Source organism: Melozone crissalis, unplaced genomic scaffold (assembly GCF_028551555.1).
Source record: "Melozone crissalis strain CALT ecotype California unplaced genomic scaffold, PUWL_Pcris_2 ptg000006l_1, whole genome shotgun sequence".
Lineage (NCBI taxonomy): Eukaryota > Metazoa > Chordata > Aves > Passeriformes > Passerellidae > Melozone > Melozone crissalis.
In genome coordinates this window covers 32,720,984-33,009,341 of record NW_026535784.1, presented here as the reverse complement: position 1 = coordinate 33,009,341, position 288,358 = coordinate 32,720,984, and the positions used below count along the sequence as shown (strand labels likewise).

At 36.7% G+C, this 288,358-nt stretch overlaps 1 protein-coding gene across 1 annotated transcript; it reads right to left on the bottom strand.

Annotated features, from left to right (window-relative positions):
• Positions 1 to 70,866: 70,866 nt before the first annotated feature.
• Positions 70,867 to 234,936, bottom strand: SPOCK3 (SPARC (osteonectin), cwcv and kazal like domains proteoglycan 3). The gene is made up of 11 exons (XM_054292651.1): positions 234,888 to 234,936; positions 234,549 to 234,725; positions 173,191 to 173,236; positions 162,811 to 162,925; positions 137,266 to 137,392; positions 119,394 to 119,508; positions 91,574 to 91,693; positions 81,548 to 81,769; positions 75,219 to 75,281; positions 73,917 to 74,054; positions 70,867 to 72,911 (listed from the first exon to the last, which is right to left on the bottom strand). Exons 2-11 carry the CDS (start codon positions 234,723 to 234,725, stop codon positions 72,742 to 72,744), a joined length of 1,293 nt encoding a protein of 430 aa, XP_054148626.1. The 5' UTR covers positions 234,888 to 234,936; the 3' UTR covers positions 70,867 to 72,741.
• Between the last annotated feature and the right edge of the window lie 53,422 nt (positions 234,937 to 288,358).

Genomic DNA, 288,358 nt, shown 5'->3' with positions numbered 1-288,358 from the left:
TTTAAGAAAATCTCACCCTAGAGCTTTCCAAGCCACATTTTAACTTCAAAGTTTCCAAGATATGAGAGATCTACTGTTTTCAGAATGGACCCTTTTTACCCACTCTGATATCTATTTTCTACTTCAACTGCTCAAGCTCTAGAAGTCAGCACAGCTAAGACATGTCACAGCAGCTACAAAAGGACACTCACAAAATGTAGTTGCTGCCACCCACCCATGCAAAACTGATCAAAAATTGTTTAATGTTCATGCCAAATTTGCTCAATATCACATATAAAATAAAAAATTGAGCTTTAATGATTTCGTATAATAAATACCTGAGGGATTTTTCTGGTATAAGCCTATACCAATGACTAATTGTAACTTCACTATTTTAGAGATTTATTTTAAGTAAGGTGACAGGCTAGCAGTAGATAAAGGGTTTTAGTTTGATATCTGTGCAATTCTGTTTCCCTTGCTGTCCTACCTGGAATCGAGTAAATATGACTTCTCATACCATTTGGGGTTTCTTGTTTGTTTTTGGTTTGTTTTTTGTTTTGATTTTCAAAAGCTATTCACACCTACATTGGAAAAAGGTTGCAAAGTAATACTCCATAATTCCATGGTAGCAAAGTCTCAGATATCTAATTTGTTTTCAGAGAAAGTTTGCTCTACTCTTCTCCCTCATAAAGGACAAATGGCGTCACACACAATCTAATTCTGGGCACATTCTGCTGTTTATTAAATTACCCGTGACCTTCAGATATGGATGTTTGATTTCAATAATTAATATAATTACTACATAGGATTTTTTTTCCCTATGATTATACTGAGATTTTATCTGAAGTATCTGAACACAAGACATTGCCAGAATCTATCCTTCATAATGGTATATAGTTTTTCGATAAGCCTATGTCTATATTTTCCCATTTTTTATTTTTGTGTCTGTTATCTCCCTTAAATAAGGAAAAGATAACCAGTTATTGATATGTCTTTGTGTTTTTCATAGAAAAGAACAGATGGATAATATATAATTTTTATCACTAAAACTGTATGTTCTTCATTCAGGATGCAATAGGAGCTTCAAAAGTATGATTTACTGTCTGTGATTAATCTAAGGATCATAGGCACTTGTGATTTTCTTCAGATATTCTGAAACTGCACTTAATAAACATTTTAAGTACAGTTTTGTCACAATGAATAAAATGAAATAAAGTTATCCCAAATAAGACTTAAAAGCAGAAATTAGGGCAGTATTATTACTTACACCATCCAGGGAGGAAAAAAACCCCAAACATACAGTGAAGAAATCAGAGAAAAAAAATTGTCAAATCTTAGAATCAAAGAATGGGTGGACTGGAAGGGACTTTCAAGATCATCTGATTCCACCCCCCTGCCATGGGCAGGGACACCTTTCACTAGATCAGGCTCCTCAAGGGCTCATTCAACATGTTCTTGAGCACCTCAAGGCATTGGTTATCCCCAGCTTCTCTGGGCAACCTGTTCCAGTGCTTCTCAACACTCTGAGTAAAGAATCTCTTGCTAACATCTAATCTAATCTAAACCTGCCCTCCTTCAGTTTAAGACTATTGCCCCTTGTGCTGTCATTATCTGCTTGTGTAAAAACCCCCTCATCCTCTGTTTCATGGACCCCCGTTAGTACTGGAAGGTTGCAATGAGGTCTCCTTGGAGCCTTCTCTTCTCCAGGCTGAGCAGCCCCAACCCTCTGTTGCAGGAGAGAGTGAGAGTTTCAGATAAAATTTATTCAAGAAGCCCTCCCTTTGAATCACAAGGTGCAGAAAGGGCCCCCCGTAAACTTCTCAGAAAGGAGCCTAGGGGCAAATGAAGCCAATCTTAGCCTCAGACTGTCAGTGGTTTAAGTCTAAGAAATTATAGAGATGTGATTGAACCTTTGCACAACTTTGTCCTGCAGGATTAATGATAATAGCAAACCAGGCATATTTATATAAAAATGAATCATTTGTTATGATAAATGACTAGGCAAAAATATCTTAATCAGAATTATTTACTAAACTCTATAAAACCAAAAAATACTAGTATAGTATAGAATAAGATACTGTACTATATCAACGCAATTCTATTAGAGCAATGACATTAAAGCTGGGAAAAAGAAACAATAATTGAAGTAGAGATTGATGTAACTCACCCATATCACTGACCAGGGCAAAATCTCTTTCATTCAGCCTGTCTTCATAGGAGAGATACTCCCACATCTGATCACCTTTGTCGCCCTCATCTGATCCTCTTTTAACAGGTCAATATCTTGTGTTGAGGACCCCAAATCTGGATGCAGTGCTCCAGTGGGGTCACAAGAGGACAGAGTAGAGGAAAGCATCACCTTCTTCGATCTGGTGGCCACCCTTCTTTTGATGCAGCCCAGGATGCAGATAGCCTTCTGGGCTGTGAGTGCTCGCTGTTGGGTCATGTCCAGCTTTTCATCCAGGAGAACCCCAGCTCTTTCTCTGCAGGGTTGTTGTTGGCGACTCCTACTGCCAGTCACATCTCAACCCAGCTGCAGCCCCTTGCACTTGGACTCGTTGAACTTCATGAGTCCCTTGTGGGCCCACTTTTCAAATTTGTCCAGGTCCCTCTGGATGGCATTCCATCCTTCTGTTGTGTCAACTGCACCACTCAGCTTCATGTCATCTGCAGACTTGTCAAGGGTGCCCTCAATCCCACTGTCTGTGTCATTGATAGAGATGTTGAAGAGCACTAGGCCAAAGACAGAGCCCTGAGGGACACCTCTCATCACCAGCCTCTGCCTAGACATAGGTGAAGCTCACTGCTTCCCATCCCCTCTTTTTAAAAATGGGAGTGATGTTTCCCTCAAAAGCATGTTTATTGAACATTTTATAAATGTTTCCCTTAAAGCTGTTCCATTCCTCCAAGGAAAACATCTGCATGCAGCTTTTACTGAATGGGTAAATGAGTGTAATGTCTGTCTTCAGATTCCATATAACTATAGAATAAAAATAACAGAACACAAGTCCATAGCAAACACAAGTCAAAAATACTTCATAATTCACAGTATTAAAAGAAGCACAGACAGAAGTACTTTGAGCAAGTTCTTACTATGTCCAAGATCTTGCAAGTAGGTCACAGTTTGATACAACAAAAGTAATCTCTGTTCTGTGCCTGAGGCTGGATTCTGATTGTTGATTTAATGTCTCGTTCAAACTTGATGCTTACTATTTGGGAACTGGAAGCACAAGATAGGACCAGAGCTGAAAGACTTTTGGTATTTTCTACTAGTTTCTTTAGAATTCCGTGGAGAAATCTACTTTCTGATCAGATTGCTTCTAATTTGAAATGGAAAAGTTTAGACTTTATTGCCAGGAACAACACTGATTGGCTTCAAAGTTTTAACAGACACTTTTCAAGATTTCTTAACTTGTAGTAAATTGAAGAGGAGACAGAGAGATATAAAATAGGTGCTTATTTTGCACCTGGTTCAATATGTGGTGAGATTGCTTCATGCTGAGACTGTTTTCTACTGCGTGTGCTGTTGCCATTCTTGCTGGCAAAGTCTAGAAAGCAGTCCAATCCTGTAAATCACATTTGTCATTTTTAGTGGAAGGATTATTCTGACCATAGTTTGACTTGCAATTTTTATCAAATTCTAGTTGTCTTTTGGCCCTGTTTTTGGGAGTAGGGTGACTAGCTGCTACCAATAGCGAATTACAGATTACCCTGTAATTATTTCTTACTCACAAGTACTTCAGTGATGCATTTGGAAACATGGTATTTCAGCTTCTGTGACAGCCAGGCTAAGGATAGAGATGAGAGGCTCTCAGCTTCAGAGCAGGGAGTCACAAAGCTCTGAAATATTGTCTGCAACACTATCAATATTAAGGCCTGCCCTTTAATCACATAAGCTGTGAATATGGCTCTCCAAGCTCTACTTCAGGGAAGTACAGCCAAGTCCCAGTCTGTGAATGGTGCATATTCATCATTCTGAAATATTTCTGCTAAGCATTTTTGTTTGCTTCTTAATAGCATCTAAGACAAAGGGGGTAGGGTTCATTTCACAGAGGATGATGAGTAAACACAGATGACCCATGTGTGCGATATCTAAACTCCAGTTACAATGCAGACCTGCTCAGCACATACTAGTGAATAAACCCCCAGTATTTACTCAGGATGAACCGAGCTGTTCTCTTGGCTGCTTTGCCTAGTTCTCCATCTCACACTGAGGGAGGGCAGACACTTGGAAGCAGATAGCTACATTCAGATATTTTAATCCTCTCCCTCTCAGAGTAACCTCGTGAAACAGAGGGGAAACAGCTATAAAGAAACATCTATGGTACAAAACTACCACAAGCCAATTTGATGTGTCTGAGACAAGCTGTGTCAACAGCAATAAAACTGCAGCCCCCGCTGCTGCCCAGCCTCACCCATAGCCTCACCTCGTAGGGACTGCCTCTGAGGAAGCAGTTTGGTTTGCCTTCCTCTGCTCCATTGAGACTGCCAAACCCAGCCCAGCTGAGAGGATGGCTTTATGACTTAGAATTTTCATCAAAAAAGAACCAGATATATTATACTCATTTGGTTATTGCTGTCATAAAAACAACTGAAGAAACAATGAATCATATGCAGGCCTGGTATAAGTACAGACTGCCCCAAAATAACTACTTGGCTTCCCTCTGCAATTCAGTATGCATCCATTCATCAGGAGGCTTTGTCTGGGAGCCAGTTTACAGCTCATGGGCTAAGTGTTACAGGCCAAATCAATTTTGATTATTTACTTTTTTCCAAATCAGTTGCTGTGAGACAATATGAAGTAATTTTCTAAAGACAGAGTGTTCTATAAATACTCCAAATACACCCCAGTCACTAATCCTATAACCTTAGTAAAAGTCATAATAGAAAAGAAAAACAAACAAAATCAGATTGCCTTGAAAACAGCTTTTTAAAACCAACCATACTAGTGCTAACTCAGTGGTCAGGTTTTATTTTTAATACTTTTCTATTCTTTGAAACTGAGAAGAATGAAGACCTATAAAATATGATATGCAGGAAGATTCTTTCTTGTCTAAATAAGGATAAATAACTTTCTTGCTTTTGTGTGTGTGTGTGCATGAATTTACAGTGTTCTGTGAATTTCCAAAAATAAGTTCCTTTTGTTCAGTAATATCTCTCTTCTTTCTATAAAACTTGGATATAAACATTCTCTGGGAATATTGGATGAATTAGAATGAGCTAAAAATAATGAAAAAAATGAAATGTTTATTCTCTGACTTCACAGTGTTCATACATATCTATCCTTTATATTTTTCAGAAACTACAGCTTTTTAGCCAATCTATCTTTCCTGTTTGAATCTAAAATTATTACTTCTCACCCAAAAACATTTGACAGTAACCACTGCTGCCAGTCTTGGTGTTTCTGATTTCCCTAAGACCTAGAACCCTTAGATGTGCCTAAATATATATCTGTTTGGACAGATATATTACTGTTTTAACTTACAAACAAGACTGGAATTATCTTGTGTTTCCCTTCATTATTGAACCATTTGCTTTCTGATTTGCCTTCTTCTATATTTACAAAACCTTTGTGCATGCATTGCTCTGCCCTAAAACACACGAGTTCATTGTTGGTGTAAGCATGTAATTTGACACTTTAAGTTGATGCACACACTCTACCTTGGAGACAGCAAATCCATCCCAGATCCAGGCCTTGATCCTCCTTTGGTCAAGGATACAGACTGCACTCATCCATCAAACTGCTGACTTGCAGGTCAATTCCATGGGTAGGGAAGGCATTATTAGCCTCTCCAGTTGTTCTGTTAAGACAGACAGGCTGTTTGCAGGTACGTCACAAAGGTGAAGGGGTAGTGAGAAAACTCTTATCTGTGGTAGGAAAAACTTTACATGGAGACAGGGTTTCCCACCATTCTACAGATCAAAGGAAAGCGTTACTGGCAGTAATAATACTGCCAGTAAATATTGGCAAAAAACAGTTTCCTGTCTCCTTTTGACATAAGAATGTTAAATTTATGTTTTAGACAAGTAACATTTTAGTAATTAATAAGTAAATAACAAAAAAAAAAAGGCAAACAGGTAAATTCTCCCCAGGTCTAATTTGCATCTCTCTGTCCAGAAATGCTTCAAGAATTAATTCAGTAATGAAATCAGAGTTTTAAAAAAGTTAAAATGGTTTATGTGCAGAACTTCACCATCCTTTGCCTTCACAGAACCCATAGAGGTGTCTGATAGATCCAGATTCAGAGAGTGGATTAAAAGCAAATGATCTGGAGTTGGCTAGTAGCAAACTCTGAGGGTAGGGGGGACCAATAAAAACTTCTGCCCCCCCTTTTTTTTTTCAGTAGCTACACGGCTAAGGATTCATTAATTCTGCCTAGAAGCAATTTTTCAGGTGTCTGGAGGGAAAAACACTTAGTCTTACATATCTAGTTTGATGATATGAATTTTATGCCTTGTATATATACTCAAATAGTAGCATGGTACCATTTATTGCACATATATCAATGCATAAATACCAAACCACAGCTATATGTTAAATACAGGTTCTTAAATAGCACTGATGTCTCCTGGAAGATAATAAAATAATTAGCATAGGGCACCATAGGATTAGCCTTGGCAACAACTGGGCTTTCAACCATGTCTTTCCTTCAGATTGTATACTGAGGATTCTAATATTTCTATTTATCTTGGGGGGGGGGGGTGTTTTTTATGTTTCTGAAAATGTAAGTTGGAAAAATCAGGATTTTAACAGCCTGGAAGCAGCCTTTAACAGTGGTTGCCACAGATCTCAATCACTCCTTTCTGGAGCATGGATTGGATCCTGGTATCTTATTTATTCCACACATATCATTGCCACACCAAGGATCAATGTATTTCATGACTCAGTAATGATTAAATGCAGTCCCTGAAATCTGAAGATTAAAAATGCACATTTCATTAATTTTTTAATAAGTTGATATTTTGGTAATGGTTGTGCTACACAGCATTGCAGACGTAGTGGATGAATGTCAAATATTAGATGATATAAGAAGCACCTATGTAATTTAAACTCCATTGATAACTGAGTTATTTTAAGAAACAAATCCATGCACAATAATCCTCCTGCATTCATCTATTAGTCTGTCCATGGATCTGTGTGGCACTCAGACTGCCTTTGATTTTGCTGCATAGAACATTTTTCACTCATGAAATAGTACAATCTTATTAAAAATTAATTTAAGAGCATGTTTAAAAATTAAAAATATTTATGAATTACGGCTGCAATGATACAGATCTTAGAGATTAAGTTTTGCTAGGTTGTAAAAAAAAAATAATGTGAAGACCTCTGCTTCTACCTGTTCAGCTGTAAATATTTCTGGTGACACTATCAGCCGACTTGCAGATCTCTCGAACTGAACAGATTATTGCTTTGCTCTTGTTCCTGCTGTGTTTGCCACCAACCACCTGTGCAGCAAAAGAATTACTTTTTGTCACTTTATCCTCAATATTTTGGGATTAACTGGTATTCTAACAGCTATTTTTTTGGTAGTTGCATAAATAGATAAGTGAAAAAAGGAAAAAAATAAATCAAAAAAACCCCAAGCCTTGTTTCCTCTCCCAGTGGGCTCTTACCTTGTCTCCACCAGAAACCAGAAGGCTGAACAGAAGCCAGAATAATATCAAACTAACCTGAGAAACTTCCAGCTCTTTGTCATCCTGTGAACAGATGACTTTCAAGTTTAGTTTGATTTGGTAAGAATGGCCCACAACAGCAGAAGGAGTTGCTTGTGCCAAGTTATTTCATTTACAATTAGCTTGAAATGAGCTGCCTAGACAAAACCAGGCTTTGTTTTTGAATTTGTATTACCCAAAGTGCAAGACTTTACTTAAGGTGACTTGCACAGAGTACCAAGGAGAATAAAAAAGGTCACATTTTATTAGCTGCAACCAATGCAAAATTTTTAAATTACCACTGAGATATATAAATTTAAATGAGATGTATATATAACATGATAACTTTAGGAACATGGGTCATATGTGAATTTTAGGATTGTTAAGACCAGCAGCATAACACAAAGGAGTGAGGAGCAAGAGCTAATATCCTCAGGATGATCATACAAAATAAATGGTTCTTTGTAAGGAAAGAACATAAAGGCCTTTCCAAACTGGAGATTTGGGGCTGGATTTGGTCATTTTGTGTGTATTAAGAACTACCATAATTTATACTATATTTACACTTTACATTACATTAGTTGTGTTAACTCACAAGATTATTCCTGTGGGTCCACATGTTCTTAACAATACCTGTTCAAAAGTATTCAAGCAAAATAATTATATGAAATATGCATGATAATCATGTAAATGCAAATATGTCAGATTTTGATTGCTTTCTATGTCAGGCTAGAATACAGAACCTCATGGGGAGTTTTTTGAAGTACATTTGATTCCAATCCCATCCAACAGTTGTGAGGTTAAAGATGATTTGGGAAGGGTGGGAAAATGAGAAACAAAATCATCATAACAGTCTTATACAGGAAGATTCAATTTAGAACTATCTGAAAGAACAAATAATGTCTCATGAGATAAAAGAATAAAATTCCAATTTTAATTCCTTACAAGAATGTTGAGAAAGAGACACGTGGTGCCTCCTTCCATCTGGGCAACATATTCCAGTGATTAGAACAAAATCTTTTCTGGTTTAATCAAGGTTTTTCTGTAAAACCTGTAACAGTTCTTTATGAAGGGTGGACCTTACACCACTGTGGTACTTACTGGCATAATTTAACCATGCCATGATTTGAAATGTTCTTGTGTTTTCAAACGAGAAATACCAAAACCTGAGGTTTTTCTCCCCAATGTCTTCCTGCAACTGTCTTTTTTTGTCCCCCAAGCCTGAGAGAGTAAGTCCTGACCATAATGATCTCAGGTGACACCATGCCAAATCCTTTCCCAAAGTATCTGAGGTGACTTGACAGTACATTACACAGTGAAGTAGATGTTACCACAGTTGTGACCTCATGAAACCTAAAAAGAATGCTTTAGCTTTTATATTATAGATTATTCTGACTTTTAGCTAGATAAAAGTAGAATACTTTGATCCAGCATTTTCATTTGCTGTTATCCAGAGAATAATAGGATGACAAAATTACTCCCTAGAATTTTTGCATAACTCCAACAGATAAAGATATAAAAATATACTCTGTGGGGATTTTGATATACAGACATCTATAAAAGGATTCAAATGCATTGTAAAGTAGAAGCATTTATATTTCAGTTTTTTGCATAAATTGACTATACCTAGGAAAAAAAGCAACTTTTTTTAAAATAAAAAGCTATATTTTAATATAATGTGGACCTTTTTCAAAACCAACTCATATTAGTTAAAGGTTGAGCCCTTCAGACATTATCCACATCAGTGAATCTCACAGGCTTTAATAGGATCATTTGAAAATTATGTCTATTTCAAGGCAAGCAGGGGTGAAAGGAAAAGGTCTCAGATATGTGCAATAAAGTGAACACAAACAGAAGAAATACTATAGAATAATTTTGTTTTCCTAGTATAAAACCTTTTTATATTACCTAAAAATTTTGATTTCATCAATACAGTTGAACATATTTAGAAGGAAGCATATTTAGAATCCTCTATTTCTGACCGCATCCACACTGATTTCACACCAACATAATTTCATATACTTAAATTGTATTATTTTTGTTTTTCCTCATTGCAGACAGTCAGACCTAAACCCTTATTATCCCTCCAAATAAATTGCTCATTATTTTAACAGCTTCCTGCAGTCAGAGTTTCTCAGCATGTATCACATTCCTATTTCTTAAGATAGAAATGTAAAGCAGCTGGGGGTCTGCCTGATTTAAAGACCAGATTTGCTTAGAGGAAGCAAAGATGATTTTATATTTCTGTGTTCACTGATGATATATGGTTTTTTAGCTTCTTCATCTATATTTAGCAGGACTTATCAGGCAGCATTACTGAGAAAAGAAACACAAAGTAAGGCCAAGTCTCAAACAAGGTAATCAAAGTTGCTCCTGTCCTGCTGGGGAACTTCAACCACCCCGACAGCTGCTGGGAAAGTGGCAGAGGGAGCTGTGGGCAATTCAGGGCACTCCTGCAATGCACAGAGGGTAACTCCTGGAGCCAGCCAACAGGCAGCTCTGCCAGAGGGAATTCAGTGCTGGATCTGACCAGCACAATCAGGTCACTGGGACATCAAGGCCTGAGGCAGCCTGGGCTGTGGTGGTGGTGCACTGGTGCAGTTTGCAGGCCTGAGGGATATGGCTCACAACGGTGTGAAGTTAGGCCCCTGCACTTTAGGATAGCAAACTTCCAGCTTTTCCAGGATATAGTCAATAGGGTGCACTGGGAGACTTCCCTCAGGGACAAGGGAGTGGAAACAGCAGACCTTCAAGGAATTCTTCCACAGTGTGAGAACTGGCAATTCCCACGAGCAAAAAATCAGGGGAGAGACCAGCATGGCTGAGTAGGGAACTGCTGGTCAAAGCAAAAGGAAAGAAGCCAAAGCACAGGCAGTGGATGCAAGGTAATATACCCTGGAAGAGTATAGAGTGAAGTTTGGTTGTGTAGGGGTCAGAAAGACCAAGGAGAAGCTGGAACTGGATCTGGCAATGGATTCAAAAAACAACAAGAGCTTCTATAGGTATGTAACCACAAAAGGAAGGTGAAAGTAGGTGCACCTCCCTGAAAAAACAACAGTAACAAACCAGTAACAGTGGATTAGGAGAAGGCTGAGGTAATCAACAGTCTTTGCCTCAGTCTTCAGGGGCAACCTCTCTTCCCAGATCCCTTGAGAGGATGAACAGCAGGATGGAGGCTGGGGGAGAAATTGCCTCCCACTGTAGGTAAAGATCAGGTTCATGGCAACCTGAGGAGCCTGAATGCACATAAATGTCTGTACATAGAGCCATGAGATGTAGACCAGAATCCTGAGGGGGGAAATGGTTGATGTTGCCAAGCCTCTCCATGATATTTGAAAAGTCAAGGCAGTCAGTTGAAGACCCAAGCGACTGGAAAAAGGGAAAAACACTGTACCCACCTTTAAAAAGGCTTGGATTTTAAAGGTGTGAGTTGTCAGTCTAATACCTGAAAAGAGCTATGTGCCTACCTTCTTTCAGCAGAAGTAATCCTGCTGAATTAATGTTTGAAAAGATGATGAAATATTTTCACATCTTAGAAAGTTGATAAAACACTCAGAAAATTAGTATTTTATCTTCTATTTACAAGATTGTAACAGTATCTTATTTCAAGTGTGAAAAATGAATTATAAATTAAAAAAAAAAAAAACAGATGAAAAGGTAGGCCAGGACATTTGGGAAAAGATGCAAAAACTGAAAATCTCTGTTCTTAACTACTTTACTTGGAAAACTAAAAATAAAAAGCAAATATAGATCTATGTTACTTGTAAAATGAAATTAAACTTTTGCATATTTCTGGCATAACCCAACAATTTAACTTATTAAATATAGCATTTGACTTTCACCAAAATCCTGAGAAAGACAAGGCTGCATTTTTTGACCTGAAAGTTGGCTACAGCCTGTCTAGAAAAGGAAGGAATAACATTGAATTTCTTAATAAATTTCCATATGAATAAGTTGTCTACAATAAGACCTTCACCTAAGCAAATAATTTCTGGATTAAATGAAAGTGAAACAAATCCTTTCTACATTTAGAGTAGGACCTCCTTTTTTTTGTTCCCCATGCAGAATCTCTACTAGAAGAATCAGTACATGCTATGGAACAGAATCTAATCAGTCCAACAAAGAAACAAGATTATTATGTCTTAATTGGTTTAAAGGGATTTCAAGGGCTCCTGCTGAGCACTTAATACTTTGGACTTAGTCTCCTACTGAGGTATTTTTGTCAGCCAAAGACAGAATGGGAGATGCATCAATGTTTAATTCTATTTTGGCCTCCTTGTTCCATCTCAGAGCAGGTTACATGCAGTATTTCTTGTACAGGATCCTTTGGTGATACGGTGTATTGATACACTGATGTTACAGTGGATATGGCTGTGTGTGTCTGTGAGAGATACACCATAGCAAAGGAAGGTTAAGGAATGCTCTTCCCTTCAATAACCAAAATCTACCTCATTGCCCAGATGTTGGTTTGCTCTCTGGCCTCTGCTTGGATTCTATATCTGGCTCTCTCCAGAGCAGTTAATTTAAAGACACCTTGGAAAAGGTTAAAGGAAAGTCACAGCATGAGATTTAGATCCCTCTGTAGTGCACAAGAATTATCACAGTTTCAACCTCATACAGCAGAGTCTAAAAATCACCTTCACAAAACACCATGGGCCATGGGCAAAGGTTTGATTCAAAGTTACTTGAACCAGCAACAAGTCGAAAGATTGCAATAAGCTTTGAAAGTAGAAGCCAGTCTGATGTCACATCCAAACCTTCCCCGGCTTCTGAAATGGATCTGTGTGAGTGGTACACACTAAAGGTTAAATCATACACTTGTGCAGACTAGGGGAGGGTACCATAATGAAGTGGAAATTTGTGTCTTTCCCAGAAGTCAGGTGTATTTGCTCCAATACCATTTCAGTGAGAAGTGCATGATTCCAGCACTGGCTAGAAAGCCATTCTGAAGACAAAATGAACCAGGCACATAGTCCCAGAGGCATGATTTTAAACAAAGATAGGTTTTGCCAGCCAAACCAAGTGAAGCAAACAAATGAACTCAAACTGACAACCCTCATGACAGTAACTTCTAAGTTTTGAGAGTTAATCATGCTGCATTTTGACAGATCACTGATGAAATCTTTCAGATTTGCCTTGTCAGTCATTTATTAGCAGACATCTAATGAATAGCATATAAAGTAGGCTTGTTAAGTATAGTGCCTGCTGACAGTTCAATTTAAAAGTGAAGGGTATAGAAAATTCACTCCAGAGCAATTGTCAGTTTTTCCACAGGAGAAGCCTACTTACTTTGTGTTAGCAGTCTGTATAGGTCTGGTAGGGATGTTCTCCATCTCCGTGACCCTGGCTGCCGCAGGGATACAACGTCTTTAGTAAAGAAATGGTCAAGCACCCAGGCAAATATTACTGGAGTTATGACATTACCATATTCATTTCCTTGCTGAGGAAAGATAATTAAAAGATTCACCCTGAGGTGTATCAGTTATACTTGAAATGGATTTTATTGCAATTTTTTATTTTACTTTCTTTACAATATGATTTACGAGAGGAATTATTAATGTCATTAATTTAAGCTACCTCTTTTCCCAACATAATACAGCATGTAAATAATAACATCTAGCCTTAAGCTTACAACATAAAATGCATTTTATGTTTCCTATTACCTTTGGAAACAAAGTATAACAAAACAAAAAAATCCTTGTCGAATGTTCAAACTTTTAAGGAAAGAGATTAAAACAGATTCAAAGACTCCATTGACATTTTTTATATTGAAATATTTATCTTCTTAGATAGAAACACATAGGCCCATAAAAATACAGTATTGTAAAAACCACAGTAAGAAAAAATGAGCGAAATGTAGTTAGAAAAGGCTATTATGAGAAAAGGATAAAACAAAATTTTTCTTTAATATATACTCTGAAGGACTACAGTTTTTTTAAAGGAACCTTACAGGTCGTTTTTTGTTTGTACTCTTCCAATTTATTGACCTATGCTGGTTTAAAGAAATTGAAACTCAACAAGTTCTACAATTCTATCTCTCAAATAGGATAGGGACAAGTGAGGCAAGAGCACATCAAATGTTTGCTGGTGAGCAGGCCAGGCTAACACTAAAGAACTTCTGCCTCCTCTTCACAAGACCGTCTTCAATCCTTTGTTTTTTACCTGTTATTTTATAAACTTAACTATGGTTATGAAGTCAGATATATTGCTGTCCCTCATCATGACCCACAAACACAGCATGGGACCAGACTGCAGATAGAAGACTGAAAGTAGAATGAAGGCACGTAGACTAAAGAGGGAAAAGGGAAAATACAGAAAACATTTCAGCACAGCTTAAAATAGGCAGAAATATAACAGACCATGAGGAGAAGTCATTGCAAAAGTACAATGATGACCTTAACATTTTGTGCTTTTTTAATAATCAGCTAAAATTAATAGTCTACAGTGGCTTTCTAATATGAAGAGCTTCATGGTTTTTAGACAGTGATAGGAAGATGTGAATAATACTAATTTCCTGGTAAGCATGAATCTTCAAAAGGTATCACTTTCATATGAGGAAGGAATAAAAAAGGGAGAAACTTTTAAAAGTTTGTGAGAATTTGAAACTACTGTTTCTAGTGTCATGTTGAAAGGTTCAAGACAAGGAAAGAGTCCTTAATTCCAACAGTGATTCTAGTGGTGTTCAGAAATTGGTTAAAATATTTTAATCATGTTGATGTTTATAGCGGTTAGTAAAACAAAAATATACAATAGATATAAAAAGTTTCATATGTTGATGCTGTTTGTATATAGATGTACTTGGGAAACTCTAAATCCAAGACTTTATGTAACTTTAGCCATAGATTTTTCCCTGCAGACACAGGAATATGTTGCATGAAAAACAGATGCTGAACAGTAAAGCAATAAATATTACATATAGAGAATCCAAAGAAGTTTCAGCTGCTTCAATGCCCACAGCAGACTAAAGAGTGGTCCCCTAAAATATTACAGATATGAGTCCTGCATGACTCTGCAACCTCTACAACCAATAGTAGCGTGTACATTGCTGCCAAATTGCACTTCCATGTTTAAATAAAGGGTGGTATTTTGTATAAATTGGGAAGGATATGACTGAAACGTGGCAATTCAACATCATGGGAGCCACAATTTTTAGATCTAAATATCTCATATATTAAGCAGAATAAAACCCTTGGAGAAGTGAGACTGCAGCTATTTATTTGTAAAGGACTTCTTAATTCTGAGAATTAGCATCTAGTAACTCAGATCCTGAAGCTAGTCCTTCTTCCCCCACTCAATCTTCACTTATATAGAGAGAAAGATGGTCTTTCTTCATACCTTTACAAGAACAAAATATGAATAAAGTCATAGCTGTTTCAAGACTTCCATATGTGTACCAATAAAAGATTAATTACTTTTAAGAGGTCCCTTAGCACAGAAGCTCCTCAATTTGATAAAGAAATCCTACAAAAAATCCTCTTTCAAAAGGAACGAAGATGTTGGCTCTGGCTGTACCTTCAATTCAAAGGAATCCATCAACACACAGCTGCTCCACCAAGAGGCAATGAATGCTGACCAGAGCAAGGTTTCCTGTGAAAAAGTCAAAAGATTCTTCAGGGACATCTATCTGATGGCTGAACTCATCTGTTCTCTTCTGCAGGACTACCACCTCTGCCTTCTGTCAATAAAGGAAACGGGTAAAGCCCTGTAACAATCAGTTATTTACTTAGAGTTAGAGCTGTTTGTGAAAAATATTGCTCCTTAATCTAAGAAAAATAAAGTAAATTCTCCACCATTTCAACAGCAGCATCTGTATCTGTCTCCTATATATATTACAAGTTCATAGAGGTAATTGCCTGTATCATTTGCAAACCTATAAGATGAAAACAATGATTTAAAAGAGATGTCTACTCAAGAGCGAAAAAAAGGCTTTTAGAAATGTTGCTTTTAAAAAAATACACATTCTAAAATAAAGGAGTCATACAAACTTAATTGTACATGGAATTATTTGAACCACTTTGGAAGTTTCAATAAGTATTCACTAATTTCAAACATTTCCAGAAAGAAAGTCATCTGCAGAGTTGCTGCTCTTTGAGAGCACCAGAATAGTAGCTAAATTCCTCAAAAAATATTAAATCAACCCAGCAAAAATTACTGTACTTACAGAAAGATAAAAAGCAAATTGAATGGACATCAGCAGCCAATCTTGTAAGTATCCAAACAGTAATTTAAAAATCTAACAACCTCACTGCCTGAGGAGGCTGCCAAAGCACAAAGTCATTTGTTAAAACAAATAATTTAGACAGTTGGATAGACAGATTTGTGACAGCTGTGACAGTCCGATGACTTAAAATAAAGAAACAAGAGAGATATGGCACTTAATCAAACTTTGCAAGAGTAAAGCACACTTCCCTACTTTGCTGCTTTAAAAGGACTAAAGAGCCCCTAAGTTTTTTACAGCAAATGTATTTTTCATCCTGAATTCTGTCATTCTGAGGGACAGACTTTCAGTCAAGTCTTTCCTTCTACAAATATTTGCTGCACCTAAAAGATCAAACTAAAATTATTGATTGCTGATGCATTTCAGAATCGCAAATAAACTGATGCAGTTGGGGTGGGGGTGGCTGTATCCCATCCCTTCTGAATCAACAGCAGGTCTGAAAATTCTCAACAGCCCAGATTGGTGGGACAGGTAAACTCTTCACTGGTCCTTGAGGGACTTGCATGTTCTTAGACACTTGGCTACTGCAGCTTGATCACAATATTTGGAATAAAAAAAATCACAGATTCAGCATAGGGGAGTTTATTTTGATTTTGACCCACTTCAGACAGGTAGAAACCATGGGACTCACATAAGGGTGAAAGAGATCTCCCTCCTGACCTGACTTTCCAGGGCTCTGGCACTGACAGCACTACAGTGTTCTGAGCTGAGCCTGCAGCACCCCACGGCACAGCCTTCTGCAAATTGAAATGGTTTAGGTCAGCTTAAAACCCTCAGATCTGTACAGCCGTGCATGTCCCACAGGTGGAGACTGAAGAGTGTGATACATGTGAACACAGCCTGGGATGCCTACAGCCCTGGTCCTTGGGATACCTCACAATACTGGCATTGCCGGTAAAGAAAAGGAGCATGGGACACACACATGCAAGCTACTACAAACCTAAGAAATATCACTCAGAACATTTAAATTATTACTTCTGGCTTTTTAATGCACATTTAAATTTCCAGTTATTGATGGCAAATAATTATTGACACTTATGAGAAATTTGTGCAGAGCAAAACTCTTGAAAAACGCCTATCCAGGTCCTTAGGTTTATTGTGGAAGACTTCAATCATTGCCATCACCACTGTGTGGACTATAAACAGTAAATCCAGTTAACAGGAGCATAGAAAAGGTCAGAACACTGAAAAAAATGTTTTCCTTTCATACTTACCTTCAAACTCAGACGTAGCAGTAACTTCAGGTTCATCAACTTACAATGGCTACCATTAAAAAAGCCCCATCAAACTTCAAATCATTCAAACACACATCAAAATAGAGATGTAGTTGACTAGCAGAGTAAATTACTTTTTGTCTCAGTCTGTGATCCCCTAGTTGGCAATAATGATAGTTAGGGGATATTTTTCAAGACTTTTTCCCAAGAGTCTAAAATTCATATATGCATGGCACAATGCCTTCCAGCCTTCATATTCTGCAAATCTTCTTCATGTCTCCATTCTTGTGTGTATCTAGTCACATTATGGTCACAACAGCTCCACCAAATAGCTCAATTATTTAAGGAAAGCCATACCAGTCTGTCTACTTTTGTTCAGATTTGTAATCCAGATTTATTTATTTTTTTGGATAAAATTTACAAGCACCTAATTTCCCATTCAGCAGCTGCAGTCATTTGCAGACAACTGATTTAATTGTGCATTATACCAAACCACTCAAACAAACAGGGCTTTATAGTTTAAATGACTTCAAGTGGATAAACATGACACATTGTTTGTTTCTGGGTTTAGACCTGTTCCTGTCACCTTTCTGGTTTGTATGTTTTCCTTTCAACAATGAAGTTCAGCTACTTTCCCCATGTTGGCTGTTATTCACATTTGGTTACCCACAATGACAAACACTGCTCAACTATGCCTCCATAAAGTTGTCCATGTGGGTTTTGTAACAAAAGCAAAAAAGGTTCAGAGATAAATGATTTAGTCTCTATGGCTCTTGGAAGTTGGTCAGCCTTTGACTGCTGAAAGATTAAAGGAAATGCATCTTGCTCTGAGTAACGAGTGAGGAAGGAAGAATCTATTTCTTAAAAGTAAAATGTTACTTAAACTATGGATCAGCTCGAATAGGGGTTTCAAGATGCAGCTTTGTAGGAATTTGATAGATTTCACATCATTGGCTGACCGATTTATTTTCTGCCAGCCAAAACAATGTTTGTAAACTGCACTGCCTGGTGACTGATGATGCCAAGGGCAAACAATGAACAGAGAATAAGAGAAGAGATGAAAAGAAGCTCTGCTGGCATAATGAGAAGAAATGGTCCTTCATCATCCTATCAGGCCTATGGCTCTGCAAGTTATAAATCACTGTCCTCTGCCTCACAGCCTGGGATAAGCACAGCAAAATAAATTCATTAAACTAAATTGTTCAGAGTGCTGCATGTATTTTTATGTGGTAACGGGTTTGTTTTCCTGACAGCTTTACAGAAATGCCTCTTTTGTTGGACTTAATCCATGCAGATATAAACTGAGCTGAGTTCATGATATACATTAATATCTATGCAACAAGAAATGTGACGCACACATTATTTGATAGTGTAAATCAGTTTCAATACCAGCTTGAACTAAACTGTGCTTTTTCATTGCCTCTATGTCAGATTCAGAAGACAGGAGCACTCTACTAGGTCTCATTTCCTTTTGAATAATTCAGACCAAATGAAGATTGGTTTATGATTTGCTGCGGTTTGAAACTCCCAAATTAAGTTCAATAAGAAAGTTACTGACTTCAATTGTCTCTCTTGAAATCAGGATATTATGAAAACTAACTGTAAAGAGGGCTCTGGACCTTTGATTTTTAGTATTAGGGAAGAATTGCTTTTTGATGTGATCCATATAATAACTGTTTATTTATAGATATATATTTACACTCACTAATGAAAGAAATTCTTTAATTACTGATGATAATGAATAGCCCTTCATGGAATGGTGTGTATCAAAACACTTACTCCCCCACTAACAGACCCTTTTTTGTATTTTCTCATAATTTCCATGCATTCAGAATTGCAATCTGTAAGTGAAAAGCAGTTTCAAGGTAAATTGTTTTGACATTAACCCTGATTTATATTGCAATATGATTTGTATATACATCCATAAGTAAACGTAAAATTAACTGCTTTTACAAAACTTCTCAAGAAACTACCCTCATCATGATATAATATATCTAGCATACCTTTCATTTCTCATTTCATATGTCAGGAAAGAATTAAACCTTGCTGTAAGGACATTTAGTTTTCTTGTGAAATAGCTTTCTTGTGTAAAGATTCTATTTAATCTGAAACCAAAGACACAAGAAATTCAGTGTGCAGTGTCATAAAATATTAACACTGATTAATGAAGCTCTGTTGTCATTAAGCACTCGTACTAATATTTAAATTCAACTAAAAAGGTTTGAAAATCCAGTTAGTGTTATCGTAAGAAAATAGATAATTAAATTGCTTATAATACAGGAATAGAGAGAAAGTTGTAAAAAAAATTCCTAAAACCACAAAACAAATGGAATACACACTCTTACATGTTGGCTTGTAATATATTTTACTAATGTTAACATGTTTCACTATGGGTATTCCTAAAACCTCTGCTGACCCACACTGAAACTTGCAGTCATGTAGGCAGCAGGAGCACACATAAAAAAATACTAATCTTTTAGAAAAACTGTGCCAAATCACCCAAATGGAAAATATTCAGTCTCTCATAAGCAATCAATTTTTTACCACGTGCATATCCTTTGGGTAGCTACTTCTTAATTTAGGTACTTCAATTTTATTTTGCGCTAATTGTTCTAATTGAAATGAAAATAACATTGCTAATAAACTACTAGCTCTGAGCTTCATATTACCTGTGTTCCCAGAGGATTTCTAAAGTTCAAATATAGGCACTTGTTCTGAAAATCTCTAAATATGGTGCACCAGAGGCCACAAGGTCTGACACAGAGCTGTTACACAAAGACTACATTACATTACATGATGCAAGTTCCTGAGTTAAATGTTGTTTCTGAAGGGAGGGTGCAAGCCTAAAATGTACTTATCTACTAAACACTCCTCCCCACTCTGATGAGCTCTCCTTTGAATAAATGGGAGAAACAAACAGAAGATTTAGTCCATAAATACAATTAACTGACTAAAATCATAATGCCTCTAGTAGACATTTGTTGTACATAGAGCATGGAAGGCTGCCCTGTAGTCTAGCACAACAGGGAAGCATTAACTCCAACCCCTTCAAAGAATGAAGTAATTTCAGAAAGCAAGCTGGTTATACGACTTAGTGATGAGTCACTACCTTGAACAGTGCCAAAAATTCCCCTTGCTCCAATGATGCCCCACAAAGCCCACAGGTCCAGTGGTGTGATGGCTAAAATCACTGGATGGAGAGTGGGCAAAAGGGGGGACACCTACGTGGTTCAGGGGAAAGGGAGGGGAGAGAAGGACATCAGTTATCTGCAGGTTCTAAGAAATCCAAACTGCTTCATGGCAAACTCTAACAAACCTGATCAGAGTGGTAACCAGTAACCAGCAGGAGGAAAACTGGCATGGCTGGGTCTCTTTGAGTTAACATCGTCACACTGTAGAGAAACCTTACCTCAAAGGCACACAAAGCCTGTGGAAAGTTTCAAATGTGGGGAGACCTATGAGACATTAGTAGGAATCTCACAGAAGCCAAAGTAAAACATTGTTAGAGCTCCTATGAGGAAATGTCCAACAGCATAGGATAATTCTATACCACTCCTATTCCAAGGGTAAATGTTTGCCAGGACACCAGCAATCCAGAGTGGATTGTAGTCCAGAGAAACAGACAACACTTTCATATAGTTATGTAACAATATTTGCTTCCTCAAGACTAGGAAAGGTTGGGAGCAACATCAATGGGAAAATGTAAATAGAAAAGTGTATGTGAATCTCAATACAAGCTACTTACTTTGGGATATTGGAGGCCTCATCTAATCAATCAGAATTCCCTCACCACGAAGGGATAAGTGTAGCCCAAGTTCTTCTCATTCAGTACAAATATGCTAGAAATACAATAAGCATTCATCATGAATTGAGAAGAAGAAAAATATTAAAATTAGCAATTAAATATTCTAAAGCAAACTGAGAAAGGTGGAAGAAAAAATGAAAGGAAGCCTTATGAAAGCACAGAGAACCAAAGAAACATCAGCAGTGACTTAGGATCTTTAGCAGGTGGCAGGCAGCAAGATGCCAAAAATAACAGAGTTCATGATAAATAGTACCAAGTGTTTGAAGTTCAAGTATGATAGCTGAAAACCACATTAAATTTGCCTACCATACAAGTCTTGTACTGCAAAATACTCACCCATTGCCCAGAGCCAGGAGCGCTGCACCTCCTCACTCTTGCCTGCAGCACAGGAAGTTCAATCTGGTGCCCAGACCCACATCACACAAAATCAGTAGGGCATGGATGGGCTGTGACCATGGCTAGGTGTGGTTCTCTCCCTCCATGATCCTCTTTCCATGACTGGAAATTAAGGAAGTGGTTGTGTGATGGAGAGGGAAGGAGGGGTTGCTCTGCAGTAAGTAATTTTGGGGTTTTAGTTGTGTTTTTGGTGTAATTTTATAACAGAGAAAGACCCTTAGGAACTATGAACTATTCTCACTTTATTAGGATGTTTACATAAAAATTAAAATATCTCACTAAAACAATGGGTCTTGTAGGAGTATAACTGCTGTGAACAGAAAACCATATAAATGGCATGGAGGCATCTGCTTATAGAGGTGTGATTAGGAAATGATATATTCCTATAACAATACATGAGATTAGAGAGTATATTTGAAATAACTTCAAATTAGATAGACTGTTTTCTGCCTACGTGAGTGGAATCTAAATTACTGAACAGTCTAGTTGGCCTTTAAGTTATTGTAAACATCAGGACAGAGCAATTCTCTTGGTCTTCAATAAAAAATAATAGCCTGGAAGGTTAGGACTCCATCACCTTTCCTGAACTGATTATGAAATTAACTCTGTATGGTATTGTTACTCTTCTCAGCTGGAAAAAATGTAAAGGGTCTAAAATATGACATCTCATTATTCTGCCAAGTTTGATACTCTGGATCACCCAAGCGTGTTTTCATGAAGAATTATCCACATTATTTATTTGAATTTTATTTTAAAATTTATTTTATTTTCTGAACAAAAATCTGTACAAAGGGTTGTTTTGTTATTCTTCTCACCATGGATGAGTTCATCCAGAAAAAAATTAGATGTAATTTCCTGTCTGATAGCTTGCTTCCCAATTATATTTCTGACCCTTCACAGAAAGGTATTTTCCTTTTTCCAGAAAAAAAAAGAAGGCAGGAGGGAAGGAAGGAGGGAAGGAAAATGCCTTGGAACTGAGGTGACCTGTTTACCATACAAGGAACACAGAATTACTGTACCAATTACATACCTTTGTGCCATCCACATGAGTCACCTCTCCCCACACTGTTAGCTATCCCAGACCTAAATTCCACCTACTTACAAGCTTTATGTCTATTCAATGATCCATAGCGCTCACTTCTTTATGAAATCAGACGGAAAAAATGAAATTTATAGTCCTAGTAGGAATCAGAAAGAACACATTCATGAATGCAAGGAAGGCTCATTTAACACATTTGGAAGAAATACTTCAAGAAATCTGGCTTTAGAGGACCCACAGAACATTCTTTCCTACACTTTATTCCAATTTCCAGCATCTTTTAAATGTTTTATGAACATTTCTAACCTCATAAGAAGGGTAATCATCAAATAACACCATAAAAACATTTACATTTTCACTACCTTTCCTTGAGTAACAAAAGAAATACTAAAACAATAGAACTGTTTTCCCCCAGTGTTTTACTTTTTTTAAAGTACTTCTTCTTCAGTTCTGTCTCTGTAAAAAGTGATATAAAAGCAGCATTTGGAGGGTGAGTTTCTAATTCCATTAGACAGAAAACACTAAGGCTTAGGTAAAATCTGATATTTTCAGGTTTTTCTCATAATTCATCTATGTTTAGATATAGAACTGAAGTGAATGGCACAGCATTATGAGTCAATATTAGCTATGGTGAAAATTAAACAACTATCAATTAACATTTGGCCAATACAAATTGGAAGGTAAGTTTTTATGCAACAGAAAAATAAAGAAAATGACTTTTTCAAAGGACTTCAAATACATTTTTGAAATAAATTAATACAAATTTAAATCCCATCAAACTGTAGGGATTATTTTAAATTAATCTTTTAAAATCCACTTTTAAAAATCCTTCTAGATGTAATCTGTGGTTGAGATGAAAACCCAATTCCATTTTATTTTTTTAGTTGTTTATTTTCCTGGCCAAACAGACTATTCTATTTTAGATCACATGAGCTGCTATTAGAGTCAATGAATAATAATATTTCTTATGCAGCAGGGGCTTAGTCAGTCCACATCATCTGTGGTTTATCCAAGAGGATTAACCATTTATAATCAAACCAGGTGGATTAATCATGCCCTGAATAGGAAGACTCAGAGCTGGCTCTGTGCAGAGCCAGTCTGGGTCATCTGGGCTTCTCAGGGCAGGTGAGGTGTAACAAAGGTACCACTCTGCCCCCAGGCCACATCACACACAGAAAAAGGTTCATCTCTTCTCCATTGTGCAGAATTCATCAAGCCACCCTCAAAAGCCCAAGCTAGTCTTATTCACTGCAAGTTACTTATCTTGAGCCCATGAAAGTATTGAAAAATGTGATGCAGAGACATGGGTGGTCACATGAGGTCAGTTTGAGTGCTGAAGGATTTACCAGTCCCCTTTCAGATGCTTCTGCAGCTCAGAGCAGCTGTGCATAAAGGACAGAAACAAACCCTTGTTGCCAATGAATGACACACTGGCTACATTTGTCATGGATCACACAACTCAGAAATTCAGTGTTTGTTTTGGTACTGTGCTCTCTAATTGAGTGATATAGTCAGATTAATGAAGTACTACACTCAGGTATAAGCTTGATGCTACAGGAGCAGAGCACTGGGGGCTTTACAGACTGGGTGCCTCTGAGCCAGCACTGTATTACAGATACAGAGCAAGGCTGAGCTCCCTGTGCTGGAGGGAAGGACAGAACTCTTCCTGAGCTGTATTCCTTTCCTTTCCTGTGCAAGGGCTATCTACAAAATCAGTCACAGTATTTAACTCTACTCTCATTTTCTGCACCATCTTTCATATGGTGATTTGGAAGGGAAGAAAAAAAGCAAAAAAACCAGGTGACAAATAAGAGTTAAGAGGAAAACTCATTTACTTAGTTGTTTCATGTAGAACAAGTCAATTTTCTTCTTGGCTTACAGCAAATATTTTTTCATCACCTTCCTTATGTGCAAAACATCTCTTTTGGCTACAAAATCTAAGAAACAGCTGAAGGTAAAGCATGAGTTCAAAGAGGAATAGGAATATAAAGCCATTTGAATTCCACACAACAAAGACATGCAGTTTGCTAACAGATCACAGGCACAGAAAAAGTTTTTGTTTTGCTTATCAAAAGCAACTATATGGTTGTGTGGAGTACGAGTAAATTGTTCTTATAATTTCAATGGTATCTCTAGCATATCAGCACATCAAAATATCACTGGGCCCACACACTGAAAAAAAAAGGTCTACATCACACATATGCCAGAGAAAATTTTGCTTTTTTATTGCTTCTCAGAAATTACTAATTAATTTTAAAAGCCTAAAATGGAAACAAAATCATCACCTGTATTGTCCAGATCTTTGTAATAAGCAAACTTTTATAGAGTGTACTTGAAGGTATTTTTGATTATGAAAAAAACAAACACATAAATGCAGATTTTGAAAACCAGCTAACTCCCTTACAAAGTTTCATCAACAATCCTGAAATCATTTATGTCTTCAGAAATGAAAGGGATCTTAGTAACTGTAATTGCATATTTTACAACAGTCTAATTAAAGCCCACGTCTATTATATATACTGTCTTGTTTATGGTGAACAGACATAAATCAACCCAGGGAAAAGCAGGCAGTCTATTTCCTCTCCCCTCCTGCTAACTCTACCACCAACAGCTTGAGGAGAGGGCAGTTTCACAAGACAGAAGAATGATAAATTATCTAAATTTCTTTTGTTGCACCTTTGGACTAGCCTGGCTTTTCTCACACATCCTTGCAGTTCTCCAAATAATGGCAGTACCTGCATGAATAAGGGTGGCACTGATGCAGCCCATGGGTAGATGTGCCTCCTCACTGTGATCCCTTAGACTGCACCCAGCAGGCTCTTTTAGCAATGAAGGGTTCACTTCTACAGGAGAGATCAGCTCTTGGTTACTGAGATCTTCATCTCTCTCAGCTCTGGGAAGAGAGACCCTGCCTTGGGAAAGCAGTCTCCTGCCTGTGCTTTGGCACTCCCTGCACACGCCTTGCTGCGGAACAGCGCTGCTGTGGCTCTGACAGACAGACTGACAGACAGACAGGCAGCTGTGCTGCGCACACCAGTGGACCTGGGTAGTTGCAAGTCAACTCTGGCCCTGAAACTGAGAGAGAATTTGGGTGACCTGTGCTTGTGTTAATGAGACCTGACAAAACATGAGGTAAATGAGGTGGGGCACTTACTTGCAGAGTAGAGCAGGGCTGGCTCCAGACATCCAGGTGTACAGACAAAGACATTTATTCTGCCTCTTTACACCATCTGGAAAGATGCATTCTCCTCTACCTCCTTTGCACTCAACTACTTCAGAGTGAAAGTAAATGGAGTAGTCCTGCATATTAGCAAAAAGCAACCTGGAATTCCACCTCTGATTCTTCAAGCAACCTCAATGTTAGAAAATTAAAAGCATGATGCTGCCCTAAAAACCACAGCCAGGTACATTACACAGAATGAAATAACTGTTTCTAATGGTACAAATGCACACTGGTTGTCATTCCTTCCAAGTAATGGTGCAACAAACTCACTAGGACCACAGATGCAAAATTAATAGTGTACCAGGTTTTTCTCCCTGACACAGAGCTTCAAGTGAAAATAAACACATAAAATGAGAGAATTTCTGAGACATGAGAACCTGGTGTACCAAACATGGACCACTAGATGATCCCAAGAAATCAAATTGGTGGGGTACCAATTGCCAACAGGAGATGGACTCAGGGTGGCATTTCTTGTATCAACTTAGGTGATCTGACTTGATAGATAGTGCAAGAAAATGAAGTATCTCAATAAGAAATATGGAGAAAAAAACTGACTGAAAAGGAATTAGGTGCAGAAAGGACCCAATCAACAGATGTTCCCAACAAAATTTCTGCTTCATTTATTCAACTAATAATAAGTGGGTAATGTAGGGGTCAAGAAATGAAGAAATTGACTTTAAGCACATTGTGGACTTGGCATTCAATTCGATATGGAATCTCTCCTTTAACATGGAAAGAACATTAATTTGAATTTGGATTTCTCATAGTCTGTTTAAGGGCTCTGAATGTTAGTGCAACGTTAAAATAATAGTTTAGGCTGGTGGGGAACCCTCCAGGTCATTTAGTCCAAGCTTCTGCTTAGTAGAACTAACTTCAAAGGTTGTTCAGGACTTGAGGCAGTGAAAAAGCTGTAGTGTGCAGAATCCACAGCCTCTTTGAGCAAGTTATCCCAGTGTTTAATCACTCTCATTGTGAAATATTTTTTTCTCATGTCTAATCTCAAATTCCATTGTTAAAACATGCAAAAATTGAAACTATTGCATCTTTATTCTTTCAGGGTTCACCTCTGAAATATGTTAAAAACCACATCCTTTCTGTTCAGGTAACCATGAATCTGGGCTCCTCACATTCAGGATCAGCCTAACCATCAAACTAAAGACAATTTCAAAATGTTTATTCCTCTCTAATTTTTCTTTAAATTTCAATTTTGCAATACATTGCTTGTAATATTGTATGACTGAAAGATTTGGACACCAGGTCAATGTCAGATCATTCTACTATTCATCAGAAATTGTGCTTGTTACTGAATGAAAAACATGCCTAAAAAAATAAAATTTCCTGCTGTGCCTTCCTCTCAATACAGTATAACTGTCATTGTATATGGGAAAAAGAAAATAAAAAGCATACCATACACCTCTGCTGAAAATAAGCCAAGGGGCTTGTATGCCAACACTTTTTATAAAAAGTAAAAGTAAGGAAGTGAATTTTTAAGTTATGGACAACAAAATGTCATTCTCTTTTCTTCCATTCAAAAGTAAGATTATTCTTGACCTCTGGAGAAACCCAAAGCTTATTGTAAAAGAAAACATCAGCTGCAGGTTGTACAAAGCTGAACAAGAACAAAGCCATTCTAGTACAGTAAATCCAATTTAACATATATTCCTCAAGGACTTTTGGTGTCACTTGCCACATGTTTGGAGGTGTCTTACAATAAAAAGTTATAAACAAGTTATTATCTTCTTAATTAAAAAAAGTTTTTTACAGTGCAAGGAACAAAGCAAGTTATCTCCCTCAATTCAAATTCAAAATTCAAGAATAAGTTAAAAAATTGCCTTCGTCTCCTTGAAAAATTATAAGACCAGGTTCTGATACAGAAAATTCAAATAATGGTTATGTTTTTTCAATGGTGACTGAAAAGTAATTGAATAAGATAAACAAAGGTGAGCATGTTACACTAAATTTCTTGAACATATTTTTACTTAACTGAATAAATGACAAGTTGGCATATCCCCCTACTTACCCTTGGTTCTATCTACATGAATTTTGAAAGGCAAATTATCACCAAAGAGTTGTGCAGTAACTAACATTCAGTGATAAAATGATCAGTAAATCTGCAGATAGGAAATAACTTTCTAAACTCAGGCAGAAATGGAAAGGTATTTTTGCAGGTTTTTGGGGAAAGCATGTCTGGTATTTCCTTTTCTTTTTGTAGTTAAGGTATGGACCAGCACCCCAAAAGCCCTGTAAGGTTTATGCAATAATGTCTACTTCTGAAGAGCTTCTGGAAAAGAAAGAACCCCCGCCTTTCCTGCTCTTTCCTTGTAGCCTTCGGTCTTTTCTGTAGATTGTTGTACGGGAATACATCAATATTCTTTATATAGCACCTCCTGTTTGTGATTGTAGAAGAACACATTTTCCTGATCATTTTCACTATGTTCCTGAATCTGAAAATAACTGGTAGCAGTAACATTGACTTGGATCCACATATAGAAAGGATTGGATACAATCAATCCAGTGATTGTCATATGTTAAACTAACATCTTCAGCACTAGTTGCTGAAATATCAATTCTTATAGAACTACTCCCCCCCAAAAAAAGTCATAGAATTTCACAAAATAGCTGAAGAAATCAGAAATGCATTCCTGGTACATAATTCATGACTGATAGAAAATTAAGATGTGTTTGAGTGACAATGCAAGACAGAAAATGAGATTAAGACAATTTTTTTTGGTGAGCTCACATGAAGGAATGCATGGACATATATTAATTTGGCTTTTAACAATCAATTTATATTGATTCATTCAGCTATATGTATTCTAATCCTGAGGTTTAACTTTTATGTTACCCATCAGTTTCAGTTGTTAGACAAAAAATAAACTACTGCTACTTGTGCAAGGAGGAGGAAGTCAGGTTGCTGCTGTATGCCTTCTAACCCGAGCACAGACTAAAGGGCAGAAGACCTGAGACTGCTGCAGTGGCATGGAAATGTCTTGTAAAGAGGTGAAAAGCTGTCAGGGACAAAGAAACCTGGAGAGGAAAGGGAACTCCATGAACTGGCTTATTCAGTGTCCTTACAAACATCCCTGATCTGACCTTTATGATCTTTGCATCTTAAAAAAATTCTTTGGAGCAGTTGTCTGGCCCCATTTATTACCGTTATTCTATGTTTTGTAATAGGAGCAAACATGAATCAAGTGTATTTAGTAGGATATGCTGCATAAAGGAGGAGAAGAAAGTTTCTAGTGTTGTGAAATAATCTGTGCAAACAGAGATCACCAGGGAGAAGCAAATGCATGGCCTTGAAGTAACCAACCTGAAGTCATTACAGATTAACAAAGGAGATCAGTTAGAAATAGTGTCAAACTATTTCATACTGGTTTTAAGAGTTTTTAATGCAATAAACATTATGTAATTATTATTGACTCACTCATTTTAATTTTAATTCCTTCTCTTAAAATGGTTTCTAAAGTCTGAATAAAAATAGTAGCTCTTTTCATAGTAATCAGTGTTTTAGGTACCAGGGTAGCTGACAAGCTAGGAAGGAAAGAACAGGAAAGCAAGAAGAAATAAAGGCAATAGCAAATGTCTTTTGTGAACAAAAACCTTTGCAGCCACTGTAGGCATATTGACCTTTGATATAAAGAAACAGCAAGGTAATTTTCTTTTTGTATCTCACCCCATCTATGGTAATATGAATGTCTATATTTATGGAGACAAATCTTCTCACTGTATATTAATCTCCTTTTACCACTATACATATCCTGTAACTTCTTCCTATTTGTCCTTATAATCTGAATGTCTTCTTCCAGTCCTGATCTTTTATCGAACTTTTGGCAGGTGTCTAGAACATCATAGATAATGACAGAGGTTGTAGATGCTTATACAGTTAGTGGGTTGTTTAAATACTGGAGTTTATAAAACAGGGACATTATTCTGGATCAGAATAGTTGGCATTTAAGAGACATGAACTTCTAGGACCATAAGACCCTTCTAAAGCTCAGGTGAACATATGTTCAGTGGATATGATCCAGATCTATAAGCTTCAGCTGCAAGTGCAATACACAGTGCACTGTATATACTACACACTAATAATGCAATGTAATCCCTTGGTGTAACAAGTGAAAATATCCTTAAAAGATGAAGAAAACAGGCTAGTGTCCTATTTGTTACATAAGACAAGTGTAATTCTGAACTATTGCCATCTATAGTTTCATGACATCTACTGAAACACTTCATCATTCTACTGATGAAGTGTCAGAGACTGAACTATGAAAGAAGGAAAGAGTACTCTGTATAATGAAACGTTATTTATAAGCATGGTCTCATTTTGTAAGGAAGATGTGTGGAAAAGACAAATAGTTTAGCTGTGACTCATAGTCAAAGAGATCATGACTGGAATTGCAGGTAATAATCATTTCTGAGAAATTCACCACTGAGTTTGGACAAAGTGTCAAGGACTCTTGATTAGCAATCTACCACCTTTATAATACTGTAGAAGGCACAGGAAGCAGAGGGCAGTCAAATCAACCTTCATTAATCTTGTATGCTTATGCTTTCAGCTCTTGTATAAATAGAAAATTAGGATAAATTACCAAGAGCCAGTGTTCTGCCAGAAAAAAAAAGTCTCAACCATTTTTTTTGGCATAAAACTTTGACAGTGTTTCAATCCATATTAACTGTCTGTGCTATATTGCAAGTTAATGTCCCTCAAGCAGATGGCACTCCAATTACTCACAGTTGTAAAAGGCTTTTTCCCCACTTCAGAGAAAACTAATGTGAGCTAAATGTTAAGCATCAAAGCAAAGTTTAAAAATTGCCTTCACTTGGTGAGCTAACTGTGGAGGACTTCTTAATCCTTCTACCTGTACTCTTGTGGAGATCCTGTAAGTCTCTTTCATGGCATATTGTTTCCTTATTATATCATCAGATGTGTTTTAATTAAGCTTGAGGCAGATATATCAAGCTGCACAAATCACAGTGCCCCTCAGATACAATTAAGTTTAGAATAAAAAAAGAAGGAAGATATTGTAACTCAAAATATCTTTCTTAACTAGGATATGTGTCTTAGAATATATCCAGTCATCAGACTTGAAGGCTGTTTTAAACTTCTTTTTTTAGCACCCTAAATGCTCATAGGTCTTAAGGAAGAGTAGCAGGAAACATTTTTGAGCCACCAAATTAAAATCTGAATTTGCACCTGCAAACCTTAAGGGAGGCAATATTCCCTTCTTATGGCAATGTTTAGTACATCCTGTTAATACGCTGTGTGTTGCTTCCCTATGGACACCAAAACCCAGGTTTTGGGAATTCTCATGGTTGTATTTTTGCACTGCAAAATTAGTTTCTGAGATGTGATGATACATGTAGATTGCTCACTACTAAAGTAATAAGGCAGAAAACTGAAATGCAGGATTGGGGTTGAAACAGGTCAACTGGACCAAAATAAATAGGATCTGGTTCCAGTGACATTTTCTGTTAGAGCTTAGAAGTGATGATGAATAAAGAAATATTAAAACAATACGCTTTTCACTGATGAAGGTTGATATAAGATATAAATGACTGAGCAGTCTGAGCCATACTGAAACAACATTTAGGTTCATGCAAAATCTCCTTTTTCTAGGTGGAGCTGATTTATAAGGAATAGGAGATACCTTAAGGACAGGGAAAATTATAAAAAGTGTTCTTTTGGAATTTTTAAATCAATGCATAAAAAGGAAAGCTTAAAAATGCATTTTAAAATGTCTGTGATTGAGAAGAAAATTATCCCACCTAAAGCATCAGCTTATGCAACTCACCACAACGACAGCCTACAGAGGAAAGGAGGTCTTTGAGCTGGTCTAAACTGCTGTGATAACCTGTTCACAGAGCAAAACTGTGCCAACACAAACAATATTGTCAGTTTGCAAGTCTTGGTAAAAAAATCCATGAAGCTGATTATGTAAAGCTTAGAGTTAACCCACAGCTACTGATCATAGTAAATGCCATTAATTCACATCCTCTAATAACAGAGAGGAAGGATGTGTATGGCACATTGATCTTCCCCCCTGTTAACTTCTGCCACTTCAGTGCTAAACCACAAAAAAGTTCCATAACCCTTTCTGATTTATGGCATGGAAAGCTCTAATTCAGACCTATTCACTAGAACATGGGCTAATTAACTTCCTTGTAGCCTTGAAGCACAGAGCTATTTTTTATGAATAAAAAAAGTTATGCTTCTGCATTTAAAATTGTGTGACTATTTACAAGATGTTGCACTCTCCTATCAGACCATTGAAGTGTCTACAATTAATAATCCAGTTTCAGATGAGTCTGAATTGCTTTGCAAAAGTAACTGATCCTAAATTAAAAAAGTTTTTTACCAAATTTGAAATCAAAGCATTACATTTAAAGGTCAGATTCTCAGCAAGCATAAATGAATGCATGAAAATTTATACAAGATGACCACTGGGCTCTTCTTAAGCACAGGCACCTGACACTAAAAATGCTTGACACTTTTTTATGCCTTTAACACACTGCAATGATTTTAAGCAGGGTCAGCTTATCATTGAAGTTGTTGCTGCAGTATTATACTTATTAAAAATACCATGAACAATCACTCATCTTGTTAATCTCCTTTCTTGCTAACATAAGTAACTATAGTACAATATGTTTAAGCACAGAAGAATTAATCAACTCTGTGGATTTAATTCACTGAATGCTAGTGCCAGTCTTATCATGTGTGTTTTTAATTGTCCTTTCCCTGTTTATTTTAATGTACATGCTCTTCTATTCTGTGTACTAGAGAGATACCAGTTTGCCTGGTACCCTTAACACCAGCAGTCATGCCATATGTCATCTGGAAGGTAATTTTCTCCCCAGGTCTTGCAGAAATATCCAGATTTTTTTCCTCTGGTGTGACCAAGTTGTGGAAGTCAATATTATGGCAAGTATAATCACTGTGCAATAGCTGGGAATTCTTGCAAGCTGCTTTTGCACTAAGTCATTTACAGGACTTTGCAGTCTTACATACTCCCAACAGGTTAACATTTTACCTTTTTTATTTTGAAGGCCAGTCCAAGGAAATTTGCCATTTCCTTTCCAATTCACTTTGGTTGATCAAACATACCCTGAAAAAGATAGAATAGAAAAATATTTTTTTTAACTGTCCTTTTTTTTGACTGCAACTGTCAAAGTTTATACTTCTGAGATTTCAAACACTGTGAAATGATCACTCATGATAGACACTGAACATTGTTAAAAGTAGAGGCAGTGTATTTTCTTCAGTTGGGTAGATTTTTCTAAGCAGCAGGCATGTTCTGTTGTTTCAGGTACAAAATCTGTTCTCCTCTGCTACTTACACCAGTAAAATTACAAGTGTTTACTCCTATATGATTCCAGAAGGCTCAAATAAACTATTTTATGAATAGTGAATTTTCAAAACAGAATTCTCCAGCTTGATGGATAAGTTTTCATTGCATTTTGAGGTTCTGGGGTTTCTTTCCAAAGAAAGAAACACACATGGTGGTCAGATTTATCATAGCTGCAGAGATTCAAAACATTTTGAAAGTGTTTTCTCCTACCAGCACATAGTAAAAGATATAATTAAAATAAGTTATGGAATTATGTAATGGTGCATTTTGTCTAATAGTAGAAAATAATTAAGCTATAAATACATGTTTAAATTACATTAAGTGGCATATTTTTCAGTTGATGCACAGGAAATTAGCCTTAAAAGTCCTATTAGTGTTAAGTGGAAGCTGTATTACTAAATCTGTTTGCATCACTTTAAAGGTTTATCACTTAAGTTAGAAGTAGTCATGAAATTCAGTAAGAGTAAAACTGTACTTTTCTCACCATATATATGTCAGAATGGAAAAAAATCATCATCTGATGATGTTCATCACATTAAAGCATAATTTTTAACTTCTGTTACAATAATTCATATGTATTTCTCTGTCAGATGCAATGTAACTCACCCTCGGAATTTGAGATAGACAGTAGATTGAAGCAACATAGTACCAACCACAGAACAAAACATTACAGCCAGCAGCTTCAGGATCCAAATCCGTCTCATATTCCCATTTCTTTCGTTAGATAGATTTATGCAGATGATAGCTGGGTGCAAAAAGTCACTTTCTGTTTGCTTGTCAGAAATTATCACAATTTTTGCAAAAATACCACCTGTGTAGAGGAGGGAGTGTCTGCCAGAGCAGAGCCAAAGTCCCAAGTCTCTGCCAGGGAGCTTGCACAAGTCGGAGAGAGCCATTGCCCCTTTTGTCTAAACCATGGTAAAAACCTTCACAGAGAATAATCTCAGGTCATCCAGTTATATGGGGTTTTTGTATGTACAGGCATGAGATACATGAGATTTCAAAATCAAAATTAATGGAAAATGGGAAAAGAAGTAAATATGTATTATACTAAAGCAGGTAAAACTGATGCGAGAAAATGCACATATTTTATTATTCATGCCCTGAACTGTTCCTTTCTCTTGAAGAGGGTCATCAAGAGATACAAGTTCTAAATATAACAAGCCAAACGTAATCATATGTTTCTCACCACAAGAGTCATGCAAATGAAGGACCTATGCCTATGAAGAAAAGAATTGAAATTGAAATACTAATTTTAAAAATGAACTTTTACAAAACAATATCTAAAATATGTAACTCAAAACCTTAAAATATATAACATCGATACCATTGTATGTACCATTAATAAACAGCCACAGCCCCCATTATCTATTGGAAAACAAATAAACCAAATACCAAATAAAATATATGTAGCAGTGTGTTCAAAGCTCAGATTTTTTTTTAATGGCTGAACAGACAAGTCTATGACAAGTTCCTAGCCTGGTTTTAGATCACATTGGGGTTTTCAATTGTAAGGATAAAAGTCAACAGAAACACAAGTTTTTATAATTACTGTCTTTAAAAAATATTGTACTTTTTAAGAAAAAGATGCAAAAAATTATTTCAAGAAGCATTTATATTTAATTTTGGTTGTTACAGTTTCTAACTAGAAAAATGCAACTTGAAGTTGTTAGCACTTTACAATGCCACAGAGTCTGCACAAATCATTAATCTGAATGTCCCCTTGCTAACTTCCTGTTGTGCTGAGGAAAAATGATATGGTGCTTCCTATCACTACATCCTTTGCTATTAAAATACCTTGATATGTTTTTCTGCAATATAGAAATTGCAGTAATGAAAAAACACCTGGAATTGACTCCCATTCACCAGCATGGGAAGGGAAAAGGCAAGGCAAAAGGCAAGGCAAAAGGCAAGGCAAAAGGCAAGGCAAGGCAAGGCAAGGCAAGGCAAGGCAAGGCAAACAAAATTTCAATGCTCTGAAAGACATCAGACATTGCAGATCTCATGCTCTTGATCCCTGGATGTATCCATTCAGCTCTAAAGGCAACCTCAAGCATCTCCCACACCACCCATGACACAGCTACTCTAAACTTCATACCAAAACTATAACCAAAGCCTTTCTGATATACATTGTTAGTGCTGCTTGTCAGCACCTTTGATGGATATACCCTTGGAGAGAAAAGCAAACATTTGGCAGATGCAGAGACAGCGACAGAAATCGTCTGCAGCTCAGCACTGCACTGTTTGGAAACCTACTGCTGCACCAGACCACTGAAAATCTTACCCTGACACACAGACTCAGAACAGTGCACCCAGAGATGCCACTTTGCATGCCTTTCAAAATAAACAATCCTCATGTATATTAAAGTATCAATTTAAAAAAAACTTAAATTATTACATATTGCGGACTATGTTCCGGGAAAACAGGCAGTGCTAATTTTAGCCCTATATAGCCAAGAATATATTTTATTGCAGGTAAATACAGTGGATTTAAACCAGCTGATGAATATTGATGTTAACTTATGAAAATTCATTGTTTATATAGTGCATAGATAAAATAGGCACACGCTTCTCTGCTTGTTATCTCACCATAAAATTCATCCTTTCCAAGTTGTGCAACACAGGGGAATTTCAAGCTTCAGGATTTGGCGTACATGTACCTCATAGATATTCCATCTTCTGAATGGAATCTCCTTCCGGAAAACTAGGTCCTGTGATAAATTACACAGTAAGATTTCCCATTTCTTTAGACAGCCTCTATAAATGTAGATAGAGTTTGTCTCCCCTTCAAGTAGAATGCTAGTACATAAAAAATTTTTTTTTCATTTCCATTGTAACATTCCCTGGATTTTCTACAACCCAAGTTTTTAAAAGCAAGATTTAGTTCCACATTTCCATTAAAAAGTTGCTTAAGGGACCGAAAAAAATACTTATTCTACTTACAAACTTGCCATACAATCTTTTTTGTGAAGAATTATTCAGACAAGCCAGGTATGCAAACTGCGAGAATAAAATATCATGTATTTCTTCTAAAAACAAGTTGAAGTACACACACATTTCCTTCTTTTTAAAGCTGAGGGGAACTTTACATTTAACAAGTAAATATGAAGCTTATGAAGCTTCAGATTTGAAAAAGTGATAGAGGACATGTTTCTGGATCCTACTCTGGGAATTTAAAATGATGTACATTATCAAAAAAGGTGCTCCTTGCACTAATACGGCTAATATTTTTCTTTCCATAGCACACATAGTGTGTGACCAATCCCATAAATAAAGCCACATTGCTGGTGATTTCTCATCCAAGAAAGCCTGCCCCATGTGAGATTTACTGAGAAAGATAGACTTTAAAATAGATGGCATGCTGTGAAAATGTTAGTGTGTATATCATACATAGCGCTGTGCCAGTTGTGAATTTTGATTTTTTGTGTGATTTTGGCAGTTGAGAAATGTTCAGGCTCAACAACACCGAAGACACAAAAGCCTACATTTATCTACATCATGGGGGAGGCAGAGCACAAAAACTTTACATTCTGCTGTGCCTCATGTGTGCTTCTTCCACCTTCAATGAAATGAGTCTCAGCTGCAGGAGAACAAACCTCTGTGATGTGGCAGAAGATGACCTCATCTCCAGGATCTCATGCTAAAAACAACAGAAAAGATAGGAAGGGCAGGCAAAAATATTTTTATGTTGAAAGCAACCATTCACAAAAGTTTGTGGACTGAAGGAAATCCTTCTGCTCACAGCAAAGGACCATCTTGCTGGAGGAGATATAGCCAGAAATCAGGCAGAAGCAACTTTATTACATGAGCAATAGTGTGCTCAGCTTGAAAGATTTAAGCATTCAGATTTTCAGAAACTTTGAAATACCTGCTACTTCTGAGTTCTCAATATATCTTATAACCTCCACTCACTTTAGAAAAATTGGCTTGAGAATTGCTTCCAGCAAAATAAAAGTTTAGAAATACAATAATCTTTAAAGCCAAATATATTTGTTTTAGCAAATTCAATATAAATAAATGGGTTTTTTTATTTAAGAAATGAACACATTAAATCTGTATCTATTTTACCTTTAATGAAGGTTTACATCTGAAACTTTTCTCCATGAGATTGTTGGCATCTAGGACAGCATCATTTTCTTAAGAATCTCACCTATCACATCTTCTGAACAGCCTACATAAAAGTTCTTTTAAATTTCATTTTAATTAAGTTTCTCTGTTTACATGCTCTCAAAATATTCCACAGAGATCTTTATTCCATATATAATAATTTTATGACAAATTAAAACATGAGCATATCAAAGTATCCTATATTTGATCTAATTTTCATCTCCACTGTGCATATACCAGCTGTTTTTGCATTTAATATTGGAGTGAGAATTAGCCATACAACTTGCCTCCCTACATATTTCTTCCCATCATGAACAAGTCCAGTGATGTATCCCTGAAAAACGATATGATGTGTTCAACACAGTGTTTCAAATGCAGTCTTTATATGCAGGATTCCTATGTCAGTAAAGTTATAGCAAGGAACAGAACATCAAAACACAAGTTAACTAAGGGGACTTCTTAATTCAATCTGCTCTTGTCATCAGCAACTGCATCGTGTAGTCCTGCCATAGAGTTTCCTCTTAATTCTAAGTGCTACAAAATGCAGTATCTAAACACATGTCCAAAAGGCCCTGCTGTTGGAAAACTGTGGGCAGTCAAAAAAAAAACACCCCAAACCAAATCCCAACAACAAACACAGGAAGACATTTGGTTTTTTAAATGAGGTACAACATACTTATTTCTTGGACTAGAAATACATTAGGGTTCATTAGAATGTTTTGATATTATTTGAGAATGACTATTTAAATTGTTTGTCACACTGAGCAGTTTTGTAAAATGCTTGTAAGATATTGAAGATCAGATCATAGAACTACTGCAAGTACAACTGTAATAGATATTTAATTAGGGGCAAAAAACAATGCATTGGGAAGCATTCATTAGTTAGATGCTTTGAGTCAAAAAGAGGTTTAAAAAGGCGGTTTAAGCAGCTTTATTCACATGATGTTACCTTTTACATGTGTTGGCTAACTTGTTTTTCCATATCAAGAAGGTTGTGATTATTTAAGAAGAAACCTTTGGTTCTTTGATCTCTGTCACATTATTGTGCCTTACCAAAACAAAACAGAAATTAAAATCCCATCACCTGAACTGTGGTGACTAAGAAGTCACCTCTGATACAGTTCCAGACGCTTTCACTAAACTGCAATGGCATTCTCTTACAGGGAAAGACATATGACTTTCCTTGTACATGGACTTCCCATAGCACTGTCCATCAGCACTAGGTCTTTGCCAATGATTAATTCTTGTCAGAAAACATCAAATAGCAGAAGCTAAACCAAGTTTTTTTCTAGATTACCTAACCAATTTATTTTACAGAATTTTCAGCCAAAATTACTTCTAATTGAAAACATGTAGGCATTTTAAGCAGATTTATAAATGAAAAGGAAGTGTCAAAACTTTTTCTGACTTCCTTTTTCCTCATTTTTCACACCTTTGGTACCAAGAGACTATTTAAGCTGATACCAAAACCAAATTAATTCAGAGCAGCAGTTCAAAACCACATCAATACAATGGCCAGGGTGTAGGTAAGTGATTGCCAAATTATAACTCACAGGTATTACCTTGCCTACAAGATCCTCTCAGGTTGCTCATTTCTCCCACTTGCCACAATTCTGTCTTCTCCTAGGCTGATTGGAAAAGCAACAAATGATGCTGCTTGCAGCGTCCTATTAGAGTGGAAAAACTGAAGATCTCTGTTTAAAGCATGAGATTTCATTCAAGTTACTGAAGCAGGAAAACCCAGATAATTCAGTATCTTCTCATCACCCAGTAAATCCTGCAGCAGCAAATTAGGGTGCTAGTTACATATTTGTTTTAATGTGTGTTAGAGTTTTGGAGTAACAAAGTTGTGGCTTTGTTACTCTTGCAGTTAAAAACTTTTTTGCTACCAAAAATAGAAACCAAATAATCAAATCTCAGTTGGTTCCTGTACATGTCTATTTCCAGCAATTAGTATTGCATTAGTAATACATTAAAATTCTCCACAAGCACAATCAATTCTGAAGTTAGTTAAATACTAAGCTTTTCCTCATTATAATGCCATTAAGGAGGGAAGTGTCTCTTGATGTGATTAATGGACTCCTGCAGAAATTTGTGTTAAGCACTAGTCCATTGCTGGTACTTGCTTTTTTGGTGGCATTTATCTGGCAGCTTTCAGGGATCTTTTCCTTAAGAGTCAGCAGACCTTTACCTGGCTCCAGTAACTTTTAACTTCTGCAGCTGGGTGAACTGGGTACTGAGCTGCCTGGCACCTTGTTGAAAGCATTTAATTATTATTGACCGAAGTTATCCTGACAATAGGACTGCAAATCTACTGACTTCTGTGGTGTCTGTGGGAGGGAACTGTTCAGTTAGGGGGAAGAAAATATTTCTTTGCCTTGATTAACTGAGATGAAAGTGATAGTGCTGCTGAGAAATCCTAGGCAATGGCCATGGTGATGCATCTCAAAGAGCTTTACACTCTTTTAATGCTCTACTTTTATTTTAAAGCACCTCTGAATGGCTTCTTTTCTCATTATGCAGTGGGTCTTCTGTGTTGATTTTTAGCTTGCAACTGTTTCAAGACTGACTTTTGTAGACTTTCTTTTCTTGTGGTTACTGTTTTCTTCTGCACTCTCAAGAGGTCTGTTGTGGCAGGAAAAGAGACTCCACAATGTGCATTTCACATTGACAGCAAGGTACGGATGGGGTTTCCAAAAATACTTCTCTGGTGAAGTCTCACTGGCTGTAGGAGCAGGATTGACACTTTGCCCTTTAGAAAATTCTGCATCATTGGTGGCTGCCATTGCAAACTTGACTCCTTACTGTCACAACCACAGAGATATGTCTGCAATGTTTGGAATTCCACCGAGTCTGTGGGTGCTGAAAGGGGCCACCATCAGAAGCAATCCTCTGATTATCAAGGCACATTTTCTTCAGTCAGCAGAGTTTATGCACTCACAACCTGATGCTTCCCACTCAGATGCAGCTGCTTACATTTGTTTTGCTCATGTTTATGAAGAATTCTGTGTTTAAAATTTTAGTAGGATTTTGAAATGGATTTGTGAAAGGAAAAGCAAAGAAAGTACTGTGACAATGCACTTACAAGTAAAGACACCCATGCTAAGTTTGCTTTTCAGAAAGGGATTTTTGTCCCTATGCTGAAGATACATGATACTCCTTCAAAGTTGCCTTAAAAGTATTCTCAGTATTAGCATTAAGAAATTCTCAGTATCAGTTAGAAAGCTGATTGATAACAATGGTAATCATAACAGTTTAATCAATAATGAGGTCATTAGTATTTTGGCTCTTTGACAAACCTGCAGAAAAAGGGGAAATAATAAAGACAGTAGGAGTATTTTTTCTTCAATTTGTGGTATATAAAGCTTGCTAGAAATGTGGCCTCATTTTAGAAGGCATACCTGACATTTCCTAAAGGCAAAATTAAATGGGTCAGAGAAAAATCATCTTGAAAAATTTTGATGCCATGAGAATTTAAAATTATTGCTAGAGTTTGTGTCTTCTCTATGACAACAACAAGAACCTGGAATTTGGTCATTTTGGCAGTATTCAGAGCCTTGACTTGTCAGGTTACAGCCAGAACATCAAAAGAATAAAAAATCTGAAAATAACAAACCTTTCATCTTCCCCCTCATGTACTGCCGTGACTTTCTTCCCTCTCACACTCCAGGAAATCAAGTTATGGAAGCTGCTGGTTTCCCTGTGTCTGAAGCACATTTCAGGCACAGTTTTACTGTGCAATCCCCTCTAAGATCTCTTAGAATACTATGCAATCACCCAAGTTTTTTGTTACACTTTGAATTTGCCAAGCTAGTGATTTTCTAAAAAAAAAGAAAAAAACCCCATTCTATTGAATGAATATTTAAGACAAGATGACATTTTTTCCCCCGTTTTTTCAAAGTTACCTTTTCTTTTAAACCATTCTGAAAATTATTCTTCAGAAACCTTCCACATGCCTTCCCTTTGAAGTGTCCTGCTTACTGCAGTGTATATTTCAGGAGCTCTGTACCTCCATGCCTCTTCTGCACTGGGTATTCATGCCAATAATGAAGAAAATATTATCAGCACTTCAAAAGTGCTCAAACAAAATCTTTACTCAATTGGCTGGTAAGAAGAGTGCATGTTTAACAGTTTGAATCATTCAGTAAGTAAATGTTTGAATGAAGATTAATGAATCCATATAGAGTTGAAACAATAAGTGCAAATGTTACCATTTTCCTTCGTTTCTGGTTGAACTGAGGGTTTTACAGAACTATGCAAAGTCTCAAATTAATTTATTTTCTGAATTAATGTTCAAAATGTTTACATCTTCCTCTCTTCCTGCTCCCCTCCTTAGAATGAGCAGGCTGGACAATAATATCAGGCAGGGCATGATCATTGCTGATCCAATGGCATTTCCTTGAGCAGGAAATGTACCCAGGTTCAGGAATTTTAACTTTTGGAAATGAAAAATTTCCATATTGAGCTACTCACCAGTCAGCTACCACGATGTAACCTGAAAAAGAGGAAGGGAGGAAGCCCCACTGCTTCTTACTGATCACTGAGAGTGAAAGAAAGAGGAAAAAAGTGATGGAAAGGTGTTGGAAACTACAGAAAATTAGTGGAGATTTTGTTAAGGAACCGAGCATAGGATAACAATTGGATTAAAGTTGATTTTCCACCCTATCCTCCCAACAAAGAGAAAGCTCTAAACATATAGAATACCTCAGACTGAAGGAACTTTTCTATCCACTGATTACTACCTGCAGCACTCACACCAGCAATGCCAGTAGCATTGGTACCAATAATATCAACAATTTTGTGCTTTAACATAATCAAAAATCTTCAGACACAGGGTTTGTACACATGGTGAGGTCCATCAAAAGCCTGGTGGAGCCCCTTAAAGTGGAACATCCCTTGCTTCAGTACAGCAGAGGGAAAAATGCTAGGAAAATTTCCCCTCTATCTTTAAAAATGTGATTTAGGAAACAGTGAGAAGTTTTCTGAATCTGAATTGTTTTGGATTACTGGCCTGACTTAGTAAAAGAATCCTTTGAGGAAAAATAAATTAGAACTTTTACTTCCCATTGCAAGCTGTGCTTGGATTTGCCATTAACGGTGCTTTCAAATTTATTGAATAAAAATATTTCTTTATCTCTCTCTTTTTTTTTTTTTTTTAACATACTAAGCATTTAATTATTTTTTGAGGCAGGACTAAATACAAACTAAAAAGTAGACCAGAATTTTGTACCTGTCAGTCAGCTCTTAATGCTACCACTAGGAAAGGATAGTGTCTCAGAAGAAAAGTGGACAATCAAAATATTTTTAATTTATTAATTATTTTAAAAACTGGCTCAGCCAACTTATTTGTGACTAAGTATATTATAAACAAAGTGGCTGTGAACATACACAGATATTATTATCATGAAAAAGAATTCCTGATGTCTTCCTGCTTATATTATGATTGCTGAAAATTTATCTCTGCTTTCTAACAATGAAGTCCTGTTACAAGGTAATCTCTTCCTCATGGAGCAGAAGAAATAAAAGTAAATGTAAAAAAATCTAGTAATAAAACAGGAAAAAGCAGATTATATTACCACTTTTATACATAAATTGTTAGAGGGGTTCGTAGCTACAATAATGGGACTGAGAAAAAGATCAGCAAATTAATTTTAATTAATGAGAAATAACCTCAAGGCATTCACATAAATAAGGGATTGCTTTCTAGCATCACCTATAGTATCTCACAGTCAAAGCACATATCATGTAGAAATCAAGCTCAGGGCCAGAGGAAAGAAACACAGTATGGGCTTGTCACAACATCTAGAGAAATGCAAGGAGAACAGAGAAACAGAGGTAATTACCAGTGTAATAGGTATTAAGTATTATTATTAGTGGGGAGAGAGTTTGAGGCTATCAGCTTTTAATTGGCTCAATCCTAAATCCACTGAAGTCAATGAAAATTTTTCCAGCCATTTCAATGGGATTTCGAGTAGTTTTCAGTATCTTACAACAAAGATGCAATTGCCAAAACAATTATTTCCTCATTCTTCCTAGTAAGAGTCTTCTGAATAACCTTTAGTGGCAGTTGGTGCTTCTTAAGTTTGAGGGTTATTACTGAGGAAACAAATACTTTCTGAATGTACTTCCTCAGAATATGGTCACTGAACAAATAACAACAGAAGGATTTGTAAAAAATAACCAAGAAAGCATCACGGACACTTTTCTGTTCTAATTTCCGCAAGAATTGTCATTGCAATATTTAGAATGCATTTTGTTTATAAAATGTGTGCAGGGATGCATTATTTTAAAACACATTCTATGCAAGAATATCACTGGAGATAACCACTTTTTTTTTATTAGTAGTAAATCCTTGCTCATGAAAAAAAGACCTTTTTATTATACACTTTGTGTAGGTATTGCACAGGGAAGCTGTAAAGAGACCTAGCAAGCACTTTTCTAGCCTCCAAACAATCTCCACATTTCAAACTATTTGTATCTGAGCATCAGTTCTCCTTTGAGAGAGATTTTCTCCATCACTGTTCTGAAGGCATGTGTTACTTAAATGTTGCAAAAGGGAAACATATGGAGAAGCAAGATGAGGAAGTACTTAGAAAAGCCTCAGCAGTAGAGGAAATAATAGCAGAGTCTTAGCAGTAGCACCGTTGTTCTTGTTTTCATGAGGTGTTTGTTTAAAAAAATATATATACATATATATGCATGAATTATATCATGGTGTCTCTACCATCTGTCATTTTGGACATGTAAAATCATGCTCACTTCTTGGAAAAAAAAGTTGCATGTAAATCTGCTTCTGTGGGGGAAAAATCCCACACCAGTATCTATTTCAAAATAGCATCTGAGTGGAGAAAGGTGAATCCTCAATAATAAACAAATTATTTCTTTTAGCATCTCAAAGGAATGTCCCAAATTCAAGGTCTTTTTGCTACTATTTGCTGATTTTTATCCTCATATTAGAACAAAAGGAATCTTTTGCCCTCCATTAGCTACAAACTTCTTTTAAATCTCTCCTCTGAGCAACAAGGTCTTCCTGGCATTTATTTGTAAAGTTCTGTGTCGTGCAGGAGAAAGCACAGAAACCTGAGTAGAAGCCAATGTAATTTTGGCTGATGAATCTGTTATTTCATAGCTCTGGAGCACTCACATGGTGACAAAGCCTTGCTGGAGAGAATAATATGAAATTGAAAAATTTTCACATGGAAAAATGAATGAGGTCTGCACCTGAAACATAATAAAAATTACAATATTTATATTATAAAATACAATGTCCTTGGGCTGGACTGCCTATGATAGAAGTATAAATTTTTAAAGGCATAGAAGTGCTCTGGAGATAAAGCAGAGAAAAAGAATGTACAGAGGTACACATGATGACATGTCTTGCATAAAATCTAACTAGAGGTCACTTTTTAAAGTCACTTTTTTTAATGTAGATTCAACTTTTCTTATATCTGTTAAAAGACTCAAAGGAAAGCCTGAAAAGAAGTTCTGAATGGAGCCTCTATATAGGTCAAGGGAAGCAAGAAAAAGGATAGTACAAACAATATGACATTTAATAGATTGCTTTCAAAGAATACCTCTGGTAATTCCTAGCTCTTAAATCAGGATGGCAAAAATCTTTTCCTTAACTTTGAAAAGAAGACACTCACTGATGTGGAATCTTCACTTTTTCTTCATTTTTACATTTACATATGATTCAGTGGAAATTTTTCATTACCCCTTGGTTATTCCTCCAGTTCTGGCAATATCTGTCTCACACTACATTAATTAAAGATTTAATTTCATAAACTTGTTCTTTCTCTCTCTCTATTCTCTGTTCTATATATGGGTAAGGATTAGTAACAACAAGGGCACCATCAGTTGCTGTGCCATGCTCCAAGCATGGGAGAACAGGCTGAGTGTGATGTTGCGTTTTCTGACCTGAGAACATCACCTTACTCAACAGGTGGACAGCTAGTGAGCTTTATGGGATGAATTGCATCCCAGGAATTGTGTGTATATATATATATACATATATACATACATACACAGTGCCTGTTAATGTCTAAGACAAGCCTTCTACTGTAAGATGGGAATGTAGCATCCCAACAGGAGAGGGGAGCCAATGCAGAGAGGCTGCCTCCTTCTTTTGTGAAGTTGGAAAGCCAAGAGATGAAAAGCAGAGTAAACAAGTACTGACAGAGCTAGGAGCAAGAAAGATGTATATAAATGAATAGCTACACAAAAGTGTATGCTAGTGCCTGACTGTAGACATGCAGATTTAGAAATTACTTAATTCAGTTGTCCGGCAAACAGTTACTGTGCAGAAAAAAAAAATATGTTCAGAGTATGAACAGAGAAGAGATAATTCTGACAATGCCTTGTACAAAGAAAGAGCTATTCTCAAAGCCTAATTTTGCTGGCTGTCCAAACTAGTTATTACTTTTCCTACAAAGGAAAACTTCTTTTAGGAAATTCATAACGAATTATCTGACAGTTTTGAAGCAACATGACATTACTCTTTACTGTCACTGACTTGTCACTATGTGGCCAGATCACTGAATGCTCTACCTACTGTTAATGAATATCTTTGATTTGCTTCTAAAGTGTCTGAAATGGGTATTAGCCTGCTGAGAGCCCTAGAACAGCTTCACAGAAAAGTAATCTTTCTTCAGTAAAGACACATGTTATCCAGCATTAGTCACATCAACAGGTATTTCAGATACATTCAGGATGTTCAGTTCCTAAGATTTGAACCTACTTGATCTGAAATTTTTGGCAACATTGGGGCAGAAAATAGCTTCCTTTGAGAAAGATTTTATTTTGCTACCTGCAGCAGCTTGAAAAGCTTTTAATTTAGCAAACATTTCTGGGAGCAGGACCAACTATTTTTTCCCTATGTTTTGAACCCTGTATGTGATACTTAAACATATAAAATAAGATGCTGTCCCCAAGAGCATGTTTGTTGGCTTTGTCACACTGAGTAATCAGGTCTTGTTGATTTTTGGAAGCCGTCTGTTGTCTCAGGAAAGAAATCCGCAGGTTTATCTGGCAGTGACAGATGGTTTGGTCAATAAAGGTGGCAGTGACTCTGGTGGTGTCACAGTCCTGGCACTGGGACTCCAGGGCACAGCATGCAGCTGTGCTGAGTCCATGCACTGTCAGACACCCACACATCTACAATCACCTCACCTTCATTCTGTCCGAGCTGTTAAGAAAACAACTTGCCACAGACCATTTCAAACGCTCCTAAGGACTCCCTTGTCAGAGCAAAGTTTCCTCCTGTTCAGTAACACAGGAGCACTGACTTACTGAAAAGGCTTCTTTTAAAAACTTGCTGGAGGAGCAGAAGGCACAAGCACCTAGCTCTTTCCCTCTCTACCCTAGTGCAATTATAAAGACTCTTCAGGGTCTCTTTTCCCACTCCTTGCAAACGCCTTTGTCATTTCCTCAGACGTATTGCTTCCTCCTTGGACATGTCCACACAATTCAGAAAGCACAGGAAGAAGATAAAGAGAAGAAAATGGCATGAAGTGATTCCCAAGCAGGTTTAGCAGAAAATGTTACAGCAAAATGCTAAAGTAGACTGAATGTGTCAAAAGATGAGTTTAGAGATAGATAGATGGGTAATTATAATTAGTTTATTAATTAATTACCAAACATGGAGTTGAAAGACACCACATAACAGATTAAAGCTATCCTTCATAATTTTCAAAATACTCCTTTCAAATAGACTTTTCTTAATAGAAGGAAAAAGATATCTGCAGTGAGAAAAACAGGCCTTCCAGTTAGTTTCTTAAAAGTCAAAATTTAATTTTTTTTTTTTAGAAAAGCTTTGTTTCTTATGTCTCTTTAAAATAGTAATAAAGGGCTCTGTATCTTGAGTATCTAGCAGAAATTTCACCTTTTGAAACTCATGAGTCTGTAATCTTGTGTTTTTTACATATAAAAATAGGACACATTGTGCACACAGTTACATGGCATGAACCAGTTTCCAGGAGACCACATCCATGAACAAATGTAGGCAGTAATTCTAAAGGGAGCCTTATAAATGCTTTTCCAAATATTCTAGGGCCATGGTCTCTCTTCCTGCCACATTGAAAGAAGAGAGGTAAGCAAAAAAGGTACTTCACAGAATAGGAACTTAGCTGTGTAGCAGTACAGTACCAGAGACTAGCAGGCTTTAAATATTTAAATAGTAGTCTCTTTAAACCAAGAGAGCAGTTTTAAAATTGAATGGTTAAATTCTCCTTTCCCCTTCCTCTTTTATTTTTTTTATGACATCTTTAATTTTTATTTTAAGCCATAACCTCAGTGACCCAATAGGCAAAAAGTCTGCAAAAGCCCTTTTAAGAATAGAAATTTAGTCCCCACTGCATTTCTGTTCATCTTTCCAAATACTGCACCATGAATCTGGGTCCCTCACTTAATATAAAGGTGGAACAAGATAACAAGATACTTGTATAATGCAAAAAAACCCCAAACCAAATAAAAGCAGCTGTTTCTCTTCTACCCACTATAATCTCCAACTTTCAATTCCATTTTGTAATCCTATGTATTGATAAAGTGATTGAGGCAAGGGATTTTTTTATTCTCTTACCTTTGCTTATGGAATATGAGTAAAATTACTCTGAGCAATACAACATGTTTCTCCAGGTGTCTTCTGCTTCCACTCCTAATGACAGCTTTCTGCAAAGTGCTCCCTTTGAGAAGATGGACAGGGTTATTTACAACGTGTTTACTATCACTTCTAAAACAGGTGTTTCACTACATCTAGAAAAAAATGGCCTGTCTTATGTAATAATACATTTCTTAAGCATTGGACAAACTTCAGCTAAGTTGCCTATCAGCACTAATGAGATAATGAAAAGAATAATTGCCCTCATTAAAATTTCACATTCTTTTTCTATCCATTAACTCCATATTGAGAAACTATTGCCATAGAGGATAAAAAGATAATCACATATGGAACAGGCTGCTGGTTTATGAACAGTCATTGTCCTCACCCTGTGTGTCTGAAGGAGAAATGGTCACCCAACAGCCACTCCTGCAGTTGAAAGAGGCTAAAAGTCAAAATTTGCATATTGCAACACTACAGGGTTAAATAGTTATGTCTGTTTATTGCCTTTCAACTTCACATCAAAATGCAAAAATTTACAAATAGTATGAGGAAAAGCTTGATACATTAAGATTCACTTAAACTCTTTGGTAAGGTGGAATTCAAAAGTACCATTTTTTGTGGAAAAATACAGGGAAATATCTCAGAAACTGAGTCAATACTTCAGATGTTCAAGAGATTTACCAATTCTTTTTTTTTCTCAAGATTAGCCCAGGTTTATTACATTTTGGCCAAGAAGCGATCACCCTCTAAGCTCACTCTAACTCAATGCTACATCTAATTAAATGCCCAACACTTCATACTTCTCCTCTAGCAAATTCACAGGGATTAAACACATAACACACAGCTGCCTGGTCCACCTCAGACAGGTGCTTCCACCTCTATTTCCCTTTTCCAAGACCTGCTGCAAGGTCATCTGCTTTCTTTCCCCCCTGCAGACAAGCTTGTCTTCTCCTTTGCTCTTCAGGATACAAAAACTTCTGAGCTGAAACCTGAAATACCATTTTAAATTACAGGAAAGCATTCACAACAGATGAAACAAAGAGAGGTGAGAGTTCCATCTGGAAGGATATTGGTTAACCTCAACTATTGCTCACCTCACAGACACTGCACACCTCAGTTAAAGAAATGCCAGTAATGCTGCAATCGCTTTCACACAAACATAAAAACAGGAAATATTTTAAAATATTTACAGTTCCTTTCTTCGGGTAGGAGATCACAAGGTAGAATGTGCAGGAAGATGGCCTCTATTACTTGTTGGTAAAGTGCAACTCAAAATGTATTTGCTAGTTCAATTCCTGTATCTAGCTGGGCAAACATTAAATGCATTATGGGATGCTGGTTGTCATCTTTGTTTTCAATTGTTAAATGGCATCACAGATCATAGAATGGCCTGGTTGTGAGGGACCTTAAAGACCATCTGGTTCCAATCCCTTTACTATGGGCAGGGACACCTTCCACCAGACCAGGCTGCAGTCCCAACATGGCCTTGACAACTTCCAGGGAGCTGTGTCAGTGCCTCACCACCCTCACAGTCAATCATTTATTCCTAATATCCAGTGTAAGCCTCCTGTCTTTCAGTTTTAAGCCATTCCCCCTTGTCCTGTCACTACATGCTCTAGTATATAAAAAATATGCTAAATGGTACTTTGAAGGCTGTCATAATATTTTGCTTCCAATTATAGCCACTCCTGCAGGAATTCACTCAGTGGTGAACAACCAAGGGACTGGCCCAGGACATTGCCTTTGTGTTCTGTCTGGGTGAAAATCTCTGCTGTTCCTCACCCCTCCTACTCCCCACAGCACTGAGTTGGAAGTACCAAGTCAAAGTATGGAGCTGTAAACCCTGAATTTACAATGGCACCTTCCAAAGCATTCAGGTTCGAATTCTTGGAGAGAATTCTTTAAAAAAAAATTACTATAGATACCCCTACCCGAGGTTCATTAAATGTTATTATTTAATCTAGGAATATTTTTCCCCCCGTAAGATTGGCTAGTTTTAACAAACCATTCATGTTGGAGAGGTTTTCATTTTGTTATCTTAAAAAAATAAATAAGGAACAGATTTTTAATATTCATTCGTCATTTCATGAACTAAGGGCTCTGAAATTCTGGACTATTACTTACCTCAAAAATTAATTTCATCCTTAAAGTCTCATGGTTAAATTTTTTTTTTCCACTCAGAAAAGTGAGGAAAATTCTGCTTCAGAGAAAAGCTGCAGTTTAAATGCAGGTATTGGCAGGTGAAGTGTGTGGGTTTCTACTTACCTGCTTGTTAGTCTTGGGAAAGAAATGAAATTACTATCTGAAAAGGATCACAGCAGTGTATTGCACCTTTCACACTCAGCAGAGCCATGAAAATAGTGAGAGAAGAGAGTTGCTTTATTCTTCATAAAACACCTGACTTACTCTGACAAAGATCATGACACACGAGTGGCTGGAACGAGACTGAAAAGAACAAACAACTGCGATGCATGTTATTTTTTTGGTTTTTAACATTCAGCTCTAAATAATTCCTTCCTTTTGTTGTGTACAGGTAACAAAGAGTTGCTCAGAGAGGTTTTTCTTGACTAAATATCTGAAATAAATAGTAAATAATGTCATACCATTATGCAAAGTCATGCAAGGCAACAACATCACATTTTAAAAGCCTCTTAGAGAGTTCTCTTTCATCTATACTACATGAAAACAAAATCAATTCTCCTTAAAAATAACATAAGTGCTCTCATAATTGAAGCAATCTTTTCAATACAGCTTGTGCAGTGACAGGAGAAAATGCAAAATATTTTTTATTCTCCAGAAAATGGCTCAAAGACAAAGTGAGCATAGCCCTTTGAGACCTGCAATAACCTACAATGAGGGCAATAGCCATCAAACAGAAAATATAACAGATGGCAGCATGGTTGCTTTACCCTCAGATACAGGTTAGTGAACAGATGCCTTTAGGGCTTAATATTAGATACTTTTTCCCTTTCTTCTAGACCATGGCATTGGTTTGTGCACATGCCATTTATAAAACAAATGCAAAACACCATAGGGAAATGAATAAAGTTTCAAATGGCAAAATGTCAGCAGAAATACAAATTTACAGAGGATAATGTGATTATCAATGTTGGTGGTATACCCTGAAACATAAGCTTACCCTTTACAGTACACTGTATCTATCACACATTATTTTGAGCTATCTTACACAGTTCAAAAGTATACACATAAAATCTGTTATAAACCCTCCATTTCTTTGCCAGAAAGGTCAACCACCCAATAGTGTAAAAGTCAGCTCTCTTGCTTGCCAGGTTTAAACACTCAAAAGCAGCAAGACAAGAATAGAGAAAAAAAATTGTCATACACAGTGAGGAGGGAGATTTCTACAACTACCTAAAAAGATAAAGCACACAGAGATATAGATCACACACTGGTAAAACAGATAACAGCAAGAAAGATTATTTCTAACTCCTCAGGCTTATTATTTCTAACTCCTCAGGACTACAGAGGAGGATATTTTAGTAAATATTTCTTAGAACAGTATTTGTTTTGCTAAAACTGTAGTAAAACAGTTCCTTCCTTTTAACCCAGGAAAAACAGTGTTTAACAAATACACTGGGCTTTCTTGTTTAAAAGAAAAGGCATATTGATTGCAGTAAAGAAACATTCAGATGGAAAATACAGTGACAAATGGACATCACTGTCACTTCGACCATTTTGGGGAAGGAGAGGAAACTGTATTTTTAATAGCCTGGAGGACAGTTGGAGGAAATACACATGGATAGTGAGGTACCAGAAAAAAGATATTGTGTGACAGAGTATTTGCTGCAGCTTATACTGCTTTGCCAGAAATGTGGTGTCAGAAACACCACAAGGAACCTTTCCCAAGTTTCACAGAACTTTTGACATGATATATTTTTCCCAGGGAAAGTAGGATAACCTTAAGCTGAGGATGAATAGACATGGTTTGCTTTCATTTTATTATGAACTTGTTATGACCTTATATATCCTATTTTCTCTGCCTCAATTCTCCTTCAGCATTCAGGCTACTTTCCAACACTTTATAAAATGGTTGGACACTGTAGCATTGAAGGTCGGTGGAAATTCAACAGAAAAGCAAATTTCAAAGGCTACCCCAAAAAACTTTAAGCACCTTCAAGGAAACAAAGTAATCTAGGGTTAGGGAAATTCTATAGCTGTCTAGGCTGTTTTTCATCATGATTGAGTCACCAAGACATTAACTACTAATCAGAAAAAAATTATTTTCCTGGATGCCAATTATTAACACACTGCCATCTTTGACACCTTATTTGAATTATTAAAACAAAATATTAAGAAAATTAATCATCAAAGAAAACCTATCCAAGCTACCATACAGAAAGTAGCTACAGAATATGCTTTCTTCTTCCTTTTTTTCTTTCAACATCTTGAAGTATTCTCTTTCCATAGTAAACACACTGACTTTACCAAGACAACTCAGTAATAAAAGGATTTCACATAAAGAAAACCTGATAGATTCATTCACAGGAAAACTTATTCCATGATAGACACATAAATACTAAATGCAAATTCTAAAAAATAACTGATAGTTGTTTTTATTTTAGTCCAAAGATGGAAAAGATCCACTCAGATTAGCCAAAATAAACAAAATTGTGTCAGCTCTAAGAGTAGCAGGATCACTGTGCTGCATTTCTAGGCCTGTAGATACAGGACAAATGTTGAGTAAGTGGAAGAGAATTGTAAATTACGTGATCATTAAGTAAGGGTGAGAAGGACAAAACTGGAAAGAAACTGGCACCCAGGTTAGCAGGTTTGCACTTGGAAATGCTCTCAAGGTTATATATTGTAAATACCTGAAAGATACAAACCCCAAGGGGTTGCATAGTGATATGAACAAACCCTTGTAAAAGGAGCTGAATTTATCATACAGCTGGATCTACTAAGAATGAGGAAATTCCTAACTAGATTGTTCAGATTGCAGGCACTAAAAGCACAGCTTTTTCTTGCCTCCTTTTCAGTACGAAATATTCCAAGACATGTGAACCCTCCCAAGTCTCCTTTATTTTATACCTATATACAAAAGGTTGAAAATATGAAATTAACATAAGTAACTCCTTGATCTGACATTCAGACACCAACCTGCATTGAGCCAGCAATATAAATAAAATTCAGGGTCTATTTGCAAACAAGAAGTTCCATGGCTGGTGATATAACCCATCACCAATTACATGCCTCATCTAGTTGAAGAAAGGTAGGCTGACTTTGCTAGGGAAGTGCAGCAACTTGAGCCTGCAGGGACCATTGATTCTGCATGTCAAATATGACAGCAGGCATATTATAAACTGCAGCACAAATTTAAGACGTTAACAAATTCTTCTTTTCCTTCTCTCCTCATCACTTCTCACTCAAAGCATGTACTACATTGCAGATTGCAAATAATTTTAGGGGTGGGGGGTGAGAACATCTAGGTGAAATGATTGCCCTTTTTCTGTTTATGTTGACATGCACTCATTTGTGTGTTATCAGACTGTTTCAGTGCTCTGCTTCTAAGGAAAATAGTCTGGTTGTCTTCTGAATCCATTTCAGCTTTCCAGAGCTAACTGCCTTTCCCATACATTCATTATTCTGTGCTCTGCAGGTTTTAGTTTGCCTCATTTCTCTGGATTTAGGTTGTATTGACTTAATTTCTTCACTCATATTAGCACAGTTAAAGGTAACACTGTTAGTACTCAGCCCTTTCCAGAACAAATGTATTTGGTATATTATTTTAAAAGCCAGAAGGTGAATAAAAATATTTTAGAGAAGCCACATATTGAACACAGATTTCAAATAGAGTAATAAAGAAGGATTCTAAGCCTACAAATTTTGTTTCAATCCCTCCTTTCTTGTCCTCTCTCTTTTATATAAATGCTTTTTTACCTAAGAGCAGGTAAGCAAGGATGCCTCATTTTTCTGTTGCAACCCTGCCTTCTATTATCTAAAAAATGCCTACTGATATGAAGCAATAATCCATACCAACAGAGCATAAACTGGATTAAGTTATGCATCCAGAATTCATCTAAGACTACCTTTCTGTTGCATATAGGTAAAACCTTACAAAAGGAAAGCCTTGTAAAATCATGGCTCAAACCTGTTGCTACGTAGAAAAGGATTATGTGAATGTGACTGAGCTGAATTAGAGGTGGAAAGACAAGACATGTCACCATTGCCTGATCACATCGTGGTGTGTGGTGGTTGTTTGAATTATGTTTGTTATGATTTAAAATTGTGTAACTGATAAAGTAAACTGTGTAACTGCTTTAAAATGCCTGGTTTCTGCAGAAAAATGGCTCTTCTTTGTACCTGCCAGAGAACTCTGCATTGCTCTGCTTCACACACTTTTCTTTAGTAAACCAAATAGCAAGAGTTAAAGTGTTCCCTATGGAATTGGTTTAAGTAGAAGTGACAATACAATCTCCAAGAAAGCATAGGAATGATTCCTACCCAAAAACCACAGTCCCATCTTAGTCCCTCAGAGCTGTCAGGACAGAGCACCTGAACATCTCTGAGGTAGAGGCAAATGTATCTGACAGTGTCTGTGGTACCTGGTGTTCCCTGCATGTGATGCTCTCAGGAGCAGTGTGCAGAGGCCATTGAACTCTGCCTATGGGGATCCCCATACAGGATGCTGCTTGGAGGCCTCTTCTCCTTCCTTTTTCTTCTACTTCTCTTCATTTTTAATCAGGAACAACAACATCATCATCTCCAAGAAAGCCAACCCAAGAGCCACTTGTCAACCTATAACTTCAAGAGCAGCAATACTGGGATTTGTGGCTTATGCTTTGGTAGGAAAAACATGAAATATTATAACATATGTATGGTTGGCCGAAATATTATTCTGCAACTGATACACTAATTAGTGTCTTCACAATTCCTTTTCAGAAAAACTTCTGCATAACACAGAAGAGCTAACGCTCTACATGACAGCCTTATTTGCTACCAGATACATGGCTGAATCTTTGCCTATACAAAAATTACTTCAGGGAATCTTTGCCTATATAAAAATTACTTCAGGGAGTTTGTGTCTAACTAACAAGGGAACTGTGGCCTGTCTTCTTCACTGTTTATGACTCTGCCAGTCTTTGTGTCATTTGCAGAATTTCAGTTCTCTTGGAAAAAACCCCAAAGAATAAGAGAAAAAAACCCCCAACCATAAATAGTTTATATGGGTGCCCAGTAGCAAAGAATTAATGAAAGGTAAAATAAGAGATGCTCAGCTGTTTCTCTATCAAATATACTTCAATTTTCCCTACCAACTAATTTCTACTTTCATCAGAATTTACAAATGCCTTATTAAAAGATTCATACCATTATCAATCACCATGATTCCTGAGATTTTCCTCCACAGAAATGAATATTTGACTAATCCACCTAAAATCCATTTCAAAATATGTTGGTTCAAAATTTTTGCTTTTAATAAGATGTTATTAGTTGTATAAATTAACAAGTCCTTTTTCTTTAACTTCTGTGAACAATTTAATATTATTGCATGTAGATATTACTGCAATTCTTTTTGAGCTGTGAATCTTTAAAAAATGTATACTTATTCTCCCAGGGTTCAAGGATAACCTAAAAAATATTTTCTATCTTTTATACAAATGTCTTTCTTTGTGTCTCTGTTTTCCATGTCAATATGTTACTGCTTTGGACTCCTTTCATGCCTGCTACATTATTTAAAAAAGGGAATGATGAGAAGCTGAATTGTCTGAAAGTTAGTTCAAAAGTGTTATGGCAACTTCAGTGAAAAAAAACTATTGGCTGAATTTATACCCTGAATAACCTCATGGGTCACTTTCAGTGATTTTTCTAAAGATGTATCTGTGCTGCTGAGAGAAAAAAAAACCCTAGCAAAACAGTAATACATTCTGTGGTTTTGTAAGTTCCCTCACTGAAACACAGTTCAGGGCAGCAGGTGTGCTAACGTGACAGAGGAGAGTTTTGCTCATTAACTTCAGCAGTTTAAGTTAGAATAAGCTTTGACCCTACAGCATTATCTTCTAATCTTTAGATGAAAGCAGGAAAAGCTACTTATGATACACCAGGAAAGAGAAACAGATGTCAGCTGCTGACCACAAATGAAGCCTTTGATATGCCAAAAAAAGGGAGCGCTTTCCAGAAATTCCTATTACCTCTCTTTTGAGCACATATCTACTTGCATGAGCCCAAATATATAGTAAGTTTTTTTTCATTCTGGGTTAAATGTAAACTCTAACCTGTTTCAATTCAGCCTTCACACAGATAAATCATTTTCTGCAGTAAAGGATTTTTCAAACTGATCCTATTTAAGAAGTGTTATTGAACGTCACAAGAAGAATGTATCTTCAGCATCAATAACTTCAACAAACACCCTATTCTGCTGTCACAGCTGTCAATTCTTTACAGCTTATGTGTTTTTGCTACCAAATATTAAAAAAAAAGTAACTAAAGGAAAAACATGTTCCTTGTTCCGACACTCTCACATATAAGCCCTTCTTTTGTGTTTTTCCTTCAGCTGAGATCTCATTTCAGGAAGACAGATGAGGAATGAATACCACAGTCCAGCAACTATTATAAATATTTCACCTATGTTTACAGAAAAAAATAAAAACTTCCTGTGCACACAGACATTTCAGAAGCTTCTTGAAGGCACTCTGTCAGACAACAGAATAATGTAAACAATAGATGAAGTAGATCTATGTTCAGACCTGAAGTACTGCACGAGGACATCCTGTTTGTCCTCAGTTCCTGACATGTGCCCAATAAGGCAACAACTGTCCAGAGGCACACAAGTAGAGCTTCTTTTTTGTGAATGTACATTAAAATACGTATTTTAACAATAGGAAATGCCCAGCTGCCATAGTTGCCAAATTCAGAGAAACAGTCATTCAGCCCAATATTTCTTGGCTACACTCAAAACTACATATAAAAAATCACTGATGTTCTATATTTGTCTCAAAAACAAACAAACTAAAAATTGAAGAGGTATACCTGGGATTCCATATGAACCTATTTTTTGAGTTCCCATTTAAAGCCAGAAGCCTTTACCATATTAAAAATCTACCAAGCTAGAAACAGCAGATGAAACTCTGCTGTGTGCAGGCTCTGCACAGGTAGGACTGTTCTGACCTGGCACAAGAGTGCCAAGTGTCACTATTATCTGATTTTGCCATAAGTGTTGGAGAAGGAGCATGTTTGTCCCCATCCTTGATGGCATGGCATGGTTACAAGGAGGCTCATCAAGGCTGCTTAGCAAGAGCTTGTTGAGAAGAGCACCTTGTTACACAATCACCAGCCGTGGATGAAGATACAGACTGGGCTTGAAGGATTCACGCATCTTTTATGTTATGGATAGATTTTAATAATGTTCATGTTTATTCTACTTCCCTTTAATATGTCTAGATGAGAAAATAAATAGAAAGGTAATATGATAGCAACAAAACAGGCAGATACTGTCCAAGTTTTTCTGTACTTAAGTCAATAAGCTGGTGAAAAAGTGTTTCTAGAGGTTCTGTTTTCATTATTCACCCCTCAGCTGGTATTAAGGACAGGTCATAGTGTTAATGCCAGCCTGGCAGTAACTTTGGTATTTCATTTCCCTACAACACAGTTTTACAGAATTTTACAGAATAGAGGCAAGGCAGAGCCCTTGAGGATCAGGACTATGAGTCCTGATACTTATCAGTAAGTGATACTTGGAAGTAAAAAATCAATGATTTAAAATATGGATTCAGGGGAAACAGCTTTTGAATAGTAGGACAGAACTCACATCACAAAATTCATTTTTATTCCCATCAGACCCATTCAGATAGATGCCTTTCCTGCTACTAAAGGGATCTATACATTCTTATGACCACTAGCTCTGACAGTTCTTCTGAGAACTATTTCTCCCAGTACATCATCATAAGTTTGCCTTTAAAATGAGTGTAAGTATCTAAGCCTGAAATATGCCAGACTGGCAGTTAAGGAAGTTCAGAGGAAGGGAAAAAGGTGCTAAGCCTGCTAAGCCTGTCAGGCTGAGACAGCAGAATGTTAAGAATACAGTTACCTTGCAAATCTGTCACAGGAGAAAGTTAAGCAAAAAGCAGCAATATTCTTGAATTCTATAGTAAATCTGACTGTGGAGTATTTCCACTAGAAAAAAAAAGTTTATAAATCTTTTTATTGAGACCAATTGAGAATTTGAGAAATTATAACATGGTAAGCCCAAAAACCTCAAGGTCAGGTAATGATTTAAAAAAAAAATCCAGTAAAATTGTCTCTCCATGTTTTCAAAAGTGCCAAAATAGCACAAAATTTAAAGCTGAAGAGTGACTCCACTTTGAAAACTACCTAAAAAGCCAAGGATTGAGGTTCATGTAAATATTCACTATCAAATTTTGAGTCAGAATAACTGAACAAGAATGCATAAAACATCCAGGATTTTTTGCTTCAGTGCACGTGTATCTGAATACACAATCTCTTTTTGATAAGAGATTGTCTTCATCTGACTGGAAACAGTGTAGGTCAGTGCAATAAATGATCTTTTTTTTTTTTTTAATTGTAGGTTTAGTACCTACTTGCCCTGCTCCCAGCCAGGACAGGTTTAATCTTTGCAGTAGCTAGGAGGGAACAGGGCTAGGACAGGGATGCTACCTCATGTCAATGCCAGGGACAGGAAATCAACTCTCTTCCAAGGAGAACAGGTTCCTTCTGATTAAAAAAACGTGGCACAGGAAGATGTCTGGTACTGTTCATTGTCATGGGCTCTGCAGTGAACATTCTTGCATCTGAATCACTTATGTCTTTTGTACACTTTTGTTACTAATACTTTTGCTGTTACTGTTTGTTTTCTTATCTAAATGCTATTTCCAGTAAATTGCACTTATCTCAACCCATGTTCTTTGCCATTTGTTCTTCCAGTTGGAGGGGCAAGGGCAAGTGGGGCATGTATTTATTCTGTGGGAGTACTAAATTGGACAATCACATTTCTAAACCACAACACTGCTACATGTTTCATGTTAACAAATGTTAAACCAGATAATCACAGAAATCTCATTTCAATGAATCTCTTTGCTGATGGCCTTAGTAAACCTTTCAAAATCCTCACAACTATAGAGAATACAAAATCCTCTCCCCCGCGGAGGTGTTTTTTCCAGATAAACACATTTGTACATGACACATATTTGGGGAAAACAAGCCTCAGACAATAGATTTAATCCCTTACTCTCTCTGGGCTTCAAACTTCATTGACTAAAAAACAATTGGAAGAAAGGTCAGTCAACATCCTAAGGGAAAATTGTCCAGCTCCCCAGCAACTGAAGGACTGGTAGATGAGAAAGAAATGTGCACATTTGGGAAAGAGAGTGGCTAAGAAGATTTTGATTTCCTAATGGTTTTCATCTAGAGCTAGAAGTGCACAAGCAGGAAAGCACACCTGACTTATTACATAACAGCAAGATGCTGGCACTTCTTTGTGATCAAGTTCTCATTTCACACACCCAGACTGTAAAATCCTACATGCCAATGCATTGCTCTCCCACCTTTCTATAGAATTAAATGTGTTAAAATTAAGCATTAGACCCTTTCAAAATTTTCATATCAAAGTGCTTTAAATGAGAGATGAATTATACCATCTGGCTTAGGGAATTCAAATGACTTCCCACTCACATTTGGTATTTAACTATAATTAGACCAATCTATCTGAAACTTTTCACTAGACAAACAAACCTGCCATTACACCCTTGTCCTGCATTTCTGTCCTTGCACATCATGATGCAGTCCTTAAAGTACAGAGCTTTTGTTCCCTTGGCATCCACAGAATATTTTCACTAGCAGAAGTTGGATATCTGGAACAAAAAACATTCTCTAAACCCGCTATTGGCTCCAAAGAGGAGTAGGATGAAAGTTCCCATTCAATGCAACTTCATCTCCCTGCAGCAGAACAGCCTGGGGGATGAAAAAGCCACTGAACAATGTTGGGTGTTGACAGCTGAGCAGGGCTGCAGTGCTGATCTACAGCTGAAGGGACACACTGCCCATGGACTCCAGAAGTGGCACGTGGGAACAAAGGTGGATCCCACATGTTAATGTCCATTTTTAATTTGATTTTACAGCACAGCCATCTTGTCACAGCAAGAATGAATATAAATCTGCCTATAATAGATACTCATTGTTTCTCTGTAAATATATTCTAGACATCACATAGAGTCATTTGCCAGTAACTTCATTACGGGGCATTTCCAAATCAACAGAGGAAGAGTGATTTTATTTTAAGCTCTTTTTAGGCCATTTAATTTTTTTTTTTTTACAGCTATTCAGGTCTAAAGATGTGACAACTTGCTAATTATTATGTGTTTAGGGGATTAGCTAGACTTCTTTTTCTTACATTTGACAGGCAATTCAGCTTTGCAAGGCTGTGAAGACTTCAGTGGTAAAATGTTTTTCTGCATGTTGTCATTAATTTTTTCTTTTGACTGCAAAGCAAGTGAAAGTTTCCAAGACCCATTAAGGATTTTTGTTTTAGGATGGCAAGAGGATTTAGAAATTTGCTTTCTTGCCTGTCCAAAGTTAACTCATCATGATACCATAGGGGAGACTGAGGGTCAAGATTAGCACTAACAAATATCTAAGGTGAAGGAACATGACCTTAGAGGAAACACAACCCACATCACTTAGATTACAGGGAATTTATTAAATGCATCCTAGAGAATTTAGACAATAAGGCAAGACTCACTTTCAGTCAGGACATTTTTCTATTCTGTCTCAGACAAAAATACTATTTACCAGACAATGAGGGATTATTTTCAAATTGGGTAAAGACTTCTGTTTTGCTTCTGAATCACAAAAACTTGCAAAGAATAGGCCAAAAAAAATCTGGTATCCCATCAATCATCCCTTTCCATGGAAATAATACAAAAAGGGTTTCTCTGATGCTTAAGCTGCCACATCACATTGTAACTACTCACTTAATCAGAGATCTCGCAGCATGCTGCCAGCCCCAGTCCCTGCTGTCACTGGAAAATATGTCCTTTTCTGTCATAACTGTGGAGTTACTCAAATCCTGATTCTCTTTACTGCTTAGTCACAATAACCTTTCTTTCCAGACAGCAACCATACAATAAATATTTAAGCAACCTAATAAAGACAGACAGCAGAAAAAAAATCATCCAAAGATTTCTCTAGTGATTTCATTTGTACTGGGAAAAAAACCTGCTATTGAGAGTCCTTGTGTGTAAGAAATGGGGAGAGGATTCCTTTCTCCTGTGACTGGGCTTCCTAGGAACATTTTCTTCAATATCTCTGGATGAAATCCAAACTGCTTTTGCAAGTAGTTCAATGAAACTATGGTTATCTGTTCCTGAATGGTGAAACTAAATGAAGCTTTTAATCCCAGATTTATTTTAAGGTCAGATTGGTAGTGAAATAAATCAAGCAGGAGGAGAAAGAAACAAGATTACTGAAACTGTTAGCAGGGAGGATGCACAGACACAAAACAATGACATGGAAAACTTTGCAGTAACTTTCACAAATATGGAAATGGTAAAACATCACTACTTTTTTTAACTAAAAGAAGAAAAAGCTAGATTAACCAAAAGTATCAATTGAGTAAAAATCATGAATTAGAATAAAGTTTTGTTGAACAGCAGAGATCCACAGCCTGTAGTACTCCTTGACAAGGACAAGAGTTTGGTTGTATTATTGAGTTAAAATAATAAATGGGACGTGTTATACAGAACAATTCTATTTTTGGGAGAGGGAAGTCTTGTAAGTATATTCATATTAACTTCTGGCCTTTCAATTCAAACTTCTTTCTATAAATCTCATCTTCTCCCTGTATCCTGTCCCCCAAAACCTCCCTTTTCCCCAGAAAAGTAATAAAAAAATTATTCTCTGAAATTCACCAAGGACCAGCAGAAACTCTCATCAAATAGGAACATGTGTCTGCTTTATGTATGAAACCGTTGGTTACTCTGATCTGCATCACATCAACACATGGATGCCACAGAAAGATCTTGGCTCCATTCAGTTAGTGCTGCTTAAATAATGAGGACCCTAAATAATGCAAGCTGTTTTCCAGCACTCTTTAACAGGAAACAGGTGAGGAAGAGGGTTGACATGTCCTACCACTCTCTACAGCTCCCTGGAAGGTGGTTGCAGTCAGGTGGGGGGCGGTCTCTTTCTGCAGGCAGCAACTTTCTGCAGACAGAACGAGAGGTCACAGTCTCAAGCTGCACCAATGGAAACACAGGTTGGATATTAGGAAAAAAGTTTTTAATGGAAAGAGTGATCAAGTACTGGAGTGACTTACTCGGGGTGGTGGTGGAGTCACCATCCCTGGATGGGTTTAAAAAAAATTGTATGTGGCACTTGGTGCCATGGTGTAGCTGAGGTGCTTGGGCATGAGTCAGAGTCAGAGTCAGAGTCAGAGTCGATGACCGTGAAGGTCTCTTCCACCCCAGTGATTGTGTGATTCTGTAAATCCTATCTAAGATCAATGACAAACAGTGAATAGAGGATGTTTTTCTTACTCGAGTTTCACAGAATTACAGAATGGCTGAGGTTGGAAGGGATCTCTGGACATCACCCTTGTACAACCTTCTGTTCAAGCAGGATCACCTTGAACAGGTTGCCCAGGACCATGTCCAGATGGCTTTTGAATGTTTCCAAGGATGGAGACTCTAACACTCCTTTCCCTTCATTACAGAAAAATTATGAAGCTGTCTTTAAAATGATGTAAAAAAGAATATAAATAGTGTTTGGTTTTTCTTTAATTTCTAATGAAGAAAAAATCTAAAAATTTTGCCAAAATTTTTGTTGCGTTTTTAAATTGTTTTTAGGGTCAGGATTGCTGATGGTCAAGCTTTTAACAAGATTAGTGTTTTATATGATCAGGAGAAGAACTTAAATACAAATAGAACATTTATAGGTTTATCCAAGTTCTTGCATAGCACACATATAATATTTAATATACGTACACTTGTGCAGTACTTTGCACATTTTAAAAGCAAAATGGGAAATTGTGTAACTACATTTTACCAAAATCTGGAACATATGCTATATAATAAAAACTTCACTTATTGTAAAAGGTCTGGAAAATGTATGAGATTTCCAGGTGAGATTTGCATTGTTTTCTAGTGTTAGCAACATTAGCAATAAATTCATGTTGGTTACAACACTGTAGCAGTCACTATGACATTATACTACTTCCATTATGGGATTTGGCAGGTGGTGGCAAGTGCAGTTTTAAATTAAATTAAAGTAGGTATAAGATATAGGTTTTCTATGTATACATTTCACCCACTAAGAAAAAAAAAAAGAAAAAAAAAGAGGGAGAAAGAAAATATAAAGAAAGTCTTTAAACTGTCCTAGTTAAAAAAAGCATGAATTACTTCTTACCAAGTAATAAAAAAATAATTAAATAAATAAACTTCAAATACTTTCAAATTATCATTTAACCAGGATTGACATAAAAATCTAGGTTCTAACAGGAGTGCAGTATTAAATAATTTCTTATGAAAAAATAAAATTACATTTGAATTGCTATAAAGGTCTTTTTCTTCACAACCATGTTAGAGTAAATTATCAGTGACTCCTTTATGTCAGTCAAATGCTATTAATGTCAAAAACGCTGGTGAAAGAAAGCTCACTATTTTTTCATCCATTATTTAAAATACTGCTGGATGAGACCCTTAAGTAGGATAAATCAAGCAATGGGACAAGAGGCAGTGGGCAGAAACTGATGCACAGGAAGTTCCATCTGAACAGGGGCAAGAAAGTTTTGACTGTGCTGGTGAGTGAGCATTGGAGCAGATTGTCCAGAGAGGGGATGGAGTCTCCCTAACTGGAGAACCATCTGGGCACAGCCTGTGCCATGTGCTCTGGGATCACCTTGTTTGAGCAGGGAGGCTGCCCCAGGTGACCCCCTGTGGTCCCCTCCAACCTGGCCCATTCTGGGATTCTGTGTGACTCTTTTACACAGAATACCAACTCCAGCCAATAGGTTACGTAGTAGGCTTTTCCCTGAGGATCCAGATCTGGGTTTCCCAGTCCTGTTTGACAAATAATGGGTAATAAGCTCCTCAGGAGCTCTTGCCTACCAGGACATTTCCCTTTGATGAATTTACAATGAAAGTCAACAATGGCAAGACATACAACTTGATTATTTGGACTTTTATACCAATTTGACAAATTTCCACTAGGTAAGCCTCCTTTCAAGGAACATTCCAAAGAAACAAGTGTGACAGCAAAGATGTAGTATAAGAGGGAAAAGAATAGTGTAAACTTTTCTGAGTCAATTGCTAATTCTCAAGGAGTATGAAGTAGGCCATCTGCTGATACAGAAATCATGTGAAGAGTCATCTGCTTAAAGAGAGTGATTGAACATATGAAACTCTGAGACCAAGAACAACCTTGGAGCCTCCTGAATGCTGCCGTAATTCCTAGAAGAGTAGAATTTAATGACAAAAAGGATAAAATGAAGGTGTAGAACAGATGCATGGAGAATTGATTTGTGCAACAGACAGCTATTAGCTGTGATAATTTCCAGTAGATAATAGCTTAAGAGAGTAGAAGAACAATGATCAGGCTCTTCACAAAGAAAAAGAAGTCTCACCACTTCACATTTGATTTAAAGTTTCACATTTAAAAATGGGAAAAAGATATTAGTTTAGCTAAGTAAGAAGATATAGAATTGAAAGTCATACTTGCTCTTTTTGTAGACAAGGCCAATTCTTCAGAGCATGTGTTGAATGCTTTGTGATCCTGCTAAGAAGATGCCACTTGAAGGCCAACTTGTAGATCAGGAGGACTGTATTAAAAAAGTTCTGATTTGGTTCTTTTCAACAGCTTCAATAAGGAAAGTCAGCATCTACCATGTGTTTTCATAGTTTGAATTAGAAGAATTAGAAGTCACTTCCAGTGAACCAAAAAACCTGAGAAATGCCTAGAAGCATATTTATAGAAATTAATTTTCTGAAAGAAAGGGCAGTCTTATAGGTGTCATTAATGGCTGCTGCTCTTTTTGTTTACTTGTTTGTGTAGTCCATGTGTTGACCTTCTGAATCTATTTTAGGCAAGAAATGACAGTACCTTGTCTAAAACCTGTATCTGGTCCAGTAAGATTGAGAGGAAGGGCCAGATTAGCACTACAAACAGACCATACCCTGAAGATGATGTTGTTGTAGGGGACAAAGAGAAACTATTGTCATAACTAATAATCCTTTATATGTGTTTCCACTTACATTTGTACATTTCTCTTCACTTTTTGCCATGTAGCGTCTGCTAGACAGCACTGCAATGCACCTTTACTAAGTCACAGCTGTGTGATGGTCTTCCATGGGGTAAAGGCAAAGCTCAGTGGACAGCAGTTCCTTTGGTTCAATGCATCACATCTCAGATGCTCTGGTACTCTTATACTGAGTTGATGATTATGTTTTGTGGCATGCGAGATTGGTCCTACAGAACTCAAGGGAATGGAAGAAATTATACTGCAGCATATTAATGCATGAATTAAACACTCAAAAAAAATTTACATGTTGAGAGTTATCCATTGCAATCACTGTCTTAAGGGGGAGTGACTGGAATTCTTCCCATGGGTACAATATAGCTTTGGCAATTTACAGATGTTTGTTCCATGAGCTGGTGAAATCCCGGAAGTGCTTAAATTAAATGTTGACTACAGATTGATGCAGACAAAGGTCACAAAGCTGAAGTAAGTTAGTTAGTTAAAGTTAGGAGGAGTAAGAGTGGTGTGATCTTTCTCACCCTCAATATCTTACTCTTTACCACAATTCTGTGTTAGCAGTTTACTATTTTTTTTACACTTCTGCCTTGTTTTCTTCTCCTGTTAAGACTATTTTTTTTTAACAAGAGCTGGACAAAGAACGCTTCAGAAAAATGAGAAACAACTCTCACAAGCACAGTATTTACTTCTTTTTGAGATAGATAAAATGAAAGGGAAAAGCAGCTGGCTATTTTGGGCTGGTACAACCAGGAGAAATTGAGAAGTTGACACACCTGACAGAGCAAATATCTTTTGTGAAGGTGAAGCACAGGCACCAGAGGGGCCGCTGTTGTGGGACTATCCAGTCTATATAACCTCACTATGCCAAAAAAGAAAAATGTCTCCCTTTCCTCCACCACATTCAGGCAAGCAGGACCAGCAGCAGCAGTCCCTCAAAGCCCTTCAGCAGGCACATGCAGTTCCCCTTCAGCAAACACAGCCTGTGTACAGCCCCTGTGGATCCTCTGTGGCCAGGTCAGCACAGCTGAGCCATCGGGGAGGGCAGCACAGAGATCAGCTGTGCCAGGCAGCAGAGGTTCCCAAACCCCTGCCCTGCTCATGACAGCACCATTCACTCAAAGGACACAGGGGCTGCACAGCACGATTCCTGTCTGCACACAGAAAGAAAATTTATTTCTGTACAGCAATTTATTTCTGTACAGCAATAAATATTAGAAATATTGTGCAATTTCATTCCTGCTGTTGAAGATTATTAGCCCCCTTTTTTCCCCCCATTGTTATGTAATGGTATTCAAGAAGCACTAGAGTGGGAGATAATTTAATACAAACTGACCTCTAATTAACAGTAAAAGATGTGTTATAGATTTGAAAGGGGGAAAAAAGAGAGCTTCTCTCACTCACTTTCTCATTAGAATTGAAATCTATGTATGGCCAGACAACAGCTAACCAGGCAGCTAGTGCTTATGGTGAAAGTCAGATCTATGAATCATAGGAGTGAATTGTACTGGGGGATCTACTCATTACCTCTTTGGCCCCTTAAGACATCCCTTGAGTCAATACTGATGCCTTTTTATCTTTACAAAAGTGATATAGGAAGTCTACTAAGAAGACAATACTTTTTCTGCTATTATTGCTGATTCAAATTAAAGTAACTATGCAGAGAGATAAAATAGTAACACCATTTCCACTACATGAAAATCAAGCTATCTTAGTGTACAAGAGATACTACTGTCAATGGTATGCCACTTTTATGTCAGAATCTGAGCAAATTACCATTTATATAAGCAAAAACTCTGGGCACTTCCTTGTACTGAGACAAACAAGCATTTTTAATGGATATATTAAAGTACATCTGGACAACCACCTGCTATAAAACTCCTGAGGAATGACAATGCGTCAGTAATGTCCTCAGCTTCTGGGCTGCTTAATGGTGCAATTCCTACAGATGCCACTGTGGGAACTGAACTCATCTCAGCATTTATGTGTAATTTCTGATGTGAAGACATGCTAGAAGGCTACATAGCCTAATAAAAACACATGTGGTGAAATTATGAGGGGAAAGAGTAACATGAGCAATGAACTTCAAATCCTCACACTTTTTAATTCAGCGACAGGATCAGTCAGCTACTCAGAGACAAATGCCATCCCAATGCTGTCACATTCTAATGTCTCTCCTATCTTCCTTTCCTTTGAACTTGCCTTTCTTTCAGCATTACTGTCTTGGGTTGTTTCTTGGTTTGTTTTTTTTTTTTTCGTTTTTTTTTTTTTTAACTAGGAATTGTCTTCTGATGAGCAAAGATTATATTCAGGTACATTATATCCAGGTATATTTTCAAGGCATACATTTAAACTATGGGTAGGTTTTCTTTTCAAAACTATTAAGAGTAATTAGTCTTACCTAAATCATGAATTTGAAGCTGCTTGCCTTCAAAAGAGACTCCTTCCTATATTCTGGCAGGATTTCTAGGGACAGATCCTAGAGTTCTTACTGCTAAGGGAGTAGCCCAACATTTAATTTCTGTCTTTCACTGACAACTACTCTATGTTTCCAAACATGTGGGGTAATTGAGGGAAACAAGATCACTTGCACATGAAGAAATACAGACTGGTACCATCATCTTGTGCTGTTGCAGTGTCATTTCACATTGTGCATACTCTGAGTTACACTGACCTATAAACTGGTGATATCCATTAATCACAATGATGACACAGCACAGAGACACAAATCTCTGCTTTGCACAAATCTTCATCATACTAAGCAAACGTGAAGACTTATCAACACAAAATAAATACATAAACTTCCTACAGATACATTTGTTTTGTTCAGGTAGCTGCCACAGATTTTACAACAGGAAGCCACTTTTAACTATTTCATACTCAACACAAAAATGTATGCCTCCTATGAACTGAACATGGTTTTTACAGTATTTTTTTACTTTGGGTGAATTGGCTTGGATTTTACTGGTGCCATCTGTAAAACCATCTCTCAAGTTTTGTTTACTTCAATAATGAATGCTTACACTGAAAAAACAAATAGAAACTTGACCCAATAGACTTAGGATTAAAGCACGTTTCAGTTCCTTAACACTAATGCAGCCCGACGGAATTAATGCACATTAATAACATTTACTGCAGAAGTATACTAAAACTGAACAAGTTCTAAAGATGTTTTGCATAATGCCCACAACCAATCAAATGTGACTCACAGTGTACTTTCAAAGAACTGCATTATTGTTAAGAAATAAGGAAAAAGAATCATGGCACTGCAAAACTGGATTCTTCCTATACGTTGCTATTGCCAGGTGTTTTTTAAAACAAGTGAAAAACTCAGTAATCTTTGCTAGTTTTCAAACAAAATCAACATATTTTAATAGCCAATACTCTCTTCCCAAACCCCAGACTTGAGAAATCTTCTTGTGGCCCTCCAGTCCCCTAAGGCATACGGAATCAATCAGAAGCATCACATTTCCAGCAGAAGAGATCCAATCTCCTTTTCTTCACAGGGACCAAAGCCCAACAATCTCACAGAAACATGTCAGTACATTAAGTCTGTGAAATAAATAAACTATGGAAAGGGAAAGGAATTGGAGAGTCTTCCCAAAAATGTGTACTTGACAGCAATGACATGACCTCTAGAGCAGATCCCTCAGCACCTTGCACTGGGTACAGCCAGCTCTTTCTAAACTACACTTGCCTGTTGAGCAGAATAATGATCTGAGTTGGAAGGATGTGTATTAATTTTTTTTTCCTTTTTAAAAATTCAGCAGACTGCTAGATGCTCCAGGAGTTTACAAAATAGCTGCAAATGTTATGGGCAGAGCAGGTGAACAGCTGACCTTCTCTGTTCATCTTAACTGATAAATTTCAACCACCTTGGTAAAAATGGTTACAGGTGTGAGCACCAGCTTTGTGCATGTCCCTGTCTGAAGTCTGGATCACATTTTTCTATGGAGTTGTGTGGAAAGCTGGTGAAAAAATGTAAAATGTCTTGCACTATTACTAACCCAATGGCATGGAAATTCTTTTTAAAAATAGGCGCATGTATTTCACTTGTAAAACTCACCTTCAAGGAGACACATACTGTGCAGAAATCTCTTTTTCAGGATTTGATTCAATAGCATCTGAAACACAACAAAAATTCAAGTGGAGGTCTCATCTTTTAGGCTAGGCAACTCTGTTTCCCATTCTTGCTCTGGTTCCTTAACTTCAGAGTAATTTCCACTGCCTTTTGACTGGAAGAATTAGCAAATTAGAAAACTGTACCCCTCCTGCACAGTAAGTACACAGACAGTGTGTTAACAAAAATCCAATTGAGACATGAGGTCTAATTCAGCACATCCAGCATTGTATTTGCCTTCAGGAGGTGGCTGAGTTTTTAAAAACTTGGTTTTAACTACTCACCCGGTGGTACCTGGTTAAGTTAGAGATTCTTCTAATCCACTGGATTCTTCTTTATGTAACACCAATCTCTCTTCACACAGGAACTTGCTGACAAACTACATTATTGTCCACTGCACTCGCTGAAATGAAATTGTGAATGATTTGCAACCAATATACTTAAATTAGCTGAAAAAAACAGTAAAAAGAATTACAGTATTTCAAATAAATTTGTGCTGCCACCACTTTATTTAAATCCAATTTCCAAAAGCTTTTAGTAATTAGAAATATGTTCACTGCTTTCACAAGGAATCTGCAAATAAAAATACTTTTAAATTTCCTATGAAGCATAAAGCTAATCTACATCCTGGTAAACTTTTATTATTCTACTCAGGTAGTGGAATTTTTAAGTAAGAATAAGAGAAATCCAGTTCTTGTTCATGTGCCCAAAATAGGCAAAAATTTTCCTACTATCATTATGATCCATCTTCCTCAGTCTTGTGCAATAATCCAATTTTCATATAAGCAAACTAATGACACTAACTCATTTCCTTCTAAACTAAGCACATCTGGGCCTTGACCCAAAATACTTCTTTCAAGGACTATATATTTTGTTGCACTGAGCTTGGAATTCCTTACTTTTCAATGAAACAGATTTGTAATTCCACTCATTCTCAGAAGAGCATAAGGATTAATCACTCTGCCTGAAAATCTCCAAATGTACATCACAATCTTTGCCTATCTATAAATACATGTGTAGAACTGTAAGATCAGAAAAAAACAAAAAATGACAGCAACACTGTAAAAATAGTCAAGGGCTCCCGACTGCTTTCTGCATGACTGTAGTCATGAGGACAGACATCTGTGCAAGCTCTTGAATTTTATGGAAAGCAGGAAAAAGCTTCTGAATGGTTTAGATACTCAGTAAATTTACATTATCAGCCTTTGCCTTTATTAATTCTCGCTGCTGCTGATCTCCTACATTTCTTTAATGCAGGAGAAAAGCACACACTGAAGTAGTTTCCAGTTCCTCTGGTATCATAAAAGGTAACCAACACTACTGTATTGATCCATAGACAGTTACCTATCTTTTACAAAACCAAAGGCTGTTTTCAAGGGAAGATTTACACTGCATTAGCCTCTTCTCTGGCTTTTCCTCAGGAATATGCAGCAATTCAATTTTTTGTTGTTGCTGTTTTAGATTTGGACCACAAAAATAACCCAAAATTATCCATATTCCCCACTGTCACCGTTCTTTAGTGAATTTAACTAACTTGACTTACTTCTGAATTTATGCTAAATAGCTTTAATACTCAGGGACTAAAATGCATGTATACTCCTCTTTCAGTTCAGTGGGGAATTTTCAGGGAAGAAAGAATATAAACTTCTTTCAGACTCTTCTGCATGACAGTTGTTTTCAGAAAGGTCTTCATACTGTAATCCCTTTAGACAAAACACATTATGAATTCTCTTTAATTCTAGTATCACAAGTTTTAATGAAATTCATTTTCAGTTTGTCATCTAATAACCACTTGTCACATGCAAAAAAATTCGCCACAACAGTACTTACTGCATCAGCCAATAATGACAACACTTTTTCTTTAGCTTCTTTATTTAAAATCAGTTTATATATCAGTGAATTTCAGTCATAAGAAACTGTTCTCTGAAAAAATCCCACTATCAGAATGGTAAACTCTTAACTGTCTTTATTTAAGAAAATAATACAACTATGCCTCACAAATTATGACCAAGCTTGAGAAGAAGTCTCTCTTTCTTTACTATGAAACGAAGACAATGTCATAAAAGTACATAACAAAGCTATAGAAAATCAGGGAAATTACAGAAAATCAGAAGCTCCCTATGTGTTTTGCCCTATTCAAATATTTTAAATGAAAATAAAACATTAATGGCTTTATTCAAATAAATACATATTTTAATAGGTAAAATGTATCTGAAACATGAATTCTTTCCAATTCTACATTTCAGACTATGTAAAAAGTCAAAATGATGGGCTATGCTGGCCAAAGGTTGGTTACAAGAGTTTTTATTTTGCAAACTATACAGAAACAGTAAAAAAGAAAATGCATTATATTTTTTAATAATACATAAGATAAACATTAGATTTAGTATTTACCGTGTAGAAATTAATTCAAATAAGAATCTGATTTTCCTTTTATTAATGATGGGAAATCAGTGACTTATTTTTAAATTATACAACCTGCAGTAATACATTATACAGGTCATGTCAATTTTATTGTGGGCAGAAGGAAACAGATAGGATATGAATGAAGATGGTGGAGTCCCAAAATGTCTACACAATTAATTAACATGCTAACATAAATACAGTGATTAAAGTAATTTTCTCTACAGTCAAATCTTGAGTGCTACTCTACACAATAAGTATAATCTAGACCACATGGTAATTACATAATAATAGGAAAAAAAATTAAAATAATCCATTTTCTTCATTCCAGCAGCAGTACCTATACTGGTATTAATTTGGTAATTGGGTGTGCTTAGCTATTGCCTAACATCCTATACTGGTATGCATGCTAAAACCTCTCTAGTTCTATTTTGCAAGGCACCTTTACAATACGTTCTATAAGTTTCTGCACTAGTAACAGAAAACAACATGAATCAAGATAAAGAGCAAAACTATTTCCCAAAATAAGAAAATAAAAAGCATCATTATACATTTATTAAAAACTACCTTGGGGCAAGTGACAATACTCTGAAATACAGTAATGTATAAAGGTAATAAACTTTAAGCAAATCTTTTTTCCCAATGTAAATATTTTATGCTAGTCTGATTAGAGAGAAATACAGAGAAACCACAAAGAGTGAAGCAATGATTAAGTAAATAATGATAAAGCTTATATGACCTTGACATGAAACCAAAAAAAGGAACAAGAAAATTTTAGAATTACAGAACTGGTGCTTGTCCATGCTACCGCTTTTGAAAAATCCTTTCAATAATATAGTCATTTCCTAATAAAAAACATAACTACAAATGCAAAGGAGGACTTTGCTACAGTTTTCCCTCCTGATTTTTCTCCATACCTTTGGTTAATTAAAGGCTGGTTGAGATGCTACTTGTGCACCAATGTTTTTCTACTGCAATACATTTCTGATTCATTAAATGGACATTTGCAGGGCATAAAACACTGACGGAACTGAAGGTAAGTCACAGTATACATTCTGAGGAGGACATGCACAGTTCCAAATAAGGGCGAATATTTTCTCAGCAGAATTTTGAAGAGACTGGTTGCCTTTTTAGTGTGTTTTGCACATATATATATTTTCAGTAGCACATAACATTTTTTTCTTCAGGCTAGAATTCCAATGTGTTTTCTTCAGCGCAACAGAATTTAAAAACTCAAAAGCACATGATATAATTATTCTTATTTAAACAAAAAAAGTCTATGACTCCAGCTGCAATGTTTGAAATAATCATACAAAATATACATATTTGTTAGAACCCTTTTGATCTTGGAGAGCAAAGGGATTTTATGAAATATCATCTTGTGAAATTTAGAAAGGTACAACATAGGGACCTCCTAATATTATCAAATATATCCATCATGATCATCGTCATCATCATCATCATCCCCTTCATCTTCATCATCATCTTCAATTTCATCTTCATCATTCATTATTTCATCTTCATCATCTTCATCGTCTGTCCATTCATGGAAATCACCAGAGGCAAAATCCCCTGAAGTCTCTAAATCGATAGCTAAAAAGGTATGATAGTTATAGAAAAGACTCACAAGATACACTACATATTTATAGTATATTTTACATAATCATACAAAAGGCACATCAGAATATTTACTTTCAGGACAACTACAGAGTGCTACATAAAAATAAAATAAAAATAATATGAAGATTCTTTTGTCATAAAAATCTACCTCAATACTGAATTAATTTCTCAGTGTTAACAAAAGGAGACAAATGTTATGGATTTGTAGAACTGTAATGAGTGCTAGGAACAATTTAAAAAATTTAAATCCAACTTACAGATGGCAATAAGGACCACTGATAATATACCCTGACTATTTCTCACTTCTTACATATCATCTTGAATTATAGCAAATTGTCCATTTATCTAGAAATGATACTGGATAAGATGGACAATAGGCCTGAGCTTGTACCTCAAATACTGTGTACAATTTACTCTCTGCTTCAGGCTATGTTCTTTTGTTGGAGAAAAAGTGAAAAGGAGTCATAAATGACTTTTTTTTTAAATAAAAAGGAAAAATACTTTTTTTTCATCTTTTATATCTGGGACATCAAATAAAGGTGACATGGGAATTCTTGGAAGAAGCTGCACAATGCTGTAGGGAAGGGAAAAATAAGGGAAGATTTAGTGTGCTAAAAACGTTTGGCAATTCCCTCAAATATAAACTGAAAAAAATATCAAATCGAATTCTTGCATGCTGATTACCCAAAGGAATTTAATGAAACATTATGGAACTTACCTAATGCTGCTCTAGAAAATTAATTTGTCCTGGGTTTATACACACTATGCCAAGCACGTGTAAGGGTCTAGTAATAGCTGACACAGTGACAGGAGTTCCAAAAAAATAATGCAATAACAGTAACAAATTATAATTTTTTGGGTTTTGTATCAAATTCCATGTAGTTGGGTCCCACACTTGTCACTGAAGAAATTTAACCTGGCTGACAATCAAAGGGACTAACACTTCTAAACAAACACCACATGTGGTTCTTGACTTACCACATTCCGCTGCACCATTTGTTCTGGATCCTGACACCTCATTGCCGTATCTGTCCACACACCAGCACTGCCCTAGGCTCCCATGGCACTGACTTGGCTTGTAGTACCCATCCTCATCACAGAAGGGGATGTACTGCCCTGAAAGATAGATAGATAGATATAGATAGATATAGATATATATGCTGAATAAGTATATTAAAGTCCATGTCTTGGCCAATGTCACAATTATAGCAGAAAGCAACTGGCTTTTCCTGTTTCACCATTTCAGACTCTGCAGTGACTGCTTTAGTACTAAATTCAGCTGACTCAAAGTGACTGAATGGATCAAATGTGGGAGGGTAAATATCACGTATCAGTCTTGGACTGATTTCACGACATAAAGTGAGCAATACTCCTTTAATTTTCTTGTTGATCCTGTAATACATATTTCTTACTCCCTGAATATCTCAGTCCATATTTTCACTGGTGAAAAGGTTCAAATGTAGGACCTGTTCCTGACTGGGAAGTTCTATATCTGTGGAGTACAAACAAGTCTGGATAGTAAGGGCCAGACTTTGTGACTAACAAACTATCTATTACAAGGAGTTATTTGTGTTTAATATGTATTTTACAAACCACCACACGCTAATATTTAATTATTCTACCACAGAAGACAAATGCAGCAGAACACAACACAAAAAAACCCTGTAAAAATTAATACTAAATTTGCATTTATATGTACAAGAGGGGCTTATTTTGTGAGGCAATGACTTTGCCTACAGCTGAATAATCCACTGTTTATCACTTGGACCAAGTGGAGACCACAATCAACAAAATATTCATATGGAAGCATTTGAAGTGTATAGTTCTTCTTAGAAACCATCCTTATGAGAAATGCAGTTTTGGCTGCTTCAGGCCAAGCCTTTTGTTTTACAGAGCTTTCACACAGTGGCTAGTGGTAAATGAAGACTTTACACTTCAGAAATATTGATGCAGTATAAACTGATTCAGAACAAAGATTTCAGTTACTTACAGACTATTACAGTTAAAGGACCAGCAGAAATACTACTTTAGGAGTACCTTGTGCTGTCCCTTCTGTACTGTAAAAATGTACCTTCTATCAGGGTAATAAAACAGAAGTAAGAGCTTTTGCTAGGTAACGTAACAAAACCAAGTTTAATAGCTTCCAAAAATTTCATAAATTTTGCTGCTGAGATTTACTGTGGTCTATCTTCATTGGATTAATATTGATTTTGTGTTGCTGTTTAACTAGGGTTATTTATGTAAGTAATAAAACCTTCAAAAGAATGATCTAAGGCTCACCTAGGAGCTTCTTTCCTCCTTGCTGCTTCTGAATGTTACTGAGTTCTGTCTGGCAAGGTGGATCTGAAAGGACATAAAAAAGGTTAAACAGGTTACACAGTATCGAGGACAGAAAGCACATGACTACGTTTTCCCACTTTGCTATGTTGTAAGGTCACTCTGACTACTGACCTTATGAAACACACACATCTGAAAGAAAATAATTACCACAGCTTGCTACAGTTTCAGAATTATGAATCTCTGCACCACCATGGATATGTGCAGAACACCATTCATAGTTAACTCATCTCCAAGTGAGCATCTAGTCACTAGTCTGGAGCATTGAGGAATGCTAGACCAAAATAGTCACTCTATCACACCCTACTTTACTGCTCTATAAAAATCTCAGCAACTGTGAAGCTTGCCTCATGTATTAGCTAAACACAGAACAACTCTTTTAATTTCCTCCCTTTTGTCCTCTTTAGAATTCATGTTCCAAATTTGTATTTCACATACTACACTAAGAAAATAAAATCTTTTTCTTCACTGAAGTCTGCAAGATTCAATGATTCTCTGGCAACAATGTAAGACTGGATCCCATAGGTACAAACCCCATGCACAGCAAACTAACTTAAAAATGGAGGCCAAACTTTAGATGGCTCTGAGAAACAGAATATGTATTAAAATTCAGTTTTTCATTATTCAGCTACAGCTGAATATTGGAAATACTGAATTCTACTTCTGAATAATTTAATTTTTTACTGTCCATAAAAGAAAGTCATATTATGCGCCATGAATGGGAAGAAAATAAGATGTGAATGTGTTTACATCACTGTTCAGTAAGTGAAAGAATCGAAGACAGCAAAGCACTAATTAATCTCTGAACACTGGCACTGCATACCACATTAGACCATTATTAGCACCAGGCATTTTTCATTCTGAACCAGTAATAAAATTACTGAGTTTACTCACAGGTGTCTTTAGCCTGCACCATTCCCAGACAAATCTTACATTGCATGAATATTAAATGTGGTTTACATTTTAGCAGACTCTGATCATTTATAATACATCTTTGCCATGTGCTTAAGTCAAGGATCCCTTTTTCTCCATGCAAATAGAAAAAGGTGTTCTGAGCTGGCTTAAAATGAGTAAGACTGGCCCAGCCCATTGATGCAGAGCACAGGTAGGACCAGAACTCAGTCACTCTGTAGGGCACCCTGCTGACAAAGGCCCAGATGAAGTGGAGATCAAAAACACAGCTCTGGTGAACACAGAGACTCTTGGCTGGCACACCCTAGTTATTCCAACATACCTTTGCTATTATCTAACAGTGTAAATAAAAACTAGTATACAATAATAGTCCCTTACTGGCAAGCAGGATGTTCATTTCTCTTGTTTTTACATTTTAAATAACATTTATATATGCAATACATTTAAAGAAGCTCATAAATGTCTCCAGTGGTCTCAACTCTGGTGGGCCTGGCTTTTCACACTAAATCTGTAATGATTCTTTTTAGAGTGAAGGCCTTAAGGGCAGGCTCCACTTGCAGAACGCTGTCAACAGAAGTCTTAACGCCAGAAGGAATTTTAGGAGTTGTCTTTCCAGACAATGAACCAATTTCTCTGTGTGCTCTTGAAAAATCACTGAGATTTGACATCTCTGGGTGGGCAATGCATTTTAATAATTCGGTCTTTGATTACTTTATGAAGCTACATGACATTTTATTTTTGCATTGTAGGAAATACTTTGAGGATGATCATGCTCACAGTTTCCTTACCTTTCAAAACTAAGGTTTCTGTCTTTCCCAATATTTGACGATTTAAAGTCTTAATGCTATAATATTCTGAGGACCGATTATCTCTTAAACTAAAGGTATTTTCTACTACCATGAATCTAATAAATTACAGTAATTTATCATACAAATATTACAGGTTATAAGGATCTAGGAACGGGGTGGATTTGGCAGGGTGAGGTTAATGGCTGGGTAATGTCACAGAACTATTCTATTCTCTCCTTTCCTACAAAAGAGATGGGAAATATGCTGACGAAGAAGAACTAGTCAAATAGGAAGAATACATACATTTTTATCCATGAAAAATAATCCTAAATTAGAAACATACATATGCATATTTGAGCACTAACATGTGGAAATGTAAAAATTATGGATGATGCCTAAAGAAAAAAAATCTTCTTTTATAGCTATAAATCTTTGGTGGCACAATTACAAAAAGGAATACCATTAACTAAGAGGTAACAAGGCAACATGAGGGAGTTACTTACCCAAAACACTCTTCTCAGAAGTCTTCAAGATTTAAACTTAAGCTTTGCTTCTTAGGGCAAAAGCAGTAAAAACTCTTAACAATACTAAAATCACTCTGGTGCTTAAAACTGTCAAAGAGAATGGCAGGCTAGAATTTCAACCAATCCCTTTTGGCTTACAGCACATTCTTTTTCCTGTCTTCCCAAATCATAATGTCTCCCTCTTTATTTGCAGCTTAGCTCGTAAGTTTTTAAAGCTTTTTTTTAAGATTTCTGAAATTATTTTTATTAAAAAGCAATCACCAGACAACTCCTTGAGCTAAACAGTTATTTTCAGGGAGGAAAAAAATCCTTTACAAAAATCAGGGTTGTAGTTTCTCTTGAGATAGCAATGAACCTGAAATTAGTCTGTCTGAAAATCTGAATACAAATAAGGTATCTAATCATCTTCATCCTTAATCTGTTTTCTCAGATGTGGCAGGAATTGTCCTTCTGATAACACCAGTGCATGGCTAGGAGTGAATCATGACCCACACAGCACCAGCCATTCAGTTTGTCAGTGCTCAGAGCACTGCTGCACACCAGAGTATCCAACACTACTAACGCCGGCCCATCGGACACCAATATCCAGTCATGTCAACAAGTGCTTCAAGGCTAGCACAATTAAGCTCTGATTTACCAAAATAGCACATTAACAGATCAACTGAAGTCAAACCGGTAGGTTTGACCATTATTTTTAACAGATAGGTCTCAAGGAGCTATTACTCACACAATGAGCCTCCAACTTTCAGAGATTCTCCTTACTCAATAACAAAATAGTGATTTTTCACCAATCAAATAGATAATATTTGCCAGAGCCCCTAAGTTCTGGATTATGGTCTACTGCAGATAAGGTTGCAGTGACATCTTGTCTGTACTTGGCATCAAGCATTATAATTGTTGGACATCTGAGGTTTGTACTTCAGGAATCTGAAACATCAATACTACAGTTCAAGAAATCTGCCAAGGGATCTCATTTATGATCATCATTTATCTTGATAAAAGCATGTTACATCTTCATTTGTAACTATCTATAAATGTATTTGAAGTCCTTGCAATCTTAAGACTGGCAAATACAAATCATGGTAATTGTCAGTCTTCTATAAGAGGGGCTGTTTTTCAAGTGATGAAGATGTCTTCCAGGTATGGCAGACAGAAGGGCCTCTAAGAAAACACACCTAGAGAAGTGCTGGACTAATAGATCAATGCAGAGGCCTACAGTAAACAAATACTTTGCTGCTAAGCATTAAAACTCTCAGCAAAATTGGCTACTCTCCTACTCTGAATCAGTGATGCCACAAAACAAGGCTGCAGTAGTCAGTCAATTATTGGCAGAAAAAAATTCAGCCCATAAAAAGGCCACCATTGCAAGGGCCTCAGCATTTCAGCATTTAAGTAAGCACTGAAGTGCCACATTAGCATTGAACAACTAAGGAAGTAAGTTCTGAAGATGGGTGCTGAAACACTTGCATGGATTGTTGAAAATAGAGGGCCACAGTGATCAAAGCACACAAAAAGACTTACAAAGAACACTGGCACAGTGCAGATTTTGATGCATTGCAGAAATCCATTTTAATGCCTTGGATATACCTCAGAAATACTAAACTACATTTAAGGCAGAGCAAGGGCAAGAAAAAATTCAATAAGCATCACTGGACTATACCTAAGTGTTTAACCATTAGTCAAAGTGAGACTACTACAGGAAGATCATCTTCTCCACAAAAAAGATCTGACTTCAAGATTCATAAAAAAGTTGCCTATAATGACTAGGAGTTGTTAGCAATGTTCAGTAATAGATCTAGTGTAGTGTAATCAAGCAGACAGAAAGAATGAAGTGTTTCAAGGATTTGTCTAATGCTGACAGTCCTTCATGGTAAAACTAAGATCAAAGGCCACGGGGCTTCTCAGGTAATGACTCAAGCTAACACTATGTACTTTTAAAAAGCACAATGAAATTGCTATCCCAGTATGATACATATGGTTGACTAAATTTTGTATTCTCTTTAGAACAACACTAATCAAGGAGAGTACTGTAAAACCACTGAACTGCTCAGAAAGCACTAAGCTCAATGAATACAGAGAACTGCTCTACATGGCTTGAAGCATTGTGTTAATATCAGCTTATTTTAATAAACATCAGAAAGAAGCTGCTGAATTTCTCAGCTTTTCCATTTCCTTGCTATTAATAGCAAAGGCTTAGTTAAAGGCCTTATTTAGATCATTCCATCAAGTAAAACATAACCAGACATGAACATATTCCACTGTTCAGCATAACAATGCCAATTAGAGAATTCAGTGGGTCACTAATACACATGGGAAGCAGGACTGAGACAGCTGTGCAACAGCTATAAGACATGACAAAATAAGACATGACAAAAGAAGACTATAAGATTTTTTTCTCCTTAGATCAAAAAATGGAGAATACAGATTCTGATGACTGTTAATTTTGAAGGATGAAGTGCATGTTTAATGTGCAAGGGTTGCTGAAACTCAGATTTCACTTCATAAACAATTTTTAGGAGATGTCTTTTTTACTATATACTCAAACACACTGTGGTATCAAAGACTATCTAATCTGTTTGAAATCAGCACCTTATCTCAACACATTATCAAGACAGTGGGGAAGTTGGTAAAAAGAGGAAGAAAAGCTTGATAATGTTGGGTTCTGCACTGTGAAGAACCAATGTCACTGAAAGATGGATCTGTTGGGGTACCACTAATAAAGTTCCTTAGTGTTTAGATCAGTCTTTACAATACCATCCTCAGGTTCTAACAGTACACTGAGCAAAATTATTGTGGTGGGTTTTTTTATTTTTTATTTTTATTTTATAGACAAATGAACAAAATGTTAGGCTCTTTAGGAGCTACGTTACTTCTGGGATGGGTTATTGTTAATTTGCTAGTGTTGGCAGCAAGTACATACAAGCTTATAAAAAAAATCACACAAAAGTTATTATAAAACAATAAGGTGTTTTGAAACACCTTGTTTGAAAGTTTGAATGTTAAACTTTTAATAAGAAAGTTACCAAAGAAAAGATATCTGCTATTTAGTGCTTATCTACAGAAGTACAGCTTTATTTTTACTTAGATTTACAACGGGCAGATGTAGCATGATAAAAACCTTTATTTCCACAGAAATCAGAACAAAATCATAAATGTTGAATGCTAATGTGAATTTATCATGAGAGTTTTAAGGGTACAAGTGAGAATTAAAAACTGATACTAAAACTTTCAAAAAGGCTGAATTAGCTTAGCAAACTTTCCACCATATCAGTTTTATCTCCTCTATCAGCAGTAGTAATTTGAAGCTTAGTTGCTGCTTATCCTTTAGAAAAACTCCCTCATGTTAGTAAGGAAAATGCAGGGGTTATTCTGACCAATTGCAGACAATATTCAATGAGTGAATTCCTTGATACAACTAGTTTGACTATATATCTATATCCAAAATTGTTATATATTCCTTGGGAAAATAATGCCTATAGGTTGTGTTTATTTGTCTAACCAAAATCACATCAGGACATTAAGAAGAGATTCAATTAGGCAATAAAAACCAACTGGTTTTAGGTCTAAATGACTGAAAATAACTTTATCCATAATGTTCATTCAGCTACTTTATTAGGCTCACCAAACATTAAGATACCCTACATTAGTAATAAAGAAGTTTATTTTATAATGTAGGCAAAGTAGACTGCGAAAGAAATAATTTCAGTAAACTGTTCTTTATTTTCACCTCTTTCCCTCCATATACATACTAAATTTTGGCATGAGGAACAATATAGCTGTAAAAGCATTGGTGGCAGTGTTACACTTTATTTAGAATCCTTGAATTTCCAGCAAGCCTTTCTATTTAGCTTGAGTCATTTGGCTACTTTGTTTGGGGGTTTTTATTTCATTTTAGGTAATCACCATATGTCAGAAACCTTGAAACAAATTCATTGCACAGCATTTAAGAGCTTGTAGTTCACAGTAATCTTCTTAGTATGTTAAAAAAAAGATAAAGCCCAACAAAAAGGTCAGACATACACATGTGCAGGTTGATCTCATCTCTTACCTTGCTGTCTTTGGAAGCAGTAGCACCACTCATTGTTAGATATCAAACTGTCTTTGTATGTGTCACAAGAATTGAAGAATGCCCTGGTGCACGGCTCGTTCTTGTCAAGGTAAATGCTTCCAAGTTCTGACTGGTCCAACAACAGATCATAGTTCATGTCAAGCCTATTAAACATCCAGCCCAGGGAGTCTTTGCAAATTGGCAAAATGCTGGTATCAAATCCTACGAGACAAAACAAAAATAACCAAAAATTATACAGGAGGAAAGCTGGAGCAGCTGCTTATTTTATATTATATAGGAGGAAATAATTAATTATATAGAAGGAAATAATTTTAAATTATATAGGAGGAAAGCTGCTGCAGCCACCACAAAAGAATGCTGCATCATGGAAATAGCTCTGGTGGTACATAGATGCCACAAACAGTATATGCTATTGAAATGCACATAGAAATTATATGTCAGATTCACTTTTAAAGTCAGTAAATTAATCTGCTAAAAAGAGTCAAATCTGCTACAGTCAGACTCAAAACATTTAGAAATATGAGTTTTCATGTCAAATGTTATATATTTAGCACACACATTATGTACCGTAATAAATGACAGATGATGATTTCCTGGAAAAAAATACTGATGAGGAATTTAAGTGATACTACAAATCAGGAGAATGAAAATTAAGTGGTTTGCAAAGTTTACAGAACTAAGAAGAGAATAAATTCCAGGTAACTTGTTGGAGTCCCTGCTTGGGTTTTTTTGGGGTTTTTTTTTTTTTGGGTTTTTTTTTTTACCTGATAACATACATTGAAATCTATGAAAAAGGAACATGATAGTCTCAGCAATTGCATTTTGAAAATTGTATTTTACCTTTACATGGCGTACCTTCTGTTTTGGAGGAGGCCATGCAAAAGATGACTGCTAACAGCAGCCAGCTGCTAGTATCATACTTACCTATACAGCTTGCACCTTCCTAAAACACTGCTTGGAAAAATGGCCAAATGGAACAGGGTGAGTTAATTATTCCTGTACCATCACACATCCCATTTATGTTTTCTGCATAAACTTTAAAGTACATGCAGACTGGCCTATGGACATGAAAGGGAAATGCAGAAACCACCAGGCCTCTTGCCTGTGTCAAAGCTGTGAGCTACAGATGATACAAACACACATTTTCTGCTTCGTGTGCTGTGGGTCATGCCACAGCATGATGTGGCCAGGCAGGTGAATACACATCCTAATAGAGAGCAAGATTTAGTGCTACTAAACATCATTCTTCTCAAAACTTTTAAGTCAAAACTGAGCACTAAATATTTGATTGGTAGATATGGCTATAGAAAAGCTGACATGAGAGCCCACAGGAATTCCCAATTTCTACTGCTGCTGAAAATCAAGCCTGCCTGCCTTTTTTGTTCTGACAAGTAAAGAAATCAGAAAAGTGCTTCTATACTGCTAAACAGGTTTAATCCAGTAATTGCATTTGGAAGTCATTAGATGTCCTTTTAGATGTATATCTAGATGTGGAAATGCCTATTCTGTGGTGGAATGACCATTTCAGAAAGGAAAAGAAAGTTGATAGCATCAAAACTCCCTGTGCAAGTCAGACAAACACAAAAAATCCCCTCCCTAGAAATTCGAAATTAACTATGATTTTTCATTAGGGTGATCTCACTTTTTCTAGTTCCCTGATGATCTGTTGCATTAATTATGATTTTTGTTTGATAGAAAGAAGACAGAAAAAGCAAAAAACCAAAAAAAGCCATTTGCTATTTATGAAGTTTTCATGTATTTAACAAAATTTAAAAACATACCCAATAACAAATAGAGCAACTATGATTTTAATTAGTAAGATGCCAACTAGAAGGAAATTTAGGATAAAAGCCACTTTAAAGGTGTATTTAAGGACAGACTTTGTGGGCCATAGCAATTGAAGATAATTCCTCTGCATGTGGAAATTCCAGTTTATTGAAAGAGGTATCACTTTCCAGCTTGGGACAAAATATTTTTAAATTAGCATTTGTGGTTCATGCTAGCAAAGCTCACAGTGTTAGTATTTGTATTTTAGGATACTAGAAGACAGATTTATGTTTTTAATAAACTATAGTAAGAAAAAGCAGACACCTTCCAAACATCTGCTTATTTTACAGAATAAGCTGAGTTGGAAGGGACACACAAGGATCACTGAGTCCAGCTCTTAAGTCAGTTTCAAATTCTCCTCTGAGAAGAAATAAATTTATCTGAAGAACAGTGAAAGAGAATCAAACATGTCAAAGGTGTACACACCACTAGATTAAGGTTGGAACAATATTGTACAACTGCATAAGATTTCTTTCTCTTTTTCTTGATTTCCTTAACTATCATTAGCCTGTGACTGGAGCTCATCCTCTGCTTCCATTCCTCAATTTTTTTCTCACTTCTTTCTGTATAGCTTTTACATTTTTTTTTAAAAGTGATGTCCCACCAGCATCTTCTCTATTATATGTTTCATAATTAAGGACAAAGTTTGAAATTAAAAAATTTGCATTGGAGTCAGCAATATAATTAAAATGCAGATCATTTTATTACAGATCACTGATACCAACAGGATAGCACCAGAAAAGAGTTATTATGTTCTAATATTTTCAATAAATCCTGTCAAAGTTCAACATAACCACAGCTGATTATTTAAATATAGAGTATGAAGTCTGATATTTATGACATGCTCTTCCTAGAAGATAGGAATATATAATTTTGGTACACCAGAACTAATAAACCTACTTCAAACAATAACATTTTATGTAAGAAAAGCTTACATTTATTAAAACTCTCATAACCTATCTGCTAAATAGCATCAGATAGAGGAGGAAAAAAGTACTGTGGATCATGGTGTCTAACTTTCTACTAAATAACTGTATGATTTAATAATTTCTGAAACTGATTATATTTTATCTTGAAAGTTATTTATGTTTCTTTTGTTAGAGTTCAACTCTGAAATAGTTTGTATTCTCATTTACAGTCCAGGTACATTTGTTGTTATTTCTAGTTTTTTGTTCTTCCTCTGGTCTAGTATATACAATTTTAGTGTTGTAAATAGAGAAAAATCACATTTCTTCTTAGTTTTCATCGGTCTTGTTTCATCAAGCCAAAGTCTATCACAACCATCAGTCACTGCAATAGAGAAATGTCTGAAATCTAGGTAAAATATTAGTTTTGCTCAAACAAATAAAATAAATAAAAATGGCTCAAGTATTTCAGAGGTGAACCAGTCAGGTGTCGTTAGAGATAGAAGCAGATAGAGATATTTGTTTGATATAAAATGAAGCACTCCTCCTCTTCCAGAGCTACTACACTACAAAAAGATCATCACTTCAGGTCTACATACACATTACCAACTCTTTCAGAGATTATTGTGGTAAAATTCTTGGCTTATTTTAAAAGAGCTTTTACTGAACTGTCCAAACTTAAAATTATCCGAAGTACTTTCTCTCAACAATGACTTGCCTCCTCTATTATAATATTGATAAAATAATACATCTTGAAGGTGATATACTTGGGGAAAAGAGTCAGAAAAGCCTTGAAGTTCATATCTAGAGTTCAATATCTGCTAACATGGTTTGACATGTGAAGGCATCAGCTGATAGAGAACTAAGAATCAAAAAATCACCCAGTGACCTAGACCTAGGAAATCATTGCCCAAATCACATACTGAGTATATTATCACTTGGAACACCAACTAGAATTCTGGCGTTACACATTTTTCACAGTTGTAACACAAAGCAGTAAGCAGAAACGAAGGAATAATTACTATAATTGAATGATAGTAATTTATTCTTGATGATTAAGTAGCAGGACATTATGCCGAGGAGTGCAAAAACTGCTGCTCAGATGACTCAATTATGAAAGATGTTTTTCTCTTTCATTTTAACCACTTACTCAAAATCTATTTCCATATACCATAATGAAGTGAACTTTTATGCAGCTATTTCTGAACACTATCAAAAAATATGAAGTACCAGCTCATGCTCTTTTCCTGGTAAAAACAATTCCAAGGGAAAAAATTATCACGAGATATTACCATTCTCCATGGCTTACATACTGGGCATTCAAAACATATGCTCAAAAGGAACTAAGAGGAATGCTCCTCTTTCTGGTTATTTCTCTGGGGAGAATTTCAACTCTTATCAGCTTTCCAAGACAAAACTGTTGTTTGCCTGCTTATTAGGCATGTAAGCAATGTGTACATTGAGGAAGACAGCTTCTGAAACCATGTGGAAATCAGAACAGCATACACTCACAGGGCTTATATACTGCATTATATACAAATTGTTTATCTAACATGCCAAGAAATGCACATTTTTTTTCCAATACCAGTGTGCTGTCTGAAGCAATAAAAGTCTCTGGCAAATCACACGTGAAGAAACACACATGCACTCTTTGCCAGACTCCTGGCTGACATCTAGACCATCCATTTTACCTGTTCAGTCTGCAAGCTGCATAGCAAGGTTTTCTTCTGTAATGGATTTTTGTAATATTGTGGTTAGTAGAAAACCTTCAGTGAACAGCATCTCACAGCTGAGACCTACTGTGCACAAGCTGGGAAAAGGCTTCCCTTCCTAATGCAATCAGGACAGAGCAGAGCAGGAAAGACTAAAATAAAGAGGACAAAGCAGCAGTGAATGCTTTTGTATTTGATCACAAAAGTGGTGATCTTGGTGAGCCTCATCAGGCTCCACAGGAGCCAGGAGACAGAATCAGGCACAATTGTGTCCCCTGTCCCAGGCTGCAAAACATTCCTGCTGACTGTGGTTACACAGACACGAGCAAAGCCCAGGTTAGGGCAGGACACAGAATCCCAGAATATCCTGAGTTGGAAGAGACCCATAAGAATCACCAAGGACTAACTCCCGGCCCTGGGGAACCTGGGGAAGGTACCAAAGGTATTTTGATAAACCTAGAAACACTGACTCTCATGTCACAACAAAAGGTATAAGAGAAAAAAATGAAGTACAACTGCAGTGCCCTCATGAAATTTTGCATTCTGAAGTCTCTTCCAGTAAGTGTTTTAAAGACTTTTATATGGAAGTCGTGGAGGGAGAGGTGGGGAGGGGGGCAAGCAACATGAATCCTATTCCTATAAACTATCAGCTTCCTAATAGATTGATGAATCAGATGAAATTTGTTACTTGGGACACCAGATTTACCATTTTATTAATAGGAGTGACTGTTAGAAGAAAGCAGATAACTGAAAACAAAATAAAGTAATAAAGACCCACATTTCACTGTGTATAAGGATAATTATGTACAAAAGAATGAGTCAAAACCAACTTCAGTCAGCAACACTGTGTGTTTCATTTAGAGACTTAATTTTAAGTAGAGATGGATTCATTAAAACTCCTGATCAGAATTAATTCTAGGCTGGATTTCTTCTTCCAGACTCTTGCATTGAGGATGCCTTTTTGCATGAGCTAACCTGACACATGCAGAAATTGACTGGAAGAACTTTTCCTTTCTAGCAAGCTAGAACTATGGTTCAGGTTGGCAGCCTGTTCAGCTTTGGAGTTCAGCTTTATGCAACATTTCCTGAAATAATCTCAGGAGTTAGACAAATTCTCAAGCCACCGGTGTTTTGAAGACACTAAAATACTGTTTAAAACCACAATTCTAGGAATTCTTTCCTTACTGTAGGAGTAAGGAAAACCCTATTGTTCTTATGAGTTCTATCTGCACCTCATGGTTTTCAAATATGCTTTGGTAGTGAAGAGCAGGGAAATATAATTTATCACTCCACATTATCAGTTTGTCTCTTCATAAGTAAGGAATTTAAGATAGCCGGAACAAAATTAAAATCTTCAAGCAAAAATTGGAAGTTGCTTATTTTACTTACTTTTCTTTACACAACTAGTCTTCTCCTCCCAAAATTTTGTATAGAGATTTGATAGTTTTAGTGTAATAATATCTTCCTATAGTAGTTCCAGAAAATCCACTTAAAATTAATTTTCTTTCAGAATTCTCAATTTTTAGGTTATTTTCAAAATTATTAATGTATTAGACTTCAAATCATGATATTATTTCCAAACCATAAGAAGAGTCTCTATTTATTACCTTTGGCCTCGGCTTTTTCATATTCTAACACAAGAAGGTGCACAAGTATTCTTCAGAAATAGACTGCCTGTTAGCAGAAATATCTGTGGGACTATGGTATTATTTGTGCTTTGCATATGATGCACTAATTTTGTGTTTTATAATACAAAATAAATATAGAAATAGAATTAATATTCTAATAGACTTTAAACAGTTATATAAAATGTCACTTGATTTTTTAACTCTGCATATTCTGACCCACAAGTGAAAAATAATGAGAGTATTATAGTAGTATGGGGGTCAAATATGCTTTTCCCCTTTGTGTCATCTATTTAGACCATAAGTGGCCTGAGGAAAAGATTTAAGTGTATATGTAGCATCTATATCAATGATCATTTCAGATATATTAAATTTGACCACATCTGGACCCGAAAGAGATTTTAGAAACAATACCCTGTTATTTTTTGAAACATTCTACTCTCAATTACGTTCTGCTTTGGAAAAAAGTGTCAGTAAGACAAAATTATCTTACTCTCCTAAAAACACAGCAATGTAGGCACCTGACATTTTTAACCTTTTAGCAGCATATTGAATGCTCTAGCAGAACACTACTGTTTGGTTTATTTAGGTATATTAATGATTGTAGGGAACAAAGTGGATAATTTAATAACTAGAGCAACTCCAAACTTTCACCACATCTGCCTTGGTCAGAAGGACTGTGCTCAAGTCTTTTAATACATCCCATACTAAATGCCACCAGAGTGAATGGGATATGAAAAAACCTAAGTACAAAGAGACAACCAGAGAGGATGCCACAAACTGCTTCTTTGAATGCAGAATGGTTTTTCAGTGAGGAAGGAACTTCATTATTTAAATACAGGAAAGCCTAGGGGAGAAGGGTCACAAAATAGATTTTTAACTCCCAAAGGATAATGAACAACTCCAGGGATCTGTTAGATGGGACTCTGAAAGGGGAAGTTGCATGCAGGTAACTTTCTGTTGCAGCTGCATTCTGCACAGACCACCAAATCTCATGTGCTAATTGTAAAGCCATTACACATGATAAGAAGTTCTTTGCAAGTTTCATTGCAGCTGTAGCTTTCAGGCATCTCCAAACAGGGACGGGAGAGCCCTGGCACACCAGGATATCAATATGCCTGGATGCCCTGATACACTTAGATACCAATAGGCCTGATGTCTTGGACCTCCTATGACTTTGGCAAGGGGCATTGAGGGGCATTACTTGAGAACTTTGCTCTGCAAGAACAGTTTTAAGAATTTTAAAATGGTACTAGAAAGGACATTACCATGTTAAATGGTTGTCATATTTCACGGTTTTTTATGTGTTTACAGGGACATAGTGACACAGTATTTTCTTCTAAACAACAGACGTGTTCATTTCTCATAAAATGCAGTATGTATTTTGCTGTCTTAAATGAGAAATTTTGAAGTACAGAAATTTACACAACAGGAAAAACATACAGCACTAGTGAAACCGGTTTTAAATAAATTCATACATCCGCAAATCTACAAATGAAAAAAAATCCTACTACTGAATATACACTCATTCAATTGCTTCCTGTCTACAGATGGACTGCCTTCCCACGGTAGCCTGTCAAATTATTAAATTATTACATGTAAATATTGGCTATTTATAAAATTGAGTCAGTACTGCACAAATAGGATATTTAATATCTAAACCCAGTATTTTTTCACAATTAGCTATAGCCAGTTTGAGTAACTGACCACAGTACTGAAATATCACCCACTGAACAGTTACTGTTCAAATGCAAAACAATGTAGGCATTTGTTGAACATCTCTTTTTTGAAAAGAAAAAGAAGAAAATATAGGACAAACTGAATGCCTCACATGTAATAATTTTGTAAAACTTGATTTGTTTTATTTTAGGAAAAAGAAAATAAACATCCCAAAGCCTATCATCAAACTTCGATCCCATTTAGGACCAGCAATAAATTAACACTTAGTACAACATTCCAAATTCTGGTACTGTGATAAAAACCTAAGTCAAACATTTATGACAGAATGATGCTGACACATAACCTAAAGTCAGTATATACAGGAAACAGAATTTTCCACAGAGATTGTAATCCTTCACCTGTTGATGAAAAAAAGAGTCTTGCAAAAACTACTCTTAGCCATCCAAATCAACTCTTGATGATATCTCTAAAAAATGGTAGAATAGCACGCAATCTGAATTGTGCCCTAAATTTCCCGTGTCTCCTACAATATGTGCAGATTCTGTGCAATGCTAAAAGAGAGAATTTAATGACTTTGAAGGCTTCCAAAATTGAGTGTCCAAAAATCCGTAAGATTCTTGCATTTTTAGCCTCATATATTAAAATCTTGGATCCTAAGTCTAAATATGGTCTTTGCTTCCTATTATAAAGTAAAAATTTGCAAACAAACTGGTGACATAACAAATATGACTTTATTATATCCACATACACATCATGGTACAAATGCCTGTTTCAAGAAGAGATTTCAGGTCTTATCAAAACTACCTGTGTGCTTAAGGGGAAAAAAGCTAAAGGAAAAATCTCACTCTTTGAGGAATTTTGTGTTTGCACTACATCTCACTGTATTCAAAGCATTAATTATGAACTTGACTTTCTTGCATTATATGAAATCAAATTTCTTGAAACCCTGACTTGTTATTTATGCAGGACATAATACTTAACAGCACTACAATTGCTCCTTTATCATTGCCCAAATTTCAAAGTAGCATTCAACAAGAATCAGGCCACTACATGATAATTCAGTAGTTTACCTTCAACAGAGCAATGCACTAGCTGACATGATTAGATACTGTATAACTAAAAAAAAAGCAAATTCTTACTAAAGGGCTGCAAAATTTGTATTTCTATTGTTTTCACTGCTGCATGAGAAGCAGATCACATAACAGTTATGGGCACCAGCCAGAATGTAAATTGGAAATATATAGGTTTAAATGTCATTTTTTTCAATACCAACAAAAAGTGGCACTACTGTATTACCACTGTACCTCAGAAACAATTTTTCTCAATGTTAAGAAAAGTATTCCTACATAAGACAGAATCATCTTTAATTCGTTCTGTTTTACAGAATTATTCACATTTTCTTGGCATGAAAAAAATCACACAGTGAAATGACATTGCCAATTAAGTGAAATTAATGGATTTCTTGAAAAAAAAAAAAGGTAATGCTACAAATTGAAATAAACAAAAGCTAAAAAAACCCCTCAAATATTTAAAGAGCTAAACATAAAATAAGTCAGGTAAGAAGCCAGTGGTGGCCAAGTTCTGTGAAACATACTCTGTAAGAATTCATAACTTGCCCTTCATGCCAACAAAAGCTAGAGCTTTCTGGCTTATGAAATTCCATTTCCCTCCCCTCCCAGTAGGACTTTACTTTTAGCACTCTTAATGCACACTTCAACTGCTCTTCTAAATAAGCCCTTTGATGATTACATTTTAAATTGTAACTACTTTCCACAACAAAAAATTATATTTAAATATTTGAGGGGGTTAAAAACAAATTATGCCCCTACTGTTTCTATTTCATTAGTACTCCTGAGTCTTTTCCAATTTCAAGTATAACCTTAAAAATTCCTTTTTACTTACTTCTTTTCCATCTGTTTTTCAGTACCATTACATATACTGACATCTACTAGCAAAGACGGGTCACACATAATTTAAGCTCTTTTATTCTGTAAAGTACTCTTTAATTTGATGGCATTCACAAATCAAAGCATTGTGAATGATAGCTGTCCTGCCAAATGATATTGAAAGTCTGAAGTGAACATTCTTGTACTAAGCCATAAATAGCAAACCAGCTCCAGAAAAGCCCAAAGTTATAGTTTTGTACACATGTCTATCTAAAGCACACGAGAATAAGGCAGGTCTTAGCAATGGAAAAACAAAAGAACCAGAAAGGATCAAAGAAAAGATCAAATAAGACAAGCAGAAATCACTTACTGCTTCTTTCAGGCCTTTGAACAATCCTAGTCTTCTTATTCTGAATTCCACTTTCATGAAGTGCCTTAAACCAGTCTCTCAATCTGTTTGCAACTTCCCTGAATTCCAAGTCACTGCACACTGAAAAACAAAATGCAGAGTTGTTTAAGGTTTTTCTCCAGGGTGGTAAATCGAACTTTTCAAATTATGCCAAAAAAAATTCCCCTAACCCCACAAAACTCCAACCCCACATAATAATACAATCATATATGTTCCACAGCTTTAAAAATGTATTTAATTCAGCTGCATTGCTTAGGTATGCCTTCAGAACCCATTGAAGGTCCTGAGAAATAAATACCTGCTGTATAAAGGAATTATAAAATTACAGATGCCAAGGAATAGAAAACTTCCTTTGCAAACTACTATAACCAGTTGTAGCACAGATATTTTCACACCTTACTGCAGATGAGGCTGAGACCCATGACAGTCTTTTGTCTTCTCATTTCCCTCATCATTAAGGCAATACTAATCCAAGCCCTACCAGAAGAGGTAATTTAGGCAGATAATCACAAACACTCAGCCTGCTTTCCTATGCTGAGGCACAAAAAGAGGAAATAGGATTGGGAGCAAAAGTGTTTCAACAATGTGCTGGAAGTATATACTTGGAATGGAGTTTCACAAGCCAAACCTGTGAGCACAAACAGGCAACTCCACAGCCACTTGGTGATGGAAAGAATGGATTCTTTGACCAGAAATAGCAAAGGCAGAAAAAGCACACCAGACCAAAGAGAGCATCTCTAGCACCAAGAGCAGCAGATTAGCAGCAGACTGGCTGAAGTGCTGTAAAGTACTGGCAGTTTGTACAGAGGCCAACAGAAGCAGGTATCAGAGAGAGATGTGCAGTCAAGAGGCTAATTCACTGACAAGACAAAGAAAGGGCAAGCTTGAAGCAAGTAGATATCCCTACATGCTTGAAGCAAGTAGATATCCCTCCCAGAACTCCATCTTCCCGTTTGTTTGGGAAGACAAAAGAAATAGCAGTGTCTGGAAGATGACAAGAGCAGAAAAGACAAAAAAATGTATCCCTGCTCAGGTAACAAAATACATTCCACTGCCATTCTCAATAGCTGTCATTTCCAAACTGGGATGACTTTCCAGGTCTACCAGTAACCAAATAAGCTACAACCTGAAGAGCTCATAACTAAGTTGTCTGAGCTTCACAGTGACACTCTTCATAAAAAAATCTCCAGTTTGCTTACTTTTCTTTTATTGTGTAGCAATCCAACACATTTAGTGACTTAGCTTTTTTAGCACTTCATTAAATTGCACAACACTATGAAAAACCTACTTGTATTTTGGAATAAGATAGAAACATATAATTTTGTCAACAACTATCAATGCCTGTACACCTGCATGCACCTAAGCACGGGATTATTTATTCTTTACTGAAGTCCCTCTTGATACTTTGATTCTACCCAAGAAAGAATGAAAGACTAAAGTACAATTCATCCATCCATATATTTGCATATGTTATGGACTGATGTTTTTATAAATATTGTATTTGTGCTTCTCTATTGTGTAACAGAACTATTTCTTTTCTGATAATTTATAGGGAACTGGAGAAAAAATAATCATAAATAGGCATGTGTACTAAAAAAATGTATTACAACAACCAGATGAAAATGGTTTTCTGATCCAAGACTACATATTGTAATTCGAACATGTGGGATTTCTATGTTTGCTATGGTGACACCTTCCTGTACCAACTCTTGCAATCAGAGGACAGGTCAGCACAAAGAATCAGCTGTTAACTTGGGACACTCTGCTCCTCTTTAATTTTCCTTCCATTACAGCTGTATATTGGTTTTTATGGCCAGGTTTTGGTAGCAGGAGGCTGCAGGGGTGGCTTCTGTGAGAAGCTGCCAGAGGCTCCCTCCATGTCCAGCAGAGCCTAGGGCAGCTGGCTCCAGGACAGAGCCGCTGCTGGCCAGGGCCAAGCCAACCAGGAATGAGATAACAAATTCATGTTCAACTTCCTTTGCTGTAACAGAGATGATCAACCTAAAAATCCATTCACCAGAATGCTACTTGCCATTGAAACATGCTTGCTCGAGGTAATCCTGTATGATGAAAAATTGTATTAATTAGTTGATACATACTAAAAAATGTTTAGGAACTTTTCATCCCAGTGATGAGCTTGTAAAGATATAGAGTAGTGAAATTATTGTGTAAATTTGTCTGTACTGATTTAAAATAGGTCAAGATGAGGTAATTCAGATCTATTCAGACTATTATTTAACCTGATAGACTGGGAGATGAATCTTTAATGGTGAAAGACAGACAGTAAAGGTTGTAGAAGGTTAGAGAGTAATCAAAAAATGCATATTAAATCACATGAATCCACTCAGGAACTTGCCAAGAAGTAATTCTGTTTTTGTATAATGCCAATGCAAGGCAATCCTGCTATTACAATCAATTTTAGTAGCCATTAAGAGAATTAGTACAAGGTAATACCAAGTCACTAGCTCAAAGGTTACTGGAGTCTGCTGTCATTTCAAGCAATGAGGCTGTCTTCTAAAATTAACAGCTATGGTTATGCAAAAAAATGAAGGTATCAGAAAATTTATAGGTACTTAATCCAAATATAACTTTATTATAAATATTATTTAAATGTTAGGTGGAACCAACTGTTCAATCTGTTTTCACATACAGTAAATGTTATGATTTATGTTGGCGTTTGAATATACTTTACAGATTGGAAGTAAAATATTTGAAAATGCTGTATCAGCCTGAGTTCTTTAAGTGCCTTTCGACTCAAGTTAATTAATGAAGTAAAAATAGTGCTACTGAAAGCTGTAAAGACATGCAGAAGGTGTTTTAGCACTAGCATAATGTGCTGAATTCCCTAACATATTTAAACCAGTCTTAGCGTCCTGACATAAGAGAAAGTAAGTTATTTTAACAGTGCTTCCTTTTTATGTAAACACAGACACAGAAAAAATTACCTGTAGCTTAGTAAGTATTGAATGGACATGGACATTATGAGCACACTGCAATACTGTTATATCAAACAGCAGCTTTTGCTAAGTGAAAGATCAAAAAAATTATTTAGGGGAAAAAAAAAAAGAAGCAAGAAACACTCTGCACACTATGCAGATGATTTTCCCCAGCACATACAATCTCATTCAACCAGGCAAAACTATACTCATAAATTCAGGTAGACAATAAAATAACCAGGAAGTAAATATAGAGTATCTAGAAAACTTGAAGAACAGGGTACACATCAACCATGTTTTAGAATCAGCTTGTAATTACTCCACGTAAGATGGAGTCTGTGCTGAAGCAAGACTTTGACTTGCTATTCAAACTTTTTCAACATTATTAGAATCACTGCATATGACTTTAAAAAACATAGAAATAAAAAACCCCAATATGATATTGTTTGATTCACGGAATAAATATGTTAATAAAATACGCTAAAAGGGACCTCCAGAAGCAGTTCACTCTTACTCTCTGCTAAAAGTAGGTCTAATCACATCAAGCTGCTCAGGGCATTGTCCAGTCATTCGTGTCCTGTGACCATCACAGTACTCATGTGAGGCTTCCTCAGTGTTTGAGATAGAACCCCTCTTTGAAAGGAGCTACTATCAACTGTTCTGTGGCTCCACACTGCTCTCCCTGAAAAGTTACGTAAGAGTATTTCCTGTGCTGTGACTTAAGGATTGCAGCCATCAGTCCAGGATTGCTAGACACCCAGAAACCTGGTTAGAGCAGCAATTCTGAATCAGCTGTGAGCAGGATTATGAGGAGCTGTCCAGAGCTGATGCTCATGCAGCCCAAAGCCCTTTGACAGCATTACCTGCCAGTCATGTACTATCATATGGCTGCACAGGAAATGTTGAGCACCTGTTCTAGCACGGGCATTTAAACCTTCTTCTGAAAATGAAACTGCCATCAGAACTCAGTGCAGAATGTGCATGGCTTTAAAGACATTACCTACTATAGTAAGCTGGAACATTACAGGACATGTAACTACTCAGTGACAGTACTCTACAAGTACCTTGTCATTCTGCAGAGGTTTTTTTTGGAATTTAGCCCTGAGGAACTGATTATTTGGACTGAAAATGCCACCTCCAGAGTAAGGGCTAGTACCCTTGCGGCTAACTCTACATGTCTAACAATGGTATGCAAGTGACTTAAAATTCCTGCAATACAGAGCAGCACTTCTAGCTCTGCATCATCTGTCACAAATGGGAAGAGTAACATATGGTAAAAAGAAATGTGCTAGCAAAACCCAATAAATTTGGCAGAAGGACAAAAATCCCTCCAAACCTGTAACTAAAGAATGGGACAGCCATTTCAGTCATCTTTTTACCATCCTGGAGGTACAGTTAGAACTGGTTTGGTTTTTTTTTTTAAAAAGGCTCTAAACTGAAAAAATTCATGCATATATTTGTATTTCTATAAGCTGATATTTATCAGCCATCTCTTATCTCTAGAGCCAATGATTTTAGGAAGATAATACCTTGAAATTAACAAATAAAAGCATTCTGATTTCCCTTATATTTAACTAAATATAATTAATTTTCTACTTTGGTTAGTCTATGTTATGAGACAATTAATACAAATTCTTCAGATACCATATCAGGGAACTGCAGCTGCTTATTCATACTGTCCCAAATTAATGTTCCATACAGACATTCTGCACATGATTAATGCTTCATAAAATGCAAAATGATTTCAATAAATTACATTTTCATAAAATAAGTCTGATCTTTTTGTGTCCTCACAGTTTTTAAAGACTTCACATTTAGGAATAATAATGATTTCTGAGTGCAGGAAAAATACTAGTAACCACAACACACAATTTATGTGCCAAGTCACTGTCTTCTTACTGTGGACTTACAAAGACATTGCAATTAAGTAAGACAATACTGATTCTTTGGTCTCTCAGAAGTATCACAGACCTATTGTGGAATTTGCTAATTTATTTTCTGGACAGTCAATGTATATGGCTTCCTTTACTAACTGCTGCTAACCTTCAGTGTAGGCTATCATTTCTCATCGTGCTCTGCTATTTCAAACTATTCATTTCTGAGGGTGAAAATGGTATTATTAATCTGTAAATTGCATAGTTATGAACACAGACAACAAAAGAAGATAGCAAAGAGATGTTCCACTGTAATATGCTATATTCCAAGATAATTTTAAATATTTCTGTATATTCAATTGAATCCAGTATTTTGTGTAATAAAAGATATTGGAAGTATCAAGTAGGGACAGACTAAAAATTGTGTTAGTGGTGAAAGCTTTTAAGGAAACCATAACCCAAAGGTATGGCAGTTTTCAAAATTCAGTTTTAAGGATTGCTGAAAGAACTACACAGCTCTGGGACAAAGTCTGGACATTTTCTTCCCTTCAAGGTCATGACTGACAGAGACCTGCAAAGACTTCTTGCAATTTGACACACAATCCCTTGAAACATAGTAGACAAAAGGTAAAAGATCAATGAATAATGCTCTTTATAAAGAAAATTTTAAAATATGTATATATTATTTTACCATTTCAAATGAGGTATTTTCTGACATCATAAATATTCTGTCCTGACAAAAGACTTTAAAAGTGTATTACATCAGGTAACCATGCACAGAACTTAGAAGGCACTGATGGACCTTTCTTTCTGTTGTGATAGACAATTATTGCTCCTCACTCCTATCTACTGGTTTGCACCTTTTCTCTGCCATGGAAGGGCAGGAGAATTAAACAGTGGGCTGAAAAATCCCCCTTTAACAGAAATTAACTACAATCTGCTCCGCAAGTGTTTGGCATAAAATAATCTTACATCATATTGGATCCCACTGAAGTCTAACAGATCCGAGGCTGCATTGCAGCAATTTACTTTTTTCATATTTAGATCGTGATCTGATGCTTTAAACCACGTTGTATTTACTCTAAACATTTGCTTGTGTGTTTTTCTTGAATGTTTAATCACTAACATTGCTGTCAATCTCATAAAATTGTTCATTACAAGAGCACAGTTGCCTGTAGACCTTTCAGAGAGGACCAAGAGGGAAGAATCACTCCAATTTAGTTAATTATTTGTATCTTCCCTAAAGGAAGGCCAAGAGAGGTAGAAAAACATTTTCTCTACTATTGAGAAACCTGTGACAGTTAATCCATTATATGGATGTAAGGTAACAGCAGGACTGCATTCCCCTGGCCCAGAATTACCAGCCAGTGAGATGCAAACTCCACTACACTACCACCACTCCAGTGATATTAGAATGCTGGTTAAGTAAATGTAATCTGCAGCTGTGTCTCCACACAAATTCACTAATCAAAAGTGTAAGGAGAAATTCAGAAACTAATGAGTTTAAAAAAACATAGTTAGGGCACTAATACCCACAATGTTTACAAATGCATTTATGAAATATGTTAGCAAAGTGCAATTATGTTTTGCTAGTCTATGCATTCAGTACTAAATGGATTGTTCATGAATGTCTGATGTAGATCAGGGAATTTTTATGAGCTGTATATGAATATTCATACAGATAGGAATTTATTTAGCCTTGATAATTTCTAATGTGGTTATTCCTGTATGTATTTTAAATCCAAAAATCTTGCATTACCAACAGTGATCCTCATATGTGTTACAGAGAACCTTTAACACACAGAGTGTGACATTAATCAGTATCAGACCCAAACCAGACACCATGAGGTATCAATCTTGGTATCATGGTATCATCCCAGACAGTTCTTTCCCAGCCATAGTCTCTCTGCTGGCTACCTGCACACAGTGCTGTCCGCCTGTCGGCTTCGCGAGTACAGAAGCTTTCCGAAAGAGCTGTTCACAGAAGGCACAAATCATCACCATGTGTATGCAGAACTGAACAAAGCCCCCTTAAAATCCTTACCCTGTTGAAATCTGTAGTAAAATAATTGCTGACTTCAGTTCAACCAGAATTTCACCCTCAATTTGCTGCTGTCTAGACCAACTACTTGGTTCTTTGAAGAGGAAAGGAATGCTAACACTGATCTACACAGTGATGATTGCTTAAACAATTGACATTTTTCCCAATGAAAAATTAAATTTAATAAATTTTGCAATCTATTAAAATAAAAAGATAACCTTTTTGTTTAAAGAAATATGACATTATATTTTGAAAAAAATCTATACAAAAAGCATGTTTATTTTAAACAAAATCTATATAATTAGAACGCACACTGTTTTTCCACATGGTGATTAAGAACCTTTCAAGGCAAAAAGGGTATGGGCAATTAGAGATGCCAGGTAGTTATCTATTCAGTTATAATTTCACTTGCTAATCAAAAGCCATGAAAGGCATTTATACTAACTGGTTGTGCTGATTATCAGCACCGTTGCCTACAGCTGAAAAGAACTGCCAAGTACCATCAACTGTGAGCCTCTTCACCACTGCATCTGAGACTTCCAAACTACTGTCCTAATAATGGCATCACTGTGCTGCACTGTTTACAAAATCTGTAGAAGTCTTTAAATTGTCAGTGACATCAGCAAGAGTCTGAAAATAATGCATCAGAACCTGAGACTTAAAAGTGAAGAAACAAAATCAGTACTACAATTATTTTAAGAAATAATTAAATTCCTTCTGATAATGGTTTTGAAGACATCCTAGTAAGAACAGTAAGAAACATTTATAATGCAAAATTATGTCTATTTCTCACATAGATTCTTCGGTTCTCTGTCAAAAGACTTAACATAATTTTCTAGCTGTTATTCCTTTTGTTACTGAAATTCAATTTCATGCATGTTTCTCTTTTGCCCTTTTTGGGCCGTGCTCTTAGAAATATTTTGAATTTCTTTTAACACATCAATAAATACTGAGAAACATATCACAGTGATACCTGAATCTCAATGGTCACACAAAAGTTCCTCACTTCTTTGGCAACAATCACCATTAAATCAACATGGCACTACAGAGTCCTGCCAGATTATCCTATTCCATAGGGCCAGCTGCATCACCAGGCTATTTAGGTAGTGTTAAAAGATAGAAGCCCTGACAGCCACCTGTGAATTCATTGTGGTCAAACCCCATGTTTTGTTACCACTGCACTGAGCTCAAAAATTTGTTGCTTTCCTGTCTGCATGGCTCATTGCTTCACTTTCAAAATGCTGATATTGCTCCTCAGTGACTTTCAGACAACAGCAAATTCACATCTAGCAAGGTGAAGCTGAGGCACAGCAAATGTGTGCAGAGATTACTGCACTCAACAGCAACCACCATCACCAAAAAAATTAAGTTGTAGTGTAACGGGTCCAAGTTTAAGAGTTTCTCCACAGCTCTTGTTTCATTAAACAAACAGAAGCCCTGGTTCCATTTAGTGGGAGTTTTGTCACTGATTTCAGTACTAGTTTTGCATTCAACGAACATGAAAAACCTTTATTGCTACTACATAAAACCTCAAAACTTCCTCCTGGTTTACAGTTGTAATTTGAAGGCTATTGCTTGAATACCTGAACAGATTTGGGATCTTATTTACTTGCTGCTCTCTGCATGTATTAACCGATTAATCGAAAGGACATCATCAACACATTTCTACTTTAAGAACCAACACTGCTATTATTTCTTAATATGCAATCAACTTACAGAGAAAAACAACTAATTTAGTCTCATTTTATACTGAATTCCTGTTTTACAAACAAAAGTTTCTAAGTTTCTAGGACTGCTCACAGATTAGTCAGAGTTGGTAAATATGATGAAAAATAAACATAATCCAATAACATCCTAAAAAACAAAATCCTACAACACACTGTATATGGCAGAAAGTGTCTTTTTGACAATTTATAACCACACCTGCAGATCTAATAGGACTGGATGTAGTGTGTAATTTTAAAAGGTCATTAAATGTAGAGAATAATTATATTGTGGGGCTGATACTGTTCAACATCTTTGTCAGTGACACAAACAGTGGAATCAAGTGCACCTTCAGCAAGTTTGCTGACACCACCAGGCTGTGTGCTGCAGTCAAGATGCTGGAGGGAAGGGATGGCAGCCACAGGGACCTTGACACACCTGATAGGTGGACCCACGCAAACCTCATGAAGTTCAACAAGGCCCAGTGCAAAGTCTTGAGCTGCATCAATCCCAGGCACAAGCTGAGTGGAGAAGGGACTTAGAGGAGAGCTGCAGAAAAGGAATTCAGAGTGGTGGTTGATGAAAAACTCAACATGAGCCATCAGTGGGCAGTCACAGCCCAGAAAGCCAAGTGAATCCTGGGCTGCACTAAAAGGAGCATGGCCAGCAACTTGAAGTTTATTCTCCCTCTCTACTCTGATCTTGTGAGATCCCACCTGAGTATCACATCCAGCTCCTATGTCCCCAACATGAGAAGGACAAGGAGCTGTTGGAGCAAGTCTATGACAATGGCTGAGAGAGTTGGGGCTGTTCAGCCCTTGGAGAAGAGATAGTTGTATGGAGACATCATGGGAACCTTCCAGTATTTCAAGAGAGCCTACAGGGAAGCTTTTCATCAGGAACTGCAGTAATGGAGGAACAAGTAATGGGCCCAAACTAAAAAGGGAAATTTAGGTTAGACATTAGGAAGAAATTATTTTCCATGAGGGTGATGAGATACTGGAACTGGTTATCCAGGGAGGTTGTGGATGGTCCAACCCTGAAGGGTTCAAGGCCAAGTTGGATAAGGCCTTGAGCATCCTGCTCTCTTGTAGCCTCCTTCAGATACTGGAAGGCTGCTCTAAGCTCTCCACAGAGCCTTCACTTCTCCAGGCTGAACAACTACAGGTCTCAGCCCTTCTGAGCATCTTTGTGGCCTTCCTCTGGAGTCACTCCAGCAGGTCCACATCCTTTTTATGCTGGGGGTCCCAGAGCTGATGGCCATGACTAAATACATTTTTGCAGGACATGATGCAGTATGGTCAGCAGTTGCCATTACAGTAATGTGGTTTAACATTCCATATAATAAAACTTCAGTACAACTTCAACTAGTATTTTGAAATCAGCCAGTAACTTCAGCTGCAAAAAAATTTCTAAAAAAACCAAAAACAAATTACATTGAACCCTAAAGTTTCCAAGTTGATAAGGGAAGTTACAATAAGAACACACTTCCTACCAAACCTGAAGGCACTGAATTTGCAATTTAAAATGTTATCAAAACTGCTGCTTAAGCCTTAGAACATAGAAATAAACTAAAAACTCATTAAAGCTTCAAACTTTGCAAAAAACTGACATTCTTGTACAGGCTGAGAAGAACAAAATATATAAAATCATATAAAAGAATTTGGTTTTATTATCTTTCAGGTACTAGAAATTAAATTTGTGAATTTTGCTGTTTGTGCCTCAAGGTATGCTATACTACATTTGGGATAAATCTATTAAACAAGCAAGTGGGCAGACTCCTAAATAGAATCATAATTTAGCAATCAAATTAAAATAATTCCTATTATCTTAGAATAGTATTTCACTTGGAAGGGACCTACAACAATCCAGCTGCCTAATCAGTTCAGGGCTGACCATACCCTAACACAAGTTAAAGGCATTGTCCAAAATGCCTCTTAAACACCAACAGGCTCATCGACCACCTCTCTAGGAAGGATGTGCCAGTGTTTGACCACCTTCTAGTGACAAAATGCTTCTAAACATCCAGTCTAACCCTCCTGTGGCACAGCTCTGAAGCATTCCCATGTGTCCTATCACTGGATACATGGGAGAAGAGCTCAGCACCTCCCTTTCCACCTCCTCAGGAAGCTGGAGAGACCAATGAAGTCACCCTTCAGCCTCCTCCTCTCCAAACTTGACAAGCCTGAAATTCTCATCCTTTCCTCACAGTACATGGTTTCTATCCCTGTCACCAGCTTTGTTTCCCTCCTCTGGAGCCATCCAAGGACCACCACATCCTTCCTGGCGTGTGGGGCCCAGAATTGCGGACACCACTCAGGGTGAGGCCCCCCAAGGCTGGATGCAGTGGGACAGTCACCTCTGCTGGTTGTCTGCTCTTGCTGTGCTTGATGCTCCCCAGGATGGGGTTTTGCCCTCTGGGTTCCAGGGCACACCCTGCTGACCCTCTCTGAGCTGCTGCTGACCAGCACCCCCAGATCCCTCTTGGCAGCCACTCCTCTCCCAGTTTAGAGTTGTATCCAGCAGTACTCAGTAATACTGTTTATTTCTATATGAGTCACCATGAGGGAGCTGTGACCAAATAGCATCAAGGTACAACACCCACTGAACTCAAAACCACTTCTGCTACTACCATGACACTGCTGTGTAAAATATCTGATGTAAACAAATAGCTGACCCAAATAAATTAAATGAATACTGAGTGTCCAGTCACTGCCTAAAGTCCAAAAATGCTCGAGTGTTAGGTAAGTCTCTTAGAAGAAATTAATAAACAAGAAAAGAGAAACTATGACATTTTCAACAACATGATATCGAACGCCTGTAAAGAAGATGCAGGCAACAGCTCCTCTGATTGTTCAGTCACTCAACAGTGATGATAATTAGAAGAAACTTCCTGAGGATACAGGCAGTGGTAATGGCCCAAAGGGGAGCAAGTCACACAAACTCTCCAAAATCCCCCTGAAAGGTAGTCAGCTAGGTAGATTAGGTATCTAGATTTTATTTGTTTCTCGTTTACTAGACATACACACACAAAATAGGTCAGCTCATCAGCAGAAGACAGGAACATACATAAATATATGGCTGAATAAACATAAAAAATAGTGAGTTTTTCTCCTCTCTTCTATCTAGACAAGACAGCCAAGCACCTACCTGGTGGGCACAAAACTATGCTCCTGAGCCAAAGATGTAACTAAAGAATCATCATCTCCTTGCTATTCACATTTTCCTTTTTCACTTTCTTCCCCTTTCTAGGCTGTTTCTTTCTTTAGTTCCTCACATTTTGAAGTGTCAAGAGTTAATGAACCACACATTATTTTTCACTGTACACAACATAATCAAGGTGTCCCATTTACTTTGGTGTTGAAAAGTTTCCTGTGAAATAAAGCATTTGTTACTCAATACATATTTCTGTAACAAAACATCTTTTATCATTATCATACTGTTACTGAATGATTTTTTTTCCTGGAGAAAACCATAGATAATAATTTTTTGAAAAATACTACAATGTAAAACTTTTTTTTTTCCAGAAAGGTAAGGTGCTGAACATTTTAATCTAAATTAATTGATTGATATTTATCTAATAGAAATGCAGATTTGTGTAATTTTTGAGTCCACATACAACCCTTTTCTCTTATAGCATTGGAAGAAGTAAGGAAATTGTCTTCAGGAAAATGTCCATTCTTATATGGCCTGATATTGCACAGATAAAGTAAATTCAAAGTTTTAAAAAATAAAATCATGCAGGCTAACACTGAGACATTGATAGCAAAAAATGAGACCTCTGTAAAGACTGCAACAGGTACTTTGTTTTCACAGTTACTGTTCGGCATCCACTGCAAAAGAAATTCCTCGTCACTCAAAATAACACTGATAAGCATTTATAATGCTTGATAAGGGCAGTATATTCCATTTTGATTTATGCAACAGAATGACCCAATGTCCACATGACACACTGGAACAAACTGCTCAGTTACACAGGAAAAGAGTTCCCACATTTCAACTTTTTAAAATGCTGTTCTTTATCTACCCCTTTTGGACACCAAAAGGAAACTCAGATTATAATAGAACAAGAGCAGAAGTTCTGACCAGACCATTTGGTGTTCAGCTCTCCCAGAAGAGTGTACCACACAAGTTTCAAGTCATTAAGCTGCAAGGCTCCAGGACAGCCCAGACTCACAGCATGTGCAGTGCAGGCAGTCTGCACATACAGACTGCTTGTTTGCCTGGCACTTAACAAATGCATGCCAACACCATCAATCTGTCTGCAAACACCTTCTTAATGGACAGATGCATTTCTATTTCCATTACTGAAGTCCTTAAATAGCAAAAGAGGAATTCTTCCAGTCTGAAGACATCCTGCTTTGAGGTAGAGCAATAGAAAAAAAAGGAATAGTAGATTGTCCAATTATTCCATGACTTCTGTGGTAATGAAATTCAGTACGATTTTATTATGCTGTGTATAGTTAGCTTGCTTCTATATATAAATATATATAGCTAGAAATTTAAAAATTACTTCTAAGGTCCTTTTTATGCTTTGTCCAAATGTCAAGAATAAATCATTACCCATCAGAACACATTTCAGATAGAATTGAACATTACATCTCTGTGCCTGAAGCAGATGGAAAGCAAAGGCTGTTTTGCAGGCTTTATGATTTGCAAGCATTTTTCATGAGTTTGTGTTCTGTAAAATATGTTCGACTTCTAGACTACTACTACTGGTCATAGTTTTCAGTGTATCTTGTACATTACTGTGTTACCCTACAAAAAAACCCACTCGGTTCCATATGATAGTTCTAATGTTCTAGGTGCTTCATTTATATATATAAAATATTATATATATGAAGTATTACAACATCTGCATTGTGTGTGCATGTAGGCAAACAATATTTTTTTCTAAGAGATTTCTCTTAATCTAAGTTAGCATATAAATTTAGAATCACTGTAAACTGTACAAGGTTAGCTAGGAAGTTTATGGATTTACATCACCACTTTAAAATGACAAAGAATTTTTTGTGATAAATATATTTTGAGCTACAAATCACATTTTCTTGACTATATTTCATGTTATATGTTAAGCTACACATTTCTCAACTCCCTCTTCAAATGCATGAGATCAGACTCTATTTCTTTCCCTATATTTTGGCTAAAAAAGAAAAACATGCATTTACACACAGAAGCAAGTGTAGTATTCCTTAATATACATACATGTGCTATAGTTCTCAGACCATTTAAAAAACTTGTTCTCTAACAGGTATTCACAACTAACCAAAATTGTCTCACTAACTGCCACTGAAAGTGACAAAATCACTCATGAGTTTCTATTATGATAAGACAATTTTGGTTACCTAACTATAACGTGGACCTTCACGTTTTACATTTTGTGCATCAAAAGAACTTCATATGATGAAATGTTGAAAGCGCTTGGACCATTTTCACTGGAGAAGAAAACAATGGGATCCTATAAATGTGTATAAATACCTGGAAGGTGGGCATAAAAACAGAACCAGGCTCTTTTCAGTGGTTCCCAGTGACAGGGCAATAAGCAATGGGCACAAAGTGTTCAGCAGGAAGTTTCTGCTGAACATTAGGAAAGAGTTTGCTGTGGGAGAGACTGGGCTTTCCAGAGAGGTTGTAAAGGCTCCATCCTCAGAGACATTTTAAAATTGCCCCAGAAAACTCTCAACCATGGTCTTGAGCAACCTCTTCTAAGTGGTCCTTCTTGAGCAGAGGGGTGGAGCAAGAGCATCTCCAGAAGTAAATTTCAAACTCAAACATTCTGCTAGTCTGTGATCTGTAATACTGGTGTGTAGCTGGGTAAAAGTTGGGTAGCAGGAGAATTTTACTGATAATTTCAAACATCTCAAGAAAAATCAATCCAATTGATGGTATAATTTAATTCTTCATTTACTGGACCTTTATTCAGATTCTCTGTGCTAGTTGCACAGATTATTTAGGGAAAAAATTATATTCCTTTCTTGCTCCTTTTACACTAAGCAAAGTTTTCCACCTCCAAGCTCATTTCTATATTTGTTTCAGGTCTTAAGAAGAGAAATAGAGCAAATCAAAAGCCTGACCCCTTTGTCCTATGAAAGTCTAATCTTACAAAACAACTGATTTTAAATCTCTCCCAATACATTGGAGGAATTTAGAAATAAGGTTTATAAGAAAAAAGGAAAAATCTTTATGACACTGGATATCACTTATGCAAAAACTGAATTAATTTCAAATTAACTAAAATAGCAAATAAAACAACTGAAGATAAATTAGTAACTAACTGCTTATCATTCTTTCTAACTCTTCTACCCTAACTTGCAAGGACCGATACCTTAGGCTTATCACTTGCAGAGTGAAGTGTTACATGGTAGGTGCAAAAATAGTACCAAGTGGTCTAGGGAGAGGGGGGAAAAGACAAAGAAAATAGTAATATATGGTTCTTCAATGTAAGAAAATTAGGTTGTTCTCCAAAAAGGGAATATACTTCACCTAGGAAACTGAATTACCGTATTTACTCTGTACTGAGTGCTACATTACTGCCACTGCTGAGAATCTCTTTCAAGAAGCTAAAGAAATCAGATCCCTGGCATCACTTACTGACATCAATGAGCTTCTGACAGCCCCCCATGCAATGCAGGAAAAACATCCTGACAGACTGGCATCTTACACGATGAGATTCATGCTGCCCACAAATGAACACTACAGAGGGGCAGGCTGCTAATCCTTACTGCCACTGAGAGCTCTCACTAATAATTAAAAGACCATCTGGATGAACTGTGGACATGGGAAATCACTGCTTGCATTACAAAATCTACCTTTAGCCCTAGTGAATTAAATTCTAGAAACATCAAGAAATAAACACATGTACACAATAACCTTGTGAATAACTGCATTAATCTCTAGTTTTCCTTTCCTGATCAGTAAATTGTCACAGATGCTTGTCTCTGACACTTGTCTGCATCCTTTGGCCTTGACTCACTATATACTGTTGGCTACTGTTAGCTTTTCACTCAGAAAAAAACACTTTAAAGCCATCAATCAGTAATTTAAAGCTGGTGGACAGCTCTTCTAAATTATTGCAATCTGTAGTGATTTTCTTTTAAACTTGCCTTCCTAATGCTATGTATTGTGTTTTCTATAAAGTCTAGTTATGATCCAATGCTCAATTAGAAGGTCAGAAACATCCCAACTGACTTGGATATGCTTGTACAAACTCTCCTTTTTTCTCTTTAATAGATTTACCAGGGTGAAACACAAAACCAGAGAGTACTCCTGTCACAGACATCTTTTGTGAAAAATCCTTTCTTTAGGATTTTTCCCCTTCTGGGAAGCTGACGCCCCAGAAGAAGAATGTAAAGAGTGGTTGTCTGTGGCTGTGGAATCTAACAGGTGCACCTGTGACTGGTCTTCTGTGAGTGTTAGGATTTACTGACCACTCACAGGAGGGTTGTTCTTGCTTTCTGCCTGGACACAAAACTTCGTTGATCCATTCCTTTGCTATTCCTAGCTTAGCAGCTTCTGAAACTTTTCTCTCTTTTCCTTTTAGTATAGTCATAATGTATTACATATCATAAAATAATAAATCCAGCCTTCTGATCATGAGTGCAAGATTCTGGTCTATCTCTCTCACCCTGAGGAACCCTTGCAAGCCTTGTAACATTCTACTATTTTCTTTGTTTTTTTGAGCATAGCAGTATTTTGTTCACTTTGCTAAAACTATAAACTCTTTCTATTCCTTTTCTGAAGCTCAACCTTTAGAAAGAAGGTAACTACATAATACCAGCGATTTAGTGGCCTCTATCTTTGACGCATCTTTAAATCCTCTTAAAGTGTATATACAGAAATACTGCAGAGGTTGGTCAGCTTCAACTACTGACCTTAAAAGAAAACTAGAAAAAAAACCAAAACAGATTCCTGTGAGACATTATAAACTTTCTTAAAACCTGCAACCATACCTAAATTTGAGACAAGCCTGCTGAAGAAACCAAACAGAACAAAATTGTCTTGTTACTTACTTTCCATTTACAAGGACTTCATTACTCTCTTTTTAAATATTCTGTACTCTACTACGATTCTCAGCATTCTAAGAAACTTCTACTAAAAAGAGAAAAAAAATGCAAAAATATTGACAAGAATTCTTACTGAAGATTAATCAATCCAGGATTTCCTATGACTTGTACTCTTAGAAATGGTAAACAGAAGATTTTTTTGCTCTTTTGTTTCATACCTCTCTCCTAGTAAAGACATACCTCTGCACTAATAAATCTCAATATAAAGCCAGTAATTTTAGAGAGTAGTTATGTTTTAAAGGTGCCACCATAGTAATGAGCCAGAGCTTAACAAGTGGATAAAACTGAACAAGTGCTGATGCCTGCATGTGAGGTGGCTGTAGCACTTGATGTTGCAATATCAGCAGAACATTAACACAGATGCCACAGTTAATTTCATGGATCATGGTGCTTTCAGGAAAGAAGTTGGGTTTTTCATTTTCCATGAAGACTTTAATGTTTTACTTAGAGAATTTCTGACATGTAAAGTAATACACATCTGTGATATAAAATAAAGATACCAACAAAAAATAAAACTAGTATTGTATTTTGTGATGCAGATAAAAAGCAACACAGCTGGGTAATTACTATACTTTGAGGCACAAAGGGTTGATCTAATAATTTTATTAATACATGTTTTCATAATGCTGATTCATCAAGAAAATAAATCTGAATTTAAAAATACAAAACCTGCCTTCTTGGCAGTAAAAAAATTCAAGATGTGAAAATGTAACACTTGAAACAGATTTAGATTATGCTGACACTAGCACATATTCTTACTAAGACTCTGAGTAAAGCTTTAGTAACCTACATAAAGACTCAAAGGTAGCTATTTTGCATGCAAAATAAGAACGAGGAGGTTTTCAAAATACATCTTTCCCTTGCTTCAAGACACTCAGAAGCATGTAAAAATCGTCCTGCAGTTATTGTTAAACAACTTTCTTTTAATAGTGTTAATTTTTTTTCTAACCTTGCACCATCATTTCAAACTATTAGAAATTATCACAGCTAGAAGTGAGTGATGTGAACATGGCCTAGGTGTTATCATATACTCAATGCACAGAAAGACATTTTCAGAGCATCAGTGAATACACACAACCACAGTAAAATGTTCAGTACTGTCTCAAAAGTTGACACCAACCAAGAGAACAATGGTTCTCAACTGGGAAAGAATGGTCAAGCATTCATGCAAGAAAAGCAAAAGTGAAACTGTAAATCAATTCTATTCTTCTGTCTGTATGCTCAGGAGGGGTGAGAAAGATTTTTTTAGGGAAAACTTCTACTTTTATGTGTAAGAACTGATTGTATATTCACTATTGAAAGAAAGAGGATATTGAGTAACCAAGTAAGGATAAGCTCGTACCCAGGGTAAACTTTTTCCTCTAATATGTTACTAGAATATTTGCCTAAAATTAGCTCAAGTAGAAACTAGTTACCATGACAGAGGTCAGCTTCAAAAAATAAATGAGATATAACATTTATGTTGAAAAAAAAAATTGAAAGAGCTACCATATCACCAGGAAATTAATGAATTCCTGTCAATTTCAGTGTAGCAGTTGCAGAAATATCAGCAATAGCTGCCAAAGACAGACATTCCAATCCCTGTCTTCTAAAGGCCTTTGATATTTTAAAGAAAATACTAAAAAAATTCTGGCAGCTATTAAAACAGTCACTTCAGAAAAAGTGATACTGCAACTATTTAACAGGGAGAACAGATAGCAGAGTGAAGTACTAAAGTAAAAAGGATATTGAAGTACTAAAGACTCAATTAATATTATTGAGAAGTGGTTGCCAAAAGGTTATCACATGTTCTTTAAGTACCACTCAGCTTACATCCTACTTGAAGAGGACTTCATGAATCTTATTGCTCCACCTTCAGAACACTATTGAACCATCATCAGTCCATTCCTGAGCTTCCTAAAGACCTCAAGCAGCTTCTCTGTCAATAAATAAACTGACATACTTACAGAAAAAATAATTCAGAATTCGTTTATGTAATTAGCACCACATGTTTTATCTTCAAAAAATAAGAAGGAGGTGCAAATTAAGTAATTTAAAGTAATTACCTGATTTACAAAAACACCTGATTTTTCTAGCAGTTATCTTCCACTGTTGAGTAAGGAAAGACTTTTAAGTCTTACTGAATATTGATGGTATAAAAATAGTATCATTAAAAAAAATTACCAACAGATCAGTAAATGAGACACAAACATAAAGGCATCCTTAGCTTATTTGTACATTGCATGAACAGAAAGATGATCCAGGTACGTAGCATATGATCTGCATCTCTTTGGTTATTTATTCTCAATACAACTACTGTGACACACTTGTAAAGCCTTTAATGTACCATAAGATTGGCAAGGCCCCTCCATTTACATAATTAAGGCAATTATAGCCATAATAATCAAATGCAGCACCATTTTAATGGTCTGGACTATATGTAAGGTTCTGCTTTACAATCCATTGCAGCTGGTTGGTGAAGTGCAAAAGAAAATAATGAATATATCCTAAAAAAAGCATGCGCTCATGACTAACTAAATTAGAGTATGTTGTGCAACACCAACTAAACTTTCCAAATAATTTGCATGCTTTGGGGACCCTAGAACTGAATTTGTTCATTAATTGTTCCAAGATCTAAGCTAACATTAATGATTACAAAACCTAAAATGAAAACAGCATTAATTACCTTCTTTCATCATAACAGCTTGCCTGTCTTAAAATTGCAGGAACACACACAAAAGCACAGGCTGATAGGCTGCAGATAACTTTTTTGCCTCTAAAGGCGTATTCACCATTGGGTTCACTGGGGCTTCCCCTCCTACTAAACCACAAGGGGAAAGGAAGTAAAGAAATCAATCAAGCTAATAAAAATTTTCATAATAAATCACTTAAAAGCAACCTCCTCTAGAACAATCTTTTCCCCTGTGAAAAGTATATGAATACTTCATAAGAATACAACTCTGAATGACTGATTACTCGTCTTGTACATAATGAGTCTTTACCTTAAAAGAACAGTGTATAAATGGCCCTGAGTGTTGGAACAACCCCACAGAAATCAAGGATTACAAAAAAAGCAATGTATTCTAAATAATCACCCCATGTGTATAAGCTCACTCCCCCATACTTATAGTGAACCTGCTAGCTTTGGGATGGAGCTGGGGAGTTCACCCTGAAGTGCTCCCTGCACACAGGATGGACAAGCAGTGCCAAGCTGTGCCCAGCCCCCCAAACATGCACACCTGTTTCCTAAGCCACAGCTTGCACAGGACAGGCATGCCCTCGGTGCCTGTGACAGAAAGGACTCACACAGCGACCAGAGACACAACACTGACATTACTTTAGAAATCAAAAACTGTATCACACAACTATTTTTAACACAAGGCCAGATCTGCCAGTTCAACACTCACTTATAATAAGAAACTTGAGCAAATTCTCCAAGTGCAATCCACCACAGTAGGACAGAACTGCTTTCCACAGCACTGAGACCTTAGGAATTTTCCATTTAAAAGTAAATTTGTGGATGTGACATACATACCAGGATTTGACAAAACTGTATAAATTTGAGTACTCAAAAGCTTCTGAAAGCAGCCGTAAATGGAAAAAAAATGGAATGTTTTGGAAATAAACAGGCCAAATGAAGAGCACAGACAAGGTGGTTCTAGAGACGATTGCTGTTGCAAAGGTGCTTGGAACTGAGAACACAGAGCTGTTTCCAGTGACAGGCATGTAATATTCCCACCTTCCCTTCAGTGTCACAGCTCTTTGCAATACTGCCTACAAGCACTCAGCTAACAATCCTTTCTCAGTACTACACTTCATCCTGTAAGCAATAAAATGTTCTCCTTCAAAGCATTCTCAAATACGTTCTGCAGCGTTACAGCGATTATTTTTCATAAACACAGCATATGCACTCTAGCTTTTCTTACAGTATTATTATGGAATGGGCAACCTTCCCTTAACGTTCCCTTAATCCTTCACTTCTTCCTTGTAACAGTAAAACTCAACCAAACTTTAATTCATTCTGCAATTATGACCTAATTGCAGAGAATATCAAAACTACAGATGACTGCTCAAGCACATTCTGCCTTTTCACTTTTTTGATACTACCAGCTCCACTCTGATGTAGATTAATAGTTTTCTTTTACTATAATGTCTCTGCCTCATTGCTCTATCTGCATTTGTGATATCACTTCTTTTCTGTTCTTTTCAACACCTACTTCTAATGCTTGCTCTCAAATATTCTCATCGCTGTAAGAACAGAAAGAAAAAGCAAAAATTTTTTAGCCAAAAGGTCGTCTACCAGTATAATAACCAATTCTAGTTATCATTTTTGAATTATAAAGATATTTTAAACAAAGTGGACACACACTATTCCATGAAGGAGAAGTTTGAAATTATAGGAGAAACAGGCATCTGGAGCAAAACTGAGTCACTTCTAGAGCCTAACAACAGCTTGCACAGCTGCATCTCCATTTCTCCAGTCCTTCAAACACAGCCACAGGCTCCTCATCACTCCCACATCACATATGGACAATAACTGGCAAGACTCCTATAAGACTCCTTTCCAGTCTTTTCCTTCCTTCCTTCCCTCCAGAGGAGGGAAGCTCAGGAGTGTGGGTGTGCTCTGGCTAAGCCCAGGCTAGCGCTGACAAGGGAACCACCTGTGTGATTGTGGGCACACAGGTCAGACCATTCTCATCCCAAACACATTCTTCTGTCATTCGACACCCCCTTAGATCGCTACTAATCACTACATTAGATTACTATGAATTATGATGGAGAAGTCTCTTTTTAGAAAGTCTTAGCATGGAGTTTGATTAACGAAAAGAAGATACTGCTGACAATTTTACTTGGCTCAGCGTCACTTCAGAAAAAGAAGATATTCAGTTAAAAAATTTTAAAGAATTATGGAAAAAATGTATCTTAGCAGTGAAGAAACATCCAATAAAATTAACTCCACTGAGTTTCTGTTATTACACAAACAAAGTAATGAATCCTAAATAAATGCCTTTTAGAAATACAGTAACACATATTGTTGGGCTAGCAAATTCCCTTTTCATCATATATATGGACATAATTCACAAATACAAATGAATTGTTGCCAAGATTATTTTTCTGCTATCTCAGAAATAACCCATCATTTATAAAATATCTAGTAAATCTCTGAAATCTGGTAAAACAATAGTACTTCTTATGAAAGATCAAGTAAAAAATGGTTATCACTCACCTTATATACCACAGAGAAAAAAAGGACATTCTTAATGAATTAGGCTGACCAAATATCAAAGCACTAAAATCCACAATGCATCAATGTTCACTTTATCTTCAAATAACTTCAAATTATACATAAGGTATACTTACAGCTCACCATTACTGTAAATGTATGTAACAAAGTAAAAAAGGTGAAAAACAGTAGCTTGAATGGTTGGATAAATACAGGTTTAAGATGAATAGCATTAAGTTTGAAAAGTAAAAACTGCGTATTCCAGTAAAAAAAGCAACAAAGGAAAAATGAACATTTACTTGTAAGTCAGTGCCCTCTGAAGAATGTATATACAATAACACATTTTAGTTTCATAGCACTTTTAAAATCAAAAGCTTTCAGAAACAATAACAAAAGAGTGTTCAGAAACATCAGTAGAGTAGGAAGGTTTACCTATGGATAATGTATTTTCCTCTAACAAAGAAACTAAGTCACAATGTTATAGCAAATTTACATTTAAATCAATAACATGATTCAGGCTGATGCCAGCAGTAAAAGCAAGAGCAGAAGTATCAGTCCTGATTGAGTTTTTGTTGTGAGCCCACAATGACAACAACCTCAAGCAGTGTATATCAGTACAGATAAAACAAATTCCGGGATTTGAGTGCTTCCACTGATACCTATCATGGCATTTCAGACTTTGTCTAAAGACTATATTGAGAAAAATCAGCAAAGTTTATGAAAATTAATGAAATTAATGAAAATTAAGCAACTAAAATAGCATAGAGAATTTACTTTATTGTTGCATTTTATAGAACTGCAGTAGGAATTACATAAAAACAACTTACTGAATATAAATATATGGCTAAAAAGAACAGTAAACTAGAAAGCTGACAATTACCCAGTGCAAATTTAACTCATATATAATAAATGTTGCTACCACCTATACTCCCAGACTACCAAGACCTTCTCCATCCATTTATTGTGCATATTCCTCTGAGAATGTTAACTGAGAGCAGCTTGCCTGTGATGATAACTTAATTTTCTGTAACAAGCATGACAGTGTGAAATTAAACGTTACAATTAGACCTTTTAAAAAAAATTTAAAACATACTACTGCATTTGTAAATAAAGGTCAAACGGCAATATAACATAACAGGTCACTGATAATATCAGGCCTAATACATGTTCGTTTGAAAATGGATTTTTATTCTATTGATGTCCTGTAGTTACCTTTTCAAAAGAGAAATAGGGGATTACAAAACAGCAGTATCTGTCATTGAAAGGCAGAAATACAAAGAAGAGATTAAGGAGTTAACACAAGTGATAATTTTTGCCCTCAATCTCTTCATTTGTGAAGTCTGGAAACCAGTCAGTGTTCTCTCTGAATGTAAACAAAACAAAAGCTCTTTTTTGGCATCTATACCTGTACTATATGAAGAGTAGTAGAGGTGATGTATTAAAAAGATGATGCTATGCAAATTAAATCAGAGGATTTGGGAAAGTGCTGCTTGGTTGTTTGTCCCTCTATTTGTTTTTCAAGCACTGATGCACACAGAACAAACCAGTATCCACAGTGTCTTTAATCCTACTGTTATTTATCCCCATCTCTACAAAGCAATTAACAATTTGGCAGTATTCAGTATAAAACAGGATGCAGCTGAGAGGGCAGTCATATTCTGAGATTAAAGTCTTTCTGACTGAAAATACTTTGAGCATGCAATGTTGTCTTTTTACCTCCTTCTGGCAAAAGCTTACAGTCAAAGAGTATGACTTTTGTAAGAGCTTCCTTGTTACCTACATAGTGCTCCTCAGATACTGAAAGAAAGAGAAGCTCTTTTTTTCCTTCCATGAATATAAGCCTAAATCTCTTATTTTAGTGAAAATATCAAGTGAGCTCTTAGCACAGGATTTATTAGAGATGAACAAAAAAATTATTGAGACTGAATTCTTCTATTTCAATAGCTACTAAAAATGCATATTCAGTATTCTACCAACAATGATAAAGCTTTTTAGCATTTAAACTGCAGGGCCTTCAATTGGCCCTGAGATTTTGGTGTGACTGCATGTCCCAGCTGAATCATAACTCTATGTCAGGGCAGAAGCACAGCCTTATTTCTATGATGAAGGTATCCAAAGACAATTGAGAAGGATGCTGTACTACACATCAGCCAAATCTTTGAAACAGATTGTTTTGGAGACCAGGATCCTGGGCATGTCACAGCACACTTTTGTCAGAATGTTAGTGCAGCTTGACAGGGAAATAAAGCACTCTGTCAAAACTTTTAATTTTAAGAATAATTTCACTTTCCCAAGATATGTACTCTGGAGTAGAGCAAATTTGAGATAGCTGACAATGGATGCTCTTATTAGATACCTTTGAAGGCCTTTAACCATAGCTAACAGCTGTCAGCCATACACTCATCTGCTGACAAAACTTCTGCAGAAATGCCTGTGGTCTTCATTGACCACGCCTTGCATCATGTGCATTTTTTCTTACCCATCAGACTGAAGAGCAGGACAAGCAAGGGACAGGACTCACTACATCTCAGAGCAAAAGGAACATGATCCTATTTGAAAGAAAAAGTTGGGCCCAGACACTGCCAAGGGGACAAAAGATCTTTAGTTTTGTAAAAATGTGCAGTGCACAGAATCCTTCTGAGCTTCTAGTTCGTCATAACCACCAAAAAAAGCCTCAGAAGTGCTTAGGAAAATCAAGATCTGCAGATTCTCACTCAGTGAAATCCTTTCATTCAAAGCTGTGCAACTCAGCATGAGCTGGGCACCGCAAATCCTGGCACATGCTTGAAAAGCAGATTGGGGCAAGAGCAGGACTCGAGGCAATGGCTAGGCTTGGAAAACAAGATACTTCCTCACGTCTCTTTAACACCTCTGTCACAAGTGCTACTGCTTCCCATCCATTCTGCTTTAACTTCCCATTGTGCATCTACACAACTTCCAAAGCCCTTCCTCTCTTCTGTACTCCCCACACTCCCTTACTTCTAACTTTGTGTTCCTCTAATATTGCCTCTAATGCTCTGTAGATGTCCCTCTCATTTGTAACCCTAAGTTTGTATTTTCTGTCTCTTTTTAAAAATTACTGCAGTACCTAAGGTAGTTTATAGTTTATATGATACCCATTGCTTTATCTAAATTACAATCTAAATTACAATCAAAGATGGTAAAGATTTTTATTTTACTGTGGGGTTTTTTTTTGGTTTATTTTTTGTGGGGTTTGGGGTGTTTTTTTGCTCGTAACTTTTGTTTCTAACAACTTACACTCTAGATCCAAATCAAGTTCTTAGCCCTTTCATTTATGGATTTGACCTAAGAGACCCGGAGCATCAACTGGGTTCAATGTTCCTAAAGATATCATTAAAATGAGACAGCCTTCACAAAAGGCTGGATCCCCTCACCTGCCTCATGCATCCATCAGAGATAGGGATTAGATTAGTTCACTTCCAACTAAAAGGACCCTGTGATTTCATTACTAAGTTCATACACATTCTAAGAAGAAAATCTGTTTTTCTGAATAGTGGTTTAATTTTGTTTCCCAAAGGAGTATAGGGATACACACCAAGACTATTTTGGGAAAGTTCATAAACAGAGTATGCTCTCCAGATATACCAAAAAATCAGCATTTTCAATCTGAAAAGAAGAAAAATTGTCCCAAACAGCCTAGGTAGGGGATCTATTTTAGGAAACCCTTACCTATGTTATCCCTGAAAGAGGAACAGTAACCTTACCTTGCCTGTTTGGCTCCATCAAGTTTGTAAGCAACTGACATGGACGCACACAGCGTAGAATCACAGAACCATAGCAACATTTAGTTTGCAAAATATCTCCAAGATCATCAAGTCCAACCACAAGAACACTTTACAGAGCTCCATTTAAAGACAAAAATTGTATTTTAACTGTTCTTAGGAGAATTTCTGCTGTAAGAAATTTTGTATTCTGTCACAAAAAAAAAAAATGAAGTTTCACTAATGATGCTCAGCTCACCTTTGTGTTTCTCAATTTTCCTAGCTTTTGGCCTTGTAAAGAAAATATATTAATTTCACAGAATTTGGAAAAGCCCTGTGTTTTGCTTGCTCTGACAATCTGTCAGGACAGGATTAGTGTTAATTCCTATACCCATGAGACCTTTTTCCTTTTCTTTTACATAACTAGGCACAAGTAATCTTGATTCCCTGGTAACTTAAATCATCAAGAAGATTCATTTTTAAAAAATTCTAATTTTTGAAGCAAAAAAAAAAGTCTCTAGTTTTTTTTTCAGTGTTTTAGCACAGGAATATGAAAAATTAAATATGCTTGAAAGAATACACACAAAAGATAACTGCATCAGGTGAAACAGCTTCCAGCAGAGAGAATGCTGATTTTATTTTGGTAAAATCTAAGGGCAATGATAGCATATTGAAAGACTAACACTGCAGAATGATAGGCCTACTACTCACAGAGATACTTTTTGCCTCATTATCTTAATTTCACTTCATGCCCACTATTAAGCAAATATTGCCATATCCATCCTGGAGATACAGAAATTATTGCTAGAGGATGCTGCAGCCACATTAAGGTTACATTCACTGTATTTCTTATCAAAGGGGCCACAGGAGCCACACAATGCCAGGTCTTCAAGTCCTCGGTTAACAATGCAAGAAGACTACATATTTATCTATTTATTTTCAAGATACTACATAAAATAGTAAATTAATGCTTTAAAAATGTCAAGACTATAATTTTGCAGAGGGGTTCCAGCAGAAGGAGTATTTAATTACATATATTCAATTAATATTTAATTACACAATCAATTATATTGCCAAAGACTAAAAAAGGGACCTAAAGAAGTGTTTCAGAGCATTTTTTTAATTGACTTGTATGCCTGCACACAGTTTAATCTTTACAGTGGTCATCTTAATTCATTGTTAAAAGAACATTAATTTGTTTTTTAAACTAGAAAAAAAAATAGTTTTGGCAGTAGCTACAGCTTATAAAGAAAAGTGAGACTATCCTGCACAATAAATATGGAATAGTGCTTCAAACTATAATGAAATATCAGATTAGTGCAGGAATGCAATATTTTTTTCTTTTATTGCTATAAGGTTACTACAGGAAAAAACCCATCATCCTTCAAAACAGATTTTTCTGTTTTTTCAATGTATTTTACTCATCAAAAGTGTTCCTATATAGACAGAACAAAAAGATGCATCTAACAGAGATCAGTCTAAAGAAATTTTTAAAATGCAGACCTCCAATCATACCTTCCTTGACAGATTCAGGTCCATGGTAGCCTAAAACCTCATGACCACTCTCTATTCAGAAACACCAAAGACGGTATCATGTTTTGTTTAATTCCAGCTTCTGTAATCACCTTGGAGCCACTGGAATACAAACATGCTCAGCCAACATTTTTCCTCTCCGGTTTGTTCCAGCCGCAACTAAAATGCCTAAGAGGCACTGCAAAGCAACTTCATTTTCCAGCAGCATAATCTCATTCGTGGTCCAAAAGGAAAGCTGATTTACTCCTATCAAGCCCTTTGCAAATGAACTCACTTACATAATCCAGCCATTACTAACAGTTCTACAGCTCAACTGCTTGCTCCTTGGACCAGCAACAAGGACTTCTAAGTTTCCTTCCTTTCTACCACACTCTTGTTTTCTTGAATATTCAACTGAAAACACTGAGGAGCAAGGAAATAATTTCTTGACTTAGAAGCATCTGAAGGAGTATTAAAGAGAAAATGAAAAAAAGAAAAAAAGAACAGCAGTAACTCATACTACAATAGCTCATTTGAAAAATACCATGGTATTTTACTATAGGTACAATTTCAAAACCTTTGGCAAAGAAACAACCTTGAAGAAAATACATCTGGTTTTATTCAAGAATAATGAGTGTTTCTGATAACTGTAATATTCCATGTGCAAAATCTTCCTTCCTTCTGGAAATAAGTATTAAAAATATTACACAAATTACCATCACTCACCTCTCCTGTCATTTCTGCCTGCATTTGTGGATTTGTCAGAAGGGCAAGGGCAACGTCCTTCACATTTCACTGAAATTTGTTTTCCTGAGACACAGGCTTGATAGTCTAATTTGCACTGCAGGGAGACAGAATGACTATCATTAATATAAACATATGTTATTAAAAATATAAACTTCTAAGAAATTTGAAGCAATCTCTCATGAAATGCTTAAACCTTTGCATACAGGTGTGAAGAAAAGTCTTCTGCAGTATATACTAATTTTGTAACAAAAATTAGATTCAAGACAGGTACAAAGTTTTTGGTTCCTAGACTGGCTACAGTCACAGACTCAATTCAAGCATGAAGGCACTTGTGGTGTGAGACTGATTTGAATATCCATGCTAAATGGAAGCAGACTGCATTGGTTTTATCTGTATTCAATGAGCAAATAAACACAGCAACAATATTCATTATTGATAGGAAGCAATAAACCGTCAATTTTCATAGAATTTATCACTGAATTTCTATCTTTAGGAAGACAGTGTTGTGGTAAAAAAGCATTAATGAATAAAACAAAAAGCTGCTCCTAATGTAATCCTGCATAGTGACTATTTTTTCTGATACAGAAACATTCATTTGTGAGGTTTTGATCTGTGCACTTACAGCTCCAACCCAGAAACCACATAAAAGTTAACTATATCTGAGAAACAAAATTGTTGTCTCAAGCATATAGAAATAATGTAGTTAAAAAACACATACAATAGTATCATTGTAAACATTGTCACTCTTACTTTTTCTTTCAATAAAACAGTTTTTTGCATAGAGACCTTTCTCTGGGATGTTTTGTCAATGTATTATCAGGAAAAACATAAACAAGAAACAAAGAGGAGGGAAGCATCTACAAAGGGCTTTTTTCCAAAGCAAAAGAAGAAAGATTGTTATGGAGAACACTTCATCATTGAACAAAAGATGCCAGATGTCTCATTAAATAGGTAAAGGACACAGAAGCATGAGTCAGAAAAGCAGTTCAAGTAACAAATAAAAATATGAAGTATTTTCTGTGCATCACAACACTTCAGAATAATCTGACCAGAATTTGTCTCTTATTCCCTGACTTATATTTCCTTGGAGTACATAACTTCACTGTAATGCAGTTCCATTATTTGATTCTCAGGATTTCCAGAGAATGCGAAAGTCAAAGTTTCTCTCTCGCCTAAAAATATGTAAGGGGTGGGAGCACTGTAGCTATGAAAGAATCAAGGAGCCTCCTGAAAGACTGCTAGTTTCCACTAGTATACTGATGTAAGCACTGTGAATTTACAGAACTTTGTCAACTTTTTAAGCAGTCACACTTCTGGTCTTGTCACACTGTCATGCAGTTCTATAGTTTGCATAACCCAAAGTGCATCACTGTAACAAAATAGTACATTTTTGCACCATTGCCAGTACTTAAAAAGACAGAAATAATTACCTCAAATTTTCCGTACTTCAAAGTCATTATTGTACTTCAGTTCTGAATGTGTCACTTTTTGCCAAAAATGCATGGTTACAAGAAAATGACACTAAGAGAACCTTTTAAATCCCCTCCCAAAAATCCCAACATAACTGTTGCAATTGAAAGCTATATAGCATTAATATCTCATAAAGGACTAAAAAATGGAAGCAAAGCAAACACCTTCCCATGCTGATTTTGAAACAACAGAATACTTTTTCTATCTCAATTATCCTGGCTGTACAGGAGAGTGCTTGCATTACTACGATTCCTGCCAGTCCTCTCTCCAGGAAGTACATGACCCAATTCATATTTTAATGCTCCAACCAGTATTTGGAGTTTGTGGAATGGATTACCACTCAAATTTAATACTCATGCCTGCTAAAAAGAGATGTCTTTCTAGTTTTAAGATCTGAGAGTTTTTATTATTCAAACTTAGTATTTTAAGGATTCAAACGTACAGATAGCTGTGCTTTAGGCTTTTGATTACTCCCCTTGGTGAGACTGCCACTTAATATTTGACATATAAACCCATTCCAGGTCTAATTTACTGAGAAACAGAGTATGATGAGGGAAGAAAAAAAAAATAATACTTTCATTTAATTTCTGAGGATTTCTTTAATCCTTTCTTGAAAGATTATTTATTATAATCTAGAGAGATTATTTTTTACAGACTCCAACACTCCTAACTTTGATTCACTTGAATGTTGCTGAAGAGACTAATAATACTTAATAGGTGCTTCAGCCGGCACCATGAGTTGCAAGTTTAGTATTTTTTATTTATTTTTCTTTGAAGTTGTCTACTCCGTCCTATTTGCAAATAATACTATCCTTTTAAACACTAAAAATTTACTGCTCAACACCTGGCACAGGCAGAGATACATGAGATACTGAGTGCAAGGTCAGCACACAACACTTCCAAATCAGTACTTCCATTCACAGGTATGATAAAATTTTACCCTCATTGAACTCCTTTTAAGGACAGGCAGGCAGCAGAGATATATTCATTGTTTTCAGAAACAAAGTAACGTCATGGTGCTTGCATAAGTTGAAAATGAATCAAGGCAGTTCTGACAATTTCCTATTAACTGCTGATGACACCAGGAACAGAACTCTGGTTCAAACCTCTTGACACCATTCCCCAAATTAACAGTGCACTAGGATACTGTAAAGATAGCTCAGTTAAATTAAGGTGGGTCAAACTTCCTCCAATGTTACTCTTAAACTGGTAGAAGAGCAAGCAACATACCTGAAAAACTCCACAGGAAAAAAATCACTGACATGCAGGCTATGAGGACACAATGAGAAATAGTGGTCAAAAAGGAGAGGTGGTGTGAGGGGATTCATGCCAGGGCAGCACTCAACTTGATTTCCTAATCACATCTCCATGACTTTTCAATGGTCTTGGAAATCTGGAGAATCAACAGGAAGCTGGCAGATACTGACTCAGTTGCACTTCTCAGTTGCCCGGTAAAATTATGGAGAAGATTATTCTGGGAGTTACAGGAAGACATATGAAGGACAATGCAGGCCAGGACAGCTTAATGAGGATGAGTCCAACTTGACAATTTCCTTTTACAACAAAGTTATCCCCCTAGCTGACCAAGGGGGGCCCAGTTGATAAAATCTTTCTGGATTTCAGTAATGCTTTCAATGCTGCCTCTTACAGTGTCCCTGTGGAGAAAATGTCCAACAGACAGCAGGATAAACCCATCAGGCAATGTGTGAGCTCATGGGTTGGACACAAAGCTCTGTGGGGTAAATGGGAACATCAGGGGATTTTCTTAGGGGAACATCAGGCTGGTAACCAGTCACTACTGGGGTTCTACACAACTCCACTGCACGGCCAGGGATCTTCAAAGTCCTCATAAACAACTTGGATGCAGGACTCAAAAGTATACGAAGCAAGTTTGGCAATGATACTCAGTTGTGAGGAGGTGTTGACTCCCTCCAAGGCAGAGAGGTCCTGCAGAGACCTGGACAAACAAGGGTGGGAAATCACCGACTGTATGAAGGTCAACAAAGAAAAGTACCAGATCCTGCACCTAGAATGGGCAACCCTGGATGAATACAGCTGAACTGGGGAATGAGATGCTGGAAAACAGTGCCATGGAAAGGAAACTGGGGTCCTGACTCATAGCAAGTTGAATTTGAGTCATTGTGCCCTGGCAGCCACACAGGCAACCATGCCCTGGGGTGCATCAGGCACAGCATCACCAGCCAGGCAAGGGAGGGGATTGTCCTGCTCTGCTCTGCACTGGGGCAGCCTCACCTCGAGTGCTGGGGGCAGTTTTGGGTGCCACAACATAAAAAAGATCTAAAGCCATCAGAGACCCTCCAAAGGAGAGCCACAAAGATGGTGAAGGGCCTTGAGGGGAAGCTGTGTGAGGAGTGGCTGAGGTCACTTGGTCCATTCAGCCTGGACAAAAGGAGACTGAGGGGAGACCTCACTGCAGCCTGCAGCTTCCTCATGAGGGAAAGAGGATGTGCAGGCACTGATCTCTCCTCTGTGGTGATCAGTGACAGGACTCAAGGGAATGGTCTGATGCTGTGTTAGGGGAGGTTTAGGTTGGATATTAGGACAAGGTTCTTCACCCAGAGGGTGGCTGGGCATGGAACAGCTCCCCAGAGATGTGGTCACAGCACCAAGCTTGGCAGAGCTCAAGGCTCTCAGGCACATGTGACTCTTGGGGCTGTCTTCTGTAGGCCAGGAGCTGGACACGAAGATTCTTGTGGGTCCCTTCCAACTCAGGTTATTCTCTGATTCTAGAAGGTTGGAAGGTGAGCTAAAGGATATCCTATTAAACACGGAACAGTTTTAGAAGATAGAAATATATAAAAAAAAGTCAAAATATTAAAATAGGCTGAAATATAATGTAATTCAATACAGAAAATTCCTATGTTCTACTGTTACACAGACAAAATAATCAAGATATTAACAAGCTGAAGCAACTGGCTAGACATCCATTCTAAAGGAAAAATAGAATGGATGATCTAGTGATCATTAAAAACAATTGAACTGTTTTTAAAAACATGATACCAGGATATATCAATGTTAGTGCAACCTACAAAACATGCAAGATAATTTCACATAGCTCTGGCAGCACTGTACAGCTTGCAACAAAGTTTCAAAGACAGGAATTAAATGAAAAAGGAGTAACAGGAATAATGAGACATCTAGAAAATAGTCACCAAAAAGAGACTGAAGGACTGGGTCTTAAGAAAAGACTATTCACAAAACAGCTATCAAATAGGCAAAAGACATCTGAAAGGTACCTGAAAAGAATACCACAATGAATGTTACAAGAAATAATTGTCTTGAACTCCTGCAGAGAAGTAATAAATTAGATACTAGGCAGACTTTTTAAGAAGGGTAGTGACATCTTAAAACAAATCATTGGAGAAGCTTTTTGAATCTTAATAATTGTCTTTACAACCAGGCTTAGATAAATCCATCAAGAATTGCACCTGTGTAGCTTATCTTGCTTTGACAACACGGGGGGATCAGGCAGCATCAAGCTTATTCAGTTGGGAAGCACAGTACAGACCTGCTCCAGGAATGAACCAGGGTCAAAAGATTATTGCTTGCATTAATCTTGCTCATTTGGAGAAGTGTTTGAAAGATGTGTAATGAATGAACTAGGGAGATAGTAAAAAAGGAAAGAAAAGTAAGGCTTATACTGGTCTATTGATCCTAGATAATTTCAGCAAAATTCAGTTTGGTACTGAATGCATTTGTGCTCTCTTGAGCTCTTGAAAACCTGATTTATGATTTGGGAACATGGTAAGTATTTTTAGATAAACTAAAACAAAAATTAGTTGAATATATAATGCTTTGAAATGTGAAATATGAACCAAAAAAATTCCTTAAATTGGATATCCACATCTCACATATAATTTACTTGCTTTCATCTGCAGAACCATCATCTATCTGTAAAAAGACATATCACACAGAGGGACAGTGTGTGAGACAGCTGTAAATTAGTTGCTATTTGTAGACTTCTCAAAATCTACAGGGAATAAAGACATATTAAAGTAGATGAGAAACTAAGTTTAACTGTCTGGCTGCCATATAATAAAAGAAAAAAAGTGCGTACTGACAACAATTTCCTGATTAGATAAAAGGGAGGTATGTCCATTCTGTGTGTTAAGTGAGTGAAGAGCCCTCTGGAAGAAAACAACAGAATTAGAACTGCATTACAAGTCTACCCAAAAAGAAAGAAAGTCCTTGCGCAGCATTCACTCCGGCATTTCCAATAATTTTATCAATCTGCTTTTTCTCACAGACTTAATTCTGTTCCTTTTTGAAAATGCTTCAACCTCAGTGCAAGGCAACATTTTTCCACAACAGTAGAGTCTTGCCAGAAATTTCTAGTGGCTTTTAAACAAAACTAATTCAAACTAAGTAATGAGGACACCCGTGAGTTCTCTGGCAAATAAAGAACAGAAGCTCATGAACAGAAGTCCTGAGGTACAATCTGCAGACACTCCCCTCCAATCCCTCTTTTCCATCTGTATACCTCCTGGGCAGCTGGAAGCAGATCTGATAGACTGCTACAGTACACAAGTCAGCAGAAATTAGCTGCCAGGATATCCATCTAGATGTCCAGTGAATACTGTGTCCATTATGCGCCTCAAGCCCTTCACACTGAAAGACTGAAGTCTGGCCTGATGCATTAACACACCCTTCTCTAAACAGGACCACTGGACAAAGTGTGAATTCAGTGTCAAGAGTCTTTCAGATACTTTCATCTGCTGAGGTGCTGATACTTAGAGAAATACTTTCTAGAACACCATCATATTTAATACTGAGCATTTAGTAAATTACTTTTTAGAGAGCAAATAATTAATATCTATGCAACTGTAGAGTGTCTCATTTTGGAAGGTAACCATCCCCTTTAGGTGTACTTCATCCCAACATCAGCTCTGTAGAAGTCCCTGATGCTCTTGTACATTTAAAAATCAAACAGGGCATGCTATCCAATTCCAAGGAAAAATACAAAAATAATTAAATTCAGATTCCCCCTGATAATTATCAGTTCATATGGTACAAATAGAATTGCTGGGTTTATTTGGAATATTCTTTCAAGTCTATATGCTCCCCCCAAAACATGCTCACAGCTCTTTCTTTTCGGTATATTTTCTGGATGATCAACAACTCATGGCAGATGAATGATGCATCCTGTATGATGCAACCAAGGGGATCTCTGAGAAAATAGCTCATTGCTAGAGTACCACACAGATATATTTTTCCTAATATCATTGTATGTTTCACAGGTAGAAATCTTTCCCACGGAGCTCCACATTCATGCATCAATACAGATGTTTTCTCTCTCTTTTTAGAAGCTGGTATCTGACAGCTGAACTTTCAACTTCATGCTGTTTTCTTAACCACCTTCCCCATTTTCAAACTTTATTCCTATTTCACAAAGCTTACATGCATTCCCCAGCACAAAATTGGCCTCTAATGTATTTGGTGCAAAATGCCATGTGAAATTATGCCCTCAGATTTGAATCTAAGTCAAATGTGTAAAGAAAGTATCTTTTTTAACTCAGCTGGTGGTTCCTGTCACCAAGCACAGGGGCAGGGTAGGTAGGGTGAGTGCTGATCAGGTGTGTTCCAGGTCCAGTTCAACACAGACCATTTGCTGATACAGAGCATGGCAGAGAAGTTAAGGACTTGCTTCATGCAATCACTTAAGGCTGGCTTAAAATGAAGGTGAAAATATGGCCAAGTTAATGACGTGGTAAACCTAATTTAGAAAATTTTATGTAAATAGGATTTTCTTTACAAAAAGCAGCCAAGAAGGTATAGAATTTCAAGCCAAATGCAGCTAGGCATAATGCCAAGAGACCACATTTTCAACAAATTCAAGTTTAAGAATGGAAAAATTAATGTGCAAATCTATCCATGAAGCATCACCCAGATCTACAAATGCCTTTTTGTCTCATCAGTTACCTGCATGTGTATTACTCACCTAAAAAATAGGAGTGTGGATAAAAAGCTTTTCAGTAAACAAGTACTGCTATTTGAAATGAAAACAACTGTTGAATATATCAACCATAAAGACATGCAACTAGCATTTTAATAAGAAAAAAACAGGAAATGTGTCTATTGAACCAAGATCCTGAGAAAAGAAAATATTTTGTCGTTGAAAGAGCACTGATGATATATTTTTTATGAAACTATGAACTAGAGAATGCTATTTTCATGACAAAATGAAAACCTGTATGCACAGTTTTCTTCCCATCCACCTTAACTCTTGTCTGTTTCCTTTAATGCACTGCAGTGCAATAGTATAAAATTTAAAGCTTGAAATCATTGAAATCAGGTCAACTAGATAGTCAATCTTTTTTGGGCACCCTGGAACACACATTAAATCACAGAAATATGCCAATAGATGCCTACTGGGATTATTTAAATTAGGCACCTACTTATCTTGGCTTTCCTACTTAGAGGCTATTAGAGACATATGATGCTTAGGAGCTTCTGCAAATCCATCGAAGAACTTATCTGCTTTTAAAATCTGCTGTCTGAATTTTTAGACACCTACTCAGTTCGGAAAATATATAGTCCACTATCTTATGCTGTAAATATGGCAAACAGGCTAACTACTATTTTATACTCTCAAGTAAGAACAAAAACTTAACCAATGGTAAGTCCCTACTTGAAATACACTATTTCTAGTAAATTGAGAATAATTAATAATAATGCTTTTAGTACTTGTGTAACAAACGTAATATATTTCCTCAAGTTCAAATCAGTATTTCAATATTCCTTGAATACAATAAATTGTGTAAAAAGACATTTAAAATTTTAAAAATATTGCCATTTAAAAACTTATTCACACAGGATGTAAAAACATATAACTATATTATATATTATATCATGCCTTGGCTTATTCCAAAAATATAAACATTGATGTAGTCCAGACTTTTACTAAAAGCTTCTGGTAAGCATTCTTAACACAAAAACCATAAACCTCTTTCTGATATATTCAAGCATATACTCAAATTCTGGCTCTTATTCAGAGCTCTTGCCTGTATAGTCCAAACCTCAGCACTTCATCAGGCTCCTTGTTTCAAACTTCTCCATCACATTTATCCCACCCAGCTAGAGATGCACAGAATGTGACTCAACACTGTGTATGCAAAATCCTTGGTGCACCCCATTGCTGGCATTCAGTATTTTGCAATTTGGAGAAATTTTCTTGAGAGACAGAAAAAATAAATATTTCTCAGCTAAAACAAACTACATTTTCAAGTTCCTACTGCAAATTTGAAAATTAACATCCAAACAAGACATTCACCCATTTTTAAAGGTGAACGAAATAAATTCATTCTCCTACACAACCATCTTAAAAATAGCCGACCACACTGGTTCAAAAGTCAGCTAGTAAAGCTCTTCATCTAGCATGCAAATTTCTGAAAAATGGCAATAGTAAAGTACAAGTAACGGCAAAGCTGTAAAACCTTATAACAAGACACAAATGGGTTCTAAAAGTGTGGAATTTTTTGTTAAAACAATTTGCTTATTCCTTATTAGTATGCATTATCACTGTATTTTTAATGTAATATGACTTCCTAAGCCATGCTGGCTGATTGCACTGCTAATTAAACAAGTTCAATTCATCCAATTATATCTAAGTTGAAATATTTATAAAGTTGTATGTGAGCTAAAATAGCATCTAAAGGGCAGGTTCATTCGTTTCAATTACATGAAAAATATAAAAGTACTAAAAGCAACATGCACATGGCTAGACAGTCCATACTGGGTTTCAAATTTCAAAAGACATTTAAACAAATCTTTGTCAACTGTGGTGAAGAAGGAAGAAAAAAGGGAAAAAAAAAAAAAGAGAAAGCAAATAAAAAGGAAAAATAAGTTCTATATAGTTGGCTACAAGTAGGTGAAACACCTAGGCACTCTCAGTTTTCTTATCAGCATATGGCCTATTCACCTCTCTGCTTTTTTGCTCACCTAAAAATGTATCCTAATATTCATTTGAACTCCAAGAGCTAGATTTAATTTATTAAACAGTCCAAAATACAAGGCTCCATGTGCTATCAGTGACAAAAACATTTATGAAATTCCACATTCATACTAGTTTTCACACAGGGAAGAAACACTGTTTGGTACAAGTGGGAATTAATATTCCAAAGCATGACTGTTTTTCACTAGATCACATATCTCTTCTTGAATTTAAAGAGATATAGCTTGTGTAGAGGCACACAGAACTGAGCCTAAATCTTTCCCCTTCGTGCTGCTAGTACTTGATTTCTAAAACATGCAAAACTTTTCCATGTTTTGTGACAAACACATATGGATTAAAACCGGGACAACACAAAGCCAAGTTTTCATATGTTATGTTTTGAATGAAGAGCCAGAGTGACAAATTTTGCTGCATCAGTGCTTATTTTTCTTTTCCAGTAAGTGTATGGTGGCCTTAAATATTACTATTTTTTGCTGTTGTTGACACATTGCTGTGATGCAGAGGACTTACCTCTGATACTCAGTCATATGTCTGAATTTGTTTTCAATGAAATATCCACACAGCAATTGGCTCACATTTATACTATTTCATTGTGAGCTTGCAGGATTTACAGATTTAAAAAAAAAACAAACCCAAAACATGAGACTTGGAAGAAAATTCTTTAGCGTTACAGACATTTTTCCTCATTGAAATCTGACAAAAAAAATGACAGAAGTTTCTCTTTTTCTCCAGTGCTAGTTTATAGCACTATAGCATTGCTGGTCTAAATCTGTTATGCTGTCTGAGATCTAAATTTCACAGTATTTCAGCTTCTTTCTAAATGTGCAAATGGGACCTGTATGAACACTGTGTAAGAATATTATTTTAGAAGCTAAGCACTTTTTTCCATTTCACTAATAAATTCAATTACATGTTTTAAAAAAATTAAGTTGAATAATTACATTTTTTCTAGCAATTTTCACTTTATTTGCAGCTTTCACTGAGCCAAGATCTGAGCCAGTTCTCATTTGCCATTTGCTTGTTTCCATTTCAACTTCTTTAACCCCATTCTTATCACAGATTGTTACTATAAACTCTCAAAATCTGTTTCTAGGTCGATGTTCTTTCACTTCATGTCATCTTTAACCATTTTCTCCCCCTATTAGAAGCTTCTTTTCCATTTTTTTTTGAAATAAATGCCTAAGCAGTGGCTTCTAAAGATCATAAGAATACTCTAAACCCACCTATCTCTTGAATTATTACCATCCTTATCTTCTACTCCACTGAAACCATATGCTTTAATGGATTCCACTTGGTAACTCTGAGGCAATTGTGTTTCTTGATCTCCTGCTTGCAACTGACACAGCTCATCTCAAACTTCTACACTACTTTGTTAATGTTTCCAGCAACTACAAAGCACACAAGAACATTATTAATTGCCTCAACCCCCCAGACCCTTCTCTCTGTTGGTTTCGTCACAGAATTGCTTTCTGCTCCACAAGGCTAACTAAGGCAGCTCCTGTGTTTGGCTCCTATGCATTTCTGCCCACATGCGATGTAGACCCATTTTTCTGGAAAAGAACTGCTGTGCCAAAATGAATCCATATTATTTTAGTTGTAATTCTAGTTACAATATTTTAAATACTGTTTTCAAAAGATTAACTTCTGATGGTTGAACCTCCCAGAGAAAATACTGTTCTCCATGTAAGTATGTATGTCTCTAATGAAATCTAAAGTTTAAGAAATCTGAATCTTTAACTATAATCTCCACTTTCAGAAGTGTGACTTCTCCTGCTTTACTGGCTGTCCCATTTGACAGTTAACACACAAATTTACATTTGGAATTTTGTTTCTGTATCCTACTGCTGTGACATGAGAGTTCTTTAATAAAGACTGATACTTTCACTTACCTGTTTGTCCTATTCTTTTATTGATTTTTCCTTCCAGCCTAGATGCTTTTTATTCCAGAAAAAAACATTAAACCATTTAAAAAAAACCCACACACAGAGTCACAGTATGACTCCATGTATGAGGGTTGGAAAGGCCCTTGGAGATCATCTAGTTCAGATTCTTCTGCCATGGGCAAATAAATCTACTTTTCCCAAAGCCCCTTCCAAGCTGGCCTTGAATACTTTCAGGGTTGAGGCATCCACAACGTCTCTGGGGAGGCTGTGCTAGCAACTCATCACCTACATAGTAAAGAATTTCTTCCTGATATAAAACCCAAATCTACTCATGGTCTGTTTAAAACCATTCTCTCCCTTATCCCATCACTACCTGCACTTGCACAAAGTCTCTCTACATCTGTCTTGCATGTCCCTTGCTTGGCTCCTCTATCACTTGGAGGATGAATTTCTCATGAACACATTCCAGGGACGCCCTGCAATGCTGGTGCCCTGCTGTGCTGTCCCTCCAGCAGGGCAGCTGAAGTCCCTCATGAGGACCAGGGCTTGGGAAAGTGAGGCTGCTCCTGTCTGTCTACTGAAGCCCTCATTCACCTGTTTTTCCTGGTTAGGTGGCCTGTAGCAGTCCGCCACTTTAATGTCACCTGTCCCTGTCTCCCGTTAATCCTGACCCTCAAGCCCTTGGTCAGCATCTCATCCATTCCAAGGTGGATCTCCATTTAAAGGAATTATACAGATAAAGTCTTTGGAAAATATTTTCCAAGTCTATAAAGTTGCAATTCTTTTTTCTTTTGTTTTTATTGAAGTATTAAATTTTAGGTATCTCTTAATGCAAATTCAATATATTAAACAAACATGATATTCTGGAAATGAAAAAGGGAATCAAATTCAATTCCTCCTCATATAAATACATCATCCTAGTCTGAGAAATACTGAATTGCTCAGAATTTCAAAATATTAAAGTTTCTGTAAAGCATTTTGTTATCTAAGCTATGATATTTTTTCTCTACAGTTTTAGCAGCTATTTATTTTCAATGCAGTAGATAAAGAGATCAGTTATGTATAATTTGATATAACTTAGAATTTTTAGTACATCAGCCTATTTGAAAATCTGGATTTTATAACTTTATCGACTAACTTTAGTCACCCTTATGATATTTCTCTGACTTTTTTTTTTTCTTTCAATATCACATCCTATCAATATAAAGGTTCCAGATAAAATTTCAGGCCTTACTGGCAAAACCCATCCATGTCTGATTTTCCAGCTGCAGGCCATCTCATTTCCTTCTTTTTTTTTATTGTTTGACTTTTTTAAGCATTTAAACAATAAATAAGCCGTTTCTACTATTTCTGTAAAGACCCAAAGTATAATCCAGGATCAATCAAAGATGACACATTTTATTTTTATCACTGTCTATTCATCAGTCTCATTCTACAAAAGTTTGTTGAAAACAGGGTTTGTTGAAAAGGGTTTTCATTGCTTGTGGGGTTTCTTAAGTGGAGAGAATGGGGCAGAAGAAGGGCTGGCCATGGTTTGTTGGCATTTTTTTGGGGTTTGGTATTTTTCCCCCCATTTACCAGCACCATTTATTTTCCAGTGTACCTCAGCCACAAGTTCATTGTAACAGTACAACCCAGATTTGGTCTGAAGAAGTTTTTGAATTTTTCCACTTACAAAAGGGGTGATTTTGGCTGGGTGTTCCTTGGGCTAGAGACACAAATCTTGATTTTGAGATGTCCCTCTTGAGATAATCTGCTTTTATTAGAAAAACAAATCAGTCCTGATAAATCACCAGGAAGAAGATCCTTGCAGCTGCAAAAGTAAAAGAACCTGTACACTGTCAAACAATTTATTTCAGAGAGATTACATTATTTTATTACTAAAGGTGGCAGGCAACGATTTCACCTTAATATTTTTGGCTACATTTCAACTGACAGTTAAGTCTACAGCAGATTGCTTAGTAACAAGGCAAATAAAAATGGAAAGGCATAGTGGATTAGCCCAATTTAAGAAGTAAGACTGACATACATTGAGTCAGGCTTGTGAAAAATACTTTTTTTTACTAATGCAAAACATCTATTTTGTAATAGCAATTCTTTTTCCATAAATCTCCTGAAGCAGAAAAAAACTGTCAGCAGCTCAGGCATGTGATCTGAAAGTTCACAATACACTAATTTGTACATTTAAATCAACTTAAGTTATATAAAATCACAATCCTTAAAATAACAACAAAGATTAAAAATGCCAATATGTATTTTTTTGCTTCTTGACAACAAGCTGTCTTATACCAGACACACTGCTAAGAGACACAGATATTAAGTTAAAATTTCAAAAATACCTGAAAAGAATAAAGATAGCAATGATTTTAAAAAGAAAAATGTTAAATATGGATGCTGTCAGAATAAAAATCTATTTCTGATTCATGCAAAATGGCAAACGAAAATTGGATGGAATATTAAACTCACTCCTTCCCACAGTGCAATTTTATCCCCAAATCTTCTCATAGAAAAGAAATGTAATTTGAGAGACTGAAGAAAGTATTTGAATATTAAAAAGCTCTAAATCCACATACCTGTCTATCTGTGGAGTCATTCAAGATGTTTATCCTCTTTTCTGACTACTTTTCTGTACAGTTTGCATCTTACTCTTTAGACTCATTACTTATGAAAAACATCATTATGGCTATTTACACATACAGGGTTGTTGTCAATAACATGAAGTTTTCATAGGTAGGAGAAAATATATTTCATAAGAAATTCACTGTCAATGTGAAGCCATCTTGAGCAAATTGCTGCTAACATCAGAACTGCCAAAGCAATCCTGGCCAATGGGCATAATTTAAAGATTAAGTTATTTCTGTTGTGTTTTCAAAATACTGCAAACACTGTTCATTTGCCTTACTTAAGGTTAGATTTTGCTGAAGTGGGACTAATTTTCAACTGCATTCAACTTAAGAGAGAAAACTTCAGCCTATTATACCAAGCACCAGAGCTGAAATCAAAATATGCAAAATCCACTCAAAAGAAGATTCATCTGCATGACCGCATTTTCTTTCCCCTCTTGGCCATTTTTCTGGAAGTCCAGCTACAATACAGTGCAATATGGGAGAATTGTTCCAACAGAAGCACCCAAGCCTGAGCATCACCATCTCATTCCAGCTACACCAGCTTCACAGTGTGTGCTGCACAGCAGTGAGTTGCCTCCCTGGATCAAAGAATGGCAGCAGCTGCTGGGTTGCTGGTTGCCTCTAAACAACCCACCTGAGCTGCATTCACATCCTTTTATTTCCCTATTATTCCCAGGAAAGGTGAAGCTACAAACAGGCTGTGTTTTTCATGGAGAATGTCAAGTACATAGGGGTACTAAAGCCCCATGAGACAGCACTGCTTGCGAATTCCTAGTGCAAAAATGCATACTGCACTTTCAAGTGCCAAAGTTTAGAGAAATGCAGAAGGTAAAAACACACTACCTGTAGAACACATGCAGTATTACTTAAAGGCCATTAAGTAAAAATTGTACCACCACTGTGCCAAGGCAATGGCAGGATCTCTTTACACTGAATTCCTTCCAGCACAATGATTCATGTTCACTTTGATTACTCAACGTTTCAGCATGTAATATTTTTGTTACAACATTTTTGTTATGCTAGTAACAAATATCTTACGCCTACCACTTTTCTTTTACACTGACTTCATGAGACTAACTGTGAGCTGAGAAAACAGTAAACATAACCTGGACTGCAAAAATGAAAGGGAAACAAAATATCCTTATCTGACTCTGGAAAAGCTCAATTTAGGCGATAACTTTTCTTTCTAGATAATCCACATATCATATCATTTTTTTTTGCTTGCTTGATTTCCAAAGCAAAAAACATGCATGAAACAGCTGTAGTTACATAACTTAATTCAAGCATTTCATGGACTTGCCCTGAAAAGCAAGGATATACTCCCAAAAGAGCATCTATCTGACAAATTTCAACTGTCTGGCTGTGTTCTACAGTACTATTAGTATTTAATTACCTATTTTCTGAAAATGTATTACACAATTTTCCAGAGTCATTGATGAATGCTTTCTAAATACAAGAAAAGTGCTGTATAAACTCCTACAGGAGTTTGATGACATAATGAAACAAACTGTGCCTGGAGTACAGGAACGCAAATATTTGTCTTTAGTCAATTTTTAAAAACATTGCACTTGAAATAACTTGGCAAGGACCTCTGCTTTGATGCAACTGGCAGCACAGAACACAAAAGCCTCGTATCACTGACAATAAATAAAAATAAATATTTATAGGCTAATATAGATATTCCCTGGCAATTAAAGTTTTTAGCATTTTTATTCTGTAAGCTGAGATTTGAAATCTACCATTAAGAGGCAGTGGAAGAAAAAAGTACAACCCAAAATATCTCTGATGGTAATGTTACTTCTGCATTGTTTGCATGCAAGGGATATTGAGGTTGGATAACAGGTACTGCAGCACTGACAACACACTGGGATGGGAGCACAGTGTGCCTATTTAGTCCACTCATTCCTCATCATTCCCTTTGAACAGCTGCACCTTTAACACATGAACTGATTTAAAAATATCTGCATCTCATCAATATTTATAGACTTTTGTACATCTACTCCAGACCAGACCATGAGAGACCAGAAAAGTCACTTCTACCTACAGAGCTATTTAGAACACAGCATTCCTATATGGTAAAATAGGAAATAAACCATGAGTTTAAAGTGGAGTGATCTTTGTATTGCATTAGCAAGAACACAGGGAGAGATTGCAATAAATGAAGTATACAGTACTCAAAAAATAAAAAGGTTGCTCATCCAGTATTAACTATATTAACTGTATTATATCTGTGTGCAGCCTGGACTTAAGACTTAGACTGCCTGAACTTTTGAAAAGCAAGGCAAAGTACATACTAAGGGACAGCATCACCGAATGTCTAGTAAGAGACCAGCACACTTATAGGTCATAAAAAAACATACGCAAGAGATTAGTTAATGAAAATCAGAACACTTTTCAAATTCCTAAATAAAGTCATAGTGTCAATGAAAGGAAGTATATTTCAGCTATGCCAAAGACTCCAGAATTCATTTGTAGGGCCTCAGATAAGCTGGTGTAAGCATTAGAAGTTTTTTAATTGCTTCTTGTAAAGGAAAGCCAGGGTTCTAGACCAAATCCCTATAATTAAAAATTCAAGTTAGTAGGAAAACATTTTCTAATGTAAGATTAAGGATAAAAGCCTGAGTATTGTCAAGGTTTAGGAACCACCAGTTAAATCTGACATTTTTAGTTTATCAAGAATAAAACATCTTTGGAGAAAATACTTGGTGTTCAATCCAACACCCAGTCCCTCCTGGAAATCAATTCTTTTTTGTAAACTTCACACATGACTACAGATGTGTAAACTTCAGATGTGATTAACTTGTGATTATTCAAAAAACAAAAAAAAAAAGTAAACTCTAAAAATATTTAGATACTAGGAAATATCCTTAAAGTATTTTGTTTCAAATGCAATACACAATTTTTTCTTCATAACTAACAAGCACAGAGCTTTTGTATCTTCATCAATTTAATCTATTATTATACTTCTCTTGAAGCACTGGATATTATCTACTAATGAAACAATTTGTTAGTGTAAGGACACAGTGTCAGTAAGACAGAATACAGTAGCTCCTTTCACACTACTGAACTACGTGCTGGTTCTGAGAAAAATGGGTTTATCAAGAGCCCACACTTTTTCTATTAAACAAGACTCAGTTGTAAATATTGGCTGAGCATTCTTCTGTTCAAAGTTTTAATGAGCAATGCTAAATAAATTAACCTGTTTTCAGCATTATGAAGCCCCTCTATGTCACAATTTCACCTCTGCACTGTAATCCAGGATTTTTGGACTTCAGCAGGAGCAACACAAAATATTTAATCCAAACAAGACTGGGTAAACTGATGGTAACATTTAAAATTATTATTTTATCTCTAAATATATAGGAGAGAAAAGACAGGCAAGTAAGGACTAGAAAAGGAAGATTTGATTATGATCTTAAGTCTCATAATACACTGTTGCAAGGAAAGATACCCAACAATCCTTCACATTACTACAAATTTTTTCTGGCTATGTTACATCTATGTCAAAGTACCTGGAATTTGAAGCACACCTTCAATGCTCAACTGGAAAAATCTGACTTAACAAGCCTATTCTACCCCAGCTGGGGACACCCAACACTTTTTTGCTTACTCAAACCCTGTCATGGTATCCTGTTACACAGCAGAGCACTCAAGGTGCTCTGTTACATTGCAGAACACTCCTACACTCCGCTGCTCCAGGTATTACTGGTTTATGATGCTTAGGGATTGCTACCATACCATACAAAATACTGGAATTCCTGTAGGTTGCATTCTGTAACACATATTTTAGCCAAAACAAATAAATACTGGTTTGTGTTACAATACGTTATTTTATTTTCCAAGAGATGGAATTGACTGGAACAATGAAAGATTAATTCAGTTCTTTATTCAATTCTTACCTGAGAAGAATATGTGTGACCATCTGATCCACAAACAGGATTGGTATAAACTACTGGACACTGCTTGCAGTTTGATGAAATGGGACCACCCCTCCACTGTTTATGGCCTAAACCAGCCTCTTTCATACTGTAAGTAAACAAAAAGTATGTAATTCTGATAAGCAGTATTGAAAATAGAACACATTCAGGGCATTTTAAAGAGCCTTTACAAACAGTAAGTCATACATACTTTGAACCATAAAGTTTTCTTTTACCTAAAGGGTTGCCAATGTCTTTGGCATAAACTTCTTCACCTTTGTACTTTAACTCACTGTAGTGATACTTGATGCCTGCATATTATTTCACTAAGACATATGAGCAAAAAAAGATAATTAAGATGATGCTTTGGGGACTGTTACACTTATTGATCAGTGAAAGGTGTTGGAACTATGTGACACTTACTCTTTTTGTTATTAAACAGTATGAATAGAACTACTGTATCAATACTGGTATTTTAGGAGGCAACATTTAGGTTTTAGAGAACTGTGTCACAAATACTTCTAGAGAAGCAGGGAGGGGGTCCTACTCTTTGCCCCACTTTGAACAGTCTTTCAATGTCTATAATTTGCAAAATTCAGTCAACATTCAATATTTAGTCCAAAAGGAAAAAAACAAGTTAATCCATTGGAGCACAGAATCAGTCTACACAATCATATATGTGTATCCTCACATGAACACATACAAAGCTAGATGGATTATTTCAATCTAGGAAGGGGCTATGCTGGGTCAGAATAAAAGTCTAAAATAGGTTACTGATGCTTCTTCACAATACTTTTATAGCTTTCAGTTTGTGTTACATGGCCATCTTCAGACAGGCATGCTTTTTCTCTGCAGCTTTCAATTAATTCCTATCCATTAATTTTTCCTTTTATTTTTCAACTGTGAAAGCATTTAGCAGCCACTCTATGATGAAACAGCTCCTTTATGATCTAAAAATATATGAAGAAGTTACTTCTTGCATATAAATAAAAAAAAAAAAAGCAGCACATGATTTTTATACTGTTTTTTTTTTTCCTTGGGATCTTAATGAGGAACCTAAAATTGATTACACTTAGAACATAGCAATGACTTATCAGGACACACACAAATATCCAAACTTATAAAATCTCAAATCAAACATTCTTTCATGGAGTAGAACTCTCAGAGAACTCCTTCAATTTTTTCACCTACAAATAATCAAGAACTATTTCGCTAGTAATGAATCATTGTTTGAGAAGAACTTGTGTGGAGTAATAAAAAGAAACATGAGAAAATAAACTCCTCATCCTCTGGTTTTATAATGAGCAGAGTAAAAGGCTAAAAGCACAACCTGACAGTAAACTGGTGATGACAAAAACTAAAAGCCCATTTCCAAGCCATGCTAATGTTTATGTGAATAATTTTAGTTGTAAATGTGGTCTTTTAGAAAAAAAAAAATTCAGGAATCATAGAAGTTTGCATTCAGGTTATGCTGTTTAATGACATTTTGAACTGCACATATTTTTTACAGTGTACACAGGAAGCTGAGATGCTGCACACAGAAGGTGTCAGTTACTATTAAAAAAACAGAAATAGCTTCAGTTCTATGTAGCATTATGAATAATAAAATATCAATACAGGAAGTTTTTATGTCCGCCAGGAAGCACTAAAAAGGAAACAATTCTAATGACCTTAATGAACAAATAACAATCCTTTCTGATGAGTTGCACAATTTGAAGACAAAGCAAAAAACCTCTCATTTCTATTATAGCAAAAAAAGGAGAAACTGTATCTTTGATTATGTATAATATATAGTAATAATTAGACTATTGCTGCTCCTTTCACTTGACTGAGAGCTTTCCAATCATTCACACGAGTTCCAGCATCATTAGATTGTACAGATGGCTGCATCTTTCTCTAACTTCTTGCTACTTTTATAGCTCACAATTATCCAGAACTGCCCCAGTAGCCTGAGGCTACTGACAGGACCAGCATCCCAACTATCAACCTGATGTAATATTTGTTTATCACAGATACAATACCTTTTAAATACAAATAAATTGCAGAAGTTCCACACATCAACAGAGAGAAGCTCATTGAAATGAGCAAAAAACAGTCTGGAAGCAGAATTTGTGCAACACACAAGGGGACTTGGTGTAGATGCCTAAAATAAACCAAAGAAAGCACTAGTGGTGCTTAGTGTTTTAGTACATATGCACACTTGTGCACACTCTTAATGAAGACAAGACAAGACAGAAAAAGGAAAAAATGCCCTCCTTTTAGATGAAGATAAGTAAAGTAAAGGAAAAGAGGTGTCTCAGAAAGTATCACAGGGATGATGGGAACTAGAACAAGCTCAGAAGGCAGAAATTGCAGTTCTGTGATGAGCAGAGAGGTATGAAGAAAACAAAATATTTGATATAGTCAGATAAATTACCTTCCTCAACCAATCTGTGCTTTGTTAGGCTTTTAAATGCCAACTGTTCCAGGGCACTCATTTAAGCTGAAGAATATCAAATTTTCTATTTTACACAGAACTCCTCTGACACCTTCAGCAGATCACTGTTACCAAAACTGGCTTCTATATAACTAATAATATTTTTGTAAACAGCACATAAATCTGTATTTTTCAAAAACTGTAATGAAAGGCACAGTGATAAAGAAATTACAAAAAAATTATACTTCGAAGGTATCAATCCAGAGACCTGGTCATGGGAATGGTTTGTATGGATATCTATTTAAAGCTTTAGCACAATGATGCTGCAAGTGACTGTATTATCAAAGCTGCTGAACAGCTATTTTTGACTGTCAGTCACTGACACAAAAACATGAAAAGTCAATTTAAAATATTTTTAATGCTAGTTATGGTAGATACATGCATTTCATAAAATACCTGAATAATGCATTTTATTTATGTACTTAAACTTTTCCTTTTATCATTATTTGATTACATCAAATTTGTTTCTGTTGACTATTCCTTTTAACCAGGTGTTGGGAGTTATGTTTTTTACAGCTAGGCAATGATCACACATATAATAATGACCACACACACATTGACATGGAAATAAGTAAGAAACTACTGTGATGATAAAAATTGTCTTGAGATGTGATCATTGATGTATGTCATCAATATCCTGAAATAGGTACAAAACTGTAACAGACAGAATTAGTTATTACTTCTGTGAGTTATGTAAATAAAGCAAAATATATTTACATTTTACAATGTTAATACATGGTATAGAATAGCAAACAAGGCAGTTATTTCACTTTATTAAATCACTTGTTTCTTCCTTGTATTTATTATAATTCAATATGGAAGAAGAAGACCCAGATCACTGCAACTTGAAGCTAATAAAATTTTGTCATTTAATTTTGCAATTCTACTGCAATCACTATAAATACCCTTGCACTTTTAAGTCTGTTGTCACATTAAATATATGATGTCACGAGAAAGTCAACCTCTTCCACCAAAAATTTCCTGGAAAGTCTTTGGTACCTGTCTCATAACAAAATAACTATTACTGAATGCAAGCTCCACCTTATCTGATACTGTTGACACCTAAAGGGTAAAATTAAATATATGGGCCTAATTTACCAGCAATGCTTCTGATTGCATTAATTTGCATACACCAAACTCTGCATGCCTGCCTAGAAACATAATTAGCCAATCTGCCCAATTAGTCTGGCCTATGTACCTGTTTGCATACATAATCTTACCTTCCTGTATACACAGTGATTGTGCCTGCAAATACTTTGAGAATGCTTAATGTAACCTGTTTAAAATTTAGCTTCGAGCAACTCTTTGGCAACATTATTATTTAATAATATCTGTATAATGCATGAGTGCCCAATTGAATTGAAAAATGGTATTTTATAGCTAGATTTGATACTCTTCAAGCATATTTTTCCAAAACTGGTTGAAAAAAGTCTGAGTTACTAAAACTAATCTTTGAAAGAACTCTTGCAATTCTCCTCTGATAACTACATTTGCATCTTTAGGAGATTTTGGAGTTATCCCAGTTTAGAGATTCTGCCTGATTATGTTTTGCCATGGCCTTTGGGGGACACAATCAGGCTGGGTAAGATTAACATAATCAGAAAAGCCACTTGTATCATAAAATCTAAATTGCTTTCTTTAGAGTTGCCTGAATTTCCTTCAAAGCTGCCTTTTCATGTTGAAGCCTTTTGGAAGAAAACCATAGTTGTCAATATACTACTAAGATGTTCCTTTCAAATGTCAAAAACCTCTCAATTCATTATTGCTAGTATTTTTGAATATATTATTTTCACTTGTTTCTTTACTTTGCACTACTCCTAAAAAATAGAAGAAAATTCCATCTGAATAAACACCAAAAACAACTGAATTAAACTGAGATAAACAGAACAAAAATTAGCAAGATTAATGTGGAAATCAAATCATTTTAGCAATTTTAGCCATTTACAAATTAACATTGTTGGTAAGACATTTGCATTTATTGAGAACCAATCAGCGTAGACTGAACGACTTAGCAAGTGTACTATTTTCACAAGACAAAAATACAAAGACTGCACCCCAAGACAGAAATCATAGGATCATAGAACATTTTAGGTTTGAAGGAACAAACCTTAAAGATAATTTGATTCCAATCCCCCTGCCATGGCCAGGGACAGCTTCCCTAGAGCAGGTTGCTCAGAGCCCCATCCAGCCTGGCCTGGAACATTGCCCGAGATGGGATATCCACAACTGCTCTGCACAACCTGTTCCAGTGCCTCTGTACCCTCGCAAGTGAAGAATCCTTTGCTAGTAAATAATCCAAACCTTCTATTTTTCAGTCCCATCACCAAATGCCCTTGTAGAAAGTCCCTCTCCAGACCCCTTGCAGGCCCTCTCTAGGGTTACTACAAGGTCTCCCCAGAGCCTTCTCTTCTCTGGGCTGAACAACTCCCATCTCTCTCAGCCTGTCCCTACTGGAGAGGTGCTCCAGCCCTCTGAGTATCTTTGCAGCCCTCCTCTGAATCTGCTCCATCCCATCCACATCCTTCTTATGTTGGAGGCCCCACAGCTGGGTGTAGCACTCCATGTGGGGTCCAAGAAGAACAGAGTGGAGGAGGAGAATCACCTCCCTCAACCACTGCCATGCTGCTTTGGATGCAGCCCAGGACACAGCTGGATTTCTGGGCTGGGAGAGCACATTGCCAGCTCATGCCCAGCATCCCAAATCCTTCTGGGCAGGGCTGCTCTCCATCTGTCCATCCCTCTGCCTGCATTGATTTCAAGAGTTGCCTCAACCAGGTGCAGCACCTTGCACTTGGCCTTGTTAAATCTTATGAGATTCCCATGGGCCCACTTCTGGAGTTGGTTCAGGACCCTCTGGATGACACCCTGTCCTTGAGGAGTGCCAACAGCACCACACCTTGGTGTCATTTGCAAGCTTACTGGGACCCATTCAGGGGGAATTTCCTGTCCAACATTATTTATGGATAGGCCTACTACAGATCTGACATAGTTCCATCCATTTCCCATATATTTAAGTAGAAAAGATTGCATACATCTAGCTGAAGCAGATTTCGCTTAGCAAATGCCAGAGAGGTGGAAAGCAATCCTGTATATAACAGACCTTGTTTTCTGTCACAGAAACCATGCACTCAGATTTTTCTAAAGACAGAGATGCAAGTTGACCCTTAACATCTGTAATAACTATCACAATACCTGTTTAAATTAGCAGATCAATAAAATTACACCAAGAGAAACAAGTGAGGCACATTTGCATAAACAAGACCTAGATAATAGGACTATTAAACAAATTAGCACTTACCATTTTTACCACACACCTTCATTTGCTGTATCACTTCTATCAATGTTTTGCCTTTTATTCCTACCTACTTTACAAATCCCACTTGGAAGTCCTGAGCTACTACAGAAGCTGTCAAAACTTTAGACCCACCCTCTAAGGTAAGAGTGGAGGATAAACCATATTCCACTGTCTCTCAGAAATCTAGGCATGCTGGCCAATGAAGCAGCAAAGCACACTCCAACAGCCCACAAATATCTGCAGTTCAGACCATGAGAACAGGGAAGAATGGCATGGATTTCCCAGTTAACTCGCAGCTGAGTGAGTTAGCCTTCCTTCCTCCTAAGGACTGAGGTTTTAATATGGCATGGATGAATAACCTTGGCACACGCTACTGAGGAAACCACTAAATTGTGAGGAAGAGGTATCAGAAATTAAGTAGTGTGGAACTCTGCAATGTAAGAAAGGTAAAACTGCAGACAGAACAAAGATTGTTGAACAAGGTCAGTCAGGAGCGGCAGGAAAACAAACCACAGACGTGAAAAGTCATAAAATCACAAAAGCAAAACCAGAGACAGAAGTTTAAACAACGCTGAGGATCAGAACATTTCAATGAGCCATGGAAGTCAACACGTTATGTTTGAACTGTCTGGCCAGCAAAGACCCACTGAGGATCTAGAAAGAGGTGGAGAGCATCATCAGTAGAATCTAACAGCAAATTATTCCCAGCTAGATATTGTGCCCAGTGAGCAATAAATAATTTTATACATTTAGATAGCATGTATCCCTGCCTACAGAGCCTTTGTGCCTTGTAAAAACTACTTGAATAAAGTGGTCCAGAAAGCAAAGATTACAAAAATAGCTTCACGAGTTAAGCATAGGTTGGAAGGAAACCTCGGATGAAGCAGATACTTACACATGGCAGAATGATCCACCTATCACAGGATGTCTAATTTGGCTCTTCAGCACAGTTATTTTGGCCTCCAACATAGGAGTTGGAGAACAGTAAAGTTATAGAGAAAGGTCTTCCAATTATTTTGTATTACTGTATGAAAATGTATCATCATTTAAATGACAAAGATGCTTCCTTTACTAGATACTGCTTTCACATATTAGAGTTCAAAAAAAATTACCATTGATTTCATAATTTTAAAGCTTATCAACTCACCTACTGTTTTTTCCTAATTCAAGTTTTTAGAGGACTTCCTGTACTTCATATAAGAATTGACCTGAATATGACTTCCATTTCAGAGGATATACTCATTCAACAGATGGTAAGAAACTAAGGATCTCCTAACTTACAAAGCTACTTAAGTGTTACTATTTTTTTAAAAAAGGCTTTATTTTAATATATGAAATCTTACACATTCTATGACATATCTCAAAAATAATAGTTAAATTTTTCACAAATCAAACTGATGGAAATAAAGTTGCAAAGATTTCAATAACTTCAGTGACTACATGGGATGCTCACAATTTTAAGTCATTCCAGAACTGAAGCCTCAAAAAATTTAATACGCGTTTTAGTTGATATAACATATAAGCAATATTACAAAAAAAATTGAGATTCATACACACACAGAGTCCACTTTGGTAAAGCAATTATGTATTATTTTAGAAAGATTTTTAATGGTGTATATTAACTTATGAACTCAAATGTCACCTTTTGATCACCAAGATATGCAAATTTCTTTTATAAGTACTTTTTATGCTAATCTAAGTGCCTGACCTTGTAATAATGCAGTGTTTTAATAATTTCTTAGAGATATTTATTACCTTTTCCCAGATCGGTTTCATTTTATAAAGCCAAAAGAATTACTGAACACATTTCAAACCTATCATTTTCTACTTTGCAAAGACAGAACATTATATAGATTTTGTGTGTGTACTCGGCCTTGCAGAGTTTACCTCTTTGAATATAAATATATTTACTAGGTATTACTTCTACTGGAAAAAGACATTAATTTGTGTGCCAAAGGAAAGCAGACATTTTTCAATGTTTTCTAAAACAGGTAACACAGAAGCAAAAGTAATCTCTTCATTTACACATTATTTAATAAAGCAGAAACCTTTTTTTATGACAGCAAATAGTTCTCTTTAGTCAATAGATGTAATTTCAATAACTATGTCTAATGACCAGAGTATGGTATCACATGTTAAATTCTTAGTAGTTTGCTGAACAGGAATATAAAATTCCCTAGTAGTAAGAAAAGTGTAATAATTTCATTTGATTATCATCACTTAAATGGGGTTCCTGTGTATCAGCATGCTCAGCAATTGCAAAACAGCAAGGTAGGGTAATGATTTAACTTCTTCAATGATTATATATCTATTATTGAGAGAGAATTCAAAGTTATTAATTCAGAATCTGTTTTGCATAATGTGATGTTTTCTGTTACCTGCATTTGATAGCCCAATTAAAGGCACAGTTTTCATTAGAGAGCATCTTAATGCTTCTGATTTATAAAAAAATGAGTGAATAAAAATAATTTAAACATAAAAAGCAAATTTAAATAAATGAAACAGTCAAATAACTAATAATCACTTCTTCAACCCAAGGTAGACAAATAGTAACAATATTTTGATTAATATTACTATAAGGATGTCTATTCCTACAACACTCACTATTTTATGCTGAATTACAGAAAACTTTTCACTAGAAAATAGCTACTTTTCCTATTGCCTCAAAACATTGTCTGCCACAAAAATGTTCCTTCACCACTATAAGAATAAATTGATATTCCACTCATCAGATTCAGAACCCTGCAGAGTGATTCCCATTCAATCTATCTTTCTCATTGCCTGGCAGTGCAAGTTGCACCCCTGCTGCCCACACTCACAGCTCTTTCTTCCCTCATGCAGGATCAGTCACAGTATCTGCTTAAAAATAAAGACAGAAAAGAAGGAAGAAAAAGCAATTTACAAGCATCACAGCAATCAATATCTGAAAGAAGGATTTCCATTTTCTTCCCTTAATATTATCAACATATATCTGCTTTGTCAATGACTTAAATTGATCTTTTCTATACAAAACTCTTTAGGTAGGATTACAGGTAGAAAATATCAGTCATTGATCAATTTCAAAAGAATATGTCTGGGGTTTTTTTCTTTCTGAAGAACAAGTATAGAAGGTAACTAAAGAAACATACTTTTTGAACCAAAAGAGAAAAACTTAAGCAGAGACATAAGTAACTATGTCTCTCCAGATTGTATTTAAGAATTCAGAGCTCTTCTTTACACCTGTGAGAAATAATGAGCCACTTCTACAATAATACATTCAAAGTATTCATGGTCAGGGATCTGAATATCCCTTAATTGCATAAGTTACTCAGGGTGGCTTCACAGTATAGCACAAAACCTTGCAGCCATTCATTTTAACAAATGTTCTTTGCTCTTTAACACAGCTTTGGAGCAAGTGATACTTCCCTGCTCCTCAACCCCTGCTTCAGCTTTCATTGTACAGTACTTAAGTGCATTCGTCAGTGTGTCCATCTGCGTGGTTGATGCTGCACCCACCACCTACAGCTCAGCTTCTTAAACCTGCCAGCTTTAATTTATTGTTCTCCCCTCCTCCAGAAGCAGCACAATTCATTTGCTTAAACAGTAAAAGTGGGATTTTTTTTTACTTTAAACTGCTATATTACAGGCACTGGGTGAGATAATTGTACCTACCCTGGACACGCACTTACATTAAACAACTTTAAACTGGACTCATACTCTATTTAAATCAAGGATAATTCTGCTAAACAAGAAAACCACAAACAGATATAATAGACCTTTTTACGTATTATTGACTGCCTGGTGCTGAGGAGCAATACAGGGGCACGTAGGAATAGGACAAGGGGCAATGTCTTTACATTGAAAGAAGTTAGGTTTAGATTAGATACAGAAAGAAATTCCTCACTATGAGGGTGGTGAGGCACTGGAACAGGCAGCCCAGAGAAGCTGTGGGTGGCCTTTCCCTGCAAGTGTTCAAGGCCATGCTGGATGGGGCTTTAAGAAACGCGGTCCAGTGGAAGATGTTTCTGTCCATTGCAGGGAGGGTTTACTACCTGATTTTAAGTGTCCTTCCAACCCAAACCATTCTATGAACAAGGCTTGAAATAGGTCAGCTGTCTTGATAATTCTAGTGCTGGGATTTTTGCCCTTAATTCTACAGCCAAAATAATTTCAAAAACATAAAGATAATAACATATCTGTGGTTACAGGTTGTAAGACACAGCACACACGGACAGAAAATTGTGTTATGCAATGGTGCTCAGGATTAAAAGTACCATCTATATGGTATTTAAATTAAAACTAAAGAACTGTTATCTCAAACTAGTTATGCTATTGTGGTTACCCTAGGTCACTTCTGACAAAGGCTGTGATGTTTTTAGATGGTGTTGTTAATCACACTAAAAGAGTGCTGTTTTACAGTTCATGAGCTTTTAAGAGAAATATCTGTGTCTGTTCATCAGTACCTCATAGAAGTTCTGTATTCTGGCACTGGTTAATAGCTATGGCATGTCTTTGAAAGAGAGAATTCCTTTAGATCATGTAGATAACTGTCACCTTACTGTACTGTAATCTTCCAAGTGCTCCTTAGATAGAAGGAAGAGCACCTATCAGCACCGACTTTCTCACTCCTGCAGAGGGAGAGGAAAGCAGAAAAAACAAACAAAAAAGAGACAGAAAGGCTTTTCAGATTGATATTATCTTTTCTGCCAGCATGATGTCTTCTGAGTTTAAGAACTACATCTGATAACATCAGAAATGGGAAGATAGAGCTGACAAGCTTTCATCATGTAGAGGTCTGCTCGGATAAAACATATAGCAACAAGTACATAGTAAGATGATAAAAGAGCAAAAATAGGTTGTCAAACAATCAGCCATGGAAATCATCTGCTGCAATATACTAACTTATTCTATTGATATTCTTTTATATTGAAAGAACATAAAACTTTTTGTTTTTCTCCTTGCTTACCACTGAAGGCTAAGTTAAGGTCAGGAGTGCTTCTCCTCAGATCTCACACAGCTAGCTCAGGGCAGAGCCTGCCTAGGCAGTGACATCCATGCATGACACAGGAAGTCCAAACCCTCAGTGAGCACCATTTCTATTACACACTCACTGTGCAACAGGTCTGTGCACTGTGGTCACCCATACTGCCAAATATGCAGAAATTCACTGAATGAGTATCAAAATCTGCTTCGATAAACTTCATGGGAGAAGAGGGCAAAACTCTGATAAAATATAAAACCTACTTCAACAAAGCATTGCACCAGCTAAATGCACTAAAAGAAACAGCAACACCTGCACAGTCTCCATTTTGGCTGCATAGTGCTTGTGTTTGCCCTTGTTCTTCAAAACTTGACCATATTTTGCAACAATATCGATATTCCCTAAATGCTAGTTTTAATTTGTAATACTCTTTTACCTCTGATCAAATCCAAGGATCATCAACAGTGACTCTCACTGGGGGAAAAGTTCCTTTCTCAATTAGGAAGCAATTTAGTGTTTTTTATATATTGCAAGGAATGATTTTTACAGCATGAAAATATTCAAATTTTAAAGAATACATAGTTTATTGTACTTATTAATCTGCTTTTGTCATAGACATATTATACCCACAGAGATAGGTACAGTTATTGCTGTATTGGAAATAAACCAAACAGTTTAAAACAAAACTTTGCTACTTTCATTGCCATCTATAAATGAAGGTATTTTTAAAACATAAAAGATTATTCATGCTATTGCTCAAGGCAAGAAAATCAAAGAGATTTAAAGTGTGAGGTTTTCTAGTCTGATAATTTGCACATATAAATAGATCATTTTACAGATGGAAATTTAATACAAACCAGACATAACCATGATGAAATATGTGTGTCAGAATATCAATGAAAGAAAATTGTCAATAATACTGCCAAAAGTAGTTTTAATAACTACTGCAATGTTATTTCACATTATTTAGCCTAGCATGACATAAGGTCTCTTTTATTATTTATGTTGGCATTACATTTCCCCTTATGCCTGTAAGAAAAAACAAACTCAACTTGATTCCATAAAATAATCTGATAGGCAAACAACTGGACATAACTTTTTTCTGCCACTAGGAAGTCAGTAACGTTCCAATTTTAATACCTTTTCCTTTTCTATTAATGTTCATAAACATCAGCAGTAGAGACTCTTCCTTACTTTTTCTTTCGTCCTTCCTCAGTTACTCTAATGCGGGTCCCATAAAATGGTACCTACAGGATAATACATAATCTATTTCTTCTCCATTCAAGCCACCATAAAGCATCTCTTACTGGATATGAATGCATAAATAATAAGCCATACTGAGTGAAAACACAAGGTACTGTGATGAAGAAAAGTAATATAGAAAAATGGAGAAGAGTTATTTGAAGAGAGAATAACAGTAAGCAGAACTACAACAAGAATGCTAAAAGAGAAATTCTTAAATAAACAAATGCATGTTACAAAAGGCAAAACAGCAATAATCAATATTTCTGGGATGGTAACACAAAGGGAATTGTGGTTCGGCTATCAGGGCTCTTCTTTGATGTCTTCATTCTGCAGCACACAAGATTTGGAAAATTCTCTGAGTATTTCAAAAACTATTTACAACTGTTCAGAAAAACTGAAAAATCAGATACCTAAGGCTTCACCTTTTCCTTTGCTTAATTACTTCTAGAGGGTCTACATTTTCATACAACTGGGGCCCTTGCTGGTGCCTCAGCTGGACACCCCTGGTACTCTGCATACACAATATTGATCCTGATTCAGCTGCCTGATTTCCTCTTCACAGTCATGACTCCACAAAATAAAAAATTCACCACTCAGCCTCATGGCTGAACACACTTCCAAATACTTTGCTTTAGAAGACCAACAACAAATTCAGCTTTGAAATCCCAAAATCACAATGCAGTAAGAGTGATAAAAAATGCTGTGGTTACAAGGAAAAAGGAAAAAATAATCTATTGAGAGATGAGAAACGGAAATAGATATTTTCTGCCCCCACTGTGGGGCAAATAAAAGAATTTAATCATTTTCTTGGGAAATCATCTGTTTGCAGAAAAGGATTCTTTTTTTATTTTAAAAATCCTGAGAGCAGACAGTGTACTTTTCCAGTGGCATTTTTCCTTCCCTACTTCACAATTTAGCTCAACTTTTATTTTTATTGCAGTCTTTATAGGTTCAGGCATCTACAAATAACTGTCTTTTGATATCTAAATTACTTTGGTAAGACAGTAAACTGTGGACCCTAATTGGACTTGTATCCAGTATGCTGATCAAATACAGAACTTCCTTGTAGAAAGCAGCTGGAAAGGAACAGCTAAAAGGAGCATATAAAAGGACCTTAGGAGTAAAGTGACCAGAGGCAAAACTTACAACTCTATTGTAAAGAACAGGTGTGCCATGTGCCAGAAAAATCAGTTGTCTTACCTGCATCCCAGCTTAGAGCATTGCTCTAGCTCTTCACACCCACGTTTCTCAACCTTCCTAACCACAATGCAGACCAAGAGTACGGCGGCAGTAGTGTCTTTCAAAATTAAATAGGTTCTTAAAATTTGTTTGGAATCTGCTGCCTCATGTAGTCTCCCCCTCATTATGAGAGTAAATTAAAGTAACTGAGCAATGATTACAGAAATAAAATCCTGTCATTGTCATTCTGACTAATAAGTGCTAAGTTAAGTGCCCATTTTCCAGTGTCTTCATCCAGACATCCCTTTAGGTCTTTGATCCCATTCTCAACAGCTCAGAAGTGTTTCTGTTTCTGGCATGTGCCATTTATCAAGGTGACCATAGATAACAGGACTATTAAACAAATTGTGACACCTTACTCAAAATGATTTCTTAACATTTACAGACTATCCGCTTCTCCATTCTTTACAAATTTCTGTTGTTTGCTTTTATAAGTACTGCATGTGCATAAGTCTCCAAATGCTTCATAATGAGCCTTTGTGTTTGCTTCTCAGTTGAATATATAAACAATTACTGATCCTATCAGAAATTACCTTGTTTTCCAATTTGAAGATAGGAGAGGTGAATTAGAGCATGACAAAAATATTGCAGTGTAGGTAAAAAACCTCCAGCATTTGTACATTGAAGTAAATGATTATAAGATGTTATATAACTTCTAGATATCAGTGTACATCTAGAATATGAAAGAAATTCAGTTTTCTAGACATCTCAAATGTATACAAAAAAAAGCTGAAGTTATCCTAAAAGTGTTACTATTATGAGTTCTCTGTGGAAGAACTGTATGGGTAGAAAGCTCAATAGTATAAAGGTCTTCAGTGTTCACTGTAACAGTGAATAAGGGAATAGCAAGCCCTCAACTCCTACTAGCCAACTTGTATGTTTATTTTATGATATCTAAGAGCATAAAGAGGATCTTGGTTGTACCTTCACACCTTTTAGAGACTCAAGTAACATATTCCAAGTATGCAAAATCAATTGCTGATAACCTTAGGATATCTATCACTTTCCTGTAGTCTTATGTTTATCACCCTAATCCCCAGCTTAAATCTCCTTTCAGACAATTTTTTATCTTATTTGCTTCTACCTTGCACCAATGAGTTTGGGGTTAAAGAGGAGGTGATGTCTGGGGTTATCTTTAGAAAGAAGACCCAACAGAAAAAGCTCGGAACATAATTTGTGTTTAATTTAGGGATCAAAACTTCAGCTTTCATCAGTATGCAAAAACCTTTGTACTACAAACATTTATTGGCAATAAATGTGCAAATGGTGAAGGGAAAGGCAAGGGGAATGCATTCTTCAAGATGTGCAAATGTTTTCAGTAACATTTAGGTGCCCAGATCTTCAGCTGATCAAGAAATGAAGTAATCCCTAAATTACAATAATTATCTAAAACGTTGACACATATGAAACTCTCTGACAAGAAAAAGCCCACGTAGGTATATTTCTATATGAAACATCTTTCCCACAGGCATTATTTCTAAGATTCAAAAGGTTGTATTTTACAACAGTTGTTATTTTAGACTCTGAACTAAAATAATCTACAATTAAGGAAGAAAGAATAGTAATTAGAAAGCAGAACAGAAAAATTATGTCTCATACCAGTCATGCTCAAAACCACGAAGAATTAAATAATTTTAAAACACAGTGAAAAAGTTAAGTATTGATGGATACATATTCTCCAAGATGATAACTTTGGATGGCTCGATCCATAGGTGCTATGAAGCAGTTCAGCAGTCTCTTAATCTTTCTACCCCATTAGCTAGTGGAGAAAAGTTGTCCTGAACACAGGAGAGAATCGATGCTTCTTTTTCTGTGTAATTTTGTTAGTTTGGTTTGGGGTGGTTTTGTTTGTTTGCTTTTTATTGCTTTATGGAGCAGTCTAGGAATTGCAAGTCTGTCTTTGGGAAAGTGATACACTGTAAGCATTGTTGCTATTGCATCCACAACTTCAGGCAACACTCAGTCTAAAAAATTAGGATACATTCTGAATGTTTTGTGCTTTTGCAGTCTGGTAAAAAACCACACTCTACTATTATAAAATACTTATATAAATTTTACCCCCAAAGTGTACCTGTGCCTGAATGTTCAAATGTACCATTGAAGGTCTGTATTTGAAAAAAGCATCCCTCAGAGGAACTGAACCAGAACATGCTGGAGTCACAGCTACTCTGAGTTCAGGTTTCCTCAGGTGTAATCTCTTCTTTGCCTCCCTCAGGAGTTCTGTTTAGACACAGTTTGAGTATTTCTTTGAGATTTCTGGACAGCATCTACAGTGCCACACATCATGTGGATAGTCTGTGCATGTACAATAAATACAAAACAACTCTTGAAACCACTGGCTAGATAGGTCCTGAATTCAGGCAGTGGATCGCAATGAATTAGGATGCTTTAAATCCAGCCTTAACTGTACTGTGATTGTAAGAATTTTTCTTCATTATTATTATTGCTACTGCTAATACAGATGCATAGGCATTTTAGAATAAGTATTTGCATGGTGTAAGCATGCCAGTATACAGATTTTGGCATAAAATGAAAAAAAAAAAAAAAGATACTTTTTTTAGGTTGTGATTATCTAATATAAAAGACATAGCAGTCTGTGGCAAAAGCCACACACCTAAGTAAAATACTTCTGTTCTCCTGTAGCAGGCAACAAGATTTTGTACAACAAACCTGTTTCAGACAATCTGGACACGTGAAAAGGGTTTTGCCATTCGATTTTAAACAAAAGAAAAATACTGCCAGACACAAAACCCCCTTATATAATTGACCAAGTCACAAACATGAACATTTTGAGACTCCTCACATGCCCTTACCATGCTGAGTTTTCTTCCAAAAGCAGTAATACAATTTACTGTAAAGTAGCAATATATGCACATCACTCAATGATGACAAACACCTCCAGCTACTACACTTAATGTATTTCTCAACATTGGAAACCTTAAATGTATTGTTTTACATAAATGGAAATTAGTACAATGATTTCTATTCCCTGAGCACTACTCCTACTTGGTTTCGCACACTATCCTTTTCCCACCACTGGTACATAAGCAAAACAACAGATGTATTCAGAGCCTATATACACAACTTATGAACCATAACTTTCACATAAAATGAAATGCATAAAAACTGATGCTAGGTTATAATAAAAGCACCTTGTTACAACCAAAATAAAATTTTTAAAACTCTAAAAGAACCCCTCATATACAAGCATCCTGAAATTCTACTGTGTTGCATTATCCAGTATTAGAGTATTTCAGTAATGCTGGAAAAAAAACCAAAGAAACAAACCCCAAACCCCTGAAAACACAAGCCACGAAGAAACTCCAAATTAGGCATGCATTAACTGATTACAAATGTTTGCATCAGCTATTTTAGAATTTATAATATTTTCTAATTAAGTACACTGAAAACTGATTCTGACAGCTAATTTTTAAAGCACCATAAAAATACACCGCAAGCTTAACAAGTATTTTTAGGAAGGGCATTGAACTGTTCCTCAATTCACTTTGCCTACCTTTTCTAATAAAGGAATAGTCAAAGATTTTATTCTTATAATTTTGTATTATTTCAACCTTTACAGTTGTACACAGTGAGTGATTGCTGTGGACTGCAATCACAACTTCATAGTTAAGGGTAGAGAAGTAATTTAAAAGCACTGCCTTCATCATTCTTCCTAATATTTTTTTTAAATGCCATCTTTTAAAGTAGATTCTGAGGAATACTGTAAGGAAAAAGACCATTTTAAAACAACACAACAAAAGCTGACACACCATTTTTTACAAACAGGACAGTACATTAACATCTCCCATTATTAGTCAAAACTTTGTAGCAACAAAGCTTTCCTAGATGGCCAGATTTCCTAGTCGCATTCTTTCCTGTTATTGAGTTTATGAACAGAAGTTTTCTAACCCACTGCTTCTTAGGAGATAGTACAACTGTAGCCACCAACAGCCACCAACAGCAAGACAGAAAAACATAGCAAGCTGAAATCCATTTTCCTGAAAAAAAAAATCCAACCCTAATTTATAATCTCACTGCAGAATTTCTAAGTAGAACTCTCCTGATCACTAAGAAAAAAAAAATCATCATGTGCACTGATTATGCAGTGTACTCTCTCACTCCTACAGGCAACTGAGAATCTGAACAAGCTTCTTGCTGGGGCAGGTAGAAAATGAGCAGGCCCAGGACTTACTAAATTAACTAAAGTCCATATGATTTAGTCTAGTACAGAGCTCCACAATTTCCTTTAAAATATCTTATCATGGCTTCTTGAATGGGGAAAGTATAGTGGACAACTCCTGTTCTGCTAACAAATAGAATACAAAGGCTCTAAGGCTCTATTTAGGTCTCTTTTATTTAAAGTCTGTTTCACATACTAAAAAAAACACCAAACCCCAAACATTAAAAAAATTAATAGTTTTGATTTTTATAGACAAAGTTTGAGAAGGCCAGGGGTTGGATAAGTTTCTTTTTTTTCTATTAGGACAGCAATTTTTGAATTTTGAAGCTGAACAGCAAGAAGTATAAATACTGCATGGCTGAGTAACAACCTTAATAAAACAGTAATGCTGATACAGACAACATTGATACTGCAATATACAATACAATTGACACAGAAGTCTTCCACTAGTGTTAACAAAAGCTCCATACAGAGAGAGAAGGAATTCCATGAGATGATCCTGTTTTCCTCTAGCTGTGTACCCATAACTCCTACTAACAGAAATGGAGGGAACACACAAGCTCACCAAGGAATTAATAGGCTTTTACAGCACATGCAGAAGGTAGGATGCACAGTGTCAGTCGCCTCCTTTCCTCCCCAGTGCAATGAAATGGAGAGCAAAACCAGAAGCTTCATTTTCTCACTTTAATTTATTAAATTGCATAGCATATAAAAATCTCCAACCTATTCAAATTTCACCTCCCTTAAGCACATAAAGTCCAAATTATTTTCTCAGCAAGTTCAATGAAGCTACAGCTAAACAAATTTCCTTTTCAGTACTTTGTAGAGTGCAAGTATGATCACAATGGCATAGTTACACAATAATTGGTCTAATCAAAGCTATATAATGTTAGTATTGTGAATGAAGTAGTGTTGCTCATTAGCCTATTACAAAAGAATTACTGTAAATTCAGCCTACGTGCAGCATCACTTCCTGTGCAAACAAACACAGATAATGCAGCAAGCTTGAAACACTGCCAAGCTGGCAGACTGGCAGCACAAATTATGCAAAGAACCAGAAAGCCTTCAGTAGATTCAATAGAGCTTGGAGGATAAGAATGATTAAGTGTTTCTGTGTACAACTACAAATCACAGTAATGAATCAGACTAAAATTTCCAATAAGGGACTTAACTGCACCAGCTGGCCTTCTTTAGCAGCATTATAATGTGAAATGATGACATCCTAAATAGTGGTGTTTGCAACTTTCACAAAATCTGCCCAAAGCAAGTCCTCTGTTTTCCTTCATTTTTTTTAGTTTGTTTGTTTTGTTGGGTTTTTCTTTTTAAATAATAAAAAACCACAGCACCTAAAATGACAGGAAAGCTACAAAGCTATACTGTTCCTTCTTCTCTGCTTCTTTTCCTTTTTTTTCTAACCAAATGAGAAAATCTTCCATATCAGCTCTAATAGATTTGCTTTCAGAACTGCTCAGACTACTTCATACAGCTACAGATTTGCAATTACATCCCTTTTTCTTTTTTTAATTGGAAATTTAGTGGTAACAAGTCTAAATTAGAACTCCTCTTTCCTTTGTTGCAAAGGAGGGGCGATAGGCAAAATACCTCAGGTTCAAAAGTATGATGTCTTGGAAATCTGGGATACATTTCCATACAATATGAACAAAAAGAATACATATGCATGTGTACTTATTCATTCATATATATGCATGTACACATACGTATGTACACATATGCACTTTATATGTGTGTGAATTTTTCTTACATATAGGCACAAATAAGCCTCTCACAAATCTGACTTCTTCACTTTTTCTGCTTGGGAGCATAATCTCAGCCATGGAGTGCCCACATGAACAGAAACAGAAGAGGTTTTGGCTTTCTTTCACAGTGTTACTCTGAGCTTCTGTCACATCATCCAGGCTAATCCACATCATGCTGCAAGGCTCAACACTCATCACTTCCAAGCTGAGATGGAACATTTTCCTCAAGTTAAAATATGAAGGTGACCAAATACAGGGAAGATCATCTGATAATCTACCTCATATAAAATGTATTCAGACTCATTTTCCATATTCTTCAGAAAACTGGAAGAGGTTACAGTCCAAGGCAAGATAATGGTCTAGATGACCAATGACTTGAACCAAATGAGCACCTCAAAATGTCATTTAAACCAAAACTCTGAAGGAACTTGTAACAAGATTAAATGTCACCACAAAATCTATGAAGCAATCAAACTCCTCTACCTTAATAAACTCAATTAGGTGATGTAACATCTTTACCACCATCAGCTCCTGTGAGTCTGTAATAAAGTGACACTCTTTAATACACTTTAATAGTGAAACTGTCCTACCTTGAAGACTGCACCCATAGGCAGAAATACGACAGAATTTTTATCAATTCCTAAATTCAGGTCCTTCTCCACATAGGCTTGGGGCAGGGAACAATTGTCACTAAATCTATCTTCATTTCACAGAACTCTGAAGGGTCACTAATTCCTAGAGAGTGAATTCTGTACATTAGGCCTTCTATACTGCTCACCTCCACCCAGCTATGCACCTTACAGATGTCCAGTCTGCTCACCTCTCTGGAATCTGCCTTGTGGAGCTCTAAGAGAAAAAGAGCTGCTATAATTTTTTATTTCTTACTTTTAACTTAGAGAAATGCTTTCTTGTTGTGACTCTCAATTCATGACTGGCAAACTCATTACTTTCCAGGTGATCAACATCTGTAACTGAAATGTTTTTACCATGAAAAGGTCACTAGGCCTTCCTTAACTTAAATAAAATGCCGTAAGGTGGTTTTTTTAGAATTGCAAGTATCACCAAAATCTGTGGCTCAGTTAATATTTACTGGAAACCAGTTGCTATTGCTTCCTACTCTGAAACCTAAGAATAAATCATTAGTGAAGGTAAGAAATCCAAAGAAATAAGGAGTTCAGTATCACTACACAAGTGAGTGCTGTCAGGTCCTTAAACATTGTTATTCCATGTTAACATGCTATGGCAGAGACAAATGCAATCCATTTCTGCCATAGCAGGGAGCCGTGGGGTCGAGCTGCACAATTCACATAAACAAACGCATAGCAGCGTAGCAGGACCTTCACAGTGGGGGCAGGGGGCATCATGTCTTGTGGGGAATTCATAAAAGAGACAGATCTACATCTGCCTAGAAAAACTGCACACACCTTCAATGCACTAAATAATTTAATGCCTCCAAGCATTGATTGATTAAATGCATCAAATCAATTTTACGCAGCACTTTTCCTCTCCTTATGGAAGAAGAAAAAGAGACTGGTTTTTAATCAGAGTCCACTAGGATCAATGAGTAAGTACAATATTAGTTATTAGGTTCTAATACATCAAAGACACTGGGATTTACTTGAAACATGATTTTTGGCTCAGAACTGTTTTGCAATTTCCTAATTTTCAGAACTTTTAGACTAATCATGTTAAGAGAGTCTTCACTGGTTTCCAGCTGTAAGCAGTCAAATCCTGCAATGGGCTGTACAATAACTAGGTCTCAACTGAATTCATCTCCTTTCTAAATTCTCTCCTGCAGCTGATTTGAGATAAAGGCAAAGAGAAACATTTGAAGAAGAGCCTGCACCTCCTCTTCTTTCTTTCACCTTTAAGTGTCAGGTTTAAATATTTTTGACAAACATGCAGAACAAAAAGAATTCCAACAAAAGTAATTGTCCTGAAACCACAGGCACTGCCCCATGTTTACTAGTATGCTTATGTTAAAAGTCTCTGCTGGGTAGCAACCCTTACCCATTTTTTCAAGTTTTCCTGCTCTTCATCTGCAGATAACCTACTGGCTTAGAACTTCACCTATACACTGCTTAATTTAGTACTGCAGCCTATTATCCACAGAATGTCAGTCTTAATGAAAATTACAGTATGTGTCAGTATCATAATTGTCCTTTTCAAATGTAAAAGAAAGTTAACACACTATTCATCAGGACCTGTACATCTAGGATAGGTCAATGCTTGACTAACTTTTCCAGTTTTCTGAGCCTGGTTAGTTACCAGCTTGCATGGCCTTAATGAGCCCCTGCACATCGTGGTGCCTGCACATATCCTTTCTTTCCTCACTCAAAGTGGCAACAAGAAGTACATGGAAATTTGAGGATTTATCTCCACCACCTGCTGTGCTAAATACACAAAAAGCACACATACCATTGTGGGCATTAGGAAATGTCCATTACTACCTACAGCCCTCTCCTCTGACTCATCCTTTTTATTCCTGTCCAAATGTCTTCTGGCAGAACACTCACATAACTTCTTTCCTCTTCCCCAAGCTCACTGGGGTGAACTCACAGTTGCGAGATTCTTAGTACCACAGATGCAAATAACTAAATCTCCTGAGAGTGAAGAGATTGGAAACTAAAATGAGTAGATGATTTCTCCCAGTGTGATGAATATCCTGCCTGTCACCGTAACACTCACACAAACACATCCAAGATTACCAATACTGAATTTAATATTCTCCAAGCTGTATTTGTAACGGAATAAGGTATACTCTGAAGCATTTCATTATTTCATATAGACACCCTTTACAAGTTTTTTCCCCATAAAGTCCTTTTACTTAACCAACAAAGATAAACTGGAAAGCACAAAGGGATGACAAAACACCATTCAACCAAAAGGAAAAGTTAACGAAAAATTCCAAAATTTCAAAGAATCAATGAAAATTCTATTTTACACCATAGTCTGAATTACCCGTTTATGATGCATTGTAGTGCTGGCAGATACTCCCTTTCCACAGCAATCCACAGGGGAATAATGTGAACAACATTTATATACATATCCTGCATATTTTCCCCTCAAGTACATTAACTTTCCCAGCAGAGAGCTAAGTGTGCAGAACACAGAACACAGTTTCCAACACAGTTACAGCCAGCAGAGATGCAAATGCTGTTACCTGCTACCAATAAAGACCTTGCCCCTTTAAGCACGTCCCTCTGTTTTCAAAGTCCTGGTACTTCCAACTATTCTCATGACCAATGATCTACAACACCTATTTCATCTTTCTGTCAAACTCTATTCAGTCTTTCCAGGACAGCACATAAAGGAAGCTCTTGTGCTGTGGCCCTGCAGGAGTGTGCTAGGAGAGGACTTGCCATCTTGGCAGTCTACCAGAAAAGGAAATGAGCCATGAGAGGAGACTGAGGGGAGACCATGATCCCAGCTGCCATGGAAACTGAGGAAAGAGCAAAACCATAGGCTTGCCTGACCCACAACCCCATGAAAAGGACAGTGAGACACAGTAGCTGGCTTTGAAACCATACAAATACAAGCACACTGCAGTAAGATCACAGCGCTGAGATCCCCAATCTAATAGAAATTTTAATACTTCTGAAAGCACAGGTAGAATCACCACTAAAGTGTGCTGTCACATTAATTGATCCTTTTGGGACCTTGTCATATCATGTCACCTTGCAGGTGGCTGGGATATCCACCCATGCTTCACTGTGTGGTGCTGAGGGGCCCCGGGCTACAATAGTTTGGAGATTGCACTGCACAAAGAAAAACACCTAGGACAGCAGGGACTGAATAACAATGTCTATGTCTATGTGTTTTTTCTGCAAGTTAGTTTCTTACAAGCAACAAAAGAAATTACTAAATTGAGTCCTCAATTTGATACAATGATCAGTCTTCACTGATTAGCAACTTCTCTATGCTATTACCTAAATAAAGTAACAGAATTATTAACAGAAATTTATGAACTAGGTAACAGGGCTGCTCAGGAATGCTGCTTCTAGCAATAGAGAATTCAACTATAAATCAGACCATTTCAACTTGATGACACTACAGAAAATTCTATTCAGCTGTAACTGTATTTCATGCCTCTTTCCCTGCGGGTAGTCCAAAGGTGCCCATAAACATTTTATTTATCTTGGAAGTGTGCAGTCTCCTCTTCCCTGACAGTCTCTTGGGGATCATCTTTGCCACTGTATCAATTCACATTCTTTAAAATACTTTTCCTGTGCAAGAGTCTTGGGAAAAATCTCTGGAACTTCTTTGGATCTACACAGCAAATATGTCCAAATCATAATCTATGGGCAAGATCTTTATGAAAAGTTCCCAATAATTCATGAAAAAGGTCTTGACTATTTTTTCAGAAAACATCCCCAACTGCCTTTTTTAAATTATTCATACTATCTGATCCTAGAACACCACACGTGCACACACACAAACTAAGCAAAAAGGAAGGATTACTGGGATGAAAATTTTGTAAATGTTTATTCACAACAGATTACACACAAATGACATATTAGAAATGGATACTAGTAGATAGGTTATATTGTCAACTGTCAAGTTATGCTTTTGCATCTAATTTTTACCAAGACTCCTACAGAGTCTACTAGTCCTTTGGGAACTCAGAAACAGATGGCCCTGCTGATAACCAGTGTGCAAACTACAGATACAAGTGAAGGAATAACATGTTGGGCAAAGTAACTCAGTCATGGTAAAGAGACCCAGCAGACACGTCTCCTTGTGTTTATGATACTCCTACTTTAATACCATCATGTTGCAAAAATGTCAGAAACTGCATGAAGGAAAACCTTTTTAGGAAAAAAAAAAGTACAAAGCAAATTATTTTTCCTTCCTTGTATGTGGTAATCTGGAGGAATAGGGAGATCTAAGCTTGGGAAAACCCTGCCCTGGCTCAGCACAGGTAGGTAAAAAATTGCCTCATCTACCTTACAAGACTAGATTTACAGTGCTTTTTTACAATCAAGTTTCTGCCATTCCAAAGTTTCCCATTATTGACTGCATTATATTCAAGCAAGCTTTGTCTTTTAAAATATTACCTTTCTAAAAGAGAACTAAGAACTGTGGGAGGAATAATACAGGGATGAAGGTCGATGTCAAAAAGTTTCTTAATTCAGGAGTAGACATCTTCATCTAATCTAAAAGAGTTTTCAGTCATCACCTACTGCAAGTATATTTAACTAGAAAATGTCATTATTTGCATTGTTTTCCATGACATGCAATACCTCTTAGAAATTTAGAATTATTATATTGTTTGGTCATAGTTAACACTCATACATTCCCGACACTTCACAGGAAGTTGAAAGCAGACTACCTACCTTTGTCTGATAAAAATTCTTGCAGCATAGATATTGCTTTATCAAACAGAAATGTCTAGCTCTACACTGAGATTGTTTAATATAAACAGCGTAACCCCACAAATACTGTTCTTTTGTTAATTAAGTACAGCTGCAGATCGGGAACAGTTTAAACTGTTCCTTTCACTGTGTACTATCTTCTTGTTTGAAAAGCTCCAGATGGATGCATTTAACATAACGAGACACTCAGAAGAACATTCCTTGTATCATTCATAAAACTGTACTTGACCCTCTTCCAACACAAAGGAAGTCTTATTTTCCTCAGCTCTTCACAGCCCCTACTGAGCAAAGCACTTTAACAGACACTTATTTAAATCAATTTATTGAAATTTAGCCATTCTACTGTGTCCTGTTTCCCCTAATGAAGTGTGAAAAAAAGAACAATGTCAAGTCGAAAATGCAATTTGACTCCATCTCCTTAGCACACAACTAAGTGTATGGCTCAGGTCCTACATATTCATATTTCTGCCTCAGATAAAGCCACAAAAACACATGAATTTGTTATATATTTTCTCCTCACATTTAACCAGTCCTGCATGCAAGAAAATCAGAATGCACAGAAGAAGAGAAAAAGAAGAGACAAAAAACTCCCACTAATCTCAAACAACTTATACTGCATCAGGCTGTTATCTACACTTCAGCAGGCAGTTTTGAGTTCTCTAGCTTCATATAAAAAGTGATGATGTCAAAGTAACATACAGCAGTAGGATACTATCACAATAATTTTATTCATTTAGGACTGGCACAGTGGGTATTTCCCTAAATGCATTTGTACCAGCAGCTTGCAATACTTCAATATGTATACTTTTTTTAATATTCTAGTGCAGAAGAATCAAGTAGTAAACATTATAATCAAATTATGTATACATAATGACTTCTAAAATCCACTTCTACTCTGTTCACATGCTGTTAAGTAATTAAACTAATTAAAATGGATTTATGGTTTACAAGTCATGAACACTACAGAAATGTCTATAGGATTAACTTTTGAAGTATTTACCTGTGTGTAAGCCTTCGATGACTAATGCAAACTGCAGTTTGTTGATCCTGTGCAACACAGACCTTATGGCGACTACATTTCATCTTCAAACATGGATCTTTAGCCGGATCTAAAGCTGAAAATAGTTTTAGAAAGTTGTTAACAGTTATCTAGAATATGAAATTAAGGCAAGAAACACTACACAAAACCCACCCAGTACATGGAGGGGGTTGGCCTGCTGTTTGTACAGTGCTGGACTGAAAGCAACCAGGGAAAAATACACAGCTGTTGTGTAGGCAAGTACCTGCTATACTCTTTTAACAATTGCCACTCTCTGACTGAAATCCCCAAATAATGCTATTGCCACCTTGAAAACAGTTTCCCTGAAGTCCTTACTATGACACAACTGGGTTCTTCCTACTCAACATTAAGTGGTGAACAATGACACCGAATTTACCAAGAAATTATTACTCAGATGAGATTTAGTAAACTCAAATACACAGGTGAGTGATTTGTGTGACATCTTTAAACATAAAATTTACCTCCTTCCAGGCTTCTATTTCTGCTTTGTGGTTTGTTTTTTTGCTTTGCTTTTTTTTCAGCCGGTCCTTTAGTCATAATCCATACTCATTTTTGAATCACAGTTCCAACTACAAACAGTGATTTCTGGCTATAACACTGGAAGAGCCAAATAATGTTGTTTGTTGCTTACCACTAAATTTACATCTTTCTGGAGCAGCCGTGCCTACATGGCTATAATATTGAAAACCATCTTCCAATTTAAGCACTCTCAAGAGACAATCCCCTCCTCCAATCTTCATGGTGTCCTTTCAAGTAAACTAAATATTCCAAAACTGGTTTTTTCACCCCTGTTGGTATCCTTTTTTTAATCAAGTAAGCTATGAACAATCAGAATTCAGTTTTCCTGTGTTCCTCTTCACATTAGCATATTGCTGTGCAGTATACAGTTGTGTTTCAGAAACGCTATTTCCCCACTTCTTGCATCTGCTTATAAAATAGCACAGCATCACAGAATATTCTGAGTTGGAAGGGACCCACAAGAACCATCAAGCCCAACTCTTGGCCCTGCACAGGGCATTCCCAAGAACCACACCGTGTGCCTGACAGCATACATTTGCCTATATATTTTCTGAAAGAAAATTTGTTTCTTCTGTTCTTCACAATCAAAAGTAATCTTTTAACCATATCTCTGTGTGACCTGACAGAGGATATTAACCTGAACCTCCTAACCATGCATGTACCCAAAAAACAAGACCAAGCTGATCATTAGTTGTAGTTTTGATGCATGACGTTGTAGTGCTAAGTGTGATTAAATACAGTCTGAGCAGTGACTTTTCCAGGGGTTTCTTTAATAATACATTCAGCTGTGCAAAAACAAATAGATCATATTATCATCAAAGCAGTAAAGTGATGGAATCATTGGTATAATAATAATTCAATGCAGACAGAAAAGAAGTATTTTATTAACTGCAGCAAGAGACATATGAAAAGAGGTATTCTTCTTCCACACATTTTTATTTCTATGGCAACTAGCCATAAAACCAGCACACATAATCCAGAATAAATCTGATTACAAAATTCTATACAAATGGGAAGGAACTGCAGCCAAAAAAAAAGACTGAACTAGGATTAGAGAGTTGGAGTCAAAATTAAGGAGAGCATATCCTTCTCCAATTTACTTTAGAATTTAGATTCGATTTAACATATTTTCTCTGCTTGAAGTCAGGCAGAATGTAATGCCAGTCACTAGTAATCATTTAAGGTACTGGTCCAAGTACCTCTTCCCAGAATGTTCCCTGATGGTGACACTAAGGTAGTAACACTGCAATATTGCCTATCTTCAGATAACTCTTCTGTAAAATAGAATAGGCTAGTGAAATTAAAAAAAACATGAGTAACAGAAATCTGAAATCATATAAGGACGCTGAGTTTAATATCAAGTAGGAAACAGGTTCCAGAAAAAGGATCAACAGAGGAGACCTTGTAACCATTCCCACTGAAATGGTTACTTCATTTCTACAGTTCTTGGGAATATGAAGGTATTTTTGGACAATTCCATCAAATTTAGCTAGCCATAAAATATGGTTTTGGCAATATGCTACATTTTGGCAAAACATTACAGGCAGAACCCAGCTTAACAAACAAGAGATGGTAATTTCCCACTTTATCTTTATGACAACATGAAGATGAGTATCAAATGGAAACAAGAACTTTCAGTATTTACTGATATATGTAATATCACCTTTTGCTATTTGCTGACTCAGTGGTTATCATGCCCTGTATGTCACCCTTGATGACCTCAGCAGGGTGAGCAAGCCAGCAGAGCCACGGGTGCCAATGGTCACAGGACCATTTTTAGATTCAAAAGCCTGTTCAGCACTCACAGTCTTGCCCCTGACACTAACTCACATTATCACTCCATGACCTGATGAACTTGTTCTCTGTCAGCTGTGAGCTCCCTGCAGAAGTGTTTTTTCCTCGCCTTACGTGTGGCACACAGCCTCCCTTTTCCCAGTACTTTTTCATGCAACTTTCTTAGTTACTGAACTAAGTTTTACTGATGCAGAAGTCAAAGAAGAATGTATATACTTGGAAACTTTTTTTTTTTTAAACAGCAATGGAGAGATCAGATAAAAAAGCACAAATTTTTATAATGTGAAAAATTGAACTAACTGAAGGGTAAATGTCTGCCTGGACTAACAACAAGCCAGAGGATAAAATAAGAAAGAACATAGAAAGAAATTTTGCTAGAAATAATGAAAACCACTATAAGTCTTCCTCTTTTTTCTCTTTGAATGCCAGATGCTCTAGTCAATCCTACACTATAAAGTACATAGCATCCAAATCAGATTGCGTTACTAGTTTTGCCAGCTTTGAAAGGACTAAAAAAAAATTAGGTATTTAAAAAAGCATGGAAATAGCTTACCTTTCTCTTGAGCCTGTTTTATTTGATACTTGGAACTGACAAATTAATTTTCATGAGAAATAAAGGCTAAACCACAAGAAAAACAGTTTTCAAAACCAGGGTCTGAAGATCTTCATGCTGGGGAATAACTGCACTCCCCTTACAATGCAAGGGCACATCTAACCATGTGTCTGTCTGGATTCTACAAGGAGTCATCGTAAATATCTTAAACTACTATGGAAATGCATAAAGTTATTTCAGGAAAAGTATCATTGATTTCCACTAAGCATGTAACTCACATCAAGAAATACATGGCACTAAGTCTTTACTTCTTCAGTCCATCTTCTAGCTATCCCTAACAAAAAAACCCTGGCACCCCCCACCTCATTCAGACTATGCAGACTTGCACAGAAAACACTGTGTGTTTCTCTCCATTCCTGCCAAAATAAGCAGCTTTGAAAAAGTACAATATTCACACCAAAATCATAATAAGCATCAAAATCTCCCAGTGGGATGTATTCCTCACAGCTATTGTTTTCAACACGATCAGGTATCAATCCAAGTTTTTACCCAATCAATACTTACTAAAATATCATCCTATTTATGAAAATTAGAGGCTTCCCCTCCCATCCCCATAACTGAAGTGAAAACAACACCTTGTTCAGCACAATTACACTGCTATAGAAAACAGGCAAAAGTTTGCACTATGAAGAGGAGCTGTAGACATAAGAAATATGTTTATGCAAGTCTTGTCAGAAATCTCTTGAATACTGTATCAGCTGACTTCCTACAATGTCACATACAACCAGCTTCTAAAGATGCAGGTCTGCTATGAGCTTGAACAACTTGATAACATTCAGCCTTACACAGCTTCTAATATTCAGAAAAGTGCACTTGCTATGGGTTACTTGTCTGCATGCCTACTTCACATTTGTCTGTGTATCTGGCTACAATACCATGAAATGTCATGTTACCTAAATTTCAACAAGCAGAAAAATATCACTGTCACAAAAAGCATATCAAAAGTATAAAATGGTTTTTATCATCTACTATTTCTCTAAGAACTTGCATTGTAAATGACAAGTAAGTCACTCTGCTGTTAGGAACTTCTGCTGACTTTTATAGATTAGTACGGATTTGTTCTTCTCACATGGTAAGGAAGCAATTAATATCTGAAAACTTAATTGAATTATTACTAATAGATCTAATTATTTATAATTCAAATTTGGGAAAGCAATTAAGAAAAGCTTCCCATCATCCCTTCTGTAAGCTAGTTTACAGCTGACCCTCCCCAAAACTGACATTACTTAGAACATCCTTTTTATAGGGAATATAACAGGAAATAAAGACTAGCACGCCATAACATAAGAATATTCTTAATGATAGCACTTTGGGAGAAACTAGAGTAAATGGTTTCTGCCAATGAATATTAGAATGCACAATCTTTTAAGTCCATTCTAACATGTTCCATACTTTCCACTCCCAAGTAAAATGAAAGGTGAAAAAAGGTTAAGGACAAAGTCTTAAACTTAATAGACTTGAAGTCCTCAAATGTTCTGATTCATTTCTGATGGGCAAAATAGAAGCAACTACGTATTTTGTTTCCACTTACCAAAACTTCAGCTATGTTTTGTGCACCCCACTACTTTAAAAGGCAAGTCTTGACTTCTTTACAAAGTTTTCATATTTGACAATGCAGGGAGGAAAAATTAATTAAATTTAAAAAAAGAATTAAATTATCTAAAAGTTTTAAATAAAATATTAATAACCCACTAAAGCTTGATCTCTTTTTCAAAATTTCAAATACTTCACACATTCTTTCTCCATTCCCTTTAAAACAATCATCTTCACTGAGTCACACTTTCTAAGCTACTTGTGCAGTGACTAAATTATAAGAAATTCTCCCCCTCACAAATATCTATGATCTCTGCTTCAAAAACATTCTCCTTTTTTTTGTGTTTTGTCTTTTGGGTATTACTTTAAGGTTACAAGAGAATGGGTTACACATAGCTCAAAAAGAGATGGAAATGAGAAATTCCACATAGTCAGAGTCAAATGCCCCCTTTATCATTATCTGTGACAATTCAGAAATGATCCTGTTTGTTTAAACTGCCGAAAAACATAGCTATTTTGGGCTCAGACTGGTGTAAGTGACAACAAAATTAGGACAATTATGCTGAGCTTCTATATATAATAAGGAACTCTCAAATATTCTGCAAAGATATCCAAACCCATTAAGACAAGGAGAAATGCAAGAACACACTTCCCTGGCATACTTTTTAAGTTTTCAACAGCTTTATTAAAGCACTTTTCTTTTTTATTTTTATATCAAAATGTTCACTTTCTTGATTTGGCAGAAAATAAAGAACACCTTAAGACTACTTGAACATTCACAATAGTGATATTTCACCAGCAAACAGTTAAGCATTATATTATTCTTTCCTAAACACATTAAATCATAATTTAGAGACATGCTGAGTGGGTTAGAACTGGCTTCTGGGTTCTTCAAATAGGGCAACAAGGGCAAAGAAACATCTGTAGACCTGTAAGAGCAGAAATGCTTCCTCCTGAAAATTCCCCCACCTACTGTCTCACTTGCCAAGATGATTACTCTCCTACAACAAGATGCTATAAAATACAGCGCTGGTGAAGCCACACCTGGAATCCTGTGTTTAATTTTGGAGTCCTCCATACATTGAAGTGCTGGAGCATGTCCAGAGAAGGGCAACAGAGCTGGGGAAGGGTCTGGATCACAGATCTGATGAGGAACATCTGAAGGAGCTGGGTTGTTTAGCCTGGAGAAAAGGAAGCTCAGGGGAGACCCCATCACCCTTTCCAGCTCCCTGAAAGGAGACTCCCCTGAGGTGGGAGTTGGTCTTCTCTCACAGCTAATGAGTGATAGGACAAAGAGGCAAAGGCCTCAAGTTGCACCAGGGTAGTTTTAGACTGGATAGTAGGAAAAAGATTTTTCCCTAAAAGGTTGCCAAGCACTGGAAGAGGCTGCCCAGGGAAGCAGTTGAGCCATTGTCCCTGGGGGTTGTTAAAAGATGTGTAGATGTAGCACCCAGCAACGTGGTTTGGTGGTGGGCTTGGAAGGGCTGGATTAAAGGTTGGATTCTATGATCTCAGAGGGCTTTTCCAACCTTAATGATTCTATTTTTGGCACTTGGAGAACTCTACTTTCTTGTATTTCATTATGTATTCTTAAGTTACATAGGGAATTTTAATCAATTTCATTTTACTGTAATCAACTTCAGCGTTTAAATTTTTTAAACCAACCAAATCAAAATCCAGTAGACTTTTCATATGAAGTATCTAATACATCAGAAATATAAATACACCTGCATTTTGAAAAAGCCTGGAATAACAAAAATGACCAGGAAATGGTAAAATTGAATGATAATCTCCACATAAAATAAATTCTGTGAAGAGTACATCTTAACATTCTTTATATTTGTAAAATTAAAGATTAACAAGTTTTTAAATACAAGTTAAATAGGTCAAAAAGGCAACTTCTAATAGTTCAGGTTTCATTCTTCTATTCAAGTAAAACTATGTATAACTCATTTTTCTTCTTCACAGTCTTTGCTTACTGTTTGGTTCTTTTAAAGAACTTTGTTAAACTATTACTTTTTCCCTCACCATTAAATTGTAATGTTATTTCCAATTTCATGTTCTTAAAACCTACCTCTGTCAGCTGCTTTAAATGCCTTCATATTGAAATTCTGTGGCAAATGTAAGCAAATTAGGCCTTTAAGAGAGCCTGTAAAGAAGAAGCAGTTCCAGTACACACCAAAATATGTTCAGGTATGCAGTGCTCATGGACTTGATCATTATCTGGGACATGCCAGCAGAGTAGAGAGAAGCTGGATTTCTAAAGTGAGAGATTTGCAGGACTAAATTTTAGCAGGTCTGGAAGTCCAAAGAAACAGTCCCACACACCCTTTTCTCAGCACACTGCCAGCTCAAGAAGCTCTGGTGCTGTAGCTCTGGACAGTCACTGTCACCCTGCAAACACATTTCCACTGAACAGACACTCGAATCCAGGATTTGGCCATGTTTAAAACAAACAGAAAAACTTCTTACTTTATCTAATAATAATCCTTGGTATGGTGACTCTAAACCTAACATCAGGGCATAAAGCAAAGATGTCAGGACAGCAGGAAACAAGGGCTCAGACTACTACTGAAGGCAACCAAAATCTCTTATTATGGGCTCAGCGTAGCCTCAATAAAAATCCTTTCTAAAGAATCTTTTAAAAATAGCTAAAAAATTTTGAATACATTGATGACTCCACAGAAATAAATTCTGAAACAATTTGCAAGCTGTAACCAGAGAAGCAGATGTGTATTTTCCACTGAACCTGAGCTAGGAGCCAAGTCTGTGAATTGTACAGGACAAGGCACTTCTGTGATGTTACCACAATAGATAAATTGATAAAAGAGAAATAATAAAAGAATCATCTAAACACAGCATCAGATAATTAAGAAAAAGCACCATGAAGTGTTCCTCAGACATCTACAAGAGATCTTCCCTGGCAAGGGCTAGCTGATAGCATCATAAAGCAGTGGCAATCTGTTTAACATAGTATTTAGTGTACTTCATTAGTGAGAAGAATTCCCAAACATACCTAAACACCTGAAACTGTTCACCAGATTAAATATAGCTTAGTCTTACTAGTAAATAAGCATGAAATATTTTAAAAAGCTTTTCAGTTCTGCCCTTTTTGAAATTCAGTGTCCTCCCACAAAGACACCATTATTTCTTTATCTGAGACAACATCTTAAAGTACTGTACATTTTAATTGCAAAGCACTGCAACTTATCTTGAAAGTGATGGATATACATTTCTAGTTTAAAAACATCAATAGTTCTACTACAAAAACTAGATATTGAGAGCACATATCAAATGCAGCAAAGTTAATTCTACACAACTGTTTTCAGTCTTCAACTAACGGATCTTCATTAAACTCCCTTATGATTTCCCAGGGCTTGCAAATGAGTGAATCAAATTATTTTATTGAATATGACTCTAAATATTTCCGTTCACAGTACAAAAATGTATTTGCAAATTATAGCGTTTGCATATATTTGGATATCCTTAGTTACCCAAACTATTACAGAACTAGGTAGATGAAATACATAGAGCTAAAAGGCAAAAGTTAAACTAATATAAGTAAAATAGTTTAAAAATCTGGTTTTGTTGTACAACAGTATCTACAAAATTCCTCCTGTAAAAAAAAGGCATCTAATATAACCTGATACTACAAAAGCCAAAAATAATTCAATTGAATGGTCTACACGAAATTTCATAAATACATCTATGAACCAACCATACCTTCAGGGTCTTCAACCTCCACAGAAAATGTCATGTTGCGTTTTTTCAATTACATGAATATACTCCACTTTTCCTCCAAGGTATTTCTATTGAGCAGAGGAAAACATCCTTTCCACTTCACCAAATTACACCAGTGTCTTTGTGTATGCAATTTCATTCAATAGTTACATCCTCTAAGCTCTGCTAACATCTGTAGTCTAAAAATAAAATGTACCAGAAGTATTCTGTACATTTTCATCTGATGTAAAAGTGCTGCATGAAGAAAATGTGTCAGAAAATATTGTATGTGTATAAAACGTTGATAAAGCTACTAAAAGTAGTCAACTTTAGTCCTAAACACAAAACATTCTACTTGCTTTCTAAAACCACTGAAACAATAAAACCTGCCTTTTAGCAGTAACTAAATATGCTACAAGAACACTCAGATTTATTTTAACAGTAATACATGCCCCACATAATTGTTTATGAACAAGTTACATTATGGTATTTATAGAAATACAAAAACATTTAGAGACAAACATATAAAATATACAGTGAGAACATTTAAATATGTTTTTTCTATCTTAAAAAGATAGAAGCAAACAATAGTTCAATGGGAATAAGTCCTCTTCAAACAAATGCCAGATACTGCTTTAAGAAATTATGTTGGTGGATTGCAATACAAATCACAGCTGCAAATCAAAGTTTTCTATCTTTAAAAATAGATTTTGTGGCCCAGGAATAAATAACACTATACATTTTCATAGTAAGCGCTACCCTCCTGGTATGCTTGGATATATATTTCCATATAGAAACTCTTATCAATACAAATAGAATTACACAGATCTCTCTACATGAGCAATTTTGACATACTTAACACATCAACATAAGAAGACCTTTCAAAATGTGCTGAAGTAAGGAAGAATGAATTAAAACACTATTCACTGAATCATGAAATAGTTAAGGTTGGAAGGGATCTTAAGCATTATCTAGTTCCAATGCCCCAGTTTGCTGCTGGCAGTGAACCTTCCACTAGACCACGTTACTCAGAGCCCATCCAGCCTAGACCTGAAGACCTCAGGGCATGCGAAGTTCACAGTCTCTCTGGGCAACTTCTTCCAGTGCCTCATCCCATCTTATGGTAAGGAATTCCTTCCTAATATCCAATGTAAACCTAGCTTTCTCCTGCTTAAGGCTATTACCTCTTTTCCTATCACATGTCCTTGTAAAATGTCCCTTCTCACCAGCTTTCAAGCAGAGCCCTTTAGGGACTGGAAGGGTTATATGTAAGACACTCATTGTTCCTTCAACCACAAATTTTTCTAATATTACAACAAAGTAATATCCCTCACAAGTCAGTTTCCATTGTGGAGGAAGTTCTTGAAACTGAATAAACACTATCTTCACAACATATTTTTATCTTGGTCTCTTGTCTACGAGCCCCGTCACCATTTCTTCATTGCATTTATGCCACTGGCACTACCAGACAAGACAAAGCCCCTGAAGCACTTCTCAGAGCAATTAAAAAAAGTACCCATATCCTCAGCAGTTCTAAAATGGCAGCAATACACTTTGAAACAGCATACATGAGGGAGATTATATTGACAGTAAATATTAAGTTCCAATGCCTGGGGAGGGAATGTGTAATGGGAATGTTTGCTGCATTTGCTCATAGTATTCTCTGCCTAAAACTGCTGTATTGCAGCATTCCCAATGCTCCAGCTGCATTTTGCCTCAAGATAGATCACTTGAACATGACAGACTCCCAAAATTGTTTTTCTAGATCATCTTTTATCTGTTGGATATAAAGAGACATTCAAAATCTTAATAATTTTTTGTCTTGACTCCAAAAGACAAGCATTAGACTGCATACCTGTCTAATAAAACAAAATCTTCCAAACCTCGTGTTTTTCCAAGGGAAACTTTAAGCTACTTTGGAAGTTTCTAACGCTCCCATCTCTCTCTAATCAATAAATGTTTGAAAAAATCACAGACATAAAATGATGATTAGGCTGAATTTCTGGTCCTATTTAAATCAATTATTTGAAGACAGAGAAAATTATAGAAATTAACAGAATTCTGTTAGTATTCTAGAACAGGAGCACAAATATAATTACTTAAATTTCATCCCACACAAGTACCTAGGAGCAGAATCTTACCTTGATCAAATGGTTTACCCGGACTCCATGTACGAAAATAATCATCCTGGAGAGGGAGAAACAACCTAAATTTAGTAAAATATAAGGAATCCATGAAAAGCTCACAGTATCATAAAAGACAGAAGAAGCATACCAACCTCTACTTCCTAGAAAAGGCAAGCAGCAAAATAAAATAAAAAAGGAGAGAAAAAGATTACAGTTATCATAATGGGACAAATTACTTATACAGAATAAAACAGTGTAATTCAGAGGCCATTTGCATCACTCATAGTAAAAATGCTATTCAAAAATGTTACTTAATAGCCTTTAAAATAGAAAATGTCTTACAGTACTCACACAGGTAATGTTTCTAGCACTGTTTTTAAAATGTTACAGTAGTTTTCCTGTACTTTAACTTCAAAGGTATTGAAAAACTTAACTACATTTTCAATGCATGGTTTTTCAAAAGTAAAGCTTCAAAGTCATCATCAATAAAATTTTAAACAATTTGTGAATTTTGGAAAAATAATTTTCCATGTAGTTTTAACTGCATCAGAAAGATCTTTCATTTAGTCAGTCTAATTAGCTCTGTTTTCTATAAATCATCTTTATAAACATAAAATATCTTCCTCGTTATGTCATCAACTGTATTAGGCTTCAATTCCAAGAAGCAAAAACGTAATTAAACTTATTGCTTTCAAGATTATGAGAAATTTTATAACAAATTACAAATTCACAGCCAAGACAATAGATTTATCTGCACATCTCAGATAACAGGTTTCACAGAAAAATGGCTGGAATTGTTTATTATTATGTCTTAATCCAACTAACTATACTCTAGAACAAAATATTTAATAGACTGTATCAAACACTTAAAAGTCTGCATATATTAAACTTAACAAAATGCAGTGGGTGTACTGTCAAATCCAGCAGTTCCATCCCACTTGCTAAAAGATCACTGTAAAAAACCATCAATTTATACACATTTTAAATACTGAGAAAATGTAAATCTCATACAGTTGTCAAAGCCACACAGTCAGAATTTAGAAATTATCAGGCATCAAATATGTCTTTGCAAGTACAGAACACTAATTGGGTTTTGACCCCAAAAGAAAAAAAAAGTGGTTGCAGCCTAAACTGTATTTGACTGATTATGTTTTATTAGTAAAAATGTTTTTATGAAAATTTGTGCCTTGAAAGACAAAGAACTGAGCAGAATCTGGAAGTGCAAAATAGAACTGTATTCCTGTACCAATACTTAACCATTCCTTTACTCTGGTGCTGCACAGATTAAAAATCCACAAATCAGTCTATGTGAATTGTCTTTTTAATTGCTATAATTTTGAAGTAATAAAATACACACAGGCATATCATTATTTTCCAACACACAAGAAGTAAACAGAAATTACAATTATGATGGTATTTTTGAAATATTCCTCCTAATATTCACCATGTTGTTATTCCTACAGTGGTGCTCTGAACAGGTCTGAACCAGCTGCCAGGCAATTCTGTTCCAGGATTCACATCACAGTGGCAGAACTTAAGATTCTTGAAAAAACATCAAAGTGGTAGATTCTCTTTCTATGTCTACTAAATCAACAATGTTCATTCACAATGAGCCCATGCAGAAAATTGAGTCTTATTATTAAAATACTGAAAAATTAAGAGTATCTAGAACATTCAGCATTAAAACAAAAGAGAAGTCATCCTGAGTGTGACAAATATCCCCTCTAAGGCAAAGCATCCTGCATTTTGCTTACGGAAGAATGTACAAGTGGGGCTTGTATAAATTATATGTTCTCAAGTTGGCCTGAAACCATCCAGAAGATAAATCAATTCTTGTTCATCTCTACTGCAGACAACTTCACAGACACCAAAGATAATATCCCTCAGGCATTGCCAAAAGTCTTGCTGACTGACTTCTGTCTACAAAGCAGCTCCCTACCTTTCTTGTTACCTTTCTGTGAATCTTTTCCAAGTCTGCTCTCTTGGCAACTGGAATTGTGCAGAGCATTCAAGACGAAGCAACATTATGGATCTATACACAACACAACACTATTTTGTTCTGTATTCTTCTCCCCAGTATGCCTACCCCTCTGTTGTAGGTTGAGTCTATGCTTTTGTTCTTTTTAATATGATTTGAATGGTTTGCATGGAATTTTCTACTATAAACCCAAAATATAAATATCTATAAACCATATGTACCTATACTGATTTCCCGACAGAATTAATTTTTCCAATTAGGTGCTACTTAAATAAAATCCACTATTGGACATGTTAAACAAAACTCCTATGTGTCTCTACAAAAAATTAAAATTGATAATCAATTGTCAGATTAGGTAAAGAAAATGCTTCAATAAATTATAGCTTCACAATTTTACAAATATTCCTGAAGCTATTTAACCCTCTGCATAAGAGCCTGGCTTCCTCTTACATTCAGACATTTTCTGATCTTCAGTCAGTAAGTTTGATTCTAATATAGTTCAATATCCTCTGCAAAATGCAATCAAGATCATTATATAATGTACAAAGCCTCATTTTCATAATTTCTATATAAAAACATAATGAAGGAATACACAGTTTACAGTGAAGTCTGTGTAGCATCACAGCATCTCTAAGTAAAGTAGCAATCTGTAAATGCAAAAGTCAGGATCTCAGGACACATCCTAAGTCTCCTGAATTTCTTCAGGGTTGGTTTGCTTGCCATTGTCCTGAGCATGTTAAAGGGCAAGCTGTGCAAGTAAGCAGAATAAAGTCACAGATTTGTAACAGTAACCATACCACTTTCTCAACATCTTCCAGCTACCAGTATTCATGCATTTTAAACAGAAAATTCATCCTCACTGCTCTACTTGAAACTATGTGAAATGTCAGGATTTCTTTCAAGTGTCTCTTTGAAAGACACAAAGCACTTCTAATAGCCATGGATGATGGATTTCAATGGGTTTAATATCCATGCCTTAAAATTATGCATATTTAAGCATTACGCTCATTCAGGGTCATAGTGATGAAGTGTTTCTAAGAACTTAAGCTCATGCTACAGTTATATATGCAATTTGAGACTAATAACTTTTCTTTCTCTGAAAAGCTCTTACTATTAAAAAAAAAATTTATGTCGTCTGAAAATCTGACAACCCTATAAAAAGAACCAAAACAGCAGCTTAATGAGAAAAGATATTAAAAAAATAGGAAAATATATATTCTGCCTTGAACATTTTTATTGCTTCTTTTTGGACTTCAATATTCTTCTATATGTATTCTCTTATTGTTAAAAATGAGTTATTACGCAAGTTTTTTAAAAAATACACATTATGGTAAGAGAGAAAAAAGCTCAATAGAAAAAAATCAAACAACAAAAAACCTAGCCCATACATGGCAATATAGTGATGCAGCAGAAGTTTTCATCTTTCAATAGACATAGAACCTAGGAGCCTATTGCTGATCTTTCCTCTGTAGCACATGTGTTACATTATTCAACCCATCTCTCCTCTGCAACATTTTCTGTAAATGCTGCCACCAATTGAACAGAAATCTATATTCTAAAGAACATAGCTTTACATGGTTTATAAGAGACTCAGAGAACAGCAGGTGTCCATAGGTGAGGAAGGAAGTTTCCTCACAAAATATTTTCAGACCAAGGTTGACCTGAAAAATTGAACAAAGAAAACTCAGCCCTTGTTTTGTATTCAACATTTTAGCTCTCGTACAGCCTACACAGTAAAAGCTAATATATTAAAATAAAATTTGATTTGTAACAGAGAATCCACTAAAATTGGAGCAGTTTTCTGAACTTATAATTACCTTTATATTTTATTAAAATACAATTTCACTGGTGCAGCACAGGGGTATTGTTATTTATGTGACTTACAAACTACCAATTTTAGAAGTCTGAGCAATGTCAGGCTTCATTTATAATAACTTTTCAAGAAACAATACTTCTAACAGTTGCCAAAGCAGGAAAGACATGATTTCCTGAACACTGTTCAACAGCAAACTTAATTCTGCCCATACAAAATTCCATTTATATGACTTACTGTAATGCAAAAAGTACATTTTACTGCTGGCCTCCCTATTCCTACAGAGGGGTTGGTTTGTTTTTAACAAGGAAGACTTGCATACTTCACTATAGAGGGACATGGAATTGCATTTGACAATTTTAGAAGCAAAAGTTTTTCTGGCTGCCCATGCTCCCTAAAAGTTTAAAATCTACAGTGTTAGATTCAGATTATTTTTTCCTCACTGCTGTTAGCTGTTCTGCTATTGAGTATTTCAGTCGTTTTAATTTCAAGGAGTTCTCAATGGGCTTTCCATTCCAATTCTTCTATCTGCATCTCAAGTACACACATCTGCTTCTCATCCAACACGAAAGCTCTTTACCTCTTTCAGGCTAGGTCATTGCTATTTGGTAGCTGTGCTATTTTCAGACTCCACTCCAACAAGCCAACTCCGTTCAGCCCACTGTCCCACATCACAGCTCTCCCCTTGCCTCAAGCTCACTTCTGCGGCAAACTTGAGCTCCCCAAGTATCTCCCCCTCACATCTTTGCACCACTCCAATAGCAGAGGTTTTAATTAATCTGCCCCAAACCTCCCCAGTGACTGTAACAGATATTTGTATCCTAAGTCTCAATGAAAGAGCTGGGGTGGAGTGGTCATCTGATACCTCTGCACCAACCTCTTTCCAGTGCCAGAAAAAGAAAGCACGAAACATGTGCAGAAATTTTTTCCGCTTGTATTTTGCTCCAGGACCTCCAGTCTAATGACAGTGAGAGTATCATTATCCCACAAAGCCTTAAATTGCTGGTCACATGGAAAACTGTTACAGGACTAAAAGGATGAGACAACAACAAAGCTGCCATAATATGAGAAATCCACCAGTCCTAAATACTGTAGTTTCCTTAAATGAATGAGGGCCACAGACAGCAAACACAGAGTAACTAAGATACACACATCTAATGAGAGTACTACCCAAAACATAAACCATAACTGAGGAACTATAAATTGCACCAGGAAAACACATTATGCTTATGTATTAGAAAATTCCTCAACCTGAAACCTGAGCCAGTCTGGAATTCTCATCCAGGATGCAGACATGCTGTTCAGCAGCACGTGCATACTCACTTGCCTATCAGATGCTGGCTTTCCTCTCTGCTGAAGTGCACAGACATCTGATCTATCATAAGCCATGTCAGCACTCTGCTGTACAAATGTGGAGTGTCAGTTTAGCCCATTAAATGCAGGATAGGGCACACATGAGAATAAGGCAGACACTACACTCCCCAGAACCCCATTTACTATCACTGCATCTCACACATCTCAGAACATCTGTGAAGGCAAGAAGCCAGCACGGACCTTGTGCTCCTTAGCACATTTTTTACTAATTCTCCCAGATGCATGTAATAAGTTGCTTGATCTGTCAGACCTTATGTGATGTCGCATAGCTACAGGTCTGCAGTAGAACTAGGAACAAAACTAGTTCCAGGAGGGCAGGGACTGTTGCATCTAGCACATTTTCTGGCTCAATAATTTCTTCTCAACAGGATCTCCCATTTTCCACCACCTGAAATACCTGTCTTGCTTCCCATAAAGCCAAATTTAAGAACTGCACAGAGCAGGAAGCATTCTTGAGTGAATCAATTTCAAAAAAAATCAAACATTATTTTAAAATCACATTTATTACACTTAAGAAATTAAAGAAAATAAACCCAGAAGATATTTACAGACTAGCAAAATGGAGACTTCTGCCAGCTTTGACCACAGATTAAATCTCCCATTAGAAACATAATTAGTTTAGCCAAAACCACCAGGAGTTCAGTGCTCAAAGTATTCAGATACAGACAAAGGCAGCAGTCCTTCCCATCAATACTTCTGACCATCAAGGAGCCAAGATAACTATCACTTAATAACTCAAAGAACCAGCACCAGAAAAACTCCAAAATAATGAACCACCCCAGAGGTAATATAAAACTTGTTCCTCTGGCAGAGAAAGATATCATCACCTGCAGGCAAGACGAGCGTTGCTGCAAAGCCCTTTGCTGCGTGGCTGGCAGGCAGCCCCCAGGAGCAGGGCACAGCACTGGCAAGTGAAAGGACACTGCTGTGCTGTTCCCTGCCAGCCTGCAGGGAGCCTGATGGCAGCTTCCCCCAGCTCCTGGGCCCTGCCACCCCTGAGGCCAGCATTCATGGGGCTGGCACGGCACAACTAGAATCAATAGCTGCTTCCACTGACTCTGGCACTCAGCTCCTCAATCCAGTGTTCATCCCGCTCCCTTCCTTGGCCTCGTGTTTCTGGTACCATTGATGAAGATGGGCTGGGAGCCACCACTTTTCAGACCTCTCTGTTGCACAGCTCCCATTCAGTAAGATTTCTGTGGATACTGTCTTTTTGGTACTAGCAGCGTTACTAACAGCAAGTTTGAAATAGCACAGTATTTGAAATCACCTGTCAAGAAATACAACATGCTCACTAAAGCATATATTCAGAAATATGGAGAAAATACTGAAAAACATTTTGAAAAGGAAGGAATTAATGTCAAAGCACCAGCACTATAAGCTTCTAAATCCCAGTAAAAATTAAAACATTGTTTCTTTAAAAGTCCATCTCATATTTCTCATCATGAATAAATGAAATAATGGACCATCTTTTCACTACAAATACAAAAATTCTGGTCATTCTTCTATTATGCTTTCAGGATTGAACTTGTGAAGAAGGCCTTAAAATCTATTTGCTAGACAACAGGAGAAAAAAAGACTATCTGTGGGACTGTCATATGCCTGCTCAAGCATTTCATGCACCTGGAGCTTCTCCATTTCCTCAGATGCCACTTCACTAATGCACCAGCCCAAGGCAACAAGGGCAAATATTACTCGCTGATCCTCTGCATACAATTCCACAGACAGCCAAAAGCAAAACAAAAAACAGCAACAGACTATACAGAGAACTCAGATCCTATCTGTGGGGCAGGAGGGAATCTACCTTGGCATGCTGAAAGAGAACGGTAATATGATTGTGAGGCTTTGGTCTCTATCTATAAAAAAAAAGGTGAACTGTATAAAGGAGATCTCTGGAAACTGGAAAAAAACCCTAACATTTTAAAAAGATAAAAGCTAAGAAGGAAATACTCAGTGCAGAGACTGACCAATAACCAGTCAGAGAGGCTTGCACAATGAAATAAGTTTTGTGCACAAGGAGACAATGGAGGGTGTGTGCACCTTCTGTATCAAATGCTGCACTATTCCACAAATGACAGGAGCTCATGTAATTTGTCTTTTCAAACTTTTCTTTCTCCCTTCACCAGGAGAAATAAAATACAATACAAAACAAACTTGTCATATTCAGGACAGAAGCCCTGTAAGATGTGAAGGACACAGGGAGGGCACAAGGACAGGAACAGTCTAGGTTTTAAAGGTCTGTTAAATGTCTAAAAGGATTTGAAAAGGCCTTGGTCTTAAACAGTTTTTGCAAAACATTTTTTCAACTGTATCTGACCACAGCAAGAGGGGAAAAAAGTGCTAGTCATCAATTTTTATTCAGGAAGGTAAAAATTTATGTCTTTTTACCATGTCCTGGAATCACTTACAATTACAGATTCTATACTTTTGATGACATTTCTTTTGCTTTTTGTTTGTTTTCCAACCTGGAGAGAATTAATTACAAAGACAGTCATGAGATCTACTGTATCATGCCAGCTACATGGACAGAATTTTGGTATGTTTCTCCCAGCAGAGGAGAAAATAAGTCTCTCATGCTAAGGGGCTCAGGACAATGTTCTAGCCCACCCCTCACTGCCATGGAGACAAAGAACACCTTAGTGTGAAAACAGTCCAAAATGGAAGAAATTAAGGAATTCAAAACGTTACGAGAGAGGAATTGCAGTGCTATTATCATTACAAAGCAATTAAGAACAGATGTGTCAACAGAAAATGGAATGGAGGGAAAACCACACATATACAACATGAATGCAACTTAACAGAGGGAAGTAAGTTAAAATAGCTGGTCTCAGCTCAAGAGTGCTACACAGATATCAACAAAATAATTCCTATCTACAATTAAAGAATTTTAAAAAGATGTCATGCAGTTTAACATCAATGAGAAGTATAAAGACAAGAGAAAATAAGGATGGTAAGAAAAAGAGAACTATATTCTAAGTAACTCGGTCATCCCTTTTGATTGGTAGGATACAAAGAAATTCCCACACTTCTTGCTAACATTAGAAAATGACAAATTTAGCAAACTGAAGAACAAGACAGAAGAAGCACATACACATTTCAGGGTGATAGGTGATTTAGTACAGTAATGGTATTTTATAGTGATTTGGGAAAACACATATTTCAGCAAGCAATACATTTTTGAATTGGGCTTATCAATTAGGTACATTTGGAAAAGATCAGCTGTTTTTCCAAAAAGAAACAGTTACTCTGCAGATTAAAGGGATTTCACTGGCATATCTTAGTCTGTTTGTTTAAACAGAACCAAGTAAGGGTTCATTTCTTAGAAAAATATTTACAAGGCAAATGTCCCACGTGCTTAAGAAGAAATTTAGGCTTTAGTAGCCTAATTCCTGTATCTCCTTAAGAATGTACTTCACAACTACAACATGTTTTAAAAAACATGCCAGTCTTTGTAGGAAAAAATGATAAGATCTGTGCTCATTCAACCTATATTTAAAATTTAAGTCTAAAATTTACAATATTGCCATATTACTTACCTATTCTGAGCTTCCCCTAATCAGATACTTCCTTTCCAAGAAAAGCTGCTTACATTAGTGAAGATTAATGTAACACCACAGTATTTATCAGACAAATCAAGAGAGGCTGCTGTCTCAAGAAGCTTTCTAATGTTCCAGTTTTTCAAACAGCAGTTCTAACATGTCCATAATTAAGTGTTTTTCCTCATCCCTTAAAAAACACCCGTCTTGTGACATTTTTATTATCGTATCTGCAAAACTGTAGCAAAAAATGTTGACAACACTGCACATTCCAGTTATTCCCTCCCCTGACAAAAGCGATCCTAAGTTAAGGCAAGAGAGTTTCAAGTAAAATGCAAGATGGTGACACCAGGTGGATAAACAAGACAAGAAGTTTGGGCTGAATCCTACTGACATTGAAGATTAAGAATCCCAAATAAAAGTGAATTAATTGTAAGGAAATCACAAATGTTTTGTTTCCTAACTCCAGCCACTATGCTGTGTTATGGAGAGTTAAGGTTCTTTTGATATCTAAACCATGTGTGGTGAAAAACATGTAAGAAACTCCCACATATAAGGAAATACTCCCTAGGATACTCTGTATCTTAGTTCATTAGCACGTATTACAAGTACCAAGAAAATCAGTATATGCTACACAGAAACATGAGTCAGAAGACCCTACTTACTGTGCATCTACAGAACCCATAAAACACTGAGAAACAATGGCATTTCTCTGTCCTTCAAACTGCAGGGCAACAGCAGCAAAAGGGGTTCAGACATCCCCTACTAATACTGCCAGATATAGCACAAAATCTGTATATGTGAGATATTTGCTTTGCCCTCCTGATCCTTTGTTTTTCAGAGAAGCTGATCTAGCCCTGGTTTTAGTCCAAGTGTTTGGGAACAGTTCTGAAGAAGTTTCTCTAAGTCAGCTCCTACAGTGCTCTTCTCTTAGACAAATGTACCAGGCATCATCTGCTTACTTACACACAGCTCAGTAAGCCAGGAAAAGAAAATGAGGGCTTCTCTTTCTTCTAAATATATACAGAGATACTACCCTTAACATCATCCTTAATGTCTTTATTGAGCAGAGGTGACAATATGTACAAAACCACACTTCAGTACTGTGTGTTTTTTATGGCTGTTTTTAATGACTAAATGCTGTCTGTCAAGTCTGCTACATCAGAATAGTCTTCCTCAGAGAAATCACTGAAGAATGGTTCTCCTCCAAAATGGTTATCTTCCATTGGTTCTAAGGAAAATAAAATCATTATTCATTATTGTTAAGAGCAAAGTCTGGCTTCATTCTCATCATGAACAGCAGCAGCTATTCAGAAAAAGAACAGTTCAATATGCAGGGCTCCATAAGTCAATAGTATTTCTCAGATCCTAAAGCAGTAACTTTTACTGATGAAGCCTAAAGAATAAATAAAAGCATTCAAAAGATCAGCAAAAGAATCTACGGGATTTAAAACACAAAGGAAGTTTAGGAACACCAGCACTAGTCTTTTAATTAATTCACACAGGATAATGAAAAAGTATATCACCAAGTGCTGAATTTCTCGAAGGAATTATTCTCACATGCAATCTAAATTTATCTCAAAGTAATTGACCCAGTTCTTGTAGATCTTAGTCATGAATTACTCTGAAATATGTTTTCATATGCACTATATTATGAAGTTCCTGCTTTATATGAAAACTCCAATCAACCTCAGCATGTGGTGCTGTAAGATGCCCTGCAATGCATCCCTTATTGAAGAGCAAGGCAAGGATCAAGAAGCAGCCCATTCCTAAATGGTTTCCAGAGCATTGGTGTAAGATCCTCTGACAGCAGACATCCTGAACATGAAACAGGACAGGACAAAGCTCTACAGTAAGAGATGTCAGCAAAGACCAAGCATGAGTAAGGAAAACTCCACTACCTATGTTGGGAACTGATGAAGGAAAAACTACCCTAAATTTAAGACTAGAAACTTTTGAAAGAAAAGAATTTCTTGGCTGGTATCCCTGCTGCAGCAGCATCTTACAATGTGCACTAATGGACTCTATCATCATCTCCAAATTTCATTAACTAATTACCTACTCTTTAATCTTAGTCGCTATCATTTGAATTTTTTCTTAAAATTTTTCACTGCTTTTTCTTTGAAAGTTACATTTTACTTATTTCAGTCTTTAGGGCTTCTCCAGATCTCAAGGACATCAGCAGAAATACTTTTAGACAAAGTAAATGTCTGAATGCTAACTCACTTTCACTGATTTGACTAAAGGACTAGTTTACACTCATCAAAATTAGAAAGCTATGTTTATCACAATGTTTGGAGCTTAACTGCAAACTGCCAATATGAAATATCTGTGAACTATTACCATAAAATACCATGACCAAGACAAATTATTATTTAACTATCAAAGAAAATACATCATGCTACTTGTTACTATACCCCTAGCACCATCCTCCTTTCCTATCTACAAGAATATTCTGTTATCTCAGTCCCTCAGGTCTTATGTCAGGTTATTAATGGACTTTAATCTCAAACCCAGCAGATTCAGACCTTGCCAGGATGAGTGACAAAGGGTAATCCCACTGGCTTCAGGAAACCCTGCTGATGCTTCAGTACCTGACACACCAAGCCCATGCTGAACTCACACAGGAGCAGTGTATTAGAAAGGACTATGCTGTCAGAAACATTTTTACTTTTGAGGGACTTATCACCAAAGACTTGACTATTTTACTTGGGCTAAATTCTTACCAGCTGCGATTACAACTGACAACTCTGCACACACACACCTCCTGAAAAGGAAGATAAGCCCTTTTGGTATCCAATTAGGAAATTGCATTCTGCATTCTCGAGTTTTCCCTGTGCTTCAAAAACAGTGAGAGTCTTCAATTTGGCTTAAAATAGAATTTTATTGCTGAGCACTAAAAATCTGCTGTATCCTGCCCCAAAATGAGATTAATTTCAATGTTGCCAAATGTTAATCATTTGTACAACATACAGTGCAATTTATTTTGGGATCTTTCCAAATAGAAGGTAATTGTGAACTTACGGCTCCTCCTAATTCTTCTTTCACTCTTAGTTTCTGAGTTAAGCCCTGATGCACTGCTCTATGCTAAGGATGACAAAACACAGAACTCTCTATTCCTTCTCACAAAAAAGCTATTGTCTTTTTTGTTCAGAAATTTTCTGTAGTACTTTAATGAGACTTATCTTTGTTAAAAGCCTAAACTGAGCTAAAATTATAGAAGATCAAATTAAATATTCTTTTTATAGTAGTTCTAAACCCCAGTCTACATTCCTTTAAGAACCTCCATAACTTTATGCTATCAAAAAAAAAAAAAAATCCAGTGAAAATCATCTCACCTCATTTTCCATTTTGCTATATCAAGTTTCTAAGCCTAGATTTCAGGAACATTTCCCCACAGACTTGACCCAAAATCCACATAAGCCCATTAAGTCTTTTCTAAATATTTTTCTCACCTTGGGGCCAGACTTCACCATTATTTTAATCACTATAAGAAGAAGAAAAAAAAAGTCACGCTTAAAGTATGCAAAAAAGAGACTTTGACATACAACTAATTACAATGATTTGTTGAGCATATCCAGCCTACCTGTTGAATTTTTCATACTATCCTAAACTCAAACACTAAAAATAATTACTGATCTTCTAGTAAGTGGAAGAGGGTGAAATCACTTGCCACTACTTTTTGTGTAACCCAGAGGATCTGTATTCAGAGCTCACTTCATGTGAAAATAGCAAGTAGCATAACCTGCCTTATTAAAAGACCAACACTAAATAATAGTTCTATCACTAATCACACACATTCTCTTCTTTCCACATTACAGTAATGTTGCTATAGAAATGATTTTCTAAACACAGCTTATTAAATATGGTATGTCAAATTCAGCAAGGCACTATATGTGTCTGCCAGTAGATTTCCTGCCCAAGTAAAGCTTGGCACAGAGGAGACTGATCTGGAAAAAACAGCTGAGACCTCCCATTTCCAAACAGGGAAATGAGATTACAAAGAAAACATCATGGATAACTATTCTGTTAATTTAATTCCATGTTAATTCTGAAGCAGTACACTATATAAGTGGAAGGAGAATCAGACTTTCTGTCTGCATGTCCTCTTTGGCTGACACTTCCTTGAAATGTTGATGTTAATATTTAACTCAAATTTGTTTTGTAAAGAGCACAGGTTTTGCAGCTATCAAGTGTACAGCTACTAAAACCAGAAGCACTTTGGTAGTAAAACCAGCTATACTTCTAGAGAATGATAGCTCAATGCAGCAGACACAGTGCTAATGACAATTTAGAAAATCCTGATCTATCATAAAACTAATCTCTAAAATACTGCACGTATCATTGCCTTTCACTGTCATGAAAGTTTTGCAATAAAAAAGGTACATACCCAGACCAGGGATCAAATCCTTGGTGCCCTTACTGTGTGTTTACCTACAAACTCTGCATGTCGAGTTGTCTTAGTTACAGTGACAAACAAGGAGCAGCAGAATGTCATGGCTGTCAATGTGCTAGTTACAAAAATAAAGCAACATACCAAAACTTTGCAGTGAATTCAACAATAACAACTACAGCTAACATTTAAGACTAGGTGCCAACTCCCTTTTTCAGTCTGTGAAATGTTCAGTAATAACAGACTTTATATATGAACTGCAATCCTAGCTGAAGACTGTATTTCTTTATTTCTAATGGCCTATATGTGCCAGCTTCCTTCTGCTGAAAAGAAAAACAATGGCCTGAAAGGGCACTTGAGTACATTAACATTTCAGTTCATTTCTTCTCAGCGATACTTTAAAGACAGATTGAGTTCCCATCCTCAACTAGTCATATTTTTTCAGGATCACGTATAGTTTGCTATGGTGATATAGAAGCAAATAAGCAAAATGTTTTCCAGGTCAACAGCTATGACCAACTGCATTGAAACAACAATCTTTCCTCTTAAATACTTGAGAGCACCTGTCTGCTTTGGACTGTGAGGCCAGTTGGGATCTGAATTCTTATGCCAAGCCTCTGCATTCAGAGTCCAGGCTTTCTCTGTGGGCCTTGAAATACTGTAGGAAAACCACAGTGCCTTCGAATAAATTACATTTTGTCCTAAATCCTCTACTAGAATCTCTCTCAGATTTTAGGAGAGATGATCCAACAACACTGTTAGATCCAAAAAGTGGATAGCATTGCACCAGCCTCACTGGCCTGAGATGGCGTTTTCCTCCAGCACCCCATCTTGTCACTATGAAATTTAAAACTATTTAAAAAATAGAGTTGCCTCAGCAGCATCAGTGCTAAAACATTTAAAAGGCTCAGAGGAGAAATATGTCTCTAAGCTGCCCTGCTGAGTAATTCTAACAAAATCCTACTGATAACAGAAAGGAGGTAGAATTACTCTACTCTTTGCTATTATGATCAACATAGGAAGAGATTTATTTACTCCTGTGAGATAGGGAAATTACTACATCAAAACCACTGTGCACACAGATAAAGGGAGACAGTAAGACAACCACAACAGAAAATGAGACTACCTTTGTAGTCTCCTCCATTCTATATTCTTTTTAACCACACTAGAAAGCAATAGTCTGGTAGTGGCACTTAGCAACAATTTCTAGATTTGTAAACCAGTGCACAGATCTACGTGTTTGTGGTAAGGTACACATAAAACACATAATTTTTCTCAAATATATTCCACAATTTAACTTCTGTAATTATGTATCATTTGTGTTACATCTGAAAAGAAACTTGCTTATTTATTGCATCATTCTCCCTCAAGTATTTCCTCTACCCTGCTGATTAAATAAGCTAGCAAATAATGGATAGTCGCACATTCTGACTTAAGAAAGAAGTGAACATCTTGTAAACTTCCTCAACAGAAGAGCACCAGATCTAATACTTAAAGCTTGCAATTTGCATTCACAAATTACACAAAATACTATCACAAACTGTTTAGAGAATGAGGTCTTAAAAACTCCCTCGTGTTTCTTAAGTATAGCAAAGTCTCTTATTTAATAATAATTTTCCATATAATCATAAAATAAATCTAGGTTGTAAACAACCTCTGGAAGCCCTCTAGTCTTATAAGCACAAAAGGTTGCACAGTCATGCCCAGTCAAACTTTGAGTATCTCTAGGAACAGAGATTCCAACTCTTGGTCTGGGCAACCCGTTCCACTGTTTGTCTACTTTCACAAGAAATTGTTTTTGTTTCACTTAATTAGGGCTTTGATGTTGTAACACGTCCTTTACCTCTAAATCCCATGCCTGCCCATCAGTAAGGAAAACAGCCTGGCTCTACCTTCTCTGAACTACCCCAAAGGACAGTTGAAAACAGAAAAAAAAAACCCCTCTTAGTCTTCACTGTTTAAGATTATTTTCTCATCCTCCTCTCATGCAAACACTTTTCAAGGACATTCTAAACATTTCTTGAGAGACAATAGGCAAAATCAAGTAAGTTCATGCTTTCTTACTGTAATGCACTAGATACCCAGTATTACAACAGGTTTCCAAGTCTGGGATTAAAAAAAATATCTGTAGCACATAAATGAGGATCATAACCTAAAAAAATCAATTTTTTACCCTCTACATATAGCAAAAATAAAAAAAAAAAACAAAACAAAACAAAAACAAACCAACCAAACATTTAACAAAAAGCCCAAAACACACCAACCCCCACAGATCTATTTTTTGCCTGTCAGGCCCTAGAATATAGCCAAGTCAGCTCCTCTTCTACAGCATAGATTGAGTACTGGAGCTGAGCCTATGAATACCTTGCCAATTTCCGAGTTGCTACAGTGTATCTGCATTGACAAGCCTTATTTTCAGCCACACACAATATTTTCAAGAAGATTGCAGCCCAACAATTTTTTCTATTAAAGTATTTAACGTGCGATGTTTTGTATGATAGCTGACATGCTTAGATAATAATAAAATGACCTATAAAAGAACAGAAGCACACCAAATATGTCTATAGTGATAAGCCAAGGGGAAATGGCTTTTAACTGTTAAGAGCACAAATACAGAGTAGATACAAGGAAGAAATGCTTTTCCATGAGAGAGAGCAGTGAGACACTGGAACAGGTGGCCCAGAGAAGTGGCAAATGCCCTGTCTGAAACCATGCAAAGCCAGGTTGGATGGGACTCTGAGCAACCAGGTCTGGTTGAAGACATCCCTGCTTACTGCAGGAGGTTTGGCCTGAAGACATTTAAAAGGTCTCTTTAAACCTAAACTATTCTATGAGATTATAAAATACATAGAAACATTTTTTATTTTAAGAACTGTATACTACCATATAATATACTATACTTATAAGTAGGATAATACTTATTCAAAAGACCAAAACTATGAGGAGAACTGTTCTACAATGCCAACTATGTCTTTAATTCAAAACCCTACTCAATACATTTTGATTTTTTTTGATTTTAGGTTTTGATTGCCTTTTATGATGAAATCTATTCAGTAAAGAAAAGCATGTATTTCCATGGTTTTTTCTGGCTTGACATTACTGCTTGCAGCTACATCAGGATCAAATACAGCACCCGTTTGCAAACTTGAGCTCTCTTGTCACCTTCCAGATCCCAGTTCTTTATTTCCTCTAAAAGGGGCAAACAAGATATTTCAACTTAATCATAATATCCTGATGAAGAGACTCCCATATTGTCAAAACTCCTTTGGCTTTTTACCCCAGGTCCCTTTATACTAAGTCATCTTTAAGTTTTCAACACAGAGAATGAGAGACTGGACCTTATTTATTTTGCTTTACAGTGAAGGAGGAGGAAGAAACAATACTGACCTTTCAACTTGGATGTATTTTGCAACAGATTTACTGTTTAAATCGCTTTGGCTGATATTAATTGGCTGAATTTATTATCTGAGCTGGAGTTCAATTCCAGATTTTAAAGAAAGTACAGGGGCAAAGTGCTTTTCATACCTGTCCACCCACTATACATATCATTAACCTCACTGCAGCTTTCATACTTACACAGAAGTATTAAGACTAGTCCTGGAATATTTACAGACATCTGAATGTGGACAAGCACTTTTCACAGAATTCTCACACATAAAAGGCAACTACAAAGAATTCCACTGTATATTACTGCCATCATCAGAAAGAAACCTTCACTAAAGCACTGAACTACTTACATTATAAATAAGCAACACATTTTTGGAATAAAATTTCAATTTTGTAATAATACATTTTGTTTTGGTTTTCACTATAGAGACTGTGTCTAAAGTGGCCAGTGAAAACTACAGGTTTACTAAACAGTGTGATGGCTTACCATTTACATGCAGACAAATCCAAGAAATTGCTCTTATCTACCTGCTTATAAGATATCAAGCCAGTTATTTTCCAGAGGTCTACTGAAATAAATCCTGTTTCAGAACTACATACCCAAGTCCATACACATATTCATTACACTTAAAAAAATAAGCTTTTCTTTCAAACTGTTTACTTAATGCCACAGTAAAATAGAGAAATTAGACAGTTCAGTTATGAGGCACACAGATACATACATGTATAAGCAACATCACTAACAGGAATATGTGCCTCTATGTAGATCATGTTCTATTTTTTTTAATAATCTTCATTTTAGTTTGTGAACATTATATTTAAATAGAAAATATTTTTTCCTGAAAAATTGAGGAATACGAAAACAAAGCAGAATAAAGAAGTTAAGGTTCCCACTTAAGCAACTGCTCACATTAAAATACTAAACACAGAAACAGAATTGTCACAAGAAATACACAAACAAAGAACAAACTCAATATTCAGGTCTACAAGAAGGAAACGCTGGACACAATCCAAAAGTCTATTTTCTTACTCTTTACAAACAAAATGATTTAGGACAATACGAAACAATTTTAAGAGTTGGATCATATATTTTTTTAATATGTGTGTGTATACACAGCACATACTTGCACTGGTGACACTGCAGTTGCAATAGGATTCTACCAAAAAGCTGTGTGCTAGGCTCAAAACTGGGACAAACCAAAATGCCTTAAAAAGCATAACAAAACAACAAAAACGCCCAAAAAAAGACACACTCAATACCAACCCCTAAACAGAGAAGGCATTCTAGAGCTTATCAACAGCCTACTTGAACACATGAACTTGAAAGCAATAACTACCAGCTTCATCTGTTAATCTGGGGAACTATAAGCATCTGCATTTTACAGGATCAGAGAAAGAGAAGTTCAAGTTGGCATGAACAACTGAATATTTTTAATTTCACCCATGCTTCATGCAGGGTCAACCACAGCAGGCTGCTCAGGGACACATTCGCTTGGGATTTTAATTCTTTCATTCACCATGACAGCTTGCATGGAAAAAACTTGATTGAAACTTTACATGTAATCTCTGCAGTTTATTCTGCAGAAAAACATTACAGATTAAGCAGTTGAGTTATATTTTAAAGTAGAATCAAGTTTAAGGACTTAAACTGATGTATGGTGTGCTCATTCTGGGGGATATGCAACCTTTCTCTGAGTTTCAAAGATAGAAAACCTGTGAGGGCCTGCCTTAAAGAAGTCTTTGGACAAGAGTAGTGAGGCTCCTAAGTGTAACATTCTCTTCAGGTATTCTCGTCAGTGTATGTTCCGTTAGACATGACAATGCTACAGTATCGATCCATCACTTCTATTTCATTAAATATTTAATAGCTGGTTTTGTGCAAAAAAATTTACTTTTAGTAACTCCTTTTTTATGTTATACTCAATACTATTACTTTCTTAGAGTTAGAAAGCTTGAATATTTAAAATTAAACACAGAAACAAGAGATTACATTTCAGTATACATAACTTGAAGTATAAACTAATTTTACCTTTCTTTTTTTTCCTCCGTAGTTCTGTGCCCTCACTACCTATTCTGCACTTGAAACATGACTGAAACACAAGTATGACTCTTAAGTCCTTTGCCCTTGAAGTGAAGCATGGCTCACAGAAAATCCCTTCCACTCAGGAGGTGCAAGACATGAGCATGCAGGTACAAGGCTGTATCATACTGTGTATCAACAACAGAACCAGTGAATGCATCAGGCTGAAATTTTAAGTATCATTTCTGAATGCTTCATTTCCTAACTTTCATATTCTAAGGATCAGCCAGATATCTGTACATCAGATTGGGAGTATTAAGGAATCTGGGTTTTTTCCAGAGCTTGGCAGTGAAATTACTTGGCCTATGTAACACAGGACATTAGGGTAAGTAAATACTGCTTTTTTCTGGCCTTAAATTTATAAGCAAGAATCTTGGCTTTTGTGGGTCTACTTACAATATTACAGGAACAGTATATGGAAAACTGGAGACCATCAAGTTAAAAAAAATGTTGACATCACCGGAAATGACCTGACAAGAAAAAATTTGGACAGATGTTCCAAAGTCACCAGTTGCCTACTGTCACTGCAAAGAACAATTAGGGCCAAAGCTACTAGCAGAGTTAGGCATGTCTCTGGGTGAAAATACTCAGTTACATTAAACAAGCTTTTAAAAAACCAACATTATCAATCTTTGTACTCCAAGTAGTCAAACTAATATTGCTAAGGGTGCTACTAATACTGCAGCACCCTTAGCAATAATTGCTCACTGTAAAGCCCCTTTATACATCATACCAAGTTCCTGCTATACTATCCAGTTGTATCCTTGCTAAATACATGTCTTTTTTTGTTCAGTTTCAATAGGAAAAGGTGATTTGCCATATTTCTTTTATGTCAATATATCATTCACTACATGGAAGAAGATATCCTGTTTTACCACTTAAAATCTCTTTACTTTTGGTTGGTATTTTTATTCATCAGCTTTTTCCTAACCCTAGGCATTTCAATGGTGTTATCCTCAATATGCTACTGCTACTTACGTCTTCATAAATTTCAGTACTCATTTTTGGGTTTATTTATCCTTTTCCCTAACTTAGGATACTTTATAAACAATATGAATGTCACTATGCAATTTTAAAAGGAAATATTACTTTAGAAACATGATGCTACTTAATTACATGGTGTTGTTGGGGCATTATCTTTGCTCATACCATAAAAATGCATGCTATATTTATATTTTCTGAAAAATCTCTTTGCTCAGGATTTTTCTCCTGGGAAGCCGCAAAGCTGCAGAGAAAAAAGGAAAACAATATTATTATATTGCTTCTCTTGTGTTTTGCTGCATTAAAATGTGTTTGGAGATTTTTTTATCTAGCAAGTGATTGTTCCATTGGTTTCTGCTTATTTTGACTTATTGGCCAATCAGGGTCAAGCTCTGTTGGGTTCTGAAAAGAGTCACGAGTTTTCATTATTATCTTTTTTGCCTTCTGTAAATACCCTTGCTGTATTCTTTAGTACAGTTTAGTATAGCCTTCTTTAATATAATATAGTACCATAAAATAATAAATTAACCCTCTGAAAACACGGAGTCAAATTCATCATTCCTTCCTGCCACGGGGCACCCCACAAATACAATAAATGCATACTGGAAACTCCACTGGTCTGACTCAGATCTGCTTTATTCCTGCTTTACTAGAGAAGTATCAGAATAATTCAACAGTAATATTTTTACAGTTAGACTTGATGATCTTAAGGATCTCTTCCAAAATTTCCTATCCCTGATTCTAAGTAAGTCATTGACCAGTCTTAAATACTCCACACCATCGCCATTATTAGGAGACAACTTTAAGCATCAGCTCTCTAACTTACACCACCATGCAGATATGAATCAACATGACAAAACAATACAAAATTTTCAGCCTATTATTTCCACAAAATCCTCCAAGAGCACTCGAGAAATAAAGGAGAAATTATGGCCACACATGGCCCAGGCGGATTCAAGCCAAAAGAAAGAAAGCAAATCAAAAGGGGAAAAAAATATTACTTTGAAAAATGGTATCACTGAAATGACTCCAAAACAAAGCAATTTTACATTTCACATGCTCAACTCCTTTCTGCCAGCCAACCTCTTCTGTCAATTCAGCTTACTGTAAATCTGAAAGTATACTGTAAATCTGAAAGTTTCAAGCACCTTAGGGTTTGGGTGAAATTTCCTCTGAATATTTTGTACAAAATGTGCATGCTTTGATTGACAAAGCAAATAACTCATTCTGATACTGTATCTCTTTCCAACAAATATACCAGGATGAAATTAAGTCTTTAGGCAACTAATATAATTTATGCCAAGTACCAGTCCTTCAACCCCTCTGCAATGAGTTTCAATGCTCATTGCTCAGGCTGTTTTTGTGGTGCAGAATGTATCCTAGAAGACTGTTCCTCTAGGATATTTCTGTTTTGGTCCACCTTTAATATCTTGTAAACCACGTAAGAGCAACAGAATTTTAAAGGCACTGCTGGGTGCCTTTCTGAAATGAAATAGCCACTCTCTGGCCAAACCTTACCAGAAAGGAAAAAGATAAACATCATCAGAAAAGTAAAAAAATGTAAGTACTGCAAGAGCAAAGTTTAAAACCTCACTTAGTAAAATCAAAATATAATCACATCTCAAGCTCTACTTGTGCCATATTATGAAATTCCTGAAAGATACTGAGATCTCAGTGATAAGGGCAAAGCAATCTACAATCACAGAACAAGTCCTCCTTATCTATACCAGTCACCAGCTGGTGGTTTTGTCAGCAGCTCCTCAAAGAAAAGTGCTGCAGCAGTGATATTCCATACTTATGGCTCCAGCCTATCTCAATTAATAAAACCTACCACAATAGTTCTATTCATAGAATAGTGATTAATACGTACAGTGATAAATATGGGAGACTGGAACTACTCAGAATAGGACCGATAAATTCCAGTTCATTAACACAGGTGCTGGTTGTGTTTACTAACCTGCAGATCTTTTTTTTTTTTAAACTCAGGCAAAAGTAGGAAAACCAGAATGAGTGGAATTAAAGACAAAAAAAGGTAAAAAAAAATCATGACTGGTTTCATTTTTTTCCTTAGTTTTGTTTCTATCTTTTTTTTTTTTTGCTGATGTGAATTTTGGTTTTTAATTGCCATCTTGATTTTCATCCAGTACCAAGGACAATTACATAATGAACTACACATGATTTTTGTCTTTAATGCACCGGAAGCAAATCATGCATCCACAGACCATAACTGTTATTATAAAATAATCATTTTAGCAATACATTTCAAAAAGATAAAATCACCATCTGTTTTTCAGAGCTCTTTCTGGTCACTAGTATTGGTTTTTGAGGCAGATTAAATAAAAGATTCACCCAGCTTGTATTTTTGCTAGGACTGGCATAAGCTGTGGAAAATAAACTTTTCAGTTTCCTTGTGGCCCTAACTGTTCCTCCTGTGAAAGTGAAATTCAATGACATTGAGCCAAATTCAATGAGAAGTACCTTTTCTCTGCTCTCAAAAGTCATGGTCACCCACAAGACTGAACACCCACCCAAGTTTCCACTACTTCTGGTACACATACTTTTCCACTTTCTTTGTTAAAAGTAGTCTACTGTCTTTGGCTTTAAATTTCAAGTGAATCCACCTTGATTCATTCCACTACAGTTCCTGTGCATTTAAATACTTCCATTGACACAAATGTTTCTGGTTTTAGAATGTATGCCACTGTATGTAGGCAACTAACGCTGCCACATGGAACCATCCTCCCCAGTTTCCATCTCCAGCTGGAGCCAAAACCAGACAGGTGCAGTCTGTTACTGAAGAGATACAGACTGATCAATAAACAAAGATAGAGATCTTTAGAGAAAGAAAACAAAGGAACATCCTCTCATTAAAATTCTTTCTCCCCATCAGTACTCAAATATTAAGGGTTTCTTTTCACGGAAATCTACTTTTTGATACCCTGTATCACTTATTTTCCTCTTTTTAATATTTACTCTAATTCTATAATATATCTTGAGGGCGATATGACAATGACAATGTGCCCCACAGAATTACACAGGAACTTAACCACATCTTCTAATTTGTTTTCTATTATTTTCTAATAGTTGCTAACCCATGACTTGACTTTATTTTTGGTCAGCTGGTTCCTATTAGTAATGGTAATATCCTGTAACTCATTACCTGAATTCTGAGTGTACGCTAACTGGACTACTTACAGAAGAAACATTACTCAAAATTAATTAGAAGTTTCCACTGTTTTATGCTCTCTCCTTTATTCCATGGAATTATCCCACAAGGTTACAACCAAGTGAAAAGAAAGAGAGAACGCTTAAACATAATTTAAACAGTGTTGCATCATAATGAATGCTATAAACAGAAGTCTTAAGTCTTCAATGTTTTTAGTTCACTGACAAACAGCAACTAAAAACCAAATCAATCAATAGTGACACAAGAAACACAGCTAACAATGAAAAAGTATGAAGCCTTCAATATTGCAATTTTAACAGGATCCCTGGCAAAGAACCAGGGCACATAGCACCCTTAATACATATATCCCTGGAAAGCATCAATTCTCAAAGCTGTTCAGGCACACAACTCTGCAACAAGTTATTAACTACAGCAAAATTTTACAGTACAATTTCTGTAAATTGAAGTTTATGTAAAGCAAGAATTTGCCAAGTGCACCAAAAAACAAAAGTCCCCTCCAATACTCCTGATGTGCAATGAGTGTGAACATCTGACAGTACCCATGCTGCACGTTGATACATCTCTTAAGAAAGCCAAACTCATTACAACTGAAAGTCCTCAACACCATATTTTTAAAACCCCATGAAGAGTTAAGCCAACCATTCTCAAGCCAACAATTTCAAGTATTCAGCACGTTTCCATTAAGAAATATCATATTTCATAATGTTTCTTTGATAGTCAGTCTCATTAGGATTCTAAAATGTCTGAGTCATCCTTTGTTTTGTCTGTTTGCCAAATCAAGTACCGATTTTGAATCAGGGCAAGGACAATAATAATTTTAAAAGATTAAACTATAATTAAGTTTATCAAAAAACAAGTTTTCCACATCTGTTTAAATACATACAGAATTAATAGGTTATCTGCCCTGACTGCAGCTATGTGGTTAAAAAGACAGAAAAAAGACTAAAAGAAGAAAAAAGGAAAAAAAAAAAGTAATGCAAAGTGAGTGGGAGAGAAGACTAAGTACTCAACTCAGTCTATACTGATCAAGTGTGTAATTGCCCTGAAGAGAGGCATACATGTGGGGGAGTACTTCAGCACTAATTCATCATGTACTGCTTCTAAATTAGAAGCAAAATGGGAGTCTGGGAGAAGCAGCTACCTCTGACTTCCACAATTTATGAACAATGTTTGATTTCAGCAGCAAATCAAAGTTGGAAAAGTGCTCTCATAGACAGAACAAAGAAAAATTTTGTGAATGTCTCGTCTCTCACAAGAGACAGGCTTCATAGCAGGACAGCAGTGAAAGCAAACATGGGAGAAGCAAGGAGGAGGCAGAACTGCAGCAAGACAGAATAAAAGTAGTCAAAGACAGAAGCCATGCAAGTAGGAACTGGCAGCAGGCTGTACTGAGTCTGGCTGGAATAGAGTTCACTCTCATACAGCAGCATGGACTGCTCCATTCTCCTTGTCCATGCTTGGAAGCTGCTTATCCAAAATATCCATGTACAAAATATCCATCAGTGCACATCATCAGCCTGCCTATTTAAAACACAGGTCATTATTGCATGGCTAAGCACAATATGCATTTTCTTCCAAACAATACTTATGAAGATTATTTATTTAGTTAAAACCTAAACAATAAAGTATAGACTGCATCTAAATTAAAATATCTCTAATCCCAAATCTAGTATATAGCTTAAATAAAAAATGGATCAGATGACAAACTAACTTCTTCCTGTTTTAAGTCTTTTGAGGTTGCAGTGATATCACACATAGGTTACTGCCTGCATAGTCTGTATGGCACACAAACTCAGTTACTGAGATGAAGAAAAAGGTGATTTGCGTATGAAAAAGCCTTTTGCCTACAATCATTTGTCTCCTGTATAAAGACAGATAAAAGTAGGGAGGAGGGAAATTATTTTAAAAGACACCACAATCAAACAGGTTTTTTGAAGGTAAAGAATAATGACACTTAGAATGGAGAGAAAACCCAATGATCTCCAGTCTACAACCACATGATAACTTTGAAATTGAAAGACTGAAATTGCAAGTAGCTATTTGCAATATCCAAACAGAGAGAAATTGGCTCTTCCTGAACTTTCAGCAGTATGAAGCAGCAAAAGGTTCAAGTACAGAATACTTGATGCTCCCTTTAAAGATTACACACTGGCAAGAGACCCACACAAACTCTGAAAACCTCAAAGAAACTTCATAATGTTAAAGGTGACACAGTTGACTGACTCTGCTATCAAAGTAAACAAGTAGCAGTTTACTTCAGTGACCAAACTTTGAGATTACCTCACCCTTTTCTATAAATGTAGCATTTTGGATTGAAATATATACTCACAATACAAACATTTTTCACTAGATGATAAAAGTATCACAATATGATTAACCTGAAAAATCTGTATGCTCACTGAAGAGTGGCAAAGCTCTGGCACGTGACAGATTCCATGTTACCATCACCATCTGCCAAATTATATCTATAGTTTAGATCATTATCTATAAGACAGTTTCATAACATCAGCTTCAGTTATGTCCACATTAAACCTAAACACGATATAAATCCAGAATTATTGATCACATTCCACACAGACACTTCACATGCTCATCCTGTAAATTACATGGGAGTTACTGAAAACTGTGTGTCATACTTTTGTTTCATTTATATAAATCCTCTTCAAAGAGATAAAAAAAACAAAGAGTAAAAATGTAGAATATTAATTTTGCAACTCTGCAGGTGATCTGCCCAATCTTAAAATTTTGTTGTCTTCTAGTTGAAGCCTGTGTATTCCAAAACACAAGGCACCATTAAGATTTCTATCCACAATTTTTCCACATTTCACCAACTCACAATTGCACTATATGATCACTGGGGGCCCATAATATCTACTAAGTTTTTTTTAATGGCCTCAGTACTGTAGATTCCTCTAAAATGAATTCAGTTAAGTCATTTAACAATCACTTTTGTAGCTTAATTTTCTCCTTCCCCTCTGTACTGAATGTTGCCTAAATTTTCAGAAAATTGCACCTTCATAGCTGCTTAGAAATGTAGATCACTGTATAAAACTGTTCTATCTTGAATACTTGTGATGAAAGTGTACAATCTGCCTTTGAATAAAATGGACTAACCCATGTCAGAATGAATTTCTGGAGATACTCATTTGTCTTTCTAACCTGAATTGCTCTCTCTCCTGTTTTTTGTGGTAGCAATACATCAGTTCATTCTAGTTAAATCTGATGCCAAGAGAAAGCACAGAAGAGCCTACCTTATAAAAAATGCCTAAATATAGCCCACAAGCTCTAAATTCAGTCATGACTACCACAATTCTGTTTTTTGCTTAAGATAAATTTCCACACAAAACAAGGTGGCAAGTAAAGTACCATGACAGTGCCTAGTGAGAGCTAAGTTCAATGTGACTATCAAGTTCACTCTGAAATATACACCATAACATTCTTCTCTAGGGAAGGCCAAAGAGTAGAGGACAGACTACACAAGAATTATATGAAAGCACAATATGAAGAGCTAAGTATTCAGTTAACAAATTCTCAGATAAATTGCTGGCTTATTCTTTTTCTTATCTGATAAGGAAACAGCATTGATAAAACTAAAACACCTTCACAGTTTGTAAGTACTGTAGTACCTCCTAATTTGTAAGCACTGCATCTAACAAACTAAAGCAGCTGTTAACCTGAGGGAAAGAAAAAAAAGAACTGCAGAATTGCTTACCCCTTGATAAGAAATGCTAGAATTATTTTACTGGTACACAACAAAACCCAAACAAGCAATATAAGTGACAACTGAGATTTCTTAGGAATATCACTGTTTTCCAAATAGCTGCAAGCCCACAGCCACTCATAAGAGTTAAAAAACCCTTTAGTGTTAGAGGAAAGAACACTAATCTTTTCTTAAGCTTTCAGAAGTTAGAAAAGGGATCACTGACAGACATAGGCACAAATCCAGTGCTAGGGAATCCAAAATATCTCATTAAGAAAGAAAAAAATATAAATATATGGTCAAGCTTGAAAGACAGCAGGAGTAACTTCATATTAAGACCAAAGTACAAACCTAAATATGTTTTTCCTTCATTATTGGATGCAAATGTTCGTTGGTTAACTGTTGAAAATCAAAGCCAAAAATATCCAAGATAATTTTTGTTCCTCGTTAAAGTAGAAGCCAAAGGATGTAGTCACAGCTGGTGAAATTCTTTTGACTCAGAAGTATTTTAAGATTATTTTAACCAGAAGGCCAAGTCAGCTCCTGGTTAAATTCTATGGAAACACAGATTATATATGGTTCGTGTAATTCAGTTAAATAGAATGCTGCTCTTAATTTTTAAATATCCATATAGCAAAAGGGCTGGAATACAAATAAAATCATTATCTCACCAGAAGGACAGTAATTTGCATTCAAAGCTGCAACTACAGCCATGAATGGCAAAACAGAAAACAAAAAAGGGGAGCAGCCATAGCACACAGCAGAAATATATGAAGACACTGTAGCAGCACAGATTTTCAGAGATTTTTTTTAAGAAGTCGTCTCTATAACCACGTTGATGCTTTTATCTGCTATTTTGGTTGCTTGTTATTGCCGACTATCAGACATAGCTGCTGAATTAGAGACACTGAGCTTGATTTGTTTTATTTTCTCTCACATATTTCATATAAAGAAGCAATTACTATGGATGTACGAGACTTTCTTTTTATGATCAGTGGGTTGCTGACCATGCACAATTTTTCATTTTCTCCATATTTTTATGCTAAAAAAAAAGAAGACTGTAGACAAAACAAGAGCAAGAAAGAACACAAAGGACAAGCCAATGGCTGGCTTAACACCTCTACAGTTGCGCAACACTGGTTTCCATTCTGCAAGCAAACATTGTATGTTTCAAACACCTTTCATACAAAGCTATAAACACATGAGCAGGACATACAGCTTAAGGCCCAGCAGGACAGCTACATTCAAATCAGTGGCATATATGCCCTACACTTTACTTATTCCTTACAGCTTATTTGATTGTGACAGAAATACTAAAGGAGAGAACTAAAATATAGACATTTGCATGCAATCTTACCACAATCTAAATGTTACAAATATATCTAATCTTTGATATATGGACTGAACATATTGGTTCCAAACAGCATAATTCTTGTATAACTTAAAGAAAATTGATCTTGTTTCTTCTGTCAACTCTGGTACACCTGTAGAAAACATTACAGACACATTGATACAGTTACTTCAGACACTATTTTTCAGGAAGATAAAGTCCAAATAAGTTTTATTAGAAGACAAGATCATAACTGACTCCTGAAAAACTCCAGATTTAATTCAAACACGGAAGAACTACAAAGGAGACTGCTAATAGCCAGCATCACAAAAAGCAACAGGCATCTGTGGATCTCTCTGTCAATGAAGGCATTGGGTTTTTTTCCTCTAAAAGATCTTAAGCTTTAAATCCCCACAGTATTTACACTATCAAAGATACCAACTGGTTTATTTTTAGAACAATCCCCTTAAAAGGCCCTAGAGAAGAGACACAAAAAGCTGAATGAGTGTAACTACAAATTTGATTGCATTACCCAGCAAAGACAATTATACAGTGGATGCAGACTGTTCTTCCCTCAATAATTACTTCATTAAGGTGCAGTCTATAATTCACTATGTGCACATTACTAAAACAATAATAATAAAAAGAACCTTGAAAGTAAGACAGTTTGTTAAATAAACAAGCAAAACTGCCTTCAAAATTGCAGGATCACATAGTTAAATATACAGCACATGTTCATAATGATAGAAAAACAAGATTAGTTGTAAGAGAGAACAAAGCCACCATGCATTCTATGCCATTAAGTTTCAAGCTGTAAGGAATGTATCTGAGCCAGTTTTAAAAAGACATTTTTTCTTTCCTACATTCTATCCTTGAATTGCCACCCATCTCATGCAGAGGCAGCAAGGACTTATATTTGGAATAGAAAAGACATAGAAAGGAAAACCATCTCTGTCAGTTTTTCTGATGTATCTGGAAAACTCTCTGTTTGTGTGTGAAGACAACACTTCTGGGGAATTCCTTTGTTTCAATAATTCAGCTGATGAGTCATGAATCACCTCCTTTAGAGTTGTTCACTAAACTCTGTTCGAGAAATGCAAGTAATACTCTAATAAATACATCAAGTTTCTATTTTACAGTCACTTTTAAAAAAAAACTTTTCCCCTCCAGGAGTCATTTGGAGTAGATATCCCTGCATTTATTCAAGTGCATGAACAGGTAGGTCAAGTCTGAGGGAGAAGAAAGGGAAAAGAAATGTTCATTAATAATACAGATAAGAGTTTACACTGAACAGGAGTTGGAAGAAATGCCATAAAAACAACTTCTAAACTAATTTGAAAATGTTTTACTATTCAGTCAAGAAAGAGTCTCGTGCAAGATCACAGGTATGCGTCCTTCAGCTGCATATGCTAGAAACACCATTTGAGTTTTAAATATGAAATTGTACTACAATAGGAATTGTTTTTTCTTGAAATTACCAGATTTATATTAAGATATTAAAAAATTATCCCCCACATTATTACTGTGATGCTATGAAAATCAATGCAGATTATTGTTCCGACTGTAACGTCATCAATTCTTTTCTGTAATGAAAGACTGCTTGCTGCATGGGATCTTCAAAGCCCTTCCTTAGATATTCTGAAGGAACACTTCCAAAACCTGGGTTTTTTTTAATTTCAAACATCTTATTTTAATAAAAAGAATATATTGAATACAGAGTATTTGGGGAAAAAATGAATATATTTTTTTATACATTCAGACTTACCAAAATAACAGAGAATTTTGACTCTCTGCGTGCTGTGTTTTAATTGGAAAGATAAGCATTAACTATATCAAATGAGTCTTAAAGCTATTTCATTCACCACAGAGATGAGGCACAAGCAAGTATTTTAAGCTTGTCACTTTCCTGCTTTAAGAGACTTTCTAGACTTTTTTGTGCCTTTTTGGTTCTTTTAATGACTCAGGACATACCTCCAGACAATGACATGTTCGTCTTATCCACCCAATCTTTCAAGAGAAAACCTCTGTGAAACACAATGGATATGGCCAAGATGTGGAAAATATATCAAGCTACCACTAATGAAAATGGTCCTTTACTACAATTCATGTTAGTAGGTAGCTGCACACAGATGTAGAGGTTCAAAATCTTCCTCTGCCAGAAGAAGATTACAGAAATATTATACTGTAAATAAAATATATTTTAGATTATATTACAACAGACCCACTGAAAACTTGTCAAATATTTAACATACTCTGTCAGGATCATTTTCCACCTATTCAGTTCTCTAATTATAAAATTATCAATTGTATATGAATCAAATCCAAAATTCCTGCAAAGCTGCATGAATCCCAAAGGAAAAGCTCAACAAATGTATTTATAAATGTTTACAAAGAATAACAGAAAAATGTTATGATAAACATACAGACCACATTAATTACTGTCTTGCACATAAGGGCTAATAAATCCACATTTTCTAATTAAATCATTGTACTATTCCCTTCCAACGAGATAGCATTTCATTACATATACTATGCATCTGACAACCATAATTTTATGTCAAATAGGAAAGATACTCTTTCACAGAAAGACAAATTAAGACCTATCCATCAGTACACAATGACAGAAGATAATACCAATTTAAGCTAATGAATTTCATGACTATAGTCAATTCCCTGCTTGTTAAGCAGTTGAAAGGTTTAGAGTAGATGGTTTTATTTATTCTTTCTATATTTTAATTTCGTAGATAATTCTCCAAAGGTATCTACCCTGTGTAATTCTACTGGCCTACAAATGTATGAACATTGAGATGTGTCATCCTTCATACCTACACTGAGAACAAATTCAGTACCTGCCGGAGCAAAACTTCTGTGCATTTTTGTCTAGTAAAGTGGTTTGCCTTAAAGGGAAAGTAAATATCAAATTTCTATGCAAGTATAAAAGGAAACTCCTGGAATTACTTTTAGTTACAGAACAAAATTTTAACAGGAAGAATGTCAGTGTCTGCAGCATCAGGGAAATGGACTTTAGAATAGTTATTCCCAAACTTACATGACTAAAGACTTCCTTCTGTAAACAAGAGCCTCTTTAATTGCCTAATAGTGATTAATGCTCTTTCTGATCATGAAAAGAAGCAAAAGACTCACAGATGATCTTCTGCTTGCACATGCCATCAAAAGCCATCCAGCAGTAAGATGTAAAACTAGCCTGGTGATGTTTGACATCATTCCTATGAAACATGCTGTTTCAAAGGTGGTTTTTCAGGTTATTGTTGCTACACAATGAGCCAAGAAAAGATGAGCTCTTCACTGAAAAAAAATATTTTCTTTAAAAAATATTTGCCATAATTTAGAGGGAAAAAAAATCTAATAACATTGACATGAAGAATTGCAGCTGATTTTCAAGAAGATATAGAAGTGGGGAGCATGCACATTTAGTTTGCCCTCTGGTGGCCAATTCCAAGGCTGGCTATGTTTAGGCAAGGGTGCACTTAGGGATCAGTGTCATTGGAAGGCAGTAGGTATGTTACAATTACTTTTACAGTTCGTCATCTAAGCCCTCATATATTTTTAGCACACAACTGCAGCTGTTAAATTGGTATTCCTTCTACAGTTTCCAGCTACATACCTGTGAGTGTCTACCTAATCACTTGCACAGATCCAGTCATTGGCCAGGTTTAAGATATTTTAAAAACTAACAGAATGTAACTTTTTAATCTCCTGGAAAAGATAAAAAGGTGCAAATGGAGGGCAGAGAGTTCTGAAGAACAGAATAACAAACTGATTTATGCCACTAGAATTCATAAACTAGAGGATAAAAGAGAACTCAGAAAAAATTAGTGGAGTTTCTCAAAAGCACTTGTGAATTTGTCTGTGTAGGTAAGTGACAACTACCACTCAAAAGAAAATTGTTACCACTATGCACTTCTAAGGGTAGAGAATTTGATTCAGTAGAATCTTTGAGAACATTTCACGCAAGAGATGGATGAAAAAACTCGCAGCAGAACAGAACAAACCTAAAATAATCTATAGCTACTAAGTTGTCAAATGAGATAAGAAGCCATTTCAGATTCTGCAGAAGATCAGGTCTGACTGCTTAATAGAAATAGCACATTAAAAATTTCACAGTTTTTGGTTCTAGAGAGACACTCTTCTGATAAGCATTATTTGAGACTACATAATTTTCTGTAGTTCTGAGCAGCAACACATCAAGTTGACCAGTATGCAACAGGAGACCAAGCTACTTAAAAAAAATTCCTTTCCATTTTCTTCTCCCCAAATTGCAATGGTCTGAAACAACCACATGCCTCAACCACACACTTCTCATCACATCCAAAATTAATGTCATCCTTCTTTGCAAGCAATTAGCCTGGTAGATTCTCAAAGGGGCTTTCTTTTGAACAAAGGGTTTCAAGTATATGAAAATTTAAAAAACTCAAGAATTCAAGAGTTTGCTGAAAATATAGGCTTTATTTGCCAACAGCATTGACATGAACAGTTTATTCCAATGAAGATTTCAGGCAATGCTGCAGCCCCATTATTGCAACATCCAACAAAAGTATTCTGATTGCAAACATTCAAAAAGCTGCCAATTCTGCCTCACATACTAAATAAATGCAAACAGGCAGCTGCCAGAGGATTTGGAAAGACCAAACGTGAGATGAGAATATATTACCCTCTAGTGACTGCCTACCAGTTAAAGCAAGATTGGTAAATATCTGCTTGTGTATTCTGTGTAATACAGCCAAGTAAAGGAGGATTCTCTATGTGCAATTAAGTAGGGGGAAAAAAACCTAATCGACCTCAAAAAAATTCCAATGACTTGGGTAGTAAGAGGTGTTCTTGCACCTGAGCCAACTACTTAGTCTGAAACAGCCTGCAATCGGCATGGCCTCAAAATTACAAAGCCTTTCTCAATAATTGTTTTTCTAGATGAAATGGGGAACTGTGAATGGAATGACAAAATAATTACCTTCCTTAGTTGCAGTCATTTTAACAGTACTGGAGATTTGTAACATCTTTTCCCTTACATCACTTTTGTCAAATATCTATTTGATTTGTGTAGTGAAAGATTTATGAAGGAAAGAACTGATGCAATGCTGATAAAGCCTGTAATATTACTGGCTGCTCTGAAGTGCCTTTGTATCATTTTGAAATGACAGCATTATGCCTTTGTGGCTTTTGCTTTATCTTAAGTAGTTTCAATACTTAAGTACACAGCGGAGTAAATGGACGGTCTTTTTGTTATAAAAGAACAGATTTGGGAATAACAACTTACACAAAGCCTTCCCTCTCCAGGTGTATCTTTCATACATGCGAAAAGGATTACAAGCTAGACACTTGCCAGCAATATAAGCTACTGTAAAAAAATCATGGGAAGAGAAGAGTGGGAAATGCCCCAGAATATCTGCCTGGCTTTTCTTCACACAATTCTGTAATATGATGATCTAACCAGTATCCAGGGAATAGTAGTCCTGATCCAAGGTTTCTTCACCAGTTACATTAATTGTAGCATCAAAACACCTTTTTTAATAAGTAACCTTTTGAAACTGTCTTATTCTTTCCTTTCCAGAGAAATGTGGCATTGTTTCCCATCCATTCTATAGGACTTTGTGTTGTTTTTCAAAATATAAAGTAGAAAAAAATACCATTTTCTTCGTGAACATATACACACTTCACAAGAAAAACATCCCCACACAGTGTCAAAAGCAATCTTTTGTTTAGATGTCAGAATAATCTAGATCTCTAATAACCTAGAATAAGAAACTGGCCACTGAGAAAAGATACTGAAATAAAACTGAAGAACTGGAGTTCATCTTAACAATACAGATTAAGTAAGCTTTCTTTCCAGGACACTGTTAGAAAATAGGAGCATTCTATCCAGATAAAAAGTATTGCCAGGACTCTTCAGAACAGAGTTATTTATTCTCAATGGGATTAGAGAATATTTAGGTTCACTAAGGAAAAGTACACTTCCAGAAGGAAAAAGTAAGACATCTACCACCAGATGGTCACAGCTCTGCATGACAAAAACTCTGAAAAAAGAGCTTAGGACTTGCCAAGAACTAGAGAGCTCATCTTCAGGCTACCCTAATTTAGGAGAAGTCACAAATCTAAAGCCTGCGAGTTCATTCAATTTGGATAAAAAAGGAGTCAGACTTCAGAATAAAAGCTACTGTGCTGTAAAGCTACTTTGCCATGTGGCATTAGTGGATAAACTGTTCTCTGTAAGGAAAACTGTAATCTATTAATTTTAAATCACTGCAATGAAATGGCACTGGAGGTTTTAAACAAAATACAATTTCTGACTCCATATAAATAACACATTTTTCCTCGTTTCACTGAAGAAAATAGGAAGATGGGACTAAACCAATCTGTAACTTCCTTCACACTTATTCAAAAGAAGTGAGGTTTCTAGAGCATCAAAAAGCAAATTGGCAAAGAGTATCAAAGTCTAATGAACCTTACAGAGACTGAGGCATCAGGATCTAAAGTTAACACTTCTTATCCCAGTCAGATTTTTGAAAAGGTTGCTGGAACACTCAAAAAGTAGAAGATACTATAAAAGCCCAGAATGTTTTGGGATGCCAGACATCTTAAAGGTCATCTGGGTCTAACTCTCCTGCCACAGATGGGGAACCTTTATGTAGACCAGTTATTCAAAGCCCTGTCCAGCACAACATTGAACACTTCCAGGAATAAGGCATCCACAGCTGCTCTGGGCAGCATTTTCCAGTGTCTCACCACCTCACAGTAAAGGATTTATTCTTAACATCTTGTCTAAATCTCCTCCCTTTCACTTTGAAGCCATTCCCCATTATCCTATCACTACATGGCCCTTGCAATAACTCCCTCTCCAGCTCTATTGCAGCCCCCTTTATGTACTGGAAGGTTTCTCTAAGGTCTCTTTAGAGCCTTCTGTTCTTGAAACTAAACAACCCCAACTCCCTCAGCCTGTCTTCACAGGAGAGGCACATCAGACCACAACCATTTCCACAACCCTTCTCTGGACTTGTTCCCTCTCATCCCTGTCCCTCTTATGCAGGGGGCCCCAGACGTGCATGCAGCATCCCAGGTGGAGTATCATGAGAGTAGACGAGAGTAGGAGAATCACCTTCCTCAACCTGCTGGCCATGCTTCTTGTGATGCAGCCCAGGATGTGGCTGGCTTTCCAGGCAGAAAGTACACATGGATGGGTCATGTTGAGTTTCTCATCCACCAACACACCAAGTCCTCCCCAGGGTGCTCTCAGTCCATTCCCCACCCAGCCTGTGTTTGTGCTTGGGTGGAGCCACCCAGGCTCAGGACCTTGCCCTTGGCCTTACTGAACTTCATTCATGAAGTTCACACAGGCCTATCTCTCAGACCTGTCCAGGCCTCTCTGGATGCCATCCCTTCCCTCCATTATGATCACACGCCACAGCTCAGTTTGGTTGGCAAACTTACTGGGGGTGCCCTTGATCCCACTCTCCATGTCAACAACAATGCTGAACAGCACCAGTGCCAACACCAACCCCCAGGGAATGTCAGTCTTCTCCATCTGGACATCAAGATGTTGACCCACAACCCTTTCAAAGAAGTTATCCAGCCATCTGCCATCATCTTATCACAGGGGTTCCATGCTGTTGTGTCCCTTCACAAAAGTTTCATACCTTCTTGGTGTTTCTCACAGGCTGCTCCTTCAAGCACTGACTCTTTCTTCTTCACAAAGCAGCCAACTGACTCCAGTTCCCTTCTCACCCAGCCACCCCACTCTTTTATAGCACTCTTCTTCTCATTGGTTACAGCTGTGGCCTGTTAAAGTCAGGCCTGTTCCTAATCTTTGATAATTGGCCCAGCTGCAACTCCTTAGGGGGTGAGATTACTTTCCACACTATCTTCATTTTCTATTATTCTATCCCCTTAGTGATTCAACCACCACACACACATCTCTCCAGTTTACAGGTTATGATGTTGGAAAGTGTCATTTACTCTTCACAGTTCTCAGAAGGTGGTATCAGTTGCTCTTACCATATCCACCAACACTGTCATCCCACCATAGAAGGCTATTTGGGCTGTCACAAATCACTCAGTTTCCAGGAGGAACTTCTGCTGGACACTTAGGTAAGACTGACTGACGTGGGTTTCCAAGGTCTTCCTTATCTACCTTTTTAAAAAGGAGGGTTAAGTTTCCCCTTTTCCAGAACTTTCACCAGACTGTCACAGCATCGCCAAATATGACAGGTAGTGGCTTTGCCATTTCTTTGGATGGTTCCCACAGGACCCACAGTTGTACCTCATCAGGTCCCATGGACCCTCAGTTTCCCTAGAAAGTCTCACATCTGATCTTTTACAGTGGGTGGTTAACTCCTCCAGTCTCTGCCTTTGCATCCTGCAACTCAGGTCAGTGTGACTGCCACCCCTACCAGTATGAGGCAAGAAGTTGTGGAGTATGTCAGCCTTCTTCATATATTGGGTGACCTGGTTCCCTGCTTCCTTCCTGAGAGAAGCCACTTTCCCTAGCCTTTTTTTTTTACCAGTGATAGATTTTCCTGTTGCCTTTGATGTCCCCAGCTGGATTTAAATTTATCAGGACTTCAGCTTTCCTCACCTGATCTCTGACTCTTCAGAAAATTTGTTTTCCTTCCAGGCTAACTATCCCTGCATCCACCTTCTGCAGGCTTCCTTTTGTGTTTGAGTTTCCCAAGGAACAGCCTGCTCATCCATGCAGGCCTCTCAGTGATTTTGCCCAAATTTTTGTTTGTTGAGATACATCCTGAGCTTGGAGGATGTGATCCTTGAATTTCAACCAGCTTTCTTGGGCCCATCTTCCCTCCAGGGCTTAATCCAAGGTACTCTGCAACCACATCCCTGAAGAGGGCCAGCTCTGCTCTCCTGAAGTTCAGGGTAGCAAGCTTGCTGTGCATCTTCCTCATTGCCCTAAGGATCTTAAACTCCACCACTTTATGGTCACTGCAGCCAAGACTGCCCTTCAGATTCACATTCCACATCAGAGCCTCCTTGTAGTTTAGAGCAAGGTTCAGCAGAGCAGCTCTCCTCACTGGCTTCTCTATCACTTGGAGAAAGAAGTTGTCATCAACACATTCTGGGAACCTCCTGGAATGGTTATGCCCTGCTGTGCTGTCCCTCAGCAGGTATTGGGTAGGGTGAAGACCTGCACAGGAGCCAGGATTTGTTAAAATGAGGCCATTCCTATCTGTCCATAGAGGGCCTCATCCATCCCCTTAGTCTTCCTGGTCAGGAGGCCTGTAGCAGCCCCCACTACAATGTTACCTGTCTTGCCCTTCCTTTAAACCTGACCCATAATTCTCAGTCAGCTCCTCATCTGCCCCCAAGGGAGCTCCATGCACTCCAGATGGTCGTGGACACAGAAAGCAACACCCCTTCCCCACCTCCCCTTGCCTGTCTTCCCAAAGCCTGGATCTTTCCATTCCAACACTCCAGTCACAGGAGCTAACAAAAAATATCTCTGTCATGCCAGGAATATCACATCCCTGCAAGTGTGCACACATTTAACTCTTTGTTTAATTCTATGCTAGAGGCATTTAAGCTGGGCCCCTAAGAAGCTGACTTACTGACTGGAATTCCTTTGTGCCACCCTTGAGATCCTCTCCTGTTGCTCTGCACACCCTCTTGAGCCTCTGGCTTCTCCTCTAGCTCTGGTAGCAAAGTGTTAAGATGTATTGCAGTTCCCCTTTCCCAGAAAGTTTAGTTCAAAAGCTCTCTTCACCAGCTTAGCAAGCCTGTGACCAAACATACCCTTCCATATCTAAATTCATCTGAAAGAAACACTAAAGAAATAAAAAGCAAACGCTGAGATTTTCCTGCAGTACCAATTATCCTTAGGTTTTAAACACAAAATCACTGATGATTATACTAACATCTTAATTTCTCTGAGCAATACAGAGCACCAATTTTAATTCACATGCATGTATAAAAGCTGTGTATTTAAAACAGCATGTACTCCCAGCTGCTCAAAATTTCTTTGCTCACTTTACTCCATTAAGCAAAGCTTCCATTTAATGCACTCAAATTACTTTTCAAAATTATTTTACATTTTACATATAATGCAGTCTACTTTGGATTCTTCTTTCTAGAATAGCTTCCTGAGTATATCCTGTTGCCCAAAATCACTTTAATTTTATAAGCTAAAGACAAGCATTCTTATAGCCCACAATAAAAGTCTTTTTGACTAGCTAGAAAAATAAATTCAAATCACTGAATGTTTGCTAAAAGAACTACTCACACACCTGTCTTCCATTTTAGCTGAAGGATAAAGAATGTTTTTTAGTTAGGATGTTTCAGGTGTTAATAAGCCACCAAAAACCATCCTTAGCCTGATGCCTCTGCCTTCACTCCCATCCCCCTCTCAAAAACAAAGTCCCTTACTTAGCACTCTACATTCAGAAAACTCATACCCTGAACTCTCACTGCCTCTCAGGCTAAGGCTATGTAGGACAAGAAAAAAATATCTGCAGTGAAAGCTGCTTCATATCAGAAAACATGGTGAAATAGTCACGACATCTGCTTTTTCAATGTTTGGGGCATTCTGGGCTAAAATCTCACGCTTTTATCTCTGCATAGGTAGTTTAATACACTGTGGAATTCTCTTTTTTTTTACTCAAAAAGAAAGAGTTGTAGTGCAAAGCCTACAGGTTTACAATATTTTTTTCACATGTACAGTGCTTACTTCATCAATACTACATATGCATCCCTAGATTACTGGATATGGCAGCTAATACACACAAAGTGTTTTGTTTACTTCATTTCTTGTTTTCAATTTGTTCACCTTTTCAATTTTTTCACCTCTTCTTTCTCATTTTCAGATTTTTCTCCTTTCTGCCTTTCCTATGCATGGACATATCTGTATATTTTTACCTCATATTTGCGTTCTTTTCACATAACTTAAGAAGTAAAGGGCTTTTTTAGACTCCGGCCTTATCTGTTCTCATTTCCTCTTCAGAATTTACTACCTATCCTTCCATTCATTACTCTGATCAGCAGCTTTTGAGGGTTCTCCCTGAAACTACAGAATATAAATGGATGTGGTCAGTTGAGTGACAGAAGAGCAACTCACAGCTACAAAGCTACACTTCCTCAACAAACTACAGCACACCTAAGAATGTTCCTGCTGTAGCTCCCTGGAGAAACCAGCACCCACTCTGCAGACTGCAGCACTACTGCAAAAACAGATTTTTTTTGACAATATGCACACCTATGCCTCCTTCAGAGAAAGAGCTGTAACACAGTGCACGTGGGGCAAGGGAAAGAGCGTTCTGAGCATTCATATCCAGAGTGCATTAACCACAATGGCCTTCAAGGAGCAACCCACAGCACATAAAACACACTGCAATATTTCACATTTAAACAAGCTATTCCATTGGATACTTCTGTGAAAAGAAATGAAAAGCAATTGATTAAAAGGATATAGTGTACCTTCTCTAACATAGCTGTGGTCATTAAAAGGTATTAACTGCTTATAAAGTATTTCAAGTAACCAACAATTTTACTGAACACCTAAGGACAGAAAAATTAAAATCCAGAAAAGTTCCTGTAGGTGATAACTCTATTTTATTCTTTAGGAATAACCTCAAACATGACTGGAAGTAGAAGAATGATGAACCAAAATAATTTAATTCTTAGTAACAGCATAATAGCTATACATGTCAGGGTTAAAGGTTTCCAACTTCTTTTACAGTATTATGCTGCACTGTAAAAATAAAATAATGTGCACATATGCAGGTCCAATACTTTATTCTTCAAATAATGAATTTACAGAATAACGAAGAACTTTCAACTTGTACAAAACACCTAAAAAGAGACTATTTGTACCTAATTTCAGCATTTCAACAATCAGCTGTTCCATCTGTACAAAGCATCCAGGGCAATTAGCCTTCCTGACAGAAAAAGGTGACCACTTCGATATGTCACACACAAAATGACAACAAAAAAACTGTTTAAAGCAGACATCTGTCTCCACCTACCATATAAACTAAGTCTGCAGAAAACATGCTCATGCTAAGCTTCTACACTACTGCAGTTAGGCAAGATGAGTCCTTCTGTATAACCATTTCACTACTCAGTAGTTATTTGGCCAAGCAAGGAAACCCCGATTACCATCCAACACACAAATCCAGCAGTGCTTTACCTGGACAATGTACAACTTTTCCTTGTTTTTCAAAATTTACCCAAAAATACAAAAATACAACACTACTTTTTTTTTTTTTTTTTTTCCCAGACATGGCTATTTCTGAAGGAATTGGAGAGGGAAAATGCTTTTTACTGGCACCTTTTTATCTCTCTTAGTTGCAGTACCATGGCCTTTTAAATCAAGGTAGCAGTTTTAGGCTGGAATATTAAGCAACTCCACACAACAAAAAGCAATACATTACTATCACAGTTGATTCAACCTCCATCAGAATTGGCTTTCTGCAAGCTAGCAAAAAAAGTTCATTTACATCTGGGGTTTTTTTCTCTGAAAAAATGTTGAAAAATCTTCAATGTTGGTATTTTTCTGGGCAAAACAAATCATTATCTCCACTTGTAACACAGTAATATCTAATTTACATTCTATTCCTAAGGAAAGAAAAATCAATGTCTAGCCCCAGGTGCTGGTGAAAATAATATTCATAATTTACAAGACTTGAAAAAGAGAAATAGCTGAAATGTAAAGATAGAAATCAGGTAAGGAAAATAAGAGGAAGGAAATTCCTGGTTGTTTAAGGAAACAAGGTAAGTGTCCCGGCACTGAACAGTCTTCTTAGTTCAACAAACGCCATTATTTTATTTATTTTATTTCTAATTTTTTACTAATTTTATTTCCTGCCCAGTAATAATTTTAACAGAAAAATTAACATATAAAGATATGTAAATTATACAAAGATTTCTCAAAATTTTTCCACGATTAGGGAGATTTATGTATCTATCCATGAGGAACTGCACAATATCCTGACATCCTTGAAAAGCAGCATTCTTGTTATCAAAACTTCCTTGAACTGGTTCTTTCCTTTTTCTCAGCTTTTAAGGATTTGTATCCCAATGTCAAAGATACACACAATGACAGAAGTCATGATGGGCTATAGAAAAGGACAGCTTTTTTTCTTCACTTCTATTTCTTTACAAAACTTTTCTGAAAGAAAAATTAAAATCTTGCCTTATTACAGGACTCTTTATTTTAACCTGGCACAAAGAAATGCACAAAGATTCCAGGTAATTGACTTCAGATTAAAGCAAAAGTCCTCCATGAAGACTACATTCATAGCTATGAAGAAAGACAACAAATTATTGTAGGGTAATAGAGTAATAGTTATCTACAGTGGAAATTATCTAGAGCAATCCTACCAAAAATTATTCAGCACTGGAAAATTTGACACAACAAATTTCTGCCAGCTGACCATTGCCATGTGTGATCACAGAAATGACAAAAAAAAAAAATCAGCATGCAAGAAATGGGGAGGGAAACAGGAAAGAAATTCAAGAGCAGAAAAGACAGAAACATTGGTAAAATATTCATATCTTAGTAAATACTTGAATTACTTTTGTTATACTATTTGCAGCTGTGCTTAGTGCACACTTTCAGACCAAGATCAGGGGTTAGAGATGTACAGGAACAGAGCACAGACCTTGCACACACCACATGATCTGATTTAAGGCAGAGATGGTAACAGCCAGGCAGCAAAAATAACACGGCCATCTAGAGCTTGAAGACTTTTCATTCCTCTGATGATAATGTTAGCAATTTACTCCTGCCTGGACTGTATTCTTAGTGATTCAGATGGAGGGAGAAAGACATTTAGATATAGTTTTAAAGGCTCATACCAGGAGGAAAGTGAAGAAACACCTCCTGAGAAAGAAACTCAGGCACCCGGGAAGCAGAATTTTTACTCACAACAGATTTGCCCTTTCAAACAAGGACAGTATCCATTTTAAACAATTCTTCCTATTAATTACAGCTCAAATTATGTGGAAAAGGGATGGCCTTTCAGGAGAAAAACTTTAGCAAAATTCTCTCTCTCCAACTGTCACATTAATTGATGCTGAGAGGCTTAAAAGCCTTAAAAATGTCTTAGTAATCCCTCAATTTCCAGATAGTTCACAATGAAAAACAGAAAACAGAGTCTAATGTACAGGAGCACAGTTAACAAAGCAGAAAGGCTACTGTAATATTAACTAATACCTCCTATTTAGCAGAAATTATACCAAGACTATTATGTACACACTTGAGGAGTCTTAAGCTTGTCTTAAATACTCTTATAATAATAAAGTGTCATGGAACAGTGATAGCAATATCCAATCTCAATCATATGCTTTTTCCTAACTGTGATCTTCCATTTTGGGGTCGAGCTCCTCATCTATCCTTACAGGAAAAAGGGAGATGCAACAGCCTTAAGCAAATTAAATTACACCTCTAATAGTATTTGAACACATGCCAATTTCCCTTATGCTGCTTTCTCTTTAAGAACCTTGAAGAAACATATCAATAGGAAGAGGCTGCTCCAATTTGATGTTCAACAGGCAAACTACTTAAATATTATGTGCATACACAGCAGAGGATATGAACATCCCAAACAATGCTTTCACTCAGTTTGAAGTTTTCTCCTCTCTCCAATCACTGTCAGAAACAGACAAGAGAAAAAATATCTCTCCCTTCTATTTTAACATTTTCAGTGTATGTATGCTTATTTTCCGCTCTCAATTTAATCCTTCTCTTTGCTCTTCGTTCTTTGCCTCAGAAGTAAGGTTAACCATGGCCAAAAAAAAATGCCTAATTAAATTTCTCCCACAAAATAAGGACTCTTTCCTCCTCTCATACCTACCTCAGTTGCTAGAATAAAAAGAGTAGAAGAAAACATGCACTCTGAAAATCAAAAAATAGTCACTTCTAACCTTTGAGGGGTACTGAATTAAGTCTGAGCTGAAATACCAAAGTTTCTGTAGCACTATAGCTGATTTATGAATAGCATTAGTAAAGAGTCCCTGATCTGCATGGGCTCTTTCTCTGATACTCGTAAGCCTTTGGAGAGCTCCGAGCATTACTGAAAGAAAAAAAAATCTGACATGTGCCAAATACATTCTGTAAAAAACTTTCTTTTCTCTTTCACTTGAATTAAAATTTAGTTACTAAGGGCAAAGAAACGGGACATCAATGACCAAAATATTTTTTCAAGATTCAGGTTTAACAATGAATAAGCTAAATATACTTGGAATGTATTTAATAATAGCAGTGATTTTCAGTTGCCTCCAAATAATTGCAAAACAACAACCTACTTTTACAACATTGCCACTGAACCCATTTTGGTTTTGGAAAGCAGCAATAATACATATCCTGCTACCACAATACATACAATTGTTAAGTGGCTGTTGTTCAAAAATAAGCTCAAAGGACTAACTCCTGCCTACAAGCAAGCTGGCCAACTGTTCTGCATTAAGTTTGCACTTGGAGGTGGTAAAAATGAGGTTTATATTAAGCTACTTCATACAAAGGCAATTAAGCACTTTTATACCAAAAAAGTGTATATTTACATAAAATATATAAAACTACATATTTTGTTCAAAAAACCACACAAATACATTCAAATCACCTCTGCACACTAAATTCAAATACCAAAATCACTGAAAGGGTGAGCATACATTGCTTTTTTAGGCATTGCTCAGAAATAGGGTAAACTTGCTTATTTACTGTCCTGCATTACTAGAGCTATGCTATTTCTATACTATTATTATTATTATTACTATTATTATTATTATTACTACCTCCATAGCCTCACTTGTTACACGCATCTCCTGAGAGAATTTTGCCACCTAGATGCACCTTTAGTCTCTCCACAGGGAGATACCAGAAGGAACAGCTGAAGCATTTGCTCTCTACACCTACTTATTTTACATTCATCATCATATACATGTATCAGTTGTTGATAGCAATTTTGTAATCAGGACTCAATTTAAAAGATTACTCTTACTTCAGAAAAATATTACCTGTTTCTGTAACTCTTCAGCATGAAACTCAAAGATGTATTTCCATCACTGACAGAAAAACTTCTTAGTAGAAATTAATACCCATAGGAGTGAGAGATGCCCGGATGACAAACATTTTTTTAAGCAAAGAATAGGGTTTTAGTAAGATCTTCCATTTTCATTTGGAGAGGAAAGTTCTTCCAATGTTCTCTCTTTACTCACTATAATTGATACAGCAAGGATAATACACTGTTGATTTACCACAAACTGATTTAAGTCTTCCCGGTATTCACAACTTAGATGAAATATTTCTATATGAGACAAGACCTTTAATTATACACATGACAAACTTAACAAGTCAGTATTTTTTCAAGAGTCCATTTAAAGCAAAACAATGCAAACTTATAATTTTTGACTGCAAGAGAAAGAAAAAACCCAACAAAACCAAACAAATAAAAAAATTTTTACTTTTCCTACAAACTTTTGCCACATCACATGTGGCAATGTATACAATAAAAAGAACCTACACCATCCTTTCCTCAAGTTTAGCTCTGCAATTAGAATTACAGAAGATGCAAAAATGAGCATCCAACCTCATCTTTTTTTTTCCTTGCAGTCTAAAATAAGAGAATATCAATGTCTCAGACCTACAATTAACAGTCTAAGGAATTTTATACCAAAAAAATCCACCATGTGCATATGTACGCACACACAAAAAAATAAAAAACTTGCTCCTCCTTCAAACAGCCCCGTATTTGCCCTACTGTTTTGCATCTAAATAAATCTAAAACACCTAACATTGGCTTGAAAAATCCAGCTATGAAGAAATTACCATACTGTTGCTATAATTTTTTACATCAGTGAGCATATCCTTCTAGTTCTTGTTGTATATATATCAACATTTTATTTTCCTGTTTTCCCTAGAGAAGCACTCAGCTTCTTTTGTTCCATTAGTTACCTAATAAAGCAACACAAAAGCAAACACAAGACACAAAGATATGAACAACATTGTAGCAGACCAATAAAAAATAACAGTAAAATATATGAAGATGTAAAGTATATGAAATTACATCTTAAAACCAGAAAGAAAATACTAAGCATATTTATTTTGTCCCTTTAAATAGACTAGGTATGCTAAAGAATTATTCACCAAGCAGTCAAATCCAAATGCTAACTTAATAACAAGAAAACTTAATTACACGCAGCAAGTTGCTGCTTCATTGGTTGCTTAGTCACTTGGGTTCATTGGGCATTTTTAAAATACAAGCTAAGAATGACATACATCTCTACATATCACCAAAATCCACCAAGAGATATGATTCCTATTGTCAAACCACACTGCAGTATCACACCTTTGGTCCAAATCAGTGATATGGGGCAGCAAGGCACTGACAGAAACCACCAAGAAACACAGAGCCCACAAACAAACTGTAGTATTGTGAAACAACCGTGAGAACTGCAAGTGCCTAACAGCTCTCATACAGAGCAATACACCACACATTTAGCTCCATCTGGCATTTTAGAGGGTTTTTTTTTTTTTTCAATAGTCTGATAGAGTACACAATTTTTGTTCTTAGGTCAGAGTTCTACCTTGAATTCAGTGACTGAATTCAACGTAGAACTCACTTCTGAGGTAAAGAATGAACAACCCACAAGAACCTATCACATACAAACAGTATTTCTGGTGATATTTTTTTCCTCACAGGTAGTGCTGTGTAACAGCTAATACTACAAGTCCATGAGCATCCAGCTAACTTTCCATACCACGTTTCTCTAAATTCACTTCCTACGAAAAAAGTAGTAATGAAGACAAACTGACTGTTTACCGTTTCAAACATTCCAGCAAAAATCATCAGAATTGCTGAAAATAATTACTTTTACATCAAAAACTTTACATTTTATAAGAAAGCAATACAGAAATCCCACTGGATAAGGCTATTTTCTATCTAGAAACTGAGTGCTTTCTGCACGTGTTCAATTTTAAGGCTACTTTCATCTTCGGCTGAATTCATCAATAGCCCTACAGACCCTGAAACAATTTCTTACCAACACAAAACTTTCCCAAGATGCTCAACAAACATACAAATCTATTTCAGAATAGTGTTTTCAGAGCAGCAGCTCTAGCTGAATGCAAGCACATAAACTACAGGAGTTGGCTGCTATAAGACACCTGGCCCATAGTTCATGATATTCAAGTTACATTTCATAGAGTAAGTGCTCCCCTAGGATATAAAAATATTGAGGTCATGCTCTTGACTTCTGCTGCTCTTGATTAGTTATTGCTTATTCTTCAGCAAGTTATTGTGAAATACCTACAAGAAAAACACAACTGTAAAAGAAGTTTACAAACAAGGCAAATTCTAAAATTCATGTACCATAAGCCAGTGTTCAAAATAAACTGCTGATTTGTGTGTTACAGAAATGCTTCACTTTAAAAGAGCTATGTCACAGGAAGGGGTGAGTGGCTTGTGTACAGATATAAAGGAAATACAGAATTTTTAGGCACAGAAGACTACACTAAAAAGATGGGATACATAGCTGAAGCTGCAGAAGCTGAGTAACATCTTAAATTCTAACACAATCTTACTTTTAGCTTTGCTGTCCAAATAAGATAAGCTACATCAACTACTGAAAAGATTTTGGGTTTTTTGATGTATATTCCTCTTGAATAAATTTTTAAAAATTGAAAAGGATAGTATTTTCTCAGGCTAGCTATACCTGCAAATAACAATCTAAAAATTAATCCACATGTTTTTACACACCTGATCTGATATTTAATGGCACTAGCATTTTTTGTTCCTGCACAGCAGATCCCTCCACAAATTCTATGCTTTGGGTACTTAAACTACATCAGTGTAAGTTATGAGAAACTTAATTTAAAAGAAGGTTGCAAGTTTCAGTGGTCAAAAAATCCAGTGGCTTTAACATTTTCTTAAAAAAGAACCAAACCATTTCAGACACTCCAGTAGTTTGACAGTTTATCATATTTCCTTTTTCTGTGTGTATGAAATGTGAATTAGACTGTCAAAGTAACTGGTGCTACAATTAATCTTTCCAAAGTAGCAGAGCTTAACTTTCTGAAACATCCAAGCAATATTGTCATATCAAACCCACCAGTAAGGCATTACCTATGCCAAAAGCAAACAGTTCAGCCATTTCATCTATTAAAAAAAAAATACGCTTTTGGAATTAACAGCAAAAATAGAAACTGGCCAGATAGTAACGATCTTGACACAAATTAATAATCTCACTTAATGGAGTCACAGCAAGTGGTTTCACAGGAAGCTAGTTCACAGGCTTATATCAGCTACAGACCTGAACTCTTTCCTGGACAGAACCCAGAGCACTCCAGATGTGAGATGTTCAAATTCAGTATGCAGAAATCAGTCCCAGTAGTGATTAACTAGGGTGACTGCACTGTCACTTTGGTTAAACTGAGAAATCCAGTGTCAGATCCCCTAAGACTGATATGAACCTGTATCACAGTATTGGTCAATGGTATTGGACTTGAAATTTGAATCTTATAATATAACCTTTATAATGCTATATTAACAAATCATTATACCTGACCATCTCATTATGATGTTTCAGGATGCACTTAACCTGTCTGAACATTAACGGTTGCAGTGAAAATTAAGACTTGGCACTCAGTCTTATTTTCATCAGGCTACTAAGTGATTTAAGGAAACAAGCAAGCTCTTTTCAGTGTAGTAAAATAATGACTCCTAGAAATTGGAATCTGATCTAGTAAAAGAATCACATAAATTCCACTTCTCCAAACAAACACACATAGTAGGCTGCCTACAGAGGGTAACTAGACATCCACAGGGTAAGAATGAGTACTTAAATGCCTTTGGATGAATATTGGTTCACAAACTGTGCTGTCCCATTCTCAGAAGAAATCATGAAACAATACTCATGTGATAATAAACCAGTGCTTTTTCTTCAGAAACCCTCTAAATTGCTCTTAAGCTTCCTCCCAAGAATGCTGATTTAACTGCTGTGTGCAAGAAAGTAAGTAGAGAGAAAAGAACATAAATTGAGCAATACAAAGGACTAGGTGAGAAACAGTAAATCAAAGGACAATATGGAATAATTATTTCATATTTGTGTTATTTTTTAAGACAAACTTTTCTCAGAAAGCTAAGACTTAGTGTTTGAAATTTCAGGATTCTTCCGTGTCCTACAAATCTACTTGGCAGCCAGTCATTACAAATACCTGTTCCTAACAACTCAAGCCAAAAATCACTCAGAACAGCAATACACAGCTAAAAACAGTATCAAGTCCTTAACTAATTTTACACTATTGGAGTAAAACACTTAACCTCTTTTTAATCCACTATAACTCAATTACTTCTTAAACCTTTGTCCCAGTGAACAATATACTCTTTTCACAGGACATTTTCTGTGCCAAACTGCCCTGGTTTCTAATAAAAATTAGGCATATAATTCCTTCTAAATGAATAGTAAAACAAAAAAAAAAAACCCACCAAATGACAAAAATATGAAAGTACCTATATATTGAAAAGCAAGAAGGCATTATCTAAGATTCACAGTCAAATTTCATAGAATACACTCACAAATAAAACAGATTCTTGTTACAGATATTTAACTTCAGCAAGTACACCATTCACTCAAATCCTTTTCTAAGAAATTTGAAGTTGCAGGAGGAAAGCAGGAAGACTTCCAGACTTATACAGTCTACATGTCAGAAAGAACAAAAATAGAATGAGAGAAAATTTCTTCCAAATTCACGACCTAAGTGATAAGATCTGGAATTCTGAATTGATACTCGAGTTTTTTAGATAAGATGTTCTATTCCTGATACAATGCAACTGTACTGCCCAGCTTTCCACTTTGCACTCAGGTGCAGGGAGGACAGGCAATTTGCACGCTCACTAACTCCAGCCCCCAAGGATGGCTGATGCTGTTGACCTTCAGTTTCAGAGTTTACAGTTTCATGCATTTAACTGCTTAAAACAGGAGTGATCTTGATTATTTAGATCCAGGCTGAAAAAGGAAGAAATTCTTCCTTCACCCATTTGTCCAGTTCTTTCATACCAAATACATAAAATTAAACTGGTGCAGAAAAGGCATAAAAACACTGGTTCTTGCCTGGATGACTCACTAACACTTGAGATGTTTATGGGACTGACCAGGGACTTGAACCTGGTGTAAAGGTTGAATAGAAAGGGACATTTATCACTGTGACCAGTGTCAAAGAAACCTCCACATGGATAAAATAATTGCTGCACATCCCTACAGCTGATATAAGAGCAATAAAATTTTGACTTTCATTTCATTCTACCCTCATTTCTAATTTTCTGGTGAATGCCATAAAAGGAAAGTGACAAATATTTTTATTTTAGTGACAATATGTAAACATTAACAACGCATTGTTTTGCCTAGTCAAAGAATGAAATAACAAATAGCTTAGCAGATTTCTGAATAAAGATTCGGGAAAAATACAAATGTTAGAAACACCAAATGATTGAGTAATTTATTAAGAAAATAAATCTGAGACAGGTATAATAGAACTTCACTTAAGATGAGTGACATAAGCAGGATATACCACAATACGAACAGAGATTAAATACAGACTTCAAACAATATAGTTACAATTACACAACGGTATATCTTACTGAAACCTGGTTTTGACTTGTTCTGCCTACAGATTTGTACCTTACTTGGGACATCTAGGAATTAATGATGCCAGATGATCAATCTACTCTAGCACCAGATGCAAGAAACAGCTACTGTGTAAATCCATCCCAGTGCTTTGTTCTGCCATCAACCCTGTGATTTTCCACAGAATTAAGCCATGCAACAGATGCTTTAATATCTCTGACAAGAGAGGTTACTCAGCTTTGGTTTATAACAATATTATTATCTATATAAATGGCCTTTCTGATACAGGATGAAAATCTTGCCTCAGAAATACTGTCTTGCTATGCACTGTGCAGCTTTTTTAATGCTTGTCTGACTTCATTTATTTCTACTTCATAACTGTCAGCCTCCAATTTACTTGACTTTCTGTGCTGCTTTGCACAGAGCAACATGTGATTCAGCAGGAGGGGAGAGCAGAGTGATCATGCAATCTGCAATTCACTGCAGGAGCTGGGCATGTAGAGGCAGCACAGAGGCACCTACACTTCCATGAAGCAACACAGCAAATCAGTCAGACAAGAGTTTAAATACACAAACAGAAATCCTTGAAGATGAGTTAGCCAAAATGAAGCACTTTGATTCAGGTCAGTGAAACTGAAAGGTTTTTTTGTGCCTACACCTTGCAAATGGCTGAAGAAGGGAGGCAGGGGGAAGAGCTGTAGAATAACAACTTATTCAGGAAAATAACTTTTTGAAAAGGAAAATAAAATCCCCCTCCATATTAACAAAATAAAGAAATAATGTTTTCATTGTACTCCATAAGTTGCAACAAACCTGTAATTCTCTTATACCTTTAAAAGCAAAAAGAAAAATAAAAGGAAAAAAACTCCACACAACAATCTCGTTATTTACACTACTTCATACCACTAGAGAGGTTTTTCTAATGTAAAGGATTATTGGATAACTTAGTTTCTTCTCCAGTTCAAGTTTGCTTTCTTTCCATTTTTCAAAAATGCAAAATATATCCAGAAGCCTGTTTTGTAGACTTTATGGTCAAATAATGATTTCAAATAAGCAGACTGGCAAAGTTCCACCTCTCACAAACATCAGTGGACATATCCTCAGTGACCTCCATTAGACAAGAGTCCCTGAAAACCAGGTTCAGATCCAGTCTAATACAGCATCATCCCAGAGAAATCCAGTGAAGATTTGATAAAATGGAGAAAAGAAAACAATCCTACATCTGCAAGGAGAAATGTTTCACTTCCTGAGAAACTCCTTAAAAATACACTATTTGAACAACTTCCTTTAACAATTCAGATATTATAAGGTTGGCTGACTACACATCCCTTTGAAATTATAATTAATTCAGCATTATGAGGACAATTTTCTTCTCTTTCCTTCATTTTCCTTCAATCAACCACTTCTCTTGATCAACATGAGACATAAAATAATACATCATAATGTCTTTTGTTTCATCCCTATGCTTGATTATTCTTGGCAGGTTTTTTTGTCTAATGAGCAAGCTGTTTGCTTACAGCTACCTAAGTTAAAATAACTGAAAAATTAACTTGTCAAATCTGAAAATGCTTCATTTTCAAGCTTAAATTTGTTTTATTGCAGTATAAATGAATGATGCACATTGACATATTGTAGCTCAGTTGTATAAATACCGTGAAAAAATTTACAGCTATAGAAATTCTAGCTTCCATAGTAATTTTTTTGTTAATTAAAAAAAAAATACATCTTTCTGATATAACAAAGCAAGAGTAGGATCTGTGTATCTGGTAATTAAGCATGAACAAATTACTAACCTTTAACTGCATTAGACTAAAAAGCATAGATATCTGTAGAAGCAGCAGCACTAAACAGATATTACTAACCAGATGAACTCTTTATTATTAATAATGTTTGACAGCAATTTACAATATTTTAGGGAAAAAGATTTCCTAATGTTCATGCTGTTGAATAGTCCATCTACAATCAAACTGGGCTGGAAAGCCACAGTCCAATTGTAAAAACATTCAAGATTCCTTTACTTTCCAGCTAAAAGAGTTTGACAAGAAGGATCTTTTTAAAACCTTGACTATGTAAGATGTTATCACATTTTACAATCAGATAAGCACTGTTAGAATCAACATCAGCTTTGCTTCACAAAATAATTTCTCACATTTTCTTTAAGTATTATTTTTATAACTTCTCCCACCTTTCTTGGAGAAGCTGGAGTTCAAACAAACATTTCTTGATAATCTCTACATGTTTGTAGCAATACTTGCCTTGTTCTTATGTGATATTTATAGGAATGTAAAAAAAGATGTACTTATTCCAGTCAGTGAGCTGAAACCATTGCATATAACTGCCTCACAAATCTGAGATATGAATTCAGAATTACTTCATTCTGCACACCACAAACATTGTTAAACCCATGTCACCTTCAGTATATATCCAAAAACGATCTGCAACCAATGGGATATCAAATGGTAAGATAAAACTGCAGACATGGTGGGGTTGGACCTATAAAATACTTCTAACATTCTTTGAGGTATTTTGCTCCTCAAAATGAGGGATAGACAGCGTAAAATCACTTTACATTTTTATTGATCTGAGGTGCCAGTTAGCATAAGGATGTGTGTGCCCTCCCACACACATAGCCTCATTCACTTATTAAAAAAAAAAAAACAAAAAACCAAAAACAAAACCACCCAACACAGCAGCTTTTCCATGTGCTAGACATCAAATACTCGATAGTATCAGTACTTTAGAACCTTCTAGGGGAAAAATGTTATTGTCTTCCAATGGGTTATGGTACTCAAAAATGTCAGAATTCTATTTACAGAGAGTGCTACAATCCAAATCTAGAAAGCCTGGAGGAAAAAAGTGATAGTTTCATATGTCCTAAGAAACCATCATTTTTACACAGGAATGAAAAAAGGAAAGATAGGAATTGTAAATGTTCAGCATATGAAAAAAGCAAGCAAAGACAAGGTTATGGTAGCTTTTGTCCAAACCACAGTTCTACCACTGTGTAGAACCCACTTTATAAATCCATACATTCAGTACTAATGAAAAACGTTGAAATATTTTGAGGTTTTATTTGTCTATCTTATTCATTCAGTACAAATCTACATAGTTAATTTTACTTCTGCATATCACTCCCTCTCCATCTTGATGAGACTTCACCTGCAGATCTCAGAGAGAAATCTCATGATTCATAATCATGTTACACTTAAACTGGCTAAGACATTACTTACAGTGACTACAAGGCAGTTTTGGGCACACATCCCTGCATGCTTTGAGAGGATATTTTCTTTTGAGGAGCCCAGGAATATCAGTGGATATTACAGGTGGAACCAATTGCTTCTTTTTCTAATGTAATTGAGTCTTTTTCTTAATAGTGTAAAAAAATTCTGTCCCCTCATGCCCCAAGTATCAGGACCTTGTAACTGCCTACCAAGAAGTCCTGAATAAAGTTAAATATATACACATGTAAAAACAGGCACGTGTATGAAAAATGGAACAGTTTAATAGTTTAGGAGAGAAACGCTAGACTGAGTAAGATTTAGAAAAATTGTTACACACTTAGTGTGCTTTAATCCAGTTCACATATGGAATATTGTGCACTATTTGCAATACAGTTAGCAATCTGACAGCCCTTTGTTGGCTTTGCAAAGAAGGAGCTCTTCACATTCATGTTTTTTGTTCCTGGATGTTGAAAAAAAGATTGCCTACCTATTTCTTATACGCGCTTAAAGACTTGAAAACCAGATTAAAAGTATGTATCCTGGTGACTATCATAATGAAAATTCTGAAGCCATTTCTCTATTTTCCTTAAGATTTGAATTGGCTTGCAGCAAGTTCCAATATCAACTGTGATTTTTCACATAAAAGCAATTGGCTTTTATTGAAAACACACACAAGAAAATGCTACGAAGATGGTAGAACAGAAATTCTTTTAAATAGCAAATTAGCATAAGAAAAATCAAGCATGTATTCCAGTCATTTCATATTTGGGCCAAAAAGGAAACACTTCCAGATCAGACCAATATGAATTTAAATGGGGATCTTCCTTACTCTTCTGCAAAACAGCATAAATCTGTTGCCTAGATCATCTGGGAATATTGCAGCTAATTAATTCCCTCATAATGCAGGCCTTAGAGAGCAAATCTTTATCTGTGCCAGTAGCACACAAAGACTGCTGAAACCTGAAATGCTTTTGCCAAAGAAGAATTTTTGGGTGCAATATAATCTGTGAGGATATAATTAAATAAGCCACTATACACAGGCAAGCATGTTGTCAAATCCAATGGTCTTCTCTGGCCCTTAACTTCATGAATACCAAGAATTCTCAGAGCTTGACACAGACTTTCTAAGTCTGACTAAAGTGGTTAACTTACTCTGTCGCAAAAGGCTGGAAGGGCACGTTGTACAATGGACTCTTGTCACTGCTCCTTTACCTATCAGTCTACTCTTTTCACTTCTAAGAATCACTGCTTGGGTTTTCTCCTAAAGTGATGTTCCATTCACCAACAAAAGCCCTGCCAAATCCTCAAAACATATATGCATCATTAAATATGGATCCCCACACTCTTCATATTAATAACTTCCTGCTGCTTTAATGAACAGCTGGTAGAACACATCATTTTTCACATGCAGTAGCATATAACAAGGAGTAAGTTCTGTACTTCTCACTTCTATGCTACAAAGATTTAACAATTGGAATGAATTTCATCAAGAGCAAGCTCAAAAATGTCAAAGGAGTTTGTTTTCAGTTGCATACAGGCCCCAGTGTAAGTGCACTACCTAAAATTGTTTGATGACTTGCAGACATTTTTAGAGACATACTGAACAAGCTCCAAACTGACAGTCTCTTCTGATTCAATGATTATATATCACACAGGAAAATAACAAATTAATTCATAAGAATTTTCTGCAGCGAAATTTCAAGCACTGGACAGTCTTTAATAACAACATATTAAAATAATACTTTTTGGAAGTAGTAAAGTACCAAAAATTTTGAATTATTTCAATCTTTTAAACACATTCTCCTATTGTGTTCTGTTAAAGCAGCCACTTGCAAAGATAGTAACAGAGCAGTGATACCACATCTTCATCATAATGTGAAAAGCTTTGTCATGGGTTATAATTTCAAGCTTTGTCATGGGTTATAATTTCATTCTATCTCTCCTTATGTCCTGTCCAAGGTTACTATCTGAAACTGCACCAACTTTTTTAGGTACATCATTAATTCCTACATAATTTTTCCTGCTGCCATCTATCAGTGTCAAATGGGAAAGTAGAAGTGAAAAACCATTAAAAAAATTTAACAAATAACTAAAGGTTGTTCAAATTAGGTAAGAATGTCCAATGAAGCTCTGATCACTGATATAACAAGCCACTACCTTTTCTCTTTCAGAAATAAAATTTCAAGAAATATGAAAATTACAAAAACTTTTAATACAATCCCCCATGCCGGCATTTACTCATTTACTATGGAGCATTGCCTCCATAGTATTTGTTTCTAAAGCAAACAAGCAAGATTTTTAGCATTAGGCATAGTAGGACTTTGAGATGCAGAAAAGGAAACATTCGATAGTTACTAAGATATTAAAACATGTCAAGTTCAGACAAACAGGATAATAGAAAAACAACAAGCAATAGGAGAAACACCATTCCAAAATCAATATCAAAAATTTTAAAAAGCTCTACATTAGAAACATTAACACAAAACAAAACTACAGCTATTTTACTAAAGTATTTTTTCAATACTGATAAAAAAGTGATAGAAATACTGTGGTTAGAATAAAAGCTTCCTTAGGCTTGAATACATGGGAGTTGCTCTAAAACTAGGTTCCAAAAAAAAGTACCAGCTGCTGAAAGATTTTCTTCTTTCCTTCAGCAGGGAGGAAGGGAGGGTGTGCAACGACAACGTGGACACACCAAGAGTCATGACAACACGGACAAGACACAGAAACAACAGACAGTCAACTTCTTCAGCTCAGTCAGAAGAGTCACACTCAGAAATTGACCAACACTTGCACACATACTAATCCAAGCTATTATTTCTCTTTTCTGCAGAGAGTTGCATCAAGTGCTTCAATTACCACAAATTAACAGAAATAAAGGAGATAGGAAAAAAGGATTAATGGTGTCAGTCTAAAAATATTCCCATTCTGCTCAATCCACTGTTTTCTATGTTCTGCCACCCCCTATCAAACCTCTTAGGCATCTTTCCCTTCAGATTGTAAAGCCAAGATAGCCTATGCAGTTTCTGTCAGTTACCATCTATTTGTGAATTACAAAGCTATATATACTACACCATAATAAGCACAGATGGCTAGAGTCAATCCCAATAAGATTTAATGGAAAGACAAGAGAAGACTGGGTATCCATAGCCACTAAATAACCTACAGCATATAAAATAAAGATTATTCTTCAGAGAAAGGAGATAAAGATAAGATGAAACAATGTTATCAGCTTTACTTTAGATTATGAGGGCAATCTAAGGAAAAGCACATTACCATTTACTTAACTTCTAAACGTCAGCTACATAAAGAGCTTCCAAGTTAATGCCTTCCAAGAGACATTTAAGAGTTCAGTGTTAACAATAGTTTGAGATTAGTAGACTCTGCCTTTTCAGACAAAAAAAGTATTTGGCACTAGAAACAGGCAGCAAAAGCAGACCATAGGAAAAGTAATCCTGCAAAAGAAAACAGGAATCCATACTCGAGAATGAATTAAAGGCACATAAAAATTAGACACCTTTGTCTATAACACAGAAGAAAGGAAAAATTAAGATTTGCATTACTCTTTCCCATTATAATTTGTTACATTCTATCTAGAAGTTATGAACAATTCAATAGCTTCTTAAATTTCCTTAATTAATTAAAATTAATACAAATTCCTAACACTTTCCCATATTTTACAGTTTAAAAAAGAGCAGTCAAGTCCTTATTAGCTTCATTTCAAAGGCAGTAATTACAGGTGAAGGTACAAAACACTTATTCTGTCAGACCTCCTAGGCTTCAAAATTTTTCCTCCTTCACCATATTAATAAAACTCAGATCATACAAAATAAGTCATGGGAAAAAGGGACTGACACTTCTTTAGAAGTGCTAGTTTCAGGTAACAGTGGCATGAGGAAAAGATTCAAAGCCCTATTTGCAAAAGTAACTTTTAAAAAAGATCTTGGTTTAACTCAGGTTGAAGGCAACACCAAACAGCAGCTCATCTTTCATGTTTTCAATTGCATTTTCTCCTGACATCATGATCATGACACATGCATGCTGTAAAAGAGCTGCTGTACCCAATTATAAGGTTTTTTACCCTGACCTATAAAAAGCACTGAAGAAATAAGACCACCAAAACTTTTTTCACAACTAATGAGTTAACATGAGTTAGATAAAAGACCATGAGTGCTGCACTATCCAGTCCTAAATACTGACTTCCTCTAAAGGATCCTCCACAAATGATGAGGGCTTCTTGTCCATTGCAAAAATCTTGTTGAACAAAAGTCCTCCTCTTCCTCAAGTGAAGTTACTGGTACTCCACTCCTAAAGCATGAAAACCTTCCGAATATTTACATGGAAATCTCACAATAAAGTGCAAAGAACTTGTGATTAATCCCTTTTAAAAGGGCCTTTGGCTTTCTCAACTGTACAAAGGTGTAGTTGTGATCCACGCAGAGATGTTCTGCTCAAAACAGTAATGCACAGTTGGCATGGAGCTTAACTCAGGGGCAGTGTTCATTTTTGAGAAGCCTTAAACCTCCAAAACAGACAAGGGAATAATTAATGCTGGCTATTCTGAATTGCTATGGAGACCTAATATTCAATTTATCTCCTTTCCAAACACAGAGGTCTAGTTTTCACTAATGTTGAAAAAACATACTCTTTAAATACTTCCAAAAGACTCCTCTGGGAAGCCAAGCTGCCCGAACTTGCCACATGTAGAAGGCGACACACTCAATGGCCAATGTGGGAGGACCTCACAGCAAAGCAGAGTGAAAAGGAGTACTACCAGTGAAACCTTCCTCTTCCTAGCTGCTTGGTTTTATGGTCTGTTCAATTTTCTTCTACTTTCTGCACCCTTGATAACTATATTAAGATGGAGGGATGATAGTTAACGCTACAGTATGATGCAGCTGGTTCCAATGATCAACCAACCCTACTATTCTGTAGCAATACTATGACACAGTTGAGTTGTGGAGCTCATTCATCAACTTAAATTTGAAAATACAGCAATCACTTAAATTTTGACCTCTTAAAAGGTATATATCTTGCTTAACTTGCTTTTAACAAGCAAGTTAAAACCCAACATCTCTCTTCCAGCAGCAGATAAAATTTACCATATAAAATACAGCCTTTTTAATGAACACAAATGCATGAGACACCTTACAAATATCAATTACTAAAATGAGCGACCCTATAGATTCTTGCTTCCTTGTATTTTAAAGAAATTAAAATTTAAATTTCTGGAAAAAGCCTGAAAGATTTTCAGATACTGATACAACAGACAACTAAGGTTGTATGCAATTTTGTCCAACTGACTGTAAATATACAAAAACACAAAATGATTTTAAATGACAAAGCCACTATGTTTTGTTCTAAGATTAAAAACACCACCTCTATTTGGAAAGTAATCAGAACAGAAAAATAACTGCTATATTCCAATACTCTGTTTTTCTCCACAGATTTACAGCATTATGAGTAATGAAGGTTTGCTAGATAAGATTTAGGATGTTCAAAGTAGGAGAGCATAAATGTAATGCCATTTCTCAATCACACTTTTCAAAAGTAATAATCTTTATTTCCGGCAAACTGCAGTATATGTATATATATTTATCAAGTGTCTAGTGCTATCATCATAGATAAAACCATTACCCCAAAGCACTATCAATATAACAAAATATGAATGAAGAACATATCCCTAACAGCATCTACTGAAAAGCCTCAGTTCCCAAGCCTGAAATAAACTGAGGATACATTCCCATGGGCTAGAAACTCCCAGCATCCTGACAGCACTGGCTGCTGAAGCAGCCTAACCAGGCAGCTTGGAAAACCCTAATAAACACATCAACCCTTACTTTACTGACAGACATGAACAGTTGCAGCTACTCAGCAACTGGACTGCAGCAGCACTAAGATGGGGTTGAAAACTCTCCTCCCCCACACTTCAGGCAAAAAGTAAATGCACTCTTGTAGAGAACCCAAAATGGTTTGACTTGCACACACAACTTGAAGGAGATATTTAAGACATCCCATCCCCCCCATCTTTAAGATGGAAAGTCTCCTATTTAAAAACAAGACCATTCTCAATTTTTGCTCAAGAAAAAGAAGTGGGAAGGTAGGTAGCTTCTAACACACATCTCGTTTCCCACTGTTACATGTTAAGGCACAGTTCTTGCTTAGACCTACTGCATTATTTCCAACAGATTTGTCAGAATTATCAAGACCCTTCAAAAGAAATGAAAAGTCAGTTACAGTTCTGCCTCTATAAAGTACTGAAAAGATCTTAGCTAGTAATCACACATTAATAACACTTAGTGACAAAAATGACATTTTAGGGTATGTTAAGAGAGCTAGGTTTAGGGATGGCTTGGCTTTTGGCTTTTTATAAATAAAAGATCATATCCTGGTTTAGCAGGTTCCGTAAGGGTTCCCTCTCTGAATGACTGCGTTCTTTCTCACTGTGATCTAAAACTCTTAAGAAACTGAGCCAATGAGCCAGAAGTCAGGGTCATTATCTTTCACATTAATCAGTCCTGTCAGTTAAGTCTTAAGTTAAGCCTCTAAATACTTCTTTTCACACCAGAATTCCATCTCACCCTTACATCTGTAGGGCATCAAAAGCCTGCAAAAAATATCCTACTCTGACCAGAGAATTAAATTACAAACACAGGCCTTGCATACCTTGATTTTAACTCTGCAAGACAGTTGCCCCTACATATGTTTCATATGCTGCTGTCCTATTCCTTAACAGGAGGCCACTTTGGAATCACTAATCACATTGCTAATCACAATTTCAAAACCAACAAATTACAGTCACACAAGTAAATTTACTAATTATATGAAAATCTGGGATGGCAAAACTTCTTCACCATGTTACATTTAAGTATGATAATTGATAAGTGTTCTTACAAGATATTTTTCTAGTATATTCTTGTACAGATAGATTAACACAATTTTGGAGGGAGGTTTACAGTTATATGTTATGAACTACTGAAAATTACCCATGCTTTACAGGGAGAGCCTTGTAATAGTAAATAAATATTCCAGACTGGGTACCAATCAATAGGACATAAGCATGCTGCACAAGAAATAAAAGCATACACTTCACTGAAGCACCAGCCTTATAAAACTTATACTATGTAAAAATAAGCCAGCATATTTGCAAATTGCCTCAGAAGAATCAGTATGCAGTATTCCTCAAAGCAGTCACTCTTAAAACCCTTGGGGACACCTACTTGTCACAGAATAAATTATCTGGCTAATATCCAATATTACAGCACACGTCAGTGGGCACCCAGGAGACGGGCATTAGAGAGCACTTAGCTTCCTCAGCCTTGCAGGTTAGTCCTTACATAAATGACTTTGCCCAATTACAAACCATAACTGATGTATGTATTTTGGAGTTTTCTAGCAGCAGCCTTTAATCCTAGAACATTTCTACAGCACCAGATTTTCGCTTGTTTTTTTTTTTCCCCCAAAATCACAGGTCCCGATGCACAGCATACTGAACTGGTATTTTTCACATGAACCTAAGCTCTTTTATTTTAAGATATTCAAGGCAAACAAAAGTATCTGACTACTGACTGGAAGTGCTCTCAAACACCAGAATCAGGCCGTTTAATAAAAACTACTGTGAAAATAAGTTCTCCCACAACTCTGGTAGCTCTTTCCCAGTTGCTTAAGATAAACAGCCAAGCTAGCATCCCACAGACATCAAGCTAGAAAATACATGCATCACAACACACTCCAGGTCTCAGAAAAATAAGAGACTTATTGGAGACATTTACTTTGGTTTGCTACAGCAAACCGCAGTCACCAGCAGGCTGTAGAACAAGAAGAAACCTGTTGCCTCTGAAGTTACAAACCAAATCAATGCTTTACACCAAATCAAAATCCAGTACGTTAAAAAGTAAAGAAAAGAGAAAATTATTTTGCATGGTTGGAATTCGGATTTTTAAAAGTGACACCAAGGGACGCAGGATACTGGATGCTCAAAGAAAATCTGTTCCACTGAAAGAAATGTGAACGGCTTTTGAAAATAGGTTGCGTTTTACTCAACTCGCAAGCAAACACAGCCCGAACTAGGCGCACAGGCGAAGCACGCTGAGGACAGAGCCACCTTACAGCGGCAGGTTTCGTAACTGACGAGATTCGGGTCAGGCTGGGGCTGCCGCTCTGGGGCTCCGGGCACGGCGCTCCGGACACGGCGCACCGCTGCGCCTCAGCCCCGCACCCCGACACCGTAACCCGGCCGTGAGCGCTGCCCCTTGTCCCCCGCCCACCCGACCGGCACTAACGACAGGGCACGGCGAGACGCGGCTGTGCCGGCCGGTGCCGCTGCCAGGCGCCCGGGCAGGGAGGGAGGAAAGGGGCTCTGTCCCGGGCGGCACCGGCGGAGCGGCGGGGCGAGCCCCAGCCCCGGCCGCCAGCGCATCCCCTCCCGCAGCGGGGCGGGCAGCGGGAGGAGGGAGGGCGAACGCGGCTCTCCCCCTGCACGCCCGGCGCCCCGCAGGGCGGGAAGCGGCTCCGCGGCCCGGCCCGCCGGGCCCCAAGGTGCGGGCTGGGTGCCCCTCACGGCACGGGCACGCCGGGCGGTCCTGCCCGCTCCGCGCCGGAGCGCACCGGGAGCTGCCCGGCGGGACCCCCAGCCTCCTCGCCGAGGCGCCGCAGACAATTATTTAAGAATTAAAATTCGGGGAGAAGGGGGAAAGTTGAGGCTGTCCCCCAGCCCCCGCTCCTCGAGGGATGCCCTATACCCTGCAGGAACGGCACCAGCGGGAGCGGGCTGGGCGCGGCTGCCGGCTGGCAGGGTGGAAGGGCTGAACTTACGTCTCGGAATTTGTTCCACTGCCCGACCTCCTTGTCGTACTGGGAGACGGTCGTGAGCCATTGTTTATCGTCCAGAAAATTGCCGCTGTCCGGTCTGCCCCCGGCCGCTGCCGCCGCCGCCGGGCTGCACCAGGCTGCTGCACACACGCACACCAAGGCTGCCGCCGCCGTGAGCATCTGGGCGAGAGGAAACACGGGCAGAGGGGTTACCCACGGCGGAGCCGACCCCGGCCGGGGGCTGCCGGCGGGGCACGGGACAGCCGCCCGCGGCGGGGCCCCTCGCCCACCTGCAAGCGGCGCCCCGGGGGAAGGGGAGGGGAAGGCAGCCCAGCCCGTCACCTTGCCGCGCGCCCCGCGCTCCTCGCCGCGGCCGGAAAGGCGGCCCCGCGCCCGCTCCCTCCCCGCACGCGCCGCCGTCTGCGGCCGCCCGGCCGTCCGCCCCGCTCCCGCGCCGCGCGCGCCGCCCGCCCCTCGCCACGCCCCGCCCCCGCCGCGCGCCGCACCGGGAGAGGCGCGCGCCCGCCGGGAACCGCCGGGAACTGCGCGGGGCCGGCAGCACCGGCACGTCCCGGATACCGGCGTATCCCGGATACCGGTACATCCTGGGTACCGGTACATCCTGGGCACCGGCACGTCCCGGGCACCTGTACACCCCCAGGCACCGGCACATCCCGGGCACCGGCACACAGCCACAGGCACCGGTACATCCCGAACACCGGCACATCCCGGGCGCCGGCATACAGCCCCGGGCACCGGCACATCCCGAGCACCGGCATACCCCCGCCGAGCCCCGCCCAATCCCGCAGCAGCCGCGCGGTGCCGCCGCCTCCTCCAGGTGGGGGTGGATGCCGCTGGAACTTCGCTAGAGCTCCGCTGGCGCCTCGCAGCCCGAGTTAGATGGGCGCAAAGCCCCGGGCGGACACGATCCTTCAGAACTCTCAGTCAGACAGAACTTCCCGCGCCTTCGGGACAAGGACAGACACGAGCTCCCGGGGCGCCTCTGAGCGCTGATGGAGGCGCATTGTGATGCTGCCTGCCCGTGTTATCCCTTTCGTAAGGATCGTGCACACTTCCCTCTCTTTCTGGCTTTTGTCTTTCAGAAAACCAAGAGTGGGTTAACTCCAAGTCTTTAATGACAACCATGAGCAACCATGCTTTCCCGAATTAGTTAAATTTAATTTAGAATTGAGTAAGAGGTAAGAATAGTTCAATTACCTGTCCAGAATTCCTGCCTCCATATTTCAGTTCTATTTCCCATCCCGTTGACCTCTTTAATCTAATTTTTAATGTTACCTTTATTCCCTAGACTTGAATAACACTCTGCTTTTCAGGTTTGTATTAGCCGCGTAGTGCAAGGATTCGGCAGAGGTAGCGGGGAAGGGGCTGCGGGGCGGCCTCTGCGGGAAGAGGCGCGGGACTCTGCGGGAAGAGGCGCGGGACTCTCCCGCTTCGGGAGCAGCTGCTCCTGGCAGCCCCACAGCGGACACATCGCGGCCGCAGCTGAGCCGCTCGGCAAAGCTGGCGGCGCCTCCGTGAAAGCATCGCTGAGAAAGGGCAGAAACGCTGTGCGGGGAGGGGAAGCGGGGACAGAAACGGTGACAAACAGCAGGGAACGCCGGGGCCAGGGAGGGATGAGAAGGTGCTCTCCATGGCAGAGCGCTGCAGACCCTGACAGGCTCATGCCAGAGCAAAGGGATAGATATACCCAGAGAAACTCTGGCAAGCCCAGACCGGAGCTCATTTTCCGGAAGGACTGCAGCCAATGGGAAAGCCACGCCAGAGCAGAGGGAAAGTGTGAGAAGGAACGAGCAGTGAAGAGAAATTGTTACACGCTGACTGTATGCACCCTCAATTCTCCTGGTCAGGGAGAGCAGAGTCTGGAATGAAGAGGAGCCTCTTCATTCCAGAGAATGAAGAAAAAGAAGGGATAAAAATTGTTCTTTTAACGTGTGTCTTTGCCTTTAGCACTGCTCACACTAGCTGTTACATTTTTATTTTAATTGGCAATAAATCTTCTTCCAATCAAGTTTGTTTTGTCTGCAACAGTAATCGATAAAGAGTATTCCTGGTTTTATTTAACCCATGAGCTCTCTCACTCCAATTCTTCCTAGACTTGTCCTGCTGGGGAGAGGGGCTGTGAGCAGCTGGGTGACTGTTTGGCTGTTAGCCAGGATTAACCCACGGCCAGGTAGCCAAGTATATCAAGTACGCAACACTCTCAGTGTCGTTGCTGAAAGTGTTTTCTGTGGTAAAATATGAGTTACTTTCAGACCTGGTACTAGGGTCAAGTCCATCAAGAGATTCTCTGATGGCAGAAAAATGCCACTTCATGCAAAAAGAGAAGTGATTATGAGATTGCCACTGATTTAAACAAGTTTTGATTTTGGTCATGAACTGTAACTACAGACAGATAGTAGAGTACTAATTAAATCAAATAACCTACATCATACAGTACATAATACATGCCACTTTTGTTCCTAAACTTGTATCACTAAAATCAATGAAAATCCTGTCACTCGTATGACAGAGAGGATGATTGCCACATTAGGATTTATGTGCCTGACTCTAAAAATGCTACCTATCCAGAATGATATTATATTCTGTAATAAATGAATCATAAAATTCAAAGCAAAGGGATAGAGGGACTGCACAGAGGCTAAAGAAGAATCAATAAAACAGTCATGTTATGCTCAGGGTGGGTTATAGAGTCAGTACTTTACAGAATCATTCTCTGACAATCCAGTTTGTACTTGTCAGTCTTAATGTTAATTTCCTACAAATTGCTTTGCCCTTTGGCAAAGAAGAAAGTTCTCCATAAAGCTAATGTGGTTTTTTGGGTTTTTTTTTAAAGAATTACTTATTTAAACTTTTTTAACAGCATCCCAATTCCTGAATTTGTGTTTTCACTTACCCAGCAATAAGGTGATCTAGTTTTGTTCTGATTTGCTTCACCTGTGTTTGACAATTTCCTCCAGATAATATTAGTTAGTACTTTTAAGTTATTGTTCATCTTTCTATACTTAGAGAAGAGGAATAAAAGTGGCTAAGATTTGCATTCAGTAAAAATCCTTAGAAAGGGGAAATCTCTTATGGTTCGAGTTTTACAGAAGTTTCACTGCAATTTGTCTAAAAAGTGATCTTCAACACCTATCACTGCAGTTTCTACTGACAACACATACTAATGATCAATTATATGTAATTTTGCCTGAACCAAGCTATTTGAAGTCTTTAATAATTCTAAATGTATTCCTTATAATTTTAACCACTCTGATCTCCACATAATTGGTTTAAGAGCCTCATTCTGATCAAGGACTTTACATAAGTTGGTAATTCCATTTATTCAAGTACACAATGATACTTGATTGAAATGGCATTTTGAAGATACAAAACTAACAAGTTTTCTTTTTCTTTTCCTCAATAATTTCACTTCTCTTCAAAGATTAAATCTATGCACCTTGAGACAGATTGTTTATTATAAATGTACATACATTTCTTACAGAAAATGTAACTGTATTGTTACATGCTGATGTGTTTAACAATAGCATCTTTAAGATGTGACAGGGAATCTGTTAATGCAGCAGTGGTAAGAGAATAATACTAAAGGTAACAGGAATATGATTTTGAAATGAGAGTTTAGAAACTCTGCCTCATAGCTCTTCACCATTTTCCAGTCAAGAAGCATTGTTGTTATTAAAAAAAAAACTCTTTCTTCTCGATTCCAAAACATGATCTATTTTGCAAATTTGCAGTAACAAATATTTCAATATTAAGACTTACTAATTTAGAATAACTATTCAGGTGTCTTCCCCTCTGAGTAGCTGATGGATCCTACAGGGAAGTAGCAATGAAGATGGTGTAGCTGGTAATATATTTGCAAGTTAGAATACTGATGTGAGTAACATGATTGTTGCACAAGGAAAAGGATGGAAAGAGAAGAGAGAGTATACATTTAAATATGTATTTTGTGTATACATCTGTGTGTTATATGAAAAAGCATTGGAATTATGTAACGTATGCATGAAGTTATATATTGGAAGAAAAGTTTGTATGCATAGGTTACTGATGGAAGAGAAGGGACATGCTGAAAAATAATTAGGAAATGGAAGGAAATTTATGCCCTGAACACTGTCACAAAAGTGCTTTACTCACTTCCTGCAAATGAAGGATATGTTCACTTAAGGCAATTAAGTATGGAGTTCATTTTTGAAACTATTTTAACTGCAAAGGCTGTGCTATTATATTTGAATAAACTTATGTTGAAGGGAATCCCAAGGGAACACCTAGGTATCCCACTGCCCACAGGCAAAGCCAGATATTCCTTGTCACTGCTGGCAGATGTTGATCCAAATCTACTTCTAGAATCACCACTGGTGGAGTCTGTCAGTGGTGGAAACTCCACACTAATCTGTGTCTGCAGGTTTTACTAGACTCATTTTGGAAGAGGTTTTCAATACCTGAAACAAGTTGATCTTACTGCAATTTAAGCTTATAACTTATGGTTAATCCTATTCACCAAAAACATGAAGTGCAAATTACACTTTTCCTCTGATCAGCAGTCTTTCCCATATTGGAAACTATGGTAACCCCACTCTGTATTTCATCCCAATGATATGTTTATTACCATATTTTTACCCTGTTCTTTTAATCTTATACCATGATTTTGAGATCTCTGATCACTTAATTATCCCACTGAATTGGGCATTGAGGTTTTTCCATCGTCAATGTCTAGAACACTAGAACACCGTTGAACAGAGCAGAGGATTTGCTTCATAAATATAAATTATTTTGGCTTGATTGTCTTTGGTATCTTCCAGATATTTGGGCATACTGTGCTGAATTACGTGTCCCTGTATTTTCCAGAAATTGCAGGTGGAATGACAAGAGTTTCATTTTCTGACCCTTTTTCACCCACTTTTTTGAAAGTCCCTTTTTTAAAGAAACCCTTTAATTTGCTTTGGTTTTTTACAGTCATGTGGTACCTGCTTGCTCTCTACAGTTTCTCAAAAGTGATGGCTAACAATTTTGAGACCCTTTCAAACAATTCTGTGAATATTTGGGGCAGAGGTCTTAAGATGATTAGAACAATCTCATTTTTACAAAAATTACGAAATAGATTTATTACAGATAAAGTCTTTTCTAAGCCCTTTCTTTTTCTTGTCATTGCTGTGATGACTGAGTTAACCAACTACATGCCATTAATGACTGATGCATAGGTTTTAAATTTCTTTTTCTTACATTTCTCTCCTTACCACATTCTTCCTCCACAATGGGACTCATCCTTTCCTTTAATCTTCTTTATAGTAATACTATGTTTGCAGTTATTTCTTATTAACCTTGATGTCTTTTGCTAGCTGCATCTCAACTTCTCCTTGACTTTTGCTACTTGTGCCTTGAACTGATTTGAAGTATTCATCTTTCATTCTTCTTTAATGTTCATCTTCTACTTCAGGCCACTGCAGACTTCAAGGTTTAGTGTATTTGTCTTCTATGGCTTTCTCCATTCTTCTGCTATTATTGCAATTCAATCCTTAATGTTTTTCCTGGAGGCTAAACGCTCCAAGGTACTCATATTTCTCATTCTTCATGAATTTGATTAGATTGCTAAACACCTCTGGATCTCTGCTAAAACAAGTACTGTCAAAAAGGCAGAAACCACAAAGATCCAGAGAGCATGGTGGCTCAGATGGTCAGCATTAAGGACACATCCATCTGTTTTTATGGACAGCTTCCATACACTTCAGAATAAGGTATTGTTATGTGGGCCTACCCAAGATCAGAGGCAGAAGACCATCTCAAAACAGGTCTAAGCAAAGTCCTCCCAAGCCTACAACTGCAACAGAAAATATCTTAATGGTGTGGCATCTCTGCCTGACACTGCATTTAATCTTTCTGATGTTCTATATAGCCCCAATACCCACAGCAGCTGCAACAGGAATTCACAAAGATAAATCCTGGAACTCAGGCCTTCAAAAATAAGAGAATTTCTTCTTCATCCAAATTTGTTAAGCACAGAAGGATCTGGCTTTTTATATAATACAAAGTGAAGAACCTCCCCAGCCAAACTCAGGAACTGTGATTTGATCAAGCCTAGTCAAGAAAAATACCTTGTCTAGAGATAAAAACTTAATTTTTCACTTTGGCCATGGAATATTTTAAGTTGTCATAGTCAAATTTAATTTTATGTCTCTAGAAAAGCATGCAATGAATTTTTCTATTTGTTGATGTTCAAAAATTCATAATTCTTTTCTTGTCCAGTGAACAATTTAAATTGTATGTTAAAATTTACAACACAATAATAAGCAGTGCCTTGATGCCAAGGACAATCTTCTATCTCTAACATATCAATTCTTTTAGATGCAGTTTATTCATTATAAATTGGGAACTCCTCTCATCTGACTGTTCTCAGTAGATCAAAAAAATATCTGAAACTTTTCCAATCCTGGAGTTTTGTCTGGCACACATTGCAGCTTCCAGAAAAAGGCAAATGTCTCCTTGTGTCCTAGTCTCAGATACACCCTCTCAAATCAAACACTGTATGCAGTAGATTTTCTATGAACAAAACAGTCGAAACATCATAAGATTGATAGAGCTTCTAAACCAATGCCTGTTAAGACCTTCCTGTGTTATTCACAATCTCCTTGAGATGTTTTCCTAGTTTAAGCATCTCCATTTTACATGTTCCTTGTATAGAAGTACTCAGCTTCAAGAGCTGTGGCTGAATTTTCAGATCTGGTTTTATTTAAACACCAAACAATGTCGGGCATCAAGTTGTGTGTTGGATGGTGATGTGTTTTAACCATCTCACACCATAAAATCTCAATAGAAGCAATTCAGAAGTTGGGTTGGACATAGGTACCCTTTGTGAGCTCTGACTTATTGAAATTTCTTTCTCACCATTTTCTGTAATGAATCATTCTAGAAGTTTATGGAGTAGGTCAGCAGTTTTGTAATTCATACCCCCTATAGTTTATGTTTTCCAGAGTATGACTGAAGAAAGCCTTCCACATGTTTCTTATTTCTCAGGCAGAAATGAGAAATAAGGATAACCAAAGAGGATGTGATACTGCTCCTATTTTTACCCACTGAATTTTCCTGTTTGCTCAAATATGTTGGTCAGAAATATAGATGTACAATTTGAGTTATGCTGAACAAAAGGTACTATGGGTGATAGTATGATATGAAAGGTATATTTGGTTTGGGTGCCCTTATTCCATGATGCATTTTCAAGCCTAAAGTAAGTTTTAAGAATAATATTGCAAATTCACTTGTATAACTTACCTGGGCAATTAATTCTAGTGCAGACAAAACTTGAAGATGAAATATGTAATGAAACTTTTAGCTCTTCATTCTTTTGAATAAGAATTAAAATAACATGAAAAAAAAAGAAGCATATTACATAAGAGTTTGGGGTTATTTTAAATTTTCTCTCTGAAACACACTCCAGTTTTTCTTTACTATTTAGATCACAAGCATCTTTTAAGAAATGTCTCTGCAACGCAGTTTGAAAAAACATTAATTATTCTAATCATTACGGTTGATTAAACAGGTAGGGGACCCTTTTTGATTCTTCATTTACCACTTTTTCCTCCTTCCTGAGGGTTCTGCACAGCTGGAGATTTTCAGCCCTATTGTAGCCTCCTCATCTCAGTAAAGTTCTTTTGGCATGCTAATTAATCTCCTTCCCAATATTTACTCTCCCTGACCACAAGCCATTGTCTGCTCTTACATCTTATTTTGAAGAGGCAGGGTTCTTGAAATTCTTGAATGCTTCTCTCAACAATAGCTCTAGCCTATATAAAATGTAGCAAGCAGGAAAATTATTTAATGATAATTTTCTAACCTTGATACTGTTTTCATGGGGTTTTTTTAACACAATTTAAGACTTTGCTTTTCTTTGGGGTTTTTTTTAATGCAAAACTGGGGTTAGTTTTTTCCTGTTTTGCCAGAACACTAATCAGAATGGCAAGGTTTAGTCAAATACCGAAATTACTTTATTCCAATTTATCCATTACAGAAACATTCTGCTTTATATTAGTTCATATTGCACATTTTTTTGAATCCTATTTATTAAGAAACTAATGTTTACCTGTAAAATGTTTTATGCACAATGCAAAGCAATTGGATGCAACATATTTTGTTATTATATACTGGACATAGATTGGATATATACTGATTATTGCATATCAAATATCCTATCAAGCTTTATCTTCTTAATAGAGCACATACATATTAGACACCTCTAATGTATTAGTTGCCATTGAGACTGTTACAGAGGATTTAATAAAATCTAAATAATTCTAATAATATCTAAAAATGTCCACAATAAGGTGTCATTTATGAAGAAAGCTATCCTTTATCAAAATGTTTTACATGAGGAATAAAAGAAACAAGGCTCATGTTTTTATTCATCAAAGATGGGTAGCTACAAATTCAGCCTAATGTTATGATTCTGAAAGATATGTGTTTACAACTTAAAAAGGAGCCAAAGTCTTCACAGAAGTCTTCACAAAAGCAAAAGCTAAGCTGATCAAAATAGAACCATCTTGCCCCTTTCTTCTGTCAGTAACTGAGCAAAGGCCTTTCCCCACAAGCATCCTGTATTTTATAGTGATGACAGGTTTACATGCAATACTTTATTGACTAACTCTAGGCTGATTAATTAACCTATAGAACTAGCTAGAGACAGTGACATTACTTAGAGTTTGGTTGAACTCATCATGCCATCTCCACCTAAAACATCTCTTTACTGTAGAATCAAAGAATCATTTAGCATAGAAAAGATATTTAAGATCATCAAGTCCAACCACTAACCAGCACTAACAAGCCCATCTCCAACCACAGCTGTAAGTGCCACATCTACATGCCTTAAATATCTCCAGGGGTGGTGAACCAGCCACTTCCCTGGGCAGCCTGTTCCAGTGTTTGACAACCCTTTCCATGAACAATTTTTTCCTAATATCTAGTCTAAACCTCCCCTCATGCAGCTTGAAGCTGTTTCTTTTTGTCACCTGGAAGAAGTGAGCAACTCACACCTGGCTACACCCTCCTTTCAGGCAGCTGCAGAGAGCAATAAACCCTGAACCTCCTCTTCTCCAGGCCCAATAACCCCAGCCGCTCCTTCTAAGATTTGTGCTCAAGATCCTTCGCCCTCTCCATTGCCCTTCTCTGGGCCTGCTCCAGCATCCCAGTGTCCTTTCTGTGTGAGTGGCCCAGAAATGAGCACAGGACTCTGGCGTGGCATCAGCAGTGCCATGTACAGGGGACAATCACTGCCGTGGCCCTGCTGATACAATCTGATGCCACTGTTTCTGATACAGGATGTCACTGGCCTTCCTGGCCACCTGGGCACCCTGCTGGTACCCCAGCACCCCAGGTCCTTTTCCAGCAGGTAGCTTTCCTCCTGCTCTTCCCCAAGCCTGCAGGGCTGCATGGGGCTGTGGCAGAAGTGCAGGAGCCAGTACTTGGCCTTGCTGAGCCTCAGACAATTGGCCTCAGCTCATTGATCCAGCCAGTCCAGACACCTCTGTGGAGCTTGCAACCCTCCTGCAGATTAACACTCCCACCCAACTTGATGTTGATCTGGAGTACTGCACATATTCAAAACAATTTTACTATGAAAGTCAAGCTTTGCTTAGTTACCATGATAGATTCTGGAGCAGTGTAAGCATTACAGGAATCTGTATTACAACAGAAGAGGCATCTCAGTTTTACAGTTCAATCACAAATCACATCTATTCTTGGCTCTGCTTCTAGACCTGTGTAAGACATTTCGGAATTACATGGGTTAACTGGCTTATTTTTCTTCTGCAAAAGCACATGTACAGTTGAAGCCAAGACCATTCCTAATCAAATACATAATTTGACAGGAGTACACATTTGTGCCCATTAAGTTAATTTGTTTTGGGCCTGTAGGCACTATCACACATGCTGTATGTCTTACCTTGTTACCAATTCAGTCAGAAGTGAGAGGAGGCTATGCAATTAAGTACAATTTCTTTACAAATAACCTCCATATAAAGTCTAGGTCTCTGAAATGACATTTCTTTTCTTATTATGAATGTGCTGTAATCATTAAACCTTCTGTATACTTTAAAGTAAGTTAAATTGATCATAAATCTTGCAAAAAAAAAAAAATAGAATTTTTAGGATATAACTCAGAAGAACCTCTGTACATTTCTACCCAATTTTAAAATATGAAAATATAAAATTTACTGCAGGAAAAATCCTCACAATGGCAAAATTCTTCAGGGAAATTTCATTTATTAAAACGTCTGATACCTTTTCATCTTTCTGTAACTTCCTGTCTTTCAAAATCACTTCTTTCCAATTAATTTCTTTTCTGTGATTTTCAGAATACAGATACATAGTTTCTCTTTTGCCTATTCCTTTTCATCTTTTTTCACCTCTCCCTTGTTCTATCACTTTCTTCAGGCAATGGCTTTGGCTGCATTTTATCTTAATAATTATATACATGGTCTGTTTCAGAAGTAGAGAATTGATGTGGAACAAGAAGACCACAACAAACAGCACGGCTCTGGAGAAGTGTTAGCATTCCAGATTACCAGGACTGATGAAGCTATTGGGAGCAGATTGGCACTAATTTATAGATAATTGCAGTTTCCAGCCTAATCTCTCTGTACTGAACTGGACATTTTAAATTGGCAGCGGTGTTTCATAATTGGCAGCTTGTCTTAATCAGGATATCTAAGAACTATATATTTTTCAATTTGATCATTCTTGTAATTATTTTGATTTTTTCATCACCTTTAATACATTAAAATCAGGGGAAATTTTCTAAACAAACAAACAAACAAAACCTCCACAACCAAACAAAATAAGCATATAAAGTAAATAAAAATAAACAAACAAAATAAACCACAAACCACCAGAAAATAATCTAAGGAACACAGGAAAGGAACTCCAGTTCCATGGCACTTCAATTAACAAATAATCCAGGTAAACAGTTAAAATGTGTTAGTGCAAAATAATTTCTTCTTCTATGAAGCTAATACTGCTTATTCTGTGGGTATTTTAACACAGCAAAATTTAACACTTTATCCAACCAAATTGAAAGATTACATTTTTTTCAAAATTGAGGTGACCTACTAAAAAGTCATAATTAATTGGCTGCAATTTTTAGTTTCTGTATTTCAAAGAGTAAGTTTCTGAGTCCTGGACTCTGTGGGCCAGATATGTCTGAACCTCAAAGGAGACTGTAACAAGTTGCAGATGATGTTTTGTCACAGAGCCTGGAAATTTCTAACCATCTGCCTTCTTAGGTAGAGCACAGGAGAGAATAGGAACATAGTGTTTAGGCAATAAAAAAGTAATTTAGAGATACCAATATATGCAATTTGACATTCAATTGAAATGAATTTTTCAATTCAAGTCAATTAAAACACTGAAATTAAAGGAAAAATCCTTTTCAAAGTTTGGATTCTACTAATAGTTATAGGACATTGACTTTTCATCTCAACTTGACATAGAAGAAAATGTGAAAGGAATGAAATATTGTACATATTGTGGAGAGTCTGGAAAGCAATTTATAAATCTATTGGAGACTTGCATGCCCCTTACTTAAAGATGATTTTCCATTAGGGTGATCTGTTTCAAAGGGCACAAGATACCATGGGGAGAATTGCAATAATTCCAATCTCAAATCTAAATCCCTCTGAGATGGCAGTTTTTCTGCATCCATAGCAAACATTTTCTCCCTAGCACAGCACATAGTATGCCAAAGGCTGTGCATAGAAAGTGGGGAGAAGACTTTTCTCAACCTCCTCCACTCTCTTTGACAAGTATAGGGCTTTAAAGGCCTGCAATTTGCCTGAAATTTAATCCAGCTAGGCTTAAATAGATTTCTTAGGTCACAGGTTTAACATTTCTACTGAAATGTTCTGCTGTTGAGTAGGGATCACATGCTTTTCTACAGTTTATTTTGTGATGCTATGGTGCCTTTCTGGACAGCAGTGAAGATGCTACTGTCAGTGTGATGGTAACCCACCAAGCTACCCCCTAGATTCAGCAGTACCCCAGCAGGAGACCTCAGTCCCTCCTGAGAGTCCTACAGAGCTCAACAGAAATTCAGAAATGTACTGACACAGCTGATGAAACTTCCTTCTTCCCTTCCTCTCACTTTGCATGTGGCTAGGCTGCCTACTAGACCATAAATTGGCCTTCAATTAATACCTTTTCAAAGAATAATTGTTGGGGTATTTTGCTGGCTTAAAACATTATGTGTCCAATAGTTTCCCAGTTTATTAGAGTAAAATAATGGTATGTTAATACACAACATGGTATTAAAATTTTGCATTAAAAAAAGCATTTTTGATATCTATGTCACCATAATAAATTATTATGATTTATACTTTTATTATATTAACATATATCACACCAATCTCAACTATATCAACCCTGGAGATACAACAGCAAGTAATTCTGATCTCTCACTGCTATGGTTTTGAGGTTTTTTGTTTATTTTGCTTTTTTTATTTTTTATAGTTCTCCTCTCCTTCATAACATCAATGGAAACACAAAGAATCCCAAATTTCCTTTTACATTATACAAGCAACATAATTTCCCTATATTACAGATAATAACCTAGAGTGCTCCTTCCTTGCTCCAGGAGTCATTTGAAGAAGGCTGCCTGTTTTTCAGAGAAACGCATAATACCCAGCATAGGCTCTGTAAACACCAAATAGAAGTCATGACTTAAATTGTAAGAGAGAAAGAAGGATGGACCTTTCAAGATTTTTTTCACTCTTCGTACAAGTGCAGTTCTGGATTCTATGCAGAAATTTCATTTTCATGTATATGTATCTCTAAATGATAAACTCAATAGTGAAAGGGAGAGTCAAGAGCATAGGAACTGAAATTTGCCAGCATCTTTGAGAATCCAAACTCCAAACTGTTAACACCTTTGAAGGAGGAGTTGCATTGCATTCATTAAGGGATGAAAATCTGGACTAGCTCTATGAAATTGATATCTGAGTTTTTTCCAAAAGCCTGCACAGCATCCAGCCACATCAGAACAATATCAAATAATCACCTCATTCTAATAACAGGGCTTCCCTCAGATTCAGAGTTACAGAGCAGGAACAGTTTTAGCCACACGATAGAAGACTTTTAATCAAGGTGGAGGAATGTCACCATTCTTCACCACTCTGTAACTTTTTGTAATCAGTCATAACACTGGGGTTACTCAATCCTTTCTTTTTGAGAGAGACTCACAATAGACAATTACATTTTCACCTAAGGTACCCCTAGAAGAAGGGGAGAATCTTGCGCCAAGAGAAGATTAGAAAGCAGCAATGAGTGAATGACAGAGCTTTCTGATTTTTGACATCAACCTGTAACTATCTCAGTAGTATGAAAATTAGCTCCAAGACAGACCATAGTTCTGGGACCAAAACAGAAGCTATGGGGATAGGTAATATTTTGAGACGTGGCACAGACATTTTTATACAATGTCCTAAAACTCGTGCCTAGGAAATCATCCTGATTTCTCCTCTCAGAGATTGTTCTGATAATGCTGTACAGAACTAGAACAACAGAAACAAATTACATCTTCCACATTAAATGAACAGGCTGCATTGATCAATATACACCAAGTAGCATTACAAATGCCAGAAGTCTGTACTAATCACTAAAGACTTGAAATTGTATTTTGAATTTGATTATTCCTGATCTTAGGCCATGTACAAAGATAATATAAAAAGACAGAGAGTTATAAAACATGCAATTAATGCTTTTCTCTTAATAATAAACTGGGTATTTAAAATAGAATAGAATTGTCCTTTCCATAACTTGTTCAAAGCATTTTTACCAATCTGAAAAAGTGTGCATACATATTGATTAAAATTGATTAAAATGCCTGTTGTTCTAATCCCTTATTAGATTTTTGGAGCGAGGTATTTAAGAGGTTACAGTAACAGTAAACAAAACTGAAAGGTAAATGGCAAAATCTTTGGGATTTTGATTTATAACAGATTCATTTTTTATAGTGCCACTACTCCATTTTTAAATATTTTATTTTTTACTTTTTGAATGGCAGCTGTTACCCTTTTCTTTTAATTTCTCCATTTCTCTGATCCTATTCAGATATACTCACTAGCCAACTGCTTTATACAGCAGGAATGAAGTTGTTTTGTCCTGAATACAATGCCAGTGCACTCAGAGGGAATGAAATACACGTGTGGGTTAAAGGTCTGAAGAATTGTAGTGGTAAATAATATATACACTCTGAACATTTGGAAAGCTTTTATCTTTTGTTCCTTTAAGTCAAGGAGTAATAAATTATAAATTCCTTCAAAAGTATATGGATAATAAATAGGGAAGTATTAACTAATGTTAGGTTAATGGTTACAAAATGACAATGAAGATTAGGAACATGACAGTCTTATGAGAGTATCTGTGAGTTTTAAGCAGGAATAATATATTTTATAATAATCTTCATCAACTGAAATCAAGGAGAATACATTAAACATTCCAGTTTCTTAAGAAACAGTCCTTTCTAAATTAATTTTTAAATTGAATTTTGTCAAAGATTCAAGAATTCCAGGAACGTGACTAAAAGTTAGCTGCCAAAATATTCTTACCTTTTAAAACTTACTTCTAGAAACTTCTTCAAACAGACCCATGCTCATGCTAACATCTGGGCGGAATGCGGATAGCCCGGAATGCGAAATTTGTGCCTTTCCCGAGGTACTTGGGAGAGCATCGCCCCCCGGTGGCGGCGGGATCCGCATTAATTACACTGAGCCTCAGTCGAGGTGGGGATGAAAGCTGAGCAATTACAACTCTGCTCCTTGCTCGCCGTCCTAGCAATAATTCTTTCCATTCCTCGTTTTAAAAATATAATCTTTCATTTCCTTCATAAATATTTATTTAGAGAAACTGTATATTATTTGTGCTTCTGTTTCTCCCTTAGGCTGTAACTAGTTATACCTACAAAAATTCTTGATCCTGGAAGCCTTGCTTGCAGGATCAAGATGCAGGATCTTGCTTGCAGATACCAGAACCCATGCCTTTACAATTATCCTAAGCTTTCTTTTGGCACCCAGTGTGACTGCAGACATGTTTCAGGACTGCTGTTCTTTGAAAAGATAATGCAAGAGTGTCAGTAAGAGCCATGCAGCAGATTCTTGTGGTGACCAGCATTTTAATGCCCACAGAAGTCCACTGTGTAGATCTGTCTCTAGAATCAGCTGTGTTTCCTCTCAGCATGACATTTTCCTGCTACAGCAGTGCAGCAAGCAGTGCTGTCACCCTGCACTAACACGATGACAGACCCAAGTCCCATAGTCTTCCCTGCAAATCTCTGCTTCCTTAGAAGACAGTAGAAGCTGGAATTAAAGCACTGTGACAGCAGCTTATCTTCTTAAGGTTCTTGGAAAGCATGTGCAACTGCTTTGCAGGAAATGTAACAATCTTTTGATGCGTAAGCCTGTCACAAATTAATAGATCTATGTAGGTGTGTGTAGTAAACCAGATTATATGGCAAGAGGAAGGCTGCTTCTTGTTAATGAAGAAAACATACAGGTCATGTAATCAGATGCTATATTAAAGTTGTTGGTAATTTCATGGAAAATTACTGAACATTTTTTAGTACTATTTCCTACAGATAATATTTAGTGGGAAAGATTTAAGGAAAGCAAATTCATTGTTAATAATAAATGCACTTTCATACAAAAGGAAAATTTATGTACAGGTCATAATTTTGACTTGGCAAAGGAGGAGAGATCAAAAGAAATGCTTCCTGGAGAAAGTAGCCCAGTCTGGAGATGTAATGAGAAGTGCAGCAGGATAGTTTGACATTTTCAGGCAGCAAAGACAAATTCTGCAAAGACACCCACAAAACCTCCACATCTGTGGAAATGTTTACACTTGAGCTGCCTAGGAAATATATTTCAAAGCAGCAAAGCCATCCACCCAAACCGAGACAGCAGTCAGGTCACTAGCTCTGTCACCTAGAAAACAGGGCTGAGTTCAAATATAGTATAAGGTTAAGCTAAAAGCTCACAGTTAAATTTTTTAAAATACGAAATTTATATAAGACTACTTTCATAAGCTTTGACTGCTATTGTTAATGTGTCTGGGCAATGTTATTGCTTGTGTCTAATGATATACTGCATCAGAACTTAAATTTAAAATAGGCTTTTGCAAATCATTTACTATGTGTGCTTGATCCAAGTACAGCCAACAATTACAATGATTACCCATTTTTGACTCTGTTGGAGCTTCATCACAATGTATGAGGGATGCCTGGCACTAAGGCATTCTTTTAAGTCACCCTCAGTCAAGCACACTAAATGAAAGGCTTCTGTAACTTCTGTCTAGCTGGTGAAGGAGCAGCAGATTTATATTTATTCTTTCCACTTAAGATTTTAATATTTTTTCTTTTGTCAGATTTATATTTATTCTTTCCACTTAAGATTTTAATCTTTTTTCTTTATAACAATGTCATATTCCCCATTTGTGAAACAGCAGACAAAGTCTATAAACACAGTATTACTATCAGTCAGATCTCCCAGTGCTTCACTTGTACTCTCAAAAATACTTTGTGGACACAAACAGCATTAGGGATTGACATGTTCAATGCACCCATAAACACAGTTCTGATGTCTTGGGAGGTGTTAGCTCTTGTCTTCTGCATTGTTTAGAAACACTTTTCCATAGGACTCAGAATCTCCATCTGTCACCAAAGGAGTATCAGGGACAGACAAAGGTGATACAGTGACTCCATCATCGGAAGGCATGAAAAGCACATTATTATTAGAAATACACCGTTCTTATAGAAACAGTGGGGGACCTAAGACCTCACTGGTCTTTAGGAATCTTCTCTCACACTATTGGTAAACTATAAATAGCACACTCTGGAGAATCATGTCTATAAACAACAGTTACAGAAAAAGAGATAATGTTTTAATTCATCCTCTGAGCTTTCTCACAGCTTCCCAGGAAAATCCCGGGACAGCTAAGTCTCTCTCTGTTCAGAGGATATGTGATATCCACCTGCCCAACTATCATCCTGGTGGAAACCACTCAGGCACTGGCATGTATCAGTACAGAGTTTCCTGTTTCCCCTCTATCCTGCAGTGCTTCCATCCTCAAGAGTCTCACGAGGCAAGCTCCATACTTGAAGGATTTGCACATACACTTTTAATTATATTGTTAATACTTCCTAATACTGCCAAACTGTTTTCCACAAGTTTAGAAGCACCTGTTCACAGGGTGCGGAACGAGTTGCCAAGTATCTGATGATAGAACCTGAAACAATGGCAGGTTTTTATTACTTTCAAGTTTCTCATTCCCAAGATAATACATAGTGGTTTAGTGACTGAAACGCCACAGAAACCACACATCTTGTTTCTAAAATGGAGATGGGAACACTTTGAGCTGCACAGGATCTACCTTTGAGAGAACAGAAAGGGCAAAGGGAAGTCATGGGGGACCATGGGAGGAAAGGCCTAGATATGGGATAAAATTTTAACAGGAAAAGGAACTATGTATGACTCCTTGGATTAGAATACCCTGAATTTTTCAGGTGAAGCGTTTCTACCCAACAGCAAACTAGGTGAAGGTATGGTAGGCACAGAAATCTCCTGACAGAATTTCTCTTGAGAAATTTCTCCCTTCCTTTTTAACAAGGAGATAAATCACATATAACATCTAGATCAGCACCTGCTGTTGTTACCTGTTTACTGGCAGAATTTTCCAGTACAGATGTGACTGCAACTGCAGGAGACTTTTTAGAACCTTGGGGATCTTTCCAGATTCCTGTTTGTCTTTCCCTAGCTGGAGAGCATAGGTTTCAATAGAGGTAACAGCAAGTTTATAGATACTATGTTCTGTTGTACTGTGCGTGTAGTTGGTTTTTTGATTTTTTTTTTAAATGAATTTTTATCACAAAAGCTGTTCATACAACAAATTTTGCTTAAATGTAAAATGGCAGTCTAAAGCTCTTTCTTTCCTTTCTTGTATTAGCACTTTACTTTGTCCTCCAGGCTGCCAGAAGGGTATGCAACTTTAAAAAGTGCATCTTTATGGCAGAAAGGATCTACCTGTCCATCAGTTTCCTTACATTAAAGTAATACCTCTTCCAACTATTCAGTGACTTTATTATCAGGACATGCTTTTCCCCAGTGGCCTGGACACTAACATGGTGCTAAAAGAGGCAACATGTCCCTCCTCCCTCACCCCATTCTTTGGCTCAAGATTAGCATGCTTCAGAGTCTCTAAGATTTTAATAGGACATCTAAAAAGTTTGAATAGTCCTCACAGAACAGATGTTCCTTCAAAGCAATCACAGAATGCAAAACATACTACAAGTGTGCGATTTATATTTTGCTGCATAAAATATTCTAAATTTTGCCTTTGGAGATGAGTATAACATTTTCAGAAACTCCATTAAATTGTTCATAAAATAGACTCTGATTCTGAAAATGCAATACTATTTTTAAGATACACATTTTTACTCCTGTGTGTTTTTCTTTCTTGCCAGTAAAAAACACCAAACTCAAGAGTTCAAGTTGGCATTGCTAAATTTAGCTTCTGGATATTGTGGATGCAGTATTAAGCACTTAAATAACAAGCTCCATCCTTCCAGAACACAATACAGGGAACAGTGCATAGCAGACTCAGCTTACCTTCTAGAAAGGCACGTGTAATGCAATCAGGTTGAGTGGACCTGGGTTTTTCCACTCAGGCACAGCAAAATGTTGGCCTCTTGTTGAACTTCTGTCCACAGCTATCGGTCTGAAACAACTTCTGGAGAGTGGAAAAAGTACATCAGCACTACTAAGCTGCTTTTTGCCTCCCAGATAAGCTGTGCTATACATACTTCTCTCTGTTCCCTTAATCCCTCCAGTGTCTCACCTAATGCAGTCTTCATTGATTGAGCTTTACAAACACTCCTTGCAAATGAACATTAATGAAACTCTGAAGGGCATTATTGTTTGTGAACAAGACCTTCTCTCAGACAGTTTTCTTCAAGTAAAGGAGGTGAATTAAGGACTTTTGAAGAAATATTAAACCGTGTTTGTGCCAAAGCACAAGATCATCAAAACTTTGCATTAATCAAGACCTATGGTTTAACAGAAGACTGCAAATTTGACTAAGCAGAACTGAAAAGCAGTAAATCTCCAAAAGTACTCATCCACCACAGGATTTTTTAGCTTTCTCCCCATTAGCCCCTCAGTAAGGTCATTTTCAGCACCCAAAAACTTGGCCTTCAGGAGTTTCTTGCTCCTGACTGTCAACTATGGTATTATCAAGATTGTAAAAAAGGAAAAAAAGATGCCTTGCAATCTTAGAGGAAGCTACATTGTTTCATTTTTGAGGATTACTTATAATTTCATCTCTTGTCATTCTCTTTACATCCTCTTTGTCATTGGTTTGAATACTTTTTCTTTCCCCTGAAAACCTCTCATTTTAAGACAAATCCCAATTCCACCATCCAACTAAAGAGGAATGGTCTCTCCTTTCATAAATAGCCTCATGCATATCATTGCTTGAGACAACAAAGTTATCTGTAAGGCAAGGACTTTGCAAGTCTTCTTAAGAGACTGCGTGAAAGAGATGGAAGAGAGAAAGTCTGAAAGCTGTTAGCAGAAATAAGACAATTGATTCTTTTAGTTACTGTAACTGGAGAAATTAACTCTCAGCTGGTAAGAGAGAGTTAAACAGCATTACACTCAACAATGACTACTATTTAAATGTAATGACAATTTGTATTTTTTCCTCACACCATTTGGAAACAGCTTAAACCAAGCGCAAACATGGTTAACCAGTTTTATTTCCTAATTCAGTCAAATTTCTTCCTTCAATGTCAGTATTTCATGATTCAAAACTTATTATGACATCTATATTAACAATGTAAACTTACCCCATAGTCAGAGTCCAAAACAAATTTAGACGTTTCAAATTTGTAACTCAATCTAAAGTCAATAATGTACATACAAAATATGCATATTATTGAAAAGATCCTTGGGTTTTCCATGCAACATTACAAAAATCCATGCTGCATACTTTTCCTGTCAAAATATAATTTAAAAATACAATAATTATCAGCATAAAAACAGTGGGATTGCACAATAAAAAAATTATTATTTTTCACATTTTTCATTATACTATAACAGTTCTTAATGTTTTTTAACCTAGTATTTGTATATCTGTTTCACAGAGAAGTTTATCACATCAGGTAGAACCAAAAAAACCCCAATAAACATTAGAGAACTGTGTAAACATTTCCTTGATCACAATTTGGTAAATACAATATATGATAAAAGCTGGAAAATGTAATTATATGGTTTTGCTCTTTCTCCAGGCTATTGTATGTTAAAGACTTCACATATACTGCTAGGTCACTCACACTCTTTGGGGTTTTCTGGTTGTTCCATGTTTAGTGGGTTGTTTATGTGAGGAGTTACCTGTAGACGCATAGCAGCTGGGAAGCTTGAATTCATCTCCGTGGTAACAACCACATTTTCACTGGAACTATCAGTTTCTTTGAAGACTTGCCACATGAATGTAATTAAGATGGAGGTAGAAAGCATAAAGTATTGTTTTATTAGAATGTTGGGTGATACATCCATGTGCTGTGAAAATAATATACAATGGTATTTTGAAAGACAACTGGTAGGCAAGAGTAGAAGTAATTTAAATCTAAGTCCTAGTACTGAGGCTATTTAATTTCTGACTAAATAAGGTCTTTGTTAGTAAAGGAGGTTTTCAAGGCAACAGTCTGAGATTATTTCTTCTAAAAAGACTAGTTCATTACACTATTTAGTACTGAAAAAAGGAATCGAATATTTCTACAATTTGTGGGCATATTGATGGAAAATCGATGGAGAAACTATCATAAAAGTATATTTTATTTGCTCATTTATTTAGTTTTCTTTAGAATCTAGGTTTCAAAAGTAAAAATCCTTTATAAAATACTTTAAAGACTATGTCTTGTAGAACATTATATATATATTTTTTAATAACATATTTTCAAATGAAACACAATATTTCACTTCCTCCTCTCTCCTTTTATTTGAAGTTTTACACAGGAAGGAGCTGATATTGGGCAACACAATGTCTCTTCCTGGAGAGACAGACCAAGTGAAGCTAATCACCAATTCCATTTCTGTATCCACTATGTACACATCTTCTATTTAAGATAAGACTTTTCATTGTGATTTTAGTGAGCATCATTTATAAAGTGATTCACTGTCAGTTAAAGAAAGTTCTCCCAAGGTACATGATTTGTTCAGCTGATTCTTTAAATAACATTTAATACTTTTATTTTGTATTCTGCTATTCAAGTCTTGCAGTTTTTCAGTAATAATACAACAGGCTAGAGTGGCCAACAACCTCCTGCACTTCATGTACTTTGTAAATACTATAATTTTTAGAAGTGTACTTGTGAAAAGCAAAATTTAATTTTCAATATGTCTTTTAGACTATGGTTTGGTAAAAGCAGTTAATGTTTAAAAAATAATTTTTCTTTGAAAACTTTGTAGAAAGAAGTACTAATCCCTGAATGACAGTGTTTTCTACTGACTTCAATCATCCCTGGCTATGATCTTGCATTCCTACAAAAGATACTATCGAGGCTCAGTTTCAAAATGAAATATATATGTAGCATTAATTTCACCTGTACTTTTCCATAAGATACATATCGCATTATACTCTATGTATTCTTATACTTCACGTGTAAAAATTATAAAAGGGACTTATGAAAGCCTGTAAATCCAAGACACAGATTATTCTAGGAATTTATATCAATTCAGAAGAGACAATGAAGGAACAAGGCAGGACATAATTCAGACTTAAAACTTATTTCAGTTATTAAAATGAAAGAAACCGAATTAGAATGACAAAAACCCAGACAACAGCACAAGACCCACTGAAAAGGCTCCAAGCATTCACAAGATCTACTCAAACAATATGAGTACTTTGTCAGCCTTAAAATATGATTTGTTAGCAAAAGTGAATCTGTAAAACAACACTGAAAGAGAATCACAAAGTAAGCAGAAAATCCATTATTCAGAATTCAAAAGGAAATCAACAAAAGTTTAATCAATTTTTTTTTCTTCAACACACTCCTTGAAAAGGTTTATTGCATGTTGAGTATTTGAAGTACCTAATGAAACATTCAGAATGAGCCCAACGTCATAGGAAGAAGCCTTCCCTGCAGCTAGAACAAATCAGAGACAGAAGTGAAAATATTTCTGGGTAAATGAACTCTTAAAATGAAAAATGGGACAGCTGAGTAGAGAAATAGCACCACTTAGGAAAGAATCAAAATATCTTGAGAATGCTATTCAAAAAAGTTTCATTGTATTGTCTCATAGCAAGATTATACTGTCCCAGATTTTTTCTCCCAAGTTGTGGTGAATGTAGGTCAGATTTTAAATCATGCTGCTTGTTGAACCTTTTGGTTTATTTTTATGCAGGTTGTGATGATATCCCATGGTCCAATCAATTCTACCATTGCTCTATGCTGTATTTCTTTTCACAGCTGAATGGCCATTAGCTCAATTCCAAATGGATTTTTCAGAGAAGAGGCTGTGCATGACAAACGACAAACACTGCTATCTGATGCACAAAAGGAAAATTCATTTTGAGATAGCTCTTGGGATACCTGGTGAGTAGGTTACAGTCCCTGAAAGTCTGAAGGAGAAACCATGTGGAATTTTCCACCAAGGCAAGCAAGCATTATGTTTAGCCAAAGAGAACAAACCAGCAGAGAGATCAGTAAATCAGTCTGAATTGGCCCACTCAAGACACTGAGGCAGCCTAGATCCAAAGCAATTTACTGTCCTTCCAGGAACTAGAAGGCAGGTAGGGAAATAGCTTTGCAGTGTAAATACTCTCATCTTTCTTCATTCATAATAGAATTCAAGCTAACAATTTGATCCTAAAGATTTTGTTTAGCAAATACAGAATATGGAATGATGTTCTGTACAGGGATGTTAATCACAAAGTTTGGAAATACAATAACTGAAAAGAGATATTGTGTAGCACTTTCCAACATGGACAGTTACCTATCTGCACGAGCTCTTTATAAGCCACAATATGCTGAATTTATGTTTCTTTTTCCTTTTTAACGGGTTATTTTTCTCTGCTTTAGTTCCTTTCTTACAACAGAAACAACAAAAAAGATAATAGTGTTTACTATTTAATCAGATTTTATATTTAATTTATTCCTTCTCATTTTACTTCATCTTGCTCTACTTGTGACTTCTTTTACTTCCTTTTCTGAAACAAAAAAGAAACTCTCCCAAGACTGTAGACATTTGACTCCTGATTCTAGTTCCACACATTATTGTACATCTAAGTTGAACTGAGCCAGTGAATCCACATGCTCTTTTAACTGATCTATTTGAAAGATAAATGACATCTCTTATTCCACCTCATTCTGGTCCTACCTCTCCACTTCAAGTGTCTGAAATTAGCAAACCTCTCTTTTGACCCATGATCTAACAGTATCTAATACACAGCACTGATGATGATGGTCAATCATAATTTACTTATACACAGTTAATATCCATTTTTAAGCCATTTTTGTCTTAAAAATCCTCAAAGGAAGGCTACACTTATGTGGGGGAGAAGGGGAAAGGAAGGTTATTTCAAGAAAGAAAAAAAAAATCTATATTCAAGGCTGTGAAATTAAGCTTCTAAATAGTTATTCATAAGCTCTAGCATTGCCAATTAAATAACCCTGAAGATTTAATGCATTTTATATTTTTAAAAGTTTTTAAGACACTGATATTTCTAAAATTAAATTCATATTGACTTCATCTGAAGTCTCTAAATTTGTTCTCTAACTTTAGCAGACAGCTGTATACAAGTGAAATTGTTCTGAACACCAGGAGCTGTTCCTGGGAAGTGCTATTTCCCTGGTCTGGTGTCTGATCTGATTCCTTGGTGGCTGGGTTTCCACCTCCTCTTGCCATAGCAAAATTGACTTCTTCCCTTCTCTGCTGTTTCTGTGACTCACTGGTGTTAACTGAGCCTTTGCACAAAAGAGAGTGTGCCTAAGATACCAACAACCCCATTTAGTTTTCTAAGTAAATAACTTCTCACTATTGTGCATGTTAGGAGGAGATAAGGGACTCTTAGATGATATGGAGGCAAGATACAGAAGGTTTTATTGTTGTTAGATGCTTCTGGAGGTGGCAAGGGAATCCAAGAAAAGAGGAAGAGGTTTAAAGAGAGAGGAAGAGGTTTAAAGTAATCATTTATACCTGAATTATTCCTGAGTTAATGCCATAAATTCAATTAAAAGGTATCTTAAAGGGAAAAAAATGTTTTACCCATTAGACTGTGTCATGATTTAGACAAATACTCAATTTGAAACCTGAAACATGTGACTTAATCAGCATCACTGATAATGTGAAAGGAAATTTTTTCCTTTATTCTATGAATTTAGAATAAACTAAAAAAACCAAGAAGGATGCATATAAAGCTACAGAAAATACCTGCTAGCTCACAGATGTCACAATGGTGTTGTCACCTGGGGCACTGATCACTGTCACAGTAAAATTACACTCCTGATTTATGAAACCCTTTGTCTGAAATAAAAACATAAGAAGTTTGTGTGCAGCCATTAAGAATTGGTAGCTTTTAAAATAAAAGAGCTGATCTATTCCCATCTAAATTATCAGGCTGGAGCATGATGCTGGGGTTGGTGTATGTACTCAGTGCTACAGGCACCAACTACTGCAGTGGTGCCATTTCAGAGATATATCCAATTTCCCATAAATACCAAACACCTGCTGAAAAAGCAAGTTGTTGGAGCAGGAAAAAAAAAGCATGAACAGAAAGTTCACTCTGAAAATATAATTCTAAATTTTAATTTATGTCATTCTTAGACTATCATGATGGGGGAGTAAAGCTGAAAATGATTTCTACTTGATGGTAACAAAAGTTTTAAAGCAGCACAGTTTGATCACAGAAATACACTTTGCAGAGCAGAGCATACTTTACTGAATAGTTTGAGAAGTTTCTGAGATATTAAATCAGACCAACAGATTATTTTAAAAGTGTCTTCCAAGTGGAAAACTTTCATAATTCTTCCTTGTATATGAGGAATTTCCTCGTTTGTATTTCCTTCAGCAAGACTGTTGTCCAGCAAAGAGATTGCAGATGGGGGAGAGAATACCATGCAATTACACTGGTTTTTGACTGTGTAAAGACAGATTATAACATAAACCTACAGGTTTTCTATCAATTTTAGAGAATTTCTTACAAAGGAAACTACGGCTTTGGTAGTGAATGGAAACTGAAAAACTTAACATGTTCAAGGAAGAGTTCAGAATGAGCAGGTAACACATTCTTCTTCAAGTTCTTTGAAGATGTAACTGTTAATATAGATAAGGGAAACTAAGAAAAATAGCACTCTGAAATAATCAGAGAGCCTTGCACCACTTCCTTCTACATCAAAAGGAAAAATAGTTGAAGTAGAGAGTTACTGTGAATAATGTGTAAGATGAGCCTAAGTTACAAAACTGAATTTCTGGTAGCTCCACACTTGAAGTTAGTTGAACACTGAAATATTTCTATATTTATCCAACACCAAACAAACAAACTTTTTTTCATTTTTTTTTTCTTTAAACTTGCATGTAAGTTATGATCAAAACATGATATGAAGTTTTTAAACCAAAAAGCATTGTTTTCTCAAAACAGCTGAGCTGGGAGACAATGATCTTGGACAATGATCCCTGCATTGTAAAGAGATGAGTATGCAATTAGATTATATCCCATTAGCAAATGGTCCATGAGAACGGAACAACTCACCATATTTGTATGTCACCTGGACATCAGCCTTGCTTGTCCTGGGTCAGGGCAGACCTAAGAGCTCTACTTTGCTTTTAAAATATGATCAACATTTCACACAGCTCTGATATCAAAACTTTTCACAGCTCTACTCAGAAGATCCTCTTCAGAGTCAGTATCTGACATCACCAGCCGCTTACCATCATAGGCTGTTGGCATTGTAATGTTGTGCTCTGCTTCTGTCACTGTTGAGGTAGGTGGCTCATCCCAGAATTAAACACTTAGAAGGCACTGATACGTTTGTTTAATTACAATTGCATATGGCTATTCGTCTGGGTTTATCTGATTTGCAAAGAATTTATCCCAGAAGTTGCCATAAATTTGCTTTACCTTCCTTGGAGCTTTCCATCACTGAAAGGACATCTTCTGAACCACAGTCCTGAAAGATGAGGTTTTCCTCATTTCTTCAGGGATTTTTACATTATTATTTAATTCTCCAATTATTTTAAATTTTATTTTAAAGTTCTTTAATAATTTACCCAATTAATGTCTATTCTACCAAAATTATTTTTACTTCTTTGATAATTTTTTACATAGTTGGAAAGTGATTTGGTCTTTACTACATGAATTAATAATATAAATTAAGAGATTCTCCTCTTTTACAGAGCTGATCAGTCAATCAAGGACAGGTGAAAGTCTTAATACTAGATTGGATTAGATCCAGTTCTGAATATTTAAATTGAACAAGGCTATTTAGACTTCTGGTTTTATTCTAAACATCTTTAAATTAAAGACATCAAAGGTTACCCATGAGATGTGTAGGCTACAAAGTTTCTTTAGGTAACATCCACCATCTCCCCAATGCTGAGGGGAAAACTGAGAGCAGAGCCCTGTCTCCCTTCTCAGCCTGCACACACACAGCTGATGGCTGACCTCACATGCACATCTCTCACTTGAGTAAAATGCCCACCTTGCTTTTTTCCCCACTTTCTTGGAAGGATCTTCATTTAATGGAGGAGAAAATCACAGTGTATTTTTTTTGCCAAGTAAGTTAAAAAAACTCAATTTATCCTCATACACAAAACCAACCAGCTTCAAGTCTCCTTCTTCACTTCTCCAGGTTCCATATGCCAGTTGTTCCTGTCAAGTGCTGCACTTCTTTTGCCTACTTCAGTTCCCTGGGGAGAAGTTCATACGCCCATGTAGGAGTTTGTTATTCTCCAGAGAAAGATCCCTTTGCATTTATTCCAGTCCACCTATGAAAGAAGTTGGAAAACACTGTGTAACCCTTGTGGAGGTTATACTGTGGAAAGACCTACTGTTTAATGGAACACAGCATCCTAAAGCAACTTAGAGGTAATAGGAGGAAGGAATACAAATGGATAGAAAACACATGAAGCTCTCCTTTATCTACTTCCAACAGGCATTAGAAATGGAAAAAAAGTCAGTCTTTCACTTTTTATTGCTGAATTTAAAATATGTGGGTCGAAATTAGATGCCCTTGCTCCCTGTTGCTTTATGTAATAGATAGAGAAATTTTAATGGACTTACTGATGTCCCAAATTAATTTAGTTTCCTAGTGATCCAGTTAAATGTATTTTCAAACTGTCGAGATAGCTTAAAAATCAATTTTGATACCTCCCTAAGCTCTAGCAGTTCCTATTTGCTCTCCCAAACCAGCTGGGAAACAGGTGGAACAGCAAGCTTTTTCTCATCTCGGTATGGAAGGAGAAATTTCTAATAACAATTCTTTCATTTGTGAATTTCTTTATATTCTGTAGCAGCTGGCTAGAAATGAGGGTCATTATTCAAAACACACAGGGCATAGTTCAGGGTGCATATGATGCATTTAAAAATCACACACACACATTCCTCAACTTCTTTTCTCTCATAAAGTGTTGTTACACCCTTGGTGTCTACACCCAACACGACAGAAGATCAACACTGCCAACAGTGTGATAACATCAGAAGCATCACTTGCAACTAATTCAGAAGTTCCTGACAGAAGCAAAAATGATGAAAAAAATTAATAACCATGTGACAAAGTAAAAGTTAGTGATATCTTAAAGTAAAAGTTAATGGGATCTTAAAAACTGGATATAATGATGAAAAATAGATCACAGAGCACTGTGGACATCTCTTTGAAAAATGAGGTCATAGCAATAAAGCTTAAGAAACCAAAGCATGATAAAATGGCAAAGGCTTAATCTTTATACAACTTTCTATACACTTTTGCTTGATTGAAGGAGGTTTCATTTTGGCTTTACATAAAACTACATTGTAATATAACTTCTGCAACAATGTGAAATTTATTGATGATAAATCAGATTGCCTATGTTTTACAGGAGATACTGTTCTCTAGGTATAAGCTCCTCAAATTCAATAGTAAATACAGCTACATATAAATACAGAGGAAAATGATTAAAATATTTTCTCTTACCTCACATATTTATAATCCTAAATCTGTAGCTGATTTATTTAATGAATCACCTTACTAATATACCATGGGAACCCACAGAGAGAAAAATTACAGAGCTGTTGAGCTCTTCTGATGATTAGTACTTGTACAGAGCTCAAAACTTGTAGATTACATCTCCAGAGGTCTTGCTTCATGAGATTGCAGTATAAATAGCTGGCTTCTTCAGAATTACTTGCTGGATTCTTTAGGGATATATTAGCATATCAACTCTAAGTCACTGTATACTGCTTGTGACCTTCTTTCTGAAGTAGGAAACTTTGCTCTTAGAAAAGTTCTCTTGAAATATAAACTATGGTCATACCAATTCTCAAATTTATCAATTTGTTGAACTGTTTTCATGTACAACTGTTCATATATTTTATCTAGCAATAAAAATGAAAGTATAAAAAAAATCTCATTCTGAATTTTCTGTGGTTTTCTAGCATTGAACAAAACCAAGAATTTATAGCAGAGTAGGGTGAGATTTAGCCTACAAGCCATTTTCCTTCTTTACACATTAGCAAGTATTGAGTACAAAGAGTCTCCTGCCATTGAACATTGATAATTTTCCTAGCAGGGCAAAGAAATCTCTATCAGCCTTGATGAAAAGTATATATTCATTATTGTGAATTGTATTTATAATCATCTTCATTTTAAACTTCCTGCTTTTCTTTGACACGGCCTGTTTTCATTAAAACCTCCTGCTGCTGTTCATTTCCACACTCCACTCCAGAACTCCATTTCTAGGCAGGGAACACCACAATCATAAAAACTTCAAGGGACTGTTGAATTGCTAAGTTTCCCCTTTGCAGGACAAATGGACAAATCAATATGTATAAAGAAAAGTAGGCAGAGTCTCAGTTCCAACCCACATGGACTACCCCTATTGCTCCTTGACCAAATTCAAGCAAATAATTCCAGGACAAAACAACATATTCACTTTCTTTGTATTTCTGAGAGGAACACTATGATAAACAACTTACTGACTCTTCTCCTATATTTAATTTGGATTGAGCAATGGGATTATTGCTTTGCAGAACACTGAGAGAAAACAAACCAAATGCACATACACACGAGTCCAAATGGAATAAAAATCCCCATCCTGACTATTGCAAAATCTAGATACATACTCGAGTAATTAATGTACATTTACCCATTCTTTCCAAAGTTTTTAGACACATCTCAAGTGAATCAGCCACTCCTTATTGCTAACCAAGATGCCTCCAGTACACAGGGATACCAAAAGTTATCCAAATACCATCAGAAGATGACAGATGACAAACATGTTGGCTGGGAGCAGCTGTCCTGCAAATCCAGGCTCAGAGCTAAGCCATTGTGCCTGACCCTTGCTGGAGCTCTAGATAGGCTTTCTGTAGGGTGACCAAGCACACGAGCTCTCTGCTCCTCCCTCCAGCCAGGCTCACACATCTAAAGTCTGTCTCTAAAGATCTACCTTCATTCTGGTTATGAGGCTCTCCAAGCAACATAGTAAGAACACATCTTGGTTGGTACGAAAACATAATTAAAAATGTGAAAATGAGAAAATCGTTTGTTAATAACTTTTTGAGCGATTAGATGGGTTTTACTGTCTGATTGGTTGAGTTTGTGATCTGGAGGTTTTTTCTTCACTTTTAGAGCAATGGGTTGATGCTGTTAAAAAGTAATTTGATTGTTGTTATTGTAAAGCAGAATTTAAAATTACAGTGGATTTTACTATAAAAGATCGAGCCCAGATTCAAGCTTCACTTATACGGCTATCAATATTGAACAAATCTGATGTAATAAATTACCCCAGCTCCACTAATGACAGAACTAGATCTCACACTTCACAGCTGAAATGTTATCATATATGCTACATTATACTTGCTCCCAGCAGCAATGCCAAAAATTTAAAAGAGAAATCTTAAAATTTGAAATGAAATCAAATGAAGTACATTATACAGCTATTAAACATAATTACTTTTTTCCAATTTCTCATACAATGTTTTTATTGTTGTAGTCTGTCGTGGTTTGACCGGAAATGGGACATCTGGGATATTTTGTTTTGCTGTGATTACCAATGGGTAATTGGAATTTAAGATGGGCACTTAGTTTGACCAGTGGGACATTTGGATCCGCCTCTTGAGACTACGAACTCAAGGGGTTAAAAGCAGGGCTCTTGGCCTTCGGAGCCCTCTTGGGATTTCCGGCGTGAAGAAGTCTCTCCCCCGGCCCAGTTTCTGGCTGGGCTGGGGGAGGGGAGAGCCACGTGGGCCATCTACGGTAGGCCCGGGTTCGGAGGAAGGGTGGCAGACCCTTGAGCGACCTGTTTATTCCCCCCCCAGAGAATGCAGCCCGTGCTCGAACTGTATATCTTGAAACTTGATATCATGTGCCGGCAGGCAGCACGGCTGGGAGGAGAAAGGGGGGGGGCAGCGGGCAGTCCGGCCGCCTGGGAGAGCTTTAACCCTTCGGGGAATGAAGGCTTCGCAGAACATTGCCTTTCCTGGGAAAGGGACAGGAGTGGAAGATGAAGGAAGAAAATTAGGCCAGTAAGGAGGGTCTGGCAAAGGGAGAAGAGAGATGTTGAAGGAATGGAGGAAGATGGAGTGGCAGTTTTTGCTGGACTCTTTTTTGTTGTATTTCCATGGACTGTTTCCTGGTGAGGCAGAGGCTGTATTGCAGGGGGAAGCGGAGGCTCGGCGTCAAGAGAGTTTGGTTTTGAGACCCCTCGGCCCCAGGGGGTATAGAAGACATGGGGGGGACAGAGGTCCCAGGATTGTGACTGTACTCTGCTTGGAACGAGACGAGGCATTCTTAAAAGGCCCTGAAGGCAGGCCCCTGCCCCATCCCATGCCAGGTGGTGAGAGCGCCTCGGCATGGAAAGGAGATGTCACGAGGTAGCAAGATACCGGGCGGATTGCTGATTGTGACAAGAAGTCCGTGGCACAAGGAAGGACTCCGTCTATCCCTTATGAGCTGAAGATTTGATTTTTTTTTTTCCAAAGGGTGGTGCCAGACCGAGTGTGGATAATTTTTTGGGAAATGTAAATGTGTTTGGGAATTTGGTGGGAGGAGGATAAGGAAGTGTTTCTGTGTAGTTCTCATTCTCCTTGTTTTTTTCCCTGTGTGTGTGTAGGTTAGTAATTGTGTGTGTAGTTTAGTAATTGTGTGTGTAGTTTAGTTAATAAACTTCTCTTTATGTTTAAGTTGGAGCCTGCTTTGCTTATTTCCTGGCCACATCTCACAGCAGATATCAGGTAAAAGGTATATTTATGGGGGCCTTGGCTTTGCCAGGCCTAAACCATAACATAGTCTCAGGTACGTTTCTGTTGGCAGGAAACACCAACACATTTGAAAAGCTTTGCATTAAATTGCCTTTCTATGCCATTCTGCATGCTTGGCCTAAACAGAATAATTTTTTCCCCTTTAACTTCTCTAAACCGCATGGAAAGAAAGAAATTATAAAACATGATTTCCCATATGAATTATCGCATTTCTTGTGATTAAATTTCAGGCAGTTATAATGTTATCTGTTTCTTTTGACAAGTACAATTATTGTTGGCATGTGCACCCAAATTGTATTTCACTTTCTGAAAAAAGAGCTCATTACAACCGGGAAAGTCTCTAGTAAAAGGAAGGCATAGGAAAAAGTACTTTATAAATATTGACTTACCCTTAGTACCTGTCAGCAAAAATGCAAATGGTCACAAATCACAGCTGAAAAGGAAATACAATAAAACCCAGAAACAGATAGTAATACATACTGGCAACAAAAAACTGGCAAGTGATTTCCAGATTCCCATTTGTCCAAACTAAAAACAGCCTAAACAAAACAAAGACATTCTAAAAGGATATTTTGTTTCATAATTAATATCTCACAAATATATTTATTTATTCTGTGTAATTATAGGCTAGGCTATTTTATCAATGTTGGTTTTTCATTGCTGATCTGAACCCTTCTGCTGTTGCTCATTGTCAAGATGCAAAACCTTTACAGGGGTGACACTGAGCAGTTAGTTAGCAAGTGGATCATTTCCTCTTGGAGAAATGGTGTTGCCAGACCTTCAGAGAACCTCCATACCAAATATCATGTTTCCTGATGCCTTAGAAATTAGCTTACTGTTCCAGCAATAAGATTGGGAACATGGAATAACATTTCTGAGGCCACTGGAGAAACAGTTCTTTTCAAAATTAGAATTTGTTTATAATGATAGTACCCCTATGGTCACTACAAAAGAGAGCCTGGGGAGAGAGAGAAAGAGGGGTGTGGTGCAGGGGAGAGAGTGAGTATGCATTCACTGCTACATTCCCTTCCCACACAGTAAATAATTTCCTTTAAAGTTGACTGTGATCACTGTGTATCGTTATCTGCAGTGGCTTAGCACAGTTCACATCAATTTGCCCCACTCTCAGCTCCAAGCCTGCCACCAGGAGAGCTAGGAATGTCTCCTGTCTCCTCAGCTGAAACCTGAGCTCTGCTGAGATCTGTTAAAGTCTAGCACTTCACTAGGATCAGACCTCTTCAGTCCCCATTGAGCCTCCACTTGAAACATTTTGCATTCATGTAGCTGATCAGCCAAAGCAAGCTAGATGAAGACACATCCTGCACAATGGATTTTCCAAGTATATACACTGGCAATTTCTGTAGAAATCCCTGAATTAATTTATGATTCAAGTCTCATGCTGGCTCATTGTTTTGTTTCTGTTACGAGGGTCTCTTTTTTTTTTTTTTAAACCCCTCACAGATACAGAATTAAGTGGCTCATAGACATGTCATGTAGAAAAAGAATTCAAAATATTACTTTATTTTTTTGCCTTCTGCCTTCCATTCTTTTTTTTTCTCCTCCTGAACGCAGAAGCCAACTTCATATACAATGCTGACACAAAACAATTTTAAGTTTCTTTTCCCAGTAATAGCTTGTTGTTACAGGACAGAAAAAGAAATTATTCAACTTTATATTTGTTTTATTTATAGCAGTTCCAGGCTTTTACTGACATTATTATGGCAGAAGCATAGCCATTTAAAACAGACTTCACAGATTTTAGTTAGTGAAGTCATCTGGGCTTTAACTACACGTATAAGCCTTGATATTTAAGTGTTACACAGATAGCAAGGGCTGGCTTCATTTTTACCTACATGAAGACATTTAGAAAACACTGATTATTTAAAAAAAAAAGGCAAAAAACCCACTCATGCCATTTTTTTCACACACTCTACTCACTCTAATATATCAAAGGTTGACTGAAGAACAAACCTATGGAACAAAAAATACAAGAATGCACATTATCAAATATACAGCGAAAAGCAGGGCAGGAAGCAGGTCAGTTGTAAAGGTAAAGAATGATAGATGGTAAGGAATATGGAGAAGTTACCCTGTTCATTTTGCCTGTTAGGTGAATCCCGTATCCTGCAGAATGTCTGTAGAAATGTTGCACGAGACCTGGGAAAATTCAGGGGTATAGTTTGGGAGAAGAACTGCACATGCGGAACTTGGGAGACATTTCTAGGGATATTTACAAGAAGCCTCAATCTCACCCTCAGACAAATCAGAAGGATATTTGCCACCTCAAAAGGGAGTGAGATTGATCCTTTCGGCGTCCTGACAAGGCCACGTGGAAAAAGGCTGTCCGTAAACTTATATGCCAAATGGAAAAAAGTAAAGCAGGTGAATTTAATATTCAATAAAGCACTTTCACTCAATATAAACATCCAAGAATGAAAGCACTACCAAAAAAAAAAAAAAAAAAGCTGTTTTTTTAAATATAAGTATGTTTTAAAAATGTAAAATAGTCTAAGAAAATAGTACCAAAATTTGCAAGGAACACAAGAATAGAAGATCACTGAAATTCACCCAAGGTGAAATTAAAAGAAAATAGGGCAACAAAGACCAATTTTATCAAGTATAATTGAATAATCAAGAACAATAGTAGTAATGACAATAGTTTTAAATATGGAATACTCTGAAAATGGAAAGGAATTTAAAGTTCCTAGGTGAATCAGAAGCAGACTGAAGAATAAGAAAGAGGTTTTCTCTCCATTATAGGAGGGAGAAAAGAGAGATATTCCCACACACAGAGCAATCTCCCTGCAGGAAGATCTCCGATTATAGTACACACACCTTGCTCTTCAAAAGTCAGAAAATTAACTGGATGTGGCTATCCCATCTTTAAGCAGGAATTCTATGGTGAGTCTGGCTTAAGTGTTCTTGTAACTACTTTTTAAGATCTACAGTCTTAGACTATGTCTTTGTTCCATATAAAACACAGTTCTGTCTCTTGCTGTGCTCATTTGTCAGCATTAAAACATATTCATGTAAAATCTGAGTCTCCCTGCTTGTGCAGCTTGTGTTGGACCACATGCCACAGGAAACCTGATTCATGTCACATACTCACTATTTGGTCCATTCTACATCTGAAAAAAATTACAGTAGGAGATTCCATGAAGAAATATTTGTTCAGCTTAATGACAAAAGTTTTTCTCTTTTTATTTTTCCCATTATGTTGAAAATGTAAACATTAAAGCAGAAATTCTTCTACTTTATACTCCCTTATGTACCTCTACTCCCCCAGAAATAAAATTTCCTTGGTTCCCTGAAACATAAGGCCAGAGCTGTGTGTCATATTATTGTACTTACTTATTTCAAAATTGCTTATTCCTCTTGCTTTGGCACTCAATCCAAAATAAATGAGCGATTTTATATTGCTCCTGAATGCTGATGTAGGTTGCACTAGCAGCAAGTAGCAATACATTTTGGCAGTTCTATGGAAACCCTCCAAAGGTTGCGTTTAATATTTCCTGGGTATTTATTTAGGCAAAATAACTAAATATCAGCCATGTGTTTCCATTTATTAACAGTCCCTCAAGAGCACAGGCAATTAATGTCTTGACTTAGTGACTTCTCCAATTTGCTTTTAAAAATGTTTGGTTTGGGGATTGTTTCTTCATTTCTGTCTATTGCTATGTATTTATTCTAGCAAGGGCATAGTTTAAAGAGAGGAGACATGAGACTTGTACTTGTCAAAATTCCCTGTTTAGTCCATTGTCTCAAGCAGAGCCTTTAAGAGTTTCACTGTCATCGGAAATGAGATTTAATCCTAGGCAGGATGGTGCATCATGCCAGTTTTCCAAAACAGCTTTTATGCCATAATTTCTTAAATTATTTTAGATATCTGAAGATTTATGGAGTTCTCTCAAGATAAAGACAAAGATCTTGAACTTGCTTTCACTTTCTGACCTACGCCAGAAAAATAGGAGGGATAGGATGGGCCAAAGATGTTTACAAAAAGCTGTTTTGCTGATGAGATATGCTTGATGAGTGTGCAGAGGTTCATGCTTCCTAAATGCTGAATTTTCACTATCAAATCAGAAGATTTGCACAACAACCCTGTTCAGAAATTGCAAGAAGTACATATATAAGCAAGACCTGTGATAAGTACCTCCTTGCACATCCTCCCAAACACATAGCTCAAAGTTCAGAAGGGAAACTATTAGAAAATTAAACTTCAATTAAGGAATGGGGTGTTCTTAAGCTTCAGCACAGCACAGAATGAGGTATAAAAGATGAGTGTGGCTAACATACTAACTGAAAGCCTTTGTGCTTTTCCTTCGTTTTTCTTACCTAGAAATTTTAGATTTCTTAATGGCAAACAGTTCCTGTCAATTAATAAATAACTCTATACATAAAAACCTGAAATCATTAATAGTTTCATCTAATAGGATACCTCTGATACTATAGCAGAAAAATAAGATCATACCTGGTGAACCTGTCATTGCTCAGAAAGAAACAAAAAAGAATTCCTTGTAACAATAATATGTCACTATTTCAATAAAAAATACAATCATCCTCTTGAAAACAATAGTTGCTAAGGAGAGAGGAAAACTGACCTTGCTGGAATTCAGCTCTGAGTTTGTTATCAAATTATTTATGCCAGAATGCAGGAAACTTCTTTGCATTACAACCCTGAGACAAATGAAGAGCATACTATCCATCCCAGGTACCCAGGAAAAGTTCTGCAGGGGTTGGAGCTATGCATGACATTAACTATTCCATCAAGATTTAGAATCTGTTATTAATAAAAAAATATTAATTCACCATAGAATCCTATTGCTTTCTGTACTATAAAAGTTAGCCATCGTCCTGTCTTGGTTAGATGACCAGCCAGCCCTAAAGATAAAAGTACTAAAAATGCAAATGGGGAATCAGGAGACTGAGATAAAGGAATGGCAGATTTATTAAGCAATTACTATATATTTTCTGCCTTTAGATGAAGAAAGAGGATTGATGGACTGCTGCACACCATATTGAATGGCATAATACAGTTAGCAATTGTAGTGCACAGATAGCAATGGAAATGGGTCTGAAAAGATTAGTCATGTATTAAAATAGACAAAGTACTCTGTCTAGCGATACATCGCTAAGAGACTGGAAGGAAATTAAGATGGAAATGAAGAAAGTTTTTTTGTCACACTAATCAAAAGCCTGAAAAATATTAGAACATTACAGCTACTCAGAAAATAGCCATAGAAGAGACTCTGGTGGCTTTACCCTGTCTGAAACAAAACTATCATAACACCCTCTTAATTCATAGCCAGGAAAAAGAAAAACTTTCTGGAGAATGAGCCTTCCAGCACTACCTGAAATACCACAATGCATTTGTAATCTCCCAAACAGCAGAGTGCAAACCCAGAATTCTCCTGTGCTGTCATGGCATAAACTAACTTACCCTGGTACTCCAGAAGGTTTTGGTGCATCCACTGATCTGTAGATTATGGCAACAAAACTTCTGACTTCTGGAAGTCCAATGACTTCAGAGCAGATAGCTACAAACCAAAGTCTGGATTGAAGAAAGTGCGGAGGGAGAAAAGCTCAGTTGCCCTGAACCTTCAGTATCAACTTCTCCATACTATTACTTTGGCAGAGAAGAAAATGAAGGTTTCAGGAGTTTAATAGTGCATGCTCACAACCCATATGTTAAGATTCTCTTTGTATAAAATATTAATCCACCCTCCCATAAATGACAGAAGATACAGTTTTAAGAAAGTGTTCTGAGAAGGACACTTGCAGGTCATACTTGCAGTGCAAAAACAGGTTCAATGTATTTATAAATAGCTGAGACTACTGAAAGAGGATGAACAGAGTTATAGACATATTAACATCAGATTTAGTATAAAGAGCATATTCCACATTGAATGAAAAATATGCTCTGACAGAGACCAAACATGAATTTTAGAAATAAATGTCATAAGTGACTTGTGGGAAATTTTTTAAGATCTTACCATTACAGCAGGCATGTGGAAATACTGCATACTTTAGTTTTTCAGAAGCATCTGATAAGAGCATACCTTGAATATCACCTAACAAAAAAAAGGCAAGAAGGAGGCATAACAAAAGATCCCAGCACCGCCTTGTGGGGTAAGAGTAGAGCTGAAGCAAACAGAAGCTGCTGACTGGTTTGCAGGCCAGGCCACATATCTTCATGAGGAGGCAAAGGAGGTGTTCTGCTCATCTCCTGAACTCCTCTGGGGGGATGCCAGGCACTTTGTATGTGAAGCAAGGGACTTCTGCAACAGACAGAGTATCATTTTTGCTCCCAGACAGGGACATGAAGCTGACACAAATGAAGGGGAAGGGAGATGCAAGATACCCCACGAGTAAGAATGAGAGAATTTACTTTCCCTCTGATGTTAAGCAATAAGTGAGCTGTGATTCAGTCCTCATCTGATCCCTGTTGTTTGCCAGGACTGTGCACTGTCCTCCTAGGGTCTGATGAGCTGTCAGAGTCATCAACAGAGCTGCACCAAATTGCCAAAGGTCCGTTAATGGGATCAAATAAATGTATTGGAATGGAAAGAAAACCAAAGAATAACCCAACCACCAAACACAAAACCAAAACACATCTTGCTGCGTGTGCTATAATTATTTTAAAAGTATGGTACTTTAATTGAATTATTGTCAGAGTAGGGAAACTGGTATTTTAAAATGCATTGGAAAGATCTGCCATTTTGCATCCATTTAGAGAAACTGATTTGTTATAGCTTGTTAGGAAGTGGGGGCAACTGCTTGGCAAAAGACAGGACCACATAAGATGCATACAGAGAGAAAAAAAAGCGGGCAAGATGGCATTGCCACAGTAAGCAACAGAGTAAATACATTTTTGTAAGAAGAAGTAGTAGATAAGAATATGGAATAAATCAGGCAAGTGGTATCAGAATTCCCTGGGAATGTTTTTTTCCTAAAAATCCCACTGAATAAAGTTAAGCTTTTCAAACAAGGTACCTTGCACAAATGCATAAAAGTAAAATCTTCCAAGACCTTATTTTGCACTATTTTCCCCCATATAGCTTTAAATAAACAGGTGGACCTGTTTTCTACCAGGTATTACATTGTTTTGGGGATTTAGAACGTGTATAGTGAATAAATACAAGGGCTGTCTAGAGGCAGAAGCTGCTCCTGTGAACAAGGGCACAAACTGCACAGTGCCAAACTGGATGCTGCTGCTGCCTCTGACAGGATCTATGTCGACAGCACAGTGCTGTGCTGGCTCCACTGAGGCTAACCAAAGCAGACAGAGGGGGAATGTCATGCTAATGCAGATCTGCTGAACTCTGCCTGTAAGCAAAGAGATATAACTGCAGCAACACACTAATGTGAACTGTGATAGAATCACAGAATCATAGGATGGTTGAGGTTGAAAATACCTCTAAGATCATCAAGTCCAACCATTAACCCAGAACTCCCAAGGCCACACAAAACCATTCCCCAAGTGCCAAATCTATGTATCTCTTAAATATCTCCAGGGATGGTGACACTACCACTTGGCCTCTTCCAATGCTTTCAGTGAAGAAATGTTTCCTAATATCCAATCTAAACCTCCTTTACTCTTGTCCTATCACTTGTTAGCTGTGAGAAGAGACAAACTCCACTATAATATCCCTCCTTTCAGACAGTTGTAGAAAGTGACAAAATCTCCCCCAAATCTCCTTTTTTCTAGGCTAACCAACCCCAGCTGCCTCAGTTGCTCCTCACGGGACTTCTGCTCCATATCCTTCACCAACTCCATTGCCTTTCTCTGGACAGGCTCCAGCACCTCAATGTGTTTCCTGTAGGGAGGGGCCCAGAACCTGACACGGTACTCAAGGTTGTGTCCCCACCAGTGCTGAGTTCAGGGGGACAATCACTGCCCTGGTCCCTCTGGCCACACTATTGCTGATTCAAGCTGACATCATGCTTGCAGTCATTGATATTAAGCTTCGCAGCTGGATACCAATATCTTTTCTACTTATACACACACATCTTGAGACTGGAGTTTGAGTCCCTGAACAGTCACAACTGTGTCTAAAGCTGATCAGACTCGTGCTTGACATGAAATTTGCAATGCAAGCTCTTCTAAAGAAGAAAGCCAGAATCTGTTCCAATATTGATGCTACTTGATGTCCCAGGTCTTCTATCTGGGAAATGGAACTAATGGAATAATATCCATTTTCTCAGTACCATGAAAATTAGCTTATGCATTTGGATAGGATAGTGAAGGTTTACAGAAAAACATATGGGTAATATAATTTTGTATCTCTCAGAAGGTTAGAATAACAAGCTAGATAAAGTTGAGTTCTGTATACTGGGTAGTAAGGTTAAAAGGTTAACTAATGGTTCCTCCCTTTTAATTGCAAAGCACATTCTGCATGTTGAATAAGTCTAGTGACCTAGAGGGGTTAAGGGAGCAGTATGTGACCACATTAAGGTCACTGCCACTCATATGCTCAAAATGACAATGATCCTCAGATGATCCTGGCAGTAACCATTTTGAAGTACTTGACTTTGCAATTCTAGAAATAATATCAAATTCTTAAAAAAGGCTTCAAGTTAGGCCATAACTAATTAAGAAAAGCCAGTCTGCCTCCTAATACATTTTTATGATTCTCTTCTCCTCATCCTCTACCCTTGCATTTTCCCAAGGGGCAGAAATTTCCCCTTGAATCCAAAATATGTAAATAAACCAAATGCAAAACTATTACCTTCCAGACATGCAAAGGCCTGAAAAAATGTGTCACAGAGCCAGTACAGTAGCAGATCTATGGCTGACAGGAAGGAAAAATGAAGCTTATATCAGGATAAAATAGATGTCCAGATATCTTTTTTCAGAGCCACTTTTTTTCCCTTGTCCCCACCCATTCTTAATGCAAAAATAAATAAATCTATGACTGTTCATGGTGATAATATCATGGTGATATCTTAAATACTCTGCTCTCTGTCCCTCACACCACTGCTATTGGCTCCCAGTTGTAATCAAAACCATGAAGAAAAAAGCTCTGCTGTTATGTCAGACCTGGCTTCCACAAGGACAAGACCTGAGATAGTTTTACCACGATTGCCTGGAAATGTAGTCATGTTAGTACAAGCAGAATTTGTATCTTCTTGGCAGCACATTAAAAGGAAAAATCAATTGCTATTGAACTTCAAGTCCAATAGGTTCTTATTGTAACAGGTAACAACACAACTACACATGACAATGAGTTTATGGCTGTCACTCAATTACAGCGTCAAGCTACCCGTACCCACTAACAGACAACACTACTTTTACAATCAGTTTAACCACAATAAAATTATAATCCCATCACCCATCAGCATCAATTGAGCATTGTGTCAGGTTGAAGAAATAATTAGTTTCTGCACTGGAAATCCCCAGGTAGAGTATATTAGCACACACATGCACAGTTTTCATTTGAACATAAGCCATGTAAAACAACAAACATATGGGTGCAGAGGTACATTGCACAAAATCCAGAAATAATTGAGCAGCTTTATATAGTCAGATCTTTTCATTACCTTCCTGGCAGCCTATCACAGAAAACACACATTTTATTCACATTACTTCACAGGAAGTTTACCAAAGAGAAAAACTAAACCATTATTCTCATTTTGTTTTGCAGAAAAGCGTCTGTATTACCTACTAAACATTTTTCAGGATATGAAATCTTTGCAGGTTTGTGTTTGCACCCCGAGAGAACACAGACAAAGCTGCAAGTTAGGCTCCTAAGCATGACTGCAGGTACACATGGAAGCCATCTTTTAATGTTGCAGCATGTTGATAGTCTTTCTAGTCTTCTATTCAGAAGCTCGAAATGATTCTTTAGCAAATAAAGAGTTTCTCAGAACACCAATATACTGGTTTGAGTCCTTCCATGTAGGATTTAGATGTCCTGTTAGAGAGCCTCTATTTATCCCTAAATACTTTATATTTCACTGTAATGTTAAAGAGATGAGGCATTTAAGACTACCCAAAAATCTAAGTTGGGGATCAAGTCCATAGAGCAGAGAGATTGAGGCAAATATATGATTTTTCAGGTTTTTGATTTTTTTTGGTTTGTTTTGGCTTTTTGTTGGGGTTTTTTTTCTACAGGAATTGTTCTGTATTGTGAACTGACACCAAATAATAGGTGAAATTTACTACAATTCCTTTTTTTGGACTTTTTTTTAAAAAGAGTTCAGGGAGACCTGGAGGACTCGTGGACTGCAGATTGGAAGCCAGTAATTTAGCATCCTCCCATTGCTCTTTCACCATTAGAAACCACAGAAGGCATCTGAAGCTTCTACCCTGAGGTGCTCTCCCAAAGGCAGCTAAGCTGTCTGACGGTAGGGGGAGAGGGGGGAAAAAAAAAGGCTGCCATGCCTAGCCAGTATTTCAGGCCTAGTTATGGGGCACCCATGGAGCAGAAGTGCCAGAGAAGTCCTCCAAAGGACTAAAGCATCCCTGGCCCTAATTTCTAGATCTCTGCAAAGCTTAGGTAACAGTCAGATGGTCAGAGTGGGGAAACTGCATGGCTGTAGCAAGCAAAAGGCTGTGCAAATGCCAGATCAGATAAGTAGGAGGTACTGAGTTAGGAGAAGATGACTGCTAAATGGGACTTTTTAGCAGAAGTATGGGCTTGAAATCTCTCTAAATTCTGTTTTAATGTTCAATGTCTTTCTGTATGACTCAGTAAGACTTGTAGATGCCTGTGCATTATTGAAAGTCAATGAGAAGGAAGTCCTGAGTCATCAAAGTACTTTTTTCTTTATAGTTATTTCCACCAGACAGTGTGATGCAATTATTTAAGCCAAATACTAAGGCAAGATTTTTACAGCAGAGAGATACAAGACTTTCAAAATGACGTTAGGTGAGTAAAAACACAATGTTACACGGGTTTTATAATCCTAATAGAAAGAGAAGTTAAGTAGTCTTCTGGACAATTGCAGCTATCTAAGAGAAATGCAAATATTAAATGCAATTATTGTCTCTTATTTTTTCTCTGTGTACATAATTACTTCTGAAAACAACAGATGTGATTTTTTAATTATTTTTTCCTATGCATCTTTTGTTCATGATTATTTGGCTGTACTTAGGAAAAAAGGATTTGTAAACCACAATTGTTCTTTGAAGTACATCCAAGCTAATTACACAAAAAAAAATATCAACCCAATATAATTCAAGCAATTTTTAGCACGCACACTTGCTCCTTTTTTGCTGATAGAACTTCCCAATTTGTATTCTGACACCATAATAGCAGTCCTTTTCTCCTACAGACTTAATTTTAAAAGGCATGCAAGAACTGGTAGTCCACACTTTGGAATGCAAGCCAAGATACGCAGGTAGGAACTGACAGCTTACAGAGCCTCTCCTGTCCTGTGATCTCCACTGATCAGAGATTCCACTGCAGTGCTATCGGCCTGCTCGTGCTAACTGCAGGAGTGCAGGCCATTAAATTTAGAGACATTACATCTCAATTCCTTTTTTCTTTCTTACTGAAGTTTGCTACTGGAGAAGAACTTCAGCTTTGAATTGTGAACTCTGAAACAAAGGGGGAAAGTAAAACACACCTTGTGGGAAGGATCAAACATTTTCTAGTTTTGTAGCCAACATCACAACTTCTGGAACAAAAGGAGAACTTTCAGATCCTAACCCAGAAATTGAGTCCACAACAGAAGGCAAGCTTTTCTCTGCAATAATCTGAGAGTCAGCAAGCAAGAGGCTCAGCTGCAGAATCAGGAAGCACAAGGGATCCAGCACAGTGTTTTTTAGGATGGTGCAGAAACAGAATTTGGTCTGCTCAGGACAACTTAGTAAATATGAAAGTGTATGGACAAGGACAATAGGAAAGGGAGAAAGATAAAATAGCCAAGTGACTTGCCCAATTCAAATATCTCAGTCTCTCTCTGTCTCTCTGATACCAGCCAGCATAAGTACAGTTTACCACTTATTTTCCATTCTGCATAGAAATCAAATATTTTGCTTTCCTACTACAAGTGCTTCACAGCCCATAAACTCAATTGCATCAGAATACAATTCCCACTGGGGCAATGCCACCACCCTAACTTAGGGCACCTACATGGAAGCAGCCTCCTTGGAAGTGCTTTTCCCCAGGAGCAACCTTCTACTGAAAACACACAAGCTTGCATAGGCTCATCAAGCACACCAGTCCAACACATCTGCTACCTTCTTCTCAGGTCTTGAAACCCAGCCCGACACCAAAGCCTCCTACATCAGCAGTAAAGTAAGCTGAGCAGTCTGGCAAGGACTCACATCTCCTTTCTAGAGCAGTGCACCAGCTCTCCACTGTACAGCAAGCAGCTCAGTCTGACAACAGCAAAGCCAATAGATGAGTGGGGTGCTCTCATTTGCAGTGTGATCAGCACTGCCTTAGTCACTAACACATGTTCTTTGCTGGCTTTTTTGTAGCTTGTATTACTGGTACCAGAATCTCCCTTTTCCCTATACCCAATGAAAATAAGAACAAACCACAAATTACTATACTTTCAGATAGAGGTAACAATATACAATGTATTTCTACAGCACTGAAAAGGAGGCTATACAACATCTAACATTGGTAAAGAGCCCTGCAGAGACATAGGTGTTTATAGGAAATCATGATATCTTGGGCATATGGAAAAATCTGGCAGACCCTTCACATACTTAAGCAAATCCCAGTGCTGCACTGCAGGAATGAATCTGTCACTATGCCACTGCAGCAGCAGGCAGTGAAGGGACAACCGCCTCTGCCACCTTCCTGTGTGCCTTTGCTTGTGGCACAGCATCAGCTTCCCTTCAGCACAGGGGCAGCTCAACAGCAAAATAGACACACAAGCTGAGAGATGAGAAGCAGTAAATCCTTGACTAACCGCATCTCCTTTATGACAAAATGACCCACTTGGTGGATGAAGAAAAGGCAGGGTCATGCCCTTGGTCCCAGCAATCCCATGCAGCACTACAGTCTGGGACAGTGGGAAGCTGCCAAAGAAAAAGGATCTGGGGTGCTGGTTGGAAGGGGCTGAACATGAGCCAGCTGTGCCAGTGGCATCCTGGCCTGAATCAGCAATACTGTGGCCAGCAGGACCTGGGCAGGGTTTTTCCCTGTTTATTTCACTCAGCGCTGGTGAGGCAGCACCTTGAGTACTGTGGCCAGTTCTGGGCCCCTCCCTACAGCAAACACATTGAGCTGCTGGAGTGACAAAGGAGCTGGTGAAGGTCTGGAGCACAAGACCCATGAGGAGCAGCTGAGGCTGTTTAGCCTGGAAAAAAAGGAGGCTCTGGGGAGACCTCACTGCTCTCAACAACTGCCTGAAAGAAAGGTGTGGCCAGGTGGGGCTTGGTTTCTTCTCCCAGATAAGAAATTACAGAAGAGGAAAGGGCCTCAAGCTGTTCCAGAGGAGGTTCAGATCAGATATTAGGAAAGAATTTTTTCACTGAAAAGGCAATCAACGCTGACAACTGGTAGAGTCACCATCCCTGTCTGTGTTTAAAAGACATGTAGACAAGGCACTTATAGCCATGGTTTGGCATGGGCATGGCAGGGCTGGGTTAGTGGCTGGACTTGATATTCTTATTTTCCAGCTTAAGTAATTCTATGATTCTATCCAGTATTAATGCATGAAATGCATCCTAAGGCTTAATGCACTCAAGTTAGAGACTCCTGCCAGGTGATCACAGAAATTGCCTGGCAGTTCTTCCACCCCAAATGTGCTGGATGTCAAGAGGGAAAGCTTCCATTTCTTCAGCTTCTAAAATATCTTCAAGAAAAGCCCACTTAAAGTTGGACATAAGGACACAATTTCACTATCCAATTGCAGGACACAATTTAAATCCGTGTCTATCACTGAGAATAAATTATCCTAATAAGTGCCAGGAGGTCATTGTATTTATTCTGTTTATAATTGCTTAGTTTTCATTTTATTATTTCAGCTTTTGTTTTATTTATTATGTGGAAGATTGTTGTTTGCATCTGGGTTTTTTTGCCCCTATTGTCCTTGTTACATAATCTACATTCTTCAGCAATATAAATAGCCTGAAACCAGAAAACAAAGCCCTTTGAAACAGAACACTTTCAGTACTTACCTTTCAATACTGTGTATCATAGTTACACATTCAAGTCCATAGACTAGCATGTCCAGTTAAGCATCTAATTATGCTGATCATTGCCCTTGTCCATTTAAATACCTGAATGAGGCCAGTTTCTCTTTCCGCAGTCTCTTGTTTAGGCACACTCTGATTTTTAAAAAAACTTTGATGAGCATGAGCTCTATGAAATTTTTTTTCCACCTTCTTATTTTCTTAAGTACCTCCATTATTATTACTGCTTTCTCAAGGATCAGGTATTGATATACATTAAATTCAGAGAATAACTGAGTGCTCAGTTAAGTGTACAATAACCCAGGCAAATATGCAGTTCCATATATGCTATAAAATTTGTATTTCTAAGTAACAGGCAGTATGTTTATAAATTGCTGGCCTGATAAAAATGACTTTGCTGATACACATTTAGTTCTGTTTTCAGTCTTTTCTAGCAGGCTCTTGGGAAGAAACAGATGACTAAATAACAAATTCCAAAGTGCATGGATGTATATAAATCAAGAAGAAAGCAAAACCATGAATGCTGCATCCTAATTTTGAAAAAGGATAGAAAATGATTGCAAGGAACTTTTGAACTTTTACTCTGATGAGATTTCAATAGCCTGTACTTATGTTGATGGCCTTGAGATTTTTTTTCTCCTGAATCTGTAGATACTTCTTCACAAAGTGATATTTGTTGAATGCAAAGCTCAAAGCAGCATACTTTTTTATTCATTTGAAAGAATTAAAATCTACTAACCATAATTATTTCTAAATATTTAGTTGTCTTGAAGTGAGTTATCTTACATATAAGGGATAAGACTCTGTTGTATGAATTTGCACACACCTAAATTACTGCCTTTACTGCAACTTCAACAATTTCAGAAGGCATTCATTCTGTTTTGCATGTAAAAATTATTCCTGAGGAAAAGTCTATGTCATTAAATTCCAACAGGAAGCATGTATACTTATGCAAGATGGAAGCTCCAAATGCATGTTGGATCCTAACCCTATGGAAGACCATCTGTCTACATGAGTTGGATGATCTGCAACAGGGCCATGGATGAGAAACAATGCTAGTCATGCACTTAAAAAGAAATAGCTCAACAGAGCCTTCTCTTGTGACACATTAAATACGATAGCCAGAAGTGGCAGGGTGCTAATTACTCTAGTGATGTGATCCATTTTCTAAATAGCGAGAACATCAATAATTCAGTGGAAGTGGCTGTTAAAAAATTTAATGTCTGACAATCCAAGACTGGCAAATAGAAAGATAATCATTTGTGTCTACTAGTTGGCATTCAGAGGCTTTCTTTCCATTAGAAAATATAAATGCATTGTTCCTTTTTGAGGCAGTCTAGATTATGAAAAATGACAGATGGATAACGCGTCTAGTTTTGATTGTTTCAGGTGGGAAGGCAGAACCCAGCAGACAAAAATGCAGATGTCACATATTTAATAAAAACTAGGTTTACAAATATGTTTAATAAAGTCTGAATAGTTTCTGCTAATAGTAGCAGCCCAATTACATGGAAGTGAGTATAGCTGCATAAACATAAAGATATGAAGTAATCAGGTGTCTCTGCTGGCTGAATATTGCATTTGCAGTTAAGAAAAATCCCCTGCTTATTCACAAGAGATTTATTTAGCTGTTGGCATCAACATTTCAGAGAGAGAGCATTAACAACTACAAAGTCAAAGCATATTGAAGAAATGCACTGGCAAAGCATTCTTTGCTTACATAAATGTCTAGCTTTTATATTTCTGCAGCAATGTAGACAAGAATAAGTGATAAAAGCCTTCCTGTTTAACTGTGTCAGACTGTAATTTGCTGGTATGTGTTGTTTGAATAGAAAAGGTTAGAAAGGTACTGCCTAGTTCGACAAAAAATTAGAACATAGGTACCTGCATAAGCTACAGCTCTGAAGACAAGTGTTACTGATCAGCTATTCCAAGGTATTTCAGCACTTAACTCCCACTCTGGCAAGTCCAGTCTCCCAAAAGCAGTAACAATTAGGTGATCAAATAAGAATTAGGTTCTCAAACAGCTTTGTGGATATGGGCCTATGTCCCAGACCTAAACAGGTTAAATGCGTTAATTAGAATTTAAATGGATCATAATATAATAGTCCTACTACAAGAAAATGGGTTTAGAAATGCTATTTCTCTCCTTAGCTGCTCAAACAGAATTTTAATGAAGGTCTTATGAAACAATCTCAGCATAGACAAACTGCTTAAACACCCAAATCCTTGAATCATCAATATTTCAGCCTTCATGATTTTTATCACCGTAGACCAACAGAGAGAGCTTTATATTGTTTTCAAAGTCCCAAATGTAATCCTTCATTAAAATTTAGATTGATCCCTAAAGAAGATACTTCACACATTCTTGCTTCTGATAACTGATAATTGAATTTTATTAGTATTATGATTAAGGTAGCAGCTGAGAGCGTGCTTCAATTATTTGCCACATAATGTGGTGCACTTGAAATTTTTACTTTCTAAAATTCCTCTGACATTAGCTGCAACTCTTCATTTCTGGCAAGTCAAAGTCACACATTTCATCTTAACCTCAAAGTAGTCTCACAAGCATAAGCTAACCATAAGCAAAGAATGTTACTAGTCCAGGATAAACAAGTACCTACAGATACCAGTGATCTTAAATTATTTCACTTTAGGCTCTTGAAAGAAAACTTTTCCCTTTTTTACCTACCCAGACCACTTCCAAGGTAACTCAAGCTGAAATTCAAACATCATACAAGTAGTCATTTTTCAAAACTTTGGAAAAAGAGGATTATTTCTTTTCTGAGAACAGGTCCATGATAATCCAGAAAAAATCTCTCAGAGCAGTTTATGTGAGAAGATGGCTGATCTTGTAGCATGTATTCCATGGGCCGCATGCATATCAGAAAAAATGGATCTGTGAACTAAGCTGCAGGAACAGTTCTTAAGGAACTGTAAACTTGTAAAATCTCATGCCAGGAAAACTTTAGACAAGATTATTTAATCTCAGTTTGAGTGATGAGATGGGAAAAAAAAAATCCCAAGAAAACACTTACAAAAACTTCACTAACATTAATCTACCTACACTGAGTCTAAGGAAACCATTGTCAAAATCTTATAGCATACCTGATATACTAAAAGAAATGGATTTACACTATTTGTACAGAGAGGATATTTTGCATGAAGTCCTACCAGAAATGCCCAGCCTCTATAATTAAAGCCTGACTTTAATGATTTATCTTCTGTCTGGATCATTTAAGGTTTATTAAATCCAGCAGTTAACAGTTAAACAACTTTGATAATTGCTTTTCTCTGAAAAAAAAATCAATTTTACCTCTTTTCCAGTCACTAAATCAATGTCTGCAAAAAATAAAGATATATTTTCAACCCTTTAGATTTCTTATTTTTTTTATTCTTGATAATCACAGGTATTCTCCCCACATATTGTTGTGTTGAGAATATCGTCCCTTAAGTATTAAAGATGACTTTGTGAAAGTCAAATCTATATGCTAATAGGGAAAAACCTAACCAAACAAGAAAACATCACTGACATTTTAAAGATTGTTACATCTCTTCACTAGGAACCAGTCCCATCTGAATGGGAAATAAAGAGGAGGAAAAACCCAAACACAGGACACAAAAAACCCCCACAACCCAAAACAAACAAAGAAAAAACAAGAGGCAAGGATATCCATTGAGCCACGTTCTGTGACTCAATCCCTTCTGAGAGCATCACCAAGGACATGAATGGAGAGATTTCCCAAAAATGCTAGTAGCTCAACATGTAGTAACTTTTGAGGCTTTCCTTATGGCTCATCTTATTTTCAAGGCCAAGTTAACCAATGTCCCCAACTAATGTTGGAAGAAATGCATTTCTGGGGGTACAAACTTTTTCACTGAAAAAAACCAAAAAAAACCCCCACTTACTGACTGGTGGGTGGATTGGATTTTTAGGCAGAAGTCAAAGATGAGCAATTATAATTTAGTGGAAAATTATAATTAAATTTCACATTAAAGTGAATAACTAGTGGGCTTTTTCCCTGCATTTTGTGTAAATATTTTTTTCAAGGCCAGGTTGGATAAGGCCTTGAGCAACCTCATATGTTGTTACTGCCCATTGGAGAAGGAGTTGGGAGCAGGTGATCTCAGAAGTCCCTTCCAACCTTATAGAGTTCCATGAATATTACGTGGAATTAAGTTGATATGTCAGCATAATGTTGCCTACATGCAAATATAACTGGATTTTAATAAAAAGATATACAAACTTAAATCTCTTAAACTTTTTTCCCCTTGAAGAAATAATACTCTCATATACTCAAAGTGTATTGATCCACTGTTCTGAACATATCAAATATCAATATAGCAAACTCTATTCTGTTTTATAGAAGTGTTCTGTAAACTCTGCTCCCCATTTCATCTTAACTTAGGAAATTTTTCAGAAGGCATTTGCTAGTTTGCATCAGCCCACATCACCATCACTTAGTGCTACTCTGGAGCTACTCTGGCACAGGTTCCTCTCTACTGCAGCCATTATTTTGCACATCTTACCAAAGTCTTGGTAACTTTGAATTTAATATTTAATATATTTTTTAAAGTTGTTCTCTCCCAATTTGCAGGTGAAATTCTATGTGTGCCTATTCAAAAAACCTATGTATTTGGTACTTTTTGAATTATTCCTTTGTGTTGTTATAACCTACTAAGCATGAACAGAAACTGTAACAATATAACTTTGGAGAAATTCCTAGTGCCCAATTTCTAACCATTATGTAATTTGATGATTTGCCTAATTTTTTTATATTTTTCCCTGCAGTAAAATATTTACCATGTAAATATCTGCCTTTTCTTCCTCTGTAGGTGGTTAAAAGCATTGTTATTGTGATAATTTGAAATTTCATCTCCATCAGGCAGCATTAAAGGAAATCATCTTTCACAGATGTTTCTTTCCAAAGCAGACTACAGAGAAGTCATCGTGTTACTGTGATTTTGTTACCTTTGGGGAGTGTTTATTATTTAGCTGCCGCCATTAAAAATTCAAAGCACCGCATTGGGAAAGCGAGCTGAGATGAGATTCTCCCACCACCCACATTTATGGTTAAACAAGTGGGGAAAGATGGATTTTTGGAAAAAAGTGAGGAGAGAATAGGTTGCTCTTATAAACAGTAACTTTAGGCACTGTAAAAGCTGTAAAATTTTACTTTAAAATCCACAGATTTAAAGTGAGTTTGTTTCCAGAAACCTTACCCAACATAAACCTAGGTAATGACAAGAAATAGCAAAGAGGCAGTGATTTGAACAGCTCATCGATTTGAAGAGCAGGACTCAAGATTTGGACACCCAAGCCATTTTGGGTTTTTTACCTTAGAAGCAAGAACTCAGTAATGTGTACCATTAAACCAGCAACAAATTATTTGCACTAGTGTTTCTCTTCAGTGTAGTATTAAGTAATATATTTGGCATGACCAAACTCTTTACTTTGGCTCTTTAAGGAGGAAGGGAATAAGGACCTCAGATTATTTCATTGATTTAAAACTGAGACCATGTTCTGGAGATACACAGGATATGTATGACCTGCCACATGTGTCCTTTTGCCAATATCCACAGCTGCTCAAAGAAACTGAGAGGTGAGAGAGTAAGGCAGATCAGTAGTGCTCTTTCATCATTGCCACATTGCCAAAAGGGACACTACAGCCCAGGGCCACAGCTCTGTATAATTTTAATTCTTTTTCCTTCTTTTTTACTCAAAATTAAATTTATGGTTGATTTCCTACATCCTATAAAATTTTACTAGGAAGCTGTCTGAAGGGGCCAGTAAAGGAAGCTAGAAAGAAGAATGTACCTGAAATGTTACCCTTTCCCAAGTTTAGACATTGATTTATAGGATGTAGAGAGAGTCCCTCTGTGTGAACAGGCTTGTCAGCACACATCTTTTGAATTAAAGAAACAATTCAAAAAACCAAGAAAAAAAAATAGCAGTTCTAGTTACAAGTAGTTCTATTCACCTACCTCACCACTTTGTCTTCAGTAGTCAAAGAATTCTCAGAAAAAATAACAAACAAGCAAAACACACACAAACAAGCAAAAAAAAAAAAAAAAACCAACAAAGGCAAGAAATGTGAATTGAGCTAGTAGAGCTGAAAGCTGCTGTCAGGGTCCTCAGCCCAAACCACCAGTTATCCTAGCCCAAGGATATTCCTCTTACTGAAACCAAGATATGACCCAGGAAGGAGTTTAAGGCCTGTAAGTTTCAATTAGTCATCCTTATCAATCAATTAACACTTAGCTAATAATTTCCAACCCTCATCTAATTAAGTGCCTAGAGCTGAGTGTAGCTATCCAGACTCTGTCATCAAAGGAGCACCAACATCACCTGCCTCTATGGGAGTCACTCCCTGAGGGCCTCTTGCTGTATCACCAAAGTGTACAGAAGGAGCAGAGAACACTCTCTTTCTCAACTTAAATATCATGGTTAGAATCTTAAAGTTCATTGGGATGAAACTGAGCTGTAGAATCAGTGGGCATAGAAAAAGAGAAAGGTTTTACTGGGTTGGCTAAGCCTAAGCCACATTTTGTCTCATATTATAGAGAAATGTGCCTGTATAGGAGACTGAAATAGGTCCCTTTCTGAGGAATGTGGTCTAAGTGGATTTCCATGACAGAAAATTAATTTATTCAGCCATCTCATGAAAACTAGTGAATGACCTAATATCTATGCCTACGACATAAATCTTTCATTGACTTATTTTTGTAGAGCACTTGCCAGTCATGTACTGTATATTATAAAACCCAGACATCCTAAAAACAAATATCTGTTCTCCATGTGAACAGGAAAGGACACTACCACAATCTATATCAGTTTGAGAGTTTATAAAAAAACATTAAACCTATAAAAGCTTGTTGTCTAAATTTGAAGTTGGAATAAATTCCCTAGTTATTGATAAAGAAATTTGATTAAGAAGATTTGATTAAAATATATTCCAAGGAATATACTTGGAATATATTCTAAGTATAAAGAAATTAAAGTATATTCCAAGGAGAAGTGTTTGAAGTCTTGAGGTTATACTGGTTCCACCTGGTATAGACTGTTAAAATCTTGGAGCTGCTAATTAGTAAATTCTAATGCAGAGACAGTAGAAGCGTGGCAAAGTAGAAGACACTGAATGCAAATTTTTTTGGATGCAAATGGATATCCAATGGTCAGCTCAATAGGCAGAAAGTAAATCTTCTGTTACAGACTCTCTCACGTGTTCTGTTTCTGTAAAGTGGTTCCATTTTTCACGCCCTTACTGAACATGCTCTTTCCCAATTCAGCACTCCTGAGAGAAGCACGTTTTTCGGGGGGGCCCAAACTGATGCTGCTTTCCACTTGCGGACTTTGAGTCCCCTTCCCCTCCAGTTCTGCAGCCAGCTCTGCTGCAGGCTCATGCAGAGACACTCTGAGGTCGCTCAGGTTTCACTCAGGCATCCCAGCACACAGCAGTAAAGCCTTACTGAACACATGAGGATGTCTGTGGGCCCAGGAGGCAGTGGTATGTGGCAATGATGTGGCTAAAGCCACATGTTAAACACTTCTATCATTCATGTCTCTCATTTGAACAGAGGCTTTATTTTCTCCTTGCTGCCTCTAGGCTTTTGAGAACTTCACCTCAATGTGGAGATGGTTCATGGCTCTTATCTGCTGAGAGAAAGGCTTCAAAGGAAGCCACACAGTTTGCCTAGGATCAAAAATACCCTCTGAAGATGCTTATTTTTCTCTTTTCTCTCTAGAAACAAAGGCTAGAGTGACTCCTAATTTAGGCAGCCCAGCCAAGTGCTTAACAGTACCTCTGCAACAATCAGCCACATCAATTTTCCTCTTTGCTTTTCAAGTTGTTATGAACTATAACTGTACACGTTTACTGAGAAAACAGTGGTCATGCCTGACAGATTGCCCTGAATCCAAAACATGTCCAAAGTGATGGCTCTACAGAGCACAGCTATTTGAGATAATTGTGTTGTTTAATTTTGGTAATGACATTTCAAAATAAATACTGAGGGCCTGATGGAAAAGTATCTGTATTCTTCTGTTCCTTCTTCTTGCCTATATTGTTGTAGCTATTGTCTGGTAATATCTTCAACAAAATACAGAACACTGGAAAAATTAACTATTATTGTTCTGTCAAGTTTTGATACAGGAAAAGTCATCCTTTAGTAGAAATCTACTTTCTGACCTTGTGTCTTCATATGTGGAACATGCAGAAGA

Bases quoted from the DNA above. Each gene is read 5' to 3' on its own strand.
- SPOCK3 (XM_054292651.1), bottom strand. From the start codon at position 234,725: ATGCTCACGGCGGCGGCAGCCTTGGTGTGCGTGTGTGCAGCAGCCTGG. The intron at 173,237-234,548 runs GTAAGTTCAGCC...CTCCCTCTCCAG, and splicing joins AGTGGAACAAATTCCGAGAC to GATGATTATTTTCGTACATG. The intron at 81,770-91,573 runs GTAAGTGATTTC...TTTGTCTCGTAG, and splicing joins TCAAAGGCCTGAAAGAAGCA to GATTTGATACCAGCATTTTG.